The 288,358-nt window shown below is 39.5% G+C and overlaps 7 protein-coding genes and 1 pseudogene across 14 annotated transcripts in view; 7 read left to right on the top strand and 1 right to left on the bottom strand.

Annotated features, from left to right (window-relative positions):
• The first annotated feature begins 28,628 nt into the window (after positions 1 to 28,628).
• On the top strand, positions 28,629 to 44,805 carry SERPINB2 (serpin family B member 2). 2 transcript variants are annotated; one of them, XM_025365350.1, is made up of 8 exons: positions 28,629 to 28,695; positions 32,315 to 32,491; positions 36,163 to 36,282; positions 37,976 to 38,104; positions 38,612 to 38,729; positions 42,684 to 42,826; positions 43,332 to 43,496; positions 43,815 to 44,805. In XM_025365350.1, exons 2-8 carry the CDS (start codon positions 32,324 to 32,326, stop codon positions 44,217 to 44,219), a joined length of 1,248 nt encoding a protein of 415 aa, XP_025221135.1. In that variant the 5' UTR covers positions 28,629 to 28,695; positions 32,315 to 32,323; the 3' UTR covers positions 44,220 to 44,805. The 2 variants fall into 2 exon arrangements, with proteins under 2 accessions (XP_025221135.1, XP_025221136.1); XM_025365351.1 differs by lacking the exon at positions 28,629 to 28,695 and adding an exon at positions 30,712 to 30,969 and having other exon boundaries at positions 43,815 to 44,707.
• A 4,405-nt stretch (positions 44,806 to 49,210) lies between these two features.
• SERPINB10 (serpin family B member 10) lies at positions 49,211 to 73,918 on the top strand. Its single transcript, XM_025365352.1, has 8 exons — positions 49,211 to 49,255; positions 56,920 to 57,096; positions 58,879 to 58,944; positions 59,390 to 59,527; positions 61,522 to 61,639; positions 67,319 to 67,461; positions 70,897 to 71,052; positions 72,634 to 73,918. Exons 2-8 carry the CDS (start codon positions 56,929 to 56,931, stop codon positions 73,036 to 73,038), a joined length of 1,194 nt encoding a protein of 397 aa, XP_025221137.1. The 5' UTR covers positions 49,211 to 49,255; positions 56,920 to 56,928; the 3' UTR covers positions 73,039 to 73,918.
• A 14,921-nt stretch (positions 73,919 to 88,839) lies between these two features.
• On the top strand, positions 88,840 to 102,124 carry LOC112611560 (serpin B6-like). Its single transcript, XM_025365500.1, is given in 6 exon segments — positions 88,840 to 89,004; positions 89,895 to 90,044; positions 93,992 to 94,109; positions 94,815 to 94,957; positions 99,910 to 100,065; positions 101,720 to 102,124. Coding segments are annotated over 6 exon segments (1,137 nt in total).
• A 5,562-nt stretch (positions 102,125 to 107,686) lies between these two features.
• On the top strand, positions 107,687 to 115,282 carry LOC112611334 (serpin B6-like). The gene is made up of 4 exons (XM_025365033.1): positions 107,687 to 107,821; positions 107,907 to 108,278; positions 113,099 to 113,245; positions 114,896 to 115,282. The coding sequence occupies exons 1-4, from the start codon at positions 107,687 to 107,689 to the stop codon at positions 115,280 to 115,282; spliced, it is 1,041 nt and encodes a 346-aa protein (XP_025220818.1).
• Positions 107,930 to 151,333, top strand: LOC112611525 (serpin-like protein HMSD). 2 transcript variants are annotated; one of them, XM_025365446.1, is made up of 6 exons: positions 131,239 to 131,406; positions 132,515 to 132,664; positions 143,158 to 143,275; positions 144,420 to 144,562; positions 149,322 to 149,477; positions 150,845 to 151,333. In XM_025365446.1, exons 1-6 carry the CDS (start codon positions 131,242 to 131,244, stop codon positions 151,247 to 151,249), a joined length of 1,137 nt encoding a protein of 378 aa, XP_025221231.1. In that variant the 5' UTR covers positions 131,239 to 131,241; the 3' UTR covers positions 151,250 to 151,333. The 2 variants fall into 2 exon arrangements, with proteins under 2 accessions (XP_025221232.1, XP_025221231.1); XM_025365447.1 differs by lacking the exons at positions 144,420 to 144,562; positions 149,322 to 149,477; positions 150,845 to 151,333 and adding an exon at positions 107,930 to 107,969 and having other exon boundaries at positions 131,232 to 131,406; positions 143,158 to 143,408.
• Positions 151,334 to 164,076: 12,743 nt separating this feature from the next.
• Positions 164,077 to 215,944, top strand: LOC112611428 (serpin B8). 5 transcript variants are annotated; one of them, XM_025365205.1, is made up of 8 exons: positions 164,078 to 164,213; positions 172,417 to 172,594; positions 173,936 to 174,073; positions 175,833 to 175,950; positions 177,666 to 177,808; positions 179,185 to 179,337; positions 200,968 to 201,029; positions 215,076 to 215,944. In XM_025365205.1, exons 2-7 carry the CDS (start codon positions 172,427 to 172,429, stop codon positions 201,025 to 201,027), a joined length of 780 nt encoding a protein of 259 aa, XP_025220990.1. In that variant the 5' UTR covers positions 164,078 to 164,213; positions 172,417 to 172,426; the 3' UTR covers positions 201,028 to 201,029; positions 215,076 to 215,944. The 5 variants fall into 5 exon arrangements, with proteins under 5 accessions (XP_025220988.1, XP_025220990.1, XP_025220991.1 ...); XM_025365203.1 differs by lacking the exons at positions 200,968 to 201,029; positions 215,076 to 215,944 and adding an exon at positions 183,644 to 184,164 and having other exon boundaries at positions 164,077 to 164,213; XM_025365206.1 differs by lacking the exons at positions 200,968 to 201,029; positions 215,076 to 215,944 and adding an exon at positions 183,025 to 183,425.
• Positions 215,945 to 255,629: 39,685 nt separating this feature from the next.
• On the top strand, positions 255,630 to 257,417 carry LOC112611561 (annotated as a pseudogene). Its single transcript, XR_003116685.1, has one exon. The product of XR_003116685.1 is annotated as an aspartate aminotransferase, mitochondrial-like (transcript).
• A 15,178-nt stretch (positions 257,418 to 272,595) lies between these two features.
• Positions 272,596 to 288,358, bottom strand: part of LOC112611659 (putative uncharacterized protein encoded by LINC00305) — a 72,231-nt gene continuing 56,468 nt past the window's right edge. Inside the window, exon 4 of the mRNA XM_025365649.1 lies at positions 272,596 to 272,989. Within this exon, the coding sequence (XP_025221434.1) occupies positions 272,889 to 272,989 (101 nt within the window). The 3' untranslated portion in view covers positions 272,596 to 272,888. The remainder of the gene's footprint in view (positions 272,990 to 288,358) is intronic.

The raw sequence follows: 288,358 nt of genomic DNA on the forward strand, positions 1-288,358 counted from the left end.
TTCCTCTTAGGTTATTTTCATTTACAAATTCAAATAACTTGCCCTCACTGTCTCCAATGAAGTCATTAAATAACATAGCCAGTGACTGTTTGACCCCGAGTGTGATATGAGTAGCCTTCAAAAACCCTGTGCAAAGATGATATTTTATGAACTGTTTCTATCTCTTAATGACGCATCCTAAATATTTTTGTAAGTAAAACGTGTTGGAAATAATTGTGTCAAGAAGTGTAAAGGGGCTTAAAATGTTCTTTCTTATCACGTCTGAATTTACAACTGAAAACAGCTTTACACGAAATATTCATGCCATTTTATGTTTTTGTTTTATTTATTTATTTTTACTAGCAAAGACCAAGAAAACAAGTGAATTATCCAAAACACAAAGAGGAATATGGGTTAGTGAATTTTGATGAATTGACAAGATGGAATATTATCATTCCACTGAAACAATTTTAGAAGAATTTATGTCAATATGGGTAAATGCTTCTTTTCTAAAGTTTAGTATAAAATTCAGGTTAAGATGTATCAGTAGTGCTGTCATGAGGGTTAGAAGTAAAAGAGATAACATTCTGAAGAGTGACAAAATGTAAATTAGTATGACATTTGGTCTCTTGGATTTAAGTACAGCATATAAGAACAATGATAAAATATTATCTCTTCAGTTCCATTGAAAGAAGGTCTTTGGCCAAAATCTTCAGCCATGGCTGAAAATTGCTTATATTAATGAACTATACATTTCAATTAGGGCTTAATCATGTTAAAATAAAAATGTAGCATCTCACAGTGGTGAATTAGGTTTTGGAGGCAGCAAGGCTCCACCGACTGGGAACATGAATACGTTATTTGCCTCTCTGACCACTGCTTCCTCCCCAGTGAAAGTAGTAAGGCTAGCATTAGCCTCAGAGGGTTGTTGTAAGGATTAGTATGCTGACACGTATAAGGCACCTACTACAAGCCCAGGCATTTAATAGACCCTTAATAAGTTATTGCTCTTTATTAAATTGTTCCAAGATTCCATTCTGGAAGAAAATAACCTGTATAGCTCAGGGTACCTGTTTTTTGCTACAGTGCTTCTGGCTTAAAATCTGCATAGAACCCAGGGTTTCCTAATTTAAGGTCTTTTTCAGACTCCTTGAACAGGTTATCTTTCCATAAAATGTTAACTCTCATCATTGTTACTCTAGCGAAATGTGGATTTTTTTGTGGGGGGAAAGGGTCTCATACTAAACCACACAATTTTTGATGCAAATTACACACACACACACACACACACAAAGTATTTCCTCCAACATAGTGTAAGGCTACTTTGAAGTGAGCAAATGCCAGTTTCTGCAATTATTTTTCTGGACAAGCCTGACCTCTAGAGGACAGGAGTTGCATGTTACCCACTAAGAGCCAATATGAGATACTCAGTTGTGGAGCATTAAGGTGCTATGGAGTCAGACAAGTGCTGGGGTTGGCATGATGTGAATGTAGGATCTGAATTCTGCAGCAACCAGCTTGAGCAAAATTCTTTATCTCCTTGATCTTAAATGGGTTTTAAAAACTTTATTGAGGTATAAGTTATATAAAATAAACTGCACATATTTATAGCAAGCCATTTTATTAGTTTGACGGTTGTAAACATAGCAAATACAATCAAGATGCCAAACTTCCATCACCTCCTAAAGTTTCCTCATCCTCTTTTGAAGTCCACCCTGCCTCCATCCCCATCCACAGACAACCAACAATCAGCTTTCTGTCACTATGCATGAGTCTGTAGTTTCTAAAAGTTTTTATGAATGGAATCACAGCATCTACTCTGTTGTGTCTGGTTTCTTTTACTCAGACTAATAATTTTGAAATTAAGTTGTGTGTATCAGTAATTTGCTCCTTTTTATTGCTGAGTAGTATTCCACTGTCTGGATATGCCACATTTTGTTGAACTTGAAAGGGATCATAGTCCTAAATGTAAAAAGTCAGAACTGCTAGCAGAAAATATGGGAGAAAATCTTTGTGAGATCTGGCTGGGCAAGGATTCCTTAAAATACGAATTGCACAGATAATAAATGAAAAAAAGGATAATTGGAGTTTATCAAAAGTAAAAACATTTGCTCTTCCAAGTAAACAGAAAGACAAATCAGAAATTGGGAGAAAATATTTGTACACATATAGCAGATTTTAGACAAAATAATATATTCAATATATTTAGACAAAACACTATATTCAAAATAATAAACAAACTCAAAGACAAATATTCAGTTAAAATATATGCAAAATGTTCTAGCAGGCACTTTACATAAGAAAATACACAGATGGCCAATAAGCACATGAAAAGATGGACAACAACATGAGTTATCAGATAAATGCTTAATATATGTTTAGTGTCTCTGAAATCGGGTTATGTCTTACTATTTAGGTGCTTGCAATTGGTGTGCTCCTTTTGATGTAAAGTTAATTTGGTTTTTAGAAGCAATATTTATTGGGTACTAAGGTTTGGGCAATGTTTTAAACACTTTGTATGCATTATGTCACTTAATTCTCACAAAACCTGTGAAGGGAGTACTATAATTAAATCCGTCTTCATGGGTGAAGAAATTGAAGCTCACAGAGTGCTTATAACTTGCCCTAGTCCCACAGTGAACAGATGGCAACCCCAGGCCTGGAACCCTCTAGCTACCATTCTAGCCCATGGGCTTAACTATTATGCTATTTTAAAAATTATTACATTGGTGGTGAATAGTCAGTGGAGAATGCGTGAGAAAACAGGCCCTTCTCTGGAGTCCTGATGTTAAGTTATTTCATTACATTTTGTGGATCATTAAACAAATCACTGTAAGGTAAGTTCCTAGTGCCTAGTGGGTATAATCTATTAATGCTACTTCCCTTTCTTCCATCTATTTTGAGGCTTTTGGAAATTGCCAAAATAAATGTTTGAAAATTACATGATTCAACCAATTGAAGCCAGATTTTTATTTATCACTACTGTTATTCAACTTTAAACAATCATCTTTTTTGTGAAAGAAGTTTGAATGGTGCAGTATTCTTTATTTTTTAACCTGAAAGCATTTTGAATGCTGCAATCTTCTTGATCATAGTTCTCAACTAAGGGTGATTTTGCCCCTGGGTGACATTTGGCTACGTCTGCAGACATCTTTGACGGTCAGAATTGTGGGGAAGGGCTGCTACTGCCATCCAGTGGTTAGAAGTCAGAGATGTTGCTGAACATGCTACAGTGTAAAGGACAGCCGCACGACAAATAATTACCCAGCCCAAAATGTCAACAGTGCTGATGTTGAGAAATCCTGCTTTATACAATATGCGGGACTTCATTATTTACTGACATCAGTTGAGAATACCGAGGTGCTGCAGGAAATGAAAGAAGAAGACTTGGTCTCTGATAGCATATAGTTCCCAAGCCAATGAGGGAAATAAAGAAAATAACACCATGAACTCTGCCACTATTATTATAACAAATATTAGAATAGAAAATCATAGAGTATTTTAAGGTTTCAAACAAGGGGACTATAATCGGATAACACAATGAAAAAAATCAGAAAATGCTCTTTGAGAATCAGGTATGAAGTACTGTATTTCCTTAATAAAAATAAAATTTGGCTTCTTTAGGGTTGATAATAGAAAATAATTCTTGTTTGCCAAATTTCATTTTCCTTTTAATTCTCTGAGGTATGATGAGACAAAATAGAAATTGTTTAAGGAGACTTAACTAAGGGATGTGGAGTCAACCAAACAGAACAATGTAAAACTGGATGATGTCTTACAAAATATGCTTGCACTCTGGAGCTTGAACACATCCCATCCTGATCTCGGGCCCTCCTCCACAGTCAGGGTGTCTTTTAATACCTACTACACACAATCACAAATCCAGGCATTTAAGTGTCTTCAACGCTGGGCCTAGAGAGAAATACAGTTCCCTCCCCTCTCACTCATAGTTACCTCTGAACTGTATTTTCTGTTTTAGCACCTCCTTCATCTTCCAGTGATTGGCATGTTCATTGAAATTGCTTCCCCTCTTACAGTGGTATGGCCTTAATCTGTGGGCTGAACAGGATGACTCTCTTAGATTGTAATACTGAGGCCCGCACAGTCACATCATAGATTCAGACATGGATTAGCAGAGGCAGTGGACTGTGGCCTCATTGATGGTAAGATTTCAGACATCATCTAGTCTATACAGGAGATTGACAGTATATTTAGGTGGAATCCATTTCTAATGCTGTCTTTCAAGAATAATGCAAGGTGTGCACTCATCATGTATAGATTGTCAGAAACTATTGTATCTAATGGAGAGAAGCCACTGTTAGCACCGGGGAAGCACCAATAGCAGACAAGGTCATAGGGTGAGCTAGGAATCCAAAGATAGGGAAGAATTGGGCAAACGGTTGCTGTATGTTGATTGTGAGTGATAAAACAGGGCTTGCGTTGGGAGTCGTGAGATATTTGATAACACGTTTCTTCTTTTTATACAAATAATAGGTCTTGCCCGGGCGTGGTGGCTCAGGTCTATAGTCTCAGCACTTTGGGAGGCTGAGGCGGGCAGATCACCTGAGGTCAGGAATTTGAGACCAGCCTCACCAAATGGTGAAATCCCATCTCTACTAAAAACAAAACAAAACAAAACAAAAACACAAAAATTAGCCAGATATGGTGGCTGGTGTCTGTAATCCCAGCTACTCGGGAGGCTGAGGCAGGGAAGGGAGAATCCTTTGAACCGAGAGGCAGATAATGCAGTGAGTTGAGATCGCACCACTGCACTCCAGCCTGGGAGACAGAGTGAGACTCCGTCTCAAAAATTAATAAATAATAAAAATAATATATATAATATATATATTATATATATATCTTCATTGTATAAAACTTGCAAAATGTAAAACTTTATAAAGAAAAAATAATAATTAAGTATAATTCCTTAATGCTAACGGTTTAGTATGTTTCATTCCAGACTCTGTGTGTGTGTGTGTGTGTGTGTGTGTGTGTGTGTGTATCTACTTCCCTTAAGCGTTCATATTTATCAGGTGCAGTAGAAGATGGTCAGTTTGAAGGTGAAGAAAAAGGCTAGATCAAGTAGAGCAGCATTTTTGAATATCTAAATACCTCCTACAGTAAAGGAGAGCTCATTACTTGACCAGGCAGAACATTCTAATATTAGAAAGTTCTTCTTCATATTTATCCAAAATCTGCCTTCTGTAACTTCTACTCATTTGCCTTTATTGCTCTCTACTTTCTTCTTGGTGTTAAATATTTCACGTATTTAATGACAGCTATTCCTACCTCTCTGAGTCTTCTCGTCTCCAGACTAAATACAATATTACATGATGCGGGTTGCTTCCCTCGTGGTTCTGTCTAATTTCACCTTTATTCCTAGCTGAGATGCCCCTTTTCTTGTGCCAGCTAGAACTGAAGGTCACATCCAGATGTGGTCTGGCATCCCCCCTTGTCTGTCCATGGGGCCACCCAGGGATGGTGGACACCATCATCTTTGAACTTCTGGGTTTCCCCTGTTCACCACAATTCCTCAAAAATTGTTCAAAACCACTCCAAACACCAAGATAGTTGTCAGTCATTCATTTAATAAAAAGTAAATTTAAAAAAAATTGGTGACTAAGTATTTGACATTTGGAAGGGAGAGAAGTTTCTATGACTGGAGGAAATCTCAAAAGGAAGAAAATCCATACCTAAAAATAAGGGGAAAACTTGAAAATGTTTTTAATTTTTAATTTTTCATGGGTATGTACTAGGTATATGTATTTATAGGGTACATGAGATATTTTGATACAGGTATACCATGCATAATAATCACATCAACATAAATGGGCATCCATCTTTGTGTTACAAACAATCCAAATATACTCTTTTAGTTATTTTGTAATGTACAATAAATTATTATTGAATATCGTCACCCTGTTGTACTATCAAATACTAAATCTTATTTATTCTTCCTAACTATATTTTTGTACTGATTAACCATCTTTACTCCTCCAACCTCACTAACCTTCCCAGCCTCTGGTAACCATCTCTTTCTCTCTCTCTCTCTCTCTCTCTCTCTCTCTCTCTCTCTCTCTCATTCAATTGTTTTCATTGTTAGCTCCCACAAATAAAAGAGAACATGTAAAGTTTGTCTTTCTGTGCCTGGTTTATTTCACTTAACACGATGATCTCCAGTTCCACCCATGTTGTTGCAAATGACAGGCTCTCATTATTTCTTATGACTGTATAGTACTCCATTGTATGTATGTATCACATTTTCTTTGTCTTTTCTTTTGTTTTTTTGTTTTTGTTTTTGTTTTTTGAGACAGAGTCTCGCTCTGATCTTGGCCCGGGAGTCCCCAGCCTGATCTCGGCTCACTGCAACTTCCACCTCCTGGGCTTAAGTGATCCTCCCACCTCAACCTCCCTGGTTGCTAAGATTGCAGGTGCACGCCACCATGCCTAGCTAATTTTTGTATTTTCTTTTGTAGTGACAGAGTTATGTCATGTCGCCCAGGCTGGTCTCAAACACCTGGTTTCAAGTGATCCACCCACCTCAGCCTCCCAAAGTGCTGCAATTATAGGCATGAGTCAATGTGCCTGGCCACATTTTCTTTATTCATTCATCTGTTGATGGACTCTTAGGTTGTTTCCAAATCTTGGCTATTGTGAATAGTGCTACAATAAACATGGCAGTGCAGATATCTCTTTGATATACTGATTTATTCTCTTTTGGTATATACCCAGCAGTGGGATTTCTGGATCATAGGGTAGCTCTATTTTTAATTTTTAAAGGAACCTCCACACTATTCTCCATAGTGGTTGTACTATTTTACACTCCCACCAATAGTATATAAAGGCTCCCTTTTGTCCACATCCTCACCAGCATTTGTTGTTCCCTGTCTTTTGGATGAAAGTCATTTTAACTGAGGTGAGATGGATATCTTATTTTACTTTTGATTTGCATTTCTATGATGATCATTAATGTTGAGTACCTTTTCACATACCTATTTGCCATTTGTATATCTTCTTTTCAGAAATGTCTATTCAGATCTTTTGCCCATTTGTTCACTGGATTATTATATATTTTTTCATATAGAGTTGTTTGAGTTCCGCATAGATTCTGGTTATTAATCCTTTGTCAGATGGATCACTTGCAAATATTCTCTCCCATTCTGTGGATTGTCTCTTGACTTTGTTGATTGTTCCTTTTGCTGTGTAGAAGCTTTGAAATTTGATGTCATCTTGTTTGTCAATTTTTTGCTTTGGTTGCCAGTGCTATGGGGTTATTACTTAAGAAATCTTTGCCCAGTCCAGGGTCCTAGAGAATTTCCCCAAAGTTTTCTTTCAGTAGTTCCACAGTTTGAAGTCTTAGATTTCAATGTTTAATTCACTTTGAACTAATTTTTGTATATGGCAAGAGACAGGGGCCTAGTTTCTTTCTTCCACATATGGATATCGAGGTTTTCCAGCACCATTTACTGAGGAGACTCTTTTCCCCAGTGTATATTCTTGGCACCTTTGTCAAGAATGAGTTCGCTGTGTGTGGATTTGCTATACACTTTCAATGGATATATAATCCTACCACTTGTGAACTGAAAACTTTACTAGTTCTGACTGTTGCAACTTAGTCAATTGTTGAATCAGGAATCCATTTTTGGGGTACCTACAATGTTTCAAGTGCACTAAAAATACAGAGATAAATACAAAATTAACAATCTTTTCAGGAGATTAAGATAAGCAGGGAGAGGGTCACTTAAAAGTTTAATTAATGTCATAAATTATGATTATGATGGGGGAAATAGGGATAGACTGCATGTATGGAGCCACTTCCATGGGTCCAATACTAAATATGAATAAATGATTTGTGTATTATTGCATTTAATTTTCACACAAAAACTAAATGATAGATCATATTAAAGCCCATTTTACATATAAAGATATGAGAGAGCTTAATAAATTGGTCCAAAGTTACCCAGGTAAGTTGGAGCAGACATTTAAACTTGACTGGGATTTTGTTAAGATACGGTTGATAAGAATGGGGCCTTGACAGCCGGACTTACTAGCTGTGCAACCTTGAGCAAGTGCTCTAATATCTCTAGGCTCTGTTTTTCTCCTCTATAAAATGGGGTAATCATAGTACTAATATATATGGTTATTGTACAAATTAAATTAGATAATATAGCTAAATTGCTTACTACCATGAATGCATATGGTAATGTGTCATTTCAGAATTGTCATTATGCACGTAGAATGTTATTCATCATTATGTTTTTATGAATTGACTCAAAGCTTGTGTTCTTTTCACTATTAAACACACCGCCTATATATAAGTAAAAAAGTAAGAGCGTGCAAAGGAGGTGGTTACCTCAGCCCAGCATTGATAGAAGAGGGCTGTGGAGGAGAGGGAGGAGGAAGAGCTGGAGTGGATCCTGCAGAGTTCACAGCGATGGTGCAGAGAACGATGAGGATGGCATTGAGTAGGTGGGGAGGTCAGTTTCATACTGTGAAAGATAATTCCATTACATTTAATTCAGCCAACATCTGCAGAATACTTACATTGCTCAAAGAAGAGATAAATATGATTTAACTTCGACTGTAGAATTATAGTATAGTGAACAAATCAGACAGGTGTACCACTATCTGTTTGAATTTGGGGTGAGGGAACCAAGTGTATGTGGTGAGGGGTTTTGTGAAGTTCTTATCCCAGGAAATGGTAATATCAAAACAAAGAAGCAAGACAAACTAAAAGCTAGATGGAAAAGTCTATCAAAAAGAAAGAAAAAAAGAAACAGAAAGAGAAATTTTAGAATTGTCAAAGCCATAGGATCTCGAAAGTAATCATTCAACCTGGGACATGAAACCAGAAACTGGGAGTCAGAAAGCTAGAAATGTGTTGAAACAAGTTGAGAGTAACTGGGTGGGGTAGGGAATTGGGAGAGGCAAATATTTTGCATAGCTGTTTGTGCTCATGTATGAGTTTTATGAAAATAACATAACACTTGTTAATATAATATAAATCTTTGTTTTAAATTGAACTAAAAATTATGAATGGCTTTTCATTAAGTTAAATGAATACATTAAATTAAGTTAATGAATGAGTGTTCACAACCTCCGCCACAGGTCTGCCTCTCTCTATTCCCTTTGCTTCTATTATGTGGGGAGGTTTCTTGCTTCATGGATTAGTTTCCAGGTGGGAGAAACTGAGTAATGTGTATAACCCAGAGGGCAAGTTAACAGATCTAATTAAGAGCTAATAAAAAGGAGGGAAAGGAAGAGGCCTGAGCAATTTTTGTAGAGCAAGGGGTTTAGGTGTCTGAGAGGGTGTGTGGGAGTAGGGAGCAGAGAGAGACATTGAGGAGCAAAGACAAGAGGGAGAGGCAAAGGTCCTGGCACAGGACGGGTGTTGATAGAATTGGAAAAGAGTTGCAAAGGGATTTTTGACGTGGTGTTATGGAGGTCTCAACTGGAAACCCTCTTTCTTCCAAGAGATGGAAGCAAAGATTGGAATTGCTTTTCGATTATTTCTGTTTGCTAGACTATCCAGACAAGGTCCATTGTAACCTGCATGTTTCCAATGGGGTTAGCAGTAGAACTTAGATGGCTTCATCTCTTGGGGAATAGATATCAAAGAAAGATCCAGAGACAGAAACCTTTAGAAAAGGAAAGAATACATAACCTCAGAAGAAAACTATGTGCAAAATTACCAAGATTTCCAAACTTACTTTAATCCATCGATAGTGGAAAAAACAATGACTTTCATGTACTTGTGTTGTATTCATAAGGGTCATGCCATAGCTTCGGATGTGACTAATTAGGGAGACCAGGTTTATTGAAGGTTTTCATTATTTGAGAGTGAAACTATAGCCAGATGTAATGACCATGTTATTTATGATCTCAAGATGTACTTTTTTTCCCATACTCAAAGTGCTTTGCTATATTGGAAGAAAGGAAGAGTGTCAGTTTTCACTTCTATACTAACAAGATTTCATAATCTATTATAAAAGCCTGAAGCAGGCTGGGTGTGGTGGGTCACGCCTGTAATCCCAGCCCTTTAGGACCCCCAGGCGGGGGCATCGCTTGTGGTCAGGAGTTTGAAACCAGCCTAGCCAGCATGGTGAAACCTCGTCTCTACTAAAAAATATACAAAAATTAGCCAGGCTGTAGTGGGTTATAGTGGGCTGTAGTGAACCTGTAGTCTCAGCTGCTCAGGAGTCTGAGGCAGGAGAATTGCTTGAACCTGGGAGGCGGAGGTTGCAGTAAGCCGAGATCGCACCATTTCACTCCAGCCAGGTGCCAGCAATAAATAAATAAATAAATAAAGTCTGAAACAATAAGCAGAAATGAACTAGAATGGACCAATGCTACAGAAAACTAGGAAACAAAAGGAAACTGCAGAATCAGCAGAGGCAGACAGCATTGCAAGGTGTAAAATAGAAACTCCCTTGCCACCCAAGTGGATAGAAACAGTTTTAGACAAACATCCTTTGTCATCAATTTAACTCCTTTGAAAGCCAAAATAAGATGCCTCAGACCTCTCCTTGGGATTGGAAATTGCAAAACTTGAGCAAAACTTTTGTTTTCCCTTTTTATAGCTTGTATTTGTGTGTGTTCAATATCAACTGCATCTATAATTCCGTTATTTTGTATTGTCTGTATGCACCATAATGCACGTTCACTTTCTCTTCCATTCCTTCTTGTCCTTTGCAATCATTTGGAGGAAACCATAAAAAATAAGATTTCGTAAATGTTTTTTTCAAAATGCCCCGTGTAAACACATTGTTCTTAGAATGATGAAGCTTCCTACCACATGTGCATGTGTACTTGCTGGGCCTGCATTCCAAAAATGTTGCAAGAATGCGTGCACTGCTGTTTTGACATGACACAGCAGCTGCGTGATGTGCTGCCATGACAAATAGGCAGGAAATGCGGTTTGCGTGTGGAATGAGCATCCGGTCTTTTCCCAAGGTTGGAAGGATATAGTATTAAAGAGGAGTCCTGGGTCAGCAGCTCTGTTTTGATGTAGCAATTACTGATGCTCTGCTGCCCTTCCCCAAGCCAAAGGGAAGGAGCTGGGGGGCCAGCAGCTGATGCCTTGTGCACAGATCCTATGGTTAAAGGAGGAGGAGTGGGGACATTTGTTACTGAACCTTCTATTCCACCTAGAGATCCGAAAATAGTATTTGGGTGGTTCTGAGGTAAGGGAGCAAAGGAGCCAGCCCTGTCCAGCCTGGTATTTGAGTATGATGAGGGCTCAGGTATTGCTCTAGCCCCATAATCAGAAAGTCAGGTAAGGTTTTAAGTCAATTCTATCAAGAAATTTGATTCAATCATGCAATCAATGGTTCAGCCTAAGTTGATGAATCACTTACTGTGTGTCAGGTACTCACTGGGTGCTGGGAAACATCAGTCTGCAGTCTCTTAATTTAGAATTTTTCTGCGAGAGTTACTCTCTTATTAGGTTCCTTTAGATTCAAGAACAACTAAGGAGGAGGCTGTCTGTTTTAGGTTGAGTTCTCCTGAAAGTCAACTTAAGCCCAGGATTCATGTAGAAGTTCTTTATGAAGGAAGTGCCCCCAGGAGAAACCAGAAAGGGTGTAAAGGAGGCACACAGGGAAGGAAAAGAAACAAAATGAGGGTGATTTTGGGTGAAGTCTCAGACTTGGACTGATTCCTCTGAGAGCTCTAGGGGGTAACATCTTTGAGAGTTTGTATCATACCAGAGTAAAAGTTGGGGTTTTGAATTCCCACACCAGTCAACTATTGGCTATGGGCTTACCATGGGAGATGTAATACACCCGGCACTTCCAATTCACATGCCGGAGACATGGCTCTAGCAACCAGTGGAAACACTTTGAATGTTGCAGGTGCAAGACAGCAACAAAGCAGACAGAAGCACGTGGACAAGGCACCAAGTGTCCACTATACCCTGACAGTGTGGGAAGTTGTAGATAGGATGAAGAGAAAGAATACACACACACACACACACACACACACACAAACACAAAAAGTAGAGACTTGCTACTCAAAGTGTGATCCTCAGACCAGCAGCATCTGGCCGAATGGTGATCTATCACCTTCCAGAAACTTGTTAGAAATGCAGAATCTGGCTGGGTGCAGTAGCTCATGCTTGTAATCCCAGCACTTTGGGAAGCCAAGTAGGGCAGATCACTTGAAGTCAGGAATTCAAGATCAGCCTGGCCAACATGGTGAAACCCTGTCTTCACTAAAAATGCAAAAATTAGCTGGTCGTGGGGGTGCACACCTGTAGTCCCAGCTACCCAGGAAGCTGAGGAAGGAGAATCGTTTGAACCTGGAAGGGCGGAGGTTGCTGGGAGCCGAGATCATGCCACTGCACTCCAGTCTGGGCGACAAGAGCGAGACTGTTTCCAAACAACAACAACAAAATGCAGAATCTGAGGTCTTATGAAGACCTGGTTCATCAGAATCTCATATTAATAAGATCTCCCCAACATTTGTGTGCACATTAATTTTTAAGAAGCTCAGTCCCAGAGTATCAGAAAACATAATTTGCTGGCTTTTTGCACTGCAGGAAGAATAAGCTTCCAAACCAGAGTTGCAATGTGGTGGCCTGAGAAAGTTCTCAGTCCAAAGATTCCTTGGCCTAGCAGATGAAACCAGGAGGAAGAGAAAGCATTCCCAACTGAAAGCAGGGTGGTGCCCCCTTTCCTACTCAGTGCAATTGTTCCAGCTTTGCAGATCCCACGTTCCAAGACTTTGTGGTCTCCTTTAGTTCACTTGGAACTGATATCTTTTGGAGGTGGTGAGGGTTGGGGGGCTTTGTGGAGAGAGGCTGAGGAGTAGGGGTTTGGGTGTGGGTGCAGGAAAGAGCAAATATAAAGTAAGGCCAGAATTAGAGCTGACCCTACAATTTAAGCTTGAAAAGCATTTTGGAAAGTCACAAGTAAATCATTTAGATATGCATCATTAAGGAGTCATGACACAACTCATACAAGAAGGGACTGTGGTAAAATATGGTAGCCACCAAAAGGCCCCCCAAATAGTAAAATGTCTCTTCCACAATGTTGGAAATTCCTATTAGTCACAATGGGGGTCAGTCAACTGGGATAGCATTGTCATGGGAGGGCCACCACAAGGAAATTTGGGAAACATCTGGCTAAAGATGGCAAATTAAAGACACTCATTTAACTTCAGGTCCCTTCTAAAATGAGAAAATAATTAGCAAAGTTTTCTTATTGTTGCTACCGTTGTTTTAGAGCATTAACCTAGGAAGATAAAGGGAATTGAAGAGTATACCACAGCCATCCCTTTTTGAATGCTGAAAAGCAGATTGGTTATTATGAATGGAAGAACCAGAAAAGTTTGATGCTGCAAAGGAAGCTATTTGGAAAGTAGAAAATAAATTCAATTTACCCGTGGAATATTTTTAAAACTGCAGAATTAGTATCAAGTACCTCAGGAATGAAGGGTTGAAAACAAGCTAAAAACAAAAGGATTGGCATTCTGTTCGAGAAGCAGTTGGACTGTCAGGTCCCCTCGCACACTCCACACAGTCAGCTTAGTGACCTTCCCCTGCAGGAAAGCAGGTGATGGAGCTTGATTCTCCAGGGAGAGTAAAATAGAGGGTGACACTCCAGATTGCAGTGCAACAGACAGAGATGGGATCAGGGTTGCCATACTGAAAAAGCAGGAGTAAGTAAAAGTTTAAATTCTGAATTCTTATATAGGCCTTGCTGGGCTGCAGAAATCTGGCAGCCATCATTCTCCAGGGATAAGATTGGAACAACCTTCTCAGGGATCCAGAAATAAGAACAGTGGGAATATCCCAAAGAAACAGCCCAGTGAGATCATCCTACATTCAACACTTTTCTCCCTTCTTCCTAGGTTCCTTTCCAAGCAGAACTTCCAATTTGCCATTTTGGTGTCCCATTTTAAAATGAGTAGACTGCGGAAGCATTTAAGGAGCACATATAAAATGGAAGTATGATATCAAAGTATTTTTTTAGTTTGAAGATGCTTCTCCCAGAAGCTGCCAGAGGGGCTAGGAAACACAGCCCAGAAGGGTAGAAGAGTTAGTGTTCCACACAACAAATGTGGACCCGTGAGGGGCAGGACACTAGAATAAACCTGGAGATAAAGTCTTCTTTTTATTGTAAAGGACTCTTCCAGGGTTCTCTATTCCCATGCTGCTTCTCTAAGATGTTCTGTGTGTGTGAACATTTGGCTGGTTTTTCAAGCTGTAGCCACCTAGGTAAGAACCACTTGATATCAGTTTTCCTTCTTTTGCATCACTTCTGTTCTTTCACTCTTGACGCCATGGAATTGTACTCTAAAATAACCATTAGAATGACAGCTTTGCCTTGAACTCTTTTGTTGGGTAACACAAAATAATATACTTGGGGACCTGAATGAGCGCATGGAGCAGACGTCTCATCCGCTGCCTACTGACTCCCATTAGACCATGGAGTAATTAAAAATGACATTTTATTCTATTAAAGGATAGGTAGTTTTTACTTTTTATTATGGAAACTTCCAAATGCAGACAAAGGAAAAGATAATAGTTTAATTAACCTCAAGGTACTTCGTAACTAACTTCAGTAACTATTACCCCATAACCTCTCTTATTTTATCTATACGACCATTTTCTTTCTCCCTCAACTTTGATTATTATGAATCAAAGCCTAGGAATCACTTCATTTTATGCACAAATATTTCAATACACTCACTAAAGGTAAGGACTCTTTAAAATTATTACAAAAATTCTTTATTGTAACTAAAAAAAAATCTATAGCATCAAAAAATTATTCAAATTTGTCCACTTGATTTATAATTATGTCTTTTTGTAGTTGGTTTATTCAAATCAGAATCCAAATAAGTTCCACAAACTGCATTTTTATATAGGTTTTATTTCTGTTTATCTAGATCTTCCCCCTTTCTTTTTGTCCTTTCAATGTAATTTTTTGAAGAAAATGAATAGTTTGTTCTAAATATTTTCCCACAAATTTCCATTGTTTGTTGATTCCATCTTCGTGGTGTAATTTAACATATTCCTCTCTTCCCTTGCATTTCCTATAAACTAGCAGTGAGGAAAAGACTTAATTAGATTCAGATCTCCTTCCTCCCTCCCTCTCTTTTTCCCTCCCTCCTTTCCTCCTTCCCTCCTTTCTTCCTTTCTTTCTTCCTTAAATTTCTTTCTTTCTTTCTCTCTCTCTTTCTTTCTCTCTCTCTTTCTTTCTCTCTCTCTTTCTTTCTTTTTCTTTCTTTCTTTCTTTCTTTCTTTCTTTCTTTCTTTCTTTCTTTCTTTCTTTCTTTCTTTCTTTCTTTCTTTCTTTCTTTTCTTTCATCAAAAATACTTCATGGGGGAGAGGGATTATACATGTCCATCAAGAGACATTAATATCTGGTTGACTTTCCTTTTGTGATATTAAGATTCAACATTGAAATCATGTGTGGTCAACCTGACATTATGAAATTTCTTTTTAGCCTTTTAACCTAATGGACTTAGCAGAAATTGAAGATATGATGTAGACCCTTTATTACAGATTGCAAAATGGTGATGGTTTAATTTTGTCAATTCTTCTTCATTTACTAGTTATATTTCTAGGAGGAAAAACTCTTCCTCCTCAAGGAAAAGTATGATGAATATTTTAATAATTTATGTCATTTACCAGTTTTCAGAATAATAATCTGGTCTATAGTATCATCTGAATTTGACTAATGGAGTTCTATATTTTTTCCCCTGTAAGTGTCATTTTTAAGTCATGGACTTTAATATATTTAAAAATTTAAAATTCACTACAGTTATTATTATCTTTCATGCTCAAAGTTCCTCAACTTTGGCCACTGGGAACTTTTTCAATTGGCTCCTACGTCCTTTTGACAAGATTTTAGTTGCCTTCCATGGCCTCTTTGCTTTCTGGTATGACAGAATGATCCCAACTTATCTTCTATATTGCCTATCCCAAACCTAGAATTTATAATTTTTTCAAGTATCCCTCATCCTCTATTTTAAACTTAATTTTTTTATTGTTTTAACTTTTAAGTTCAAGGGTACAAGTACAGGTTTGTTACATAGGTAAACTAGTGTCATGGGGGTTTGCTGTACAGATTATTTCATCACCCAGTATTAAGCCTAGTACCCATTAGCTGTTTTTCCTGATCCTCTTCCTCCTCCCACCTTCCATCCTCTGAGAAGTTCCAGCGTGTGTTGTTCCCTTCTATGTGTCCATGTGATCTTATCGTTTAACTCCCACTTACAAGTGAGAATATGAAGTATTTGGTTTTCTGTTCCTGTGTTAGTTTGCTAAGGATAGTGGCCTCCAGCTCCATCCATGTCCCTGCAAAAGACATGATCTCATTCTTTTTTTATGGCTGCATTGTATACCATGGTGTATTACATACCACATTTTCTTTACCCAGTGTATCATTTAAGCATCCCTAGTCCTCTTTAGAGGCAACCTTTTTGTAACTTAATACAGAATATTTTTCTGAGTTTGTGATAGAAAATATATATATATTTTTAAGACGGAGTCTCTATCTGTTGCCCAGGCTGAGTCCAGTGGCCTGATGTCAGCTCACTGCAACCTCTGCCTCCTGGGTTCAAGTGATTCTTCCACCTCAGCCTCCCAAGTAGCTTGGATTACAGGTGCCTGCCACCATGCTCTAACTTTCGTATTTTTAGTAGAGACATGGTTTCACCATGTTGGCCAGGCTCGTCTCAAATCCTGACCTCAAGTGATCCACCAGCCTTGATCTCCCAAATTGCTAGGATTATAGGCATGAGCCATCACACCTGGCCAAAAAGATTTTTTTTAAGACATAAAATGCTAAGCAAGATTAATGTGACAGCATCAAAAGTCATCTTAAATGAAAATTAAAAATGGCAAATTAGAATATTTTTGCAACCTATATAGCTAGCAAAGGTTAAATATCCAGTACATATAAAGAAGTCCCATACGTCAACAAAAAGACAAATAACAACAAAAAAAAGCCTCTCAAATCTCCCCCAAAAACTTTTAAGCAAAATTTTCACAGAAGAGGAAATACACATCATCATAATATTATGAAATAGTAAGAGCTGTTCAGTCTCTTCAGCAGTATGAAAATTGCAAATCAGGACATGCCACCTTATACATACTATAATAGCTTGTCAAAAATTAAGACATTTGACAAAATTAAGTGCTGGAGAGGTGTGTATGAGAGATGTCTTTGTATATTGTTGATGGGAATATATATTTTAAAAAGCATATCAGGAAACAATAACTAGAAACAGCCTAAATATGTATTGACAGGAAAAAATGAATGAATAAATTATGATACTTTAATTATTTCAATGGAGTAGCGATGAAAAACATAAAATATACCTACAAGAAACAACTGGCTGAATTTTGAAAATATAATGTAGAATGCTCTAGAGGACTTGTAACATTTTAGTAAACAATATGGCATTGTTTTCTATATATGCTGGAGAAACTCTTGCATTCCCTGTGCACATGTTCAGAGTTTCTCTACAGGAGTCCATATCCTGTAGCATATGGCCCACCACATGTTTTTCGTACGTGAAATTGTGTTGGAACACAGTCATATCCACTTGTTTGTGTCTGCTTGCCTATCACAGGGCAGAGATGAGCGGTGGCAACAAAGACTAAGATATTTACTATCTGACCCTTTTACCAAACAAGTTGGCTGGCACCCTTTCTAGAACATTTATAAGGTAGTGCCAATTTTTATAAAGTTCACACACAAGCAATACTAAACAATATACTATCTGGGCAGACTTTCATGGATAAAGATATAAAAATAAAACTAGAGAATAATGAATATAAATTCAGAAAAGTGTTTACTGCAGGTAAGGATGGAAAGGCTGATTTCTTTCTTTGGGAGAAATCCATAGTAAATGGAAGTTAATAGAAATATTCCCTTCTATGCATTAAATAGTATATTAGAAACACAGACAAATTAAAAAGACAAAAGGAAATAATTCGAGAAATTCCCTGAGACTAAATGACACGAGCTTCCAGGCTAAAAGCGCTTACTAAGTGCGAGTAGAGTGGATAAAGGTAAGTCTATCCCAAGGCACATCACTGTGAAATTTCAGGACGTTGGACGCAGAGGGTCCGTAAGCTTCCAGAGACTAAAATTAAGTCACAGATCAAAGATCAGAAATTAGAATGACGTTGGACTTCTAACAGCAAGACTAGAGGCTACAGTATGATGGTAAAGGTCTTCAAATTTGGAGCAATAATATTTTTAAATTTAGAATTCTATGCATCACCAAATTACCAATTTGGTAAAAGAAGGAGATGAAGCATTTTCAGGCATTTATGATCTCAGAAAGCTTTCTCCCCATGCCTTTTTTTTTTTTTTTCCCAAGTAGCTCCTAGAGCATGTGCTGCTTAAAAATGTGTCAGGGAACCATGAAGAGGATGATAAAAGATGTAGGAAAAAGAGAAGCCAATCCAAGAGAGAAGTAAAGGGATCCACCTCGGGATTCTGCATTTTCTTTAGCCGTCAGAACTTCAGGGGCCTAAAGAGCAACACCGTTCAGTCTGGAGCCGGTCAGAGGCTCAGAGTGTGATTATTTTAAGAAAATGAAATTGATTAGATATTTCAAGTGTCTGAAAGCATTAAAATAAGACTTGTCCAGCTAGGAGAGGCTTTGTGGTCAAGTTGGTGATAAGTATATATAACACTAAGCAAATTTTTAAAAAATCTGAGATAATGCTATGAAAACAAAACGTGCAGAAAGTAAAATTATATAATATGGCCCAGCAGTGAATTCCATGCACATAATCATGATAATGTAAACCAAAAATATTGACTGAAGTTTAGTATTACTACAGGCATATTTGAAATATGGCAGGATGGGAAATGTTCACATGTGTACGAGGAATAGCTGATGCCTAGAGCTCTTTAAGAAGTAGCAATATAATCATGTTCTTTAGAGATATAGAGTTAAACATCAAACAAACAAACAAACAAAAAAATTAGCTGAAGTAGTTTTAAAAATTGTCTTTTTAAAGGAGTGAGAAATGAGAAGAAAAATAACATGCATGTCTGGTTTTAATTAAAATTTAAAAACAAATTGCAACAATAACAGAGTAGAACAAAGTTCGTGTGTTAAATATGATCGTCTTCCTCCAGTCCAACCAACCAACCAACCAACCAACCAAATATAGTAATACCTGGAGTTGACCCTTTCCTTAATAAAAATTAATTAAACAAGTCTGCTTGAACCCACGAAGATGAGATACCATCTTTTGTAATCTCTTCAACACATTATGCAATCTTTGAATTCTGGTGAAGTTCGTTGCTCCAGAAAAAAAAAAAAATGCTATTTGTCAGTTGAGAGAGAAAAAAAGAGAGCAGCATCTGCTGATATTTGTAAGCTGAACTGACACAGGTAGACCATGGTACTTTCCTAGAAGACATAAACCACATAAACAGAATACCAGCCTCAGACAAATTGCAAACCTCAGACAAGGTTACTCTGGGACCATGATAAAATGAGATCATTTCATAATTTTGTCTATGTGCAAAACATCACTGCACCACCCATGAAATACCAAATATCCACTGTCTCACCCAAAATGATTGACGACTACTACTTCTTTAACATTTATAATCTTATCCTCTTTCTAGTTTCTCCTTCCTGTATATGAGATTTACTGAGATACCAGTCAAAGACTTAACTCCACTTTCTGGCAGCACCCAATTTCGGGCAAAACCCAGGCACAAGTAGGGGTGGGATGTCAGACAATGCCTGATGAGAGGCAACGTGACTAAGAGAAGATTCAGTTTAGCAAATTTCTTGAGGACTTACCATTTGCTAATGACAACGCTAGGCCTTGGGGAAATCAGGATCAAAATCAAAATCAGGAAGAGCGATTATCTCTGTCTTTGAGATTCTAACAGCTCCTTAAGCAATCACAGAAATGGAATCACATATAGTAAAGTTGGAATGAGCAAGCAAGGTATTGTCAGTGGAAAGAGCATTGGCCTAAAACATCTGGGTCGAATATACTCTGTCACAATTCCTTAATAATGAGGCAACTCCCTTGACCACTCTACATCTACATGTCTTCTTGCTCAGCTGTACAACATTTATCTTATTCAAACAATTGTTGAAATGATTAAATAAGATAATGTACATTGAAGGACATTATAATGGGACCATTACAATGTAAAGAAGGGGAAGCCCGAAGAAGTTAAGTGACCCACCTAAGATTACACGGGTATTATCAGATTTCAGTTTAACACTCATGTGGAGGTTAGTATCAACAGTACCTCTATAATAATAATAATATCAAGTGCTTATTGTGATTACACATTCTGCCCAACACTTCACCTACACTATTTCATTTATAACAACAATGCTTTAGTTTTATATACATAGTGTATGACTTTTTTCAAATATCTCCTACTTCATTATTTTAATAAGAGGTACAGGAACTCATAAGCATGGTTATATTTTAGGTAACAATATAAGAAATTTTGCACATGCAGGATTTGTGCTTATCTTTCCATATTAAGAAGAAGAAACAGGATCTTACTTCAAGATTATGATGCCATACCAAAAATCACACAATGTGATTTTAGTATGAGTCAGAGATAAGGGCCAAGGGGTCATGACTCTTCATTAGGAAAAGTGACGACCAAAGGTTCTTTATGGATGCTGAAGTCTTCCAAAAAAATGTTTCAAATGGGCTTTACGTGCTCAAGTCCAGCAAAACAGGAATTTGTCATAGAGTTAAGAGTACTCACACATTTGTAACTCTAGGAGATGATCACAAAGATATGCATACCTGAGTGCTGGGGAAAAGTCTATCACCTTTTTTGAGTAAATGGTATGCATTTATTACCTATCTCTCCGTGTGTTTGGGTTTCTTAGCAGAGCTTGATGAGGCATGAGACTAGTATAATATGTAGTCAGTTCTGAGTCAAAGAGGCATTGGACACTAAGAAGACAGTGCTATAGAAACGTTAAATGATCATATTCTTTTGAGCTTTGCCCATAGAATAGTGAGCAATGCTTTCATACTAAAGAAACAAGCATACGGGTGTGAATATTGAAATTATTAAGAAATGTGATTGATATAGTGTTGGAAGGGCAATAAAACATCACTGAGAAATCATATGCTTTGAGAGGTACTAATTCCTTTGACTCAGGCTTCGTCTAAGCAAAAGCTTTGAAGGGATACATTCAGTATCTAGAAGCAAATGTCAGGAAAAAAGAAAATAGTCCATCACAAGTCCTGACCTGAAGGAAATCCAGTATATTCTTGATCTTTGTTTGATTTCATTAGCCTAGTTACTTACATGTCAAATAAATCATTTAAATTATCTGTTACTCTGAAGCCAATGTTCTTGCAGATCATATGCAATCTATGAGCTAGAGCACAGTGTTTAGCAGCACCTTCCAAAATTGGGATTTTTTTTGTCATTAAAAGTTTTGTTTACTTCTGTTTATAACCAAGTATCCAATATAAAATTTAGAACATTAGGATAAGTGGAGTAGCCTTCCTTCCTTGTGACTTCTCCTTTTGTTGCTTTTAGCCCTTACCATCTTCGCTTTTCTCTTTGTCTTCTTCCTTACTACTTAATATGTACTCACAGCTTAGAACTTTTGGAGTCCTATCTCTGGTGAGGCCTTACCCTAATCCAGGAGTAGGGACAGAGCTCTCTTGCTGCTGGCCTGATGCACTCTGTGCCTATTGCAATTAGTCAAGTTCAAGGTTTCTGTTTCGCTGTCTATGGATCCACCCCAGCACCTGCCGCTAAAGTCCCCTAAGTTCCTAGTCCCAGGATCCCAACATTCACCTAAAATCCAGTTCATGAGACTCAGCATTAACTGCTCCCTGTCCTGGAAGACAGTTTTCTATCCTCATAGCAAAGCAGGGAAAGCAGGAAGGCCATACTTTGAGGGTGTCTCAGTAGTGCTGGGGAGGATCAAAATTGAAGTACAAAAGTTTGTTTTCAGTTGAGTTCAAAAAATATTAAGTGGGGCATCCCCAAGTGAGCACATAATCTACTAAGTGCTGTGTATATAAAAAACAAAATGTACATTTTCTGCTCTCAATGAGGAAACAAATAGTAAAAGCATGAATTGCACACAATTTCCTAAGTATATTAATAAAGGTAAAGAAATAGTATTCACTGATGCTAGCAATTTTTGTGTACCTGTGTGCCAGATATTATGATAAAAACTTTATCTAGAGTGGTTATTGTGATTAGAGGGGCACCAGATCACTGATGGTCTTGGACACATATGAACCTAGCTAATCTATATCCTGTATTTAATGGAGACTCATTGAAAGATTTTTAAGAAGAGTTATTGCTGGATCAGATTAAATTTATGGATTAAGGGACAAGACACTAGAAACACAGAACCCAAGGCTAAGATGATGAAGACCAGAGCCAGGGCAATAATTTTAGAGAAAAAAGAGGAGCATACTGACTCAAGAAATATTTTGAAGCTAAAATTATTGTTAAATGGTAGATGTGGAAAGGGATAAGAAGAAAAGATTCAAGGATGTTTCTTCGATATTAGCTTGAATAAATAACAGGCAAATGGGAAGTAAATGAGGACAAACAGGTCTGGGAAAATGATGGAAGCATGATGTGTCCAGCTTTGGACCATGGACATGGGTGCAGCCATGATGAGGGGAGGGGTCATGGCTGGAGATAGAGTTGCAGGAATCTTTGTTGTCTCTTTCTTTTTTCCCCCACCCACCACTCACATCCGATTCACATTCTCATCTTCCTGCCCATACACTCAGTGTACTATGACTAATCAACAGGGGAAGAACTGAGCAATAATTTTTTCTGCCTCCTCCTCATTTTTCTACAAGTCTAAATAAGGCAGTCATGATTAGAAAGCAATGCAAATTCTATGGTCCAACCCTAAGATAAAATGCATGACTACCACAAAGTTCCCTTAGTTTCTCCTTGCCAATTCCTTCCTAGAAATCAAGGGATTCCCCACATTATTTTATATAGGATCAAATTGAATCTGTCTGCAGGGCATGCATATATGTATTTTAGTAGCAAGTGTCAATCTGTTTCTGCTCTTTTATCCACCCTTAATAAAAAAAAGATACAAAAAAGCAAAAAGTCATAAGAAGATAAAACAAAAATAATTGTCATCGGAATTTAGAATGTACTTTTTTCTTTTCTTTTTTGTTTTTTTGTTTTTTTTTTTGAGATGAGGTCTCGCTCTGTCTCCCAGGCTGGCGTGCAGTGGCACAATCTCGGCTCACTGAAAGCTCCGACTCCTGGGTTCACACCATTCTCCTGCCTCAGCCTCCCGAGTAGCTGGGACTACAGACGCCCGCCACCACGCCCGGCTAGTTTTTTGTATTTTTAGTAGAGACAAGGTTTCACTGTGTTAGCCAGGATGGTCTCGGTCTCCTGACCTCGTGATCCGCCCGCCTCGGCCTCCCAAAGTGCTGGGATTACAGGCATGAGCCACCGCGCCCAGCCTAGAATGTATCTTAGAGTTATTTAGTTATGTGTTTATCATCTGAGTACACATGTGCTATGGCAATTAACACTGAAATAGGCTACTTCCCCTAGGCCTAGAACATTGGCTGAGATCCACTAGGAACATGCTAGATAAGAGAGAGATTAAATTAAGACTTGGTAAGTAATATGAATAATTCATTTAACCATATTTAATCCACAAGGATAATGGAGAGGTGAGTGATGCATGGAATCAAGGTGATATGAGTCTAATATTGTATCATTAGCTCCTCCAAGGAAGCACACCATTGTAAGCACGGAGTTTCACTGGTGTGTACAAGGAGTGAATTCATGACTCACAGTGTTCTGAGGCTGCTCTGGACATACAATCTTGCATGCTTTTGTCATGACAGGTCTTAAGAAGTTTATCGGCTTTCTCAAATAGCTGAATGACAGAACACTGGATTTTTGTTCAGATAGCCTATCAACCTGGCATCTGTGTTGAGGTTGTCACTTGGTAACAAGATAAATACTCCGACAGACGTGTTACACTCCCTAACAAAGCTCACTTCATGTGCAGACTTTCTCACACTCATAGCTGGACCAGGGCCACATCTTAAAATAGGTGAGGTTTGCTTTCTTTGCCCTGGATCTCGGGACCTTGCCTCTCTGTGGCCTAGGCCTACCCTTATTCAAAGCCTTCTCATTCTCCTATCCTCTTCACACACCCCGAAACTCCCTCCTGGACCACCCCTTTCTCTGTAAAACCCGCTTCACAGGAATTTAGATACATGTAATATTTCTCCCAAAGCCGTTAACACACAAAGTGTTGTTGCTAATTTATTATCTGATAAAGAGATTTCAAAAAGTGTATATTGGAGAATATTCTAGCCAAGATGCCCCAAATTCACACCATGGAGGTGACTGCCTTCACCTCCAGTTGGTTCTGCTCACAGCAACAACTACTTAAATTTCTGGAATAAACCATGCTATCTAACTACTAAGGCTAATTAATACTAATGATCTTTGTTATAAATTAATGTTGTTTCAATATGTCTAAATGGAAGTAGTTAAAAATAAGGTTATTATATAGAATTTTATATCATAATAGGACTTCCTTTTTGACCTGCATTCATGTCGTGTTTGAGATAATTTCAGTGGTGATATTTTTTTGCTGATACAGAAATGATGCATTTTCCTAATTTGTACATTCCCCATATATCCATGAATCATGTAAAATAGTTAATTACGGAAGTATCACTGATTGCTCTTCAAAGTGGAAAGGATAGAAATGCATTACAATGTGCCAAACATGAGTAAGTCATTCAGCAAACACTAAGTGAACACCTAATATGAGCCAAATGCCTGTCCTAGCCATTGGGGAAGACCATTATTGTCTTGGAATTCATGGTTGTTACCATCTGACAGGGAAGATAGGCACTGAAGTGTAAACTACACAGGTTATGCAATCACAGTTGTTTAGGTGTTTCAAAGAAAAAGCACAGTGTATGCAAGTCTCAAATCAGATATTAGAACTTTATTACTTATAAAGTTATGGTCTTCTTTTGGATATTATTTCTCCTTTAAACATGATTCATTGTAGTGAGAGTGGGCAGATAAAAAACACCTCAATATAGAAACTTCGGTAAATTGTTTCTGATTTTAAAAGTAATGCTGCCTATTATGGAAAATGTGGGATATTTTTCAAGGTACAAAGAAAGACAATGATAAATCTATAAAGTTACCACTTAGACATAAACCCTGTTTATGTTTTGAAGAACTGTTATGTTAAGTAATATTTCTTCTGCATGTATTTTATTTGTATAATGAATATCATACAGCCCATATAATTTTATTTCCTTCCATTTCCCACTTATGATTATCTCATACACATTTTCCTAGAAAATAAGACACTTTCTGTTTCAGTAATCTCATGCTCCATAGGAGTGACCTGCTCTGCAATTTTTGCATGTACTATTTCAGGTTATTTGAGAAAACTTAATCTTATGTATTTTCTAAAGGTAAGGAGTACTCTTTAGTGACTGTGCTTTTTTTCTACTTGACCTGCTGACTGGGTTCTGCTATAGTCTCCTAATACATTTCCCACCCTTTAGGTTCTTTCTGTTCTGAATTTTCAGATTTTTCTTCTTAAAACACCACTTTTTACAAGTCACTTCCCTTCTTGAGAGTTTACAGTAGACTGCCTTTAGCTTAGATCCCAACTCAGCCTGGTATCAAAGGCTGCTCCATTAGATCTGTTCCTTTTCTCCTTTCCTCCTCTGTAACACCAGCTCGGATCTAGACAGACCTCAGAAAGCTATTCAATGATCTTTGCTTCCCACTTCTGTAATATTAGTGCCTTCCTCTCTCTATTGTCAATTTTTTCATGTATCTCAACTCTTTGCTCAAGGCTCTAACACACATTATCGATCCTTTTCCTTCTTTCTATGATACTAATAGCACCACTCAATTTGGCTTTAAGTTACATATTATCTTTTACAAGTCTCTCTAGTTGTTTGAGGTGTGAAAATCTAGTCTTCTTATACTGAACTCATAAACTGCTCTAATCTAGGCAGAAAGGCAGCTTCCAAACCTGACACCAACAGTCACCCTGTTATATATCAGCTAACGTTATGCAGCACTCACTACCAAGAAGAATCTGCTAAGGACTTGGCAGGCATTATCTCATTGATTATTCACAGCAACCTGTATTATTTAGAATGCTTTTGGCTGCAAATGACAGAGAACCCATAGTGTTGAAGGATGCTGAAACAATACAGACTTATTTATTATAACATCTCGGATAACAACAGCAAGAGCAAAAACTAGAAGTAGGTGATTTGTGGCATTGGCAGATGTCAGGGCTCTTGTTTGGGATCACTGCAAATTTCTCAGTCTTCCTACATGGTTGAAATATGACTGTGGCATCTTCTGGCATCACATCCTCGCACAACCGTGCTCAAAGTTGGGTAGGAAGATATGGGGGTTCTTTCTTCATGCTTCCTTCTATCAAGGAAAGAAAACCTTTTCCCAAACATTCCCCAGTGGATTTCTCCCAAAACTCATTGTCCAGAATTGGGTTTCTATGTCCACCTATCCCCCCGCACATCCCCCCACAAGACTGGCAGCTAGGCTTTCCTTTCCTGAGATCAAGGGCTCTCTGGATAATACCTGATGAAAATCAGGAACAAGAGTAGCAGAAAGGCATTGGTTGGGGTAGGCAATCAACAGTACCAGCTGTATAGAATTATTAGGAGATTAAAAGTTAGAGTAGTTGATTATACAACTAGTAAGATTATACAACTAGTAAGTGGCAAAAAGAAGATTCTGAGTCTGAGACTTCTCGGAGTCTCTCAGAATTCATATCCTTGTTCACCACAGTATAGGGCCTCTCTAGAGAGTTTTAGTGTATTACCCTATCCATTAAAAATATTTGGTAAGAATTTGCTTGATGCTCACCACTGTTCTTGCTGCTCAAGGGAAACCAAGTGTATATTTATGGATAGATCCTAACTGAGATGATATTGTCAGAATATACACGGTTATTATACTACATCCTCAACTCTGATAGTTGCACTTCTACGTAGAAGTTCACTGAGGGTTGTAGGAGTCAGAATGGACTACATGGAAGTTATAGGGTGTGAATCAAACCTCATAGGTGAGTCAGTGGGGAGAAAGAAGCATGACGTTCCTCTTGAGAATAACTGGAATGAAAATAATATGGTGAGAAAGAGTAGCACCTGAAAAGTGAGTGAAGGAAAGGGTGGCGGAAGTTCTAGGTACGTTGATATCTGTCCCAACTTGTTGAGCTGTCAATGTGTGGTTAAAAAACAGTTAAACAGGCCTGGCACGGTGGCTCACGCCTATAATCCCAGCACTTTGGGAGGCCGAGGTGGGTGGATTGCCTGAGGTCAGGAATTTAAGACCAGCCTGGCCAACATGGTGAAACCCCATCTCTACTAAAAATTAACTAGGTGCAGTGGCGGGCACCTGTAATCCCAGCTATTCAGGAGGCTGAGACAGGAGGATCACTTGAACCCAGGAGGCGGGAGTTGCAGTGAGCAGAGATCGCGCCATTGCGCTCCAGCCTGGGCAACAAGAGTGAAACTCGGTCTCAAAAAAATAAAAACAAAAAACAGTTAAACAGATTATTGGTCACATAGACATTTCCAGAGGGGTCTTCTTGGACTGAGGCTGAAAAGAAAGAAGGGACTTAGCTCACCACCAGACTCCTGAGCACTGACGGGAGAAGAGCATTGAGGACCAAGGGGCATTAACACATGTAAAAGGGTCAATGGCTCCTAATAAAAGATAAGACCTGTTTTGTTTTTATTTTATTTTATTTTACTGTTTTTGAGATGGAGTCTTACTCTGTCACCCAGGCTGGAGTGCAGTGGCACAATCTGAGCTCACTGCAACCTCTGCCTCCCAGGTTCAAGTGATTCTTCTGCCTCAGCCTCCCAAGTAGCTGGAACTGGAGACGTGTGCCACCACACGCAGCTAATTTTTGTATTCTTAGTAGACAGGGTTTCACTGTGCTGGCCAGGCTGGTCTCAAACTCCCGACCTCAAGTGATCCTCCTGCCTCGGCCTCCCAAAGTGCTGGGATTACAGGCATAAGCCACCGCACCCGGCCATAAGATCTATTTTATAATCAAGAGAACATGAAAAATTATTCTTGTGTCAGGATATTAGGGTAGAAACAGAGTTATTTAGAAAATTACAGCTTGAGACAATGTAAGACAACTTAAAATAGAGAATTTCTAAGAAAGACAATGGTGGATTTTTTCTTCCCTCCCATGCCCTAAGCATTGCTTGGGTCTCCCTAGGCTCAAAAGAGAGAGTAAATCTCATGATATGTATATATTGGAAGAAGCCCACAGGCCATGGCTGTCCAAAGCTAAAAGGAATATTGTAGAATTTGATACTATCCTTGAGCACAAGTATAGTGGGGGAAATCTTGAAACGGGGCCTGACAGATTTTAGCTAATTTTGACAGGCATGTGTAGATATTGACAAATTCTTAGGTTTCAGAGTGACCTCATCCTCCCCCAAAATTTCTTAAACTATGCCTTTACAAACAAGTATTTCTATTCTAATGATGTCTTCCTGAGTAAAATGTTGAATCACTCAAAGGACACAGATCAAAAGAGAGAGAGAGGAAAAAAAATGCCATGTGGGAGGGGCAGAGCTGTATAAAACCAGTCATTACCATGTCTGAACTGTAACAACTCTCAGAGGAGCATTGCCCGTCAGACAGCAACTCAGCGAATAACCAGAGAACAACCAGGTATTTCAATGATTTCCATGCCATCTCTATGGGAAAAAGGATTTCATGTTTTCTCTTCCCTCATGCTGGTATTAATAGATTGAAAATTTGGATGTGGGGTGTTTGTAGAGGGGGAGTAAAATTTAAGTAGTGTTTTCTTGTTTAGTTGTTTAATTGAAAATAGTTTATTTCAAGATTTAAATTAAATTTATAAGGTTTAATTTTGAATCTCAGAAGCCAACAAATACCTATGTAGCATTAACCAAAACAAAATGTACATTCAGATTGTGATGTCAATTTTATTGAACAGGTTAGAATATATATGTTCTCTACCAGCTACTGTTTTGACACTAAATTTGATGGAAACAGCTAGATACATTAAAATATTTTCATTTAAGCAATTGAATGTAATCTCTACATTGTATATAAACAATAGGAAAAGAAGACTTCATTTGCATCTTAAGTGAAAAAGCAGGAACTGCAAAAATTAAGCAGCAATAATATGTTTATTGAGTTTAGTTCAATCATGGGTCAATTTAGTGAAAGAGAATAATCAACCAAACTAGTTGCAGGGTTGACTGAAGTATGGTTCAGTAAATAACTTAATACCCCATAAAAAGATACTTATTCATTACGAAAGCCATCTTAATTCTATTGGGGGAAATGTAGCAGTATTTGATGAGATGTTCCCTTGAAACTGTTGTTTTCTGTCAGTTCTCATTAATTTTTGTGGTCAATTTCAAAATATTTCCACTGTCCAATTGTAAACAAAATTTATTTTAAATGCTACAGCAAACTCCAATCTAACGTCCAGGGCCAATCGGGTGAGAGACAATGTCCATGTGCCTGGTGACTCCTCCCAAATTCTTCCTTCCCTGTGCCAAGTTTCAGTGGTGCATTTGTCAACTTGTGTTGCAGGAACCAACACAAGCACCGCCAGGAAGCCCAGCCCTGCATATTATTCCCATTAATTCATCCCAGTAATACTATTAAACCTTAATTAAGAGAATAATATTTGGAAGTTAATGAGATCATATAAATTATTATAAGGTCAAAAAGTTCACAACAGATATACCTGTTCCAGGAGGCTGTGGTATTTCACAATACTCCATTACTTCAATTTTGCATTATTTGGAAAGATTTTCATTCAAACATAAAGTATGGCCTTATCTGAGAGTCAGGAAACACTGCATCTGAGTGCCTTCATAGATTTCTAAAATTATGAAACTCTCAGACCTTCCTTGAAAAGTTTGTAGGAAAGCATTAGACTTGGAATCAGAAGTCTGTGATCCAGTCTAGGCTTCTGAAATGGACCAGCTGTGCAATCTCTATTTTCATTCATATTACAGAAATTGCTAAGCCTTACTGGACAGGTAATTATGCAAATTGAAGAGGGAGCTGAAGGAATTTGGTAACTGCCATATAGACATCAAATATTATTTTTACATTAAATGTAATTAATTACATCTTATTTTAAAATGTAATTGAAACTATTTTTTTGGAAGAAGTAAATGCATCCAGGACAATTTGATTCTGTTCTTATTAACTTTTTTTCTTTATCAGGTTACCTTAAATTCTAACTTAGTATTAACAGAACTTTCTGATAGTTTGTCTTTAGAGTTAAATATTTTTACTATCAAAATTACTATGTGGATTGTTACAAAGAATCCAGTATGAATTGTTACTAAGAATCATGTATTTAGGTATGGGAGAAGTCTAAATTTACTTTTCTGGCTCTGATCTCTTATTTACATTTTTCACATGGTGATCGAGAAATATTTTATTCATGTTATTAATACTCTGTTTGTTTCCAAAAGATATTGAGATAATTAATTTTAGAAATCTATACAATAAATCTATTTAATTATTTAGACAATTTTAAATTTAAGAGGAAGAGGAACAAATTTTTGAGCTATCCAATGTAATCTAGTATCTATGATGAAGCAAGAGAAAAAAAAAGTGAATTTTTTTTTCGTAATAAGCCTTCTAGTAGAATTACAGGTTTACTACTTTTTTCTTTTGACTTCCTCTTTCTAACATTTCTTGCACTACAACTTGCTTAAGCTCTTACACTTCATAGTGAAGCTATGCATCACCAAACGAAGCAATGTGGAACACTGGAAAGGGTGGGCTTCCTTAGGCAGACCTGGGCTTGAATCCCTGCTCCACTACCTACCAGCTGTGTGACATTATACAAGTTACTTAATGTCTCTGGGCATCAGGATATAATCTATAAGATAGGGAGAATCACCTCTACCTCATACAGATTCTGTAAAGATTAAATGAGGAGGGGAGGTGAGAGAGTTTTAGGGATACATTTTATTTAATTTACTATTTTTGTCTTGATAAAGTAGTCTGGTTGTATTCCAAATGAGACGTTTTAATACAAACAAATTCCAAACACTTTCTTAAAAAAAAGAAAAAAGCGTTCATGAACCAAGGGTTCACACAAGAAAGAAGTGATCACTGGTCCTTGTTGGAGAGCCCTGCCGTGGGAGACCACAGGTGTAGACAACCAAGACCAGAGCCAGAGGACATGCTTCCTCCTGGGTACTTGTACCAACCCCTCCCCAGTTCTGGGAAGGCACTGTCATAAGAAGGTTTCCTGAGGGATGATGAATATCAGCATTGTTTGGTATATTGATATATTTTGATAATTACAGGCTAAGTTTCAAGCTATGATGAAAGCAAAACATACAGCTGGAAAGACGATTATTGGTCAGGACCAAAAAACACACACACCTTGGGTGTGGGCATGCATTCAGTTGCCTGCAAAGCCTGAGGTCACGGAAGGTCTCAGATGGTTCATACCTTGGTGTATATGAGTTTCATAGGCCTGGAATTAAGGATTATCCCTGCAATCTTGCCTGGCATTGACTTTCTACCTGGTGGGGTGGCAGAAGAAGGGGGTCTTCTAGTCCTCCCAGTAATGAACTCCCCAGTACAGGAAGTCTTTTTTAGTAAGGCTGTGGTATGTGTGGTGCATATAGGGAAGGGGTGTTGGAATAGGGGCTGGGTGAAAGTCCAAACCTTCAAACAATGAGTCAAAGCCACTTTAGAAGCAGGAAAGTAGAAAGAAGATTGACCATCTTACCCGATGCAACAAGGTATGTATGCAGGTGACATGCATTTCAATATGTGTGTATCTTCCTGTGTGGCAGTGTGTGTGGTGTGGATGTGTGCAGTGTGCTTGTTGGGGCAGCACAGAAGTTGAGAGCATGACCCTAGGGTCTGCCAACCTGGCTTCAATTCCTACTCCTGTTCCTATTTATTGTCATTGTTATTCTATGGAATGTCACCAAGTGTCACTGCTCATCATACAAAACACTTCATGTATCTCAGGAATGGCTATGTAATTTACAGGGTCTGGTGCACAGTGAAAATGTGGGCCTTTTGTTTAAAATTATCAAGAATTTCAAGATGGCGATAGGAGGACATTTGGCCAAACGAGGGGCTTTTTACAGCTGCACAGGTGGCATGTCCATGAAGCTGTCCCCGCCCTGCCTCATGTTGTTCCAGAGGAAGAACAGAGAGGGAATCTGTCCCTGCACAGAGTGCAGCCTGTCCTACTGTGCTGACCTCACCCAAAATGTTACCTCGAGTTTCAGAGCTGTTTTTTTCTTCCTCTCTTTGCTTCTAGATTGAAACAATGGAGGACCTTTGTGTAGCAAACACACTCTTTGCCCTCAATTTATTCAAGCATCTGGCAAACGCAAGCCCGACCCAGAACCTCTTCTTCTCCCCATGGAGCATCTCGTCCACCATGGCCATGGTCTACATGGGCTCCAGGGGCAGCACCCAAGACCAGATGGCCAAGGTGAGTCTGAGCTGAAGCTCCACATTTGGGACGAGTGGTTCCTGAATGGAATTGGAGAACTGCTCTTGTTTTATGCTAAAGACATGTGACTCGGGAGGTCAGCAATCACCACAGGTAATGCAGGACTGATCTTTACAACACGAATTCCTTAGATTCAAATCTATAAGACAGCCAAACCCCAAAATCCCTTAGTTGTAGCTGTTGAAGGCATATCGGAGTTGAATAGCCTGCAAGGCTGGAAACAGTTATGAGTGGCCGCATCTTATATTTTAATAACATAATACTCTTGTTTTTCAAAGTGAGTGTGTCGTACCCATTATCTCATTCAGTTTTAAGACAGATATCATTTTACAGATGAGAGCTCTGGTGGTGTCAATGAAGCCCCACTGTCTCCTAACTCCTAGCTTGGGCTCCTTCCCATTGCTCTGCCACTGTGGTGTTTGTTCCATGTTCCTATGAAGAATTCCTCCCAATAATGTTAAGAGGGTATCACAAAGGGAAGAAAAACATACCACGGTGGTGCTCACTATACCCACAGAGATGCATGGATAGTGTTGTAGCTGCAGAAGATCATGCCTGTGAGGTCATGGTAGCAGAATGAGACCTGGCATTATGCATGGCCAGCCCTGAAAACGAAGGTGGATGGGATGCACAACATCATCATGAGGGATTTCTGCAAGGCCACTGCCTGCCTTCCTTGGTGAATGGACATGGACTCAGTCAGGAAACTCTTTCCACTGAGTCTGGGCCGTTGAAATTATGCTGGACTACTTCTATTATACACGGCAATCATCATGCAGTAGTCAGTCACTCAGCACATATAAAATTCTTGCGATCGTGTTATTTCCCAGGTTAGTGACCTCGATGTGGCCATCACATCATTAAAATTCCCTTGCATTCACAAACACAAACATTAACATTAAATGCTTTAAGGACAAGCATGCATTGTGCATGCAGTCACACCAAGATGCTGCTGGCTGGTTTCTAGTTTCCCACAAGAACGTACCTGAGTGTAAACACATTCTTTCCATGCACATGGTGACCCGTGTAAGGTGGGCCTCATTTGATGTTTGAAGTTTCACAGAGAGAGCATTGGCCAATCTTGCTGCAGGAAGACAAGGGATGGGTGAATCACTCTCTGTGTTTGTGACAGTTTAAACATTGAGACTTACAACAAAACTCAATTGCTCAACACCCTGACACAAGTAGTCTTTTGCAATATTCTTTCCCCAGTATGTTTGCTTTTTTGCCTTGAAAGAATAAAGATAGTAAATTGGCACAAAAACTTTAGAAACACCAGGTCTTAGGTTTTTTCCTTTTTTCCTTTTTTTTTTTTTTTGAGACGGAATCTCGCTCTGTCACCCAGGTTGGAGTGCAGTGGCGTGATCTTGGCTCACTGCAACCTCCACCTCCCAGGTTCAAGCCATTCTCCTGCCTCAGCCTCCCAACGTAGCTGGGATTACAGGTGCCTGCCATGATGCCCGGCTAGTTTTTGTATTAGTAGAGACGGGGTTTCACCATCTTAGTCACGCTGGTCTCAAACTCCTGACCTTATGATCCACCTGCCTCGGCTTCCCAAAGTGCTGAGATTACAGGCGTGAGCCACCGCACCTGGCCTAGGTTTTTTTGTTTGTTTGTTTTGTTTTGTTTTTAAAGGTAAAGGAATCAGTAGCAATATATTTTGGGAGCAAATGCCAAACGAAGTGCTCTGGGTTGTTAAAGTAAAAATCTTGATTTTGGTACTAGAGGAAAATAAACCGATCACTCTGGACACATGATAGCTTTTCTCTATATAAGAAGTGCTTTAAGCCTTTGGGACTATGCAAGGATTCTACATAGTTTGTTTGTTTTTTTTTGTTTTTTTTTTTTTTTTTTGAGACTCTATATAGTCTTTTTACAACTCTGTTGCATGTGTAGATTTTGAAACTCAAATGTTAATATGATTGCTTCCCAAATAAAAAGAAAAAGACATTGATTGGCTTGGAGAAAGAAACAGACTGTGGGGACAGACGTATCTGTGTTTGAGTCATGGCTTTGTTCCTTACTACGTGTGTGTGAGGACATTGAAACCATTTGCATCTCAGTTTTCTCATCTATAGAATGGGAATAAAAATGTGTAGCATGCAAGACCGTTGTGAAGCTTAGAGATACTATGTAAGACACTTAGTAGCCATCATTGTAATAACAACTAATACTTATTAGTGCCTTAGCCAGGCATCTTTCTAAGAACTTCTCATAAATTTACTCACATAAGACAAAATACTATGAGGTAGGTATGATGATTACCATACTTATTTTACAGATGAGGGAAGCGGGGCAAGAAGAGGCCACACATTTGAGAATTGCTGTAGCTGTTAGAAGTGGTATATTTGTAGTGAAAGAAAAGAATAAATAAAAGGCATAAGCTCCTGGACACGTAGGTCTGTGGGAATTAGGGTACAAGCTCTTTTCCTTAGAGGGAGGAAACAGACCCATCCAGGCCAAACTGCCTCACTATTTTCTCCGTGGCCTTGGCATGGACTAGGGGCAGCTCACAGTCCCACTTTTGCAGGGACATCTCCCTGAGTGACTTTAACGCTGATTCAGGAAGGCTTTAGTGCTAGCCCAGAGAACCCTGATTCAAGGGTCAATTTCCTTGGAAGGGAGGAAAACCAGCCAAGCTGTCGCAGGAAATATTCTTCTTTTATGTGAGGGCGGAGTTGCACCACTTCTTTTCAGAGAATACTAGGCAGGAGTTATGATGTATGACTCAAAGAGCAGAGAAAGACCTCACAAACTCTAACACCTCTCCCTCTAGCCCAGAAATTCACCAACCTGCTGGACAAGGCTGCCTTAATTAACTTTATTAGCAGAACCCCAACCATCAAGCCACTTACCAGATCGACTTCTCCTCAGGGACCCCATAGGGAGGTGCTGCAGGACCATGGGTTCCCAAGAAGGTTGGATGGGGTGGGTGGCTGGAAGGCAGGGCCAGCCTGCAGGTATTAAGACTGGCAGACCAAGGCGGGCAGGCAGCAGTGTTGTGGGAAGGGGATCTGAGGCAGCTTCAGGACTGTCAGCTTCCCTGTGTCAGCCGAAACTGCTTACTTACCATACAAAGAGATTCACGTGTCACCAGATCAACTTGTCCCTCACATGGACATTAATTTCTCTGTGTATGAATGTGGTACGTGTAAATATTTTAGGTGAATCCTGTTACTATTACGTGACCTGTTTTTATGCTTTAGCTGACTCTGGCTTGTAGTTTTTGACAGATTGAAAGGATTCTGTGTATAAGGCCACTGAAAAGAGAGAGACACACAAGGTTCTGAGTTAACCTTGTGACTTTCTTCAAAATACTGGCATTTTTTCAAGGCCATTTATTGGTTGGATATAATTTAGATAATTTGGGGAAGAGGTTTTAAATCATCTCATAATAACAATTTGTTTTCCAAAATGGCCAGGATATAAATTAATCTAAAACACCTCATGCTGTTTTCTATAAAGGAAATTTAGGTTAGCTGATACTTTTATATTACACAGAAAGAGTATTGAGTATCTATGCTTGTTCCCCACATATAAGGGCAGGGAAGAGATCTAGGACCATTTTACAGCCACCTGATAGCCATCCGTTTTAAAAGTTCAGTAAATCCGTGGGCAAGTGTAACCATTTTCTCTAATCCTGGTTGTAGGTGCTTCAGTTTAATGAAGTGGGAGCCAATGCAGTTACCCCTTTGATTCCAGAGAACTCGACGAGCTGTGGGTTCATGCAGCAGATCCAGAAGGGTACTTATCCTGACGCGATTTTGCAGGTATCTGACTTATTGGTCCATATTTCTTTTGTGGTTTATTTTTGCAATCTTCTTCTCTTAAATTCACAGTGTTAGACTGGGAAGGAAGCGAATATACCCTCCCCCATTCACAGAAAGAAAACTAAGACTCAGAGTCATTAAGAAAAACATATCCTAAGGTGATACGCCTAACGAGAGCCAGGAAAGAATCCAGACTTCATGAGTTTTAGGTCAAGCCTATTTATTTCTAAATTCTCTCACGCCCCTTTGTCATTGGTGAGGTGTGTGTTATTTATTATAAATCCACAGCAGAGACTCCTAGAATACATGTGTATGGATGAGGATTTCCAGAGGAGAGAGGGTAGGGACTGACAATTAATTGAGAGATGGCGAAGGTCAGGCCCAATGATTGCATGAGAAATCACTGACCTTCAGATATCTTTCCTTCTATACATCTAACCTATCATCTGTCATTGATCTCTCTCATCTATCTTATCTATCATACATCTATGAATCCTATCTATCTGTGTTATCTATCATCTATGATCTGTCTTCTCTGTCATCTAATCTATTAATCAATCAGCTATCTCTGGGAGTAATACATTTCCTCAATACTCCATTTCCTTAAATGTCAGCTATCCAGTTAAGTTATAGAACCTGAGTATAGACTGCTCCTGTTGGTAACCAACTTCCACAGTCATGCTTATAAGGTAGATTATGAAGAGGTATCTCCCACAGCTCTCTTCCTGGGCACTCTGACACTCCTTCTACCCATTGCCCAGGGAATTATGGGCTAGAGGAGGTGGACAGGACCCTGATCATGTGGAGATTCCACCAGGTGTCCTGCAATACCTGGCAGTCCATCGGGAGGGCTCTGTCCCCTGCCCTAGGACAGGCTGCTACTGTGACCAACCCCTGTGTCTGACATGGTGCTTACAAACTTCAGGTTGAGGACTGAAATTACCATTCACTTTTGTGGTTTACTAAAATCCGTATTTTCCACTGCATAGATTGCCCCATAAAATAGGTGACTAGAGAAGCTATATGAACTTTGTAAGATCATTACTAAGGCAACATTTCCTTCCTGCCAGCTTTATTGAGGTATAATGGACAAATAAAAATTGTACGTGTTCAAGATGTACAGTGTGATGACTTGCTGTACCTATACATTGTGAAATTATTACAGTCAAATTAATGAACACATCCATCACTACATTTAACTACCATTTGTATGTATGCATGTATGTATAGTGAGGAGGACACTTAAAAACATATTCTTCACAAGTTTCAAGTAAACAGTTTAATTAACTGTAACTATTAATGAACACAGTCTTCTTAACTATAGCCATTATACTGTACATTAGATCCCCAGAACTTATCCATCTTATAAATATAACAAAAATTCCCTAGAGACCTTGACGTTTAGGAAACTAAAAAGGGGCCTGTCTTTCTTCTAGGCTGTTGGTCACCTCCTGGTTAAATCCAATCCATAGACACAGCAAAATGTGAAAGAAATTAAAATTCACCTTATTAGTTTTAATGCACCACATCTTTATCGAAATAATTTTCTCAAAGATTCCTCTAAAGTACCAAAATAAAGTATGTATTAATATAGCATTTCAGGATTGTGTTCAAAAACTATTATCATGGCTTAAGAACGGTCTTGTTTAGTAGTCCTGTGTTATATATAGAGAATCCCTTCTTTCTGTTCAAGGCACAAGCTGCAGATAAAATCCATTCATCCTTCCGCTCTCTCAGCTCTGCAATCAATGCATCCACAGGGGATTATTTACTGGAAAGTGTCAATAAACTGTTTGGTGAGAAGTCTGCAAGCTTCAGGGAAGTAAGTGAAACCTGTAATTGAAATGGCTGGACCCCAAACAAGTAATGAAGTCACTTTCAAAGCAGTTCTCTACAATTCTACAGTTCGTAAAAGCAGAGTTGGAATTCCACGCCAGCTCCCTAGGGCTGGCCTCACATAACAGCTGCCCCTCCTGTACCCTCTGGGGCTTCCTCCTCTCCCTGTTGCAAATGTCCCAATTGCAGAGTCATAAATCAGGAAAACAAATACAACTGTTTTCCAGAGACACTATCCCCCAAGCCAAACCTCTTTCCTTTTTTTCTGTCTCTATAACGCAAAGAGTGCAAGAAGGTGGATAGAGTTGGGGTGGGAGTGTGGACAAGGGGATCTGCACTCTTTCCCCCTTCAGCACCTGCCTTCCATAGCCAACCTCCACTCCCACCCTACCCCAGGTCTCCTAATCTCAATAGGAAGACCGTAATTCACAATTACGCCATGGCTTGTTTGGTATGCATTTTATGTAACCTTCGTCATTTTCTTGCTTTAAAGGAATATATTCGACTCTGTCAGAAATATTACTCCTCAGAACCCCAGGCAGTAGACTTCCTAGAATATGCAGAAGAAGCCAGAAAAAAGATTAATTCCTGGGTCAAGACTCAAACCCAAGGTAAAACCAAGAAATATTTTCTTTTCTTCTTTCCAGTTAGAAAACTCTGATCTATCTTTTCCCATCCATGAACTTAGCCCTCACCCCTTTACAATTTGTCCAGCTTTAGTTACTTTGGTGGATGCAACTTTATTCCTGATTAGCTCAGTCGTGTTTTAACTGAGAGGAAATAATTGAGACCTACTAATAGAAGACATATATTTAGTACTTAAATATTTGATTTTGGATATTGCTTGAGGATAGAATATGAAAGGAAGCAGAAGCTTTCAAAATAGGAAATATGAGCATTGAAATAATTGTGAGTCTACGCCCACTGTGGACAAAAAGAAAACAAGGCTTGACCCTGAGCTTAGTAAATGGTGTGAGCTGTAAAGAATACAGGCAGTGGAGGAGGGAAGAATCATAAAATTATTTTCACTGTTTCTTCTCTTTCACCATTCAAAGCCAATCCACCAGCAAGTTTTTTTGGTCTCTGCTTCATCCCTCCTTGATTATCTAAGTCGAGTCTACCATTTTAACTCATGCTCTTAATTCTTTCACAGGCTCCTACCTCCCTTTGTATATTTTACAATGAATAAATGATTTAATTGAATCATTTATTCATTGTAATTTAGTTCATTGCATCATTTATTCATTAAATTCATTCATTCATTAAGTTCAATTAATGTTCATTCACTTAGTCAACAAATATTTATCCACCACACACCATGTGCCAGAAACTATATGTGGAGATAAATATAAAAATGGTAAATCCTGCCACCATAGAGTTTACAGAGGAGGCGTTCAATCATGTTGGCAATTGCTATACAGTAGTAGTCAGTGCTTTTATTGAGAAGTAGAGGTGCTATGTGGGAGTACACAGGAAAGGCATCTGACTCGATTTAAAAATGTTTAAACTGTAATTGGGAAGACGGACTGGAGCTGGCCAGGTGGAGGGCACGTGCCTCGGGGGAGATTTCCAGACCGAGTGCACAGAATATGCAAAGGTCCAGAGGTAACCCTAAGGAGAAGAATAGAGTCTGGTCTCACTGGAATGCAGAGGGCCAAGGGAAGGAGGTGAAATTAAAGAGGTGATGCAACACACTTATTATGCTATTCCCACACTAGAAACTGTCAGTGACCTTCTACTGTCCTCAGGAGAAGGTCTCGTTCTTTACCTTGACTTTCAAGTTCTCAGTAATCCAGTTAACTGCGCTTGGCTACCACTGGCTCCTGGAGCTCCCATAAACACTCATTGCTGCCTCTAGACTTTGCTTCTGTGGATGCCTCAACTACAGGATTAAACTTGCAGTTTAAGTTGCAGCCAAAGTCTTACTCTTTCCTGGAAGTGTCTCCTAATCACTTCCTGATCTTTTCTTCTTCTCGTCTCCTCATCTGCTTTTTCAGCTTTACAAGTCATGTTAATGTTAGCCATATATGACCTTAAGCAATTATGGAACTGATTTTTGTTAGTTTGCTTTGCTTTTCCTCTCAGGCTCTAATTATTTTTGGGTAGGACCAGTGTGTCACGCTTGTCTTGTGTCCCCACAAAAATTTGCACAATTTTTTGCTGACAGTGAAAATCCTTCATTCTTCTGAATTTCCAGGTAGAGTTGTAGGCCTTCAGTAAACAATCATTGAATACTAACATATAAATGTATTTCTAAGAAATAGAGATGATTATGAATTCAGAATTGTGTAAGTATTTCATTCATTTATGATCTGTTAGGATTGGAAACGTCCTAAGAGAGCTCCTATCCTTCTTATCAATTTGTGTTTGGAGCACCATGTTTCCAAGAGGTTAACTAGCTCCCCTAAGATGCCACTGGCAGTGGTAAAGCTAGGGTTGCTTCTTCTGATCTTTAGTCTAACTCCAGAATTCCTCAATTGGATGTTTAAAGATTTTAATAACTTATTTTTTTAAGGATTTTCATTTAACTTTTATGTTTAAGACATTGTCTCAAGAAATAGTTCGGTGTCTTGGTTTATTACTTACCACAATGGAAAATGCACATAAACTAAGTTCTATGGGATTTAAAAAATATATATATATTTTGTTTATCTGAAAATAATTGATTTCCTTTTAGTTCTTCATTTTCACTGTGGATTTTGAAATACTGTTCTAAAATATCGACAGACCATTGACATAAAGGAAGCAGAGAAAGATGATTTAAATCAACAAAAGTTCAGTCAAAATGGAGAACAAAATTAAAGAGACAAATGGAAGTTTTGCTTTCTTTAAAGAACGGCATGAGTTGTTTTTTTCTTTAGACATTGTGCTAAATGGCTGTAAGTCAATCAGTTATTTTGCCAAGATGCCAAGCAGCTATTTTGGCAGATTGTTTTACCAGCTTTTGTAAGAATTGGAGAGAATTGTCTGTTTCATCATGTTATGATTGAATACTAGTTTTATCATACACATCACACATTACTATACCCCAATACTAACCAAAAATTTTAATAGCTTGGGAAATATATTGAATGTGTCTATTAAATGAATACATTGAAGGTGAAACTGATGCAAGTCAGGCAAGCTCCAAAGTGGGGCTTAGCCTTCAAGGGTTCTTGGCTTCACCCAGGAAAGTATTCAAGGGTGAGCTGGAGGTAGGATAGAAGAAAACAGCTTTAGTGAAGTGGCAATGTTAGAGCTCCATGATTGCTCCTGCAGAGCAGGGCTACCCCAGGCACTGTGCTGAGAGGCACAGCTCAGGGCAGTTTTGCAGTCATATTTGTACCTACTTTTAATTACATGTAGATTAAGGGGCAGTTTATGTAGAAATTTCTAGGGAAGGGAGAGTAACTTTTGGGTCGTCAGGTCATTGCCACGGACACGGAAAGAGGTGGTAACTCCAAGGTGTTGCCATCACAATGGTAAATTGACATGGCACACTGCTTCCACCCTGGTCCCTGGTCCCTGTTTTAGCTAGCCCTTAGTTTGGTCTGGTGTCTAAACCATGCCTCCAGAGTCAGGTCCCACCTCCTACTTCAAAACCACATTGAGCTATTAATTTGTTAAGAGTCTTGTATTTGTCAGTAGTTTTGACTGTCGAGGCAGAATTTTTACAAGCTTACCAGCATCATAACCTTGGGAATACTGCTAACCTAGTGGTGTCCTTTGGAATAAAATGACACTAATAAAACCCACCTAATAGAATATCACAATAATATATTTTGATGCTTGGAATACTGCAGAGCAAGTACTAACTATAAGCAGACTGCTTCTTAAGCCAATTTCATTTTTTTAAATGATCACACTCAGTTGTCCCTGTTTCTATCAATCTTCTCGGACTCACTCCTTCACTCCCTTCTCTGTATGGTCATAGTACTTATATTATTTAGCTCACTCACTCCTTCACTCCCTTCTCTGTATGGTCATAGTACTTATATTATTTAGCTCAATTACAGAAGTTATCACACAGGGTTCCACAACTGATTTTGAATGTCTCTCCCAGTCTTCTAGGCTCATCCAGGATAATTATTCCTTTCTCATCTCTTTTATCTGCACTATTCTTAATTTAGGTGCAGCATATTTTTTTAAAAATGTTTTTGAATAAACGAGTGAGTCAGATCCTCAGACTGTCTAGACCAGATCTTGCAGTACATGATATATTTTGGAAAGGCACTATAATATTCCTTAAGAGCCTCTCTTTCACTTCCTTCTTACTTGAGTAACTTTCAACTGCAAAGATTTGAGTAAGCATTATAAAAGGAAGTGAAAATCTCCTTTCCAAATTTGATAGGAGGTCTAACTTTTAAATACGTTATTTCTTCATTTTTTCTTGGATTTTGCAAGCCTTTTGAGAAATTTGTTTCAATTTTAATTTTGCTTTAAATAAATCTAAAGAAAAACTTGAGCTTGAAGATCAACATCTCTGCAATTTGATGAATTTAGTTTGATGGCTACTCGGAAGATTCAGTAAGTAAATTTCACAGTTCTTGATTATGAAACCTAAATATATGTTATGTTTTCTGTAGGCAAAATCCTAAACTTGTTACCTGAAGGTTCTGTAGATGGGGATACCAGGATGGTCCTGGTGAATGCTGTCTACTTCAAAGGAAAGTGGAAAACTCCATTTGAGAAGAAACTAAATGGGCTTTATCCTTTCCGTGTGAACTCGGTATGAGACAACAAAATATATCTTCCTAGTATATTTTAGGGCCTTTGACAAGATACAGACAGAAAAATTAGAGACCACTCATTCATTTTCCTACATGACTTGCTAGTTAAAAGTATTGGACTCTTTCAAGAAACAGTAGAGGTAGAGGGGAAGACCATGGCTTTTTAGTTATACATGCCCAGACTCAAACGTTGACTCTACCACTTAGTTCAGAGGGCTGTAAATATTGAGACATGAGTTCCTGGCCCATAGTAACAACTAAACAAGTGTTTTATAATTATGGTTGTCATTACCATTGTTGTCCATCTTACTAAATAAAGGGTATAAAGTTGAACGAGCTAATAATATCAGAGTACCCACTAAGGATGTACAAATAGTTTATTTTGTTGATTAAAAAACCACATTTATCCAACACTAAAGTAGAACCCATCCTCCTTTATGTCTAATTTTAAATCTCTTGATATCTTATAACCAACTTCCATATTTTACTTTTTAATAATATTAGGCTCAGCACACACCTGTACAGATGATGTACTTGCGTGAAAAGCTAAACATTGGATACATAGAAGACCTGAAGGCTCAGATTCTAGAACTCCCATATGCTGGAGATGTTAGCATGTTCCTGTTGCTTCCAGATGAAATTGCCGATGTGTCCACTGGCTTGGAACTGGTAAGACATTGAGATATTCAAGTTTCTGGGGCTAAACCTACCTTTCGTGAGATGAATATATACTCCTTACAAATGGTGTGGTAATTTCTCACGGAAATATATGAAACAGTTGATAGTAAATGTGGCATACCTCTACATTTCACTCAAAGCCTTAACTATGTCATACATATTACCTTCTTGTAAAAACCTGACCAATCTGTTAACTTTTTATATCACCCACAATAAAGTCACTGATTTTTAATATTAGACTTAAAGTTGTTTTCCTTCTGTTCTAATACTTGCTGTATTTTCTTTGCTTTGTTTTGTTTTGCTTTGCAGCTGGAAAGTGAAATAACCTATGACAAACTCAACAAGTGGACCAGCAAAGACACAATGGCTGAAGATGATGTTGAGGTATATATACCCCAGTTCAAATTAGAAGAGCATTATGAACTCAAATCCATTCTGAGAAGCATGGGCATGGAGGACGCCTTCGACAAGGGACAGGCCAATTTCTCAGGGATGTCGGAGCGGAATGACTTGTTTCTTTCTGAAGTGTTCCACCAAGCCATGGTGGACGTGAATGAGGAGGGCACTGAAGCAGCCGCTGGCACAGGAGGCGTTATGTCAGGGAGAACCGGTCATGGAGGCCCACAGTTTGTGGCAGATCATCCTTTCCTTTTCCTTATTATGCATAAAATAACCAAGTGCATTTTATTTTTTGGCAAATTTTCCTCACCCTAAAACCAAAACGTGCTATTTCTGCAAAAGATTTTTGTATATGAGCTGTGTGCCTCAGAATTGCTATTTCAAATTGCCAAAAATTTAGAGATGTTTTCTACGTATTTTTGTTCTTCTGAACAACTTCTGCTACACACTAAATAAAAACATGGAAATAATTAGACAATTGTCTATTATAACATGACAACCCCATTAATCATTTGGTCTTCTAAAATGGGATGAAGCCCTTTTAGATTTTCCTTACTCTCAGTTTATTTTTATAACATTAACTTTTACTTTGTTATTTATTATTTTATATAATGGTGAGTTTTTAAATTATTGCTCACTGTCTATTGAATGTAGCTAATAAAGTTATAGAAGCAGATGATCAGTTAATTTCCTATCTAAAAAATGCCTTTACTTGTTCTTATAATGAAGAATAAGTAGGTATCCCTCCATGTCCTTCTATAGAATAAATATCTAGAAAAAACATTAAACAATAGGCAAATATATGTTATATGCATTTCTAGCAATACATACCACATACATATGTCTGTATCTTATATTCAATTGCAAGTATATAATAAATAAACCTGCTTCCAAACAACAATACATTTGTTGTCATTTCATTAGGTCTGCAGATCATAGACCTATTATACCTTGATACCTAGGAGTTGAGCACCATGACTCACTTGTGAGAACTCAGAAAAAATAGACAGGATGAAGGATCCAAGGCATAACCACCTTCATTCAAAAAGACCCAGTGTTGAGGGTGAGTGGGATGGGGTTATATGAAAAATGGATTAGAGCTGCTTTCTCACAGCAGCAAAGACATAGCAATTCAGAATAGTCTAAGTTAGAGTCTTTTGGGGAAACCAGTGTCTAAACATTAAGGACACCAGGATTAATGACCAAGTCCAGTGGTCCAGACACAGAAGAAGGCCTCAGTCATTGAGCTGAGAGTTGCAAGCAGTGAAGATGGGAGATGGACTGGGTGCAAGAGCAGGAGGGGAAACAAAAGATGGCTCCTTCTATGGGTGTTTGCTTCTAATAGCAGTGAATGCTTTTGAGTGAGTCGGAGGCAGAGAAGGACATAATTGAAGACCTGAGAAATAAGGCAAGTTATAGGCTGGGGGTCTGAACAACAGAGTCTGGCTGCAGGAGTGTGGCTGGATCCTGGAAATGTACCACAGTCCCTTCGATGGCAGGCAGGGATGCTTGACCCACTAGAACATGGTAGCTAAAGAAGTGGCCTCAAGACTTAGACTCTCTGCCTCCAAATCCCAGTTGTAACACAGGCCAACCATGGTGCTTCTTTTTGCTCTAGTTTTCTCTCAGTGAAAATTAAAGAAAAAACTGCTTTTGTCATATTGCTATAATGACTAAATGAGTTCTTATGTATCAGGCAATTAAAAGAATACTTGGCATATATAATATTTAATAAATACTAGTGATTATGATCTTTCTTATCTTTGTCAGCAATAAAACTGTCTCACTGTAAGCTGGTCAAACATGAATCCCAGAAAATTACTCAGTTAACTTTTTAAGCCTTGCATAATGGTGTATATTTCTTCTAATCAGACATTCCCGAAAATTAAGAGTTGCTGTTTCTTGCATTCTTCTACTTACTTTTAATTTCATTTTTCTATGTGCTTTCATAATTCTGCAAGGTGGTAGGTGGTAACTGTGAATTATCATGAGTCTTAAAATATTCATATCCATATTTAACTCTCAGTATTGAGTTAGAGTTGGGATATACAATTCTGGGTTCAAAGTGCTTTTCAGCACTTTGAGGGTATGACATTATTGTCTTTTTGGTACCCAAAATTGTTGATAGGAAAGTTGATGTTAAGATAATTCTTGCTCCTTATAATTTTAATATTTTTGTTTTTTTTTTTTGATACTTCATTACATTAAGGATATTTTAAAAATTATATTTTAAAAAGTTTATCTTGTTCATCAGCAGATTTTTCTATCTGGAAACTTATATCTTGTTTCAGTTCTGGGAAACCTCAGCCATCACAATGGGCTCAGTGTGTCTTCCCAAAATTCATATGTTGAAACTTTAATCCCAAATGTGATGGTACTTGGAGGTGGTTCCTTTGGAAGAAAATTAGGGTTAGATGAGGTCATGAGGGCAGAATCCATGACGGAATTACTGCCCTTATAAGGAGCTCTAGGAACCAGATCTTTTTCTGTCTATCATGTGAGGATACAACAAGAAGGCAGTCATCTGTGAATCAGGAAGAGGCCCTCACTAGAACCTGATCACGCGGGAATGCCCTTCTCAGACTACCAGTCTCCAGAACTACGAAAAATAAATGTTTGTTTAAGCTACACAATCTACGGTACTCTGTCATAGCAACCTGAACTGACTAAGACAGCCATTATCTACTCAATTGCTTGGCGCCATTTGATCTACTTTCTTCTTCTGGATTCCTACTAAGATAATATTGATGCATCTGATGCTCCTCTCTGTTTCCAAATTTTTTGAATACCTAATAAATTCACATGACCCAAACATCAAATATCACAAAAAAGACTAGAGTGAAAAGTCTTCCTTCCACTCTTGTTTCCTATTCATTTAGTTCCTATTACTCTGTCTTTACTAGTAATATATGTGCATGTTGCAATATACACACAGGGTCATAAATAAAAACAACAAACAAACAAAATTGTTCTAATAATACCGTATTATTAACTGAGTATATGATTACCCCTTTCTCTTTCCTAGTCCCCCAACAAGCAACAAAATAATGTACAACTATGATTTTACTGTTGTAGGCAGTATACCTATACGTAGGGTGATATAGTTTGGATATTTGTCCCTGGCCAAATCTCATGTTGAATTGTAATCCCCAATACTGGAAGCAGGGCTTGGTGGGAGGTGTTTGGGTCCTAGGGGCTGATCCCTTACGGCTTGGTGCTGTCTTCATGATAGTGAGTTCTCATGAGATCTGGTCACTTAAAGGTGTGTGATAACTCCCCCAACTCTCTCTCTCTCTTGCTCCTGCTTCTGTCATATGATGTGCCTGCCCCCCACCTTTGCCTTTTGCTATGATTGTAAGCTTCCTGAGGCCTCCCCAGAAGCTGAGTAGATGCCATCACTGTGTTTCCTGTACAGCCTGCAGAACTGTGAGCCAGCTAAACCTCTTTGCTTTATAAATTAGTCAGTCTCGGGCATTTCCTTACAGCAATGCAAGAATGGCCTAATACATAGGGGGTTTAATCAAGAAGTGAGGAAGAAATCTGGAAAAGGTTTTGAGGGAATAAATGAATAAAACTTAATCTTTGACTTTTTGTTTTGTTTTGTTTTTGTTTTTGTTTTTGTTTTGAGACGGAGTCTCGCTCTGTCGCCCAGGCTGGAGTGCAGTGGCGCGATCTCTGCTCACTGCAAGCTCCGCCTCCCAGGTTCACGCCATTCTCCTGCCTCAGCCTCCTGAGTAGCTGGGACTACAGGCGCCCGCCACCGCGCCCGGCTAATTTTTTGTATTTTTAGTAGAGACAGGGTTTCACCGTGGTCTCGATCTCCTGACCTTGTGATCCGCCCGCCTCGGCCTCCCAAAGTGCTGGGATTACAGGCGTGAGCCACCGCGCCCGGCTCAATCTTTGACTTTAAGGAAGATGAAACCATTTGTTGCACAAATCCGCAAAATCTTCATTGATGCCTTTACTATAACACAAGCAACACAAGGAAGTCTTCATGCTGTGCGGTATTGCGCCCAAGTCACTGTGGTGGACTGCTGTCAGTTAAGGTGAGCAGTCCTTCTTTCTGGAGGCTCTATATGAGGCTTTTGTCTAACAGTAGTCCTGGAGGCATCCTTGGATAATCATATCTGCTCAGTGCAAAGTTGGGCAGGCATCATGGAACTTTCCAGCACACGTCTCATTCCCTAGTGAAATCCAGAGTAACATTCTGCCCTGGGTTCCACATCAACATTCAAATATTAAACTCTGAGCCATCTTGCCAGAAAATAAGTGTGCCTCTGTGAAGAGAAAAACAGGAACTACGTGAAGAAAAATATACCAAATACTTTATAAATAGAGAGGCTCCTTCTTTCTCTTAATCCCTCCTGGAGATGTCCTCCTGTTCCAATCTCTCTCCCCATGACCTCCCTACCCCTTCCTCCATACACATGCAAATGAAACAAATGGCCTGTTATTTTTCTTTTGTAATAAATAAGGAGTGAAAAAGCATTCCTAGGGAAAACTAAAAGAGAACCAGAAAATGATGAACTAACATCCGACCCAATAATGGTATCTAAAATTTTGATCCAAAACCCTTGCCCCTGCTAGTGGGGAGAGCAGACAACCCACTCATTCGAGTTATGCTCTGGGTTCTACACCAATGCTACAAACGAGAACAGAAAATCTTCCGGGGTGCCTTTCACATAATAACTGAGAGAATAAAGGCCAGGCATGATGGGTCATGCCTGAAATCCCAGCACTTTGAGAGGCCAGAGGTGGGAGGATCAGTTGATCCCAGGAGTTAGAAGCTGCTGTGAAATATGATTGCACCACTGCACTTCAGCCTGGGTGACAGAGTGAGACCCTATTTCTAGAAAAAACAAAACACACACAACAAAAAGAAATAAATAATTCAGTAATATTTTCAATTTCATTGATCATTATTATTCCACTAATTTGAAGCTTTCTATTTTTGTTTTATAAAAAAAAAAAACTACTACCAGGGAAAACCATGCCAAATATTCTCTGTTGGCAGACTAGAGAAAGGATTAAGCCAAGAAAGGATGAGTTATAATTTGTCAGAATCCAGGTCTCTACATATGTACAGAGATGGAAAGTGTGAGTAATTAAATAATTCAGGCAAATCCTTAACTGTCTCTTTTTATTGAAACTTCTGGCTAAAATAAGCCTGAAAGAAAGAGTATACATGCTTGTGAAACTGAATCAAAGGGTGGAGCTAAGAACAGGGAGGTGCTAACTTTTTTTTTTTTTTTTTTTTTTAATTTCTTCAGTTAAAAGTTTCCCAACTCTTCAGCCACAATCTCTTACTACAGGAGCAAATTGCCAATTCTGCTCCAGTGGAAGAAAACCAGGTATTGTAAATATTTCTTTGGGTGATGATTTTATTTATGTTTTTCTTCTTGGTTGAAGTGCTTAGCTAAGTAACAAATAATGAAGACCCCTTCTCCCAAAAAAAGTCCAGAAATAATAGATAAGGCCCAATCCCTTAAGAATTTTTCTGTATAAGTCATAGAGTAACCTAAGCTGGTTTGAAGTTTGTACTAGAAAGAGGGATACGGGAGAAAGAACATTCATTCCCCAAAAAAGTTAGAGAAATTGTTTTTCTAGGAATCGTGGAGTGGAATTTGCTCCTTGTTTTACCTGGCATTGTGAAATGAGGAGTGGAGTTTCCTCCAGTCACTTTTCTGTATCTGTCAACATAGGCAGAGAGAAATAGGATATTCTCTCAGGACAGTTGAGCCAAAACCCTTCAACCTTTTAGCAAATGTGAGCTTGGCACCCTGAATTTGGATCCTAGTCATTAATATATGGAACTCATGGTTTGACTCTTTAACTGTTCCCCCTCAAACCCAAAACCCCACTGTCCTCTCCTGGCCACCATTTCATGGGCCATTAGCTTTCTTCTCTTCTGTGGAATAACCAATGTTCCGAATCCCCCACATTACACTAGGCGCTCTTCATAAACCACCCCAAACTATTACTTATCTCTAAAAAAGGCCTTAGGTGAATAGAGAGGTGCTGGGGATTGAGGGAAGCTGTCATTCTCTGATACGCACAACTCCATGAGGAGGTAATATTATCATTGTCATCAGAAAGGCAAGAGGCCTTAGGGAGTGTCTCCTGGAAAACGGGACAAGAATCCTTCTCCCCACTCTCCAGATCTTCTTTCTCCTCCTGATGGTTCTCCATCACATAATCTCTCTCTTTAGCCACTAAAATCTTAAACACAATGAGATACAATAGCAAAAGCAACTGTGTATTCAGAGTCAAGAGAACGAAGTTGCAGTTTTGACTCTGCTGTGCGTCCTTTGCTCAATCAGCCTCTCTCAGCTTCAGTTTCTTAGCAGACAAAACGGGGGAACTGGGTTAGGGAGATTCCAAGGGTCTTTCCAACTCTGATATGCTAGGGGCATGTGATGATGAAATGTCTATGATGAGACATTTTGATGAATGACACTATCTTTTTCTTGCTTTTTTCATTCTCTTTGGCTTCTCCTCCGAGCCTGTCTACAGGTTAAGCTCATAGATGATCAGTTTACAGATCTTGAAAACTGCAAAAGAGCAATTAATTTTGAAAATGACATGGTAGACTTCTGACCTACACATTTGCAGTCTTCTCTGAAAATATAATTGTCCAACATTTGTATGGAATAATTATTTCCTGTAAAATTTCATCTCACAATTCTACACCCTTCAGAAAGTATTTTTCATTGTTGGGTTAAATATCACTAATGGATGGCTTAGTACTTCATTAGATTTCTTTAAAAAAAGAAAACAAAGAATTGTTTCTCTTGTATGTTCTGGGTAACATCTGATATATAAATAATGATATTAATAAGGGAATTAATGAAGACGAATACAACTAAATATTAAGTTTACATGAGAAATTAGCTTTTATAATAGAGAATTATTGTTTTCAGGAACACATTACAAGTAAATAAACACTAGGATAACCATAAACTGAGGTAGAAAAACCCCAGCCTCTAAAATGGTACTTTCTCCCCACTTCATGAAGAGTGTGGTTTGGCCAAGAACCAAACGCTTTCCATGTGAATTTAATTCATGAGTTTTAAAAATACAAAGCTTGATATATACTGTATGCAGGTAACAAAATGTTAGTTGAATGAATAAGAGCCTTAAAGGAAGTATAGAGTTATTTTGAAGATGACATTTGATCTGTTGAGGAAGAAATAGTCACAGGCAAATATTCAATATTTTATGCGGGTGTAGAATTACTACAGAACTACAGTCTTTTTTGTTTACTGTTTAATCAAATCATGTCAGCCTGGGATTATCATAAGCTTTTGGAGTAGGCAGGAGCCACACCTAGGGCATGATTTAGAGGCAGGGAAGCTGTTTGGGTAAGTGTAAGTTTATGGCTAGGAGGGATTCCCACAGTATCACTATTAACTCCGAGTTATGATGAAATCAAAACTTTGTCTATACATGTCTCTCTCATGATTAAGTTATTTGAGTATAGAGAATTCCTAATGTCTTCCAAAGCTCTCATTCTAGGTTTCTCAGAAGGCCAGGTGACGTGCATGCAAGGCCTAACTCTACACAACCTTGGCATTAATGAGATTTCCTAGGCCTAATAATTGGAATTATTTTATTTTTTAAATAATTTCAGTTTTTATTTTTGACTCAGAGGGTACATATGCAGGTTTGTTAGAAGGGTATAAAGTGTGATGTTGAGGTTGAGGTTTGATTGATTCCATCACCTAGGTAGTGAGCATAGTACCCAAGAGTTAGTTTTTCAATCTTTTCTCCTTCCTCTGCCTCCCCACTCTAGTAGTCCCCAGTGTCTATTTTTGCCATCTTTATGTCTATGAGTACCCAATGTTTATCTCCCACTTATAAGTGAGAACATGTGGTATTTTGTTCCTGTCGTAATTTGCTTAGGATAACAGCCTCTAGGGCATCCAAGTTGCAGAAAGGTACATGATTCAATTCCTTCTTTTGGTTGCACAGTATTCCATGGTGTGTAGGTACCATCTATTCGTTATCCAATCCAACACTAATGGGCACCTAGGTTGATTTCATGTCTTTGCAATTGCGAATAGTGCTGTGATGAACACATATGTGTGTGTCTCTTTGGTAGAATGATTTATTTTCTTTTTAATGTATACCCAGTGATGGAATTGCTGATTTGAAGAGTAGTTCTAAGTTCCTTGGGAAATCTCCAAACTCCTTTCCATAGTGGCTGATCTAATTTACATTTCCATCAACAGTGTACCCTTTTCTCCACAGCCTCACCAGCGTCCCTTGTTTTTTGACTTCTTCATAATAGCCATTCTGACATATATGAGGTAGTATTCATTATGGTTTTGACTTGCACTTCTCTAATGATTAACGATGTTGAGCATTTTTTCATGTTTGTTGCCCACTTGTATGTCTTCTTTTGAGAAGTATCTGTTCATGTCCTTTGGCATTTTTTAATGGGGTGTTTTTTGCTTGTTGAATTAAGTTTCTTATAAATAATGGATATTACACTTTTTTCAGTGGAATAGTTTGCAAATATTTTCTTCCATTCTGTAGTTGTCTGTTTACTCTATTGATAGTTTATTTTACTGTGCAGAAGCTCTTCAGTTTAATTAGGTCCCACTCTGTTTTTTGTTGTAATTGCTTTTGAAGACTTAGTCATGAATACTTCCCCCAACACTGATATTCAAAATGGTGTTTCCTAGATTTTTTTTCTAGGGTTCTGATAGTCTGAGATCTGACATTCAAGTCTTTAGTCCATCTTTAGTTCATTTTTGTACATGTTGAAAAGTGGGGTCTACTTTCATTTTTCTGGATATGGTTAACCAACTATCCCAGCACCATTTATTGAATAGAGAGTCCTTTCCCAATTGCTTGTTTTTGTTTACTTTGTTAAAGATAAGATGTCTGTAGGTGTGCAGCTTTATTTCTGGGTTCTCTATTCTGTTCCATTGGCCTATGTGTCTGTTTTTGTGCCAGCATCAGGTTGTTTTGGTTACTGTAGGCTTACAGTATAGTTTGAAGTTGGGTAATGTGATGCTTCCAGCTTTGTTCTTTTTTTCTTAGGGCTGCTTTGGATATTGGGGCTCTTTTCTGGGTCCATATGAAATTTAGAATAGTTTTTTCCAATTCTGCGGAAAAAATGATGTTGGTAGTTTGACAGAAATAGCATTTAATCTGAGGTTTGCCTTGGGCAGTATGGTCATTTTAACAATATTGATTTTTCCCATCCACGAGTGTGGAATGTTTTTCCATTTGTTTGTATTATTTATGATTTTTTTAGCAGTGTTTTTTTGGGCTCACTTTGTAGAGATCTTTCCATTTCTTCATCAGGTGTATTCCTGGGTATTTTATTTATTTATTTATTTATTTTTGACTATCGTAAATGGAATTGTAGTCTTGAGTTGGCTCCCTGTTTGAATGTTACTGGTGTATAGAAATGCTACTGATTTTTGTGCATTGGTTTTGTGTTCTGAAACTTTACTGAAGCCATTTTTTGGTTCCAGGAGGCTGTTGGTGGAGTCTTTAGGGTTTTGTAAGTATAGAATTACATTGTCAATGAAGAGAGATAGTTTGACTTCCTCTTTTCCTATTCGGGTGCCTTTTATGTCTGTCTTTGTCTCATTGCTCTGGCCAGGACTTCTAGTACTATGTTGAATAGGAGTGGTAAGAGTAGACATCCTTGTCTTGTTCCAGTTCTCAAGGGGAATGCTTCCAGCTTTTGCCTGCTCAGACAGATAGCTCTTATTATTTTGAGGTATATTCCTTCAACACCTAGTTTGTTGAGGGTTTTTATCATGAATGGATATTGGATTTTATGGAAAGCTTTCTCCACCTCTATTGAGATGATCGGATGTTTTTTGTTTTTAATTGTGTGGTGAATCACATTTATTGACTTGTGTATGTTGAACCAATATAGTACTCCAGGAACAAAGCCTACTTGATGGTGGTAAATTAACTTTTTAATATACAACTGGATTCAGTTTGCTAGGATTTTGTTGAGCATTTTGGCATCTACATTCATCACAGATATTTGCCTATAGGTTTCTTCTGTTGTGTCTTTGCCAAGTTTTGGTATCAGGATGATGCTGGCTTTGTAGAATGAGTTAGAGAGGAGTCCCTCCTCTTCAATTTTTTGAAATTATTTCAGCAGGATTGATGTCAGCTTGTCTTTGTACACCCGGTAGAATTCAGCTGTGAATCTACTTGTTCCAGGGCATTTTTTTGTTGGTAGGATTTTATCATTGATTCAACTTTGAAACTTAGTGATCTGTTAGTGATCTGTTCAGGGTCTCAATATTTTCCTAATTCAATTTTGAGAGGTTGTGTGTTTTCAGGAATTTATTCATTTTCTCTAGATTTTCTAGTTTATGTGCATACCAGTAGTCATAGTAGTCTCTGAGGATCATTTGCATTTCTGTGGGATCTGTTGTAATGTCACTTTTGTTATTTCTGATTGTGCTTATTTATATCTCCTCTTTTTTTCTTTGTTAATCTAGCCTGCAGTCTATCAATCATGTTTATACTTTCAACAAACCAACTTTTTGTTTTGTTGATTCTTTGTATGGATTTTTGGGTCTCGATTTCATTCAGTTTTGTTCTGATTTTACTTATGATTTTTTCTTTTGGAAGCTTTAGGGTTAATTTGTTTTTCTTTCTATTCTCTAGTTTGTCTAGGTCTGATGTTTGATAATCAATATGAAATATTTCTAACTTTTTAAGGTAGGCATTTAGTGCTATAAACTTTCCACCTAACACTGCTTTTTGCTGCATCTTAGAGACTTTGGTATGCTATGTCTCTGTGTCTATTTCAAAGATGTTGATTTCTGCCATAATTTCATTGTTTACCAAAAAGTAATTCAGTAGCAAGTTGTTTAATTTCCAAGTAATTCTGTGGTTTTGAGAAATCTTCTTGGCATTGATTTCTATTTTTATTGCACTGTGGTCTGAGAGTATAGTTGGTATATTATTATTTTGAGGTATATTCCTTCAACACCTAGTTTGTTGAGGGTTTTTATCATGAATGGATATTGGATTTTATTGAACGCTTTCTCCACCTCTATTGAGATGATCAGATGTTTTTTGTTTTTAAGTGTGTGGTGAATCACATTTATTGACTTGTGTATGTTGAACCAATATAGTACTCCAGGAACAAAGCCTACTTGATGGTGGTAAATTAACTTTTTGATGTGCTACTGGATTCAGTTTTTAAAAATTTGTTGAGACTTGCTTTATGGCTGAGCATGTGATCAATCCTGTAGTATATCCATATGCAGATGAGAAGAATGTATATTCTGTGGTTGATGGTGGGAGTATTTTGTAGATGTTTATTAATAAGTCCAGTTGCTCAAGTTTTTCTTTGTTAGTTTTCTGACTCAATGATCTGTCTAATGCTGTCAATGGGGTGTTAAAGTCCCCCACTATTATCGTGTGTCTATCTAAGTCTTTTTGTAGGTTGAAGAGTACTTGTCTTATGAATCTGGGAGCTCCAATGTTGGGTGCATATACATTTAGTAAAGTCTTCTTGTTGAATTGAACCCTTTGCCATTATATAATACCCTTCTTTGTCACTTTTTACTTTTGTTGGCTTAAAGCCTGTTGCATCTGATATAAGAATAGCACCCACTGCTCTATTTTGTTTTCAATTTGTGTGATAGCTCTTCCTCCAACCATTTACTTTAAGCCTATAGGTGTTATTACATGTGAGATGGGTCTCTTAAAGACAGCAGATTAATGGGTCTTGTTTTATAACCCAACTTGACACTCTGTGTTTTTTACATAGGGTGTTTAGCCCATTTACATTCAAGGTTAATATTGATACGTGAGGTGTCAATCCTATTATGAAGTTATTAGCTGGTTGCTTTGTGGTTTCTATTGAGTGGTTGCTTTATAAAGTGTGTGCACTACGTACTTAAGTAACAGGTATCATTCTTTTGTTTCTATGTTTAAAACTTCCTTAAGGATTTCTTGTAAGGCTGGTCTAGCAGTAACAGATTCTCTTAGCACTTGGTTAAATCATTTAACCTATTTGAGAAATTATTTTGCCATAAAATCAAAATAGATGGAATTAACTATAGAAACCTAGTTTTAAAAGGCTTTTAAATTAAAATATTGTTGTATCGGTTGGGTATGGTATGTTGGCTTTGGTTTAGGGTGGACTCAGTAGCATAATATCTATGCAGTATCCTCAGTTGTAATCATCATCAAAGATGTCTGCAGTTGCCTCAGTGGTCTAGGCTGTGAGTGTTTGTGATGGAGTGGAGGTGGCGCACATTTGCAGTGGATTGGGGCACCTGTTGTTTTCAGGCCAGGTACATGCAGGTGTGGTAGGCTGGCCAGCTGTTTGGTTGCTTCCATTAGAGATAATATTTAAATGCTGAGTATAATATCAAAAAAGATGAGGAAACCTGAGTACTCTTGTTCCAGAAAACCAGTTTCAGAAGGTCTCAAATGAGTGAGAATAAAGACAAACAGTCTTAACTTCTCAACTTCTCTACAAGCATTTTCCAATTAATTGTGCATGATTCCATGTTTACATAAATTAAAAATGGTAGTTACAGCCCAAACCATGAATATTGTAAATGAGTAATACAAATTTATAAGCACCCATTTTGTGCAAAATCCTTAGCTAGGTGCTGTTAGGTGCATGAAGCAGCGTAAGAAGAATATATTGCTCTCAAGAATCTTATGCTGGAGTTGGAAAAAATAGAGACAAACACATGGAAACCAAACTAGTGGTGTGAAAAATGTCAAAAGAGTCGCAAAAACTATGTTATGGGACTCAGATTTAACTGACCAGAATCCATTTATTCTCTAATGTACATTAACACTAAAATTTGAGACAATTCCCTTAAATTCTCTAAACTTCAGTGTTTTAATATATAAAATACTAGTATCAGACTAGAATTTTGCTAAAGTCTATTCAGCTCTTACGACTACATACATGGATATGTATGCAAATATGAATACATATTTTTTCAAAGGTGGAAAGAAATATTCATAAGCTGTCTAACTTTTGCTTTATTTTTCTTAGGTTTCCTCAATGGACACTCTAGCAACATCAATCAACCAGTTTGCCTTGGAGTTGAGCAAAAAGCTAGCTGAATCTGCTCAGAGTAAAAATATTTTCTTTTCTTCCTGGAGCATCTCAACTTCCTTGGCCATGGTGTATTTGGGCACAAAAGGCACCACTGCAGCCCAAATGGCCCAGGTGAGTGGAAGAGGTCAACCGTCTTCTGCTTCTTGTAAACTAAGTGCTTTCATTGCCTTTTAACTTCAGTTTTCTCTTGACAACTCAATAATTTAAATTTCAAAATAGCATTCTCTAAAACAAGACAGACATTTAAAAATTCTATACCATAAAACAAATCCTGGTAAAGGGAATCAGTTTTCAAACTGTTGCTGGGAAAACCATTTGAGAACCTGTGTCCTTTAGCAAAATAAAACAGAGAAAGGATGAGGTTATCAATTTTTGTTCAACACCAAAACCAATTTTATTTTGATGATATTATTTCAAAAAGTAATCGGTCAAACTTTAAATAATAGAATTATTCAGCATCTTTATAATCACGTAAGGATTTTCTTGGAGACACAAAAAAGACAAATAGAAGAATTCTGTTTCTCACGCTTTGTTTGATTCTCTCTTTGTTTAGTCCCTGGTTATCTGAATGGAGTCCTGGTTATCTGAATGAAGCCCATTAAGATCATTAAAATAACAACATAATACTATTGTACACAGAACTATTTTTGCAATAAGCATCCTCAAAACACTGTGTGTATATAAACATATATATAGCCATAGATAGCAAAATAGCTATATGTGTAAAAATATATATGAATGCATATACATATATGCAACAATATGTATATAAAATGTGTTTTTAAATAAAAATAAAAACAGAAAGAGTAAACTTGGCCCTAAATCTTGCAAAACCAAAAGGCCAAGTGACAGAATTTTCACCCAAGAAGGTGACTTCCTTGCAAAGTATGGATATGAACACAGCTGGTAATTCTGAAAGATGTGGGCAGGACACATGCTCTATTAGTCTGGACTTGGGATATCATCCTTACTCTTGTGGTTCACAAGATATCAGGTAGTTTAAAAAGTACAACAGCAACAACAAAATCCTTGTTCACAACCTGTTAATGATTGGTTCATTAGCTCAAAAGTCTTAATAATTAATGTGATAGACAATCTTAAATGGATTCCAGTGTGAGTCTATTTTATGTAAATATATGGCTGGATGTTGCTTGTCCTTGTTTCAGATGTTAACACTTCCAGTTGCAAATGAGCCTCATGAATTAGCTGTGCACCCCTTTTATGGCAGGTGGCCCTTGTTTTATTACCATAGATCAATGCAACCCTTGATGCAATATACTGTATTTTTTATTGTCAACTGGGTCCAGGGCATGGGAGATAAAAGTATTTCCTTCTGTTCTACTATTGTACAATTCCAAGGAAAGTAGGGTATCTACGTCTTTCCTGTTAACTTTCCAATGAAATGCTGGGGTGAACACAAACATTGTGCCTATATATGTCAAGTGGTAGTAGACATAGGAACTGAGCATTTAACTAGAAAAAAAAAAAACAACTAAAATTCCTTAATTTTCCACATAATTATGGCTTTTACTGAAACTGTCTAAATGATTATCTCAGTTGGACACCTAGCAATCTTCTTAAAACAACCATGAGTAAAAAGGAAATATGGAAAATAAGAGAATTTTATGTCAAGGTTTTCCCAACATCATTCTAGTTATAAAACATAGAAAAATAAAGAGACTAGCAACTTAAATTGGACTTTAGAAAATGTGTTTAAAAGCAGTTCTTGACTTATTTATTAAACACATTTTTTAAGTTAAGTCAGAGCCCCTTTTTAAATTAATTATATGTTCTGCAATTATAGGAATGACTGACTTGTATTTACAGATGATGTGTAATTTATATGATTAATTCTCTGCAGTCTATTCATTTGTCTTTTTATTGAAATTACAGGTGCTTCAATTTAACAGAGACCAGGGAGTCAAATCCAGCCCTGAAAGTGAAAAAAAAAGGAAAATGGTATATCTTATCCTTTAATACACATTTGATAATTAAGGAAAAAGTACTTTTAGCACATGTATTTTAGTGATAATTTAAGCAACTTTTATCAGGTAACTTTTCTTAGAAACATATATTAAAGTTACAGAAACTTTTTTTCGGAATACAAAATGTCTACACTTTTTGAAAGATCTCTTGTCCCCACACCCTTTTAATCTCTTTAAAAATTTCTCTAGTTTCAAATTTTTTCTTGCTTGCTTTTGCAAACTAAATGTGAAGAAAATTATGGCCTCAATAACATTTCATTCTTTTGTACTAACACTAAAGAAAACATTTTTATCCACTTTAGGATCATTTTCAACTTTTGTTTGCGATTTACCAAATAATTGTATTTAGCTTTAGTTTGCTAACATGTACGTAACTCTTGTTCAACATTTTTATTTGACGAATTCCTTCTATTTTAAAGGAATTCAACTTGAGCAACTCGGAAGAAATACACTCTGATTTCCATACGCTTATCTCAGAAATCCTCAAGCCCAACGATGACTACCTACTTAAAACAGCCAATGCGATATATGGTGAGAAAACGTATCCATTTCACAATGTAAGTGCAAATGTCTTATTTTAAGCTAATGGAAAAGAAAGCAATGTGAGACCTATCAGTAAACCTGTATATTTCTTTCTATACAAATAAATGTACAGAGTACATTTCTATTCATGTACATAATTTTTAGATTCACTGCTGAGTAATATGCCGAGTAATAAGTCTTATCTAAAACACATAGGTCAAGCCATCACTTTACCAAATAGATAAGAAAATTGTCATCTCCCACTAATTTCAAAGAAGAGTCCAAGGGTAAAAAGCAGAAAAATGCAAAAAAGAAATTGAAAATATTGCTGCATGCATGGTTCTTAAGGAAAAATATCTACTAATAACAGAAATGTGGCATTAAATGTGCTATAGAATCTTAAATACTTTTGAAAATAAGTTCATGTTCAAGTATCAGGGACAATCTTAATGTGGTCAGTACTTCCCTGTAAACAATCAATTAGACCAACCAACCAGTGTCTAGTGGTAAAGGAAACCAATAACAAGTATCAAACCAGATCTAGCATTCGGATATTTCTGTCTAGAATAAAGAGGTAACCCCTGAGAATGGCCTACAAATACATATGGAGACTTGGCTGGAGACTGTCTACTTGGGAGCAAAACTGATCTTGGGATGAGAGAAGTAAGCAGTTTTCACATCAAGACTTTACAGACTTTGGGAACATGAAACATGAAATAATATCAACTTCTCTTTGCTAATGGTTGAAATCCCACCAATGTAGACCATGATGACTCTGCCCTCAGTTAAGAGGGTCACACGACAACCAAGGTCAATAATTTACTTCTTTGTCCATCATCTCCTTGGGCAGGATGACCCACGTGTCCAGTGGGCAAAGAGTAAGGAAATTAGATAGGGTAGAAGAATAGCAATAAGATAAAATAAAGCTACCTTGTGATTTCAAGCAATGCTATCCTTGTTCAAATCTAGTGAATTCTGGGGAGTTCAGGACTTGAGCTTTGTTACTACTAAAGATATAAAACCAGCCAAATGGAATCTTAAAGACAGTTTCCTTTCTCGTAGGCTCATGGACTCCGGTTTAATTCAGAAGTAGGAGAAATGACTGACTCAGCGGGCACTTGGAAACAAGAGGGACACAGAGATAGAGATAAACATATTTTTATATGTCCACAAGCCCTGAGTTAAGACAGGCAGTGGTCCCTCATAAATATTTAAGTTTTCTTTTTACTAGATTTTAAATTCCACAGAATTTAGACTTCATAATCTTCAAGCCACTTCCTGGCAACAGAATTAACTCACCACTTTTTACTCCCTATAAGCCCTCCATAAAGTAAGCAAATTGAAGGAATACTACATGGTCTTGAAGAATAAATTATGTTCCCAAGGCTGGTGCCCCCATAAGAGCAACCTCAGTCATAGCCTACATGTGATAACTGCCACTGCGTGAACATCAGAGGACCAGGAGGAGTTAGAGGCCTCATTTCTTTTTTTTTTCCTCAGAATGCCTAATATAACATTCGACTCTGCTTACAAATCCATTTTCATGGCAGAATATCATTTTCTTCACGGGCCCTCCACAAGGTTCTTGATGTTTAGAATCCACAGAAGGAAGCTACCAGTATCACAAGCCTCACCTTGGTTGCATCCCTACCATAGAAAGTCAAGTACAATGCTCAATACCTCTTGGCCACTGGGGTCACTCTTTTTATTTGTAGTCCCTTTCCATTCTAGCCTCATTTCAAGGCATGGATAAAAATAGAAAGGAAGAGGATGTGGAAGCCCCCAAAATGTGGGCATCAGTACTTCCTTCCACAGCTGGAGCTTTGCATAGCTAGCCAGTGCCCTGCTAAGTTTGGAGAGGGAGGTATTTAGTTTTTGACCAAAACTGGGAGTCAGGAAAGAGGAAATGGAGTGATGATATGGGAGTGTGCAATTGCCCGCCTACCTAGTTCTTTTGATAATCTAAATAGATTTGATTTCTCAGTTTTGAACAAACTCTACAAAAGAGGATTTTATCTATGTCTTCCAGAAATATTTAGAAGACATGAAAACATATTTTGGTGCAGAGCCTCAGTCTGTTAACTTTGTGGAAGCTTCTGACCAAATCAGAAAGGAGATCAACTCTTGGGTTGAAAGACAGACCGAGGGTAAGCTTTCACCAAGGGGCTTGGCAGCATGCTTTTCCCAAACATCCTTGTATTTATTTTAGTTTGTGTCATGTGTAAGTATGTATATTCCTTAAATAGAAGTGTGGACACATTGTAAATATTCAGAACATTATTTCTATTCATGTACATAATTTTTGGATTCACTGCCTAGTAATAAGTGTTATTTAAAACACATAGGTCAAGTCATCACTTTACCAAATAGACAAGAAAGTTATCATCTCCCACTAATTTCAAAGAAGAGTCCAAGGGTAATAAGCAGAAAAATGCAAAAAGGAAATTGAAAATACTGCTGCATGCATGGTTTTTAAGGAAAAATATCTACAGAAATGTGGCATTAAATGTGCTACAGAATCTTAAATACTTTTCAAAATCAGTTCATGTTCAAGTATCAGTTAGAGTATGGATTAAACTACTCTAAAGAAGAGACCCAAAATATAGTGGCTTAGTAAGACACAAGTTTGTCTTTCTCTCAAATAATAGTTCAAAGGTAGTTAGGCATCCTAGGTTAGAGAGAGCATTCTGTCTCCCAAGGCCATCCAGAGATCCAGGCTGGTGTTCAGTGCTGCCATCCTCAATACATGGCTTCCATCTCCAGGTGCAAGATGGTTCTTACAATAGCCAGTTGTACTAGCAGCAGGAAGTGGGGAAAAGAAATTTCAACAAAAGCTAACTTGTCTTTAAGGGGATGCTCTAGAAGTTTCACACGTCAATTCCACTCATATTCCACTGGCCTAAATGTAGTTCATGGCATACTTTCTGCTAGGGTGACCAACACCTTCTGGTTTGCCTGTGACTTTCCTAGTTTTAGGATCAAAAAGCCCCTAATTCCAGGCAAGAGTGACCAACCACATTCCAGTCACTATACTTGCTGGAAGAAAGACCTGCGAAATGGAGTTTTCAGCTGGGTTGCCACTTGTCACCTAAATTTCAGGGTTTTATTTCTAAAAGGAAATAGTAGACGGATTCTCCCAGGCAATTTAACAGTCTTTTATTATTATCCTTATTTTAGAAATAAGGAAGCTGAGATTTTAGAGAAATTATCTATGATTACACAGTTTAAAGTTTCAGAAATAGGATTTCAAATATGTCAGCTTAGTTCCAAAGTCTGAACTGATTTCTACACATCATGCTGCCTTTTAAATCAACATTTCAACTGATATTCTATTATATCGTAGGAAGAAATACAAAGGCATCATCATTAATGAAGATTCATTCATCATTCATGACTTAATGAAGATTAATTTATCATTTGTCATTAATGAATATTAATGATGGTGCCTTTGCTTTGTGTCTAAGCACATGGAATGTTTTGCAGTCTTCTCCCCTGAACTTCAGGACTCATAACAAATACCTGCTAGACATAATTGTCAAGCGTCCCATGCATTTCAAATTCAACATACCTGAAATCACATTCAAAATGGTTTTCCCAGACCTTGTCTTCCTCATGTATTCTGCATCTTGGTGAATGGGTACACCAACCACACACTTGCCCAGAACAGTAATCTGAGAGATATTCTAAATTCTCCCCTTTCCTTTGCTTCCTCTTAAGTGTTTCTCAGAGTTCTCTCTTCCTTTCAAATCCCTTCCTCCACAGTCTTTCTTTCTTTGCTATCTTGTATCTGCACAGATGCAATAATTTGCCTCTAATCTTGTTCCCTTCAAATCTAACCTCCATTTACCACCCAAATTACCTGCCTAAAATATAAATTAGACCAGATAGGCCATGTCACCCCTCTACTCAAAACTGATTCATGCTGCCCCATGACCTGCGGGATCAGCACAAAGCCCCTAACCAGACACATAAGGCCCAATGTGCCTGTGGAGCCTTGCTTGTCTCTCCACTTCAACTCTTGTCACTCCCTGGATTAAAATTTATATTTCAGGGATTCTATATGTCAGAGTGTCACGAACTCCCTGTGCTACTTAATGGCCCTGTACTCATGCTATTTCTTCTATCTGAAATACCTTTCCCTGCCCTGCCACCCCAACCCCTCCTCTGACCCCGAATAACTTCTCAGGGCTTCATTCAGGCTAAACATCCTCCTCTTTGCTCCCATGACATTTGTGCAAACCTTTACTTTGACACTTACCACACTGTTATCAAAGCTAACTGCTTATACATCTACGTCCTCTGCTAGACTCAAGGACTCCATGTGCGATAACTCTGCCTTCAGCTTTAGTCACACATAACAGGCCTGCTCATAGCAGTTGTTCAGAACATTAACATTTATTGGAATGAATTGATAACATTGGCAGCCCTAAGTGCTCAGTTCCTTTTACATTGAACCCGTGACTCAAAAGCCGTGGTGAAGCAAGAGTGACCATGGTACTCAACTTCCATCCTCATTTGCATTCATCTGAAAATAAGTTTGTTTTGTTTAGAATTATAGATTAGCTAGCATTTACTAAGTACTTGCACTTTTGCAGCTCGTGTGAGACCACAATTTGATTGCATAGGCAAAAGTATGTTGTGACCTGCAACACAAATTCAACATAGCAGGAGTAGGAGTAAGAATAGTGCTGGAGTTGGACAAAATGTTAGGTCTTAGATTCCTAGCCTGGTGACTGTTATGTTGTTTGGAAGTCAGGTGGGGATCCTACAGATAGGAAGGCTGGGGCAACTAATCTGCTAGTTTTGCATCCCAGCAAAGCCTTTTAGAGCCAAGAAGATAGCTGTTGTCTGATGCCACATAAGCACGGCTCTTAGGACTTGGTCCTTGCCTTGCTTCCCCAGCTTAGACTGATGCACTCAAGGTACATGACAAGATCCAGGTGTCTGGATTACACAGCTGTCCAGAAGATCTTCCTATGAAGATGGAAATGTGCCGTAAATCTGCACTGTCCAGTGAAGTAGCTTCTATTCCCATGTGATCATAGGTGATTTGAAATGTGGCTAATGTGACTGAGGAACTGAATTTTCAACTTTATTTCGTTTCAGTTAATTTAAATTTAAGTAGCGACATGCATCTAGTGGCCACCATATTAGGCAGCATAAGTCTAGAAGTTTCGGTTTTGAAGAAGAACTGAGCAAATAATCTTTTACTTTATGGAAGAAAGGGCAGACTGCTGATTATAGTACTATATGGCCACGGTATGGGACATTCACACTTTAAAAAATTCTCTGTTATCATACCACTGGTCAAATGAGAGGCACCAAAAAATAAGCTCATGGTGGACACAGTCCAAATCTTTCACTGAGCCTTGTTTGCCACATCCCATGATTTCATTCCTCCAGCTGACCCTCCTCATTCTACTCTTCAGAAATGGAATTTTCCAGAGAGGGAGAAAGCTGTAATCCTTCTGTGTTTTCTATTTTGGACACAAATATCTGCTATTTGGAAGCATTCAACATCGAATAAAATAAGGAATTAATTAGCTATTCAGGAACTCAGACTTTGTCGAGGCAGAGTTCCATGTGTCCTTAAGGGAAAGTTGCTAGGGTGTTTGGCATGACTAGGTTCTACCTGAATCATCTCAAAGAAACTTCTTTCCTTGAGCTTTCAACAGGTCTTCTCCAAGGTCTTCATTTTTCCTTTAGACAGCAGCATCCAGTATCATTAATAAAAACAACACACCTGCACCCTGAACCTTCCCTAGAAGATTTTAGAATATTTTTCTTTCTTTTTGGTGTTCTGAGGTTTCAACATTATGTTCTAGGCAGGGGTCTTTTTATTTTTGTTTATTTACTTTATAATTTTGCTGGCAATCATTTTAAATCTAAATACAAAGGTCTTCAGGTAAAGGAAATTGTGTATATTATTTATTTCATGATTTTCTTCTTTTCATTCTGTCCCTTCTTGCCTTCAGTACTTCCAATAAACAAATTTGAAATTTCCCAATCTATCCTATCTCTTTTCATTTTCCATTTATATTTACTTTTCATCTCTTTGCCCTTCTGTTATCCTTTTCCAGCTCATTGTTTTTCTCCAGCTGTGTTCATTCAACTGTTCAGTCAATCTATTCAAGAGTTTTATTCCACAGTTATGTATGTTCAGCTTTGACAATTATTTCTTTTCCCTTCGAGACTTATGGTTATTGGTTATTCCTTTTTCATTAGTGAAATCAATCAGCTTTCTCTGCATTTGTAAATTTTGCTTATTTTTAAGTCTTTTTGTTGTATTAATTCTGTTTCCTGTTAGTACGTGTTGATGTTGGTGCTTCTCTCTCATAGGGTGGATTTTCTTAACTGTTTAATACTTTTGGTTTTCTGTGTGTCTTTTTGAGTGAGGATCCCATTTTACCAGTCTTAGTTTATAATACAGATCACAATACCTTGTCTATGGTGACTGTTGGGCTGACATTGATGTGCTGTGTTTATAACTTGCCTTCTGGGCATGGGAAGCTTCCAGTTTTTCTTGGGAGTTCCTAGCACCTTGGGAACACTGTTCTAACTCCCCTGTTTCATTGTTGGGTTAAATATCACTAATGGATGGCTTAGTACTTCATTAGATTTCTTTAAAAAAAGAAAACGTTATATTAAAAAATATAAAAATAAATATAAATATAAAAAATATAAAAGTTATATTAAAAAATATAACTGGATATATTTAACTTTAGAAAAAAAAACCAACTAAAATTCCTTAATTTTCCACATAATTATGGCTTTTACTTAAACTGTCTAAATGATTATCTCAGTTGGACACCTAGCATTCTTCTTAAAACAACCATGAGTAAAAAGGAAATATGGAAAATAAGAGAATTTTATGTCAAGGTTTTCCCAACATCATTCTAGTTATAAAACATAGGAAAATAAAGAGACTAGCAACTTAAATTGGACTTTAGAAAATGTGTTTAAAAGTAGTTCTTGACTTATTTTATTAAACAGGCTACAATGAACCCTGTGTTATTAGATTGGAATTGAAAGTACCAATATGACCCCCTACTCTTCAATATATATGCAGAAAGATAATTCAATAGATAGATGTAAAAATAGATACAGATGTGTGTATAATATGTACATTTTCTAGCCCCATTTGCTGAGAGGATCTGGAAGCAATGACTGTTGCAGAGTGAAACTGGGTTGGCCACGAGGTTCTCAATCCAGTTCTATCTACCTCAGTTATCAAACATGTGCCTCTAGAGCAAACCTATAATACTTGATTTGAGAGATTTATGTTCGACATATTTTTATAAATATTTCAAGATGCTTTAGTAGAGAGTTTGGAGAGAATGTATTCGGGGTTGATAGTCAAATATCAGTTTAAGTTGTAACTACAACAATCTGATCGAAGCAATTGCACACAGCAGTATTTTGGGCAACAGGAAAACATTGGCACAACCTTTCAGATGTTAATCAGAACAGCTTACCGCTTGTAGCTACAAACGGAAGTGAAAAAGAAGGAAGCATTTCAGTCCCCTCAAAATAGGGGTACAAATGAACTCATATTAGAGGGAACTTTTTATAATTAAACTGTGAATTTGTACTTTATGTGGAATAACGCTTACTGACCATTCAGCATATTATTTCTTCAGCGTTTCTCTCTTTATTCACAGCAGCTATTCTGGACAGGAATAGTACTTGTCCATTTCTGGAAAATCAAAAACCAGGACTTTTAAAGGAAACTTGTATAGTTCCAGAAAAAATAGAAGCCTGGTTGTCTTTAGTTAAAATAGACATATTTCTACAAGTCATTTGCAACCTGCCTTTTGTTCTTACAGGTAAAATCCAGAATCTCCTACCTGATGACTCTGTGGATTCCACAACCAGGATGATTCTGGTGAACGCCCTGTACTTTAAAGGAATCTGGGAACATCAATTCTTAGTGCAAAACACCACAGAAAAGCCTTTTAGAATAAATGAGGTAGGAACCTTATAAAGATCAGTTTGGATTTTCACATGGCATTGTAAAAGTGATTCTTTTATAAATTTACTCTTCTTTTAGATTATATGTTCTTGTGAACTATGGCTCTTACTAGGGAAGTGATGGCTGGGCTAAAAGCCTCCAGTTCCATGGGGAATTCAATGAAATTCCCCTGTCCTTGTTCTTCTCTGAATATACTATCACTCAGTCCTTGCTACCCATGTGAGCTGGGTAGGGTAGTTTTCACATTTATTTCCTAGGTGAGAAAAATACAGTGTAGCCAAGTGACTGGAGGCAAGCCTGAGTTAGAAGCAGTCCAGAACAAGAACCTAAGAGTCCTCACTGTAAGTTCTGTACCTGCCTTGCTAAACCAGTACTAACTTCTACCAAATTCTTACCCTTACATAATAAAAGCAATAAAAAGGGAGACTAATGTAAGGTTATAGATCTGACTCTCATGAATGGGCTGGAGTGCGGCTGGGCCTTGGGACCTGATTGGAAACAAGGACTCAAATGTTGTCAGGATTTTTTCCTATATTTTTTCCAACTCTGTTTCTACCATAATTCTTCTCTCAGGTTGAAGTCTAACTTTCTCTGCTTCCCCATTCACAATGACGGAACATAGCTACCCATAGGATCTTCTCCATTCTAGAGACCAGTTGGAAAATCCCATTCCAAATTCCTAGGAAAGGAACTAGTGGACCAAGGTTTGTTACAGTTGTTTAGTCTAGGGATAGGTCACAAACAGTGCTGCTGTGGAACTATGGCTGTAATGAATGTGTGCAATAGGCATTTCTCAATCAGTGGGGTGAGGATGGGGAAGGAACTGAACACATAATCCAATAGGTTAACAAGAAGTGAGCTGGATAGTTACCTGGGTTTGTATATTCACTGGAAATTTTCAGTTGCAAGTGATAGAAAAGTATTCCAGACTAGCTCTGGCAAAATGGGAATTGCATTGGAATTAGCTTAGGTAACAAAAAAACTGGGAAGTCCAGGAGTGAGTGATTGGGGGTATTTAGAGTCTCAACACATAATCCCAGTTCATTCTCATGCTGTCTCTTTCTCTTTTTCTCTCTAGTTGCTACTCTCATTCTCTAATTATGATCAGGGAATATGGTTGCCTCATATTCAGCCTTCAAGCTTCACAACTCTAGTAGACAGAGAAAATGTTTGCCATTAGCTCTAAAACAGTGATCACAAGGAGGGCTCTGGTTGGGGCCATTCATGGGCTCCCTCTGGAAACAACCACAGTATGCTGGAGTACACCCAGTAAACAGCCCTTGTCATATGGCCACCACCTTAGCATATGGTGGGGCTTTGTGATTGACAGTTCCACACATAGAATGGAAAAGTAACATATGTCTACAACATCTAAGTTGCAGGGGTGTTTGTTTTGCTTTTATTTGGCAGTTGGTCTTATTTTTAAATTAGCTTACTTTTTAGATAATTTTTAGGTTTACAGAAAAAAACATGCAGAAAGTACAGGGCTCTCATATGTCCCCCCTTCAACACACACAGTTTCCCTTACTATTAATATCTTGCATCAGTGTGGCATATTTGTTTTAATTAATGATCTAATATTGATACATCATTATTAACTAAAATCTATAGCTTACATATGTGTCCACTCTTGACGTCGTACTGTTCTATGGGTTTTGAAAATGCCCAGTGTCATGTAGCCACCATTACAATAGCATTCTGAATAGTTTCACTGCCCTAAAAGTGCCCTGTGCTTCACCTGTTCATCCATTCCCCCTAAATCCCTGACAACAACTGATCTTTGATTGCACAGTTTTGGTTTTTCTGGAATGTCACATAGTTGGAATCATACAGCACGTAGTGTTTTCAGGATGGCTCCATTCACTATGAATTTAAGGTTCCTCCATGTCTTTCCAGGGCTTTGTAGATCTTTTTGTTTTATTGCTGAATAATATTTCATGGTACAATTGTACCACGGTTTGTCATCCATTCACCTATTGAAGCACATCTTAGTTCCTTCCAATTTTTTGGCAATAATGAACAAATCTGCTATAAACACTACACTGTGGGCAAGTTTTCCTGTGGACACTGTTTTTAACACATTTGAGTAAATACCTAGGAGCACAATTGCTGTATCGTATGATGAGACTAGGTTAACTTAGTAAGAAACTGCCCAACTAACTGTTTTCCAAAGTGACTGTGTCACTGTGCATTCCCACTAGCAGTAAATGACAATTCCTGTTGCTCCATATCTTTATCAGCATTTGGTGTTGTCAGTGTTTCATATTTTAGCCGTTCTAATAGCCTTGTGCAATTTGCAATCTCCTAATGACATATGACTGAGCATTTTTCATGTGTTGTATCTCTTCCTGGTGAGGTGTTTCTTAGATCTTTTGCCCATTTTTAAAAAAACTGACTTGTTTGTTTTATTATTGTTGAGTTTTGTATTATTTGTTGAGTTTTTATTATTGTCTCTTATAAGTAGTTGTTTTGCATATATTTTCTGCTCATCTATTGCTTGTCTTTGCATTCTCTTAGTGAATGTCAGTTTTTATAATACTAAAATACTTCCTCAAATGTTTTCATGTAAAATATACTTTACTCAGTTTCTGAATTATTGGCATTTCCATAATTTACACAAGAGCATATATTGTACCATATGACCCAGCCATCCCATTACTGGGGATATACCCAAAGGATTATAAATTATGCTGCTATAAAGACACATGCACACGTATGTTTATTGCAGCACTATTCACAATAGCAAAGACTTGGAATCAACCCAAATGTCCATCAGTGACAGATTGGATTAAGAAAATGTGGCACATATACACCATGGAATACTATGCAGCCATAAAAAAGGATGAGTTTGCGTCCTTTGTAGGGACATGGATGCAGCTGGAAACCATCATTCTTAGCAAACTATCACAAGAACAGAAAACCAAACACCGCATGTTCTCACTCATAGGTGGGAACTGAACAATGAGATCACTTGGACTCAGGAAGGGGAACATCACACACCGGGGCCTATCATGGGGAGGGGGATGGGGGGAGGGATTGCATTGGGAGTTATACCTGATGTAAATGACGAGTTGATGGGGGCAGTAGACCAACATGGCACAAGTATACATATGTAACAAACCTGCATGTTATGCACATGTACCCTACAACTTAAAGTATAATAATAATAAATAAATTTAAAAAAAAAAGAGTTTGATTTAATACATGTTGCTGTGATTTATAGGGGATACCACAGTCGTGTTAGAAACTCACATATCTGCTATTGGTGATACTTTTCAGTGGGATAGATATTTCCATAAAGGAAGGTCTGGATAACTTTATTCAGCATTTAGCAGAGGATCACCAATTTCACCAACTGGGAGCCAATGATGGTAGAGAATCAAGGAGTTAGTGGAATACTTCTTCAATGACCTTGTTACCTTTTTGTTTTAGACTACAAGCAAACCAGTGCAAATGATGTTTATGAAAAAAAAGCTTCAAATTTTTCACATAGAAAAGCCACAAGCAGTGGGCCTTCAACTCTACTACAAAAGCCGTGACCTCAGCCTGCTTATCCTACTGCCAGAAGATATTAATGGGCTGGTACAGGTAAATAACATCAGTGTGTCCGATGTGAGGGTGTTTCCAGTGTTTACTAAAAGAACTGGTTGGCCAAGGTTTCTCCCAATTGTCCTCAGGAAGAATGGTCTCCCTATTATTTAATTCCTATAGAGAAAAGTCACCAATGTATCTTGAGTCCTAGGCACTTCACTTTCACAATATTATTTAAACTTTACAACACTCTATAAAGTTAATATTACTGTTCCTCAGAAAGGCTAAGCAATGTATAGACAGCTCCAGCCTGGGGTCATCACACACATAGCCGCATGTACAACAGGTACAAATATACCCTGTCAGTCACAGAACTGTGTGGATTGATCATAACCATCTTTCAATCAGTCTAGGTTTTTCTCTGGTAGGACCTATGTAATTTGAGATTAATATTTTAATCATTTGCATTAGTATACACACACATCAAGCTGTCTTCCAAAACTTATTTTTTGAGCATTTTTATCAAGTAAACAACCTTCAGGAGAAAAAGTCTGTATCAATACTGTCTTCAAGAATTATTTAAGCTGTTTACCAGCCAAATTTCTATTAATCTGGACACAACTTTGGTTAGACCATGCTTCTGAGCAATTTGCATGCCTAAACGGAACATGAGTCTCATGCAACAGATGGCTTGTCTTTCTTTGCACCGTGTCTAATTTTTCACATGTGTCAGACTCTTAATACTTGTAAGTTTCCATGATCCTACTAGTATGTAGAAAATATTTCCAAATTATGTCATAACATTTGTGAAACTGGAGAGAATAGTAAAAATAAAACCAGTGTGGACAAATAACCATTAGAGTCAGCTCTTTTAAGATAAAAACCTAGAAGTGCAATTTCCTGAGCTAAAGGTATTGTCATGTTATTAATGTAAATGGTTTACAGGTATGCCATTGACAGCCAAAACTTCAGTTTAGAAAATGCATGTGCATTAAAACAAACATGTCATTTAAAAAAGCAAATATATACATATGTAGTATATACACACATATATTTATTATTTTAAAAATTCAAAATATAAAGAAGAGGGAAAGCATCCTTAAACTCAATATAAAATAATTACTTTTGAGATTTGGGGGATTTTCTTATCTTTTCTTTCTTTTTTGACTTAGTTGATAATTATTAATCTCACATTGTTTTGATTAGAGTATAGACATGTTATTTTATTCCAAATTTTGTTTTCAAAGAGCTGTCTCTCATGTTGACAAACAGGTTTTCTTGTGCCTTGGCTTACAACTTGCACTAGAGTATATGCTTTGTATAGATAACATCTAAATGTATATTTATATTGATGTATTTGAGTGTATAGTTGATGTCTTGTATACTATAGCAGAAGTACTTCCATTTTGAATTAAACTGTAATTCTTCTATATCTGGATAGCAATTAATCTGCAGAACAAAGATTTTGAAGGTCAACATTATATAACCAAAGGATATCCAGATGTGTGTGTGTTGTCACCCTGAGTAATGGGAGTGATCATAATTCATCTATGAAATTCCTAGGGAGCTCTCTCAACTACTGTTTTTCATTCCAGTTTGGAATTACTAATTCTTTCTTTCTTGGTTCCAAATGGGCAGCTGGAAAAGGACATCACCTATGAGAAGCTGAATGAGTGGACCAGTGCAGACATGATGGAGTTGTATGAAGTGCAGCTACACCTTCCCAAGTTCAAGCTGGAAGACAGTTATGATCTCAAGTCAACCCTGAGCAGTATGGGGATGAGTGATGCTTTCAGCCAGAGCAAAGCTGATTTCTCAGGAATGTCTTCAGCGAGAAACCTATTTTTATCCAATGTTTTCCATAAGGCTTTTGTGGAAATAAATGAACAAGGTACTGAAGCCGCAGCTGGCACTGGGAGTGAGATAGAGTCACGAATTAGAGTCCCATCCATCGAATTCAATGCAAATCACCCATTCCTCTTCTTCATCAGGCACAATAAAACCAACAGCATTCTTTTTTATGGAAGATTATGCTCTCCCTAAATCCCGCGTATCTCTCAACAAACAAGGCCATCTTACAGTGTGAAAAATGTACCATGAGATGGAAAAGCACAATTTTCACAAAAATGAGTTTGTAGTCTAAATCTTTTTCATATTTGAATATAAGTAAATAGATCTTGAAATAATGCATTCTAATGATCCTGTCATATCTGTACAGCTGGAGAGAATAACGTGTTTTATTTTTACCATGTTAACATTTTGTCTCATGTGACTTTCATTTACATTTCAGAAGAGCTATGCTATTCAACTGAATGCCTTATAATTCTTGATCACTTGCAATATCCATGATACTTGTTATCATTATATATTTTGTATCCATCATTAAATGAAAAAAATCTTTATAAAGGTGATATGATATTGATAAATAAGAAGTTTCTCAAGAATATCATTTTGATCAAAATTTTAGCCAGGCATGGGGATGCAAACCTATGGTCCCAGCTACTCAGGAGCTGAGGTGGGAGGATTGCTTGAGCCCAGGAGGTTGAGACTGCAGTGAGCCAAGATCACACCACTGCACTCCAACCTGGGCAACACAGCAAGACCCTGTCTCAAAAAGATCATTTTGATGGTTCATAAATTACCATTGTAAAACTAAATCCCCTTTTTCTGCTATTTAAAAAATACTTATTTTTTAACTTTAACATTAACTTAAAAAACTAGTGAAATCCAAATGAAATCTGTAGTTCAGCTAGTAGCAATCTCTCAATGTTGGTGCCCTAGTTTTGACAAATGTACCCTGCTGATGTTAGGATGTTAGCGCTTGGGGAAACTGTACTGGAGTACATGAGAATTCCCTGTATTATCTCTGCACCTCTTCTGTGAATCTAAAATTATTCCAAAATAAAAATTTTATTAAAAATAATCATTGTGGATGGCTGAAATACTTAAAACCAACGTCTCCCAGTAACCTTAGCCCCGGCGAGCACAATGCAGCGCGCGATCCTCGTCCTGGGCGCCCATCCTCGGCTGCTGCTTCTTCCTTTCGGGCCCCTGGGCCTGACCTTCCTTCTGGGTCCGCACAGAAGGCCTGAGCGCGTCGCCTCTAACACTGGTCCAGCGCGGGGAACGCGGTGTGCCTCGGCTGCCATCTCCTGGAGACTAATTCTAGTGGACGTCGAGAGTGAAGCACAGCCTCAACAACATTACAGCTGGTGACCGGTGAGGTGACAGAAATAAACAGGGCGCTGTGCCGGGAACTAACAGATGGTCTCTTTAGGGTGTATGAGGTGTCCCTTGACCCTTCTCTCCCCGAAGTGGACATCAAGGTGACTCCTCCCCCCAGGACCTCCTACCCGTGGCGTCCTGCGACCCCCACCCCCGCTGCCAGCCCAGTCCTCCCGGGAGCCCTCGGGTGGAGCACGGGGTTGGCTGAGCGGATGGGGGAGCCTCTGCGGACACAGTCCAACCCCGCAGGATGCAAGTGGCGCAGAATCCTGGAAAGAGCTTCCGAGTGAAACCCACGCCCGCCAGTGGGGCGGAGCCTCAGCGGGGAAGGGCGGGTTCCCGCAAGACCAGTGCGGAAGGGAAGAACGCGGTGTAGGGAGGCAGGGGCTCAGGAGGGGGCCCGCAGCTGGTGCCCAGAGCCAGGAGGAAGGAACTCCCCCGGGAGTGGAGGGGTGGCCCTCGGGACGCCTCACGGGTCCCATCTCTCAGCCGAGCTCCAGGCAGCCTCGCCCATCGCTCCTGCACCCCACGCGCCCTGGCCCAGAAATGGCGCTGGGCTTGGACGGGGATCACCTCGAGGCTGGGGCTACCCGAATTTTAGGGCCTGGAGACACCTGTTGCTTTCAGGGACTCCAAGCCCTGTATTTCTCCGTCTAACTCAGCTCCTAGTCCGCACGGGAGCCTCTGCTCTTTTCCCGACATCTCCGGATTTCAGCAACCGGCTCAGCTTCCTCCTCATCCGCACCTGCACCATCATCTGTCCACACATATGCAGCTTTCGGTTCCTCCTAGATGCCCGGCTAACCCCCAACCCATAAGATTCTACACCCTCTGGATTCTAGGCACTTTTACTGCCACTTAACTATGGTCACGTACTCCATGACCCCATATGAGCCTTGTCATCTTTCCCAACTGCTCAACTTCCTCAATAGTTGTTTTCAATAACTCTCTTATTTGGTTTTTTCTGTGCCTCTCTTGCCTCTCTAAGTGTCTTTCTCCGGCTCTTTTTTCCCTCTATTGACCGCTTATATTTTGGCGTTCTTAGGGCTCGGGTGCTCTTTACACTGTCTCTGGAAAATCTCTCCATTCCCGTGACTTCAGCTATACCGATTTGCTGAGGACCCCTAAGTTTTTCTTTTTTGTAGAGACGGGGTCTCACTATGTTGCCCAGGCTGGTCTCAAACTCCTGAGCTCAAGTGACCCTTCCACCTTTGCCTCCCAAACTTCTCCTGAACTTTCCATATAACCTTAGCATGTCAAAAATGAAATTCATTTTCTCCTCCAAATTCATTCAGTTTCCTATTTCCCCGATCTTGCTTATTGTCACTGCCATTCACTGGCTTGTCCAAGTCAGTAAGTCTGGAAATCATGCCAGCTTTCTCCTTCCTCACTCTCCCACCCAACAATCCCCAGGTCCTGTCTATCCGTCTTCTTAAACAGCTCTTCCATTCATTTTTTAGTTTTAGGTTTTTCATTAAATGAAAGACATTTCCCTAATTTCCTAGTATTTTACCTGCTGTTTCTGATGGTCACTATTCAGAAGGCAAATGACATGGTAAATGCCATCTGTCCTTACAACACCATTCTTGTTCCAGCTTCCCTCTATCTCTAGACAGCATGCTCTCTCTTGTTTCTCACAGCTAGGTTTCTTGAAAGAGTAGTCGAAGAGGGCTGTCTCCACATTTCCCTTTTATTATCTCAATCCAAATCGATTTGATTTTTATCCCAACCACTCTCACTAAAGTAAGTAATGACTAGAATACTGAGAATTGTCCTCTCTTCAATCTTAACCCTCCTTTTTCTCTAGTATCAGCTGCTGATACTATTCACCTCCTTCCTTTCCTTTGTCCAGCTTTTTGTGTCTCTTCTCCTTTTTCACGTCCTCTTTGCTATGTCCTCTTTCTGAAGCCATATCTTAAATGTTGGCATTGCTGGGCATGGTGGCTCATGTCTGTAATCCCAGCACTTTGGGAGGCAAAGGTGGGAGGGTCACTTGAGCTCAGGAGTTCAAGACCAGCCTGGGCAACATAGTGAGACCCTGTCTCTACAAAAAAAGAAAAAAAAATTAGCTGGGCATGGTGATGCATGTCTGTGGTCCCAGCTACTTGGGAGCCTGAGGGAGGATCAGTTAGGCCTAGGAGTTCAAAGCTGCAGTGAGCCGTGATAGTGCCACTGCACTCCAACCTGGGAGACAGAGTAGAGACCTTGTCTCAAAATAAATAAATAAATACGTAATACATAAATAAATAAATATTGACATCGTCTAGGCTTCTTTCATCAGAGCAATGCCTTCTTGATATGCAAGCTCGCTGGGCCTATTTGTGTCTCCCAAAAGTTCACTTGGCACCTATACAGCATACTTCAGTCTTTACTTCTATCTCCAGACATTTCTACCTGCTACTCCTTCCCCCCATGTTCTCTCTCTCTCTGTTAATAATGTCATCATGTATCTAACTATGTGTGTTAAAAAACTAAGACATATGGTACTCTGCTCTTTTCCTTGCCCTCTCCCCCAAAATCAACTTGGTCATTAGCTCCTATGATTTCTGCCTTCTAATGAGTTCTTGGCATCACCATTGCTATTGTCTGGGCTTAGGCCCAAATTACTTGTGTTCTGGTCTCCCCCTGCATCCTAAGTATTGACATTACAGTAAATCAGACAGACACAGAGAGAGAGAGCGATCAACAAATCATGCTATCATGCCACTTCTCTGGTTTTAATTCTATAATGATATTCCATTGCTCAAAGAATAAGCCCCAAATTTCTTAGAATTGCATGAAGAATCTTTTCCAGTTTAGACTTGACCTACTGATTGGGTTTAACCTCATTCAGTTTCATCATGGGCCACTCCCCAGCATACACCTTCTATTCTACCCACAAAATATACCCATTCTTCACCTGCTACAAACCTTTTCACAATCACGTTTTTAGAAACATGCCATCTCTGTCTAATATATTCTTTCTCCACTTGCCATCTGTAAAATCTCTCATCCTACAAGACTCATCTCAACTGATGCTACTATGGATTCATTCTGAGTCACCGGAGCCACTGTTTCCATCATGCTGTTCTCATCCTGCTGTGTACCTGCTCCATTAGAGATGCTGTCCACTCTGTTGTAAACACAACCTGTCTTTCCCATTCATCTGAGATACAGAGAAAAAGAAGGTACATATTTTACTTAGTTTTGTTTCTCAACTTCCTTATGGCCTGTTACAGTGCTCAGTACACTAAAAGTCTAATAAATGAAGTTATGGGCAAGTAGTAAATGGTTTGTTTTATATCATTTCCCAAATCTGTTATTTAGCGAAGAAGTGATTTCAAGGGATGAACAAATTTTGATGTGGGAAGGGTTTAGAAAATATCTAAGCATCTAAATGTAAAAAACGATCTGTGCTTCAAAAACTACAATCACTTTTTCTCTTTTTAAGAAATAGTACAATAAAAATCTAGAGTGGAGCAGGAGAGCATGGCCTTATTGCATCACTGAGTCCTTTTCCCTCAAAAATGAATTATTTTGATTTTTAACTGTGGGAACAAGAGAGGTAAATTTATACTGAATTTTTCCATGAATCCCAGTAAGGGGGAGAAAAAAGCAATGTTGCATCTATATTGAAGGACTGTGAATTTACTTCAATTCCAGACCTATTATTTCAGTTTAGGGAATGGATGCCACTAGGGATAAGGAATCTTCTTCAGCACTTGGTCATTACCAGTCTGTGAGCAGAGATGCAGTTTGTTGAGTGCCAGAAAAATATGTTCCAGCCTCAGTGCTTGACCCTCCACTAAGATATTTGAAGATATGGCCGGGTGCGGTGGCTCACGCCTGTAATCCTAGCGCTTTGGGAGCCTGAAGCAGGTGGATCATGAGGTCAAGAGACTGAGACTATCCTGGTCAACATGGCGAAACCTGTCTCTACTAAAAATACAAAAATTAGCTGGGCGTGGTGGTGTTCGCCTGTAATCCCAGCTACTTGGGAGGCTGAGGCAGAAGAATTGCTTGAACCCGGGAGGCAGAGGTTGCAGTGAGCCTAGATCGTGCCACTGTATCCCAGTCTGGTGACAGAGTGAGACTATCTCAAAAAAAAAAAAAAAAAATTGAGGATATTAAGCAGGTTCTTTGCCCCAATCCCAGAATACATCCGACATAAGCCAGCCCTTTGCAATAAGTTCAGGATTCCAGTGGAAGAGCCAGCAGGACTGTTCTCACAGGTATAGAATAGCAGCTGGAGTTCAGAGATTAGAGTTTTAGCCATTTAGTCCTTAGAAGGGAAGCCTAGAGAAATCTGAGGTCCACCTTCTAGCTATGCTCACATGCCCAGTGAGAGGCAAAGAACAGCCTATCAGCTACCTTTTAAGTATCTTTTTAGAGGAAGGTTTTCTGGGATAGAAAAATTAATGACCTCAATCTTCTAGATGCTTTTCTTCCAGGAAAGAGGGTTGCCAATTCCCTGAGGAAATGAGTGTTCATCCTTTATTTGCTCACTGCTTGCAATCTCGCCAGATCTCTGCTTCTTATGTCTCCACCACTTTTGACTATCTCATTCTAAATTGTCCTCTTTGACTCAAACAGCTTTCTTAGGTGAGTCACTGGGAGTGTCTGCTATGATTTCTTTGGGGCAAGTGTTAAGACATTAAATGTGAAAATCTAAAAGTATTATAACATTACTGATTGGATATTGGTATATGTCACTGAATCACGTTTCTATTGTTCATTGAAAACGTTGCAATGTTAACTAATCTATCAGGAAAACCAAATATATAGGTGCAGATAGTTACCTGGGAACTTGTTTTATGTTTTCTCTTGGAGGGCAGATATTCCAGCTCCAGATCAATCCCAATGTTTTGCACTGTATGTGTGTGGTAAATATTTGCTTAACTAAGGTAGTTGGGTTAAGCAATTGATCTAACCATGATGATTTAAACCACTAGGGTCAATTTTTTACTCACTTAAGGTTATACTTTACAATTTAGACACTTAGCCTTACTTGGATAATTTGAAATTTGAGTCACTTATGCAGGAAAATTTGTAGCATTGAATGCCTATATTAGAAGAGAAGAATGTTTGGAAGTTCTAAAATGACTCATGATAGCTTCCAACTTAGGATACCAGATAAAAAAGATTAAATTAATCCCAGAGTGAGCAAAACAAAATAAATGATAAAAATCAGGGCATAAATCAATGAAATTAAAAACATGAAGTCAAGAGAGAAAATCAAGAGAGAAACCAAATGCTGGCAGTTTGAAAAGGTCAGTAAAGTTGATAAGACTGTAGCCAGGCTAATAAGAGATTATAGAACTAATAAGAGATTATAGCAAGGTTGCAGGATAGGAGTTAATATATAGAAGTGAATCTGTTCCCTATATACTATCCATGAACAAATGGAATTTCAAATTAAAAACACAATACTCACTACATTACCTATCAAAAACTGAAATACTTAGGTCCAAGTCTAACAAAATATGTATAAGATGTATTTAAGGAAAACTACAAAACTCTGTTGATAGAAATCAAATAACTACATAAATGAACAGATATTCCATATTAATGAGTAGGAAGACTCAATATTGTCAAGATGTCAGTCCTCGCTAACCTGATGTATAGATTCGATGCAATCCCAATCAAAATTCTAGCAAGTTATTTTACAGATATTGACAAACTGGTTCTAAAGTTTATGTGGAAAGACAAAAACCTAAAGTAGTCAACATGACACTGAAGAAGAACAATGTTGGAGAACTGACACTACCCAAATTCAAGGCTTACTTTAAAGCTACGGTTAGCAAGACAGTGTGTTATTGGTGAAAGAATAAACAAATAGATCAACAGAACAGAATAGAGAATCTAAAAAGAGACCTACACAACTACAGTCAACTGATCTTTTATAAGAGGGGCAAAGGAAATGCAATGAAGTAAAGATAGTTTTTTCATCAAATGGCGCTGGAACAACTTGGACACCACATGCAAAAATAAATGAATCTGGACACAGACTTTACACCCTTCACAAAAATTAACTCAAAATATGACACTATAAAATGCCTAGAAGATAATATAGGAAAAATCTAGATAATTCTGAGTTTGGTGATGACTTTTTAGATACAATTCCAAAGGCATGATTTATAAAAGAAAGAATTGATAAGCTGGACTTTATTAAAATTAAAATTTTCTGTTTCATGAAAGACACTATCAAGGGAATACAAGACACACCACAGGCTCAGAGAATATATTTGCAAAAGATACATCTTATGAAGGACTGTTATTCAAAATATACAAAGAGCTCTTAAAAATCAACAGTAAAGAAATAATCAACCCAATGAAAAAAGGGCCAAAACCTTGATAGACACCTCATTAACGAAGATATACAGAAGGCAAATAAGGTTAAGAAAATATTCTCCACATTATATATCATTATTGAATACATATATAATGGCCAAAATCTGGAATACTGACATCACCAAATGTTGGTGAAAATGTGGAGCAACAGTTGTTGGTGGGAATGCAAAATGGTATATCCACTTTGGAAGACAGTTTGGCAGTTTCTTTCAAAGCTAAACATACCCTTACCACACACTCCAGCCATTATCCTCCTTGGTATTTACCCAAAGGACTTGAAAACTTATGTTCACAGAAAAACCTGCACACAGATTTTATAGTAGCTTTATTCATAATTGCCAAAACTTTGAAGCAACCAAGATATCCTTCAGTAGGTGAATGGATAAAGAAACCTTGCTACATCCAGATAATTGAATATTACTCATGCAATAAATAAATGAGCTATCAAGTCACAAAATGGAGGAAATATAAATGCATATTACTAAGTATAAAGAGCTAATACGAAACAATTACATACTGTATGATTCTAATTACATGACATTCTGGAAAAGCTATTCAAGACAATAAAAAGATCACTTAACTATTGTTGTTCAACAGGGAATTGAACAAGAGCAAGGGATAGAAAGTTTATTCAAATAAATTACAATAGAAAACTTTCCAAAACTTGAGAAAGAGATCAACATCCAGATGCAGGAAGGTTAGAGAAAGCCAGTTTCAAGTTAATGAAGACTACCCAAGGCACATAATAAACTCTCAAAAGTGAAAGACAAAGAGAGGATCCCAAAAGCAGCAAGAAAAAAGCAAACAGTATTTATAGGAGCTCTAATTCATCTGGCAACAGACTTTTCAATGGAAAACTAGAGACCAGGAAGGAGTGGGAAGACATTGTTCAAAACCCTGCCATTTAAGAATACTATATCCAGCAATGCTATCATTCAAAAATGAAGGAACGATAAAGTCTTTCCCAGAAAAACAAAAGCTGAGAGAATTCACCACACCACACACACACAAAAAGAAGCTAATGAGAATTCTTCAATCTGAAAAAAAAAAAAAAAACCCACTAACATGCAAAAAGAAAACATTTGAAGATATAAAACCCACTGGTAAAATTAAGTACATGGACAAACTCAGAATACTCTAATACTGTAGTTGTGGTATGTAATTCATTCATAACTCTAGTATGAAGCCCAAAAGGTAAAACTATCAAAAACAACAATAGCTACAGCAACCAGTTAAAAGATAGGCAATATAAAAATATGTAAATTGAGACAACATAAACTAAAAATTGGGGGATAGAATTAAAGTGTATTTTTTTCATTTTCTTTGTATCTATTCTCTCCTTTATAATCTGAGTTGTCACCTCTTTAAAATAATTTGTTATATCTATAAGGTTTTAATATTATAGGCCAATATCACTGATGAACATAGATCAAAATATCCTCAAAAAATTACTAGCAACCTAGACTTAACGACACATTAACAAGATTATTCACCATTATCAAAGGTAATTCATCCCAGGGATGCAAAGATGGTTCAATGTATAATATATAAATCAATAAATGCAATACACCACATTAACAGAACCAAGAACAAAAACCATATGATCATTTCAATAGATGCTGAAAAAGCATATGATAAAATTCAACATTGCTTTGTGATTAAAAAAAATGAATTGGGTATAGAAGGAACATATTTCAAAGTAATAAAGGCCATGTGACAAACAAATAACTAATATTAAACTGAACAGGAAAAATTGAAAGCTTTTCCTACAAGATCTGGAAGAAGACAAATATGTCCAATGTCATCACTTTTATTCAATATAGTACTGGAAGTCCTGGCCAGAGCAATTAGCAATTAGGCAAGAGAAAGAAATAAGGGGCACCCAAATTGGAATGGAAGAAGTGAAATTAGCCTTGTTTGAAGACGACATGGTCTTATATTTAGAAAAACCTAAAGACTCCAGCAAAACAATAGTTAGAACCGATAAATGAATTCGGTAAGGTTGTAAGATATAAAATCAACATACAAAACTCAATAGCATTTCTACACATCAACAATGAACAATCTGAAAAAATCAAGAAAATAATCTCATTTACAATAGCTACAAAGAATATAAAATGACTAGTAATCAATTTAATCAAATAAGTTAAAGATCTCTACAAGAAAAACCACAAAACAGTAATGAAAACATAGACAAGAACACACAAAAACTGGAAAGATATTCATGCTTATGTACTGGAATAACTCATATTGTTAAAACATCCATTCTACTGAAAGCAATTTAAAGATTCGGTGCAATCCCTATCAAAATACCAATGGACTTCTTCACAGAAATAGAAAAAAAAATTCTAAAATTTATATGGAACTACCAAAGAGCCAGAATAGGCAAAGTAATTCTGAGCAAAGAAAACAAAGCTGGGTGCATACTACTACCTGATTTCAAAATTTACTGCAAAGCTATAATAAGCAGATCAGCATAGTTTGGCATAAAGACACACATACTAATGGAACATAACCTAGATATAAATAACCTAGATATAAACCTAGATATGAATCCACACATTTATAGCCCACCCATTTGTGTTTTTTTTTCAAGATGGTGTCTTGTTCTTGCCCAGGCTGGAGTGCAGTGGCACAATCATGCCTCAGTGCAGCCTCGACCTCCCCGGGATTAGGTGATCCTCCCACCTCAGTCTCCTGAGTAGCTGAAACTACAGGTGCACACCACCATGACTGGCTAATTTTTGTATTTTTTGTTGAGATGGGCTTTCACCATGTCTCCCAGGCCAGTCTTGAACTCCTGGCCTCAAGCGATCCACCTGCCTTGGCCTCTCAAAGTGGTGGGATTACAGGTGTGAGCCACAGTGCCCAGCCCAGGCAACTCATTTTTTACAAAGGTGCCAAGAATACACAATGGAGAAAAGAGTGTCTTCAATAAATGGTGCTCGGGAAACTGGATAACCACAGGCAGGACAATGAAACTAGAGCCCTCTCTCTCACTAGACACAAAAATAAAATAAAAATGAATTAAGCTCTTTAATGTAAGACCTGAAACTATGAAACTAATAGAAGAAAACATTGGGGGAAATGCTGGAGTACATTGGTCTGGGCAAAGGTATAAGACCTTGAAAGCACAGGCAACCAAAGCAAACATGGACAAATGGGATTGTATCAAGCTAAAAAGCTTCTGCACAGCAAAAGAAACAATCAATAAAAGGAAGAGACAACCCACAGAATGAAAGTATTTGCAAATTATCCATCTGACAAGGGATTAATAACCAGAATGTATAAGGACCTTAAATGACTTAATAGCAAAAATGATAATCATAATAATAATTTGGTTTAAAAATCGGCAAAAGATCTGAATAGACATTTCTCAAGAGGAGACATACAAACAGCCAATAGCTATATAAAAAAATGCTCAACATCACTAATCAAAGAAATGCAAATCAAAGCCACAATGAGCTATCATCTCCTTCCAGTTAAAATGTCTTTTATCAAAAAGACAGGGAATAGCAGATGCCGCTCAGAATGTGCAGGAGGGAGAACCCTCTTATACTGTTGGTGGGAATGTCAATTAGTACAGTCACTATTGAAAACTGCACTGAGGTTCCTCAAAAATGGAACTATCATTATGACCCAGCAATTCCACTACTTGGTATATATCCAAAAGAAAGGATATCAATATGTTGAAGAGCTAACTGAACTTCCATGTTTATTTCAGCACTACTCACAATATCCAAAATATGGAATAAACCTAAATGCCCATCAGTGGATGAGTGGGTAAAGAACATGTAGTGTATATAGACACAAGGGAATATTATTCAGCCATAAATATTCTAAACATTCTTTTAAAAGAATGAAACGAAATCCTGTCATTTGCCGCAACATGGATGGAACTGGAGGCCATTATGTTAAGCGAAATAAGTTAGGTTCAGAAAGAAAAACATTGTCAGATGTTCTCACTCATATGTGAGAAGTGAAAAAGTGTATCTCATTAAAATAGAGAGTATATTAGTGGTTATCAGAGACTGGGAAGGAAGATTAATGGTAGAAATACACAGTTTGATAGAATAATAAGACCTAGCGTTTGATAGTTCAGTGGGGTGAATATGGTTTACAATAGTCTATTGCATATTTCAAAATAGCTAGAAGGGCCGGGCGCGGTGTCTCAAGCCTGTAATCCCAGCACTTTGGGAGGCCGAGACGGGCGGATCACGAGGTCAGGAGATCGAGACCATGCTGGCTAACACGGTGAAACCCCGTCTCTACTAAAAAATACAAAAAATTAGCCGGGCGAGGTGGCGGGCGCCTGTGGTCCCAGCTACTCGGGAGGCTGAGGCGGGAGAATGGCGTAAACCCAGGAGGCGGAGCTTGCAGTGAGCGGAGATCCGGCCACTGCACTCCAGCCTGGGCGACAGAGCGAGACTCCGTCTCAAAAAAAAAAACAAAAAAAAAACAAAAAACAAAATAGCTAGAAGATAATTATTTGTTTCTAGCCTAAAGAAAAGACAAATATTTAAAGTGGTGGACATCCCAGCATCACTGATTTGATCTTTATAAATTGTATGAATGTATTAAATTATCACATGTACCTGAAAGTATATACAGCTTTTATCTATCAATAAAAAATAAAAATAAAAAGTAAAATCCAACTATTATTCTCCCTACCCCCAGTCATCTGAATCCTTTCTGTTCTCCATGCCTGCTCCAAAAAGGTAAACAGGGTTTTCACAGTCATTTGTATAATTGGTCAATGCCCTGAAATCCAATTCATATCACTAGACGACTGCATAGATTTGTCTATTTTTGATTTTTGTTCTGCAACGTGCAGCTTATTCGTATCACTAGACGGCTGCATAGATTCGTTTATTTTTAATTGTCGTTCTGCAATGTGCTGCTTACTTCGATGTACCAAGAATTGGCACTTTTCTGGTCACTGAAGTAATAATTCACAGTTATTTTCAGGGACACATTAACTCGGGGTGGGAATGGGGCGGGGGGGTAATACTGCTTCCTGATTGAAAACTCCCAGAGAGCAGCGTCTTCGTTTTATTCGCCTGAGCGTCCTCAATGCGCCGCACCGGAAGCCGCTGCTGCCTGCGGGACTCGCACTGCCCTCCTACTTACGCGCCAGCTGGGCTGGGGAGGTGCCTGGCCTGGTGCCGACTCTGCCGGACTCCCTACCCCGCTAGGATCTGACAGCCGCCTCGGCCAGACGTCTTGTCCCCGCCACTCCGACCCGGTCTCTCCTCGCTTCTGGGCAGCGGCGCCTACAACTGGGGTACGTGCCTGGTTTGGGGAGCGGCTTCCACACCCTGGCACCAGGTTATCCGCTATTGCGCCTAAGAAAGGGGTAGGAAGCTGCGAAGGTGAAGCCAGGGATAGAGCCCAGCACGCCTTCCTGGACCTGGGACGTTTTCTTGGGGCTTCCGGACGGCAGGGGCGTAGCTGCGCCTGACTGAGACCCCTGCCGGTCCTGACAACGACGCGGGTGGGGAGGATGGGTGCGGATCTGGGAAGTGCCTGTCTGGGTTCGTCTCGGCTCACCCTGCTGGAGCTGGGAAACAGGTGCAGACATTCAGACCGCCCAGCCCACCCTGCTGAAGTACTCACTAGGGGCGGGAGGAGGCTGTGACTCCTCTAGGTCCTCGGGCCGTGCACCTGGAGGCCCAGGAGGAGGCAAGGCCGCCTGCGGGATGGGGGCGTCGGGGAGCCTCTAGGTCTGTAGCCTGGGGCCACCTGGCCACAGGTGACCCTGCAGAGAGCAGTGCGTTGGAAATTTCTGAGAAGAATGGAGACCCTCAAGAGAGAACTAGGGGCGGGTCCCAAAGGCAGCCTGGACCCTGCGCCTCCCCCAACACCTTTTCCAAGAATGAGCGCATGGGTGTCACAGCCCTCTCTGGCCTCGAGAGTTTGGCCAACACCACAGCACTTTTGAGGTCGTGCAGGCCTGCAAAGATAATCGTGAGGGACATTCCACATCTGTTTTAAATGAACTCATTGCAAGATAAAATATTTCAAAATTCGTTATCCTTAAGCTAAGAGAAGATTGGGTGTGTGTGTTGGGTGGGGGGGTGCATTTTAATCGTATTTAGATTTTGTCGTGTAAGATAAAATTGGCACTGGAATTAGTTTCTTCTCACCTATCCCTTAAAACTCAGTTTTGGAAAACATAAGTTATAGCAAATTAATATTCAGCACTGTAGGGGTCTAATTGTGCCTGGCGACAGAAGTGTGACTGAGAGCTGTACTCTCCCTGTTGTAGTTCATAGGGCTGATGTGTTAAGTCACGCAATGTGCACTGTGATTGATGTGAAACTAAGAGAGGAAGCAAACAGTGGGCAAGAGATTTTCGCAGATTTTTGGAGGAGGAAAGAGGATAGAAGAGTGAGACTGTGCCTTCAGTGCCTTTTGTAGGGTGGGAGTGGGAACTAAGCTGTAAAGAGGTGTGAGGCTTCACATTGGAGGCACTAATTACCTGAAATGACAGGAGGGAAATGCAGGGCTGAGAAATAGGGGCCTTGGTCTAAATCTGTTTACAGAATGGTTTGATCCCCTGATGCCAGTACCCACCTTGGCAACCAACCACCCTCCCTCCCCTAGCCAGCTACCCAATAGCAGACCAGTGTCTCACCCCTACAGGATCTGATGCTCAAACGCAGGGACCCACAGGTTCTGTGAGGGGATGGAGGAAGGCACCAGGCTGGAAACCAGCTAATGGCCAAGTGAACGTCCCCTCAGTCCCCGACCCCACCTGCTTCCATACCACCAGAAGATTAGTGTCTCGAAAAACCCATTGGTCTCAGAAAAAAAGACCTTCATTTCCTGGTTCCTTAACAAAATCGCATTGCGGTGAATCACCTTTCCCTCCCATAGCCTCCACCCTTACAACCAAAATGACCTACCCATGTAAAGAGAATTTCTAATCAGTGTTTTCATTTTAAACATGGACTGGAAAGTTCAGCATTTCTGGAAAAGCCCATGCATGAAGAGAGAGATCTCAATAGTAAGAGCAAACACTAACCACCATGGCAAAGACATCTGAGAAAGTGAGGCAGCCCCAGAGGCAGAAGACAGCACAATAAAACTATAATTGACATTCTCTAGGGAATTAAAACTGAATGCTGTGAAAAAGGAGTAACAGGGCATAAGTAGGATTTTTTGGAAATCAAAATTTTACTAGCTTAAATTTTAAAAATTAATAGAGGCCAGGTGTGGTGGCTCACACTTGTAATTCCAGCACTTTGGGAGGCTGAGGTGGGTGGATCATTTGAGGCCCAGGAGTTCAAGACCAGCATGGGCAACATGGCGAAACGCCGTCTCTGCCAAAAAATGCAAAAATTAGCCAAATATGGTGGTCATGCCTGTGGCCTCAGCTACTCAGAAGGGTGGAGGGACCTGAGACAGGAGGATTGCTTGAGCCTGTGAGGTCAAGGCTGCAGTGAGCCATGATCACAGCACTGCACTCCAGCCTAGGTTAATCCCAGCTATTCAGGAGGCTGAGGCATGAGAATCACTTGAAGCCAGGAGGTGGAGGTTGCAGTGAGCCGAAATCACGCCATTGCACTCCAGCTTGGGTGACAAGAGCAAAACTCTGTCTCAAAATACATAAATAAATAATAAATAAATAAAGCATCTGATTATTAGACTTCATAATTAATGCTTAAACATTAAAAAAATGACTTATTTGTTGTGTAAGCAGTATGCTGTACAGTTTAAGAAAAAAATTAGGTTTATCATATTGGAAAACAATAAGTTGATCAATAACTAAAGTATAATAGTAGGGAAAGTTGTTCTCTGCTTGTGAAAATTCTTTTTTGGTAATGAAAATTTTAGACTTTAAAGAATGCTGCACTCATCAGCAGACTGAAAGACTGAGAGATGAAAAATGGGATTGATAGGTTCTTCATATGTGGTTGAACATATAAAGTAATTACTAAAAATGTTTGACTGATCTGTAGAAAATTTAGGGGGAAATTTGCCAGAGATACATTGAAAACTAAAGAAATGAAGAAAAAGCAATATTAACATAAGGAAAAACAGCTAATGCCCCATTTCTTTGCTTGTAAAATGCAGATATTTACAGCACCTACCTCATCACGTTGTATGGATTAAATGAAATTTTGCAAGAAAAGCCCTAGTGTAGTTTTTGCATGTGTACCTATTTGCTCACTGAACAAAAGTATTAACCATATTTATTAATAAATAAGAGTAAAAGTACAATACATATGTAAGCCCACATTGATGTAATGTTGTTTTAAAATCCATTGTTTCAGGTTCACTGTCATGGACGCCCTATCAGAAGCAACTGGCATCTTTGCCTTAAACCTTTTGAAAAAGCTAGGGGAAAACAACTCAAACAACATATTTTTTTCACCCATGAGCATGTCATCAGCCTTGGCCATGGTTTTCATGGGAGCAAAGGGAAACACTGCAGCCCAGATGTCTCAGGTACCTAGAGCCACTTCAAGACAACAATAAATGCTACTACTCAGTTGAGCTCTTCTTCTACATTTCAAGTCCCAAAGAAATTCCTCTTTTAACAGACAGCTTTGATAGTATCATAGGATGTGGATGGAGAGTTGGCAGGATGGAGCATGTTACCACTGCCTGACCATCCGTGGTGACTTGGGGTCACTCATGTGGGTGCTTCTGCAGGCTACTGGGCTAGAAGGTCCAGGAAGGTCTCACTCACTTGTCTGGGTCTTGGTGCTGCTTGGTGGCTGGGGCCTTAGTTCCCTACAAGCAAGTCTTCCCATTCCTCCAGGTTTTTCTGTGTATCCTTGCTTTAGGACAGCTTGTGCTTCCTTACACCATAGTAGCTGGGTTATGAGAGAGCAAAAATGGAAGCTGCTAGGCTTTTTAAGGACAGTATCATGTCTGCATTCTGTTATTCAGAGCAAGTCACAGGACCAGCCCAGATCCCACAGGAGGGGAGAGAGACTCCATCTTTTGATGTCAGGAGCAGCCTGTGCATGCAGAGCTGGAACATATGGTTGGCAGCTGTGTTTTCAGACAAACTACCACAAATAGTGAGCACAAATAACTAGATACATTTTGTTAGGATTTGCAAAAGGCATTTCCACTCATACTAATACTTAGAAAACTTTGGTTTCCTTTAGGAAGTAATTATAGGCAGGACTGAGAAGAGCTATAGGTAGGGAGACTGGGTGGCTTTCAAGACACTTTTCATCTTTAATTAATCGTCATTTAAGCTACAATAAGGATCTGTAAACCTCTTAGTGCTAAGTTTAGTGTTGTGCCTATTTTTTGAAGTCAAGGAATACTGAAAATGTTATTTTCCCCTGTTTTTTTTTTTTTTTTGTTTTGTTTAATTTCAGGCACTTTCTTTTAGTAAAATTGGAGGTGAAGATGGAGATATTCACGAAAGTTTTCAGTCACTTCTCACTGAAATTAATAGAACTGGCACTCACTACTTGCTTAGAACTGCTAACCAGCTCTTTGGAGAAAAGTCTTATGACTTCCTCTCGGTAAGTCATACTTGTTTTTCATTGGAGAAAATAAAGATAGTAATGGGTGATGGACAGTAGTAGAAAGAATGTGGGCTATGAATTCATACAGGTGGGTCTGAATCCAGGACTCCATTCAGGAACCTCACACACTCCTCTGATTCCATTTTATCATTTATAAAATGAGTCTTAGAGCAAATACTGCCCAGTTTTGTGAAGCTTTAATGAGATAATCTTTATAAAAGAATTTACACACATTTACAATTGGAAAAGAATCAGCCAAAACAAAGAAATGATCAAAATGAGTATTTCTAGTAATTGCTTTGCAGATATTGTTAACGTTTATGTGCATTGTGACACTTTCTTAATGTTTTACACATTTTAATATTTTGCTTTACTTTTTAGACACTGAAAATCTTTTAAAGCTTACTTTTGGCTAATTATACTGGTCGTATTTGCTGACAGTGCTTTTATGACATTTAAATTTAAATTTTATTTTTAAAATGTATTTATTTATTTATTTATTTTTGAGATGGAGTCTCACTCACTCTGTTGCCCAGGCTGGAGTGCAGTGGCACAATCTCGGCTCACTGCAGCCTCCACTTTCCTGGCTCAATGATTCTCCTGCCTCTGATTCTCAAGTGACTGCAATTACAGGTGTGTGCCACCACACCTGGCTAAGTTTTGTATTTTTAGTAGAGATGGCGTTTCACCATGTTGGCAAGGCTGGTCTTCAACTCCTGCCCTCAAGTGATCCACCCGCCTTGGCTTCCTAGAGTGCTGGGATTACAGGTGTGAGCCACTGCGCCTGGCCACGACATTTTTATTTTTAAAAACCAAAACTACTCAAGTAATTTCTTGATATAGGAAAACACATATAATATATATAAACCAAGAGTCGTCATCAACATATGTCCAACCCCATGACTCTCCTTTTCAATGTCAAAGCTTTTATAGATTTGAGGTGTATCCTCCTTCACATCTAGAAATTTTGCTTTGTGAGTTTTTCCCCCATATAATATTATTATACTATACATATTGCTTTATACTTTGTGGTCTTTTACTTAACAATGTGTCTTAAATTCTTTCCACCTCAGTCTGTGTGAATCTGCATCACTCTTTTTAACCATTTTCTGATATTCCTAAGTACGGTCATATCTTGATGTAGGAAACATTTCTTTCCTTGATGAGCATTTCAGCTGTATTTAACCGGGGCCATTACAGACAGTAATATCCTGTACACAGTTTTGTTCGTATGTGCGTAAGTTACTGTCTAAGACAGATTTGCAGAAGGAAGGGAATGAAGCTTTGAAGTTTTAATAAATACTGCCAAGCTGCTCACCACAGTACTGTCGCCATTTTACGATCCCAAAGGCATATTTGTAGAGTGTTCATTTCCACCCACCATCAGCAACACCGCATATTGTTAACTTTTAAAGTTTTTGGTTGTTAGTGGAACTAAACAATTTTTCTTATGTTTATTGAGCATTTCTATCTTTTCTGTGAATTACCTATTTACGTATTATTTTACACATTTCCCCATGGGGATGGATGTCTTTTACTGGTTTATAAGAATCATTTATGTTTAGGATATCACTCTTATGGTTATATGGTTTTATTCATTATTTTTCAAACTTGTTTCAGACTCTAAATTAATTGTTTCAAAACGAATTGGTATAAAGTGAAGGTTGTAAGGCATAAAGTCAAATATTTATAAGATTTGTGTACGGTATTGTGATTTTTACAGCTTATTTTTGTAGTCTTAGCTACTATTAACTTTATTACCAGCTTTTTATTAATTTTCTATATAAAGACAACCAAAATGTTAACAAACAAATATCCATTTTTGGTGACTATTTTAAGAAAATCATTGATATTTTAAATGTTATTTTGATACTGAAATGTAAAATAAAGAGATGAGAATTATTTGTCATCTGTTTCTCATTAATTAATTAATTATTCTTATTTCCAAGAATCTGGCACCAATAGCAATATATAATTAGATGTTATTTTACTTTGACTAGTGATGGCTTGTAAAATAGTAACTTAAAATAGCAAACAATTATTTTAAAACATGTTTAATAGATAAAAAGATCACCTAGGGGTGCAACAAGTCATCAATATGTGAGATTCATCAGTTTACTTTCAGATTATTTTTCATATTGAGAGATGTAAACAATTTCCAAACCACTGAAAAACAAGCAGAGCCAGCAATTTTGGCAAGGCATGAGTTATGGGAGGGTTAAGTGAAATAATGTACATAAATCAGTTACGTAGTGCCTGAAACATACCAAGAATTCAAAAATGCTACATGAAAAGGTGATATTTCATAGGAATTCACAGTTATCTTGTGAGGTGTAGCTATTACTGCTTCCTTGTTCTACAGGAGAGAACACGGAGGCATAAAGAGATTAAGAAAGTGTTTGAAGGTCACACAGCTAGTAAGTTGCAGAAATTGTGTTCCTAACTACTGTCACATTTCCTCTCCAATGCTATGCTGAAATAGAAGTAGAAAATTCTGTAAAAACGAAACAAAACAAACAAACAAAAAAACCCCACAAAATTCTGAAGAGGGGAATTAAATAGTTAGCTGTGAGTAGTTTGAGGGAAAGTTTGGCAAACAATTCTATAGTGCATGATCAATAAATTAGCTATTTCAGTCCATTTAATTTCCACCAAATTTCCTGCTTTTATATGACATAATGTAGGTTTTTGTTAATATTATAATTCTACAGACTATATTAACTAAATATAGTTTGATTATTTATTTATTTATCTATCTATTTATTTATTTATTTTGAGACGGAGTTTCACACTTGTTGCCCAGGCTGGAGTGCAATGGCACGATCTCGGCTCACAGCAACCTCTGCTGCCTGGGGGGGTTCAAGCAATTCTCCTGCCTCAGCCTCCCAAGTAGCTGAGATTACAGACGCCTGCCACCACGTCTGGCTAATTTTTTATGTTTTTAGTAAAGACAGGGTTTCACCATGTTGGCAAGGATGGTCTTGATCTCTTGACCTCGTGATTTGCCCGCCTTGGCCTCCCAAAGTGCTGGGATTACAGGTGTGAGCCACCTCGCCCGGCATAGTATGAACTTTTTTTGCAAAGTTGATTGTAGTCTGAAACACTCACTAGCTATATGTGGTTACTAAAGTTTCCATGAAATTAATTAAAATTAAATAAAATTAAATGTTTAGCTCTTCAGTCCAACTAGCCACATTTCAAGTGCTCAATAGCCGATGTGGCATTACTTGGGACATTGGAGATTTACACCATTCTCATCATCCCAGAAGGTTCAGATGGAGATTGCTGGCCTAGAATTGTATATTTTTCCAATATAATTTATGGAACGGTAGACTCGTATTTATATTCTGTTGTTCTAAAATGAAGAGGCAGCCATAGCACTTGCTGTGTTAATCCTCACTCAACAAATTTAATAGTTTGTAGGAGTGGCACATTTTATAGTCACAGAATCTCAAAGCCTTGAAAAACAAAGTTGAGTTCAACTATGTTCTTACTCATTTTCTGCCTGCAGGATTGGTCTATTTCTCATAAAGGAGTGTTGAAATCTCCAATTATAAAAATGAATTTATTTGTTTCTTCTTTTAGTTCTATCAGTGTTTGTCTGAAGTATTTTGATGTTCAATTATTAGGTGCATACAGGTAAGGATTGCTAGGTCTTCTTGAATAATTCTCTGTGTCTTTAATCATGTCATTGATGCACTGCTACTGTCTTCAAGGATCCAGCAGGTCATGAAAATTATTTGATACGCAGACCACTATATTACTTAGTTTACAAGCTAAGAGTAAATATTGCTGAAAAGAATTTGAACTTTTGGTTAATTCCTTATATTTGTAAATGTATGCTAAATCATAATATTATTGATTTTATGATGTGGCACAATGAAGAAGTAAGCTGTTGGTCTTGTTTCTGTAGCTATAAAATTATGTTGCTTGGTTTATCCTAGTGTTTTACAGATTCTTGCAGCAAATTCTACCAAGCAAAAATAGAAAACCTTGACTTTGTTAAGGATACAGAGACTTGCAGAAGACACATAAATGCCTGGGTTGCTGATAAGACTGAAGGTGAAAACATATTGTTTTTCTATTTCAATAATATTTTAACAGTTTTATAGTTAGTTTCTTTACAAAATTGTCAAATATAAAAGGAGTGATTTTTTCTCTAATTATGCAAATCTTAAAAATTTGCTTCTGAAATATTGCCAATGGATAGAAATTTTCTCTAGCTTTATCCCCACTCTTACCAAGTATCTGATGTTTCTCAATATTCAGTACGTTTCTTCAGAACAATCTACATTTCAATTGACTTCTTTTCCGGTTAGTACTAAGTAGGTTTTATTTTCATTAATAATAATAAAATTTCCTTCTTCTTAATTTAAACTGTTCTTTACACTTGCTACAACTGCTCACTTTTTTGACAATTCTTTGTTTCTTTCTTTATGCCATAGTCACCAATTATTCCTTTCTACCTAATCTATTATCAGTTCATCCTCTGCCTATAAATATCTGCTTGTTTGTTTTATGCACTCTTTTCAAGTTGTGGAATTCTTCTTCCTAGAGCTTATATTCAATTTCAACTGTTTGTTGCAGTGTTGTTACTATGGTTGTTTTAAGGACAAGCATCCCTTTACATGGTTATATTTCATGACACCATGAACTCCTTTCATGCATAGTTGCCTTCTCAAAGAGACCACACAATCTGAATATCCCTCCTGATACAAGCATCAAGGAATACATTTAGGTAAATGGTTCTTTAACTCTTCTATACAGGTAAAATTACAGAGGTGCTGCCTCGAGGTTCAGTTGATTCTTCGACTAAGCTGATTCTCGTGAATGCCATCTACTTCAAAGGAAACTGGGATCATTCATTTGAGAAATACAAAACTAGGGAAATGCCTTTTAAAATCAGCAAGGTGAGTATTTTGCACTATCAAAGGTGATTTTAGAAACTGTCCTATTGGCTTTAACACCTGCAAGAAGCTTAACTTCAATAACTTTGACTGGACATGACCCTTCGGTAGTTCAGCAGCTGGACTCCCCTCCAAACCTTGAGACTTTTCTCCTTCCCTTTATCGCTGTTTGGTGTCTCAACCAACGTGGTTACATACTCCCAGGCCTCTGGTCCAGCACCCTATCTCATCTCATCTATACTGGGTACTATCTATACCACAAATCTGAGTGTACAGAGTGTATAGCCACTGGCTTCCCAAAGCTTGTGAGATAAAGTTCAAACTCCATGGTATGATGTGATCCTTCATGATCCGGATCCTGCCTGTTTCTCTATCTTCATTTCCCTTTGTACCTTCATGCTCCTTTCTTTCTGCCAGCGTTCCCTCCGAGATGCCTTTCTTGACAGTGCACCTCCCCAAGCTGTCTCCTCCTCTAAGCTGTCACAGTGACCCCTGCCTGTCTCCCTGGTGGCATTGGAGTGGTTGAATCAGGTGTCTTCTTTTCCTGCTCTGCTTGTTGCTGTTTGAGTGTAGAGAATGCTACAAGTGCCTGACACACCCATGTACTCAGTAAGTACTGAACCAATGAATTATGTTCAGTCTTTTTTTTTAATAATAAAGATATTAAACAAGCACAAATTTTTGCTTAAAACCAAGTGAGCAAAAACACATACACAGGACAGACAGAGTTTAGCTACCTCCAATTTTGAATATATTATTTGCAGAAGGCTCTTTATCTTTCTCTAAATCGTGTTTATTCTTTCTTGTTTAACTCTAGAAATGTTTGGACATACACAAAAGTAGACAGAATATGTTAATTAAGGTAATTACTGATCATTGACCATTAGTTAAATCTTTCAGGCCAATGTAAGCCAAAGTCTTCAGTTTCTCAATAAATGAATTTTTTTTCTAGCTTTATTTTGAAATGAACTGTCATATTTTCTCCTGGCAAAATATTTCTCTCCTTGAAATTTATTTTAATAAGATGTATGTTAGGATGTCATTGAAAACCCTGCTCATAGTGTTTACACTCCTGAAGTTCATCTCCCTTAACAGGAAGTCTGGAGGTGGTCAGAGGCCAGGGCTGATGTGGGATATTGGTGAAACTTCCAGGGACCAAACCTCTCTATTTCCGCTATGTCATTTTTAGAACATTACCTATTTCCTCATGGTCTCATGATAGATCAGGCATTAAGCCCATAACGCAGGCAAGAAGTTAGAAGAACATATACCCAGTAATGGGATGGCTGGGTCAAATGGTATTTCTAGTTCTGGATCCTTGAGGAATCGCCACGCTGTCTTCCACGATGGTTGAACTAGTTTACAGTTCCACCAACATTGTAAAAGTGTTCCTATTTCTCCACATCCTCTCCAGCACCTGTTGTTTCCTGACTTTTTAATTATTGCCATTCTAACTGGTGTGAGATGGTATCTCATTGTGGTTTTGATTTGCATTTCTCTGATGGCTAGTGATGATAAGCATTTTCTCATGTGTCTGTTGGCTGCATAAATGTCTTCTTTTGAGACGTGTCTATTTGTATTCTTTGCCCACTTTTTGATGGGGTTGTTTGTTTTATTTCTTGTAAATTTGATTGAGTTCTTTGTAGGTTCTGGATTTTAGCCCTTTGTCAGATGACAAGATAGAAAAAATTTTCTCCCATTTTGTGGGTTGCCTGTTCACTCTGATGGTAGTTTCTTTTGCTGTGCAGAAGCTCTTTAGTTTAATTAGATCCCATTTGTCAATTTTGGCTTTTGTTGTCATTGCTTTTGGTGTTTTAGACATGAAGTCCTTGCCCATGCCTATGTCCTGAATGGTATTGCCTAGGTTTCTTCTAGGGTTTTTATAGTTTTAGGTCTAACATTTAAGTCTCTAATCCATCTTGAATTAATTTTTATATAAGGTGCAAGGAAGGGATCCAGTTTCAACTTTCTGCTTATGGCTAGCCAGTTTTCCCAGCACCATTTATTAAATAGGGAATCCTTTCCCCATTTCTTGTTTTTGTCAGAGATCAGATGGTTGTAGATGTGTGGTATTATTTCTGAGGCTCTGTTCTGTTCCATTGGTCTATATCTCTGTTTTGGTACCAGTACCATGCTGTTTTGATTACTGTAGCTTTGTAGTATAGTTTGAAGTCAGATAGAGTGATGCCTTCAGTTTTGTTCTTTTGGCTTAGGATTGTCTTGGCAATGTGAACTCTTTTTTGGTTCCACATGAACTTTAAAGTAGTTTTTTCCAATTCTGTGAAGAAAGTCATTGGTAGCTTAATGGGGATGGCATTGAATCTATAAATTACCTTAGGCAGTATGGCCATTTTCATGATATTGATTCTTCCTATCCATGATCATGGAATGTTCTTCCATTTGTTTGTGTCCTCTTTTATTTAATTGAGCAGTGGTTTGTAGTTCTCCTTGAAGAGGTCCTTCACATCCCTTGTAAGCTGAATTCCTAGGTATTTTATTCTATTTGAAGCAATTGTGAATGGGAGTTCACTCATGATTTGGCTCTCCGTTTGTCTATTTGCTATAAAGACACATGGACACGTATGTTTATTGTGGCACTGTTTGCAATAGCAAAGACTTGGAACCAACCCAAATGTCCATCAATGACAGACTGGATTAAGAAAATGTGGCACATATACACCATGGAATACTATGCAGTCATAAAAAAGGATGCATTCATGTCCTTTGCAGGGACATGGATGCAGGTGGAAACCATCATTCTCAGCAAACTATTGCAAGAACAGAAAACCAAACACTGCATGTTCTCACTCATAGGTGGGAATTGAACAATGAGAACACTTGGACACAGGAAGTGGAACATCACACACCGGGGCCTGTTGTGGGGTGGGGGGAGGTGGGAGGGATAGCATTAGGAGATATACCTAATGTAAATGACAAGTTAATGGGTGCAGCACACCAACATGGCACATGTATACATATGTAACAAACCTGCACGTTGTGCACATATACCCTAGAACATAAAGTATGATAATAATAAAGAAGTTAGAAGAACAAAAGGGGTGGTGCAAAAGTCTTCTCCTCCTGAGGCTCTACCATTTTACTCATAAAAGGAAACTTTTTCTATATTTCACTGGCCAGAATTGTTTTACGCTTTAAGGAGGTGAATAATTATATCTTCCATTCTAGCCTCTATACTAGAGAAAGGCAATATAAAGTAGTTGCAATGGGTGGTAAGAACACCAACCTATTTGGTTCCTCAAAGAGCACAGATTTTGATTTGATATTACTTCTTTCATTTTAATTCTAGTTAGTACTTCTCTTCCTAAATAAAACAAAACATCTACACAAATGCATATTTACTAAATAATTCAGTTAATATAGAAGACCAAGAATGGATCCTTTTCTAATGCAAGGCTAGAGGTTTGGAGGTGAGGAGAGGAATTCTCTAGGCCAGGAGTTGGCAAACTATGGACCACAGTCAAATCTAGCCCACCACCTATTTTTATGCATATAATTTTATTCAAACAACCATGTTCCTATGTTTACATATTGTCTCTGGTTGTTTTAATCCCACAACAGCAGAGTTAAGCATAGATTAGGGGTCCTGAATCTGAAAATCTGAAATCTGAAATGCTCCAAAATCTGAAACTCTTTGAATACCATCATGATGCACAATTTACCAGGATTTTGGCTTTTGCTCTGAGTTTTTTCCAACTGAAAAACTCAGACAGGTTTTCAGTTGAGGAGTGATGTGACTTAAGTTTTAAGAGTCCCTCAGACTACTGTACTGAGCATAACCACAAGGAGGATAAGAGCAGAAACAGGGCACCCAGGGCTAGGATGATAGCAGTGAAGGCAGCACAGGTTAGATTTTGGTTACATTTTACAAACGGGGTGATATAATTTGCTAATGGGTCAGATCTGTAGTGTGAGAGAAAGATAGGAGTCAAGGTTAACTCCAGGGCTTTTGAAAACTGGAAGGATGGCGTCCCTGTGAACTGAGATGGGGAAGAAAATAGATGGTGCAGACCTGGAAGGGAATGGGGGAACCCAGAGTTACATGTTAGACTGGAGGTTTCTTTTATATGTTCAGATGCAGATGTTGAGTAGGCAGCAAAATGGAATGTCTGAACTACTGGGGTGAGCTCCAGGCCAGAGGTGCAAATTTGGGTTTCCTATTTAGATTCATGACACTCAATGAAATTATAGGGGAGAAAAGAAATCTTTTTCTTTGATCTTCCCAGGTTCTCTGGCTGGGGCCCTAATAAATTAGAATAACATAAGACAATTAACAAGAGAAAAACAAACAGAAACTTATTAACATGTGCATCCCGCATACCCATGGGAGAACTCAGTGATGAGTAACTCAAGTGGGTGGTTAGAATTGGTGGTATATTTACCTAACTCACTAGGGAAAAGGGAGGGGAAGGAACGGCACTTAGGGAAAAAGACATGACTTTGGGGAAAGAGAAATGGATCCTTCAGAGTAGAATAGATGGCAGATATAATAGTCAAGTGACAATGCCTGGCTGGGTGTGTGCAGAGTTCTCATCTTTAAGAAAATTAAGGTTGTTCCCAAGGAATTAACCTATGACAGCTGAGTTCTTTTGAGGCCTTTTGGGAGGCTCTGCTTTTAAGTAGTTAAGATATTTCAGGAACTCAAGTGCCTTCAGCTCAAAATAATTCTTAAGCCAAAGTGGTGTATTTTGGGGTGGCATATCCTGATTCCCTTCAAGATCACCAAGAGAAAGTAAGGTAAGGATTGAGCCATGTGAACCCCAGCGGTTGGAGATCGAGGTAATGAACATGACCCAGTAAAGGCAGGGGCTAATACAAGGTTCTAGAGACCAAGGGAAGAAAGCATTACTGCAGACAGACACTTGCCAACTCTGTTGATTATGTCCAATATTCAACTCTTGTGCTTCAACTTAAATGGTTAACTGTTTTCATTATAGAACAAAGGAAAACCTGTGCAAATGATGTCTCAAAAATCTACTTTTTAAATTACCTATGCAAAAGAAATATTCACCGAAATTCTGGTGCTTCCCTATGTTGGAAAGGAGCTGCATATGATCATCATGCTTCCAGATGAAAACACTGATTTGGAAACGGTAATGAGTGTTCAAAGTATGCATTGTATCATAGTAAAGGCTTTCAGATGATGCCTTTTAGGGAAAAACTTTGAAAATGTGCTTTGATCAGTGTTTCCTTGACATATTTGGCCACATGCCCTTTTCTGTTTTTATGGTTACATTCAGTGGGATGGTTTCTAAGTGTTGAACACCTTTTAGAAAATAGTCTTATTCCAGAAAGGACTCAGACTGGGGACAAACCAGGTCAGAGTTCAAGGTCCTGCTTTACAATTTAGAAATGTGTGCTTTCTTAGCTTTTCCTTTCCATGAAAATTGATGTCAGTACTTCTCTGTGAGGGTTATTGTAGGATAAAGGGGATTGCCTATACAAGGCATTTGTTTCAATGCACAGAATATGACATTGACTAATATTAGTAGTCTTCTTTCCAGCCTTGCCCAATAGTTGTGAGTTTTCCCCTCAGAAAGCAGTCATTGGGGAAGAGCTGCTGTGACTCTACGCATCACCAAAGGATCTTGTTAAAATGTAGATTTGGGTTTAGTAGGACTGGGGTGGAGCCTGAGATAGGGCATTTCCACCAAGCTTCCAGGTGATGCGGAAGCCGCTGGCCCATGGAGCACACTGAGTGCCAAGTTTGTAGAGAGTCAGTGAAGACTTTTAGCAGGGCAGTAATTGGCTTTTTAAAGAAAGCTAATCCTTACGGCTACAACGGACAAATTGGAAGGAGCGAGAATGGAGGAGACATATCAGAAAGCAGGCGCTGTGGCATTTCAAACAAGACATGACAAGGGCCTGAATGAAGGCAGCAGCAACAAAGGTGGAGGAAAGGCCGAAAGGCCTAGAGGTTTTGGAAGTTAAATGAACAGAAAATGGTGATGGATTCATTAAAAGGGAGTTTGGGTGAAAGCGGAGACAAGTCTGAGATGCCCTACATCAACATGCTTTTGTTAAGATACAACAACCAACTTTATTTATTTATTTTTTTGAGACAGAGTCTCGTTCTGTCGCCCAGACTGGAGTGCAGTGGCGCGATCTCCGCTCACTGCAACCTCCGCCTCCCGGGTTCACGCCATTCTCCTGCCTCAGCCTCCCGAGTACCTGGGACTACGGGAGCCGCCACCACGCCCGGCTAATTTTTTGTATTTTTAGTAGAGATGGGGTTTCACTGTGTTAGCCAGGATGGTCTCGATCTCCTGACCTCGTGATCCGCCTGCCTCGGCCTCCCAAAGTGCCGGGATTACAGGCGTGAACCACCGCACCTGGCCAACAACCAACTTTAAAGAGGACAGTCATTCTCTTACAAATGTACTCCAGGTTGTAAGTGTCTGCCTCAGGGAAAAGGTTTGGCAGTTTCTGGAATTTAGGAATCAAAGCATTGAAATATAAAGTCATCTCCTACCTGAATGGCTCAGCATTCACGTGCTGTCTTCCATATGTGTGCTGTCCAATATAGTAGCCACTAGCCACTTGGGATGATGTACACTTATATTAACGAAAATTAAATTTACAAAACAGGCCTTTCTTGCCCTATCCACATTTCAAGTGCTCAGTGGCCATATTAGGCTCATGGCTAGCACATTAGGCAGCTCAACTGGAGAGTGTTAACATCATAGAAAACAGTCCCATTGGACAACACTGATCTAGATGTTTAAATCTCCAACTCTCTTGTTTTAGGTGGAGAAAGAACTTTCTTATGAGAGATTCATAGAATGGACAAAGCCAGACAAGATGCATGAACGAGAGATGGAAGTTTTCCTTCCTAGATTTAAACTAGAGGAAACTTACAACATGGAGGATGTCCTTCGCAGTATGGGCATGGTCGATGCCTTTGAACAGGACAGGGCAGACTTCACAGGAATGTCATCTAAGAAGGATCTGTACTTGTCCAAGGTCACGCACAAGTCCTTTGTGGAGGTTAATGAGGAAGGTACAGAAGCAGCAGCTGCTACTGCTTGCAGGATAGTTCGCCAGGGCTTACGAATCATCCCCACATTCCGTGCAGACCATCCCTTCCTTTTCTTTATCCAGCACAGCAAAACCAATGGTATTCTCTTCTGTGGCCGGTTTTCCTCTCCATAAGGAAATAGTAGTCATTGGATATAGTCCTTCTCTTTTCTCTAACTGATCTACTTTTCCTGTATGCTTTACAGTATGCCTGCAACTCAAAGTGATATTATTATTATTGTGGTGAAAAATGAGGTATTGGGAACCTGATTTTGAAATTCCTTGTTCAGAATGCTTGTGTGTGTTTGCATATTACATTTTTTCTAGGCCCTGAGCCTGACATCCCCCAAGGATATTGTGGTGACTTTGGCAGTGGTATTCCTAAACATTTACCCAAATGACTCCCCTTAAAATAAAGTGTCTCCCCGTCCTCACTATTCTCCCACATTCCAACTGTCAGAGCTAAGTCCTGTGTCTTTACTTTGTGCAAGGTGTCACCCACATGTTCAGCTGTGCTGTTCTTACAAGCACAAGATAGATGTAAATGTTACTTCTTCTCTGCTCAATAGTATTGATATAGGAACCCATTTTTAAAGGGAGAATAGAGAGTGAAATGGAGATGAGGGAGGAGATGTGGTGAGCAGGCCTCAGATTCTCAGAAGTGTCCTCTATTCCAGAAGGTTACCAGCTCTTCAGAAGTCATTACAGAGGGTGAGAGAGCAGTTAACTCAGACCGTCAGAATTCAGTCCAATTTCCCGGGTATTTTTGTTTTAATCATAGTTTGCATTCATAGCAATTGGTGGGTTACAACCTTTTCAAATGTGGAAGTATCCCATTTCCCTGAAAATTTAAAACTGCTACAAGGAGGAAGAGGTGATTGTATATGTTCTATTACAGTAATGTAGTTTGAGACAGCTTCATGGGTATACATTGCATGTCTTTCTATTTTATTTCAAATATTTACTGAAAAGGCAGGTAAGCTGTCTGTAGCCATTTGTGTTACAGGCTTGAAATGCAACTGCTGTTGACAAAATTCAACAGCCCTTCATGCTAAAAACTCTCAATAAATTCGGTATTGATGGAACGTATCTCAAAATCATAAGAGCTATTTATGACAAACCCACTGCCAATATCATACTGAATGGGCAAAAACTGGAAGCATTCCCTTTGAAAACTAGCACAAGACAGGGATGCCCTCTCTCATCACTCCTATTCAACATATTATTGGAAGTTCTGGCCAGGACAATCAGGCAAGAGAAAGAAATAAAGCTTATTCAAATAGGAAAAGAGGAAGTCAAATTGTCTCTGTTTGCAGATGACATGATTGTATATTTAGAAAACTCCATTGTCTCAGCCCCAAATCTCCTTGAGCTGATAAGCAACTTCAACAAAATCTCAGGATACAAAGTCAATGTGCAGAAATCACAAGCATTCGTATCACCAATAATAGACAAACAGGGAGCCAAATCATGAGTGAACTCCCATTCGCAATTGCTACAAAGAGAATAAAATATCTAGGAATACAACTTACAAGTAATGTGAAGGACCTCTTCAAGGAGAACTACAAACCACTGCTGAAGGAAATAAGAGAGAACACAAACAAATGGAAAAACATTCCATGCTTATGGAAAGGAAGAATCAATATTGTGAAAGTGGCTATACTGCCCAGAGTAATTTATAGATTCAATGCTATCCCCATCAAGCTGCCAGCAACTTTCTTCACAGAATTAGAAAAAAACTACTTTAATGTTCATATGGAACCAAAAAAGAGCCCACACTGTCAAACAATCCTAAGCAAAAAGAACAAAGCTGGAGGCATCATGTTACCTGACTTCAAACTATACTACAAGGCTACAGTAAACAAAACAGCATGGTACTGGTACCAAAACAGCGATATAGACCAATGGAACAGAATAGAGGCCTCAGAAATAACACTACACATCTACATCCATCGGATCTTTGACAAACCTGACAAAAACAAGCACTGGGGAAAGGATTCCCTATTTAATAAATGATGTTGGGAAAACTGGCTAGCCATATGCAGAAAACTGAAACTGGGCCCCTTCCTTACACTTTATACAAAAATTAACTCAAGATATATTAAAGTATTAAACGTAAGACCTAAAACCATAAAAATCCCAAAAGAAAACCTAGGCATTACCATTCAGGACATAGGCATGGGCAAAGACTTCATGAATAAAACACCAAAAGCAATGGCAACAAAAGCCAAAATTGGCAAATGGGATCCAGCTTCAGCAAGCAAAAGAAACTATTATCAGAGTGAACAGGCAACCTACAGAATGGGAGAAAAATTTAGGCAATCTATCCATCTGACAAAGGGCTAATATCCAGACTCTACAAAGAACTTAAACAAATTTACAAGAAAAAAAAAAACCCATAAAAAAGTGGGTGAAAGATATGAACAAACATTTCTCAAAAGAAGATATTTATGTGGCCAACAAACATATGAAAAAAAGTTCATCATCACTGGTCATTAGAGAAATGCAAATCGAAACCACAATGAGATACCATCTCATGCCAGTTGGAATGGCGATCATTAAATCAGGAAACAACAGGTGCTAGAGAGGATGTGGAGAAATAGGAATGCTTTTACACTGTTGGTAGGAGTGTAAATTAGTTCAACCATTGTGGAAGACAGTGTGGCGATTCCTCAAGGATCTATTACCAGAAATAGCATATGAGCCAACAATCCCATTACTGGGTATATACCCAAAGGATTAAAAATCATTCTACTATCAAAACACATGCATATGTATGATTATTGTGGCACTGTTCACAATGGCAAAGACTTGGAACCAACCCAAATGTCCATCAATGATAGACTGGATAAAGAAAATGTGGCACATATACACCATGGAATACTATGCAGTTCATGTCCTTTGCAGGGACATGGATGAAACTGGAAGCCATCATCCTCAGCAAACTGACACAAGAACAGAAAACCAAACGCCGCATATTCTCACTCATAAGTGGGAGTTGAACAATGAGAACACATGGACACAGGGAGGGGAACATCACACACCTGGGCCTGTCGCGGAGGTGGGGGCCTAGCGGAGGGTAGCATTAGGATAAATACCTAATGTAGATGACGGATTGATGGGTGCAGCAAACCACCATGGCACATGTATACCTATGTAACAAACCTGCACGTTCTGCACATGTACCCCAGAACTTAAAGTATAATAATTAACATTAATTTAAAAATAATCAATGAATTAAAAAATAAAATATACAATCTGATACATTTGGATCTATGTGTATATATATATACATCTGTAAAAGCAATCTAGATAATGAACATATCCATCACTCCAAAGTATCCCCTTCTCCTTTATACTGCCTCTCACCCACCTCTCTCTGCCCTGTCCTCAGTTCCATGTTCCATGCAACTACTGATCTACCTTATATCACTATAGATCAGTTTGCATGTTCTTGAAATTTATGTAAATAAAATCATATGATATATAAAAGTAAAGAAAGTGTGTTTTAAAAAAATATTTGAGATATTGAGCATAACTATGGGATAAGACTTCAAAAAAGTGAAGGGGTTAAAGATGAAGGAGTGAAGGTAAATATTTGCTTAACTAATTTTGTTTAGTGAGTTAAACAATAGATTCAATCACAGATTATTTAGTTTCCATATTTTACTCACCTAAGGTTAGAGTTTACTATTTAGACACTTAACATTTCTTGGCTTACTGGACAATGTGAGTCACCTCTCCAGAAAAATTCATGGCATTGAATGGATAAACTTAAAAAGTAGAAACTTTGTTTTAAAAACTCTAAAATCAGTCAGCACAGCTTCTACTTTAGAACATCAGAAAAAGAAGAGTAAATTAAACCCAACTAAGCAGAACAAAATAAATAATAAAAATGGGGGCAGAAATGAATGAAATCCAGAGAGAAAAATCAATGAAAACAAATGCTAATTATTTTAAAAGATCAATGAATTGATGTGACAGTAGCCAGGTTAAACAAAAAGAAAAGCCTAAATTACTAATATCAGAAATGAATGAAATCCAGAGAGAAAAATCAATGAAAACAAATGCTAATTATTTTAAAAGATCAATGAATTGATGTGACAGTAACCAGGTTAAACAAAAAGAAAAGCCTAAATTACTAATATCAGAAATGAAAGTGGTGACATGCTAAAAATCCCATGTACAATAAAAAAATCATAAAAGAATACTCGGGACAGCTCTGTGCCCACAAATTTGATAAACTACCTGACATGGATCAATTTCTTGAAAGACACAATCCGCCAAAAGTCACACAACAGGAAATAGAACATTTGAATAGGCCTATATCTACTAAAAAATTTAATCAATAATTAATAGCCCTCTAAAACAATCACCAGACCTAGATGGACTCACTAGTGAATTCTAAAAAAATAAAAATAAATAAGAAAACATTTACACCAATTCTCTAAGTCTCTTTCAGAAGATAGAAGCAGAAGAACTACTTTCTAATTCATTCTATATGGCTGGAATTACTCTGAAAACAAAACCAAAGACATGAGAAGAAAAGAAACTTAATGACCAGTATCTTTCATTAGTATAGGTGTAAAATCCTGAGTAACATATTCACAAACGATATCCAACTATGTGTAAAATAGTTGGATTACACATTGTGACTAAGTAAGATTGATTGCAGGTGTACAAGGCTACTTCAACATTTGAAAATCAAATAAAGGAATCCATCACATCAACAGGTAAAAACAGAAAAAAATCTTCAAAAAATTACTAGCAATTCCAATTCAACAACACATTAAAAATATCACTCACCACAATCAAGTGAGATTCACCAGGGTGTGCAAGTATGTTTCAATATACACAAATCAATAAATGCGATACATTACATTAACAGAACCAACAACAAAAACTACACGATCATTTCAATAAATGCCGAGAAAGTATTCAGTAAAATTCCACATCGCTTTATGATAAAAATCCTTAACACATTGGGTATACAAGGAATATACCTCAAAATAATAAAAACCAAAATGAAAAACCCACTGCTAATATATTGAACGGGGAAAAGTTGAAAACCTTTCCTATAAGATCTGCAACAAGACAAGGATGCCCAGTTTCGCCCCCTTTATTCAGTATCTGACTGGAAGTCCTGGCCGGGGCAATTAGGCAAGAAAAAGAAACAAAGGACACCCAGACTGCAAAGGAAGAAATAAAATTAGCTTTGCTCACCAATGGCATAATCTTATAATCGGGAAAACCAAGAGACTCCCCTCAAAAACTGCTAGAACTAATAAATGAATCAGTAAAGTTGCAGAATCCAAAATGGATATAAGATATCCGTAAGATTTCTATACATGAACAGTGAACAATCTGAAAAAGAAATCAAGAAAGAAATCCCACTTACAATACCTATAAGAAATATAATGTATAAAATACCTAGTATCAATTTAATCAAAGAAGTGAAAGACTTCTACAAGGACAACTATAAAACACTGACGAGAAAAACATGAAGAGGTCACACAGAAAATGGACACATATTCATGCTCACGGGTTGGAATAATTAATGTTAAAATTACAACGCCACCCAAACAATTTAGAGTCAGTGCAATCCCTATCAAAATACCATTGTCATTCTTCACAGAAACAGAAAAAAAAAAAAAAAAAAAATTCCTACAATCTGTATGGAACCACGAAAAGCCCCAAATGGCCAAAACGCATTATCGCTTCTTGACTGAAAACTCCCAGGCAGTTGCGGTTTTTACCCGCACAGAGATTGGCCGCTTCGCGCACATCAGGAAATCCCGCGGCCTGCGGGACCCGCCCCGCCCTCCTGCCCAGGCGCCCACTGGGTGGTTCCTGGCTGGGCCCGACTCCGCCCGCCTCCCCACTCCCTAGAAGCTGATACCCCGCGCCGCTCCGACAGCTCTATTCCCGCCTCTTCGACCAGGTCTCACCTCGCTCCTGGGCAGCTGCACGGAGAACTGGGGTAGGTGTCTGGCTTTCGGAGCAGTTCCCACACGCGGGATTCCCATTATCTGCTGAGCCCAGGAATAGGGCTGGAACCCGCGACAGGGAAGCCAGTGAAGTGCTCAGGGCGCCTGTTGTCCAGACCTTTCCCTGGGGCTGTCCTTCTTCACTTGGTCTCTGGCGGGGCCTCCCTAAGGGCAGGGACTTGGCTGCACCTGGCTGTGTGCACTGTGGGTCCAGGCACGCGGAGGAGACGCCAGGGCGAATGGGCGAGGAGCTGGGGGGTGAAAGTCCTGCCTGGGCTCCACGCCTCCTGTCGGAGCTGGAAGTAGGTGCAGACAATGAGGCCTCCCACCCTGGTGAAGTTTCCGCTGGGCGCTGGAGGGGGCTGTGAGGCCTGGGACCTCCAGGAATAACAAGAGCAACAGTATTTATTTGTCGGTGCCGAAACTCTTATGCTCTCAGTGTTCAGAATTTGTACTTGGCCTTCCTCCTCCTTTAAAAGAAACCAGGAGAGGCATTGATGGTTTGTTTTTGGACTCGAAAAAAATCAAAATGAGGAAGATACTGTTGCCAGAAAGCAAGAATGTTGGGATAGTGTAAAAAGAAAGTAACCAATTTAAAGAGATTCCCAGTAGGTAAGTAGAGAGGATTTGCTCAAGAACGAAAACCAGCATGTGTTAATTGAAATACATGTTACTACAAAGCCAAGAAGGAGTCCTTGAGTAAATTCAGATAAAGCAAGTAAGATGGGTCGTTCGCGGTAGCTCACGCCTGTAACCCCAGCACTTTGAGAGGCTGGGGTGGGGGGGTGGGGGGGGGGGTGGATCAAGAGTTCAGGAGTTCGAGACCAGCCTGGCCAATATGGTGAAACCTAGTCTCTACTGAAAATACAAAAATTAGCCGGGCGTGATGACATGGGCCTGTAATCCCAGCTACTTAGGAGGCTGAGGCAGAAGAATCGCTTGAACCTGGGAGGCAGAGGTTGCAGTGAGCCAAGATTGCATCACTGCACTCCAGCCTGGGGAACAAAGCGAGACTCCGTGTCAAAAGAAAAAAAAAAAAAAAAGAGCAAGATGAGTTTAAAGGAAGCAAGACATAATTTCAATAATGTTTACAAGAAATGCTGTGTGATGCGTGTGATGATTCATATACAATTGCTGTGTAGGAATTGTGACTATAGGCATGTAGGTTGACAGGCACAGTGGTTATAAACCAACCTGAAGGCCTAAGTATTAAACCAGGAGACCTTGAAAGCCAACTTGTGTGATAGAACTCTGTGTTACGCAAACCAGATGCATGAAAACCTCAAATAGTATTTCATTTCAAGAACCTCAAATAGTATTTCATTTCAAGGAAAGGCATTTGGCCAAAAAAAAAAAAGGAAATTTAATGGTTGTCTTTGCGAAATCCCAATGTAGGACCAAACCACAAAACAGTCCTTACATTTATTTGGCTTTAAAAATATTGTTTGGCTATAAAAGTAAATAGCAGTATGACCTGAAAAGTAGCAGTGTCAGGTCAGTCAGACCCCATGTCCTAATCATCAATCTGGCAGCCCCATCCTATCGTTTTTGTGAATAGGAGATGGTCTGTTATTAATGTAACCCCAGAAAAGTTATTAAAGTAATCATTACCATCACCCTAGGAAATATAAAAAGATAGAGCGAAGATAAAGTGAATAAAACCCACAGTATTACTAGTGGTGTGCTAGAAATAAGTTTTATAATCACTGTTGTACAGTTGTGTGTATTTTAAAACGTTTGAAAGTCTTAGGAGAATCTAGTTTACCAGATTTATAAGTGTTGATTTATTCAGTTTATTATTGTACAAATGCTTTTATTAATGATATTGTTGTTAACTTTGTAAGTTTGTTCTTCAAAGTGATTACAACTTTAAAACATCTGATACATTAAGCTTTATCATCAATGCTTAAATGTTTAAAATAACCTATTTGCTGTATTAGCAGTGTGCTTTAAAGTTTAAGGAAAACAATTTGTTTACCAAATTAACAAGAAATTAATTGATCATTGACTAAATAAGGTATAATAGTAGAAAAAGTTGTTCTCGGTTTATGAAAATTCTGCTTTGGGAATGAAAATCTTAACAGATTAAATAAACCTGCACTCACCAGCAGGGGGGAAACTGGGAGATGAGAAATGGGACTGGTAGATTATACATATGTGGTCGAGCATATGAAGAAGTTACTGAAAGGGCTTGAGTGATCTGTAGAATATTTGGTGGGAGGGGAATTTGCCATAGATTTTTAAAAAATGAAAACAAAAAAGGGGGGGAAAGCAATAGTAACATAAGGAAAAACAGACACGTAAAAAAAGAAATGCATCCATTATTCATTCATTGGATTAGCAGTGAATACTATATAGTCACAATAAAGCAAACACTTGGAGAGAGGAAGTGTGGTAAGTGATAAAAGAAAATTAATTATCAGCCCTAAATTAGGAAGGCAATTTATAATGTCAAAAATTGTGGGGTTAAAAATAGTTGTATACACAATTATTTCTAAATATGAAAGCAAATACCAAGAGAAAGGTTGCCCTGAAGTTTGATTGTTTCTAGGGAGTTGGAAGTAGTGGGAAGATACTGATTGATTTGTGTAAGATCTTGCCTAGTGTTATCTCACTTTTCAACTAAGTGCAAGTCCATTAATTTCATAAAAGCAAAATTACCAAATGACACTACAACAAATATAGGCACATTGTAGGGAAAGTAGCAAAGGATATAAATAAAATTAGAATTACCCATTATCCAGAAATATGTGATGTTCAGTGTTCCCCTGTAGTCTTTTTATCGATGAATTATACTTATGTGTAACTTTATTCTTAATTTATACTTAATATTATACTTAATATTTTCTCATGGCATTACTGTGATTTTTAATATCTCCATTTATATTCAATCATGGATGTGACAGAATCTAACTGGTTCTCTGTTGCTGGGTATTTAAATATTTTCTCTGTAGTATATAGAGTGCTTCAGTAGTCATCTTTCGGCATACTGTTTTTATCAGTACTTGTGAGCTTTATCTTTAGTGAAATTCTTTAAAATGGGATTTTTTATCCTGAAAGTATAAATATTTTCATGGCAGTTTCTTTTTCCCACCCTTCTACCTTCCCTGTGTTCCTTCCTTTGTTTATAAAAACATAGTTCTAAGTTACATTCTGAAAATATTGGTGTCCTAATTTACTTGATCACATATGGAATATAGGAAGGAATACCTATTTTACCAGTATTGGAAATCAATAGTTTTTCTACTTACAAATTTCATGTTTTAAGCAAGTATCTTTTTTGCTTTCTGCTGCTTCTTTTGTTGGAAGTCCTTATACTGTGGTGATTAAGAGGAGCCCTAGAACCACAAAGACCTGGTTTCTAATGCCTGCTCTTCTGTTTGTAGTTGAGTGATCTCAGGGGAAACAGACTTAAAAAGTGAAAGCTCAGTTTCTTTGCTTGTAAAGTGCAGACATTCACTCACAGCACCTACCTCATCAGCTTGTATGGATTAAATGACATCTTGTAAGAAAAGCGCTCGTATAGTTTTTGTGTGTGTACCTATTTGTTCAATGAAAACAAGTATCCATTTAACCGGTAATAGATAGAGTGAGAAGTAAATACACATGTAAACCTATATTAATGTAATATTGTTTAAAAATCCATTGTTTCAGGCTCACTGTCATGGATGCTCTATCGGAAGGAAATGGCACATTTGCATTAAACCTTTTGAAAAAGCTAGGGGAAAACAACTCCCCTAATCTGAAAATTTGTCCCTAATCTGAACAAGTCCCTAATCTGAAAACTTGAAATCTAAAATGCTCTACAATCTGAAACTTTTTGAGTACCATCTTGATGTACTATTTGCAAGTCATTTCAAAGAGTTTTGCTTTCACTCTGAGTCAGAGGGGTTTTCAGTGGACGAATGATGTGACTTGTGTTTTAACAGTAGCCCTCGGGCTCCTGGGCTGAGAATAATCATGGAGAGGATAAGGAAAGAAACAGGGCAATCTCTTGGGAGTTTACTGCACCATCCAGGACTAGGATGATAGCAGTGGAGGAAGGAAGCATGGGTTAGATTTTGGTTACATTTTAAAGATGGGGCTGATATAATTATAATGGGTGAGATATGTGTTGTGAGAGAAAGACGGGAGTCAAGGTTACCTACAGGATGGCATCCACATCAACTGAGACAGGGAAGATGAGAGATGGAGCAGATTTGGAATGGATTGTGAGGGACCCAGTGTTACATGTTAAATTGGAGGTTTCTTTTATACGTTGTATGTTCAGGTGCAGATGTCGCGTAGGCAGCAAAATTGATGAGTCTAGACTATAGGGGTGAGTTCCAGGGCAGAGGTGCAAATTTGGCTTCATATTTCAATTCAAGAGACTAAATGAAATTATAGGGGAGAAAAAAGCCTTTTTCCTCTATCTTCCTGGGATCACTGGCTAGGATCTTATAGTGTAACAAAAGAGAATTTACAAGAGAAAAGCGAACAGAAATTGATCAACCTGTGTGTCACCCATACACATGGGAGACCTCAGTTATGCGTAACTCAAATGGGTGGTTAGAATTGGTAGTGTATTTATCTAATTTAGGATGGGAAAGGGGGGGGAAAAGGGAACTTAGCGAACAGAAATGACATTTTTAAGAGATAAATGGATCCTTTAGGGTAGAATGGATAGCTGATATAATAGTCGAGTCGTAATGTCTGGCTGAGTGTATACAGAGTTCTCAGCTTTGAGAAAATTAAAGTTGTACCCAAAAAGCAAATTTATGACAAGTGAGGGCTTCTGAGTCCTTTTGGGAGGCTCTGCTTTTAGGCAGATAACATATTTCAGGAACTCAAATGCCTTCACCTCAAAATAATTCTTAAACGAAAGTAGCATATTTTGGAGTGATATATTCTGATTCTTTTGAAGTCCACCAAGAAAAGTAAACTAAGGATTGAACCGTGGACACCCCAGTGTTTGGAAACTGAGGCAACAATCAAGGGCTGCTAAAGGCAGAGGCCAATGTGGAAATCTAGAGACCGAGGGAAGAAAGTGTTTCCAAGGGCAGAGAGTGGCCAGCTCTGTTGATGTATGTACAGTGTATTAACGGTTGTGTTCCAAGTTAATTTTTACCTGTTTCTTTTATAGACCAAAGAAAATCCTGTGCAAATGATGTTTAAGAAATCAACTTTTCAAATGACCTATGCAAAAGAAATATTAAACAAAATTCTGCTGCTTTCTTATGTTGGAAAGGAGCTGAATATGCTTCCAGATGAAAACACTGATTTGAAAATGGTAATGAGTGTCCAAAGTATGCATTTTCTCATGGTGAATGCTCTCACAAGCTTTTAGGGAAAGAGAAACTTTGAAAATTCGGTTTTACCAATGTTTTCTTGACATATTTGGTCACATCCCTTTTTCTCTTTTTATGGTTATATCCAGCAGGATGTTGTTCTAAGTGCTGAACACAATCTAGAAAATTCTTGACCGGGCACGGTGGCTCACGCCTATAATCCCAGGGCTTTGGGAGGCCAAGGCAGGTGGATCATGAGGTCAAGAGATCGAGACAATCCTGGCCAACATGGTGAAACCCTGTCTCTACTAAAAATACAAAAAGTATCTGGGCGTCGTGACATGCACCTGTAGTCTCAACTACTAGGGAGACTGAGGCAGGGGAATCACTTGAACGCAGGAAGTGGATGTTGCAGTGAGCCGAGATCGTGCCACTGCACTCCAGCCTGGCAACAGGGCAAGACTCCATCAAATTAAAAAAAAAAAAAAGACAGAAAGAAGAAAAGAAGAAAAGAAAATACTCTTATTTCAGAAAAGACTCAGGTTGGGGCCAAATCAGGTCAGCCCTCAAAATCTTGCTTTACAATTTTGACTTTTTTTCTCTTAGCCTTTTCCTTCCTGTGGAAAATGATATCCGTACATCTCTATGAAGGTTATTCCAGGATAAAGGAGATTGCCTATGTAAGGCATTTGTTTCAATGCGCAGAGTATGACATTGACTAATATTAGTAGTCTTCACTCCAGCCTTGCCCACTAGGTGTGAGTTTTCCCTTCAGAAAGCAGTCATATGTGGAAGAGCTGTTCTGAGTCTATACATCAGCCAAGGATCTTGTTAAAGTATAGATTCTGGTTTAGTAGGACTGGGATGGAGCCTGAGATGCTGCATTTCCACCAAGCTTCCAGGTGATGTTGAGGCGGCTGGCCCATGGAGCACACTGAGTAGCAAGGTGTTAGAGAGTCAGTGAAGACTTTTAGCAGGGTAGCATTTTGCTTCTCTTGAAAGCTAATCCTTACGTCTGCAACGGACAAATTGAAAGAAGTAAGAATGGAGAGAGATAAGAAAGGAAGCTGCTATGACATTTTAAACAAGACACAATTAGGGCCTGAATGAAGGCAGCAGCAACAGAGGCAGAGGAAGGGCCGAAAGATGTTGGCAGTTAAAAGAACAGAAAACGGTGATGGATTCATTGGAAGGAAATTTGGGTAAAAGAGAAGATAGGTCTGAGATACCAGCATGCTTTTATTAAGATAGAACACCACACTTTAAGAGGACAGTCATTCTCCTACAAATATACTCTAAGTTGTAAGTTTCCACATGAAGGAAAAGGTTTGACTAAGTGTCTTGAATCCAGGAATCAAGGCATTGAAATGTAAAGTCATCTCGAATGGTTTCGCATTAAGGTGCTTTCTTCCATATGTGTGCTGTCCAATATAGTAGCCACTAGCCATTTGGGATGATGTACACTTACATTAAAAAATTAAATTTACAAAACAGGTCTTTATTGCACTATCCACATTTCAAGTGCTCGGTAACCATATATGGCTCATGGCTACCACATTAGGCAACTCAGCCGGAGCACGTTAATATCGTAGAAAACAGTCCCATTGGACAACACTGATTAGATTTTCAAATCTCCCACTCTCTTATTTTAGGTGGAAAAAGAACTTTCTTATGAGAGATTGATAGAATGGACAAAGCCAGACAACATGCATGAACGAGAGATGGAAGTTTTCCTTCCTAGATTTAAACTAGAGGAAACTTACAACATGGAGGATGTCCTTCGCAGTATGGACATGGTCGATGCCTTAGAACAGGACAGGGCAGACTTGAAGGATCTGTACTTGTCCAAGGTCATGCACAAGTCCTTTGTGGAGGTCAATGAGGAAGGTACAGAAGCAGCAGCAGCTACCACACCAAAAAGGGTTTTATGTTGTGCCAGTTACTCCCTCAGGTTCTGTGCAGACCATCCCTTCCTTTTCTTCATCCAGCACAGCAAAACCAATGGTATTCTCTTCTGTCGCCGGTTTTCTTCTCCATAAGGAAATAGTAGTCATTGAATGTAGTCCTCTTTTCTCTAACTGACTTACTTTTTCTCTACACTTCATAGTGTGCCTGCAAACCCAAAATGACTTTATTATTGCAGTGGTCAAAAATGAGATATTAGGAGCCTAATTTGAAATTCCTTGTTCAGAACCCTTCTGTGTATTTTTGTAGGTTAAATGTTTTCTAAAGTTGGAAGTTGACATTCTCCAAGGATCCTGTGGTCACTTCGGCAGTGATACCTCTAACCATTCAGCCAAACCACTCTGCTTGGAACGAGCTGTCTCCCTCTCCTTTGTTGCTGCTTTTCTTTCTTCTCTGCTGAATAGTATTGACATGTAGACCCATTTTTAATGAGACAATAGAGAGTGAAATGGAGAATGGGTAGAAGATGTGGGCAGGAGGTCTCAGAAATCCATACAAGCAACCTCTAGTCTAGAACTTTACCAGCAATTCCAAGGCCAGCACAGAGGATGAGAGAGCAGTTAACTCAGACCAGTGAGAAATCAGTCCAACTTCTTGTATGTTTCTGCCTTACTTGTAGTTTGCATTCATAGGGATCAGTAGGTCACAAACCTGTTCAAACATGTAACTATTCACTTTCTCTGAAAATTTACAATTGTTATCAGGAGGCAGAGATGAGTAGATAATGTTCCATTCACAGTTTGAGACAGCTTCATGGGTATACAGAACATGTCTTTCTATTTTATTTCAAGTATTTTTGGAAAGGCACCTCAGGTTTCTGTAGCCATTTGTATTACAGGCTTGAAATGAAATTGCAGTGTTCAGTGTGAAGAGAACACACTGATTAGTTAGATTGAAGAGGGAGATTGGTACTCTTTTCTAGGGGACAGCAAAAAGGACTTATTCCATCAACACCCTTGCAGTCAGAACCCTGGGCAGCCCCTTATTTCACTGACACCACTTATATTTGCATTCCACAGCTAGTTCACTTTTCCCTTTTGACCCAAGTTGGCGAATTAGCTGCAGGGAGGGAATAGGACTGAGGAGTACAAGGAAACATCCACGTTGTGTGCGGGCTGAGAGAGGAAAGAGGGAGTATCAGAGGTTGCCAGGTTTATCATTCTCATTCTGCTGCCTCCTCTGCCCAACACTTGCACTTGGAAAGAATAATCCTAGGTGGGGAATAATCAGTTAATGTGATTCTTTCACTGCGGAGAGAGCTTCTGAGTGTTACAGCCAGGAGCAATAGGCTGGCGCCCCGTTCGTTATGCAAAGGCATGCCTTCTTGCACAGCCTTGCAAGAAGTCCAGTTAAGTGGGTTAGTAGTTGGGAGCTGGAAGTGTAAATAGAGTAGCTGCCTACCATCCATGTGGGAATGTGGTTTTTTTTTTTTGGTTTTTTTTTTGTTTTTTTTTTGACGGAGTCTCACTCTGTCACCAGGCTGGAGTACAGTGGGACAATATCGGCTGACTGCAACCTCTGGTTCCCGGGTTCAAGCAATTCTCCTGCTTTAGCCTCCTGAGTAGCTGGAAATACAGGTGCGTGCCACCACACCCAGCTGATTTTTATATTTTTAGTAGAGAAGGGTTTTTACCATGTTGGCCAGGTTGGTCTCGATCTCCTGACCTTGTGATCTGCCTGCCTCAGCCTGCCAGAGTGCTGGGATTACAGGCGTGAGCCACTGCACTTGGCCGGGAATACGTTTTTTAAATCGTTCCTGGGATGAGTATATTCAGATCATATCAATAGTGAATTACAAAAGTTAATGATATTGGTTTGATCTGTTACAGACCTATAATACAATCAGACTTTAGCCATGTAAATCACAATACATAAAAGGTAACAATAAGCATATTGGCCAAGAGGGTCTTGTAAAATTATATGTTTATCAAATTCTCTTTGAAGAGTTATCACTCAATATTTTATTTCTGTCTTGTAAGACCTGAAATCTATGTGCTGCCTTGACATCTACGGACTTAGGGCCTCAGAGGCCTGGCCATGCAGTCCCCTGCTCTTGTCAGATATGTGCGCCCTGTTCACCCACTGAGCAGGAAGCCTCCTTGCCCTTCTAAGTTCCCCTATCGGCCAGTCAGCTGTACCCCACCTGGGTCTCAACCTGGCTCACTTTCCTGCCAGCCTGGAAACTTATTCAAATAAGCCTGTCACATCCGGAGGAACCAGGAATTGCCTCTTCCTCTTGTTACTATAGAGCCTGCCTTCCACAGCCCCTGCTGGTTCACTCTTTTCCCAAATGCAACTCTCCTGTGACCCTGCATGGCATGCGGTGACCTCCCTCCTTGGGCTGTGAGCAGATGTGACTAATAAACTGCTGCCAGTTTCATCTGTCCAGTGTCTCATGTTATGTGCCTGGTTGTCTCCTACTATTTAGTGGGGGAGATCCCTCCTTCACCAACAAGGTGAATATGAGATAATCAAAACAACTACACTTCAGCGAAAGGTCCAGCCTCCCAAATAATAACTCCATGTCTATTATGAAATCGCACCAAAAGACATTTCTATTATGCTGAGCAGTGTTTCTTGTAAGTGTCCACAGAATGAATTCCATTTAGAATTTAATTCTAGGAAACAGTAGATCTCACCTCTCCATAGGCCTATTCACAGATGTTTACTGGATAGCTGCTTTGCATTTGGGTATTTTAAATAGATTACTTTATTCAATCCACGGGAATAATAAACCCATGAGTAATCTAGAATTAGAAGTCAAGTAGTTTGAGCAAGTTCTTGTAGCTAGCAAGGGGATAGAACCCGGATCCAATATCTGATCATACCAAAGACTGGGTTCTGTATAAGAGGCCAAGCTGCTACTTCAGTCCTACCAGAGGGCAACTGTCAGCACAGTGCAGGAGGAGCAGGGACCAGAAACCTGTCTCCCTTTGACATGAAGTCTCGTTTCTCTAGGTCTGTAACACTCTTATCTAAAAAGTGGGGCTTGGAAACCTAGCACCAAAAACACATCATCCTGGACCTGGGGATGAGGTTCCTGGAACAGAGAGCTAAGGTCAAGTTCATCTAGGCTATACGAACTCTGCAAGGGTTACTGCCCCCTCCAGGAGTCATAGATGGAAGTCCTGAGAGCCCTCCTTCTTCCTACGCGTGAATAAGTGGGAACCCTGAGGCTTTCTCATCACTATTCTCTAAGAAAAGGCTGTAGGACCACAGTTGCAAAGGAGGGTTCCAAAGCCAGGGATGCTTTGAGGACTGAGAGCATAGAGGCTCTGCCTGCAGGAAATACCCCTAAAGGAGCTGATGCCCTTCTGCATGCGGCAGGTGACCTTTCCTTTCCTGACCTGCAGCTTCTGCAATGAAGGTGATGGAGGGGGCAGAGGACTAGAGGGAGGCTTCCAGTCCAGTGGGTTTGCTGCACAAGCTGACCCTGATCTGACATTCACAGGTCAGGGCATGGACCATCCACACCTGTTTGGCACATCTAGTGGCTATTGGTGAAAGAAGCATCAGATTCCTTTCCCACCCTTGCTAGCGTTGCCTCCAAAAGGAGTTCACTGTCCCTAGTTGTTTCTGACAAAGGATATAATGCTTTCTTAGTTTCTTACATATTGTCCTTGAAATGGAGGGTTCTGCAAAGGGTTAGGAAAAGAGAGACAGATTCAGTAGTTGCCTTTCAGATTTAATGACAAGTTCAACTGGGAACTCTATTCATTACTGTGCCAGGTATCAATTTATTGTCTGTCAGCTCTCAACCTACCTTTGTGGACTTACTTTGTGATAATGAACCTAGATCTTATAGCAAAAACTGAACTGGTTAGCCCAGTGTTAGGCTTTGCCAATAGAGGGAGCTGGAGGGACACTCTAAGGAGATAGCAGTAGAAATGCTCTTTCTGGATTCTGGTCCTCCTAGAATTTCATATTCAGTGTAAGTGGCCAGCAGCCCACTTGGTCATCTGTAGCCACATTCTCAGGCCATGCTTTCTCCACACAATGGCTATTTCCGCATTTGGTCAAGACCCAACTTCTAGCAAGTGTATCCCTACTAGGCATTTACTTCTACAGACCAGCCCCTGCCTGCCCACACCCTCCAGCAAGGGCAGATGGCTTCTGTGAACAGCTTTGGCCCTCTGGCAAGTTTCATTGCCACTGCAGACTGCATGTTTTTGTGGCAGCCACAGCTCCAAAGAGCTCCGAATCTCAGCCCTGGGGCATTCAGTCATTTTAGTTTGTTCAGGTTGGTATAATAGAATATCACAAACTGAGTAGTTTAAACAACAGATATTTATCAGAGTTTTGGAGGCTGGGAAGTCCAAGGTCAGGGTGCCAGCAGATTTGGTTTCTGGTGAGGGCTGTCTTCCTGGCTTGTAGAAGGCTGCCTTCTAGCTGTGTCCTCATATGGCAGAGAGAGCAATCTCTCTCTTCCTCTTCTTATAAAACCACTAATCCCATTCTGAGGGCCCCGCCCACTTGACTTTATTTTACCCTAATTATCTCCCAAAGGCCCGTTCTCCAAATACCATCATATTGGGGTTTAGGACTTTCACATAATAACGTTGTGGGGACACAAATCAGTCCGTAGCCTATGTCCCCTCTAAACCCTTAGTTCTTTCATTTCTACTCACCCCACCCATTAGGTAGCAATTTCTCTTTAATATCTTCTATTTCTGCTCCCATTAGAGTCTTTAAAAATAAAAAAGCTCCTATTGCTAGTTAATAATTCTTTATATAAACTCTCCCCTGTTCAAATACTGATGTTTGTTTTGTTTGCAGCTTTGTTTGCACTTTACTGTTAGTTTCTGTTTGCAGTGTGAACCCTGGCTGGAGTAACAGAATGTGCTTCTCACACACTATCAGGAAAGACTGTGACAGATGCTTGAAGTGTAAAGTGCTGGTCTACCAATCCCATCCTGGCTTGAGTTAATACAGATATTAGAAAAATTACTCCATTAAAAACTGAAAATTCTGAGGTTAATGCTGCACAAGAAAGGACACTAGGACAACTGGTATGAACTAGCACAGTTTCAGGCAAATCACCCATGGCCACTCTACTGATATGCCATATTCTTTTTTTTTTTTTTTTTTTTTTTTTTTTTTGAGACGGAGTCTCGCTGTCGCCCAGGCTGGAGTGCACTGGCGCGATCTCGGCTCACTGCAAGCTCTGCCTCCCGGGTTCATGCCATTCTCCTGCCTCAGCCTCCCGAGTAGCTGGGACTACAGGCGCCTGCCACCACACCCAGCTAATATTTTGTATTTTTAGTAGAGACGGGATTTCACTGTGTTAGCCAGGATGGTCTCTATCTCCTGACCTCGTGATCCGCCTGCCTCGGCCTCCCAAAATGCTGGGATTTATCAGAGATTCTATTCCCCATTCAATTTTCCTATCTGCAGTATAACCAATCAAGAATCCCTGAAAGGAAAAGACACATTCAAATGCCAAAGAATTCTTCGTCATTGACATTCAATTCCTTATCCTTTAATACTTCCTGATAACAGCCTTGAAATTAATGGAGAGAATGACGATGCACTGATGAGGCACTAATGGCAGTTACCAGGCAATGTCATATCAGGAGATGTTTTTTCTTTCATAACTTCATTACAATACAAAACCAGGCATACTGCTAATGTAATGGTTTTCAAATTTAATTCTATTGGGTTCTCCATATCCTTGGTCAGCAGATGCTCTAATGGCACTAATGGGAGTTGCCAGGCAATGCCATATCAGGAGATATTTTTCTCTCTCATAAGTTCATTAAAATACAAAACCAGGCATACTGATTAATGTAATGCTTTTCAAATTTAATTCTGCTGGGTCCTGTATATCCTTGGTTAGCAGATGCTCTGCAATACTTATGTTTCGTTGCTTGCCTTTGTTTTGGTAATATTCTAGATATTTTAATAGAAACATTGTCTTAATATGTGTGTATGTTGCTATAAAGGAATATCTGAGGGTGGGTGCTTTATAAAGAAAAGATGCTTCTTTGGCCTAGCTAGGCTTCTTGAATAGCCTTCTCTAGGCTATTCAAGAAGTGTGATGCCAGCATGTGCCTGGTGGGGGCTTCTGTGCTATGTCTTAACATGGTGAAGAAGGTCAAAAGGGATGTGGATCTGTGCAAAGAGAAACCAAACAGGAGGACGAACCTCATTTTATAACAACCCATTCTCAGGGGAACTAATCCATTCTGAGAGAACTAATTCTGCCTCACCAGAATGAGAACTCACTCACTACCAGGAGAAGCACATCAAGCCTTCTTCGAGATACCCATTCCCTTAAGGCAAAAACATCTCACTGGGTCCGACACCAATACACCAGGGATTAAAGTTCAACATGAGTTTTGTTGGGGACAAACAAACTGTGTCTAAACCACAGCCAGAGTATTCTGAATGACTTAGACATCCACTTGTCTCAGTACTCTAATCAAATTTAGGATTGTGTTGGTACTAAGCAGTAGTAATTTGGCTGGAGAATATTAATGAAAAGGGACAGAAGAAGAACCTATATAGTGATTCATTATCTCAAAGGACTGGCCAAATAATATTCAAGAAGTTTTGTAATTGTTTGAATAGAGAGAAGTGATGGGAGTACTGGAAAGAGAATGTATCTGAGTAAACAGAATGTACCCAACTGGATAGGCACACTGAGCTCAAAAGAATTGGCGTTAATGCAGTCAGAATAAATTTCAAGTTAATAATAGGAATTTACCTTCAGCAAAATAGCATCGCAGATCACACACAAGGAGACTGCATTTAGTCTTTTAGCCCAGCTTCTCCTAGAGAGTTAAAACTCCATTCCTTAAGTGTTATCAACAATCAGATGAACTTTGTTGACATTTGTTCATTATCATTAAAATTCTCTTATATCACTGAATATGTGGAACATTCTTCAGTTGTGTTATCACAATATTATAATATTACTGCAGAGTATGGCAGAAAAAGCAGTGCTCTGGGAATGTGGCCATACAGACTCTGGTCTCACTTCTTCCATGAATTCCTCATGGGACTCTTGGCAAATCACACAAACTACCTCTATTTCACCATCCTTCTCTGTAAACGTAGTAGCCACAATATGAGTCTTTCTAATGCTTACATTTTTCTCTGTGTCTCTGGACTTGATTATCAGAAGCAAGTGGGGTTTTTTGTTTTTTGTTTTTACCTCCCACTTCCTCAAAACCGTGAAGACTTGCTGGAAATCTCATGAGGAAACTGAAAGGTGCAGCAGGGTGTGTAAGGAGTGGCTGTTGCTGGTGAATATGGTCAGTCACTGAGTGGAAACATTTTTAAGACCAAGAAGCCTCTTTAAGATGGAGCATTTGTTCATTTAACAATAAGAAGCACAGAGATCTCAAACCATGCCAGGAAGTTCCAACTACATTTGGACTCTAGTTTCCTCTTGACAAGTGGAAGTATAATTTGTAGACGCTGGTAGCTCAACGTGAGACTAACCTAGGAGTGTGCCCTTCCTGAGGTCCACAAAGTCCGGAGCCAAGGGAGTCAGACAAAACTAGGTTAAGGTTGAGTCGGGAGTTGAGAACCAGCAGATACTCCCCAGTACTAACTGAAGAGATGAAAATTAGGTATGAGGCTAGAAGACAGAAGATGAAGCTGAGCACAATTTCTGAGACACTGAATGATATAGTCCAGAACCTTCTTAACAGGTACCTGTCACCTCCCTAGTGGGGCAGGCAGAAGGGTTTGTGAGTGGAGATCCTGTTCAGGTTGTCTGAAATTAGGCTCTAGTTACCTAGAGGGATGGGTTTCCCTTTAGGGCCCAGCATTTAAATTGTCCATACTCAGAAAATAAATACAATTAATCCTCACAAATATAGATTTGCAGACAGATTTCTCCCTTAGGAAGACTGACCATTTTCACATTTCATTGCACTATTACAAAAATTAGTTTCATTCTTTCTTGGATTCATCTTTGATACTTCCCACCCCCTCCTCCTTTCATGGCCCAAGAAGTGATACCTAATCTATGTCCTAGAAATCCCTCCTCTCCATTTCCCTTGACTCTGCCTCATTTCAGCTTTCCTCATCTCTCACCCATGCTGTGTCCCCCTAACACCTCACTACATGCGATGGCAGCCTCCTACAATATCTTCCATGATGCAGTCAAAGGAATCTTTGTAAAATACAAATAGGACTATGTTTCTCCTCAGCTTAAAGTATTTTAGTGATTTCCCATTGTCCACAGGGAATAAAGAAACTCCCCCTAGAGTTGACATGGCCCTTCATGATCTGCTCCTGTGGACACAACAGAGGCTTTTCTGTGGTACCTCATTCCAATTGTCTGTGCCACTGAAGGCCTGAAATGGTCACAGTTATTCAACATCATGGTGCCATCTCAGCCCTCTCTGCACTTGCATGCACTATCTTTCCAACCTGGGACACTTGTGTTTATAATGAAACTCTCAATTACCAAATTATGTCCTTAATAAATAACTTTGAAACAACTAGGCAGTGGGAATAAGGTAAAAGTATTTATCATATTTTAACTTGTTGAGCTGGTCAAGGAGAAAAAGGAGTGGATGAATGAAGTTGGGCCCAAAGTCTGGAGCTAGATCTGAACAACAAGGAGTAATTGGTACACAACTGGGAAGTGATATTGGCATTTTCCAATTGTAAGAGCAGGAAAGTTTGGGCACAGTTCAAATGTGAGTCTTTAGCTACTACAGAGAGGGCTTTTCAGAATCATGGAGAAAAGATGTGGGTGAATCCTGCATCAAGACTACTGAGGAGATGTTCTTGGGAACAGTTACTTTTAGGATTCCACACTGAAATCACCTGGAGAGCTTTATAAATTATTGCTGCCCAATTCCATTTCCTAAGATTTAATTGGGGATTTTTTTGAAGTAGAATTACCAAACTGGAAAGTTCTGGGAAAGCTTTCTTCAGTGAGATTCATCCCGGGTATGCAAAGGTGGTTGAATGTGCATGAATCAATACATGCAATACAGCTCATTAACAGAGCCAAAAACAAAAACTATATGATTATTTCAATAGATGCTAAAAACGTACTTCATATAATTCTACATCCCTTTATGATAGAAGCCCTCAACAAACTGGGTATAAAACAAATATACCTCAAAATAATAAAGGCTATAGATGACAAATCCACAATTAATATCATACTGAATGGGGAAAAATTGAAAACATTTCAATAAGATCTGCAACAAGACAAGGATGCCTAATTTCACCCACTTTATTTAATACCTTACTGGAAGTCCTGGCCAGAGCAATTAGGCAAGAGAAAGAAGTATGAAGCCAGCCAAACTGAAAAGGAAAAACTCAAATTAGCTTTGTTTGCACATGACATAATCTTAGAAAAACCTAAAGACTCCGCCAAATATCTGTTAAAACTGATCAATGAAGCAGTGAAGCTGGAGGATACAAAATTGGCTTACAAAAATCAGTAAGATTTTTATACAACAACAGTGAAAAATCAGAAAAAGAAACCAAGAATGAAATACCACTTACAATAGCTACAAAAAATATAAAATATGAAACACCTGATAATCAATTTAACCAAAGATGTAAAAGATTTCTACAAGATAAACTATAAAACATTCATGAAAAAAATTGAAGAGGACTCAGAAAAACTAGAAAGATATTCATACTCTTCAACATCATGGATTGGAAGAATTAATGTTGTTAAAATTACCACCCAAAAGCAATTTACTGATTCAGTGCAATCCCTATCAAAATACCAATGTTATTCTTCATAGAAATAGAAAAAACAATCCCACAATTTGTGGGGAACCACAGAAGACCCCAAATAGCCAAAGCAATCCTGAGCAAAGAAAACAAAGCTGGAGGCATCCAACTACCTGATTTCAAAATATACTACAAAGCTATACTAAGCAAATCAGTATAGTCCAGCATAAAAACACATAGACCAATTGAGCACAGTAGAGAACCCAGATATAAATACACACATTTGCAGCAAACTCATTTTTGACAAAGATGCCAGGAACATAAAATGGGGAAAATACAGTCTTCAATGAATGGTGCTCTGAAAACTGGGTAACCATTGTCAGAAGAATGAAACTAGACTCCTATCTCTCAATATATACAACAAACAAATCAAAATGAATGAAAGACTTTAATCTGTGACCTGACACTATGAAACTACTAGAAGAAAACACTGAGGAAATGCTCCAGGACATTGGTCTAGGCAAAGTATTTTTTTTTTTTTTTTATGTGCAAGGGCTCAAAAGCACAGAAAACCAAAACAAAAATAGACATTGGGGATTACAACAAGCTAAAAAGCTTCTGCATAGCAAAATAAACAATCAACAAAAGGAAGAGATAACGCACAGAGTGGGAGAACATTTTTCCAAACTATCCATCTGACAAGGGATTAATAAGCAGAATATATAAGGATCTCAAACAATTTAACAGCCAAAAAAAAAAATTGATTTAAAAAATGGGCAAAAGATCTGAACAGATTTCTCAAAAGAAGACATACAAATAGCCAATGGGTATATGAAAAAGTGTTCAACATCACTAATCATCAGAGAAATGCAGATTAAAACCACAATGAGCTATCATCTCATTCCAGTTAAAATGACTTGTATGAAAATGACCAGGGGCAGGCATGGTGGCCCACACCTGTAATCCAGCACTTTAGGAGGCCGAGGTGGGTGGATCACCTGAGGTCAGGAGTTAAATACCAGCCTGACCAACATGGTGAAACCCTGTCTCTAACAGACATACAAAATTAGCCAGGCGTGGTGGCACGTGCCTGTAATCCCAGCTACTTGGGAGGCTGAGGCAGGAGAATCACTTGAACCTGGGAGGTGGAGGTTGCAGTGAGCTGAGATCACGCCACTGCACTCCAACCCGAGCAACAAGAGCAAAACTGTAAAAAAAAAAAAAAGAAAGAAAGAAAAAAGAAGAAGAAGAAGAAGAAAGAAAACAAACAAAAAGGAATAATAAAATAATGAAATGCTGGGGAGTGAGAATGTAGAGAAATGGAAACCCTCTTAGTGGGAATGTCTATTAGTACAGCCGCTATAGAAAACTCTATGGAGGTTTTGCAAAATCCTAAAAATAGAGTTGTCATATTACCATCAATTCCACTGCTGGGTATAGATCTAAAAGAAAGGATATCACTGTATTGAGGGATATCTGCACTCCCACGCTTCCATGTTTATTGCAGCACTATTCACAATAGAGAAAATATGGAACCAACCTAAGCGCCCATCAATGGATGAATGGATAAAGAAAATGTGATATATATACGCAATGGAATATTATTCAGCATAGAAAAGAATGAAATGAAATTCTATCATTTGTAACAACATAGATGGAACTAGAGGTCATAAGGTTAAGTGTTAATAACCCAAGTACGGAAAGACAAATACTGCATGTTCTCGCTTATAGGTGGGAGCTGAAAAAGTGGATCTCATCTTCAAGATAGGAAGTAGACTGAAGCTTTCCAGAGGTGAGGAAGGGTAGAGGGAACGGAGTGTTGAAGAGAGATTGATTAATGGGTACAAATATACAATTTCATAGAAGCTAAGACCTAGTGTCTAACAGATCAGTAGAGTGAAAATAGTTTACAATTTCAAAATATTGTATTTTGTATATTTATTGTATATTACATATATGTATTTATAATATATCTATTTTACATTTCAAAATAACTAGAAGAGAGTAATTTGAATGTTTCTGCATAAAGACTAATATTTAAGATGTTGGAAGCCCCAATAACACTGATTTCATATTTACAAATTATATGAATGTATTAAATTATGCACCCTAAAACGATGTCAGCTATTATCTATTAATAAAAATAAATAATAAATAAATAATAAAAATCTGGCTAGCCCTCTCCCCACCCCCAGTCACCTGAAACCTTTCTGTTCCCCATGACTGCTCCAAAATGGGAAATAAGGTTTCACAGTAATTTCTATAATTTGTCAAATCCCCAAAGTCTAATTCTTATCTAATGCCCCAAAGTCAATGCCCCAAAGTCTAATTCTTATCTAATTCTTATCACAAGACCCCTACATAGATGGTTCATTTTAAATTTCTGTAAGGCAGTGTGCACCTTACATCTATGTACCAGGAATGTGCATTCTTCTGGTCCCTGAAGTTATGATTCACAGTTCACTACAAAGACACCTTAACTCGGGGTGGGGTGCGGGGTGGATTATCACTTCTTGATTGAAAGCTCCCGGAGAGTAGGGGCTTTTTTCTGCACAGCGAGCTGCCGCTTCCTGCACACCAGGAAATCCCCTCCGCCTGCGGGACCCGCCCCGCCCTCCTGCCCACGCGCCTGCTGGGTGGTGCCTGCTCGGGTCCCGACTGCGCCCGCCTCCCCACTCACTAGGATCTGATACTCCGCGCCGCCCAGACGCCTCTATTCCCGTCACTACCACCGGCCTCCCCTCGCTCCTGGGCAACGGTGCCCACAACGGCGGTACGTGTCTAGCTTTGGGAGCGGCTCCCACAAGCAGGCATCGGGTTATCCGCTCCCGCGCCCAGGAAACGGTAGGAGCCCGGGAAAGCTGAACCAGGCAAAGTTCCCTGAGCTCCGTCCCGGGGCTCCCGTCTTTCACTTGGTCTCGGGCCGGGGCCTCCCCGAGGGCAGGGGCGTGGCTGCGCCTGGCTGCGACCCCTGTGGATCCTGGTGTGGTCAGGGCGGGTGTTGGGGGAGATCGCGTGGAGCTGGGGGATGAGCCTCCAGGCTCAGCTCAGCTCAGCACGCAGGAGCTGGGAAGCGGGGGTGCGGAGAATGACGCCCCGCGATCCTCTCTGGTGAAGTACTCTTTGGGGTGGGAGGGGGCTGTGATGCCTCAGAACACTAGGACCCTAGGACCGCGGGACCCTGGGAGCGCGCACCTCCAGGGTCCAGGAGATGGGCCACCTGTGGGATGGGGGCGTCGCAGAATGTTGGTGCCATAGCTCAGGGCCCCTTGGCCATAGGTGATGCCGCAGAGAGCAGTGCGTTGGGAATTTCTGAGGATACCGAAGACCCTCGAGAGAGAACTAGGGGTGGGTCCCAACGGCAGCCTGGACCCTGAGCCTACCCCAGCGCCTTTTCCATGAATGAGCGCACGGGTTTCACAGCCCTCTGGCTCCCAGAGTTTGGCCAACACCACAGCACTTTTGAGAGTGTGCAGGCCTGCAAAGATCATCGTGAGGGACATTCCAGATCTTGTTTTTATTACATTCACTGACGGGATAAAATATTTCAAAATTCAGTGTCCTTAAGGTAAGATGGTGGGGGCCTTTTAATCATATTTTAATTTTGTTGTATCAGATCATATTGCCACTTAAGTTACTTCCTTTTCTCCTCCCACTACCCTTTAAAACCAAGTTTGGTGAGAATCAAGGACAAAAAACCAAATACCACATGTTCTCACTCATAGGTGGGAATTGAACAATGAGAACACTTGGACACAAGAAGGGGAACATCACACACCAGGGCCTGTTGTGGGGTGGGGGAGGGGGGAGGGGGAAGGGACAGCATTAGGAGATATACCTAATGTAAATGATGAGTTAATGGGTGCAGCACACCAACATGGCATATGTATACATAGGTAACAAACCTGCACTTTGTGCACATGTACCCTAGAACTTAAAGTATAATAATAAAAAAAAACCTAAGCTTGGAAAACAGAACTTACAGAAAATTAATATTCAGATGCTGTCAGGCATACTTAGATGCTAGGGGGAAACTGGGTCAGGTGAGGGTCCTCTTGCTTCTGGGGTCTAATTGCGTCTGATGACAGGAATGTGACCCAGAGCTGTCTCCTCCCTGTTGTGATTTATAAGACTGATGTGAAAAGTAACATTCGTATTTGGTCCCAGCCGAACAATCAATAGTATCTAATAGTAGAATAAAAATATTTTCAGATATGCAATAAATCAAAATTTATGTATTCTGTCTTAGAAAACTATTGTTCTAGCCAAACAAAGGAATAAACAATAAAGCAGAAAAGGCATTGGGGTTCAAAACAAAGGACATTGGCAAAAGGCTGTCTTACATGAGACAGAGATGCTGCACACTAAAGAGAAGTGAGTTTGGAAAGGAATAGTCAGCAATGTGAGTGATTAATAGCAATGGATGCAACACATTGGAATTATGAAAGAGAAGGGTAGTACAATTACAGCCCAGCAGACAGCCTCTGAATGCAAGAATGTTTAGAAAAGAAAGGTATGTAACGTATTTAAATACTAATGTAATTTACATCATAATATATTTAGAAACCAAAATGGAATATCTATCTCAGTTTTGTCACTGGTATGGCCCTAGAAAAGCTTTTATTTTATTTTTAAACTTTTAAGCTTAAGTTTAAAAGTTTAAAAATATTTTATTTGCTGTGTTAGTAGTGTGCTTTAAAGTTTAAAGTAAAAGTTGATGTTTACCAAATTGACAAACAATAAGTTGGCCACTAACTAAAGTATAATAGTAGGGAAAGTTATTCTCTGCTTATGAAAATTCTGCTTTGGGAATGAAAATCCTACAGATTAAAGAAACCTGCACACCAGCAGGATGAGAGACTGTGGGAGACGAGCAGTGGGACTGAGATTATTCATATGTGGTTGAGCATATGAAGAAATTACTGAAAAGGTTTGACTGATTGGTGGAACACTTGGGGGCAAATTTGCTATATATAAAAGAAAGCCGAAGAAGGTGAGGTGGAAGAAATATTAACATAAGGAAAAACAGAGTTATGTCAGAAGAGGAATGGATTAATTGTTCACTACTTGGCTTAGCTATGAATACTATTTGATTGCACTAAAGCAAACACTTGGATAGAGGAGGTGAAATGCAGTGACTGAAGTAAGGGATGTAATTCCATAAATTAGGAAGCAATAGATGACGTCTAAAATTGTTAGGTCAAAAACAGTAGTATACACCTATTATAGCTAAACATGGAGGTAAATGCCAGGAGAAAGAGCAAGCTGACTTGTGATTGATTGCTTCTAGGAAGTTGGGAGGAATGGGAAGGTGCCTGTTGATTTGTATAATGTCTCTCCTAGAATTATTTACTAAGTGCCAGTTCATTAATTTCATAAAGAGCAAATCTGACTAAATCACACTAAAAAGAATATACACACATTGCAGAAAATGCAAAAATACAGGAGAATATAACTAACATCAATATTACCCATTGCCCAGAAGTATTCGATATTCAGTATTTCTTTCCAGTCTATTTGTGAATTATACTTATATGTAACTTTATTTCTAATTTACACTTAACATTAATCTTCATTTACATTCAATCACAGATATGACAGAATCTAACTGGTTCTCTATTGTTGGCCATTTAAAGATTATCTCTGTAGCATATGAAGTGCTTCACTAGTCATCTTTCTGCAAAACGTTTCTTATCAGTACATGTGAGTTTTACTTTCAGTGAAATTCTTTGAAATGAATTTTTTTATTCTGAATGTATAAATATTTTCTTGGCATTTTCTTTTTTCTATCCTTCCTCCTTCCCTCTCTTCCTTCCTTCCTTTTTAAAATGTAATTCTAAATTACACTCTGAAAATATTTACATAATCAGTTGTAGAGTACAGGAAGGAATACCTATTTTACCAGTGCTGGAAATTAATAGTTTCTGTACTTATGAATTTCATGTTTTAAAAAGAGAGCTTTAACTTGCTTTCTGCTTTCTAAAAAAAAACAAAAACAAAAACAAAAAACCTTGTACCATGGTGATTAAGAGATTAAGAGGAACCCTAGATCTACAGCGTTCTTCAGCAACCACAGACCTGGTTGCTAATCCTTGCGTTGCTGTTTGTAGCTGGGTATCCTCAGAGGCAAGATACCGACACAGCGAAGACTCCATTTATTTGCTTGTAAAATGCAAATATTCGCTGCACTGACCCCATCCGGTTGTACAGATTAAATGAAATTATGCATCAAAAGCCCCAGTTTAGTTTTTGTATGTGTACCTATTTGTTCACTGAGGAAAAGTATCCACTCTCTTAATAAAGTGAAAATGCAATACATAGTAAGCCCATATTGATGTAAAATTGTTTTTAAATCCATTGTTTCAGGCTCACTGTCATGGACGCTCTATCAGAAGCAAATGGCACCTTTGCATTAAACCTTTTGAAAAAGCTAGGGGAAAACAACTCAAACAACATATTTTTTTCACCCATGAGCATGTCGTCAGCCTTGGCCATGGTCTTCATGGGAGCGAAGGGAAACACTGCAGCCCAGATGTCTCAGGTACCTAGAGCCACTTCAAGACAAAAATAAATGCTACTAATTTATCAGTAATGCTGGTCTAGAAGGTCCAAGAAGGTCTCACATATCTGGGCCTTGGTGCTACTTGGTGGCTGGGGTCGGGAGTACCCTACAAGCAAGTCTTTTCATTCCTCCAGAGCCCTTCCACATGGCCTTTCCTTAGGGAAGCTTGTGCATCCTTACATCATGGTAGCTGCGTTATAAGAGAGCCAAAGTGGAAGCTGCCAGGCTTTTTAAGGTCTAGGCTTAGAACAGAGCTACATCTGCATTCTCTTGTTAAAAGTAAGTCTTGGGGCCATCCCAGATCCTAACAAAGGGGAGGGAGACTCCATCTTTTGGTGTCAGGAGCACCATGTGTATGCAGAGACAGAACACATGTTTGGCAGCTGTGTTTTTAGACAAAGTACCACAAACAGTGAGCGTTTAAGTAACCTGAATCATTTTGTTAGGGTTTGCAAAAGGCATATCTAGTCATACCAATATTTAGATAATATTGATTTTACATAGGAAGTGATTGTAGGGAAGCTTAAGAAGAGCTATAGGTAGGGAGAATGGGTGGATGTCAACCCACTTTCTATCTTTAATTAGTGTAATAGTGCATTCTCATACTGCTATAAAGCAATACCTGAGATTGGGTAATTTATAAAGGAAAGAGTTTTAATTAACTCACAGTTCCACATTGCTGGTTGGAGGCCTCAGGAAACCTACAATCATGGCAGAAGGCAAAGGAGAAGGAGGCACCTTCTTCACAGGGTAGCAGGATGGAGTGAGTGCAAGCTGGGGAAATGCCCGACACTTATAAAACCATCAGCTCTTGAGTGACTCACTCACTATCATGAGAACAGCATGGAGGAAACTGCCCCCATGACCAATTACCTCCACCTGGTCTCACCCTTAACATGTGAGGATTATGGGGATTATAATTCAAGATGAGATTTTGGGGGGAGACATAGCCAAATCATATAAATTAGATTAATCATCTTTTATGCTCTAGTAAGGATCTATAAATCTCTTAATGTTGAATATAGCATTGTGCCTATTTTTGAAGTCAGGGAATACTGAAAATTTTATTTGTTTTTAAAAATTTCAGGCACTCTCTTTTAGTAAAATTGGAGGTGAAGATGGAGATATTCACCAAGGTTTTCAGTCACTTCTTGCTGAAATTAACAGAGCTGGTACTCAGTACTTGCTTAAAACTGCTAACAGGCTCTTCGGAGAAAAGTCTTATGACTTCCACACAGTAAGTTGTACTTTATGTTTTATCAAGAAAATAAAGATAGCAATGTGATGGACACTAGTAGAAAGAATGTGGGCTCTGAATTCCTACAGGTGGGCCTGAATTCACAACTTCATTCCTTAACTTCACACGGCTCCTCTGATTGTTTTATTGTCTATAAAATAAGTCTTATAGCAAATACTGACAAGACATTAATGAAGCTTAAATGACTTAATCTTTATAAAAGAACTGACACAGAGCATAGCACAATTGGAGATGAATCAGCCGAAACAAAGAAATGATCAAAATGAGTATTTCTAGTAATTGCTTTGCAGATGATGTTAATTTTTTGTGCATCATGACACTTTCCTAGCTTTTTATGTATTTAAATATTTTGATTGGATTTTTAGACACCGCAAATCTTTTAAAACATATTTTAGCTAACTACCTTGGCTCTATTTGTTGACAAGCCTTTAATGACTTTTTTATCTTTTAAAAACAAAGGTACTCGGCTGGGCGCGGTGGCTCACGCCTGTAATCCCAGCACTTTGGGAGGCCAAGGCGGGTGGATCATGAAGTCAGGAGTTCAAGATCAGCCTGGCCAAGATGGTGAAACCCCATCTCTACTAAAAATACAAAAATTAACCAAGCGTGGTGGCGGGCATCTGTAATCCCAGCTATTTGGGAGGCTGAGGCAAAAGAATCCCTTGAACCCTGGGGGTGGAGGTTGCAGTGAGCTGAGATGGTGCCACTGCACTCCAGCCTGGGTGACAGAGCAAGACTCCATTTCAAACAAACAAACAAACAAACAAAAACAAAGGTACTCAAGTAATTTCTTACACAAAACTGCAAGTAACACATATAAATCAAGAACCCTCATTAACCTCTAACTCCAATACTCCTCTTCTCAATGTCTGAGCTTTTATAAAGTTGAAGTCTATCCTGCTTCACATACAGAAATTTTGCTTTGTGAGGTTCCTCCCTACATTGTTATTATACTATACATATTGTTTTATACTTTGTTTCTTTTTACTTAACAATACGTCTTAAATTCTTTCCATCTCAGCATATGTGTATCTATGTCACTCTTTTTACCCATTTTCTAGTATTCCTAAGTAGGACTGTACTGTGATGGAGTAAACCTTTCCCTTATTGCTGAGCATTTAGGTTGTATTTAATCTGGACCATTACAGACTCTAATATCCCTGTACAAGATTTTGTGCTCATGTGCATTCGTTACTGTCTAAAATGGATGTGCAGAAGGGAGAAAGGGAATGAAACTTTGAAGCTTTAATAAATATTGCCAAATTGCTGTTACTGGTATTATAGCCACTTACATTCCCCAAAGCATATGTGTAAAGTGCTCATTTCCACCTACTATCAACAGCACTGCATATTATAACCCTATAAACCTTTGGAAGGGTGGGGCCAACCAAGAAACTGGACTAGAAGCAGCTCCTGTGTACCGCTGTACACATGAGAAGAAGTAGAAGGGGTAATGGACACTGACACTGCACACCGATCAACCATCTGAGAAATTACACTGGGTTCCATCAAGGCGGGAGGGGAGCACAGAGATCAGAGAGGAAGGAATCCAGGAACCAGCCTGTCTGAGCTCAGCGTGGAGCCAGGAGATTCTGTTCAACACAGGAAAGGGTGAATGAGTGAGAGCTCCCAGGGGAATTCACGATGTCCACCAGGACCTGTGCATGATTGAGAACAGGAGGATCCCCCTGACCCCTAACACCCCACCACTGCACTTCTAGACTGAGGCAGAGAGCCACCTGGACGTATTGTGGGGGCAACTCTCGAATCCAAGAAGGCCGCTACAAGCCTTGGGCCCCGAAGCAGACCATCGCCGGTGTCACATCCCCATTAGAAGCCACAGTTGCAGTGCCTGGGAGCAGTAAGTTTGCTCCGCCCCTTCTTACCAGACAGGGCTTGGTGCCAGCTTCTGCCCAGTGGTCCTGCTTTTGTGTGAACTGACCTGGAGAGTGCAGCCTCACGTTTTCCCAGGAAACACTCAGATGACAGGGTGCATGACCCCACCCACTCCCACCACTCATAGCCAGGAAGGCAATGCTTGGTAGAGCTTCTGGCCCAGCGGTCCCACTTCCGTGTGAACTCAGCTGGAGGGTGCAGTTTTATCTTGTCCCCAGAAACACTTGGATGGCATGCTGTGTGACCCCAACTTCCCCCACCACAAGTAACCAGGTGGACAATGCCTGCTAGAGCTTCTGGCCCAACAGCCAGCCCAACTTCTGTGTGAACTCAGCTATTGGGCACAGGTTCCTAGCATCCCAGGAAACACCCAGATGGCAGAGCATGCAACCCCACCCACCCCTGCCACTGGTAGCCAGGTGGGAAATGCTGGCTGTAGCTTCCAGCCCAGTGGTCACCCTCCAGTGAACTCAGCTGGAGGTCACAGTCTTCTGTTGTTCCAGGAATAACCTGGAGAGCAGGGCATGTGACCTGCCTACCCTGGCCATTGGTAGTCAGACTGGCAACACCTGCTAGAGCTTCTGGCCCAGTGCTGCTGCTTCTGTATCAACTCAGCCAGTGGATGCAGCTTTTCTGTTGCCCCTGGCAGCACATAGTGGGCAGAGTGTGTGACTCCACTCGCCCCTACCACCGGTAGCCAGGCAGGTAATACCTACTAAAGCTTCCAGTCCAGTGGTCTTGCTTCTGTGAGAACTCATCTTGCAGTGGCAGCTTTCTGTTGTCCCAGGAAGCACCCAGAAGGCAGAGCAGTCATTTCCACCCACCTCTGGTTGGTAGCCAGGCAAACCACACTTGCTATAGCTTCCAGCCCAACAGTCCTGCTTCTTCCTAAGTTTTTCGAGAGGCCCAGACCCCTGTCACGCTGGAAACACCTGAATGGCAGGGGGGGCAAGTCCATCCACTCCTGCCTGTCATAGGCAGATGGGCCACACTCACTAGGTCTTCTAGCCCAGTGGTTCCACTTCCACTTGAACCCTGCTGGAAGGTGTAACTCTATGTTTCCCCAGGAAGCACAGGGGCAGCAGATTAGGACTGGCCTGGCAAGGATACAGCTTCTCTGCCAGCTGTGGGCCGTGACTGAAGGAGCCCTATGGACCAGAACACCCAACAAAAGAAACACAGGCATGGAGAAAGTAATCAGAAGGAGCACCCCCAAGACCCAGGAGTAGACTAGAATCAGAGTCCATCAACCAAAATCATCTTGTGCTGTAATCAAACGTCCAAGTTCATCAAAGAAGAAAATAGCAAAATAATCTATCCAAAGCACAGCAACCTCAAGGACCAAAGGAACATGAGCCCACACAAATGAGAAAGACCCAGCAGAAGAACTCTGGTAACTCAAAAAGCGTGTCTTCTTATCTCTAAACGGTCACACTAGTTCCTCAACAATGATTCTTAGCCAAGCCGAAACAGCTGAAACATCAGAAACATAATTCAGAATATGGATAGGAACAAAGATCATCAACATACAGGAGACAGTCAAAACCCAATCCAAGAAACCTAATGATTACGATAAAACAATACAAGAGCTCATAGACAAAGTGGCCATTATAAGAAAGAAACAAATTGAATTGATAGAGCTGAAAAACACTCTACAATAATTTCACAGTGAAATTGCAATATTACCAGCAGAATTGACCACGTGAGAAAACAGTCTCAGAGCTTGAAGACTGGCTTTCCAAAATAACTCATTCATATAAAAATAAAGAAAATAAATAGAGAAGAATCAACAAAACCTTCAAGAAATATAGGATTATGTAAAGAAACCAAATTTATGACTCATTGACGTCTCTGAAAGAGAGAGAGAGAAACCAAGCAACTTGGCAAACATATTTCAGGATATCATTCATGAAAATGTCCCCCAACGCTAGAGAGGACAGCATTCAAATTTAGAAAAATGCAGAGAACCCCTGCGAAATACTACACAGGAACACCATCCTCAAGACGCATAATCATAAGATTCTCCAAAGTCGAAATGAAGAAGAAAAAACAGAAGGGGCAGGTCAACTACAAAGGGAATCTTATCAGGCTAACAGCAAACCTGTTAGCAGAAACATTGCAAGCCAGAAGAGATTGGGGCGGGGGGCAACATTTAGCTTTCTTAAAGAAAATAATTTTGAATAATTTTGAACCAATAATTTCATATCCAGCCAAGCTAAACTTCATAAGCAGAGGGGAAATAAGATCCTTTTCAGACAAGCAAGTGCTAAAGGAATTCATTACCACCAGACCTACCTTGCAAGAGGTCCTGAAGGGAGTACTAAATATAGAAAGGAAAGATCATTACCAGCTACTGCAAAAATACATGTAAATACATAGATCAGTGACACCATAAAGCAGCCACACAACGAAGTCTGCATAATAACTAGCTAACAATATGATGACAGGATCAAATCTACTACTAACCTCAAATGTAGATGGTCTAAGTGCCCCAATTAAAAGGCACAGAGTGGTACATTGAATAAAGATGCCCAGCCCAACCATATGCTATCTTCAAGAGACAAGTCTCATATGCAAAGACACACATAGGCTAAAAGTAAAGGGATAGAGAAAAAAAATATATGAAGCAAATGGAATACATAAAAAGGCAGGGATTTCTGTTCTATTTTCAGACAAAACAATCTTTAAACCAACAAAGATCAAAAAAGGCAAAGAAGTGTATTGCACATTGGTAAAAGACTCAATTCAATAAGAGGACCTAGGAAGAGGTCATACAATAATAATGGGATAAAATAACACCTCACTGACAGTATTAGACAGATAATCATGGAAGAAAACTGACAAAGATATTCAGGACCTGAACTCAATAGTTGATCAATGGACCTAACAGATATCTATAGACCTCTCCACCCCAAAACAATAGAATATACATTTTCTCATCTGTACATGGCACATACTATAAAATTGACCACACAGTTAGGCATAAAACAATATCCAGCAAATTCTTAAAAATGAAATCATACCAACCACATTCTTGGATCACAGTACAATAAAAATAGAAATTGATGTGATGAAAATTGCCCAAAACCACACAATTACATATAAATTAAACAACCTGCTCCTGAATGATTCCTGGGTAAATAATGAAATTAAGACAGAAATCCACAAACTCATTAAAGCTAATGTGAACAAACATACACCATAACAGAATATCTGGGACACAGCCAAAACAGTATTAAGAGGGAAGTTTATAGCTCTAAACACCCACATCAAAAAGTTAGAAAGATTTGAAATTAACAACATAACATTACAATTAGAGGAACTAGAGAAACAAGAGCAAACCAGCCCCAAAGCTAGCAGAAGACAAAAAAACCAAAACCAGGGCCTAACTAAAGACAATTGAGACATGCAAAATGATACAAAAGATCAGTGAGCTATCTATATGATTGTATGTATTATATTATATTAACAGATTCAATGCTATTTATATAAAACTATTTATATAAAACTACAATGACATTCTTCACAGAATTAGAATAAAACTATTTTAAAACTTACATGAAACCAAAAAAACAGCCCACATAGTGAAGGCAGTCCTGAGCAAAAAGAACAAAGCTGAAGGCATCACATACCTGCCTTCAAATTATACTCCAAGGTTACAGTAACCAGAACAGCATGGTACTGGTAAAAGAACTGACACAATGACCAATGGAACAGGATTCAGAGCCCAGAAATAATGCTACGCACCCACAACCATCTGATATGTGACAAAAACAAACCATGGAGAAAGGACTCTTATTCGACAAATGTGTGTGGGATAACTGGCTAGCCATATGCAGAATATTGAAACTGGACTTCTTCCTTACACCATATACAAAAATCAACTCAAAATGGGTTAAAGACTTAAATGTAAAACCTAAAACTATAAAATCTCTGAAGATAATCTAGGAAATACCATCCTGGACATAGGAACTAGCAAATATTTCCCAATGACAACACCAAAAGCAACTGCAACAAAAACAAAAATCGACAAATGGGACCCATTTAAACTTAAGATCTTCTGCACAGCAAGAAAACTGCCAAGACAATAAGCAGACTACCTACAGAATGGGAGAAAATATTTGCAAAATATACATTCAATAAAAGTCTAATATCCAGAATCTAAAGAATTTTGTTTTACATGCAAAAAACAAATAACTCCATTAAAAAGTAGGCAAAGGATATGAACACTTTTCAAAAGAAGACATATATGTTGCCAACAAACATATGAAAAAATGCTTAACATCACTAATCATTAGATAAATGCCAATCAAAACCATAATAAGATACCATCACACAGCAGTCAGAATGGCCACTGTTAAAAAGTCAAAAAATAACAGATGCTGGCAAGGCTACAGAGGAAAGTAAATAGTTGGTGGGGATGTCAATTAGTTCAGCCATTGTGGAAAGCAATTTGAAGCTTTCTCAAAGAACTTGAAACAGAATTTCCATTTGACCCAGCAATCCTATTATTGGGTATGTACCCAAAGGAATATAAATTCTTCTACCATAAAGACACATGCACACATATGGTCATTGCAGCACTACTCACAATAGCAAAGACATAACATCGACCTAAATGTCCATCAGTGGTAGACTGGATTTTTAAAAATGCACTACATATATACAATGAAATACAATGAAGCCATAAAAATGAATGAGATCATATCCTTTGCAGAAACATTGATGGAGCTGGACATCCATTATCCTAAGCAAACTAACACTGCAACAAAAAACGAAATACTGCATTTTCTCACTTTTAAGTGGGAGCTAAACTTTGAGTACACATGGACACAAATAAAAAAAACAACAGATACTGGGGCCAACTTGTGGGTGGAGGGTGGAGGAGGATGAGGATCCAAAAATTACTTAACAGGTACTATGCTTATTAGTGATGGGTGACAAAGTAATCTCTACGCCAACCCCCACAACATGCAATTTACCTATATAACAAACCTGCACCTGTATTCCTGAACCAAAAATAAAAGTTAAAAAAAGGATAGCCTGAGATAAAATGATTACAACATATATGATACACAAGGGCTAATATCCATAAAGCAAGAAAAGCACCAAAAACACCATTTTGATTATTAATGGAATTGAACAGCTTTTGTTTTTTTTCTAATCAAACTGTTTAATCAGCTGTTTATATTACAGAGCAGAATGTGAAATTTAAGTGCATTTTTAAAAAGTTTTACTTTACGTTCCCAGGATACAAGAGCAGAACGTGTAGGTTTGTTACATAAGTATACTTGTGCCATGGTGGTTTGCTGCACCCATCAACCCGTCATCTAGGTTTTAAGCCCCACATGCATTAGCTATTTGTCCTAATGCTCTCCCTCCCCTCACCCCGCAAGCCCCTCCTGGTGCTAGTGTGTGTTGTTCCCCGTCCTGTGTCCATGTGTTCCCATTGTTGAACAGCTATTCTATGTGAACTGAACATTTCTAACTTTTCTGTGAATCACCTATTTATATTTCCTTTGCACATTTTCCGTGGGGCTGGATGTTTTTCTTATTGATTTACAAGAATTCTTTATGTTTGGGATATCACTCTTACTGTGTTATATGATTTTTTCATTATTTTTTAAACTTGTTTCAAAATCTAAATTAATTGTTTCAAAACCAGCTGGTATACAAGAAAGGCTGTGAAGCATAAAGTTGAATATTTATGAGAGTTGTACATTATAGTGTGATTTTATGATGCATTTCACTTATTTTTATAGTCTTAGCTACTGTTTAGGTTATTACCACCTTTTATTAGCCTTCTGTATAAAGAAAAACAAAACTCCAACATATAAATATATACTTTTGGTGGATATTTTAAAAAACTGGTGTTAACATGTTGTTTTGATATTGTAATACAAAATAAAGAAATGAGAAATACTTGTCAACTATTTATCATCAATTTCTTATTTATTTATTTATTCTTATTTCCAAAATCCAAGACCAACAGCAGTAGATAATTAGATGTTCTTTTAGTTTTATTCTTCATGGCTTCTAAAATAGTAAGTTAATTTAGCTGACAATTATTTTAAAATGTTTAAAAGTTGAAAACATCACCTAGGGCCGCAACAAGTCATCAATATGTGATTCACCAGTTTTCTTTCAGGTTGTTTTCTTAGATTGAGAAATTTAACCAATTTCCAAACCATTGAGAAACAAGCAGAGCCAGCAAAATTGGCAAAGCCTGAATTATGGGAGGATTAAATAAAATGATGTATACAGATCAGTTATGCAATGCATGAAGCATACTGAAAATTCAAAAATGTTACATGATAAAGTGAAAATAATTCGTCAGTTATTCACAGTTATCTTGTGAGGTGAAGCTATTCCTGCTTCCCTGTTCTACAGGAGAGAACATGGAGGCATAAAAAGACTAAGCAATTTTTTGAATATCCCACAGCTAATAAGTTGCAGAACCTGTGTTCATAACTACCGTCATATTTCCTCTCCAATGCTGCACTGAAATGGAAGTATAAAATTTTGAAATAAAAACCAAAACCTGAAAAGGGGGATTAAATATTTACCAGTGAGCAGTAGGTGAGAAAGATTAGGAAATAATTTCATAGTGCGTGAACAACAAACTAATTATTTCAATCCATTTAATTTCCTCCACAGATTCTACTTTTATATGGCATAATGTAGGTTTCATGAATATCCTATAATTCCACCCAATAAATTAACAGATTATAGTTTGGACTTTTTTTTTTTTTGAGCCTGGGCTCTTGTTGCCCAAGCTGGAGTGTAATGGTGTGATCTCGGCTCACCGCGACCTCCGTCTCCCGGGTTCAAGAAGTTCTCCTGCCTCAACATCCCCAGTAGCTGGGATTACAGGCATGCACCACCATGCCCAGCTAATTTTGTATTTTTAGTAGAGATGGAGTTTCTCTATGCTGGTTAGGCTGGTCTTGAACTCCTGACCTCAGGTGATACACCCACCTCGGCCTCCCAAAGGGCTGGGCTTTTTTTGTAAAGTTGATCATACTCTAAAACAGCCAGAATCACAGCCACTGTCCACATGTGGTTATGAACGTTTCAAAGCAATTAATTAAAGTAAATGTTTACCTCCTCAGTCCCACTAGCCATATTTTTAGCATTCAATAGCTCTGTGTGGCACCACTCTGGACACTGGAGTTTACAACTTTCCTAGCATTGCAGCAAGGTCTGATAGAAATTGCTAGTGTAGGAGTATATATTTTATTCATCTAATTTATGAAACAACAGACCCAGTTTCATATTCCGTTGTTCTAAAACGTAGATGCAGACATAGCACTTGCTGTGTTAAATCCTTAGTCAGCGAGTGTAATGGTTTATAGAAGTGACAGATTCTATAGTCACAGTGTCTTGAAGCCTTTTTTTTAATAATAAAAAAAAAGACTTTATTTTTTAAAGCAGTTTTAGGTTCACAGAAAAATTGAGCAGAAGGTACATGCATAGCCTCTCCCATTATTAACATGCCCACCAGAGTGGTGGGCGACAGCTTAGTTGTTTCCAACTTGGGCAATTATGAATAAAGCTGCTATGAATATTTGCATGCAGGTTTTTTCCACACCTTTGGGTAAATGCCAAGGGTCATGATTGCTGAATCATACTTTTAGTTTTATAAGAAACTGCCAGACTGTCTTCCAAAGTTACTGTGCAATATTGCATTCCCAGCAGCAATGAATGAGAGTTCCTGTTGCTCCACATTTTTGCCAGCATTTAGTGTTGTCAGTGTTTTCACTTTCACCTAGCTCAAAATGTTTTTAGTGTCTTTTGAGATTTCTGTTTTGATGCATGTGTTATTTAAAAGTGTACTGTTTAATCTCCAAGTACCTTTGAATTGTTCAGCCATCTTTCTCTTATTGATTTCTAGATTAATTCAATTGCACTCTGAAAGCAGACATCAAAATGATGTTTATTATTTTAAATATGCTAAGATGTGTTTTATGGCCCAGAATATGGTCTATTTTGGTGAATGTTGCATGTAAGCTTGGGAAGAATGTGTAATCTGCTCTTGTTGGATAAAGTAGTCAATGCCAATTATATCCATCTCTTTGTTGACTGTTGTTGAGTTCAACTATGTTTTTACACATTTTCTGCTTTCTGGATCTATCCACTACCGATAGAGGGATGTTGAAGTCTCCAATTATAATAGTGGATTTATCTATTTCTCCTTTCAGTTCTATTTGTTTTTGCCTTATGTATCTTGATGCTCCTCTATTTGGTGCTTACATATAAGGATTGTTATGTCGTCTTGGAGATTTCTCAGTGCCTTTTATTATCTCATTGATGCACTGCCACTCTCTTGAAAGATCCAGCAGTTGTGTTGATGAAAATTATTTGATACACAGATCACTGTATTACTTAGTTTATAAGCTAAGATTAGGAATAGCTGAAAAGAATTTGGACTTTAGGTGAATTTCTCACACTTGTTTGGAATTTATATATGATAAATAATAAAATTATTGATTTTCTGAGGTGTCACAATGAAGAAGTAAGTTGTTGGTGTTAATTATCTCATTAGCTGTGATATTATGTTGCTCAGTTTTTCCTAGTGTTTTACAGATTCCTGTGGCAAATTCTACCAAGCAAAGCTAAAGCAGCTTGATTTCCTGAATGATTCAGAGAAGTCCAGAACACACATAAATAACTGGATTGCTGAAAAAACTGAAGGTGAAAACATATTGGTATTTTATTTCAATAATATTTCAAACAGTCTTACAGTCAGTTTCTTCATAAAACTGTCACATATGACAAGGAGTGCTTTTTTTCTCTAAATAACTATGCAAACTTTAAAAACTTGCTTCTGAAATATTGCCAGAGTGTAGACCTTTTCTCTAGCTTTATCCCTGCTCTTATCATCTATCTGTGATATCTCTCAATATGCAGTACATCTCTTCCAGAAGAACCTACACATTTTTGTTGTTAATATTAGATAGGGTTCTATTCACACATAGAATTAACATTTGAATTTAAAGGCCTCCCTCTCTGGTATTGCCTATGCGCTATGGTTTATCTATGTAATATGGCAGGATGCTTGGCCATGTCTTTTCTTTTCTTTTCTTTTTTCTTTTCTCTTCTTTTCTTTTCTTTTTCTTTTCTTTCTTTTTTCTTTCTTTCTTTCTTTTTTTTTTTTCTTTGAGACAGAGTCTTGCTCTGTTGCCCAGGCTAGAGTAAAGTGGCACGATCTCAGCTCACTGCAACCTCCACCTCTTGAGTTCAAGCAGTTCTCCTAGACAGGAGATACAGGCACCTGCCAGCATGCCCAGCTAATTTTTGTATTTTTAGTAGAGGCAGGGTTTCACCATGTTGGCCAGGCTGGTCTTGAACTCCTGACCTCAAACGATCCATCCATCTCGGCCTCCCAAAGTGCTGGGATTGCAGGCGTGAGCCACAGCATCCAGCCAGCCATGCCCTTTTTAGGCTTTAGTTCTTAAACTGTTCTTACGCTTGCTACAACTGCTCACGTTTTTGCCAGTCTTTTATGTTTATTTCTTTAAACCACAGGCACCAATCATTCCTTGCTATATATTATCAGGTCATCCTCTCCCATTAATATCTACCTGTTTATTTTATGCTTTCTATTCAAATAGTGATGTTTTTATTACAAGAGCTCTATTTCGAGTTTTTGTTGCAGTGTTGTTACTATGGTCATTGTGAGGATAAGCATCCCTTTACATGGTTATATTTTAGGACACCATGAACTACCTTCATGCATACTTGCTTTCTCAAACAGATGACATAATCTGAATATCCCTCCTGATGAAATCATCAGGGAATACTTTTAGCTAAATGGTTCTTTAATTCTTCTTAACAGGTAAAATTACAGAGATGCTCTCTCCAGATTCAGTTGATTCATTGACTAAGCTGATTCTCGTGAATGCCATCTACTTCAAAGGAAACTGGGAAAGTCAGTTTGTGAAAAAGATGACCAGGGAAATGCCTTTTAAAATTAGCAAGGTGAATATTTTTCAATTTCAATGGTGATTCTTGGGAACAGTCTCCGTCTTCACGTTGGCTTTAAAACTTGACTCTTGGTAGCTTTGACATGACCCTTTGGTAGTCCAGCAGCAGGACTCCCCTCCAAACCTAGGGGCCTTTCTCTTACCCTTCATCTCCTTTTTGTGTCTCATCAACAGTGGCTACATACTCCCAGCCTTCTGGTCCAGCTCCCTATCTCATCTGTATTCACATCTATACCACAAATCTGAGTCTATAGCCCTTGGCTTCCCAAAACTTGTGAGATAAAGCTCAAAGAGTGGTATGATGTGTGAGGCTCTTGGATCTCGCATATTTCTCTATCTTCATTTCTCAACAGTACCTACATGTGCCTTCCTTTCTTTTATTGTTCCTTCTGGAAAGCCTCTCTGACAGTGCACCTCCCTAAGCTGTCTCTTCCTCCAAGCCGTCACAGCGATCCCTCCCGCTCCATGGTGGCACTCCAGTGGTTGAATCCGGTGTCCCTTTTCCCACTTTGTTTGTTGCCATTTGAGTGCAGAGACTGCTACCTTACCAGTACCTTGTGCTCAACAAGTACTGAACCAATGAATTATGTTCAGTCTTCTGTTGATAATAAAGACGAATAAGCACAAATTTTAACCTAAAAACTAGGTGAGCAAAAACACTTACACAGGACAGACATAGAGTGTAGCTACCTCCAACTTGGAATACATTATTTGCAAAAGGCCCTTTATCTTTCTCTAAATCTGGTTTATTCTTTCTTTTGTTTAACTCTAGAGATTTCAGGATATATTCAAAAGTAGACAGAATAGATTAAGTTAATTATTAATCACTAGGTAAATCTTCTGTGCCCACCTGAGCCTGATTGAGTCTTTGGTTTCTCAAGGAATGTATGTTCTTTCTGGCTTTGTTTTAAAATGAACTGTTCCATTTTCCCCTGGAAAACTATTTCTGTCCTTAAATTTTTTTTTGTTTTTGTTTGTTTGTTTGTTTGTTTGTTTGTTTGTTTGTTTGTTTTTTGTGAGACGGAGTCTCGCTCTGTCGCCCAGGCTGGAGTACAGTGGCGTGAACTCAGCTCACTGCAAGCTCTGCCTCCCGGGTTCATGCCATTCTCCTGCCTCAGCCTCCCAAGTAGCTAGGACTACAGGCGCCTGCCACCACCCCCAGCTAATTTTGTTTTTGTATTTTTTAGTAGAGACGGGGTTTCACCATGTTAGCCAGGATGGTCTCGATCTCTTGACCTTGAGATCCACCGGCCTCGGCCTCCCAAAGTGCTGGGATTACAGGCGTGAGCCACCGCACCTGGCCTCTGTCCTTAAATTTTTTAAAACAAAATTTGTTTTGTTTTAAAATTTGTGTTAGGATTTCGTTAAACTGCAATTGACAGAAAACTCAACATGCAAGGTTTAAACTCTTGATATTCTTCCTCCACAATAGGAATTCTGGAGGTGGGCAGAGGCCAAGGCTGATGTGGGATGTAAGTGAAAGTTTCAGGGAATCACTCTCTCTTCTGCTCTGCCTTCATTACTTCCATGACTTACTTCCTCATGGTCACAAGCTGGTTCAGACATTAGATACACGATCCAGGCAAGAGAAAGCAGCAAGGACAGAGGAAGAAGAGTAAATCTTGTCTTTCTAAGGTTCTGCCATTTTTCTCATGAAGGAAAACTTTTTTTCTTTATCTCACAGGCCAGAATTATTTTATGCTATAAGGAGATGAAGAATTCTGTTTTACTTTCTAGTCTTTACACACACACACACACACACACACACACACGCAAAAAAAAAAAAAAAAAAAAAAACAAGTTGCAATGAATGTTAAGTGTACCAACCTATGTACTTTCTCAAAGGGTGAAGATTTTGAGATGATACACATTTTTATTTTAATTCTTTAATTACAAAATAAAATAAAACTTACCTATACAATTGCAAATTTAGTGAATCACTGAGTTACCACAAATGACCAAGATTGGATCCTTTCATATCACAAGACTAGAGGTATTGGGATCTGAAAGTGGGGAGAGGAATTTTCCTAGACCAGTGGTTGGCAAACTATGCCCAATGGCCAGGCCTAGTCCATCACTTATTTTTATAAATAAAGTTTTATTGAAATACAGCTTTGTTCATATGCTAAAATACTGTCTATAGGTGCTTTCATTTTACAACAGCAGAGTTGAGTATCATTGAGTGTCCCTAACTTGAAAATCCAAAATCTGAAGTGCTCCAAACATCTGAAACTTTTTGACCACCAACATGATGCTCAAAGAAAATGGCCACTGAAGCATTGTGGATTATAGATTTTTTTTTTTGTACTTTAAGTTCTAGGGTACATGTGCACAATGTGCAGATTTGTTACATATGTATACATGTGTCATGTTGGTGTGCTGCACCCTTTAACTCATCATTTACATTAGGTATATCTCCTAATGCTATCCCTCCTAATGCTGTCCCTCCCCCCTGATTTTAAGATTAAAGATGCTCGGGACAGGCTCGGTGGTTCACACCTGTAATTCCAGCACTTTGGGAGGCAGAGGCAGGTGGATCACGACGTCAGGAGATCAAGACCATCCTGGCTAACATGGTGAAACCCCATCTCTACTAAAATACAAATATTAGCTGGGCATGGTGGGGCACACCTGTAGTCCCAGCTACTTGGGAGGCTGAGACAGGGGAATCGCTTGAACCTGGGAGGTGGAGGTTGCAGTGAGCCGAGATCGCACCACTGCACTCCAGAGAGAGACTCTGTCACACACACACAAGAAAGATTAAGGATGCCCAACCAGTAGGTATAATACAAATATTTCAAAATCTGAAAAAAATCCAAAATCTGAAATGCTTCTGGCCCCATACATTTCAGATAAGGTATACTCACTCAGCAATTGAGCAGAATTATTGTGTAGAATATAATCATGGTCCTCGAATCATTCTTACTGTTTGAGGATGCATTAGCAACAGATGTGGTGTTCTTCTAGTAAGTTGTGTTAATTTTCCTTTTTTTTTCAGTATTTTTGTTGTTAAGTTTGTTTCTTCATTTATTTAATGAACAGTGATTGAGCGCTCACTATATGTCATGTATTGTGCTAGGTACTATTCCAGCCATGTTCAAAATCTGCAAAGTGTCCCTCTCCTCATGGAGCTTACATGTTCCTCGGGGAGAAAGACAGTAAACATATATTAAAAAGCAGTGCTATGGAGACAGGTACAAAGAAAAGGTGATAGAAAGTTGAGGTGGGGCAACACAACTTCCGGTAGGGGTCTCAAGGAGTCCCTCACTGAAGGAGGTGGTATTTGAGACAAGGACAGAAGGAGGTGAGGCCATATGTGTTACAGGTTCTGGGGGAATGAGTTCAGTGGGCAGAGTTGAGATAGTTTGTCCATGGATCCGTGAAGCAACCACTCTGAGTGTAGCAGACAAGCAAAGGGAGTGCAATAAGAGGTGAGATCAGAGAGGCAGTGGAGGACAAGCTGCTGACATGATTTGCCAGTTTTTTCAAAGACTTCAGCTTTCACTCTGAGTCAGGAGGGTTTTCAGTTGAGGAGTGATGTGACTTATGTCTTAACAGGGTCTCTCAGGCTCCTGTGTTGAGAATAATCACAGGGAGGATAAGGGCAGAAATAAGGCAATCACTTACGAGTTTATTGCACCGTCCAGGACTAGGAAGATAGCAGCGGAGGCAGGATGCACAGGTTAGATTTTGGTTACGTTGTAAAAATGATATAATTTGCCAAGGGTCAGATATGTGTTGTGAGAGAAAGATGGGAGTCAACATTCATTCCAGGGTATCCGACAACTGGAAAGATGGTGTCCTCCTCAACTGAGATGGGACAGAAAACAGATGGAGCAGATTGGGAAGGGGTTGTGAGGAGCCCAGTGTTACAAGTTAGACTGAAGGTTGGTTTTATATTTTCAGATGCTGATGTTGAGTAGGGCAGTGAAATTTATGAATTTGGACTACTGAGGTGAGCTCCAGGCCAGAGGTGCAGATTTGGGTTTTATATTTAAATTCATAAAACTAAATGAAATGATAGGGGTGAAAAGAAATCGTTTTCCTCTATATTCGCAAGTTCTTTGACTGGGACCTTGTAGAGTGACAAAAGAGAATTAACAAGAGAAAAACGAACAGAAATTTATTAACTTGTGCATCACACACGTACATGGGAAAACTCAGTGATAAGTAATTTGAAGAAGTCATTAGAATTTGTGGTGTTTTTACCCAACTTCGTAGGAGAAAGGGAGGGGAACAAAGGGCACTTGGGAAAAACAAATGCCTTTTGTGGAAAGATAAATGGATCCTTTTGGAGCAGAATCGATGGCAGAGGTAATAGGCTTGTGACAATGTCTGGCTGGGTGTGTGCAGACTTTTCATCTCTAAGAAAATTAGAATTGTTACCAAGGAAGAGAATAATGAAAATTGAGTTTTTTTGGGGAGATTCTGCTTTTAGGCAGATAGGCTATTTCAGGAACTCTAATGCCTTCAGTTCAAAATATTCTTAAACCAAAGTGGTATATTTCAGAGTGGCATATCGTGATCTCCTTCAAGATCACCAACAGAAAGCAAGGTAAGGATTGAGCCCTGGGTAGCCCAATGTTTGGAGACTGAGGTAATGACCATGAACCAGTAAAGGAAGGGTCTAATACGGGGTTCTAGAGACCAAAGAAAGAAAGCATTTGTAGGGGCAGAAAGCGACCAACTCTGTTGATTATGCTCAATATTCAACTCTTGTGCTTCAACTTAATGTGTATCTGTTTCCTTTCTAGAACAAAGAAAAACCTGTGCAAATGATGTTTAAGGAATCCATCTTTAAAATGACCTATGTAAGGAAAATATCCAGCCAAATTCTAGTGCTTCCCTATGTTGGAAAGGAACTGAATATGATCATTTTGCTTCCCAATGAAGACACTGATTTGAAAATGGTAATGAGTGTTCAAAGTATGCATTTTATCATAGTAAAGGCTCTCACAAGACTTTTAGGAAAAAAACTTTGAAAATTTGCTTTTACCAGTGTTTCCCTGACATATTTGGCCACATGCTCTTTTCTCTTTTCATGATTACATCCAGTGGGGTGGTGTTCTAAGTGTTGAACACAATTCAGAAAATACTCTTATCCTAGAATGGGCTCAGGTTGAGGGTCAACTCTGAACTCTGAACCAGGTCAGAGTTCAATGTCCTGCTTTACAATTTAGAAATCTGTACTCTTTCAGGCTGTTTATTCCTATGGAAAATGGTGGCAGTACCTCCCTATGAGGGATGTCATAGGATGGAAGGCATAGTATATATAATGCATTTGTTTCGATGCACAGAGTATGCCGTTGACTAATATTAGTAGTCTTCTCCACAACCTTGCCCCATAGTTGTAAGTTTGCTCTTTCGAAAGCAGTCATGTGGGGGAACAGCTGCTGTGACTCCGTGTATCATTTGAGGATCTTGTTAGAAAGAAGATTCTGATTTAGTAAGACTGGAATGGAGGAGCCTGAGAATCTGCATTTCCACCAAGCTCCTCGGCGATGCTGAGGCTGCTAACCCATGGACCACACTGAATAGCAAGGTTGTAGAGAGTCAATGAAAAATTTAGCTGGAGAGTAATTTGAGTTTCTAGAAAACTAATCCTTTTGCCTGCAATAGATGAGTTGGAAGTATCGATAATAGAGATAGGTCAGAAGGGATGTTGCTATGCCTTTCAAGCAAGACATGACAAGGGCCTGAATGAAGGCAGTGGCAGCAGAGATGAAGTAAGGGCCAGATGAGAGAGAGATTTGGAAATTTAAATTAACAGAAAATGATGATGGATTCATTGGAAGAAAGTTTGGATGGAAGAAAAGGCAAGTCTGAGATATCCTACCTCAACATGCTGCTGTTAAGCTACAACACCAAACTTTGTAAGAACAGCTCTTCTTATACAAATGCAGCCAAACTATAAGATTCTGCCTCAGGGAAATGGTTTGACTAAGTTTCTGGAAATGAAGAGTCAAAGCACAGAAATATAAAATCAATTCATATTTGAATGGTTTAGCATTACTGTGCTGTCATCCAGATGTGTGCAGTCCAATATGGTAGCCACTAGCCACCTATAACTATTTACATTTACATTAGTTAAAATTAAATAACATTTTAAAAAATCAAGGCTTCCTTTATACTACACACACTTCTAGTGCTCCATAGCCATATTTGGCTCATAGCTATCACATTTGGCAGCATGGCCATACATCGTTAACATCATAGCAGAAAACTGTATTGGGTAACACTGATCTAGACCCTAAAACATCCAACACTCTTCTTCTAGGTGGAGAGAAAACTTTCTTATGAGAGATTCATAGAATGGACAAACCCAGACAAGATGCATGAACGAGAGATGGAAGTTTTCCTTCCTAGATTTAAACTAGAGGAAACTTACAACATGGAGGATGTCCTTCGCAGTATGGGCATGGTCGATGCCTTTGAACAGGACAGGGCAGACTTCTCAGGAATGTCATCTAAGAAGGATCTGTACTTGTCCAAGGTCACGCACAAGTCCTTTGTGGAGGTCAATGAGGAAGGTACAGAAGCAGCAGCAGCTACCACCGAAGAAATAGTTTTATGTTGTGCCAGTTACTCCCTCAGGTTCTGTGCAGACCATCCCTTCCTTTTCTTCATCCAGCACAGCAAAACCAATGGTATTCTCTTCTGTGGCCGGTTTTCGTCTCCATAAGGACATAGGTAGTCATTGGATATAGTCCTTCTCTTTTGTCTTAGTGACCTACATTTCCTCCACTCTTTATAGTGTGCCTGTGACCCAAAGTGACTTTATTATTGCAGCAGTCAAACATGAGATGTTAGGAATCTAATTTTGAAATTCCTTGTTGAGAACCCTTGTGTGTGTGTTTGCATGTTAAATGTTTTCTAGAGTCTGAACTTGTCTCCAAGGATTTTGTGGTCACTTTGCAGGTGGTATCAATGACCACTTAGTCAAACCCCTCTGCTTGAAATGAGGTGTTACCCTCTCCCCACTGCCCACACCAATATATTCCAACTGTTAGAGCCATCTGCTGTCTCTTCACTTTGTATATGGTGCCACCCTCACAGAATGCTATCCTTCTGTTTTCCCAAACACAAGAAGATACATATTATTTTCTGTCTTCTCTGTTCAATAGTATTGACAAATGGGCCCATTTTTAATGGAACAATAGAAAGTGAATGGAGACTGGGGAGGAAGTATGGTGAGCAAGACTCAGCAGTTCTCAGAAGTGGCCCAGCACGGTGGCTCACACCTGTAACCAGCACTTTGGGAGGCCAAGATGGGCAGATGATCTGTGGCCAGGAGTTTGAGACCAGCCCGGCCAACATGGTGAAACCCTGTGTCTACTAAAAATACAAAAATTAGCTGGGCATGGTGGTGCACGCCTATAGTCCCAGCTACTTGGGAGGCTAAGGCAGGAGAATCACTTGAACCTGGCTGGTGGAGGTTGCAGTGAGCTGAGATCGTGCCACTGCGCTCTAGCCTGGGCGAGAGAGCGAGACTCTGTCAAAAGAAAGAAAGAAAGAGAGAAAGAAAGAAAAAAGAAAGAAAGAGAAGGAAGGAAGGAAAGAAAGAGAAAGAAAAAGAAAAGAAAGAAAAAGAAAGAAAGAGAAAGAAAGAGAAAGAAAGAAAGGAAAGAAAGAAAGAAAGAAAGAAAGAAAGAAAGAAAGAAAGAAAGAAAGAAAGAGAAAAAAGAAAGAAAGAGAAAAATTAATTTTCAGAAGCAACCTCTATTCCAGCTGTTCAGAAGCTGGCACAGAGGGTGAGAGAGCAGTTAACCGAGACCAGTGAGAATTCAGTCCAATTTCCCGGGTGTTTCTGTTTTAATCATAGTTTGCCTTCACAGGGATCAGTGGGTCACAAGCCTATTCAAATGTACAACTATCCACTTTCTCTGAAAATTTACACTTGCTATCAGGAGGCAGAGATGATTATATATGTTCTGTTCACAGTAATGTAGTCTGAGACAGCTTCACGGGTAAACATCACATGTCGTTCTATATTTGAAATATTTTTTGAAAAGGACGTTAAGCTTTCTGTGGCCATTTGTGTTACAGGCTTGAAATGCAACTGCTGTGATCAGTGATAAGGGAACACACTGATGATTTAGATTGAATAGGGAGGGTTATATTGTTTTCTAGGGCACAGCTAAAAAGACTTATTCCGTCAACCCCCTTGCAGCCAGAAAGACCCTGAGCCCTCAGAACTTCACTGACACAACCCATATTTTCTTTCCATAACTGGCCCACTTTTCCCTTTGCACCAAAGCCAGCTAGCTAGCTTCAGGGAGAGAATTGGACTGAGGATTATAAGGAAACATCCACGTTGTATGTGGGCTGAGAGAGGAAAGCGGGAGTATCGGAGGTTGCCGGGTTTGCTACTCTCATTCCTCTTCCTCCTCTGCCCAACACTTGGACTTGGAAAGAGCTCTGAAACGTGGGGAATAATCAGCTCATGTGATTCTCCCACTGCAGAGAGACTCTGAGTGTTACAGCCAAGGGCCACAGGGTGGCGCCCTGTTCCTCAGGGAAGCACATGCCTCTTTGCACTGCCTTGCGGATAGTCCAGTCAAGTGCAGTAAGAGGTGGGAGTGGGGAGTGTAAATAGAGTAGTCTCTAACTATCCAAATAGGAAGGTGTTTTTTTTTTTTTTTTCTCTTTCCTGGCATGAAGATAATCAAATCATTTCAATAGTGAATTATGAAAATGAATGATAATGGTTTTATCTGTTATAGAAATATAACATAATCAGACTTTAGCCATGTAAATCATAAAACATAGAGATAACAATATGCACATTGTTCCTAGAGCATTTTGTAAAATTATGTTTGTCATATTCTCTTTGAAGAGTTATCACTCAATATTTTATTTCTGTCTTGTAAGACCTGAAATCCTATGTGCTGCCTTGACATCTATGGGCTTCTCAGGGCCTCAGAGGCCTGGCCACGCAGTCCCCTGCTTTTGTCAGATATGTGCACCCTGTTCACCCACTGAGCAGGAAGCCTCCTTCCCCTCTGAGTTCCCCTATCGGCCAGTCAGTGCTACCCCACCTGGGTCTCAACCTGGCTCACTGCCCTCCAGCCTGGAAAATTATTCAAACAAGCCTGTCACATCTGGAGGAACCAGGAATCGCCTCTTCCTCTTGTTAGTGCAAAGCCTGCCTTCCACAGCCCCTGCTGGTTCACTCTTTTCCCAAATGCAACTCTCCTGTGACCCTGCATGGCATGCGGTGACCTCCCTCCTTGGGCTCTTAGCAGATGTGACTAATAAACTGCTGCCAGTTTCATCTGTCCAGTGTCTCATGCTATGTGTCTGGTTGTCTCCTACTATTTAGCGGGGGAGATCCCTCCTTCACCAACAAGGTGAATATGAGATGATCAAAACAACTATAGCAAAAGGTCCAGCCTCCCAAATAATAACTCCATGTCTTTTGTGAAATTGCACTAAGACATTTCCTTTACACTATGTAGTGTTTCTTGTAAGGATCCACAAAGTGAGTTCCATTTAGAATTGAATTCTAGGGAAAAAAGTTTATCTCACCTCTTCAGAGATGTTTACTGAATACCTTCTTTGCATTGGACATTTTACATAGATTATTTAATCCTCAGGGATAATAAACCCATGAGGAATCTGAGACTCAGAAGTAACTCGAACAAGTTCTTGTAGCTAGCAATGAAGTAGAATGTGGATCCAATGTCTGGTAATGCCAAAAACCGGAAAATTACTCAAACAAGCCTGGTACCTCCAGAAGAGCCATGGGTAATCTCTTCCTCTTGTTATCATGAAACGTGCCTATATCAGCTCCTACCAGAAGGGCAGCTGTCAGCATAGTGCAGGAAGAGTAGGGAACAGAAACCTGTCTCCCTTTAACATGAAGTCTGATTTCTTTGGCTGTGTTATCCCATCTGAAAAGTGGGACTCGGAAACTTCTGGCACCAAAAGCACATCATCCTGGACCCAGGGATGAGCATCCTGGGATAACAGACCTAAGGTCAGGTGCATCTGGGTGCTATGAACTCTGGAAGCATTGCTGCCCCCTCCAGGAGTCCTGAATGGAGGTCCTGAGAGCCTTCACTCCTCCTATGCATCAATAAATGGGAACTCTAAGGCTCTTGCATCCGTCTTCTCAAAGAGGGCTGCAGGGCCACAACTGCAAAGGAGAGGTCCACAGTAGGGGATGGTTTAGAGACTGAGAAGATGCAGGCTGTACCCGCATGAGGCACCCCTCAAGAAGCTGATGCTCTTCGGCATGTGAAAGATGGCCTTTCCTTTCCTGACCTGAAGCTTCTGTGTTGAAGGAGATGGAGGGGGCAGAGGACTGGAGGGAGGTTTCCAGTCCTGTGGGCTTGCTGCACAAGCTGACGTTAATCTGATACTCACAGGTCATAGCATGGACCATGCACACCTGATTGGCATATCTAGTGGCTGTTGGGGAGTGCAGCATAAAATTCTTCTCCCACCTATAATAGTCTTGAACTCCTGTCCTCGTGATCCACCCGCCTTAGCCTCCCAAAGTGCTGGGATTACAGACGTGAGCCACCGTGCTAGGTCGGAAGTAGTTTGCTTTCTCTAGCTACTTGTGACCAAGCATACAATGTTTTATCAGTGAATTCCTTACATATTTTCCTTGAAGGATTCTGGAGAGGATCCGGAACAGAGACAAATTCACTAGTTATCATCCCAAATCTAATGACAGGTTTGCCTGATAACTCCATTGCTGTGCCAGGTATCAATTTATTGTTTATCAGCTCTAAATCTACCTTTGCGGACTTTATGGTAGTAAACCTGGATCCTACAACATGAACTTGACTGACTGGCCCAGTGTTCGGCTTTGCCAGTAGAGGGAGCTGAAGAGACACTGTAAGAAGATAGCAGTAGAAACGCACTTCTGGATTCTGATCTTAGGATTATTCAGTGTAGGCACCCAGCAGCCCACTTGGTCATCTGTAGCCACATTCTCAGGGCATGCTTTCTCCACACAGTGGTCATTTCTGCCTTTGGTCAAGATGCAGCTTCTGGTAACTATATTTCCTACCAGGCATTTGCTTCTACGGACCAGCCACAGCCTGCCCACACCCTCCAGCAAGGGCATATAGCTTCTTGTAAGCCAGCTTTGGCCATCTGGCAAGTTGCATAGTCACTGCAGACTGCATGTTCCTGTGGCAGCCACACCTTCAAGGAACTCTGAATATCAGCCCTGGGACATTCAGTCACGTTAGTCATGGGTATAATAAAATACCATAGTCTGGGTGTGGTGGCTCATGCCTGTAATCCCAGCACTTTGGGAGGCCAAGGTGGGCAGATCACCTGAGGTCAGGAGTTAAGAGACCATCTGGCCAACATGGTGAAACCCCGTCTCTACTAAAAATACAAAAATGAAAACAAAAACAAAAAAATTAACTGGGCATGGTGGCACCTGCCTATAGTCCCAGCTACTCAGGAGGCTGAGCCAGGAGAATCGCGTGAACCGAGGAGACAGAGGTTGCAGTGAACCAAGATCATGCCACTGCACTCCAGCTTGGGCAACAGAGTGAGACACTGTCTCAGAAAATAAAAATAAAAATAAAATACCATAGACTGGGCAGTTTAAGCAACTGGCATTTCTCAGAGTTTTGGAGGCTGGGAAGTCCAAGATCAGATGCTAGGAGATTTGGTTTCTGATGAGGGTTCTATTCCTGGCTTGCAGAAGGCCACCTTCTAACTATGTTCACATGACAGGGACAGCAATTTCTCTCTTCTTCTTCTTTTAATGCCACCAATTCCTTCAAGACGGCCCAACCCTCCTGACTTTATTTTACCCCAACCAACTCCCAAAGGCCCTATCTCCAGATACTATCATCTTAGGGGTTAGGGCTTTTACATAAAAATTTTGTGAGGACATAATACAGTCCATAACATATGTCTTTTCCTAAGTCTCTAGCTCTTTTTTTTTCCACTTACCCCAAGACATGAAATGACCATTCCTCTTTTGTACCTTCTATATCTGCTCCCATTACAGTGTTTTTTAAAAAATCTATTACTTACTAATTCTTTATATTAATTCTCTTCTCTTCAAATCTCTGATGTAGTTTCTGTTTGCAGAGTGAACACTGCCTAATATAACTGAATAAACATCTTTCATACTATTATGAAAGAGTGTGGCAGAAGCTTGAAGTCCACAGTGCGGGTCTACCAAACACATTCTGGCTTGAGGGAATGCAGATATTAGAAAAACTACTCCACTAAAAACTGAAAATTCTGAGATTAATCCTGAACCAGACAGGACACTAGAACAAGTGGCATGAACTCACACTGTTTCAACAATCAATAGTAACTATTGATAAGCTAAAATCTGAGAGGATATCAAGATATCTCCCATTCAACTTTCCTATCTGCAACACATTCAATCAAAGCACAAAAAGATACATTTAGAAACCAAAGAGACCTTTCTAATTGCCTCCAAACTCTGTTACTTAATACTTCCCCTTAACCTCCTTCAAATTAACGGAGAGACTGACAATTCACTAATGAGGGACTAATGGCAGTTTCCAGGCAATGCCACATCAGAAGACTTTTTTCTTTTATAAGTTCCTTGAAATACAATACCAGGCATATTAATGTAATGCTTTTCACATTAAGGTCCACTGCGTTCTCCATACCCTTGGTCAGCAGATGCTCTACAACATGTATGTTTCATTGCTTACATTTGTCTTGGTAACAATCTAGACATTTTAATATAAGCATTGTGTTAGTCTGTTTTGCGTTGCTATACAGGAATACCTGAGGCTGGGTAGTTTATACAGAAAGGAGGCTTGTTTGGCTCATGTTCTGCAGACTATACAAGAGGTATGGCGCTGGCATCCCCAGGCTTCTGGAGAGGGCTTTTGTGCTGTGTTAAAAGACATTGAACCTTGGGAGGCGGAGGTTGCAGTGAACCTGCAGGTTCAACGAGGAAGACGTCAAAGGGGATGCAGGTACATGCGAAGAGGGACCAAACACGGGGAGAAAGCTTACTTTATAACAACCCACTCTTGGAGGAACTAATCCATTCCATGAGAGCTAATTCTACCTCACTGACTACCAGGAGAACAGGACCAAGGCTTTCACAAGGAATCCACCTATATGACGCAGACACCTCTCCCTAAGTAGAACACTGGCACACCAGGAACTAAATCGCAGTGTGGGTTTTGGTGGGGACAAAAATCCATACCCAAACCACAGCCAGTATATTTTGGATGATCCAGACATCCACTTGATAACTCAGTAGTCTTTTGAATTTAGGATTGTGCTGTTAGTAAGCAGTACTAATTTGTCTGAAGCAGATCCTGTAAAATGATTCATTAACTCAAAGGACTAACCAAATAATATTCAAGAAGGTTTTAGTTGTTTGAATAGAGAGAAGTGGTGGGAGAACTGAAAAGAGAATGTACTTGTGTCAATTGAATGTACCCAATAGGGTAGGTACACCGGTCTCAAAAAAATTGGCACTAATGCAGTCAGAGCACATTTGAAGTTAAAAATAAGAATTTACCTACAGCAAAATAGCACCACAGATCACATACAGGGACACTCCACTTCATCATTTAGTCCAACTTTTCCTAGAGAGTGAACACTCCATTCCTTAAGTGTTATCACAATTGAATTAATTTTTCCTGACATTTATTCATTTCAATTAAACTCTTCTTCCATCACTGAATATGTGAAACACCGTCCAATTGTCTTGTGACAATATTATTACTGCAGGGTGTGGCGGAAAAAGCAGTTCTCTGGGAATGTGGTCATACCAACTGTAGTCTCAGTTCTTCCATGAATTCTTCATGGGACTCTGGGCAAATCACACAAACTACCTCTGTTTCACATCCTCCCCTGCAAAATATAAGGAACAGCGTCAACAATATGGTTCCTTCAAATGCTTACATTTTATGATGCTATCTTTGTTCCTTTAGCATTAATTAGCTGAAGCAAGTGTGCTTTGTTTTTGTTGCTGTTTTTTTTTACACTTTCTCAAAACCAGGGACGCTTGCTGGGAATCTCATGGAAGATTGAGAGGTGTGGCCGGCATATATGAAGTAACTAACTGTTGCTGGAGTATATGGTCAGTCACTGAAGGATATATTGGAATTCCGGTGAGACTTTTTTTTTTTTTTTTTTGAGACAGAGTCTCGTTCTGTTTCTCAGGCTGGAGTGAAGTGGCGCGATCTCAGCTTACTGCAACCTCCTGAGGTTCAAGCAGTTCTCCTTCTTCAGAGCCTCCTAGTAGCTGGGATCACAGACACCTGTCACCACACCTGGCTAGTTTTTGTATTTTTAGTAGAAATGGGGTTTCACCATGTTGGCCAGGCTGGTCTGGAACTCCTGACCTCAGGTGATCCGCCCACTTCAGCCTCCCAAAGTGCTGGGATTGCAGGCATGAGCCACTGTGCCCCACCCCGTGAGACTCTTCAAGGTGGAGTATTTGTTCATTTTATAACAAGGAGTACAGAGCTCTCAAACCACCCTAGGAAGCTCCAGTTATGCCTGGACTCTACTTTCCTCCTGACAAGTGGAAGTCTAATTTGGAGGCGCTGGTAGCTCAACCTGAGACTAGCCTAGGACTGTGCCCTTCCTGGGGTCCACAAAATCAGGAGCCAAGGGAGTCAGACAAAACTAGGTCAAGGTTGAGTCAGGAGTTGAGAACCAGCAGATACTCCCCAGTACCAACTGAAGAGATGTGAAGTTAGGTATGAGGCAAGAAGACAGAAGATGAGGCTGAGGACAGTTTCTGAGGCACTGAATTATATACTCTGGAACATTATCAGTTACCTGTCGCCTCCCCAGTGGGCCAGGGGAAAGCTTCATGAGTGGGGAGCCTGTTCAGGCTCACTCTGAAATTGGGCTTCAGGTACTGTGAGAGAGAGGTTTCCCTTTAGGGACCAGCATTTAAATTGTCCATACTCAGAAAATAAATACAATTAATCTTCATGAATATAGACTTGCAGACAAATTCCTTAACTAGGAGAACAGACCAGTTCCACATTTCATTGCGTTATTCCAAAAATTAGGTTTGTTCATTCTTAGATTCATCTTTGATTCTTCCTGCTCCCTCTTCCTTTCATGGTCCAAGAAATGATGCCAAATTTATGTCCTGGAAATTCCTCAAGGCCATGTCCTCCTGTCCATTTCTCCTGCCTCCGCTTCATTTCAGCTTTCCTCAACTCTCACCCATGCTCTGTCCCTAACACATGGTTAGGGACACACTGCAGGCAATGGTACCCTTCTACAATATACTCCATGATGCAGCCCAAGGGACCTTCGTAAATACAAATATGACCATGTTTCTCCCCAGCCTAAAATCCTTTTGTGTTTTCCCATAGTCCACAAGGGAACAAAGAAACCCCACCAACAGAGTCCACATGGCCCTGTGGACACATCAGACGCTCTCTTGCAGTGCCTCATCCACACTATCTGAACCACTGCAGGCCTGGATACGTCATGGTTTTCATGGTGCTATCTTGTGCCTCTTTGCACCTGCATGCACTGTATTTCCTACATGGGATATATCTGTGTTTACAACCAAACTCCCAGGGGCCAAATTATATCCTTTGTAAAGGACTTCAAACCACCAGATATTTGCTGGAAGTTTCACGGAGGAGACAAGCATTTTTCATCATTTAATTTGTTTTGCTGGTCAAAGAGGAAAAGGAGTGGATGGACCAAGTGGGGTCCAAAGTCTGGATCTAGTTCTGACCAGCAAGGAGAAATTGATGCACAACGGGGAAGTGACCTTGGCATTTTCAACTCGCCGAGCAAGTAAGTTTGGGCACAGTTCAAATGTGAGTCTGTAGCCACTAGAGAGAGGGGTTTCAAAGTCATGGAGAAAAGATGGGGGCGAATCCTGCACCAAGACTTACTGAGGAGAGTTCTTGGGAACAGTTACTTTTAGGATTCCACAGGGAAATCACTGAGCGAGTTTTACAAAATACTGTGGCCTGGTTCCCTCCCCCAGGAGATCTTGACTTAATTGGTTTGGGGTGCAGAGTAGGAATGTGGATCTTTTTTTTTTTTTTTTTGAGACAGAGTCTAGCTCTGCCGCCCAGGCTGGAGTGCAGTGGCCAGATCTCAGCTCACTGCAAGCTCCGCCTCCCGGGTTCACGCCATTCTCCTGCCTCAGCCTCCCGAGTAGCTGGGACTACAGGCGCCCGCCACCTCGCCCGGCTAGTTTTTTGTATTTTTTAGTAGAGACGGGGTTTCACCGGGTTAGCCAGGATGGTCTCGATCTCCTGACCTTGTGATCCGCCTGTCTCGGCCTCCCAAAGTGCTGGGATTACAGGCTTGAGCCACCGCGCCCGGCCGGAATGTGGATCTTTAAAAGCAGAATTCCCAAACTGAAGAGCTCTGCAAAAGCTTCCTGCAGGAGACATTATTTGAACTGAATTTTGAAAGACAAGCTTGCATGCCAGGAACCCCATGTATATGAATAGAGGATATGAAGGAATGTAAATCATTTGCTATGGCTCTAAAGAAAAGAAGGGAGAAATCAAGACGTTAAGAGGCTTACACTCCTTGCTCAATAGTTTGTAATGTATCTTTTTGGATAAGAGGATGTTATAAAGGATTTTAAACTGAGGTATAAAATAATTAGAATTGGAATGTTTACCTGAACTTCAGCATAGGCAGTGGGTTGGCATGGATCAGAACTGTAGGTAGGAAAATTAATTGTTTAGGAGAGACATGAGAGATGATGGAGGTAAGAGAGAGAGTATGGATGGGAGGAACACAAAAGTGATAGAAATAACAGGACTTTTGATCATTTAGTTAAAAGAAGTGGGGAGGGAAACAGGTTTTGGAGAGATATCCAGTAGTATACAGGTAACATCTACGGCTCAAGACAGGTTAGAGATTTTGAATAAGTTGAAAGTTGAAACATGAACCTATGGATATAGTGGAGGTCATACAAGATCATATTATAGTGAAAAGAAGAGGGCTTAGAATGGCAGGAAAGGAATCAGGATACCAGGCAAAAGAGTCAGGAATGAAAGGAAGGGTGCGCTGGACATCCTGGGAAGGTCAAAGAGGAAAGGACTAAATGTCGCCAACAAACAAAATCAAATAAGACCTGGGATGTATCTTTTGGCCAAGGCAATTAGAAGATGATTAGTATCCCTTTCAGGAGCAATTTCAGAGAATGTTTGGGTGGATGTCTAACTGCAGTGGAGTCAAAAGTCAATTAACGGTGAAAAAAGGACAACAGCCTATAGGTACACTTTTTATAAAGAAATTGTGAATGGAAAAATGAAAAAGCTGGGTGGTAGCTACAAGGTATAAAAGGTAAAGAAAGCACGTTTGTTTTTAGTATGTGAGATACTGAGCATATTTACGTGCTAAGACTTTGCAAAATAGTAAAGAGATGAAGGATGTAGGAACGAAAGTTACTCATGCACTTATGTCCTGGGAAGGAGGAAGGAAGAGGTCTACTTCCTTCCTTAAAACAGAGGGTTAGGATAAGCTAAATCTAGTCAAGGGGACAGTTGGCTACTCCTCCATGGTGGGAGTAGAGTGGAAACCCTGGTAGTATTGATGTTTCAGATTAAGACTTTCCCTTCACCACCATTTGCCTGAGACCCTGGGAAATAGTCCCTAGCTACTTTTTATCCCAATCATGTTCAGTCCAAGATGGGTTAGGGCTGAGATTTTTGAAAGATTTTACAGAGTAAGAACCCTCTGGAAAGTAGGGGTCTAATAGAAACCTGAAGTGGCAAAGATTACTTTTCAACATTGTTCTGTAAGGCTCTCAACTTGAGTGTCCATGTCTATCTCTGATTCCTGTTTAGCCTGCCCGGTTCCTCTCTGGAAGCAGAACAGCACAGACTTTGGGATCTGGGATAACTGGGTTTGAACCAAAACTTGGCTCTTTGAACCTCTACATAGACACTGAGGAGCACTGTTTCATCCAAAATAGGGTTGAGAGTAACATTCTTGTGCGTTCACTTTCAGCGAGATATTGTGAGGAATGCTTGCCACCAGATGGTATCACTGCAGTTTTAAAAAACAAAAACCTAGGATGTTAAATAGCAGAACTTTTATAATACTTTGTAGTAAGCAGGAAAGCAGCCATCAGTCTTTTGAAAAATGCTGACTTTGTTATCTCATACAAGTGTACGTATATATATATACACTTTAAGTTCTAGGGTACATGTGTACAGCGTGCAGGTTTGTTACATAGGTATACATGTGCCATGTTGGTTTGCTGCACCCGTCAACTCATCATTTACAACAACTGTACTTAAAAAAAAGAATTAATTACACATTTGCATTTTTTTTTCTTTTGTGAAAGGCTACTGTTTCCTCCTATGCTGACCTTTTCTGTGATGAGGCTGTCAGTAGTGGAATACCTAGTAAACGTTTTTGAAAAAAGATACAGTTGAATGCCTTTCAGGTAAATATGCATCTTTTCCATGAATGAGAAATAAACTGCTTTTTGAAAGAGTCTGGGGTCATCATTTTGAGAACCCTCCTGGGATATTTTTCCATAATTGTATGATTTTGTTGTTTAAAAATGTTAAAATTCTCATAGAAGAAAACTTTAAAAACTTGGAAATGTAGGTTTCTAACCTTCATAAAAATCTTCCAAAAAGAATAGTTTCGGTGGGCTTCAAACTGTTGACATATAACAATTAAATTATTATTTTTTTGAGACGGACTCTTGCTCTGTCACCCAGGCTGGAGTGCAGTGGCGCGATCTCAGCTCACTGCAAGCTCCGCCTCCCGGGTTCACAGCATTCTCCTGCCTCAGCCTCCCCAGTAGCTGGGACTACAGGCGCCCGCCACCACGCCTGGCTAATTTTTTTGTATTTTTAGTAGAGACAGGGTTTCACCGTGTTAGCCAGGATGGTCTCGATCTCCTGACCTTGTGATCCGCCCGTCTCGGCCTCCCAAAGTGCTGGGATTACAGGCGTGAGCCACCGCGCCCGGCCAAAAATTAAATTATTTTTAAAAACTGGTTTCAAGAGGATAGATTTTTACTCATTAGATTCCAATCAAATATCTTTGAGTGATTAGTATATGTACTGAAAATCAAATGTCAAGGTTTAGTAAGTACAACCAATGCTCTTTATTCCATTTAAATCAGTCCATTTCCTGAGACCTTTACCCCCATGATTGCTGTCAATCCAAATTTAAATTTGTTTATATGTTTTATAGCATTTAGAATACATTAGTATTGAGCACATTATTACGTATAAATTCATAGCGATCCATTGGGGATGCGTGTGGAAACTTGTGTTGATGAGTGTCACGCCAAAACAGCTTGGAAACTGCTGACTTTAGCAACTTTAACTTCTGATTTTGCCTTTAGTTAATTTTCAAAGTCAAGTCCTCACTTTGAGAGTGCTCTTGCACGCACACACCCGACACACGGGTACTGAACATACTAATCCAGAAAAACAAACCAATTTCCTGTTGAGCAAAGCCTTCCACAACCACCCTCCAAGGACCAGTCACCGGCCCTCTCTCCGGTGCCCGCAGACATCCACACAGGCCCAAAGAATCAGGGATTGCACAGGCCAGCGCAATCGAACGGTTCTGAGTCATCTGCCGGAAGCCTTGCCCTCAATCAAGGCGGACGTGAAGCATCTACAAAGGAGGAATAGTCGAAGCAGCAGCAGCGGCGGCAGCGGCGGCAGCAGCAGCAGGAGGTGGGGGCCTCTCCCAGGTACCAGGCGGGGCAGGCACGCAGGTGCCCAGGTTCCCGCGGCGGCCACCTCTTCCCTGGAGCGCGGGAGAGAGCGGGGAGGGAGGAAGGCCAAAGCAGGACTCAGAGCGAGGCAAAGGCGGGCAGGAAGTAGGGGAATGACGGTGGGAGGTGGCCGGGAAAGAGTCGCGGGGCTGTGGGGGTCGCCCTGGCACCAGCCGGGGTCCCGAGCCCCACCAAGAGACCCGGCCCAGGCCGAGGGCCGGGCTCAGAGAGCAGGAGCGCGCAGACCCTCCCTGACTCGGAAGCTGCCCCTAGAGAGGAAGCGTCTGTTTCTCCGCCTGCGATTTGCTGCCTGGTGGGAGCGGCGGGTGACGCGAGCAGTGGGTTTGGAAGCGCCGGAAGCTCGGGCGCGAGCCCGGGTAGGGCGACTGGGAGGAGCCGCGGCTGCGGAGGAGGCTCGGGGAGTGCAGACGCCCGGGCCTGGAATTTCCGGGGCGCCTGGGGTAGATCGAGGAGGCGCCGAGTCCCTGCTCCCCTGGCACCCACGCCTGCTCCTGTGCTTACAGCCTATTGGTTGCACCTTCTCCTCCCCTCCCTGTCCCCTCCCTCCGTTCTTTCCATCCCTGCCTTCATTTTTCTGTATCTCTCACATTCCCTTCTTCATTGGCTTCCTGTCAAACGGGATTTGGGGGGTGGGTGCTTCTTCACCTACGCCCCTCTCTGTCGCAGCCACCCACCGGCGTTACTTTAACCAATTCCTCACTTTCCAGACACTCTCAGTCCTCTGGCTGCTGCTCCACTCCTGAGACCTCCGCATTCTAAACGGCCTCACCCAGGGCTGCTCTCCGGGCCCCTCCGGCTTCCCTGCCTCGGGCTCTGTGTAGACCGCGCCCCCTTCCCTGGGTCCCCTCGGAGGGGCAGACTCGTCTCCCCAGTTCTGCCAGCACGTCCTGATGGCTGGGTCGAAGTCTCCCTTTCGCACGCGGGCTCTCTCTCTCCGTCGCCCTCCTGTGTCTCTTCCTTTTACTACCTCCATATATTTGAAATGCCCCAAAAATAGGTGGATTTCTTCTCTTGTGCCTCCAGTAGATATTCTGCGTAGTTTCATCCATTTTCATGGTACCTCTCGGAATCGGGATGCTGGTGGCCCCAGGTCTCTGGCTCTAGATCGTCTACTCATCCCCAGTCCCTAACTGTGTTTACAAACATCCTTGGCTGTCTTTGTGACAGGTTTACCTGGTATGGTGTGTTCCACACATCTCAAATGGAACAAGTCATATTCCCCATTCCAGCCTGACTCCTCATATAAAATTCCAATGGTTGATGACCCACCCTAAGTATGAATTTATAACAGCTAGGCACCTCGGGACTTCACCCTCCTGCGCTGTATCCCTGTGTGAGCTGTCACTCTGCCTGGCAATTCCAGCCCCCACTTCTCTATTACAGACAATCCCCAGCATTCCCCGGCCCATGGTGGTGGCCTACCTGCCAGCTCCCCAGCCTCTTTTCAGACTGAATGCTGAGCCGGATCGTCTTTCTAAAGCCCCAGTGCACTCATATGAGACGTTTGTTTAAAAACCATGCATGGCTTTCCAGACCATAATCTCAAGTTCAAACTCCTAAATGTGGCATAAGGGTCCATCCTGTCTCACTACCAAGTGGCTCACAGGAAACCATGGAAACCCACCCCAGGGACACAGCACAAACCATGCCCTTTGTCTTCCTGCCACATTCTTGGCACCTGCTAATTCCTCAGCCTATTATTTGCATCCCCCATTTCACCACCCATGGAATGCCTGCCCAGCTTTTATTATTTATTTATTTTTTATTTTTTTGATATGTGGTTTTAATAAGTTTTATTACCTATGGAATAAATACAAAAGAACATTTAAAATGTGTATTAAATTATAAAGAACAGCAGTACAACCCATCACCCAGTTTAATAACTGGAATATTGTCATCGATGGAGGCCCTGCCTGTTTCCCTACAGGTGATGACACCCTCCTCCCTCATCGCATCCGCTTCCCTCCCCTCTGTATCCCCACCTTCCTGAGTTTCATGGTAATAACGACATTGCTTTTCTTGACAGTTTCACTACGTACACATGCATCAAGAATGATTTAGTTTAGCCTGGTTTTGAACTTTATGTGTATGGAATAATACTGCATTACTCTGTGACTTGCTCCTTTAATACATTATTTGTGGGAATTGTCCACGTCAAAAACTAGAAGAACTTATAGCTGTGGTTCTTTTAGTTTTTATTGGTCTGTATTCCATTATACTAATATACCACAATCCATTTATCCATTCTGTTTTTGATGGACATTTGGGTTATTTCTTTTTTATTATTATTGTACTTTAAGTTCTAGGGTACGAGCGCACAATGTGCGGGTTTGATACATAGGTATACATGAGCCATGTTGGTTTGCTGCACCCACCAACTCGTCATTTACATTAGGTATTTCTCCTAATGCCATTCTTCCCCCCCCAGCCCCCCCACAGGCACTGGTGTGTGATGTCCCTGCCCTGTGTCCAAGTGTTCTCATTGTTCATTTCCCACCTATGAGTGCTGTTTGCTTTTCTGTCTTTGTGATAATTTGCTGAGAATGATGGTTTCCAGCTTCATCCATGTCCCTGCAAAGGACACGAACTCATTGTTTTTTTATGGCTGCATACTTTTCCATGGTGTATATGTGCCACATTTTCTTAATCCAGTCTATCATTGATGGACATTTGGGTTGGTTCCAAGTCTTTGCTATTGTGAATAGTGCCACAATAAATATACATGTGCATGTGTCTTTATAGCAGCATGATTTATAATCCTTTGGGTATATACCCAGTAATGGGATGGCTGGATCAAATGGTATTTCTAGTTCTAGATCCTTGAGGAATCGCCACACTGTCTTCCACAATGGTTGAACTAATTTACATTCCCACCAACAGTGTAAAAGCATTCCTATTTCTCCACATCTTCAGCATCTGTTGTTTCCTGACTTTTTTATGATCGCCATTCTAATTGGCATGAGATGGTATCTCATTGTGGTTTTGATTTGCATTTCTCTGATGACCAGTGATGATGAGCATTTTTTTTTTTTTCATGTGTCTGTTAGCTGCATAAATGTCTTCTTTTGAGAAGTGTCTGTTCTTATCCTTTGCCCACTTTTTGATGGGGTTGTTTTTTTCTTGTAAATTTGTTTGAGTTCTTTGTAGATTCTGGATATTAGCCCTTTGTCAGATGGGTAGATTGCAAAAATTTTCTCCCATTCTGTAGGTTGCCTGTTCACTCTGATGGTAGTTTCTTTTGCTTTGCAGGAGCTGTTTAGTTTAATTAGATCCCATTTGTCTATTTTGGCTTTTTATTTTTTTGCCATTGCTTTTGGTGTTTTAGTCATGAAGTCCTTGCCCATGCCTATGTCCTGAATGGTATTGCCTAGGTTTTCTTCTAGGGTTTTTATGGTTTTAGGTCTAACATTTAAATCTTCAATCCATCTTGAATTAATTTTTCTATAAGATGTAAGGAAGAGATCCAGTTTCAGCTTTCTACATATGCCAATTTTCCCAGCACCATTTATTAAATAGGGAATCTTTTCCCCATTTCTTGTTTTTGTCAGGTTTGCCAAAGATCCGATGGTTGTAGATGTGTGGTGTTATTTCTGAGGCCTCTGTTCTGTTCCGTTGGTCTATATCTCTGTTTTGGTACCAGTACCATGCTGTTTTGGTTACCGTAGCCTTGTAGTATAGTTTGAGGTCAGGTACTTGTGATGCCTCCAAATTTGTTCTTTTAGCTTAGGATTGTCTTGGCAATGTGAGCTCTTTTTTGGTTCCATATGAACTTTAAAGTAGTTTTTTCCAATTCTGTGAAGAAAGTCATTGGTAGCTTGATGAGGATGGCATTGAATCTATAAATTAGCTTGGCCTGCCCAGCTTTTAAAGCCAGCTTCAGCCAGCTTCTCTGGAAGGTCTTTCCAGGATTCTATAGAGGTGGTTTTCTTTTTCTTTTTTTTCTTTTCTGAGGACTTCCTTAGCACTTTGAAAATTATCCTGTTATAGAGCATCTGACTGGTTTGAAACTACGCATTTCTATATGTGTGTCTTCTTTAGGGTGTAAGCTTCTGGTAAGGGATTATGGCATTTATTTTTCATTGTCTCCTCCCAAAACAGGTAATGAACATTCTACATAAATGCTCTTTGAGTAAACTCACTTTTGGATGTTGTATGGGGAGGGGGAGTGGAGGAGGAAGTTCATAGGTATTTGGGGCTCCCAGGAGAACAATATCATGTACTTGGAAACGTAAGGCTTGCTTTTGAGGCTGACTCTCACTTTTTCTGTGAGTCCTGCAGACGGCATTTAATTGCCTCTGTCCTTGTTTGTTCGCCTGTAAAGGAAAAACTAGTTTAATGCCAATTTACTTGGTTGGCTGGAAATAAAAACTTCTGATTCCTGTTTTTTTAATATCATAATCTAATTGTGGCATTGACATCTAAAGTATTATTTTGTATTAAAATTAATTGCTTTTTAGATATATTGGGTAAAATCCATTTTGTTTAAACTTCCAATCCTTCTAAAAGCCATAATGTCCAAATGAGATTTGAGAGGAAGACGGGGGGAAGAGTCATTCTGTTACCTGGTTTTCTCCCCTGCCTGACTTCTGACCTGAGCAGAGGCCAAGGGGGTACACTTGTATGTGAGTGTGTGCATGTGTATTGTGGCTGAAGGGTAGCTATTGATGGGAAATACCACATACTGATTAGCACCTGAGTGTTGAAAAGGAATGGAAGTGGGGACATGAGATGAAGGAAGAGGAAAGACGGAAGAAATCAGAAGTAGCAGTTTGCAACTAAGAGCAGTTAAAATGTAAAGATGAGATTGATGCAATAGTTCAGTTCATTCAGAACTATTGAAACTATTGATTCAGTAGTTCAGACAGGATGATGAAACACACCTACACACACACACCCCAACCTAAGTTCATGCTTGCTTCACCCTGAGTCCAAAGCTCTTATGCTAAGGTTGGATCAAATCCAAATTTATTTGTGTCTCTGTATTACCCAGTTTACCTAATTCTCTCCATCTTTAAGTTTCTTTGGTGCCACCTTCTGGTGGGCCCAGTTCTATGAAGTTTGACTATTCCTTCCTGCCTCCCAGTCTCTGAAATGTCCTCAAGTGAAAGATGAGGTCATGAGGGACCCCGGGACTTGCCTGCACAGACTCCTCTGGCTTCCAACATCTGCAGGCCCTAGTATAAGCTCCGGAGAGGCCTTATGATGTGAGGATAGTGAGGAACCAGACCATTTTGTTCCATAAGAAACAACCTATTAAGTATAGAGTACTGTGGTGCAAATTATGCCATGATTGTGTTTTCTTGGTTCACATTTATTTTACTTAGTTTTTTGAACCCTAACCATAACCCTAACCCCACTTGTTTTTTTCTGAACTGCACTAACATTTATTTTAAACTTTAAAGAATTTGCACTGCTTTAGACTGTTGTTCTATATTTAGAGTGTTGCCTTTACACTTGTAAAAAAATATAAGCTCACTTTTGTGTTGAAGTAAGAGACACCCTTCTGTTTAAAAATATCTTAGGAGTAAGCAAAATATCTTAGGAGGAAGCAAAACATCCAACAGTGAAGATACTTTGGTTAATACAGTTGTTCCCCACTTCCCTGTCTCAGCCACTCAATTCCCCTTTCCTCTTGTGCCCTAAGAGACCCAGAAGACCCGTCCAAGACCCCTAATAAGGGGATACAGTTTCCAAGCTGCTGCACCAGGCACTTTGTAGGCCACTGGGAAACTGGATGAGGCTCCATCTGTTTACAGAAATGAACACATGCATGATGATTTATATCTCTAGATAGAGTTTCCAGGACTTTTTGTTTTGCTCATTTGCTAATTTTCAAAACTGGAGCATATTTTTCTTGTTTGACTTTACATTTTTTCAGTTAAACATTATACATGTTTATGAAAAAAAGGATAATATAATAGAAAAAAATATCTTGTAGGATCATGAGACTATAGATAATGATTTGTCCTTTTATTTTCCCAAATGTTCTCAATTGTAAGAGCAAAAAGGCTCAGGAAAATTGAGATGAGTTGGTGAACTGTAATATTTTGTGAAATAATAGCCCAAGTTTTTATAAGGTTTGATAGAAATGAACAATAACGTAGGACTTGTAATAATGTGCGACAGAGTAAGACTCCGTCTCAAAAAAAATGTACTAAAATTATAATAATTAATAGTAAGCTGTAATAGCTTTTTAGCACTTTAAGCAAGGTGCCCCCCTCCGTTAGGCTTCTACCTTCCACAGAACTGGTTGATAGGGATGATATCTTTCTTGATAATTACATTTCAAAGGGATGGCCTCCAGATCTTTGAGAAAGACTGTCCTGGGATGTAAACAAAGACCTGTCCTGGGATGTAAAACTAGCAAGAAGCGTTTAAAAAAGATTTACATCTCAAAGGGGCTGATAAAGAATTTACAACGACAAGTTCTCTAAATAAAATGCTTTAAGAAAAAGGAAGAAAGGGCCTAGAGGCAGGAGGAAGCCTGTTTAGTTTGTTTATTTAGTCAAGTTTGGGTTGTCTAAAGTTTATTAAAGCTGAGGGGAATGTTAAGACTCTCTTAGCCAGGAGGAATCAAAAATCAATGCACCTAATTAAAAGTGCTCACCCGATGACCAGATTGGGGCTTCATATTTTATATCCACATCTATGGGCTTTCTTTGCCACTCCATAACCCAGTTTCAGCAGCTCTTGGGGAAAATGGGACATCTTTTTGGAGTCACCTTGAAAAGTAATGTATTTTTGTCTTTCCGGTAGCCCCATATTTTACGTCAGCCTATTTCAAACAAACTCTCCACATTTGGTGAAATGAATCTAGCTATTTTCACAGGACGTGATGACAGAAATAGTTTTTATTGATAAAGAACTACATTTATAGGTTTAAAACATTCTTTGTAGATTATGTTGTAGACATTAAACTGAAAGATAATGAGCAGCAATGGGGGGATTTTGTGTGATGATTAAGAATTCAGGCTCTGGAATCAAACTGTGGGTTCCAGGTGTTTATGACTACTTGAGGGTTCTGGAATGAGTTACTAAACCTCACTCAGTCTTCTCATCTCTAAAGTGGGGCAATAATTGTACTGACCTCATGTGTTGTTGGGTGATAATGGAAAATGCTGAAAACAGTACCTGGCACCAAGATTTTTGTTGTTGTTGTTTGTTTTGTTTTTGTTTTGTTTTGTTTTGTTTTCTGAGATGGGGTCTCACTCTGTTGCCCAGGCTGGAGTGCAGTGGCACGATCTTGGCTCTCTGCAGCCTCCACCTCCTGGGGCTCAAGCGATTCTCTGGCATCAGCCTTCCAAGTAGCTGGGATTACAGTTGCCCACCACCGTGCCTGGATAATTTTTGAATTTTCAATGGAGATGTGGTTTCACCTTGTTGGCCAGGCTGGTCTCAAACTGCTGACCTCAAGTGATCTGCCCGCCTCAGGCTTACAAAGTGCCGGGATTACAGGTGTGAACCACCACACCCATCCGCACCAAGACCTTTTGGCTGCTGCTACACCAAGGGAGCAAGTAAGCAGGTCTTGGAGAGTGTCTGTGCCCCTGTTGCTAAGAGGGGTACCAGTCATGGGCTCTGAGATTGGCTATTTTATGAATAAACCAGTGTTTTTGTTTCCTATTGGTGTGGTAACCCTTTACCACACATTTAGTGGCTGAAAACAACACGCATTTATTATCTTACAGGTCTGGAAGTCCTAAGTCCAAAATGGTACAGCAGAGCAATGTTATTTTCGGGAATCTCTAGGAGAAAATCTGTTTCCTTGCTTTTTCTGGCTTCTCAAGGAGGTCACATTCCTTCATCAGTGGCCCCTACCCCTCTGACCTCTGCTTCCGTCCTCATGTCTCCATCTCCGACTCTGACCCTCCTGCGTCTCTCTTATAAGGACCCTCATGATTCCATTGAGTCCACTGGGATAACTCAGGATAATCTCACATCTCAAAATACTTAATTGAGTACCGTTTGCAAAGTCCTTATTGCCAGGGAAGATCATGTTGTCACGTTTTGGGAATTAGGAGTGGAAGTCTTTTGGGGGGTGGTTATTCCACCTACCACCTCAGTGTCTACTGACTCGGGGACGAATGACTGTGTGGCCACAGGAGGGCTTGGCTGATGTGCTTTTCTGTGCTGTGCCTTTGATGCAGACCTTCCCTGATGGATGACCTCTGTGAAGCAAATGGCACTTTTGCCATCAGCTTATTTAAAATATTAGGGGAAGAGGACAACTCAAGAAACGTATTCTTCTCTCCCATGAGCATCTCCTCTGCCCTGGCCATGGTCTTCATGGGGGCAAAGGGAAGCACCGCAGCCCAGATGTCCCAGGTATGTGTGCTTGTCGCAAAGGAAGGAGAACGGCATGTTTCCCTGTGCTTCCATCGAATTGTCTTTCTGTACTTTTGCTACAGCTGATGAAAGCCTGTGGAGCTGGAGATGGAAAGGGGAGCGGCACGGCAGTGGAGAAGAGCAGAAAGGGGTAGAAAGGTGAAATATGTTAGACAGATCACCTCCTCCGATATTTTTGAGAGAAATCAAGGCATAGAGTTATTTTCTCTAGATCAGACCATCAGTACAGTCTGGCAAATTCACACCTTTGATAAGTAAGATAAACTATCATTCTGTCCCTCAAGAAGGTAAAATATTCCAACCTTGTTACATTTTAAACTTTTGCTAGCATTATATTTTAAATAGACATGCAGCTGCCTAGATTAACTTTTTGTTAAGTGGGTTATTTTTAGTGCACGATTATGCATCCTGGGAAAGGAATGTAATACAAGCATAGACTTATATCTTCTGGAGTGATTTAGAGGAATATATAATCTGTTTGATTCAAACTGGTGATGTATATATAACCTTATCTACAAACGAGGTGGGAGATAATACTTTAGGAATAGTTCTCTGACTATTGGTGAAAATGTCCGAGATAATTGCCAAATGGATGTCACTTTACCACCAATATCAGGGGTGTATAGACAATCTCCTAAAATGCACCTAGGGACCCCAGTTGACATCCTTCTGTGGTTGTTTCTTTCAACTGATTGGAGGAGTGAGGCTTCGGACTGCAGGTGATTGAGAGATATAGGAACAACCTTAATTCTCACTCTGACTTGACATTTAATTTATAATATGGTCTGGAGAACTTCTGTAAAATTGCAGATGAAACATTTTTAGTTTTATTGCTGCTTTTGTTTGTATTACCTGAGTCGTAATTCATCCCAGTTACTTTTTTCTGCTCTGCCTTCCCCCTGAATTATTGCACAGTGCCTTGCTGGGATGAATAAATTTGCTAGACTAGTGGTTGGGGGTGGGAGGTAGGGGTCGGTGATGGGAGGTAGGGGTCGGTGGGTGAATTTTTCCTTCCTGGGGACCCTTGCCAAGACCTGGAGTTTTAGATCCCATAACTGAGAGGTGCTACTGACATCTAGTGGATAGAAGCCAGAAGTGCTGCAAAAATCCTACAACGCTTACGTGAGACCAGGAAGTGTCCTGGCCCCAAGTGTCAGTGCTACGTTGCCCACGTTGAGAAACCCTGTGCTAGAGAATTAGGCCAAACCTTTTTAAAGTAGGATCCTGTGTGATTTTTTTAGTACAGAGGTTTGTTCGGAGGAAGCTCTTTGGGAGAGCATAATGGCAGTGTTAAAAGTCAGTGTTGGTTTCTGTTCCCAGGCACTTTGTTTGTACAAGGACGGAGATATTCACCAAGGTTTCCAGTCACTTCTCAGTGAAGTTAACAGAACTGGCACTCAGTACTTGCTTAGAACTGCCAACAGGCTCTTTGGAGAAAAGACGTGTGATTTCCTTCCAGTAAGTAGTATTCATATATTGATGAAAAAGAAATGGAAAATAAGTTAGACTACAGAAGAGTAGAGAATCAAGTATAACTGTACTGACTTAAAATGTGCTTGGAATTATACTTCTGAAATTACAATTTTAGATTTTATGATGGCTTCTGAATTATGTCCTTTGTAAATTGTTTCTGATACACCCATCCCTGTTATCAATCCCAATATGTCAGTTCTGCACGCAGCCCTGCTTCTCCCCCTTAATTCCCTATGCCTGAGTGACTACATCATTTGATGTGCTGTACAGAGCTCCTCCCTAGTCCCATGTGTGGTTATTGGGCTGCCTCCTGCTGAGATAGCCTCTCAAATTCTCTTAAATTTGCCCCCCTCTTCTGAATTACATCTATAACTGACACAATTGTCTTTCTAAAATGAAAATCTGTTCATAAAACTAAGGTTTTAAATTTAAGTAGTTCCTATTTACTTAGGCATATAATTCCAAGGTTCCCGAGTCCAGCCTGGCATAATACAATCAGTGAGGTTCAAAAATTATGCCACATAATATGCAGGGTGATGTTGTCTGGAAATTAGTGAACCGATCACAGCAAACTGGGCCATCCTATTGGCTGAGGTTCTGAGAGGGCTCCTCTAAGGTTCAAATACATCCCTGTCCTGGTAGCTGCTGGGTGCTGTTCCCGGAATGTGCCTGCTCTGGGTTTAGCTACCTCAGAAAGTGACTCTGGATCCAGGAATTTCCTGGTGAATCCATTTCATTTTTGAACTTTAGCCTGATCTTCTACTGTTATAATAATGGGGACACAGGGAACCAACCTTTACTTTTCTTGGTGGCTTGTCTCTTCCTTCCCTCTATATCCTCTTTATTTGGCCGAAATTAAAGTATTTGAGAACATGGAATGGACAGAGGCTGGGAGCCAGTTTCCAGGCCTGTTATATCTGAAGCCAGGTTTTTGTCAGGTGAGTTATCTGGGTTTTAATGTATTGGGTACAGGCCTTTTCTGATTGGACCCCAACTTACATTTCAAGGCTCTTTCCCTGCCACTGTTTCCCTTAATCCCCTTCCTGATACACACAAACACACATACATGTGTACACACACACACACACAAATGTGCATGCAATCCACACACATGCAGGTGCACAAGCACACACATATGCAGCCATGCATACAGATGTTCACATGCACGCACATGTATGGACCCAGTTGCACAGACACCCTATGATCCAGGTCTATCACCCTCCATTCCCATGGGGTCTTCCTTGCTCTATATTCTTCCAACCAACCGTATGACCCAGATCTAAAATGCTATTTCCTTCTTTGCAGTTCAACACGATTTCTTAACAGTCTAGTTCCCTTATAAAGCCTCTCATTTACCCAAAACCACAATACTGTAGTCTGTGCTGGTGATGCAAAATGAGTAACAGTGTGTTAGACTGCCTAGTGAGGGAAGCAATATTAAAGTCAGTGCAGTGTTTGACAGGGATGCTTCTGGGCTGTTATGTGGATAGTGGCAGTTCATGATGTCCTGTAAGTGTCTGGGTGTCTCAGCTGCCTCTTCTCAGGCTGTGGACCTCCTCAAACCAAGCACTTTGCCCAGTACCAGGGAAGAATAGGTTTTCGTTCATTGCACGCATGCACCATGAAGTGCAGTGTGTCCTGTCCAAGCACTTACGGTAGAAACGCAGTAAGAGAAAACAAAATGCTTTTGCATTTGTGGGAGCCTTTACCCAATGAGACCAAACTCAGTGTTTTGTGTTTGCAGGACTTTAAAGAATCCTGTCAGAAGTTCTATCAGGCAGAGCTGGAGGAGCTGTCCTTTGCTGGAGACACGGAAGAGTGCAGGAAACATATAAATCACTGGGTGGCAGAAAAGACTGAAGGTGAGACAGTTTCATTTCTGTGGATTTGGAATTGCTACGCAGCGAGGCTGAGATTGGGTGGGATGGGACCTCCATGGTGTTGCCACTGTGACCTGCTTACCATAGGCCTGTTTGTGTGTATTACTGAGTCTGCAGGCCAACAATGCAATTCTGTTGTTTCTTATCAGATCTTGAAGTACTAATTTCTAAAACTAATGTTGAATCTCAGACCTCCTCCCCTGTGGACCATGCTGGAAAATCCCTGGAAAATAGTTCCTCCTTGGAATCCTGTTAATCTACTCTCTGAGAGGCCCTTCCATGCTCGGAGATGGAATGGCGTTCAATTAAGTTGCAGCTTAAAGAGGGCTCTCATGTTATCTCCTCCCTGTGGTTGTGGGGACAACTTAGTAGTTTGATCTGCAGCCTTCTCCTTCCTTTTTAACTTGGCCATGGCTACATTTGCTCTCTGAGTGCGGCCTTTTCTGAATTTGCTCCCTATTCTGGACGTGCAGCAACATGGAGCCTGCAGTGTTCCCTGCCCAGACCACACTCCATCCCACCAGAAATATTTCTGCCAGTTCTTTACTTCAGTAGGAAAAAAGGGGAGGCATCCTTGAAAGCATCCTAAATACCTAACAAGTAATTTAGGTACTTGTTAAGAGTGGAGGAATTAAGTCACGTGTTTCAGGGGCCAACCTAGCCCTCATTATTGCATGCGTTCCATCTCTATGTCACAACCACTGTGTGTCTAACAGAAGTAATGCCCGTGGTTCTACTGAAAGCCAATAAAATAATTACCATGGGAAGGGAAGAGCCTTTCGTGTTTTCATATGTCATCTGCCCAGTGGTCTCTCCAGTTGTTCCAGCAGTACCGTCACCTGAGGAATCTAGAAGCTTCTCCACACCTTCCCCGCACTGCTCTATATCTGTCACTTCTCTTCCAGGGCTGCTTATACCCTTCCTTCCCTTAGGCTGACCCCCAGAATATTAGAGCTGGAGGGGACCTTGGAGATGACCTTGTTATCTTCTCATTGGACAGCTCAACTTGGGCCCCTCTATTCCATCCCCCTAATTCTTTTGCCCCATTCACCCCTTTCAGAGACGCTGCCTTCTCCCATTGACAGGTCTGTGTTCTCTCATCCTTTGGAAGCCTTTCCTTGTCTGATGAGGTTAGAATATATGTATAGAGCAATGATCCTCAACTAGGGGTGGCTTTGCCCTCCAGGTGCCATTGGATAATGGCTGAAGACAGTCTTGGTTGTCAAAATTGGAAGAAATGCTGCTGGCTAAACGTCCTACAATGCCCAAGATAGCCCCCATAACAAAGAATTATTTGGCTTAAGATGACAATAGTGGTGAGGCTTGGATATGATAGTGCCAAGGTTGACTACCCCATAGTCAGAATCAAGACTCTGAGGTGATGTTCTCAACTCAGCCACTTGTCACCTGTGTGCACTCGGCAAAAAAGTCTGGCAAATGCTCTGATCCTGAATTTCTACATCCACAAAACGAGGGCAAAATGATAGTTGCCCTTCCTACTTCAAGGCTTTTTTCTTAAGCACGAACGATACACTGTGTATGCCACACTGCTAAACACCATCGCCCAATTCATCGGGTGGCCAGAAAGACAGAACCCCAGGCTCTCTCTCAAGCCCCTGCCTTAGGCGTCAAAGGGATTTTTGTAAAATAATGCTTGTTTCCCCACAAATTGCAATAAACTCTCATATTCTTTATAGGTAAGATTTCAGAGGTACTGGATGCTGGGACAGTCGGTCCCCTGACAAAGCTGGTCCTTGTGAATGCCGTCTATTTCAAGGGAAAGTGGAATGAGCAATTTGACAGAAAGTACACAAGGGGGATGCTCTTTAAAACCAACGAGGTAGGGAAAGAGTTTTCAGATATACTGCTACTTTCTTAAAGTGATATTACAGGAAATATTCTTTTAGAAAAATGAATAATTTATTTGACATGATCTTGATTTTAATCTATTTCTGAATTATATTATTTTATTTTCTTTGAGACAGGGTCTCTTTCTGTTACCCAGGCTGGAGTGCAGTGGTGCAATCTCAGCTCACTGCAGCCTCGACCTCCCAGGCGCAAATGATCACCCAACCTTAGCTTCCCAAGTAGCTGGGACTACAGGTGCACACCACCAGGCCTGGCTAATTTTTGTGTATTTTGTAGAGACAAGGTTTTGTCATATTGCCCAGATTGGTCTCGAACTCCTGGCCTCAAGTGATACACCCGCCTTATCCTCCCAAAGTTCTGAGATTACAGGCATAAGCCACTGTGCCTGACTTTTTTTCTGAATGAATTGAATGCCTCCTGTATGTCTTTAATGGCGGAAGGAGGAGAGAAACAAAACTAATTTTGGTATTGATGGTTTTGTTTTTCCATCTTTGATCAGATCTACCTTCCATCTCTGGTCATATGATTTGGATTGGAGAAGGATTTCTTCTAAGCCTTGGACTTATGTTTACATGATGCTATTACTGTCTATAGCTACTTAGATACCTTTTTGCAATATCAGTGGCAACTATGCCTGTTTATTGCCGTAAAAATCAAAGTGATACAATCCTGAACACAAGAAAAAGATGTTAGCAGATGTAAAGCCCTAACTTTACATTCCCTTTTGAATATGAAAATGACTGGTATCAATAGTTGTTAGCTTGGGATTTGACATCCATCAACCTGATAATTTCATATTGCACAAAGATATGAAAGTTAAAAATATATTTGATGCAGGCTTTAAAAACAGCAGACCTTACACATCTCTTCAAGGTCCCCTTCCCAAGAAAACCAAGGCCATAAAACCAGTTCTACACGTGGGCAACTTTTCAGAGTTTGTACTGTACCTCTTTTCTAACCAGATCCTTCAGCCCAAGAGCCTGAATATTTACCTTAATTTCAATAAATAATTTTTAGTTGGAGGCTTCCATGAGAAAGCTTCTCTATGAATGTTCTCAAAAAAGCAAACACAACTTCTTCCAAGAATAATGTAGATTTTTATGCCCTTCTCCATTTACCAAACTGTTTTTTTTTTTTTTTCCTCACCTGGTAATAGTTGATTTGCTGGAACAATAGTTTGTTCTCTTCATACTAAGATGTACTAATGAAGATTTTATATCCATCAGCATAAACTTGCAGAAACAGAAGTTAAACACACCTAGAGTTTCTGTGAGTTAGATGTATACAATTTTTAGTAAATTATGCCCATTTTTCAGTGATCTAATTTTAATTTCATGTTTCTATTAGGAAAAAAAGACAGTGCAGATGATGTTTAAGGAAGCTAAATTTAAAATGGGGTATGTGGACGAGGTGCACACCCAGGTCCTGGAGCTGCCATATGTGGAAGAGGAGCTGAGCATGGTCATTCTGCTTCCCGATGATGACACGGACCTCGCCGTGGTAAGCTCCAGGCAATGAGTCTTTGAGTGTCTGTGGAGTCCAGCTGAGCTCATTTCTTTATGTCCGTCTACCAGTTGGCATTTGAGGAGTTTCCAGCTGGGGTTATTACGTGTAGTGCTGGGTGAACATCATTGCGTGTCTTTTGGTGAATATGTTCATGCTTTTCTGTTGAGTGTATACATACATGAGTGGACACGTTTTGATGAACCTAAGAAGAGAGAGTTCTAAATATATTGTTAATTGGAATATTCTTTTTTTATTCTTATTATACTTTAAGTTCTAGGGTACATGTGTACAACATGCAGGTTTGTTACATATGTATACATGTGCCATGGTGGTGTGCTGCACCCATCAACTCGTCAGCACCCATCAACTTGTCATTTACATCAGTTATAACTCCCAGTGCCATCCCTCCCCCCTCCCCCCTCCCCCCTCCCCATAATAGGCCCCGGTGTGTGATGTTCCCCTTCCCATGTCCAAGTGATCTCACTGTTCAATTCCCACCTATGAGTGAGAACATGCGGTGTTTGGTTTTCTGTTCTTGCGAAAGTTTGCTGAGAGTGACGGTTTCCAGCTGCACCCATGTCCCTGCAAAGGATACGAACTCATCCTTTTTTATGGCTGCATAGTATTCCACGGTGTATATGTGCCACATTTTCTTAATCCAGTCTGTCACTGATGGACATTTGGGTTGATTCCAAGTCTTTGCTATTGTGAATACTGCTGCAATAAACATACGTGTACATGTGTCTTTATAGCAGCGTGATTTATAATCCTTTGGGTATATACCCAGTAATGCGATGGCTGGGTCATATGGTACTTCTATTTCTAGATCCTTGAAGAATCACCATACTGTTTTCCACAATGGTTGAACTAGTTTACAATCCCACCAACAGTGTAAAAGTGTTCCTATTTCTCCACATCCTCTCCAGCACCTGTTGTTTCCTGACTTTTTAATGATTGCCATTCTAACTGGTGTGAGATGGTATCTCATTGTGGTTTTGATTTGCATTTCTCTGATGACCAGTGATGACGAGCATTTTTTCATGTGTCTGTTGGCTGTATGCATGTCTTCTTTTGAGAAATGTCTGTTCATATCCTTTGCCCACTTTCTGATGGGGTTGTTTGTTTGTTTTTTCTTGTAAATTTGTTTGAGTTCTTTGTAGGTTCTGGATATTAGCCCATTGTCAGATGAGTAGGTTGCAAAATTTTTCTCCCATTCTGTAGGTTGCCTGTTCACTCTGATGGTAGTTTCTTTTGCTGTGCAGAAGCTGTTTAGTTTAATTAGATCCCATTTGTCAATTTTGGCTTTTGTTGCCGTTGCTTTTGGTGTTTTAGACATGAAGTCCTTACCCATGCCTATGTCCTGAATGGTATTACCTAGGTTTTCTTCTAGGGTTTTTATGGTATTAGGTCTAACATTTAAGTCTCTAATCCATCTTGAATTAATTTTCGTATAAGGAGTAAGGAAAGGATCCAGTTTCAGCTTTCTGCTTATGGCTAGCCAGTTTTCGCAGCACCATGTATTAAATAGGGAATCCTTTCCCCATTTCTTGTTTTTCTCAGCTTTGTCAAAGATCAGATGGCTGTAGATGTGTGGTATTATTTCTGAGGGCTCTGTTCTGTTCCATTGGTCTATATCTCTGTTTTGGTACCAGTACCATGCTGTTTTGGTTACTATAGCCTTTTAGTATAGTTTGAAGTCAGGTAGTGTGATGACTCCAGCTTTGTTCTTTTGACTTAGGATTGTCTTGGCAATGCAGGCTCTTTTTTGGCTCCATATGAATTTTAAAGCAGTTTTTTTCCAATTCTGTGAAGAAAGTCATTGGTAGCTTGATGGGGATGGCATTGAATGTATAAATTACCTTGGGCAGTATGGCCATTTTCACGATATTGATTCTTCCTATCCATGAGCATGGTATGTTCTTCCATTTGTTTGTGTCCTCTTTTATTTCACTGAGCAGTGGTTTGTAGTTCTCCTTGAAGAGGTTCTTTACATCCCTTGTAAGTTGGATTCCTAGGTATTTTATTCTCTTTGAAGCAATTGTGAATGGAAGTTCATTCATGATTTGGCTCTCTGTCTATCTGTTACTGGTGTATAAGAATGCTTGTGATTTTTGCACATTGATTTTGTCTCCTGATACTTTGCTGAAATTGCTTATTAGTTTAAGGAGATTTTGGGCTGAGATGATGGGGTTTTCTAAATATACAATCATGTCATCTGCAAGCAGGGACAATTTGACTTCTTCTTTCCCTAACTGAATACCCTTGATTTCTTTCTCTTGCCTGATTGCCCTAGCCAGAACTTCCAACACTATGTTGAATAGGAGTGCTGAGAGAGGGCATCCCTGTCTTGTGCCAGTTTTCAAAGGGAATGCTTCCAGTTTTTGCCCATTCAGTATGATATTGGCTGTGGGTTTGTTATAAATAGCTCTTATTATTTTGAGATACATTCCATCAATACCGAATTTATTGAGAGTTTTTAGCATGAAGGGCTGTTGAATTTTGTCAAAGGCCTTTTCTGCATCTATTGAGATAATCATGTGGTTTTTGTCTTTGGTTCTGTTTATATGCTGGATTACGTTTATTGATTTGTGTATGTTGAACCTGCCTTGCATCCCAGGGATGAACCCCACTTGATCATGGTGGATAAGCTTTTTGATGTGCTGCTGGATTCGGTTTGCCAGTATTTTATTGAGGATTTTTGCATCAATGTTCATCAGGGATATTGGTCTAAAATTCTCTTTTTTTTGTTGTGTCTCTGCCAGGTTTTGGTATCAGGATGATGTTGGCCTCATAAAATGAGTTAGGGAGGATTCCCTCTTTTTCTATTGATTGGAATAGTTTCAGAAGGAATGGTACCAGCTCCTCCTTGTACCTCTGGTAGAATTCAGCTGTGAATCCGTGTGGTCATTTGGAATATTATTCTTTATTCTGCATGGAAGATCTAATTGAAAGCCCAATGATTATTGCACAAAAGTCCTGGAAGAGGGTAGAGATCAATCTGGGCAGTGATTCTCAAACCTTAATGCACATATATGATGCTAGTGATCTTGTTAAAGTGCAGATTTTGGTTCAATGGAGTGTGGCCTGAGGTCTTGCATTTGGAACAAGATTCCAAGTGATACAGATGCTTGGGATCACACTATGAATAGCAAAAGTCTAAAGTACAAGTGGGAAATTTACCTTATACAAGAGGAGAGAAAAGTCTTACTGTGACAGAAAAGGAGCAGAGTCCAGGAAGGGAAAAGGAAAACTTGCAAGGTAGGAGGTGCAAGACTAATAGTGCACTGGTAAACCAGCTCTGGGAGGTGGGAGTAGCCTTCATTTATAAAGTTTGCTGATTCTCATGACATGGTAAATACTCCCACCATGGCTGACTTTAGGCTATGAAGGGTTTAACGATCGATAGGAGCCAGCTCTGGCACACAAGTGCTCAGGATGTCGAGGGTGGGCTGCTTGATTTCCCTGGCTTCCCTTTGGAATCAGAAAGTTATTGCCCTAAGTCAGGGATGACATCTGTTGTGGCCACTTATGAAAAAATTAGGAGACTCTCGAAATAGAGTCAAAATCAAAACAATGCTCATTGGAGAAGAGCACCCACCTGGGCTCCAGTTGGTAAAGGGAAGGGGAGATGCGAGTGGAAGGCCCTTCTTCCTTTTTTCTTTCTACCTTACTGATAAATAGAAAGAGTGATGGATCTTGAAGAATTTGAAGCTAACTCCAGGACAGGCAGAGGACAAACAAGGATACCAGGTGAAGTCTTGTTGAATTCCGCATTTCTTGTCTTGTGCTCCCTTCTCATGCCTCCCTTCATCTTCAGATGAAACCCAATTCCCTCTCCTTTGCTCTGTAAGAGTTGCCCTCTGATTTAACCCTGAATAGTCACCTGATTAGACTCAGAAGCAGAGTTCTGAGCCATGCTGTTTATCTTTTGTCAAACAATCTCTCCCACTCACAGTAATATGTACTGCGTGAAGATTAATGTAATGAATTGGTTAGAGTTTTCTAAACTGCTAAAAAATGTTTTTAACATTTGAAAGGAGTTAGGTACAAATTGTTTTTATTAAAAATTTCTGCCTGTCTCAGGTATTTACTAGCTCTTTTACACTTGTCTCCATAAAACTTGGAAAAGATGAAGATTTGGGAGAAAATCTTGGTGTTTATAAAAGAAAATATCTGCAGATTTTCTTGGACCAGAACTTACCATCTAGTTGCATGTCATTAGTGGAGGGCTAACAAATGGGTGTGCGGGTATCAGGCTATTGTCATCTAAATATTAAGGTTTGGCTCTTTCTTATCCTAGGTGGAAAAAGCACTTACATATGAGAAATTCAAAGCCTGGACAAATTCAGAAAAGTTGACAAAAAGTAAGGTTCAAGTTTTCCTTCCCAGATTAAAGCTGGAGGAGAGTTATGACTTGGAGCCTTTCCTTCGAAGGTTAGGAATGATCGATGCTTTTGATGAAGCCAAGGCAGACTTTTCTGGAATGTCAACTAAGAAGAATGTGCCTGTGTCCAAGGTTGCCCACAAGTGCTTTGTGGAGGTCAATGAGGAAGGCACAGAGGCTGCTGCAGCCACTGCTGTGGTCAGGAATTCCCGGTGTAGCAGAATGGAGCCAAGATTCTGTGCAGACCACCCTTTCCTTTTCTTCATCAGGCACCACAAAACCAACTGCATCTTTTTCTGCGGCAGGTTCTCTTCTCCGTAAAGAGGAGCAATTGCTGTACATGCCCTCCTTTCCTTCTGCCTACCTTGCCTTCATTAACATTCCGTGTGACCCAGTTGGTGCAGTGGCTTGAATGCCAAAATAAAGCGTGTGCACTGAATAGTGTGTGAATGTCTTTGCTGAAGGTTCCGGAGCCACTGAGAATAACTGAGGCCACGGATGCCTGAAATTTGGGCCTGGGAAGGCTATGCTGGTTTTGGAGTGTTTGGGGTGCCTCCCATTGCCTCTGCCTTCACTTAAGTCTGTGCCCATTGTTTCAGGGGATCTTACGGAGCATCTCAGGGCTTCAGGAGCCAGCCCTCTATGTGCTCTTCTATCTGCCCAGCTCTGCCCACCACCACTGCCATGCGGAACAGGGACCAGTGCCCAGGCAACACTGCACACAAAGCCAAGGGCAAACCCTACAGAGTAAAGCTGCAGCCACCCTGTGTCTGACATGCAGCTGAAATAGTGGTCTGCTTCTGCCACTGTCGCATAGACAGCTCTGCATGCCCCCGTCTCACACAGTCTGTAATGAAAACAGCTCCTTCTTTTCTTTCCATAAACCTCAGATACAAGTTCAGGGACTCAGCAATACACTTCAGGACTGAGGTAGGAGGCAAATATCTGAAACTTGCTATGCCGTCCTTTCTATTCCTTTTCCCTCTGAAATACACAAAATACCAAAGGAACTTACACAGCACACCACTGAGTCCTCTAACTCATCATATATGCTCAAACATGGCTCAAGCACACCCCTTAAGAAAGAACCTCCATACATTACTTTTTTTCTGACTAAAAATAAAATTGTATTGTGGCAGCAATTTGGAAACTACAGCAAAGTCTCCAAAAAAATTTAAGTCCCCCACAATTCCAACACACAGCAATCACTGCTGTTAATAGTGATATACATCCTTCCTATTATATGTATGCAAATAGAAACTTATAAGCATTTTATTACAAGTTAATCATATCCTTCAGTAGCTTATTTCTTCCGTTACTTATGAAAAACCTCCCTTAAGATCTTTCCAGGTCATCAGTTTCATGTGCATAGTATTCCACTGTGTGGCTGGATTTCTATAATTGAATCTAATTTTAGACAGCTTGAGTAATTAAAATTTTTTCTATTAATAAATAATAGATTATTAATAAATATATATACTTATATATAATATGATATATATATATAAGTATATAAATATTTAGTATATCCAAAACAAGTATCATATATAATGATACTTGTTTATCATTATATATGATACTTGTTTTGGATATACTAAATATTTGCTCACATCCTTAATATATTTTTAAAAATTCCTAAGAATAGTATGATCAAGATAAAAGTTGAGCACGTTTTGAGACTTCTTCCAAATTGGTCCCTAGAAAGTTCCACTGGTTTATACACTCACTTATGTCACCGTTTATACTACCACTAACTGCCGCCTGCTTTATTATTTCTTTAATGAGTTGGACTAAACGGTGGTTACTCCTGACTCTGTTTTTGACTCACGGTTAACAGTTACATGAACTATTCATATTACAGCTCTTACTTAAATTTGATATATTCTGTGAGGCCACATTCATTTCAGGGATAATGTTTTCCAAAGCAGGTTTGGCCAAAAATTAATCCACAGGACTGAAAGGTATACATCTGTGAGTTTTGTTCTCACTTCCACCTCTAATTTGAAGAAAACTTTATACTTTTATTGCAGTACAATCGACACAGAATACATTTCACATATTTAACCTATACAATAAGTTCTGACACATTTTCCATGAAACAAACCATCACTATATTCAAGATAATGAACCTATCTATCATACTCCCAAATTCCTTCTTGCATCTTTGTAATTTCTCACTCTTCCTTCTCCCTCTCCCCGTCCCATCCCAACCACTGATCTGCTCGGACAACTACTGGTCTTCTTTCTGTCACTATAGAATAATTTGCATATTCAAAGAAATTTACATGCATGGAACCATGCATCATCTATGCTTTGTAGTATGACTCCTATCAGTACAATTATTTTGAGATTCATTTATGTTACTGTATATATCAATAGTTTGTTCCTTTTATTGGTAAGTAACATTTCTTTGTATAGATATACCATGATTTGTTGATTAACAAATTTACCTGTTGATGAACATTTAGGTTGTTACCGAGATTTTCACTATTGAAAATATAGTTTTTATGAACATTTATGTATATACATCTTTGTGTGGATGTATGTCTTCATTTCTTTTGTATATAGATACATAGAAGTAGAATGGCTGGGTCATATGGAAGGTATAAGTTTAACTTTTTAAGGATCTGCCAAATTGCCTTCCAAAGTGGTTGTATCATTTAACATTCCCAGTAGAGCCTAGCAGAGTTCTGGTTGTTCTGCCTCCTCACCAACACTTGGTACTACCAGTGTTGTTACTTTCAGTGTGTACCGGTTTTAGGTTGCATTTCCCTAATGCCTGATTATGTTCAGCATTTTAAAAAACGTGCTTATATGCCATCCATTTATGTTATTTGATGAAATGTCTTTTTAAGTGTCTCATCAATATTTTATTGCTTCCTGCTTTATTTTTTATTCATTTATTTTTTGAGACAGAGTCTCTCTCCGTTGCCTCAGCCCCCCGAGTAGCTGTGACTACAGGCGTGTGCTACCACACCCAGCTAATTTTTGTATTTTTAGTAAAGACAGGGGTTCCCCATGTTGGCCAGGCTGGTTTTGAACTTCAGACTTCAGGTGATCTGCCCACCTTGGCCTTCCAAAGTGCTGGGATTACAGGCATGAGCCACCGCACCCAGCCTTTTGTTTTCTTATTGTATTTTGAGAAATCTCATGATTTGACTACCAAATCTTTTATCATATATGGGATTTGCAAACATTTTTCTCCCAGCTCATGGCTTCAATTTTCATTTTTATAACAGTGCCTTTAAAAAGCAGAAGTTTTTGGTTTTGATGAAGTCCATTTGATCATTTTGTTTCTTTGTTTATGCTTAATGCTTTTGTTGTCATATTGAAGGAATGCTTTGCCTAACCCAAGGTCACAAGGATCTCTTGTTTCTTCTAGAAGTGTTACAGGATTTGATTTTCCTTTTTGGCCTATGATCAATTTTGAGTTCATGTTTTGCATATGATGAAAAAGCTATCCATTTTCCACTGAACTGCCTTTGCATCTTTGTCAAAAATCAGCTGATCATGGATGTGTGGTTCTATTTCTGGATTCTATTGGATTCTATTGATCTGCTTGTCTATCTTGATGTCAATTCCACATTGTCTGAATTACTGTAGCTTAATAATAAGTTTGGAAAACACTTAAGTGACATGTTTTCCAACTTTATTTTTCAACGTTGTCTTATCTGCTTTCAGTCCTCGATCTTTCCCTGTGAATTTTATAATTTGCTTGTTGACTTGTACAAAGCCTGCTGCAATTTTGATTAGGATTGTGTGAATTCTAAACATCAGTTTGGAGAGAATAGACATGTTAGCAATATTGAGTCTTCCAACCCATGAGCAAGGTAAGTTTCTCATTTCTTTTAGGTTTTTATTAATTAGTCTCAGCATAGTTTTGTAGTTTTCGGTATACACGTCTGGCACACATTTTGTCAGATTTATCCTTAAGTATATCCTATTTTGTGCTATTATAAGTGGTGTTGCTTTTTAATTTCAATTTCTGATTAATTATTGTTAGTATATGGAAATATAATACAGGTTTTGTTGTTGTTGTTGTTGTTGTTTTGTATCTCAGCCTTGTATCTTGCAAACTTGCTAAAATCACTTAGTTCTAGTAGCTTCGTTTCTAGTTCCATGTCTGCTCATAAAGACAGATTTTCTTTCTTTCCCATTTAGATAGCTTTTTTTTCCTTGCCTTATTGCACTGACTTGATTAGAAGTAGTGAAAACAGACATCCTTGTCTGGTTCCTGATCTTAGGGGAAAGCACGAAGGCTCCCGTCATTAAATGTGATATTAGCTGTAGGCTTTTCATAGGTGTCCTTTAACAGGTGAAGAAGGTTTCTTTTATTCCTAGTTTGTTGTGTTTATAGCAGGAATAGATGTTGGATTCTGTCAAATGCTTTTTTGTATCTTTTAGATGATCATATGGTTTCGTTAATATTGGGATTAATTTTTGAATGTTGAAACAATCTTGTGTTACTGGGATAAACTCCACTTGGTCATGATGTATTTCCTATTTTGTCTAGTATTGGATGCAATTTGTTAAAATAGTTTTAGAACGGCTCATCTCCATTCATGAGAGACATTGGTCTGTATTCTTCCTATTTTGTAATATCTTTGTCTCATTTTGGTTTTAGATAATTCTGGTCTCAAAGAATGAGTTGAGAAACATACCTACCTTTGCAATTTTCTGGAACAGATGTTGTACAATTGGTATTATTTCTTCCTTTAATGTTTGGTGAAGCCATCCGAGACTGGAGTGACTTTATACTACAACTGTAATTTCATTAATAGGTAGTGAACAATTCAAATTACATATTTCTTTTTGAGTTAGCTTTGGTAGCTTGTGTTTTTCAAGGAATTTGTTCATTTCCTAGTCATCAAATTTAGTGATGTAAAGTTGTTTATAACAGTCTCTTATTTTTCTTTTAATAACTATAAAATCTGTAGTGATACCATCGCTCTCATTTCTGAGATTAGTAGCTTGTGCCTTTTTTTTCTTTTCTGATCAGTATGACTAGATGTTGATAAATTTTATTGCTCTTTCTCAGAACCAGCTTATGGTTTCATTGATTTTCACTATTGTTTTTCTGTCCACAACATTGATTTCTGCTTTGATCTTTATTATTTCTTTTTTCTCATTACTTTACATTTAATTTTTTCAGTTTTTGGTGTAACCAGCCATGATCCCTGGTGTACTGAACAAAAGAGGATGGGAATAAAAGACAAAGACAAAAGAGTATATTTGCAAGAAGGAGTCAGGGGGCACCTTGCCTCTAGTGGGTAAGGGCCGTGAGCTTTTGCAGTCCTCCATATTTATTAGGTAAAAGAGATAGCGAGAAAAGGCGGGGTGATTGTTGGGTAATTGTTGGTCTGCCTGTTTGGTTCACAGCAGGCTTGCAAGACTGCATCCTTTGAACAATAGGTGCTAGATTTCCCAGTAGATAACTTCAAGGAGCCTGGTGCCAGGGAGTGATGGCCCTCAGCAAATCTTTTGGTGGCACGTGCAGTGTGAGTTTAAGCAAATCTTTTGGTGGCACGTGCAGTGTGAGTTTGCCCACATCCTGCATTCATGATAAACAGTTTGCTGTTTGATCATATAGCCTCCAGTGGAATGCTGAGTTGGTCATGATCCCTTTGCCGGCTCTCTACATTTTGGGTATTTTTGTAGTTTTTTTTTAAGGTGAAACTGAAGTAATTGACTTGAAGCTTTTCTTGGTTTTTAATATAGGTGTTTACCACCATAAAAATTTCTCTAAGTATTGATTTAGTGGCATCAATAAATTTTGATATCCTTTGCATTTTTATTGAGTTCAAAATACGTTCTAATTTTCCTTTTGATTTCTTTTTTGACTCATGAATTATTTGAAAGTGTGTAATTTTTAGTTTCCAGTTTTGATGATTTCCAAAGATCTTTATGTTATTGACTTCTCATTGAATCTCACCATAGTCAGATAACATATTTTCAATGACTTGCATTCTTTTAAAATATTGAGATTTATTTTATGCTCCTAAATATGGGCTATCTCAGGAAATGTTCCATGATCACTTGAAAAGAATGTATATTCTGCTGTTTTGGGGTGTAATGTTCTGTAAATATGAATTCCGTGAAGTCGGTTGCTAGTGTTGTTCAGGTCTTCTACATAATTACTGATGTTGTGTCTACCTGTTCTAGCAATTGTTGAGAGATGAGTGTTGACATGTCCAACTATAATTGTTGAGAGGTCCAGTTCTAGGTCAAAATTCCAAGTGTGATCCTATAGGCCTGACCATACGCAACTACCAGGCAGCCTGCACAGGGGAGATGGGGGAAAGCTGCCCTTCCCACAGATTTGGTGCACAGCCAGGGCATTGCAGTGTCTGGTGGGAGCTGCAGTCAAGGACTCAGGCCCCGGAGCCAGGCCATACTTTTATGCATCTCTACATTCCGAGCTCAGACAGCTCCACTCAGAGCTCTCCTTATAAGGGGAGCAGAGGCCTTCTGTTCAGAAGCCTCTGAAGAGATTTTCTTACCAGGATCCTTGAAGACACTTTCTTGCACTCAAGCTCAGCACTCAGTACTTTCCCACTTCTAGTCCTTCCCTCCCGGTCCCGTCCCTCCTGTCCCTCCCCTCTCTCTTTCTCTCTCTCTCTCAATTTGACAGAGGAGCCCCGTGGTCCGTTAAGCACAATGCCTTTTTGGGAAAACAAAAAGCCTGAAAGTCCTTCAGGGCATTCCTAGAGGTGCTGGTGGTTCATTTGCAAGAGTCTGAGGGTACCAAAGGGCACTTGCCAACCATGCCACCGGGTCTCTGGGAGGTGCCAGTGGACCCCACAGGGCACCCTTAGAGTGTGCTAATGCATTGTTTACAGAAGCTTTTCATTTCCAAGGGGGATCATTGGTCCTCAGCCAGGTACTGCTTGTGGTCCAACAGATCTGGCAGGTTTGGTACACTGTGACAAGACCCATGCCACTGAAAAACACGTCTGGACGCCCCTCGCAGAGGCTATAGCAGCCCCGCAAGTCACCCTGCTAGCCCTCTGGGTCTACAATGAAGGGTTGGGGGAGGCAGAGGATGAGACTGTTCACCGGACTCAGATTTCAGGGATTTTTATGCCACCACTGTTAGTTATCAAGCCCAAGAAACCTCATCAGGCCAGCTCAGTCACTCCCAGATATAGTCCAGCGATTTTAACAAATCCCTAAGGCATGGAAAAAGTGGCTGCTTCTGAGAAAACAATGATTGCAGAAGCAGTGAGGCAAAGATGACTATCAGGCGCCCTCTCCTGGACTATCTAGGCAATGGCATTTCCAAAGAGCTCTCTGAGCCTGATTATTCAATAAACGGGCTCTTAGAGGAGGAGATTGAAGCGTTCCCCACCAAGATACCAGACCATGGGGGGCCCAGCAGGCAGCTCACAAGGGTTTGCATGGTGATAGCCCCTATGACTGATTCAAGCGTTATGCTTGTTGTCGTCCCTCCCAGTGACTCTGGAGATGAGCTGAAGAGCCTCACCATCCTCTCCCCAGATGGCTAGGCTTTTACAGATTATCCAGACTAGAGGTTAGGCCGAGGTCACTCTGTCCCCAAGGATGACTGGAAGCCCTAGCCAATGTCAGAGTTCAGTGAAAAGGTGGGGGAAAATGTCCTTCTTGGCCATTTTGAACATCTGTGCACTGGTGCCTCTGATCCCCACAATCCCTGGCACCAGGATGAGGGGAAAACAGATAATGTTCTCTGGCTTAGGGTCTGAGACCACCACCACCTGCTCTGGCTCTGGGAAGGGACCTTTGGGCTCCTAGAAGCCTTTATGTTATGGCTCCCACGACTGCATGTGTTCTTGGTATAGATGTGTTGTCTATATGTGCCCCCACTGGCCTTCACTCTCAATCCTTGATGGAAATTGCTGCACTTAGGGTCATCTTAGTGGGACATGGGAAAGGTTGTGAATGTACCCAACTACTGTCACCCAGGACATTGTATCCCCACTTGCTTTAGGGAGGAAAAAAACCTGCTGTCATTATGTCACCAAAACATCAGTAATTCCATCTAGTTCCTTCTGTTCACTGCACAGAAAGCCAATCAGTGAGACAATGAGTATTGCAAAGATGAATGAAGGCTTTAATTGGGTGCTGCAGCTGAGGAGATGGGAGATCAGTCTCAAATCCATCTCCCTGACCAACTAAAATTAGGGGTTTATATAGCAGGGAAGAAATGTAACCATGTGTGGGGAAACAGGAATTAGGGAGAGGTGAGGAAGAGGAATTGGTCAACAGGAAGCAGGTGGTTGCTTAGGCCATCATGATGGGTGACAGGTCAGGTTTCTCATTGTCCAGATGTGTAGACTTGGTGGGTTTCAACTGCCTGATACTATCTGGGAGGACTGATGGTTGGCTTCCTGAGAAAGGAACTCAGATAACTGTAATTTTCTTGAGTTTTAAGACTGTGAGGGTTAATTTATACACTTTTTCAAAAGAAACCAAAAATATTAGTTCTATGGGACAATTGGGCTGGTTTCAATTGCTAAGCTTGAAGCAAAGTTCCTGAGAAACTGTTCCTCCATACAGTGGCTCTGTCTGACCTGTGCACATGGCCTCAGGTACCTTGTGACCCTCTGTCTATTATAGGTGGCTCAAGGCTGTGGTGCCGTTCTTTGCATTGGCAGTACCTGACATTTTGATTCTTACAGAGGCTACTGGAGGGAACTTGGTATGAGACAGTTGATATCATCAATGCCTTTTTCAGCATCCTCCCACATGGAGAAGTCCAGGATCAACTTGCCTTTATGTGGAATGGGTTGCAATGCACCTTTAATGTCCTTCCACAAAGCGACCTAAATTCCCCATGTAGCTGCCATCAATGAATAGGTTATGCTCTGGGGAGAGTTGCATGCCTAGAGGAAGTACTAGCCTTGCACTCTATTGATGACATCCTCCTGGTGAACCCAAACAAAGACATTACCAAATAAGGACTGGGTGCTTGAGGACAGATGACTCTCAAGCAGCAACTCGACTGCACCATTAAGACACAGGGACCCCAAGTGAAGTTCCTGGTTGTAATCTGGGCAAGTGGCACCACATCTCATTTAGAGGGGATGACTGCCAAGCTTCTGACTGTCTCTGCCCCAGCCAGTAAAAAGGATGCCCAGTGATTTGTGGGCTTATTCACTTACTATTACTGTCACATTCCCCTTGTGGGGATTTTGATGGGACCCAGCTAAGAGGTTACTAGAAAAGGCTGCTATGTTTGAATGGTACCCATTCAACAGGCTACCACAGCCATCCAAGCACCCTTCCCCTGGACCCCATGGGTCCACATTTGCCATTCGACTTACAGGTCTCAACAACATTTCAGTTCCTTTACTGTTGCTCATAGTAGAAAAATACTTCAGACACTCGTTGGGGTTTTCAACTTACAAGATCCTGGAGTCAGCTGAAAGGCACATACACTTTGAGAAACAATTATTGTCCTGTTATTGGGCCTATGTAGATATGCATGAATACATGAGCCATGGCTGTGATATAGTTTTATGATCCCAAATTCCAATCATGTTATGAGTGAGCGGAGGCCTCAAATCTCCAGGTGGGGGTGGCTCAGGAGTATTCTCTAGTGAATGAAAATGTTCTGTACAGAAGCAGGTAAAACCCAGCCCAGCTGGGGCCTTCAACTCCATGGCAAGGACTCAGGAGTGTCACCCCCCTCCCAGGCATATCATCCAATGAACCACTGCCTTTACTTGCGCAGTGGGAGCTCAGATACAAGGACCTTCTGGGCCACACATAAGCCTGGTTCGTTGATGGTGTCTCTTGATTAACATTTACTAAGCTAGGATAAGGTGCAGCTGTCATCCAGCCTGAGATGCATCTATCCCTTGGCAAGCTCAGCATAAGTGTGAAAAGCTTTATAAAGTATGGTTGGCTACCCAGGCTCCCTCAACAAAGGAGCCCTGCCATATTTTCACTGACTCATGGGCTGTAGTTAATGGTCTGAACATTTGATTGGGCTACTGGCAAAACTTGTACTGACATGTGAAACACATCCCTCTCTTGGGATGAGACATTTGGATAAAATTCAATTCTACTCCTAATAAGCTCTTTGTTATCCTTGTGGGTGCTCACCAGAGAGCTGTCTATGCTGACAAAGGCAATGAGCCAACCAAGGCAATGAGCAGACCATGCATGTCAGCTAAACAGGGAGAATGATCTGTCATCTGCCCCAGAGATAACAGATATTCAACTCATTGACTCCTGCATGCATGAGAGGAAGGGCCCTGGGAATCAAGATGCCATCCTTGCCTGGATCTGTATGCATGAACTATTATCTTCAAAAGATGCCAACACAGCATGAAAGAGATAATCCACCTGCCAGACCCTGACCAAGGCTAAACATTCTGCTCAGGGACAGATCCTTCAGGTAAAAAATGCCAGGATATTCTTTGCAGGTTGATCACACTAGTCCCCTCATCCCATCCAGAGCGTTCAGGTGGATCCTAAATGTAGTTGATGAGTTCTCCGTATTTGGACTAGTCATCCGCATGTGTTTTACTGACTCAGGCAACACTCTTTATTCCCTCCAAAACCATATTTGTTTCTTTCTCTGGCTTCCTGAATACATTGTATCTAATAATGGCCCAAATGATACATTTGCAGCCCAAACTATACATGGGTCAAATCATGCCGCATGATGGATTCTCCACCCTCTTTAACATCTACAAGCCACAGCAGTGATTGCATATTTTAACAGGAAAAGATCAGGTTGAAGTGGCTAATGGAAATGGACAATATAATCCCAGCCTGGCTACATGTCTCAGGTGAGCAATTTGGGGTCTCACTGTGGCAGTTCTCTAAGTGTACTTCTCATTTGTGCTGTGTGATTGATTGGGCTGTCTGTCTCTTTCCTTCAGTTTCCCCCTCTTTTAAAATTATTGACAAATCAGTTTCCATGGTGGATCATGCAAGTTCCCTCCATCCTTTTTGAGCCCTTCCTGAAGACCCAAATCAGTGGGAGATCAGGAAGGCTACTAAACAGCACAGATTTGGAGGCATGAACTTGCTTCTCCATTTACTCCCCGGGTGCAGTGCCTGAATTTTTGCCTACAAGGGCTTCAAAGATAATAACCATCAATTCAATGTCTCAATATTTTCCCTAAGGTGGCCCTGCTGCTTTGCTCTGTGTAGCCCCATTGGATACATGCCGAATAGCAAGTAGAAACTTTTATGGAACCACAGGAGAAACCAAGCCAGAATGTTTAGGTTCATCATTCTAGGGAGTGAATTAAGGGCACTATTCTTGCTCATGGCATGGGACAGACTGCCCATGTCACAGTCAATGAGGAGTCTCCCCAACTGATAAGACATGAGCACCTTTGGTCCTGTGAACTCAGGTATGGGGCAAGAAGTGGGTGGGGATCTAACCTCTCTCCTCTCTCTTATGGGTAGTCTGTGTGACTCTGGCCTTACCAAATTCATTGGTAGGCCTGACTCTGGCAGCTGCCATCATGCTGAACTTGACTAGTAGTTGGATATGCCACTCACTGCTTGACCCCATAGGTAAACCTTTGGCTGCCACGCCACTGAATAGCATGAGTGGACATTTCTCCAACTATGGAGCTTTCTGGCATCTCAGGTGCCCTAACACACCTGGACCCGATGTGTTACCTGATATGCAGACCCTGGTACTGTAGGAATGAAATGACATCCTAGTTGTCAACTCAATGCTGTTCCACATGGGAGCAACTGAGAAGGGGAGCCTGGGTCTGTTACCAGGCTATTTTAGCCTTGATGATGGTGGCTCTCTCCCCTCCCCTCCCTTTCCCTCCCCCCTCCCCTCCCCTCCCCTTCCCTCCCACCTCCCCTCCCCTCCCCTCCCCTCTCCTCCTCTCCTCTCCTCTCGTCTCTTCTCCTCTCCTCTCCTTGTCCAGACTCTTCAGTTCCACTCAGGGACTCTGCCCACTACCTACCAAGAAGGACTTCTAGGGGGTTGAACCTCATGGTAGTCAATGACTCTTACACTCCCAAGCTAGTGTATACCCTTTTAGAGTATTGTTTCTTTTCTAAACACCAGGCCTTTACCTTCCTTTTTGATCACATTGTAATCTGCACAAATGGGGCATTAATAAGAAATTTTCAAATATTCCAAACAACCCCTCCCAAGGAGCATGTTGCACCAGGCTGAATAAGGCATGAGCTCCAGAACCAAGCTCACCCTGGTTACTTGGAGGGTTTGCTGGGTGAGGGGCATTGCTGACCCTCTTTGCTCATGTGTATGCTCTGGGTGGTTTTTCCCACTGCTGGGGTCCCTCAATGAGAAAAGGTTGTGCACCTGTCTCTTACCATCACTAAAGTCATTAACAACACTACCTTAGTTCTGGAGACACAACAGATCAGCCTTAGCTCTTTGGTTTGAGTATTTGAGCAGCTGCATAGCCCTGGACTCCCTGCTGGCCAGCCAACGAGAGTCCGTGCCACTGTCAACACCTCGTGGTGCACCTGGATCAATGAACCTGACAAAGGAGAAGAGTCCAGCTCTCTAAAGCAGACTCTGGTGACCTTTGAAACATCTTGTCCTGGATTGGCAATGTTGGGGACTCATGGCTATGTTTAATCTTCCAAGAAGTCCTCATCATCCTATTTGAAAAAATTTCAATTATGAACCTGGTCCATTGCTGGCGCAGACTAATTACTGGGTTATTGTCATAATCCCACAAAATCCATTTATTTAGGACTATGATAGGGTCGGCTTTGTTTCTTTCAAGCATCCTGAAAAATTAAGAGGTGAAGTTGAGCAGTACAACTTCAGGACAAAATCCTAAATGTGATCATTCAGGCCCAACGGTATGCAATTCTAGAGATTCTACTCTTGGGGGAAATCTGCCCTTCTCCCACCAGACTTCATAGCTAGTGCTTTGTGATCTCGGGAGTGAGGCACCGTCAAAGGCTGAGGACCCTCTGGGCCGCCATGCCCTGTGCCTACCTGTATTTCTAGCTCTGGCCCCTCCATTCAGAGGCTTCCTTATGGGGCAGCGGCTCAGCTGGGACGTTGCCAAGACCTCCTTATTAGGGGGCCTGGAGATACTTTTCTCCACTCTGTCTCAGTACTCAGTACTTTTCCATTATTAGCTCTTTCCCGTCCCCCAGACTCTAGCTCCAATCTCCCTCTCTCCCCTGCCACCACAAATGAATAAAAGCCTGACTGTTACTCTCCTATTTGGCTCACTGTCTTAGTGGACCACCTCAACACCTGGCAACTCTCTCTAACAATTGTGGACTTTTTATCTTCACAGTTACATTTGGTTTTACTTCATGTATTTTGAATCTCTCTTACTAGGAGAGGAATAAAAATGTAGGATTGCTATGTACTCTTGATGATTTGACCCCCTTTATCATGATGAAATAACCTTCTTCATCTCCAGTAATATTCTTCACTCTGAGATGTACTTTGTTAGATATTATTATAGTCAGCCCAGCTTTCTTTTGATCAGAATTGTATGTTGCGTATTTTACCTTCATTTACTTTTAACCTATTTTTGTAAATGCAAAGTGAATTTCTTGTAGACAGTATATATTTGGATCTTACTTTTAACCAGTCTGACAACCTCTGTTTTTTAATGGAATCAAGAATGAGTATAAGGAAGTGAATTTTTTCATAATGTCCTAGAATTTGTGGTGATAGCATCACGACTCTGAATATACTAAAAATCACTGCATTGCACATATTAAAAGGGTACTTTTTAGTATGTGAATTATATCTCAATAAAACTATCATTTAAAAAAATGAGACTGGGGACCTAAGGCACTACTGTAAGGAGGCATTCGATTTAAGGATTCTGCTCCCTTCCCCTTCCTCTCCCCTCCCTTTCCCCTCCTCTCCCCTTCCCTTTCCCCTCCTCTCCCCTTCCCTTTCCCCTTCCCATTTCCCTTTCCCCTTCCCATTTTCCTTTCCCTTCCCTTTTTTCTTTTCCTTTCTATTTATTTATTTTTTTGAGACGCAGTTCTGCTCTTGTTTCCCAGGCTGGAGTGCAATGGAGTGATCTCTGCTCACTGCAAATTCTGCCTCCTAGGTTCGTTCAAGCAATTCTCATGCCTCAGCCCCCCAAGTAGCTGCGATTACAGGTGCCCACCACCACACTCAGCTAATTTTTGTATTTTTAGTAGAGACAGAGTTTCATCATGTTGGCCACGGTGGTCTCGAACCCCTGACCTCAGGTGATCTCCCTGCCTCAACCTCCGAAAGTGCTGGGGTTACAGGCATGAGCCACCACATCCGACCCCTGCTTTCTCAACTTTTGTACCCTAGGCACCTGCTTGTCTCGCCCTAATCCAGGCTCAAGTGATAATGCACTGATTCTGGCTACTTTGAAGGGCATCTACTGGGGGACAGCTCTGGGAAACGTTTCTACTTCAGAAAGTCATTTGTTCTGTTCTCGTCCTCTGGACATCTTGGCCTGGACGTGAAATGCTTCCAGTTGCCGAGGCCCCTTGTGACCAACCTGAGGATGAAGTTGGGGCAGTGAATGATGGCAGAATGTGAGTCTCTGATAACATCATGGGCTGCTGAGTCAGTCTGAAGCCCGCCTCGCTTCTGAACCCCCCGATAGAGGACGTAGCAATGTCCCCAGCCACCCGTTGTCTGAGTCAGGCAGTCTGCACGTGTTTCTGTCGTGTGCAGCCCAGGGACAGGGACAGAACCGCTCACACCGCAGCCCCGGGGCTCCAGCGCCAGTGGTGGAAAAGAGCTCAGGTGTCAGGAGTAAGGACGCCTGGCTCTGTATATGGGGTCAGGATCGCTACTAATTACTTGTGGCACACATCATTTTCCTTTCAGGTGAGTCCCTGATACATGTAAGAAATAAAGACCCAAGGTTCCTGTCTACTCTGAAATGGGAATCGGTCACCTCCCTTTGCGTGCTTGAAACAGAAAAGCCCAGGGTCCCAACTTCTCTTGCCTCACCTCCAAAATCCCCTCTATCTAACAGCCCAAGGCGTGGATGAGTCCTTTGCACCACCAGCTTCCCCTGGGTTTTGGCCTCCAGTTAATTTCAAGACACTTTCCCTTTCAGAATCTTTTTTTTTGGAGTCCTCCTTGCAAAAGCAGGAGGCGAGCGCGCTCAAGCCAGCCCTGAGTCCCCCGCGGGGCCCTCGCGCGCAGTCACCCGCTCTTCCCGCGGCAGGGTGAGGCCCTGGAGAAGCCGGGGAGGGCGGGGGCTGGGGAAGGGGCGTCAGCCGACCCTGCCCCGGGTCCCCCACGCGGCCCTAGCATCTCCCAGGAGGCAGGGACTCACCCCGACCCCGGGTCCACCCTCGGCACCAACCCGTGCCCCGCCGCCGCCTGAGGTCGCTGCCACCTGCGGTTGTGCCCTTTGAGAAGGAAGGCAGAAGGTCCCCACGCCAGCGGGGGCAGGGATAATGAGATCTGTGGGTGTCTGCAGGACTGAATGGAAGCCTGCGGCACGCTCAGCCCCCAATGCCCTGGAGTCCTGTGTTCTTGTCCGTCTGCCCGCATTTCCACCTCCTCTCCTTGCACTCTCTTCTCAGACACCTGCCTGCTGACACCTGGCATCTCTCTTCTCAGAAAAGGTCCTGCTAAAACCAGCACTCCAAATCCACGTCTAAGTGCAAGCACTTCTTGTCCCTCCTAATTCTTTTATTAAGTTCCACGATGTCGAGCCCCCTTTTCCCCAGCACTGTTCCTGATGCTGAGGTGGGGCCACAGGGACTGACTTCAGAGAGTGTGCCTGGTCAGGTAGCTGCCAATCACAGGAGTAATGACAATGCAGGGATTGATGGGTTAGGCTGAGGAAGTGCAGGTGGGAACGAGTGAAGTGGGGACCCTCTCCAGGGTAGGGACTGGGGAAGCCGCTGAGGCAGAGATGTTGAAGTAAAGGCATAGATTATGTGCAAATTCCGTGCCATTTTATACCAGATACTTGAGCACCGGTGGATACTAGTATCTGTGGGAGGTCCTAGAACCAATCCCCAGTGGATACTGAGGGACAACTGTGTGTGTGTGTGTGTGTGTGTATTATAAGAAATTGGCTCATGCAATTATGGAAACTGGGAAGTGCTAAGATCTGCAGTAAGCAAGCCGGAGATTGAAGAAAGCTGGTGGAGTAGCTCCAGCCTGAATCTGAAGGCCTGAGAACCTGGAGAGCTGGTGGTGTAAGTTCCAGTCAGAGGGCAGGAGGAGACTGATGCTCCAATTCCAGTGTCAGACAGGTGAAATTCCCTCTTAGTCAGACATTTTGTTGTACGGAGGCCTTTGGTTGACTGGAGAGGGGGGCGAACCACATTAAGGAGGGCAGTCAGCTTTATTTGGTGTACCAATTCAAAATGTCAGTCTCACCCAGAAATACCCTCACAGGCATACCTAGCATAATGATGTTCCAAATGTCTGGGCACCCTGTGGCCCAGAAAAGTTGCTACATAAAATTAACCACTGCACATTTTAAAATTATGTTCTATTTTGCCTCTGGAGGAGAGGACACACTCTCTCACTCTGACATGGTATTGCTTTCCTAGTGTGTATTGATTTCTTGTTTACAATAAAATAATCTCTTTTTAAAGGAAAAACGTTATGGAGTATTTGAGAAAACTATTTTACCTATATCTTTTTAGAGACCAGAAGACAATACTGGTAATTTTAAAGTATTTTTTCAAGAGATAAATTTTCTTAAATACAGAGGAAGACATTGACCAGAGTTTCCAGCCACTCATCATTAAATTAAAAAACCTGGCACTCAGTATTTGCTTAGAACGGCTAACAGACTTGTTAAAAAAAAAAAGCCTTACAAATTCCTCTCAGTAAGTTGAATTGATAGAAAATAAAAGCAGTATGGAGAATAGGATAAAAGCCCTAGAGAACTTGAGAAATTTATGGCAATCAAATAATTACAATAACTATATTTTGAATTATTTCCAAATTACTTCTAAAATTCACTTACTAGTCTGTGGTTATTCATGGTTTAGCATATACCTATTTATAAACTGTGTCACTTTAAAAAGATTAAAAGATTATGATAAGATCACTTTTAAGAGAGAGATATATATATTATTTTAAATAAAAATTATATTTTTATATTTCAGAGTATTTGGAAATTTGAAAGCTTGCTAATTTTTATTTATTTTTACTTCACTTATTTATTTATGTTCATTTTATCTGGCCATGGTGCCACATTGAACATTTTTCTCTACAGAAACTTTTAAGGAATGCTTCTGTTGTTTAGTGTCATTATCTCCAAGAATGTAACAAACTCTCATCTTGTGCCTCCTAACAGGATACACTGAGAAGCACTAGCTTCTTCTATGACATTCTTGCCAACATTCTCAGCACCTGAATGTAAGTGCAGAAACATCAGACAGAATTGAATTGAGGGATATTCTACCAAATAATTGACTGAAACTCTGCAAAAGAGGCAATGTCATAAAAGACAAGCACTGCGGAGGTGCCACAGGAGGATGTGTGATAACTAATTGCAACCTGTGAGTTTCTTTGGGTCCCACAAAAGACCTGAATAAATACAAAAGAAGACATTCAAATGTCCAAGAAGGAAATAAAAAAAAAGATTTGATTATGGTAGTTATCAAGACATGCATATGAAATGCACAGTGAAATACCACCACAAGTATACCTAAGTAGGTAACATTAAAACTACTGACAACATCAAGAGTGGGCAATGATGTAGAACAACTGGAATTCTCTTACATTTTTGTTGGGAATAAATTAGTAAAGACACTTGGAAATTGGCAATATCTACAAAAGCCTAATAGTGTTGAAGCAAACATTGCACTAAACGAAGTTAAGCATATCCTGTAGTCTGAATGCTGTGTTCCACCAAAATTTATATGTTGAAACCCAAAGTCCAATGTGTCAGTATTAAGAGGTGGAACTTTCGGGAGGTGATTAGGTCCTGAGGAAAAAGCCCCCATAAATGGGATTGATGTCCTCATAAAAGAGGCCCCAGAGAACTACCTTGCCCCTCTGCCATGTGAGTATGCAGTGAGAAGGTGCCATCTATGAAGCAGAGAACAAGCCCTCACCAGACATCAAATTTAATGGCACTTTGATCTTGGACTTCCCAGCCTCTAAAACTGTAAGAAAAAAATTTACGTTGTTTATAAGCTACCAAATTTATGATCTTTTGTTTAGCAGCCTGAACAGACTAAGACAGCCTATAAGGAAGTGTTTATTCAATGCTATTACTGTAGGGGAGAGAGACTAGAACATAGTCTGTGCTCAACTTCACTAAAACAAAGGACTGGAGAGTTTTTGAGAAGTGGGGTGGATATTAGGACATGTGGGTTTGCTATTTGGCCTTACCTAAAGGAAAAGTAAGTTTTCTCACATCTTCCTGGCAGAAGGTAGTTTTACAACTCCAAGCAAGGTGCCCACTGACATTAGTCTCCCACCCTCCCACAGAAACAGGGAAATAAGACGCTATCTTCCTTGTGATTTTTGAAACAGGTCCCAGGTCCTTAGGAAACAGTCCTGCATTGAAAAATTGTCAGGAGGCTTTTAAAAAGATTTACATGTCCAAGGAACAGAGAAATCATTCACAATGACAAGTTTTCTAAAGTCAGTGCTCTGATAAAATGGCCATGTGGTTAGGTCATCTGGATTCCATAAGGACTGGGGTGAGAGGGAGATCAGGTGCCTAGAGGCAAGAAGAGACCTATTTAAAGTATAGTCAAACTGAGGGAAAGTTAAGGCTGCCTTAGTACATAGGTATATTCTGTGGCCGAGTGTTATGGCTTGAATTTTTTTGTTTCAAATTCATTTGTTGAAACTCTAAACCCCAATTTGATGTTATTCAGAGATGGGGCCCTTGGGAGGTAATTTGAATTATATGAGGTCTTGAGAATAGGACCCACCGTGATGAGATTAATGCCCTTAAAAGAAGAGAGACTAACACACCGAGGAAATGCCATGTGAGGACACAGAGATGGCAGCTGTCCACATCCCAGGGAGAGGGTCCTCTCCAGAACCCAGACATGCTGGACCTCTGATTGCCAACTGCCAACCTCAAAAATGCAAACCAAATTTATCTTATTTAAGCCACTCAGTCTGTGGTATTGTATTATGGCAGTCAGAGACGATGGAAGTAGAGTGGGGTAATTGACTAGGAGTCTGGAAATACTCTATATCTTGATTTGGTGGTAGTTACATGGATTAAAATTATTAGCTATTATTTTGAAAGTCACTAGGTGTATACTTAGGACTAGCGTACTTTGTGTAAGTTCTAATTCAATGAAAAAATAAAGTAAAATAAAAACGTTTGGGGTACAGCTAAAATGGAACTTCATGGGAAATTTGTAGATTTTGATACCCATGTTAGAAAAAACAAGGCTAAAAGAACCTATGCATCCAACTTAATTAGAAATGTGTAAGTAGAATAAACCCAAATGACTCAGAGGAAAGAAAATACAAAAAATAAAAGAAGATACTTATGAAACAGCAGATAAATGATATAATAGAGAGGATCTACAAAATGAAAATCTGATTCTTTGAAAAAGTAAAATAACCTCCAGAAAGATTAACTGCAATGAAAAAAATACAAGATTGTACAGATAAAAAAGAGTAAAAATGAAAACGGAGACATAATTATAGATGCAGCTGAGATTACAATATAATAATACTATAAACAACTTTATGTCAATATATTTGAAAACCTAAGAGAAACAGAAAAGTCTTCAAGATATATAATTTACAAAACTAAACTTGTAAGGAAAAAAACAACCTGAATGAGCCTATAAACATTTAAGAAATTAAATCAAAAATTTAATGTTCTCCCATAAAGAAAACACCAGTTTCGGACGATTTTACAAGTAAATTTCAGCAAACGAAAAGAAAGAGATGATCTACATTTACAAAAAGAATATCTTGCCATTATTTTTAAAATAAAAGCATACTCTTCAACTGATTTTATAAAGCTAATATAACTTTGATACCTGTATTAGTCCATTCTCTCACTGCTGCTAGAAATACCTGACACTGGTAATTTATAAAGAAAAGAGGCTTAATTGACTCATGGTTCTACAGATTGTACAGGGGAGGCTTCCAGAAACTTAAAATCATGGTGAAAGGTGAAGAGGAAGCAGGCACGTCTTACACGGTTGGAGCAGCAGGAAGAAAGGGAGGAGGTGCTATACTCTTTTATACAATCAGATCTCGTGGTAGGTTACTCACTCTCATGAGAACAGCACCAAGAGGGAAATGGGCCCCCGTGATCCAGTCACCTCCCACACGGCCCTACCTCCAACACTGGGGATTGCAAGTTGACATGAGATTTCGGCGGGAACACAGACCCTATCCGTATCAATACCAAAACCAGAGATAAACTGTACAAGAACACAACATCAAAAGCCAATCTAAACTGATGGATAATAGACATGTTCTTAATTAATATTTTATTACTTAATTTTTAATTATTGTGACAAATCAAACTGAACATTATTATAAGAATATTATATGAAAAGTATTTTGTATCATGAAATGTAAGGTTGGTGCAACATTTAAAAATAAATTTTTATGTTTAACCAAGTTGGCAGGTTAAATAAAATGAAGGAATTGCTCAATCACTTCAAAAGGTGTAGAACAAAACATTCATTAAGCTTTAACACGTATTCAGGAGAAAAATTCTTAATAAACAAAATAGAGAGGGGATTTCCAGTACTTTTTTTTTTTGAACACAGAGTCTCACTCTGTCACCCAGGCTGGAGTGCAGTGGTGCGATCTTGGCTCACTGCAACTTCCACCTCCCAGGTTCAAGCGATTCTCCTGCCTCAACCTCTTGAGTAGCTGGGATAACAGGCCCCTGTCACCATGTCAGCTAAGTTTTTAAAAAATTTTTACTAGAGATAGGGTTTTACCATGTTGGCCAGGCTGGTCTCGAACTCCTGAGCTCAGGTGATCTGCCCGCCTTGGCCTCCCAAAGTGCTAGGATTACAGGCGTGAGCCACCATGCCTGGCCCAGTACTCTTATTAAGTAGTGAACTCTAGGTTTTGGCCAGAACAGTATACAAAAGCATAATAATTTGAGTAAGAAAACAAAACCATATTCCTAGCTTATATGATTATATGACTGCATCACAAATAACAGAGAATTATTAAATTCTCTATTATTCAAATATATTCAAATTATTCAAATATTATTTAAATTATAAATTATTCAAATATAATTCAAAAACAATTTTAGCATAGCAGATGAAAATCACTATAGGTTATACACTAGAGCCTAAACACTAGTCAGATGCTGGGGTTCAAGCTCCAGTCTTGTACTTGCTAGAGATTGTAGAGGGGTGAATTAATGAACCCTCTCAGTGCTTCAGTCTCCTAATCTGAGAAGTGGTTATGATAACAGGACCTAGCTCATAGAGTTGTCGAGAGGATTTAATCAGTATATAAAGAGATTAGCTCAGGACCTGGTACGGTAGAACACAGCATACTATTAGTAACTATCATTATTTTACAAGAGCAAGTTGCATTTTTATGCATCTAAATAGCAATAGTTAGAGAATGTCATTAAATCTGCACTAACCCCAAACCATAAGATTCTTAGGAATAATAATTAACAAAAAATAAGCAAGATTGTTATGTTGAAAGTTGTCAAATGCTATAGAATATCATTAAAGATGACCAAAATAAATGGAGCTATTTCATGTCATTCATAGAAAGGCCTTGAGTTGAAAAGTTGTCAGTTCTCCCCCACTTGTCTTATTGATGCAATGCAATTCCAGTCCAAATCCTAGCAATGTTTTCTGTGGAATTTGAAACATGTATTTAAAATTTTATATAAATAAGCAAAGGGCCAAAATAACCAAGACACTTCTAAAGAAAAAGATCAAGTTGAGAAGATTCGCTTTAGCAGACATTAAAACTTATTATAAAACTCTAGTGATGTAGCATGGTGTGTACACAGGGATAGACAAACAGATCAATGGCACAGAATAGAGAGCTGAGCTCAGAAGTGTAATTCTCTTCATATGGGGAAATGCGAGATGATAAAGAACTGGCATTAGAGATCCGCAGGGAAATGACAGTGTGCTAGGAAAACTGATTTTCCTTATGTAAAATATGAAAACAAAAGAATTGCTGACAATTAACCCATTTATGCCGGAAGCTGCAAATTTTTTTTTGTGAAAAATTAGACCTTGATGATGACCTTGAGCAGCTGGATATCAATAATGCCCACAAGCTTAGCATTCCAATAATGGGACACTAGGCATAAATGGGCTAATAACTTAAATGTTAAAAAAATTACAGTTCTACCAGAAAATATGGCAAAATATTTTATAACCTTAGTGAAGGATTTTTGTCATATGTTTGAAAAAATCAACATTAAAATACATGTATTTAAATTACTTTAAAAATATATCATAAAAATTATAAAAATACAAACACAAACTAAGAGATGAGAGTTTAACACATTTAACCATAAAAAGATAATTATCTTAAATATAAAGTATTTCCATGAAAGAATCTGTAAGAAAAAGGCAAACAACCACATTGAAAAATAGACAAAGATCTGAACAGCTACTTCACAAGAGAAAATAATAAAAGGCCAATGATCAATATCACTAATAAGAAAAACTAAAATAGAAATTAGAGAATAGACTCACGTTTAAAAAGTCTGTTGATATCAAATCTTGGCAAAGATCAATAACAGTCCTTGCACATGGCTGGTGGGAACAGGCATTGGTCAAACCACTTAGGAAGATGATCTCGCATAACTTAGTAAAGCTAAGATTTTCTACTCCCAGTTAGAAACCCTAAAGAAGCTCTTGCATATATGTTCAGAATACATGCAAAATCATGTTCATAGCAAGAAAAATAAATATAAACAATAAACAATGAATCATTCAAAGGAACAAATGATATTGCACCATACAGTAGAATCAGAGTCATCATCTTGCTCAGTTCTGGTGCTCTGTTCCCATAGTCAGCACTATTCATATAGAACACAATGTTACTAATACTGTTGGGAGGTTGTACAGCTTTGGATGGAATACCACACATTATGGAAAATTAATTAATGACAGCTACCAACATAAAACATCATGCAGAGCAAAAATAGCAGGTGTCAATTCCTTTTGTATAAAATCCAGGAATAGGTAAACTGATCATTATGTTTTTTAAGGTGCATATATATGGCAAAGGCATAATAAAGTAATTATTAACACAAAATACACGATAGTATTAAATCTGGGGGAAGAAAAGAATGTGATCCATCAGATCAATAGGAACTCCAAAGTCATTTATGATCTTCTGTTTATTAAACTGGGTAGTGGATATTAGATGTTTATTCAACTTACTATATATATAATATATATATACACACACACATTGTTTTATGAGTATGATGTATTTCACAATAAAAATAAATTTAACAAAAGAATGAACAAATCGTGGTATAAGATGATGTGACAAGAACTAAAATCAGCTAAGGGAGATGAATCTAAGTTAGGTAAATTTTATAATCAAACTAAGTGTAATTTCCCTATTAAAAGACAAAAATCTTTTAGATTGGCAATAAACGACTTTCAGTTAGCATATCTCAAATAAAGTGACAAGAAATATAAATGTGAAATGATAGGCAAAGATGTATCAGGCAAATTTAAACAAAAGGACATCAGGTATCAGGCTATTAATATAAAAATATAGACTTTAATGAAATAAACAAAAAAGCAGAAATTCTGTCATGTAGTATAGAAAAGGATATGATTCATAGTGAAAATAAAATTCAAACTTTAATGTGCCTCTTTCAATGTTGGACAGATGAGCATAAAAAGTAGAAAATTAATAAAAAGCTGAATATTCCACTGTGCTTAAGACCCACATTAAGACCTATTTTTGTATATCTTCACGCTTCTGCAATTAAGATCTTGATGTAATTATCAGTGTCCATACAAGTGTGTATTTCATCATTGGTGCCTATATTGTTGTCACTGCAAGTTATTTTTGGTGCTGTATTTTTTGAGAGAGCTGCCATTAAGTTTGAAACAATGTATTGTTATTTGAAGTTGAACATTTATTGTGAATGCTGAAAATTATTGAAATGGAATGGTGATGCAATAGTTGATATTAGGGAAGCAAATACATTTGGATGAGTGAGTGAAATTTCCTATTTTCCTGCAAAGCAATGGCCATGTTTTATAGGGCGTAAGAAAGGCAGACACCCTCCTTACAAGTGGAAGCTGGGCTATTGTATAAACTATCACATACCACAGGAAATAATGCAAACGCCAAAACTTACAGAAATGGTTTCAGCAGCTGGGAAGAGAATCTGAGTTAATAGTATTATGTTTGGTGACATTTAAAAGTGTTTCATAATGCCCATGTCCTAAAGTTCCTGATGGTACAATAAGCAATATTGGGATGAAAAATGAGCATTTATGACTTTAACACCCGTAACTATTTAAAAGTGTCAGACGGAATATGTTTTGAAATTATCTTACAAATATTTAATTTTACATATGATCAAGACTAATATATAATAAATACATCTAAACATATCTAAAATAACTCTTTACATATTTTAAAATAACCATTCAAGTGGAAGAAAATGTGGATCATAAGTCAATTGTCAGAGCTTTTATTTCCTTAGTGATATGTGAAATAATAACACATTTTAGAGCTGAGGTCATATTAGCATTTATGAAACAAGGTACTATTTATTTATTTATTTATTTATTTCCTTCCCATCTTACTGTCTAGAAGGTATACACATCACATGCTGGGCCCTCTGAATTGATCTTTTACAGCTCAACTTGTCTGTTTTCCATTCTTAAATCCTGAGAGATTTTCTGAACTTTTTCTCTTAGCTCTTCTGGTTTCTTTTTTCAACAATGTTCTAAACTTCACAAACTGACTATCTTGCCTTTTGGTTATTCCTTTTTAATATCTGTGTATGTATGCGTGTGTGTGTGTGTGCATGTGTGTGTGTGTAATGACTTCTTGAGTTAGCTAAAAATGCTAATCAAAATGTTTAATATTCCTGTCTGAAATGTTTCTTTCAGAGTCAGCTCTTCTGAGTGTCAATCTTGGTTCTTGCACTGCAAACTAATGATGTTCTCCACAGCTCCTTGTAAATGTTGATTGTCCATTCATACCTGGTAATGATAATTTTGATTATTGAGGTAGGTAGCTGATTTACGTAATCTCTACTGCTGAATACATGGGACACATGTCTCACGAAGTGTGACTAATTGGGGGCAGACTGCTTTTTATGGACAAATATGTCGACCTCCATTCTGCGCAGGCTAAGAAGCCCGGTGGGGTGGCCTCCTTCTAGCTACTTCCACTCCCCTTCCTCTGCCTTCACTACTCTGAATTTCAGAATTAGATGAGTTCTACTATTGGGCTCTATCAGCCATGTTAAAATCTCCTTTTCTCTCAGGGCAGATTTTAAGAATTACTTTACAAAAGAAGTCCACAATTTTTTTTCTTTAGAGAGTAATTCTGAGTTGCCAATTACTCTGCCAACAGAAAGATGGGAGCCATGGATCCATTGGGTCCTGCCTCTTTCTTCCCTCCCTCCAGTCAGTGTCCGCTGGCTCATGAACTAGTCTGAGAATTCTGATTCCCCCCAGTGCCTGCCATTCTTCTTTATGTACACTGAGCAAGTTCCTCCACCCTGATTTATCCTTCAATATTCTGCCGTATACATTATTACTTCCAGAAATCAACTCAAACTTTCCAGCTACCATGGAATAACCTCCTATCTCTCCAATTTTCTTTGGTATGTTTCCTTTTCCCATTCTTACAGTCATTACAATAGGATATTTAGAGGTAAAGGAGGCAAGCCTATGTTCTTTATCTATTCTCACATGCCAATAGATTGCTATTTATGGATTGTCTACTTTTGCCATTTCCTATTGTGGTAGTGAAGGTTATAATAATGAGCAAAAGAGATGCAAAACAATATAATTATTAGCTGTCCTAACTAAGTGTTAAGCAAGGAAGTAAAGAATGCCATGAAAAGGTAACCTGGGAGACATATTTAGATTGGCAGTGAGGGAAACCCTCTTTGAGAAAGTACCATTTGAGATCTAAATTTTGAGTAAGGCTATGTTAATGGGGAAAGGTGTTCCGGAAAGAAGGAAGGGCATGTGCAAATTCCTGATGGTGAAAGATGACGCTTATTGAAGGCGAACAGAAACAGTGTCTATGTGGAAGTAGAGTTACGAACCAGAAGGGGAATGGTAGCAAAAGAAACTAACGAGGCCGGTAGATTTGGGACATCAACGTTGTTAAGTTAAGCCAGGAAAAATACTTACATTTAATTATTCATGCTATTGGCACCTTAAAGAGTTTTGAGTTCAGGAGAGAAACACTTAAATTTGCAGTGTCTAAAGGTAATTTGGACTACTACATGGAGAATAAAATAAAAGGAGGCAAAAATAGAAACAAGAAGCCCAGTGAGGATATCATTTTAATAGTTCTTGGCAAGAGATGAGTGTCATTAATTGAAAGTAGTGGAGGAGTGTATGTAGAAAAGGAAATTGTTAGAGACATGTTTCAGGGAGGAATTATACATTCTTATGTGGACAGAATGGACCAGACTAGGTATGGGAATGGTGAGGGCAGATAAATTATACAAGGATTCGGGATAAGCAAAGGACTGAAAGGAGGTGCCTTTCTTGCTGAAGGCTTTGGGTGAGATGGGGACCAAGGGTTCCATTTTGAACCTGTTACAACTGAGGTTCCTGCACTGTATACATTTAAATTTCACAAAGGTAGCCTCGTAGCTGGCTGTGAAACTTGGGAGAGAATTCCAGATGGATGAAAGGGCCCTGGGAATGGCTGGGAATGCTGAAGACCTCAGAAGAGAGAGGGTGGGCTGAGCAGCCTATCAGCAATCCTTCCTCGTGCCAACTCTCTCCGTCTTTTCATGCCAGACTCCTTTCACTGCGGTAATCCTGTTTCATAAATAATATATCTTGTTTTCTGTTGCATATTCCAAACAGTTTCCACACATTATCTCTGGATTCTGCGGGACATCATTTTCAGATTATCTTTTTTCTGAGTATTTTGCATGCTGCTTCTTTTTGTTTGATCGGAGATTGTTTATCTCTTCAGGCTCCATGCTGTTTTGAAAAATTCCTACTTATTCTTGAAAAAATGTGAGACCTGTATATCTGGAAGGCAGACTGAGCTACCTAGATTCAAATCCTTTAGCCAGTTTCTCAAAGGCTAGCGATCTGAATATCTCATCTATTGAGTCATCCTCAGGCCCTCTCCTATTAAGCACATTAAAAATAATAATAATAATAAATCTTACCTTTTGGGCCTTTTTATTTTTTCTCCTATTTATAATGTTGAATTCTGTAGGCTCCAGGTTTTAGGATGCACCATGCCTTCGCCAGCCCTCCATTCTTTTTGCCCATTATTCTTCCAGAACATACCATATTCTAGAAGCATCATGGGCAAAAAGTTTTTGTCCCTGTGGCTGTTGTCATGTATCAGACAGACTTAACTTCAGAGGGCATCGGGCTGCCCAGTTGTGGAGGTGGACAAATACCAGGCTCCAGCATTTGTTGAACTTCAACTTCAGCCCTGACCAGGGCTGTCTCAGTAACCGGGCAAGGGTGCATTTGTAGATCGACTTCAGAAACTGGCTCCACGGAGGCAGGGAAGGCAGTTGCTAACAATTCCAAGTCACTAACTAGTTATATGACCTTGAGCAAGTTACTTAAAGTCCTTTGGGCTCAAATTCTCCTTTGAAACATAAAAGGGTTTGCTTAGATGATCCCTAAGAGACTTCCAGCTTGACGTTCTCTAACAAATCTGCAGCACAAGACTATTTTGGGCCATATGCTTTCCTTTCTGCATTGAGATTTTTCATTACTTTGTAAGCTTTTCTTATTTCAAAGATGACTTTCGCTGTTAAAAATCTAACTTCACTCTAGTGTGCTTGTTATGTCGATACCTTTTTCATTTCAGTTAAGGGCTTTGATGATAGTTTCCAGTGAGAGCATGGCAAAATAAAATCATGTTTTCTGTTCTAACATTTGTTTCATCTTCATCTTTTGTCAGCGGAAATACTGCTATTTGTCATTTCAACATTTTCCAGCGACACCTCTTTCCTCATTTGGAGCCTTTGAAGTTTCTCTCATTAGAATGAAGGCCTTTGCCAACAGTTCTCCAGGGCTGCTGCTTATGTCAGAGAAAGGGGTTTAGGCAAGCCTACTTAAGTGTTAAGCAATGTCTCTAGGCAATCTCCTTCTCCTCCTAATAAAAAGAGTGACATTCAATTAGAGAACCAAGGCTTGGAGGAAATGCCTGCCGCAGGGCTCAGTGGCTCAGGTTGCTTCAGTGCTACTGTATGTTAGAAAGCTTATTTATACCAGACAGACTCTAGACACCTTTGCCCCTGGAAAGAGTCCATGACCTGACAATTCCTTCCCAGAAAGAGGGCTGGGAATCTGGGCCTGAGGGCTGAGGGGAGAGCTGACCTGGTATCCCTTTCTGAGAAGCACACTGGTGACTGAAGTGTGCAGTCAAGTCCTTCATCCAGGAAAGGCTTTGCTTATCCAATCGTTCACAATGGTTTTCAGCAGGTACAGAAAGAAAGCTCTCCAGCTATCTCTACTGAGACCATTTTTTCCCAGATCCCAAATTAGGGCACAACACAAGTATGTTTTGGGAGACAACAGGTTTAAAATTAGGTTGATTCCATAAAACCCAGGACCTACCTATGATATAATTCTTCAATGCAGGGTAGATTGCCATAAGGTTTTTGTTTTGTTTTGTTTGTTTCGTTTAGGTAGAGAGAAAAATCAACATGGGAGGAAGAGATAAACTTTTTTATTCTAAGGGAAGCCAGTGATTAAAAAGCAATTTATGGGAAAGTCACAGAGATTCAATATTTGAATAGGGAGGCAGTTTAGGAATATTCTAAGTGCCTCCCTTATTTTATGGAATCAAAACCCAGAGAGTTCATATGGCTTGCTCAGCACTAAGCACAGATCCTTAAACATGACGACAGTTAATGTTTTCAGATTTCATAAGGAGCATACGTCTTGTTGGTGGAAGTCCTGAATTATGGGTGTGGAAGACAAATGGGGGCCATGAGACCACTGTTGAAGAGCTGCTGAAGTTTCAAATCCCTCATTTCCCATGGAATGTTGTAAACCTTGCTCTAAGTCCTAAGATTTGCATTATTAGAAGTAGTAACAGAGAGCTGTTTTTGCACTTCCTTCTAGATTTGTAGATCTTCATCTGCCAACATATGAAAAGAGAAATCGTGGCATCATCCTTGATTTCCACTTCTCTGGTGCCCCTATAGCCAATAAAAAAACTTGTCTGTTCACAGCTCCACACATATTTTCCCTCTTCCCAATGCCTAATTAGCTCTACTGCTTTAGTCTGAAGACTAGACTGTCCCTTTTAATTGATATTAGGGTCATAATTTTACAAAGTAAATACAGTTATACCACACTCCATTTTTCGGTGAAGTGAGGACACGAGCAGAAGCTTCCTGTTCCCCTGCTCACTCTTCTCTTGACTTGGTTACAAATAGACCTCCAGGAATCCTTCAGCTAGAGTCAGGATTAGGCCAAGGATGATTTCTTTCTACATGAATTCTAGTGTGATTTTAAAAGTGCTTTAAAAATACCCAGGTACTTGGACACAGGAAGGGGAACATCACACACCAGGGCCTATTGTGGGGAGGGGGCAGTGGGGAGGGATAGCATTAGGAGATATACCGAATGTAAATGACGAGTTAATGGGTGCAGCACACCAACATGGCACATGTATACATATGTAACAAACCTGCACGTTGTGCACATGTACCCTAGAACTTAAAATATATATATAAAAAATACTCAGTTACAAAAATACTGATTCTAAAACAAGCTTTTCCTATGAGGGTAGGAATCAGGTATAACTTTTATTGTACCCCATCAAGGAAGAGAGACAAACTATGTGGGTAGAGATCCATAGGTCAATCTGATTGACTTGATGATGATGATGAAGTTAACAAAAACAAGCACAATTTTTCAGTATGTTCTACAATGCTAGGCCCTGTATTAATAGTGCCTGTACATGAACTAGCTGAATCTTCACAAAGCCCCAATGTGTTAAGATCCCCTCCTCCTCATTTTATATATGGGAAAAAAACTTATTATTGAGAGATTTGACATAATGGACCCCAAATCAAACACCTAATAAGAAGCAAAGAAGGATTTGAACTCACTGGATTGAACTTCCCTACGGATACCCTGATCATTAGAGACAGCAGCAGCCTCTGCAGAGTGTGAACCACACTGCACACCACCAGCCTCCTACCTTCTTTCCAAAGAGGATAAGTAAAATGATCATGATTGTCCATATGGAATTTATTTGACTCTTGTTTTGGCTGGAGATAAAAATTTTATTATAGACATACTAGTTATAATAATAATTTTAAAACGTCACCCTATTTAGAGCTACATTACATACCATTCTGGTCACAATCACAATTGTCCCAGGTTTGAATTTCTTTCAGAAGTTCAAAAACAGACTAAAAACATTTCCCATATGATACCACTTGGTGTCGCTATCAGTCTGTATGAATTGAATGAGTGACGCTTTCCTTCTCACATAGTCTAGACAAATGACAACTTTTTTATTTTAAAGAAATACTTTCAGGCTAACCTGGAATGGATCTATCAGAATTCAGCTAACATTCTTAGTTTTTAATTTTATTTTTCCACAATGTAACAGTGATCAACTTTAGGTTTATTTCAGAAGACACATTCCTGAACAAATACGTCTTCGGTAATTAAAAATAAAAAGGCTCAGTTATTGCATGCAAGTCTCTTGGTGCTTTGAATGGAAACAAAAGAACCATAAGGAAACCCTTAAAAGTGTTATCAAGAGCAAATCAATGCAAAGTGAATTGGAATGCTTAGAATTGATTTCTTACAACTAGTAATTTGATTAATATTACTCATGTAGTTTCATTCTGCAGAAGATTTTGTAAACAGGTAGATCTATTAAAGTGGGTAGAAAAAATAGGTATTGAATAATTATGAGCTAAAGACATTGTGTTAAGTGATTTACATGTATAAAGTCTAATCATCATTATGACCATTTTAATTCTTTACCTTTGTTTACTGTTTTGCAGATAACTTTTAATGACTTATGAGACAGAGGGCAAATATTAAAAATACTCAGGGAAACCATTAGAAACAAAGAAAATACAGGGAAAACATCTATGAATTACACTTCCTATTTTTTCTGGTTTTATGAAAGCGTTCCAACGTTTATTAGACACACCTTGATATTGAAGTGCATATTTTCCTGGTTCTTGCTAAGATCATCAGAATACTTCAGGGCTTTAGGAAAAATATTAAAAACAAACAAAGTCAGAGAAAATGAATGTCTCTCATTTTTTTTTAGTTCTAAGGATTCTAACCTCCACTTATGAGCAAACACCAGCTGGGCGAAGATCAAGGGCGGCCCAGATGCATGAGAGCCAACTACATCATGACTGTCACAATCTTTATGCTGGTACAGATTTCATCCTCAGGTCTGGAGCTGTATAGAAAACTGCCTACTGGAAATTGTCTTTTAGATTTCTGCAGGCATTTCACACTTAACATATTTCAAAATAAAGACATTTTCCATCCCTGCATCTGCTGCACCCCATACAGCCTTCATGTGATTTACCCCCTGTTATTCCAGTATCTCTGAACAGCACCATCATCCAGTCAGTTCTCCAAGCCAGAAACCCGGCAGTCATCTTAGAGTTCCCCTTACTCTCACCTCCTGCATCCCGTCACTTCTGTCTTCCTTGCCTGCTTGTCCTGTGTGTACTGCTACATCTCATAATCTGTCTTCATTTCTCTGTACCTAGGGCCAGTGCTCTAGTTCAAGTCTTCATCATTTCTCTCTTGGAAAAAGACTGTTATTTCTTAACTCTTGCTCCCACTTCTCCTCTACTCCATCCTCCAGATTATTGCCAGAACCAATCACAGAAATCTAATTGAACCATACACCTGTTTACAACTTCCCAATAGCTAACCATGAGCTATAGGATAAACCACTCTCTTTCACATTATGTAAGAAAAACCTTTAGTATCTACCCCATGTTTAATACTACACTACGCTGTTAAGATTTATGCCACAGCAACACTGACCTACCCAGTAAATGGTCAATACATTTTGGTTGAATTAATAAAGATAAGTGACAGTGTGATTTGATGGCCCATGAACTCCTATATCAACCTCACCAATTGTCACCTCACCATTAAAACTATCTCCTTCCAGCCCTGAAAGTTTCATTGGGTTCAAAATTGAAAAAAAAGAAAACACGAAAAGCTTTGGGAGTATTCAGCTTTCCTAGTAACTGCGTACAACAGTTAGCCAACTAAGGAGCTTCACTGTGCCGAGATGGATTCTGTGTTTAGAATCTGGGGCGTGGCCAGAGGATGCTGCAGGTACTCTTGACTTGCTTCACAAGGTGGCTTGGGGCCTTTGCTGGGAAGAACTCTGCTTTTGTAATTCTGACAGCTGGATAACCTTGGGTAAGTTACTCTAGTTTCTTCCAAGCAAAGTTAAAATAGCAACATTAACCTACCCCCCACAGGCATGTTAATAAGTACATTCTTCCCCAAAGTGCAATGTACGGATTTTCATTAGTCATAGGGCTACAATAATAGTTAATTGTCCCTAGTTCTCCTTGTTATTTACTGTTCACTCAACCAAAATATGTTACTGAAGGGACTGAGGGGAGAAAGTTGCAAAATATGCTGATGTTCCAAATAAGTTGCCAAGATAATAAAAAACAATGTAATCAGACTGCAAGAAGACCTTCTGATTTCCATCCCCACTAATCATTAGAGATTCTATTGCAAACTAATTTTCTTATCGCTTATCTCTCAGTCAGTTCCTCTGCCAAGGACTTAAGGACTCAAGGACTCAATTTATCATCTCCCTTAACAGGTGCCTTAGCTGCCAGTGTGCCTGGGCCCTGGACCTGCCCAAATGATTTAAAGCAAAATTGATTGTGACTCACAATATTTATGCTTTGGATCTTAAATACAAATGCCTAAATACTGAAGTAATAGACAATGCAACACTGACACTACATACTATATACACAACTTTCATTCTCCTGATTTCTTCTTTTACATGCCGTATAGTGTCCTCATAATCAACCAAATGTGTGATACCACTAAAGATCCTCTCTTTCCCCCTCGTTATACCAGGATTTGAGAATAAAAAGGCAGGACAAAAGGAACTTTCAGAAAGATGTATCTCTAGACACCAAAAATCAAAGCAGCTGACCAAGGCATATATTTTAGTTGACCCATCTCAATCTTTCCAATATACTCATTAGTCAATTGACAGGCCAACCACACTGATTGGCTCTATATATTAAAGAAAGATAAACAAATCTCAATATAGGTGAATCATCATGGCAGCAGAAGTATTAGAAAGTACAGGAAGTTGGCCATTAAGGAGATTTTTACCTTGTTGACCTTTTAAAAGTTATAACTAACTAAACATAGTGTGTATCTAGTCCAGTTCTGGACTTGACGGGATACATGCCTCCCAAGCATCTAGTCTGGAACCTTCCTTTTAAGCCCAGTAATAATTCCCTAACAAGATGGTTCTCTCTCTTGACGTTTTATTACTCAGATTTACAGCCACCTCAACTATATTTTTCCTTTTTCCCTTTGTTGTAAATTAATTGAAAATCATCGTATCTGGATTTATTAATGTTTGAACCTTTAGATATTAGATATAATAAAAGTAGTGATTTTGCCAATAAGAAAGGTGAGACTTGAGTTTGTACAACATGCATAGTTAATGGCACAGAGAAATAAGTATGAAAGTCATTCAGGAAAAAGAAATCAGATTTGAAGGGGAAAGTTTAACTTAACTTGAAGATAATCTTCATTTCAATTTTGATTCCAAATAAAATGTGGCCTATTTCATCTACGTGTTGGACCATATAGACTGACAATTTTATAGGTTTAATATATTGCAGTATGTTGTTACTTGTATTCCACAAAGCTGTGATCACAAATAGCATTATTATTTCATATTAGTTGAGCATTTTTAAAGAAAGCATATCAGATCTAGCTTATTAATTTATCACCTGCTCATTCAATCCATAGTAGACATCTTAGACTTATCTTTCTTCCTACTCCACATTTAACCAGTCACAAATGGTTAATTTTAACTTCTTGATATTTCTGAAATACTTTCGCCTTCTCTGTAATTTTTTTTTTTTTTTTTTTTTTTTTTTTTTTTTTTTTTTAGATCAAGGGGTGGCAATGTTTTTGGTCATTGCCGTATTGTAAATATTTAAGGCTTTGCAGGTCAGTCTCTGTTGTGACTCCTTGGCTCTGTCATTGTCCCACTGAAACAGCCACAGATAATATAGAAATGAATGTGTCTGTGTTATAGTAAAACTTTATGGGCAGTGAAAGTTTGCAGACTCCTTCTCCCTTAGATCATTTTACTAGTATATTTCATCTGGATTGCTGCGGTAGTCAATATTGATTATTATAGCAATCAATAATCCTATTCTAAATCCATAATACAACCCTTAATAATGCTAGTATGATCATAGTATGGTCTGCTTAGAATCCTTAACAGCTGCTGTTGACCATCAGCAAAAGTCCAAATTCTGTTGTAGGTTGTATAAAGCCATTGAAAATGTGGTTTCTATAAAGCCCTCCAGTTTCCTCTGTCTGTATATACAGGATGACATTTTAAAATTTTACCTAAACTGTGCCGAGTTCCAAAAATCTGGTATAAATGTCTCTTCCAGGTGTTGGAACATGTCATTTATTCCGTCTGATTGTCCTCTCCCATCGAAACCTTCTCTTACTTTCCTAAATTTTACATATCCTTTAGTTCTGGTCTTAGATATCACCTTCTCCAGGAAGACTTCTCTGACCCAGGAATGGAATAAATGTATTTCCGATGTACAACCATATTTTTTAAAAATCAGAATCACTGTCACATCGCACTAAAATATCACCTTCTACCCAAGAGTATAATTTCTCAGAGCAGAGAACTGTTTTATTTATCACTGTATTCCTGACTCACTACAGTAGTACACTACTGGGAGGTAAATGTTTCTTAAATGGTCCATGTACATGTTAACACTTTGGTGGAGAGTTGTACAAACATGATCTAATGAGAATGATGGGGATGATAACTGGTGCATATGACTTCAAAATCTGTGAACAACTTTACCATGGGATAGCTCAGGTAATTTAACCTTTACACTCATCTTGATAAGTAGATCATTTAGGAAACCATCTGTATTTTATAACTGAAAAACAGAAAACAGGAACTCAATGAAACTAAAATGTTTGTCTGATATTAGAGGCATCGATACATTTAGATTTTTTTTTTTTGGTAGAGAAATGGTCTTTTTCCTTTAATTGTTTGGAAGTGAGAAGAAAGCTACTCTTAGTCTTGAATCTGACAAAAACCTCACAAGAATGTGACTTACTATTATACAGGGTGGCTCTGTCTTTATTCCTCCATGGCGTCTGTGTCTATTTTATATTTTGCCCAAGAATGTTAACACAGGCTACTGTCTATTTTCAACAATATGAAGGTAGTTATCCCAAATCTGCCACAGTCTGACTCCCCTCAAGGCCTGGCTCAGTGTGCACCAAGACAATTCTGGCATACTCATTGCCTTTGCCGGGAACTGCAGAGTGGGGAGAGGACAGCTCCCAGCAGCCCCTGGGCTCCCTTCTAGTGAATAATTCATTAGGATTGCTCAGGAATATCCTTCTTCCACTGATTACTTGCTTTCATCCACCCATTTATCTTCATTAAAGATTTTGTTTCCTTTCAAATACTTGTTTCCAATTTTCCTATTTAAAGCTGTTTTTCCCTGGCTGTGAGGTTTTAGATACACCCTTTTTGTACTCATACCAATGTTAACCACAAATTCCCGGTGCAATGAAACTTTAAAACCTAAAATTGTTCTCACTATTGAGGTATAACCAAATGTCCCAATGTTCAGTCTTAACATCATTAGTGAAGGGTATAAACTAATGGAAATTAGCCCTCTGGTCAACTATTTAAACTCATCCAACTAAAATCAGGTACTAAACACTTCACTAGAGACATCTTTTACGTGAAGATAATGATTAGTCTTCCCTTGCCGAGGACACATTTCAGTTTACATAGCTGAACTTCTAAACAAATTAAGAGTGATTTGGTAAGTAAATGTTTGAGTGCTTACGTTCTAAAATTATTTAAAAAATACATATTCACTAGCCAGTGTAAACTGTATTTTCCTTCCCTCTGCTTATATCTTAATGATGTTGAGGGAATATTGAATATTGTTTTGTTGTGTGTGCTTTGTTTCATTTTATCTTGCTCATGGTTATTATGGCTCTGGGGCCATAATCTTTTTATCATGTGCTGAGTTTCTAACCTTACAATTTTACTAATGATGACTATGATTAGTGGGAAAATTACCACCTGGCAATATTTGAGTTAATTTCTCCTAACCTTTTTCTGAAGGTGGGTACCATGTTGCCAGTATCCAAACTACCATGAGTTTTGAAAAAATCATTGTAAGTTAATTAAGTTGCTTGACTAATTTCCTTAATAGCCTAGGATATTTGTCATTCAGATCTATTGCTTGATATATGTCCATGTTTCCCAAGCATTTTCTTGCGTATTCTTTCTAAATAGCAATTTTTACAAAGTCTTCATCAGTTCTTAATTGTTTAAATTTATCTTCTTTCATTATACCTGCTAACAACTAATTTTAAAATGAGTTCATTTTTCCTGCTATTTTAGAGTTGTCATTATATCTTATCTCCTTTGTTTATAACAGGAATTAAATTATGCCACTATATTTTGCGTTTGGTTTTAAGAACAGCTAAAAGAGCCTTTGCTTGTGCTTAGTATGATCCATAACTACAATTGGGCATTTCAAGAATACAAGTGTTTTTTTCTTTTTAAAAAGTGTTATGCAGTAACTTTTCATTTACAGCATGTAAATAAAGAATGCTTTAAACAAGTTTGGCTGCTGAAGCTTGTAGCTCACTCAGCTCTCATTCTAAACATATCTTACTACCAGTCAAACCAACATGGTTCACTCTGGTATCCTCACTAGAAATCTCCCTTGCCACTGACCTCCAACCCCCCAAAATCAGGTATTAAGCAATGACATTTTAATTACCTGGAAGTTACTTATATATTACCCAGGCCCTAGGGGCTCAGTACAGATCCGGTTGGTAGAGGTCTCATTGCCCATTGCACCAAAAGCCAATCACGAAGACAGTGAGTATTGCCAGGGAAAAGGGCTTTGATTGGGTGCTGCAACCTAGAAGATGGAAGATCAGCCTTAAATCCATCTACCTGACCAATGAAAATCAGGGTTTTATATAGTAGGGAAGAAATGTAACTATGTGTAGGAAAAGGAATTAGGAAAGGATAAAGAAGAGGAGCCGGTCAACAGGAAACAGGTGGTCTGTTAACACAGTCATGGTGGGTGAAGGGTCTGGCTTCTCATTGGTCACAGATCTGGTGAGTTTCAGCTCCTTGATACTATCTGGGAGGCCTGATGGTTGTTTTCCTGAGAAAGGAACTTAGGTAAGACAGATGGAGATATAGCTTTCTCAAGTTTTAAGAATGGGATGGTTAGTTTTTATGTTTATTAAAAAAAAAACCCATAAACATTAGTTAGGCCCGTTTCACTGAAGCAATGTTTATCTTGATGAAAAGTGTTTATATCTTTGTATTTTAAGCTTTTTTCATGTCACTTTTGTCTCTGTTAATTTTAATGTTTGCATACAAATGAATTTTAATATAAAAAATTTAAAATAAGATATTTTAAATTGTTATATATCTGTAGAAGTATGCGTTTACGTTCTCTTTTAAGTCTGTGCGCTGTAGAAGGCAGGGTCTGATACATGAGTCTGCATTTGATGTTAGCGGAAAAGCAGGGAAGCGATGACACCTGAGTCTAATTTTCACGTCTGAATTAATGTCGCCCTAAGAGCCCAGGTGTACCCAGTAAGGGGCCTCTGAGCAGGGTTGTAACACTGTCATAATCCACGTCAAAAACGACATTACAGACGGCTCACTAGGATATGATCATTAAGCCACGGGGATCCTGACGCCGTGTCCATTTTTAACTCTCATCCCCTGTGAGTAAGGAGTTTGGGCCGCTCTCCCTCCTTCCAGTCTTCCAATTTCAAGCCTAAGCTGACCGCCCTGCATGACTGGACAAAATGTCCTCCCTCTTGGGGTCCCAAATTCACCCCCTTCTAGGCTTTAAGTCAAAGGCAGACCCCCCGGTGCCCGGGCCTGCAGACAGCTGCCCCGGGTCTCCGCCGGCTTTTGCCGTGATTCAGCCCACGCCCGCCTCCGCCCGCGGCGCCCACCCTGGCTTCCCACCGCGCGGTCCCTCAGGCTCTGCTTCCATCTGGAGGAGCAGATTCCGCTTCCCTCGCAGCTCCTCTCATAATTGACAGTTTCATGAAAACCAAACAAAAAACGCCCACAATAAAAACAAAACAAACCAGTTACTATCTCCTTTCAGGGACAGCCCCAGACGTCCCAGCCAGGCCTGGCGCGTCTCCCAGGGGCCAGAGCCTCTCCCGCAGGCAGCACGGGAGGCACTGGCGTGCCCCACCCTAGCCAGGCCTGCCACCCCTCATTTCCTTCTCGTTCTCCCAACACATGCACTCAACAGCTGTCCCAGGCCCAACTTTTTTTTTTTTTTTTTTTTGACAGAGTCACCCAGGCTGGAGTGAAATGGCGCGATCTCAGCTCACTGCAACCTCAGTCTACCGGGTTCAAGCGAGTCTCCTGCCCCACTCAGCCTCCCAAGTAGCTAAGATTACAGGCCTGCACCACCACACCCAGCTATTTTTATTTCTTTTATTTTTTTTATTTTTATTTTTAGTGGAGACAGGGCTCTCAACATGTTGGCCAGACTGGTTTTGAACTCCTGACCTCAAGTGATCCGCCCACCTCCGCCTCCCGAAGTTCTGGGATTACAGGCATGAGCCAGGCGCCCAGCCCCAGGCCCAACTTTTGACGTGACTTAAACATGCCTCCTTCCCTCCCCTTTTTCACGTCACCACAGTCACCCCTCAGTGCCAGCTGCTTGGGGAGGCATCGTCCCGAGGACACTTGTCACTGAGTCACAGAGTCCTGACAGCACGTGGGACCCGAGATCCGTTCATCTAAACCGAAGGTGGCTTTTGCGCCTACCCCTGCATGTCACCCAGGTCACTCTTGCCATTCTGTCACTTCCGTGCAGCAGCTGGAGAAACGGGGTCCAGGGTGCTAGCCAGTTCTCCTCCTAGGTTTCCTTGTGAAACCCATTTTCCTTCCTCACTTTCTTGTGTGTGTGCCCAGCCCTCCCAAGTTTTCATTTTCTTCCTGTTTTCAGTGCCCTGCAGTTCCTCCTGACGGTCCAGGATGTGTGATTGCCTCTGACTGGGGGGTACTGCCGGGCTGTCATGTCCTCCTTTCTCAGTGCGCTCCCAAAATGTGGAACGAGAAGTTCTGCATGATACTTTACAACTGTTTATGTCACAGCAGAGGGATTTGTCTGGGGGCCTAAAATAACCTTGGTATGGAGGAGATGCTTTCCCTGCCCTATTCTAGGGCATGTGGATTTTGCTATTATTCTGATCAAGGTCACCTGTTCCTGGGGCTTGGCGCTTTGGGTCTCACTTCTTCTCATCCAGAATCAGAGCAATTCATGGTGGGGCCAGTCCTTCCCTGACAGTGAGAAATGACTGTGTGGCCTATGAAATTTTGAATACCTATCTGACAATAAATAGCAAGGCTGGAGTGGCATACAGGCAAGCATCTTTGAGTGCTATTAGCGTCTTAGGGTGGTTTCCTAAGATGTATTATTTCCATAGGTACCACCGGGCAGAAAGTGGGTTAGGTACTCTTTTATGCACTGTGCACACACAAAATGTTAATGCTGTTCTAAAACAGGGAAGTGTGATTGGTGACAGAGAACAAAGTAGTACAAGATGCAGAGGTTAATGCTGGTGAGAACCAACGTAGAATGAAATAGAAAGCAATAGAAAGCAAACTGTACACAGAAAATAGATCTGCTCTGGATGTTAGAAGAAAAACTTGAATTAGTCCTAAAACCTATTGCTTTAGAAAAATAAATAAGACTACTATGAGAATGTGTGGTAGTCTATCAGGGACTACTGGGAAGGAGGGTCTTTTGATTGTTCAGCACCTCTGAGCCTTCCCCCACCCACAAACTCACAGCCTCAGGTCGCTGGAAAATCCCAGCTGTGTCTGCCATCAATGATGGTAACTGGAGCCGACCTCTTGAACTTAATAACTCCCCCTCTCTCTCTTGCACTGTGTGATTTTCCATGGTCATATTGAAGGGTTAGCTCTGGACACAATCTGTGGCTCATGGTCAGATTCCCCTTAACGCAGTCACCCTGGCAGCTTGGGCATGCCTCAAGGAATGGCTGTGAAGGACACTGAGCTTCTGGAATGGTTTGGCATTGGAAGCTCTGCCTATTTGGGCATGTAGTGACAATATTTGAGCATCATACTGATGAAGAAAGGCCACTCTTTCTCTCCAGCATCTAGAGAAACCATTTCCAGTCCAGAAATTATAGTGAGTTCTTCAGTCGCTCTAATACCTGAAAAAACTGCTAGCAACATGTGCTTCAATGAGCACAGGATCCCCGGGCACTGAGCACGCTTTTCATTTTCCCTCCTTGGACGGATACCAGCCAAACTGATGCTTTGGATTTGAGGAAATGTAGAGAAGGTCCCCATTTCCTAGTGAAGAAAGGCATTCTCACAAAGAGGGAATTGAGGAAAAATTTAATCTGATTGGTAAAAAAGTTTGACACTTTGTGGTACTGGTGTAAGACAGGTGAGCCCAAAATTGGGGCTTACTCTGGAAGGGTTCTTGACTTCACCCAGGAAAGAATTCAAGGGCCAGCCTAATCTTCTTTTGAATGGTTCAGCTTTTTGCAGGGCAGGGCTAACTCATAGTCAGTGCGCCCAGAGTAGGCAATGTATGGGCTCTTGGCAAATGTGTTTATACTCATTTATACCCTCTTATAATTACATGCAAATTAAGGAATGGGTTAATGCAAATTGAGGGGTGAGTTATATAGAACTTTCTGGAAAAGTGGGCAGTAACTTCTGGGCCATTGCCATGGAAAGGGGTGGTAACTTTTGGGGCATTGTCATGGCATTTGTAAACTCTTATGGTGCCGGTGGGAGTATCTTACAAGCTAATGAGCTGTGAGGGCAGCTAGGGATGGCTTTGTCACCATCTGCTGGTTCCTGCCAGTCTCTTCACATCGTCCTGGGTGGACTAGATCCTGTTTTGGTCAGCAGGGTTATGACCAGAAAACAAGTCCTGCCAGTCTCATACTTTGGTATTACTTCAAGACATATCAACGGCAAAATAACGAAAATAATGTTGCTCCTGACATTTTCTTTCTTGTGTGGTGCTTACCAAAGAAACCAAATTACGTGAAGTAACCCCATGAGGTTTTGTGATGTTTTGTGCTAAAAAATTCATTTATCTTTACACTGAATCTGCTTTGCTAAAAATCTTTATTAATCTAGACTTTACAATGAAATTGGACCAATGAGTTCTCTTTTACTCACTAATAACAGAAAACAGGAACTGGCAAAAAGGAAAATTGATAGTTTCAATCATTGCTGTTGACTTTGTCAGAGTTTGGTGCTTCTCCATTTTTTCGCTCTGCCCTACATTGAGTAGCTTTATTCTCAGATATTATCTGGTGGCCCCTAACAGTTCTGGGCTGATGTGTTTACAGGTTAAAGTCTACAGATTTGAGAACATGCTTCTTGTCCAATAGTCTCAGAAAAAGCCGTATGCGGCCAATTGTTTGTGACTGAATCACACACCAATCCCTAAACCTATCCATATAGACGGGTGAATCCTCTGTCCTAATAGGTGGAACATGGGTCATGTGCCCACCATAACACTGAAAACTGGAAATGGCATAGGTGTAATTTCCAGTGAAAAATTTAGAGTATTGCAGGAGAAAAAAGAGAAATGGATTCTGGGAGCTGCCCACCTCCCCAAGTGAAAATTTGAAAAACCTCATAAACATTCAACACAAAATAATAAAACTCTCCCAAATATAAAGTATAACATGATTTAAGATGATTTTTGCCACCTGTGATTAGGAGGGAAGCCTATTTTATAATGGAACTTGGGAAAGATTTTTATCATCTACCTCCATGTTAATGATGTCACTTAGTAGGCTTTGAAACTTCATGGTCTTTAGCTTATTTCAATTTCAAAGTATTTTAATGAATTACAGTGTAAAACAAAGCATAACCATTAACATATATTCTATCCAACACAACACAAATTTACAAAGCTAACTATGACTGACAGGAACACAGTGTGATGTTTTGGATTTAGTCAGACAGACTGGTTTTAAGGTTCTACTTCACCCATTTACTCACTGAATGACCTTAGGCAGGTGACAGAAACTCTCTGAACTTTAGTATTTTTACGTGTAAAGGAGAGATATCCATACCTTTCTTGGAGGGTGCACTGAAGGCATTACATATGCGGAGAAGCATGGTGCCAATATTGGAATATCCCTTCTCTTCTCTTTTTCCCTGTCATTTATTCATTTTCTTTCCAGTTTCACCATCTTGTTTTTCCTTGATTTCCCAGATCTGCATTGATCTACCTTCCCTGATAAGCAGACCAGCTGACTAGAGGGTGTGTAAATCAGAAAGGTCCATTATTCTGCAAATAATGCATGACTCCTTCCCCAGATCTGCTGCTGATGGTGGAAAGTGACAGTCCCCCTCGTAATACCCATTCCTCCAATCTAAGGCATTTTCTGCTTGGAGTGCAGAAAAGGTTAAAACTGGGATATTAACCCCAGTGCTAGTCAAAAATATGACTAGTGAAAAGCAACATGAACTCCCTTTACGGCTTATGTGTCCATTGAAGTCTCTAAAATAATACACTCTGAGTAGGTTCTGTGATTTGTCCTAGAACCACTTAACATTAGTGTCAAAAAGGATTTGAAAGACAGCGAGGTCTAAGCATCTCTTATTATGGATGAGAAAACTGATTCCTAGAAAGGTTAAGGAGATTTGGCTCACAGGGAGACCTGTTAGGGTTCCTGATGAGATCAGATCTTGATGGCGACATAAGTGTTTATTCCATGATCTTGGGGACATCAACTCTCTGGAATCCCCTGTTCCCCGTTTCTGGTCTCTCCTTGGTCTGAGTGATAATTGCTCTCAGAAGGATCACATTTAGCCATATAGCCTTGTCTGGAGTTGAGTTCATTTTTGTGAGCTGGGGGCCACTAGCAGGTTCTCCTCCCTCCTCTCTTCGCTGCACTCCCCTCCCTCACTCCCACCCCTGGGCTCAGGTATCAGGCAGTTTGACAGAGAATCTAGATGAAAAGAATTATTTGACAATTATTCTGACAATGTCCCAAGGCTTAATGGTGCGATGCAAACTGTTCTCCCTCCTTTTCCCTGAATACTCTGGCTTATCTGTTGTTAACAAGTAACGAATAATTACACCCATCTGATGCTGTCATTGTAAGATTTAAAATGAGATAAACATGGAAGCACATTGAAAGTTATAAAATAATTTGGTAATATCAAATATGTGTTGATGTGTGAACAGAAGGCTGATTCCTTCCAAAATACTTGGGAGAATTCCATTATATGGCAGCAATCTGTAATACTGGCTATGAAGACTTAAAAACCACCCTCTTTTGAATCTAAAATTACATCACCCTCTCCACCTTTATTATTGTCCTCCACTTCTGAGGGAAGAAACAGGGGAGAGTAGAAAAATGATTTGCACCCATCACCCTGCTCTTTAGATTGGATAAATCGGACAGAGGTATCATGAAAAGTAGAAACGCCTAAGAAATAGAATTCAGTGTCCCTAGCCCTCCCCTGACAATTTTAATAATTCCTTCCTCTTTCCTGATTAGATAGGAACCTATCTTTTTGATCCTGTATCACTGCAGCACATGGGTGTCAGAGAGAAGATCCAAGAAAAATAATTTTACAAATATACCACGCTAAAAATAATCACCAAAACTAACTGTAGCAGGGGAGAGTAAGAATGTGAAATTAAAACCCAGTAGCTGGGGTGTCAGCCTGGAGGCCAGCAGCCGGCTTTGATGGTCCCAGCCCTGTTTGCTCTGCCCCGGGCTGGGAGCGAGGAAGGCTTTTGAAAACTTCTTTTCACACTCAGCGCATCTGTCTGCCCGAGGGCCTTGTGTCCTGGGGAGGCAGCCCTGACAGGCCCTTCTTATCCTCCTCGCTAATGGACAGGATGAACTTGCTGCCTCAGGAGCAGCGCTGTTGCAGAGGCTTGTGCCCCCTACGAGGCAGCCTTGATGGGAGCTTTTTTTCTTTTCTTTGACTGTTCATTTGAAATTGAGATGCATTCATGAGCAGGCATCTTTCATGTGCAGGTGAGCGGTAGGAGCAGATGGACCCCACAGAAATAAAGATTTATTTATGTTTTATGTGACTGTCCTTAGCAATTAAATATGAAGGAAAGAAACCCCAGAGAAAGAGCCTGTGCAGAGAATGAGACTGTGCTCTCTCTCTCTCGTACCCCTCACACAAGCTAGAGGAAAGCTGAGCACCAAGGATACCTGGGCTGCTCATTTCTGTTCTATCCTGTCGAGGAAATGCTAGATAGACCTGGAGGGCTTTTTCTGGACTGCAGAGAGGAGAGTAGACCTAGGGAATGGTGGCAGGAAGCTAACTTGCTCTGTGACCTTGAATAAAACCCTGTCTCCCTCTAGATCTGATGTCAGTTTGAGTTTGATTAGGCAATTGCTAAAGGTCCTCCCAGCAATGATATTTTCAATTGAATTGAATCTCAATGTTCTCTTCATCATCATCACCATTGTCATGTGCTGGGCATGGTGCTGCCGCCTTGACATATGTGATCCCATTATAACCTCACTTTGGCCTTGGTCTGTATTACTACTATAATTTCACAAATTAGAACTTTAATCCCAGAGAAGTTACATGACCTGCTTTAGGTTACTTAGCTACGAAGAAGTAACCTAAAGCCAGAAAATAAAGCCATGATCCCTTCAATTCCAAAATCTATGGTACCTACCTAGAGGGAGGTAATTTATCTGCAATTTAAACAAATGTATTTATTTTTTAAATTCATGCATTAATTTATGACAGTCCTTCAGTCGAATCAACATAACATCAAATGCAGGTCATTATATCTTTGAACCAGGAACAGCTGGCTTTTTAAACAATGCCTCTTAGCTTTCCTGTAAAAGGAAAATGATAATATCATGATTTGATTAGAAGAATTAAATTAGATGAAGAAAATAAGTGTGTGGAAAGTAGATAACACACGGCTAGTGTCAACAGCCTATAGTTCTTTTCTTTCTTCTTGATTAAACAAAGGTAAGACCTCAAGAAAGGAGCCATCACTTCGATATTGCTGTGCTGAGCAATTTCAATTGGTTTTTTAATAATCTTTTATTAGGATTTGTGAATGAAAAGACTTAAAAACTCGTAACAAGTTCAGTCTGAAATCAAATATGGCCTAGACAAGGCTCTCAAATCGATAGCAAAGAATCTTCTGAGGGATTGTATTTATTCACTGAAAGCCCTAAGGATGCAGCTAGAACGTGTGGGAGGAAGCCAGAGATGTCAGCTTGTTAAAACAAACAACTTTCTAATTTTAAGCCTTTCAAAGATGAGTAAATGGCCTTAGAAGACAGTGAGTCTATCACCCTAAGTCTTCAGATGACACCGGGAAGAAGAGGGTTGTTTGATGAGTGGGGTTACACCTGGAGGGCTTTAACAACCCTCTCTTGCTAATGCTTCAGAGATTCTATGATTCTGCTAAGATGTAACAGATACCACGAAGGCCCCAAATACTTCAGGATGTGGTTTTTAATTTATTTATTCATTCATTTAGTTTTTGTTGTTGTTGAGTGCTTCTGTACCAGGCCCTGCTCTAAGCACTAGAAATGTAAAATGAGCAAGAAATATTCCTTCCTCTTAATGATCTAATTGTCTAACAAGAAAGAGGCATATGTGAAATAGAAAACACAGTGAAATATGGTTGGTTTTATATCAGAAGACTATATGTGGTATAATGGGATGCACAAAGCAGAGGTCATCAGTGCTCTTCATTTTATATTTAGCAGTTTTTTTGTTATTTTCATCTAATCTCTTAATTTGGAACATTCTGACTCAGCCGCTAACTTTTTTTTCTGAACCAGCTCTGCAAATCTGCTTTGCATATTGCAGTCAAGAAAAGGAGACATCCCTCAACACCACCCAAATGGAAATTGTCCTTCTTGCTCTGGTAGGTCTAGCCTGACTATATGAATTTGAGATTTAGCCATGTAGATAGTGGTTGGAGTAATGAGAGGAGGGTGAGCTTATCCTGGGAGAGGAGGTAGATGAAGAAAAGAAACCAAACAGTAGTAAACTGTAATAGAAGCACTGCTCCATGGATACTCTTGAGTTTCATTCCCATGCATAGCATGAAAGCACGTAGTGGCTGTGAAATGACACAGCTTTGGAGATGCCAACCACAAATGTAATGCATTTTTTGATAAAGATTTAGAATGAGCTACCATCACATAACCTGAGAATATTGTTATGACCTTCTTCCAATATGATCAGAGAGAAGAGCTCTCACGGAAAAGCTCAGTTCTTCTACTTCCTTAATTTTTGGGAAATACTTTCTCCCTTTTTTATATTTTGAAAATATCAAGAGAGGGAAAATCTCATTCTTGTCTGTCTAGCCTCCATTACTCATGGGGTAAAATCAAAGCCAGTCATCACTAGCTTATTGGCCAAGGTTTGGAAAAAAATTCACTTTTTGATCTTTCCTCTTCTAGATACAGTTAGTACTCATTTTATTCTCTGTGTTTTCATGACTCTGTTTATTTCTGTGTTTTGGCTTTTACCATGTTATATTGAAATATATTTTTGCATTGTTTTTGCCTTTCCCATTTGATTATAATCTCCTACAGGGCTATAACGTTAATTTTGAAATCTTTATACTCTATTATAGTGCCCCAAAATAGATGTTCAATAGATATTTAATAAAGAACCAGATAAATTTATTTATTTATTTTAGTGTCTTAAGTATCTTTATTTTATTTTTTTAAGGAAGAAATGTCTAATTATATACATAGAAACCACGTAAAATATCAATTTTTTTTCTGTGAGCCAAATCAAGTTCTCTATTTTATTTTATTTTATTACTTATTTCCATAGGTTTTTGGAGAACAGGTGGTGGTTGGTTACATGAGTAAGTTCTTCAGTGGTAATTTGTGAGATTTTGGTGCAGTCATCACCTGAGCAGAATACATTGTAACCCAATTTGTAGCCTTTTATCCCTTACTCCCATCTCACCCTTTCCCTGGAGTCCCCAAAGTCCATTGTATCATTCTTATGTCTTTGCATCTTTATGAATTAGCACCTGTGTATGAGTGAGAACATACAATGTTTGGGTTTCCATTCCTGAGTTACTTCACTTAGAATGATAGTCTCCAATTCCATCCAGGTTGCTGCAAATGCCATTATCTTGAAGAACAAGATAAATTTGGATATAACTGTGAAGTAGGCAAAATTCTCTCCGTACTTTCAAACTATGTATTTCCTGTCATAGAAAGCACCAAATAATGGACTTGCTATGCTGTTGTGGAAATAAGATCCCTCTAAGAATCAAGATACTTTACCTTGTTGCCATCTCTGTCAGTTACTTGTTGAGAAGCTTTAGAAAGTCCGTTAAGTTGGAAAAAACAGAAACAAAACAAAAGCAAACATACAAAACTTCCCTTGGTTTCCTTATCTGTGAAGTGAGAGTGTGAAAGGAGATAATCTTTGAAGTTTCTACCAACTCAAAAATTCTGTAACTCTTAAAAGTGGCCCATGGCCTCATAATAATGTTGAGTTGGTGCTATTAAATGTTATTCTGGAGTAACAGGTATAATTACAGATACGAAGCCACAGGAACTAGGTTTGTGTTCTAAATCTGCAACCAAATGGTTGTGTGACATTGGATAAATCACTTAATATCTAAGCTTCAGGCTGGGTGCAGTGGCTCATACCTGTAATCCCAGCACTTTGGGAGACTGAGGCAGGTGGATCACCTGAGGTCAGGAGTTCAAGACCAGCCTGGCCAAAATGATGAAACCCCATCTGTAATAAAAATACAAAAATTAGCCGGGTGTGGGGGCTCTCACCTGTAGTCTCAGCTACTTGAGAGGCTGAGGCAGGAGAATCACTTGAACCTGGGAGACAGAGGTTGCAGTGACCCGAGATCATACCACTGCACTCCAGCAGCTTGGGTGACAGAGCGAGACTCCATCTAAAAAAAAAAAATCTAAGCTTCAGTAATCTTAAAAATGAGAATTAAATGATAATTTGTCATAGCATGCAACTTCATTCAAAACACATTTCATTTCAAAACACATTTCAAATTGGTTATGAACTGTGCACCTCATACTTGGTTATTCATCATGCCTCGGCAGCTAAGACCAAGCCACTTTCATGTTCTATCGTGGCAGCCCTACTGCAATATTGTCCTACTGCAATAGCCTCCTGACCAGCTTCCCTGTCTCCAGAGTGAAAAGTTAAAAACTTAAATCACATGATTCTCCTGTTTCCAACCCTCCAATGGCTCCCATTTTAAACTTAGATTCATATTCCAATTCTTTGCATGGTCTATAAGAACTGTGTGGTCTGAGCTGCCTACTTCTTCAATGTCCCGTCTGATCATTTCCATCCCTCTGCTCCAGGGCCCACTGACCTGCTGATCTCCCAAGAAATGAGCTTATTCTGTATTGTTCCTTTCTGTTTGGTTTTTCCCTTAGAACTTCCCAGGGCTGGGCTTTTCATCATTTTTGTCTCTGACCAGATATCAGAGAGATAGTCCCTATCTACACAACACCTCTCTTTACCTCCAAGAACTTTGTATCACTTTATGCTAAGATTTGCAGACATTTAGTGACTTGTCCAAAGTTATTCAAACTTTAGAAATTAGAATCCAGAGGTCCCATGTTTTTTAAAAAAATCACATGCAGACAGATTGCCATTGTATCTTTGTAATATAAGAAGTACCCACTTCTTCTGTGTTTACTGAGGGAAAACTTTCTGTAACTGAGTCTGTGATCATCATTAGATATGGCGGGTGGAACTTCGGACTTCAAACTATTTTTCACATCCTGCAAAGCATGGGGCTATTCTTGAGTTCCAATTGTTACACTTAAGCATAAGAGGAATATGACAATCAGGACTGTGTTTTTTCCAAAAGGCATGCTAAGACAAAAATAAAACATTAATTTATTAGTCCCCAGATTTTTCCAGCAAGCACAATTTTGTGTTAGAATGTTTCAGAGATGAAGGGAAGGGGGAAAAAACTGACAAATGCATTTCACTAGTTGTAATTGATGTGTGCATAGGTAAATGGATATGAATTAACGGCTTTTAAATGGTTATGGCAGATGTTTTAAATGGGCCACACTGGACATACATCAATATCCAATCTTCCAATCTTTTTTGTAGCAGTTTGAGTTAAAAGACGGTAAAAGTACTTGTAAGTTAATGAGTGACTAGCAGGTAAGCAACGAGCAAATTCTAGTGATTTTGATAGGTTATCTGTCTCAATTTCACCTGTGCAGTTGACAGGTCCCACACAGCATTTAAATTGACTTCCAAAATATTTTTTGTGTTTGCTATTATGGAAGTAATTGGTGTAAAATTCCCTTGTTTGACAAAGACAAGTAACCGAAAAAGAGTAAAATAAAAATCTCCACCAGAGGTCAGCAGTGTACATTGAGACCATGAGCAGGACTGGGTATGGCTTGCTAAGGAGCTTACACTTTATTCTCTAAGCAATGAGAAGTTAAAACTGAGTATTGACCGGGTTACATTTGACTTGCCAAATAATCACTTTAGAAGCCGTGCGGAGAATGGGTAAGAACAGGAAGAGCAATTGCAATATTTTAGGCAAGAAATAACAAGGGATTCAACTAAGACAGTCACATGCAGCAGAAATGGGACTGGCTGGAGGGATGCTGGCTAGATTAAATCAAAAGAAACCCATTGAAAGTACGTATATGGACTATGTGTCTCATAATTCTGGCTCAAATGACTCAGCATAGGGTGGTACTACTACGTTTGGGAACACTAAGAATGGAGGCGGTTTTAAGGTGGGTAGGTATGATGAGTTGAGTTTTAAACATGTTGAATGTCAGGGGTTATGTTACGTATAGATTGATAAGTCCAGTAATGATCAGAAATCCATGGATGCCTGCAAAAGAGAAGAAGTTTTGTGGCATAATCAGCAATTTAGTTAGGAAGTCAGTCTGTGGCTTCAGAGCAAGGAAGAGGAGAGGTCATGGGTAGACTCCAGCTTTTAAAAGGAAGGTAAAGGATGGTAAACTAATGGAGTAAAAGAGAAAGCGCCAATATGAAGGGAGATAATCAGTGCAAAAAATCGTTTATTTAGCCATTTTTATGTGTGGTCACTCTGTGGGGAAGTGAGTACACGAAGATGAAGAAGATATGGTTTCTCTCTTAAGGAGCTTATAGTGTAGCAGTGGAGAAGTGATTTCAAAGACTTGGAGATCAACAGCATCTCATACCACAGAAGGGAAACGTAGGAAATGAACTGAAAAGTATGTTTGATTTGGCCATTGTCTTAGTTAGCTCAGAATTCTGTAACAAAATACTACAGACGGGGTGGCTTAGAAATAGACATTTATTTCACACAGTTCTTGAAGCTGGAAGTCTGAGATTAGGATGCCAGCATAGTTGGAATCTGGTGGGAGCTTTCTTCCAAGTTGCAGAATGCTGGCTCCTCCCTGTGTCCTCACACAGTGAAAAGACCACTAGCTAGTCCTCTGGCCTCTTCTTCTTCTTCTTCTTTTTTTTCTTGAGATGGAATCTCACTCTGTTGCCCAGGTTGGAGTGCAGTGATGTCACCTCAGCTCACTGCAATCTCCGCCTCCTGGGTTCAAGTGATTCTCCTTCTTCAGCCTCCTGAATTGCTAGGATTACAGGAGCTCACCACTACACCTAACTAATTTTTGTATTTTTAGTAGAGACAGAGTTTCCCCATGTTGGCCAGGCTGGCCGTGAACTCCTGACCTCAGGTGATCCACCCGCCTCAGCCTCCCAAAGTGCTGGTACTACAGGCGTGAGCTACTGGATCCAGCCGGGCCTCTTCTTATAAGAACACTAATCCCATTGATGAGGGTTCCACTTTCATAAACGAATTACCTCCCAAATGCCCCATGTCCTAAAATCATCACTTAGGATTACGGTTTTAACATATGAAATTGGTGGCGGGACAAAAACATTTTGTCCATTGCAGCCAATAAGTGGTTGGTCATTTCTCTGTAGGAAAGCAGGTTGGTATGGTGTGAAAGCAGCAGGCAGAGAGGTAAGTGTTAGTTTATATTATCTTTACCAAGGAATTTAGCTATGAAAGAAAGACAGATAGTGGGATGATCAATAAAGAGCACAGGAGACATAATTAAGACTGATTATTTTTAAGATAAAAAGAAATTTAGCCAGCTTGAATTTCAGGGAAAATATGAAATAAAGAAGATGAAGAGGCAGGATGGAGAGGAAAATATGACAGAGAAAGTCTTGGAAAGGAATGACATTGTATTAGTCTGTTCTCATGTGCTAGTAAAGACATACCTGAAACTGGGTAATTTATAAAGGAAAGAGGTTTAGTGAATTCATAGTTCCACATGGCTGGGGAGACCTCGCAGTCATGGTGGAAGGTAAAGGAGAAGCAAAGCCACGTCTTACATGACGGCAGGCAAAACAGCGTGTGCAGGGGAGCTGCCCTTCATAAAACCACCAGATCTCTTGGGACTTATTTACTATCATGAGAACAGCATAGGAAAAACCTGCCCCCATGATTCAATTACCTCCCATTGGGTCCCTCCCACGACATGTGGGGATGACGGGAGCTACACTTCAAGATGAGATTTGGGTGGAGACACAGCCATGGGACATAAGAAATTAAAGCATAAACCTAGGGAAAAACAAGAAGCAACTCTGCCTGAGAACATAGGGCTTGAGCATTTATGTTGGGTCTGTGGTGTAGATATTCTGTTTGGTTGGAGGCCGGTTGATTTACAGGGAATTGTGAAGGCCTGTAGGAGATATGAGGGTTTGAAATAGCCAATGTGGGGAGGGGAAAACGACCTGATCAAAGACAAGAAAAGGCTTGTGGAGAAGTTTTGAGGGCCTACCTGAACTTGGAGATAACTACATTGAAATGCCATCAATCTTTGCTATGGGAAGGTTTTTCTCCTAACCTTGCCTAAGTAAATCCATGAGAAAGTGAATAGGAAAACTGCTAGATAATCAGTGTTGGCAAGGTGTGCGTAGCAGGACAGGGTGTAGAGGGAGCTGCAGCTATTGGCAAGAAAAGTGTTGATGTGATAAGCCTGAGATCTGGGCTGGTTGTGGAAGTATGCAGGGAGATCATTTGGCATGGTCTGGCATTTACGGGTATCTTCTGAGCAAAGGATGTTGAGGGCTTTGCTCAAGGTTGTTTGCATATTAGATAACCTTGGGAAGTTGTAGACAATGTTTCCCTCCAGATTGATTCAGATCTTTCTCTTCCTGGAATCATTCCAGAGTAATAATGTCTCCTTTCCATCACTAGAGCATTCTAGATAATAAAGATAACTGTTTCTCCCTGGAGGGGAGAACTAGCAGGTTGGCCAGTGGCCCGTAGATAAGATCCAGGTCTCCTTATTTTGGAGTCCTCAGCTGTGACCCAGATCCATGTGTGTGCAGCGCCGACCTCACCCCTGTGGTACTTGCAAAGCTAGTTAGGGGAACTCATGTGAACAAGAAGCCCAGGCCTTCTGTGCTGTGAGCAGTAAACTGTTGAAATTCATTTGGAATCATTACATCTTTTCTGCTTGAACTTATGAAAGTGTGGGCACCAACCTACCAGCTACAGCAGTTTGTTTCTACTGCTTAAGGACTGCTTGACTGCTTGACACAGTGAAGTCAGATCAGAGGAGGCCAATTATGGAGTGGGTGTGAAATGAAAAGAAAGGAGACTTTGATGGATGTGAAGAGCAATGTGTGAGTGCAAGACAAGATATAATAAGTGCCTACAGCTTACTCCCAACAAAAAGGCAACATGCCATGGGAAGGGTTTGTGAAGGAGGTTCTATTTCAAGCCATTCTTTGATGATTGGAATGATGTGGTGCTCCATGACTAAGAATGATGGGAGTTTCTTCAATGTGGGTGAATAAATAGCAGATGCAGAAGTGGAAAGCTAGAAGGTAAGAGACCAGGCTCAGGGCACATGGAGAGGGCAGAGTTGCCCAGTTTAACGGTATGAGGCCCAGTGAAATGATGCTAGAAATGGCTTCAATGAGGCCCGCATCCAAGTAGCAGACAAGCTTGACAGCAAAGTGCACAGATCAAAGGCTAAAATGATTAAACTTCAGAATATTAATTTTTTTTTTTTTTGACATAGAGTTTCACTCTTGTTTCCCAGGCTGGAGCACAATGGTGCAGTCTCGGCTCATTGCAACCTCCATCTCCTGGGTTCAAGCGATTCTCCTGCCTCAGCTTCCCGAGTAATTGGGATTACAATCATGTGCCACCATGCCAAGGCAATTTTTTGTATTTAGTAGAGACAGGGCTTCACCATGTTGGTCAGGCTGGTCTTGACCTCCTGACCTCAGGTGATCCACTCACCTTGGCCTCCCAAAGTGCTGGGATTATAGGCGTGAGCCATCACGCCCAGCCAGAATATTGTTCAGTTGAACAAAAACTAGGGATCTGTAAAAGGGAAGTAAGAGAATACAGGACTTATTTTTGTGATGTTTCTTGTTGTATTAGAAGTGCTTTTGAGACTCACTGCCTGCCTTCATTTCTGGAGTCCACACACCCAATTTAGAAAGTTGTAAGCATTTATTGTAAAGGCTGATCTTTAAAGCAGAATGCTGCATTTGAATTGTACCCCTCTAAGAAAAATAAACCCTAGGGATAAGTAAGAGCTACTTAGTAGTTGGGATCTTTGCAGTGACAGAGACACAGCCAACGGATACAAGTTTACACAGAAGCCTTGAAGCCAAGGAACTTGGAATGATTTAAAGAATTGCTTTCGTAAGATAAAAAGTTTCCTGTCCCATTTTTTTGCTTTAGTATCTGCTCTGCGTATTTTTTTCTTTTCCTTTACTAATTTATTTATTTAGCAAGAATAATGTCGTTACTTTTACATTTTGGTGTTTTATCTACTTTTCCTAATCAAAAACATCAAGTAGATGGCTTGTGTGATTTTATATTGCTTATATGAATGTCAAGTAAATATACTAGAAATATTTTAATTTTAACTAGGATTCATACTTTCCTGAGAGATGCTTTTAAAAATATTTTTGGGTTTATTATACTTTCTCTCGTATGATTTTTTTTCTTCATTTTCTTCATCCTCTGGAAATGTCATTAGCACAGCAAACTAAAAATGCAAATAAAGATGTCTAGGGAAGCAGACTGCCCTCGCTTTTCCAACTCTGGATAAATTATACAACAAGGTTACTCTCCCAATTAGATAACGTCTTGGGATATAACCAGTCGCTTCTAAATACAACCACATTTGAATTTTAAAATGTTAGTTTTCTAACAGGTAATGCTTTTAGAATTTCTGTCTGGGCTAAGTACAAAGTGCAGCAGGCCAATCTCAGTATAGAAAATGGTATTACATAATTCAGGCCAAGAGGCTTTTGCAATGGTAAGTACAAATTCACCAAACATGCATGCATACATGCACACATATACACAAATCTGTATGACTTGTTTTAAATATTTTTCTTGGACCATTTTATTGTTGAGTCATTGCTTGAATGTTTTTCCTTCGGTGTTCCTCTATTAGTTTCTGACTAGTAGTAACTCTATTATTATTCACATTTTTGAAGGATGAGGGGAATTACAAGGAGACTATTAAGAGTTTGTGTCATTTTTAGGTTGGATGAAGATGTGATAATTCTAGGACAGGAAATCTCTAAATATTTTAACATCTGATTTTTCTTGAAGGATATTCTTTTTCTGGGCATTCAAATAAATAAACAGGAGTTTTTGAAAATTCAACAACTAATATCTAAGTATAATAATAAATATATTTTAGTGTATATATTTAATGTATATTTAACCGAAACACACATTATACACAAGGCCCTTAGCTTTTCCATTCAAAAAGTTTTCTCCAGCTGCTTTTGTAACTCTAATCAAGATACTGAAATACTTTATATACTTTCAAAACTACTTTTATTTTAAAGTCATTTCTGGAACTATTTACATTTTTCAGCAATATAAATCATAGTCTTCATTTAGCCTGACACTGCTGGCTCAGGAATATGGAATACAGTATTAGTTTCTGTAAGACTGAATTGACTTCACTATGAAATCAGGCTTTCTCGGTATCAGTCCTGCAGAAATATATTGGTTACAGCTAAAATGTATGGCTATGCTTACGCTAAAACATACAGACATTATAAAAGTGTATATTGGTTTCGGTAACAATGTATTCTTTCCGATGGATTCATGTGGCTTTCAGCAAGAATGTATTGATTTCATTAAAATGTGCTCCTTGAGATAAACAAAAATTCAGTTAAAATGCATTGGTTTCTGTTAAAGTTCATTGACTGAAGTGAAGAACATTATACTATTATTGGGTAGCCTCAGGGTTTGGTAAGTATTGAATAGAGAAGTATACATAAGTAATAATAAAGGCTGGGGAAAACAAAGATATTATGAACTGTATAAAGATGTAAAAATATTCAACACGCATTATTAGACTAAATTTTCCCAGAGGCACTAAGAGTTGCCTCAGATACTTTTTACAAAGTCACTTCAACCTCAGTGTATTTGAATTCATAGGAAGTCCAAGTACCTTCCTGGACAGCGAAACTCTTCCTCTGTTTAAATTATTCCTCAGGAGGGCATTGGGTTCATGAGGATGCACTTCAGATCACGTGTCTGCAAATTCTACACGAAATATGTGTGCATTAACTCTTTGAAGCACCATACTCTGTGTGTGTGTGCGTGCGTGCGCGCGTGCGCGGGCGCGTGGGTATGTGTGTATATATGCACAGGACTTAAAATATTCACATATAGTAGGCCACACTCTGGGAAAACCCAGTTTATTTTGTTCAACCCACATATGCATTTTTATGCTTGTGGAGAAAAGAAAGACCTAGAGAAGGTAGAGGAAAGATAAGTATGGTTACCCACATTTTCTCACATTTTGATTTCTAAGTAATCAAGATCAGAACTTAAGACTCCTTTGGTAAATTTACATTTAAATACTATTAGTTATAATACCACCTAGCTTTTATTCAAGCAGAAGGTAGATATGTGCATTTTACTTGGGGAAATATTTTTCTCATTATTATTGTTTTATATAATCTAAGCAATCCAAGATCAGAGTAGAAAACATAAAAACATAAGCAAATATAAGATTTATTTTTAATTTCATCAAATCCTATTATTGATACATAATCTCCCTGTTAATATATTTTGGCACCTGTTTTTAATAGACATTTTAATGCTCCATAAATACCATTCTATCTTTATATATTTAGACAATTAGAAATCATACTACATGAACTTTGTTCTAAACTGCCTTTTTAGTGTATACAGGAAACTGTGTAAAATGTAAGGTCACAGCTAAATGCCTTATAAAGCTGACACTCATGTATGTATCATGCAGATTAGAAAGTATGAAGTTGACAGTGTCCAGAAACCCCTGTGCACCCTTTCCAATCCAAATTCCTCCCTTCTCTTCAAAGTTAACCATAATCTTGACTTCCATGCTAATCATTTCCTTGCTTGTCTTCATACTTTTTCTTCCTAACTTTACTACTCAAACATGATTGAAATTTGATTTAGTTTTGAAATGTATTTAAATGGAAACATAAAGCAAATATTATTTTGGACTGTTCTTTTATTCAATATCATGTTCGTGAGATCAATGTACATTGGTGCAAAATAGCTGTACTGTGTTAAGTACGATGAAGCATTCCACTGAATGATATACCAGCGTTTGTTTATCTACACTACTGATGGACATTTGGGCTGCTTTTGCTTTGGGCTCTTCTGAACAAGGATGCTATGACCCCATGTCCCAGGAACATGCGTGCATTCATTTCTTTGTGGTATATCTAGGTGTGGAGTTGAAGGGTCATGAGGTTTATGTATCTTAGTCAATAATGCCAACGAACTTTCTAAAGTGGTGGTACTAATTTACACTCTCAACATCAGTACATCGCTCATCAGTTCTGCTTGCTTACTCTAAATCCTTGGCAACACTTGGTATTTTCATTCTGTCTAATTTTAGTTACTGGGAGGGTATAAAATAATATTTCCTATGATTTTAGTTAACATTTATCTAGTGATTAACACTGTTTAACAGCCTTCCTTCCTTTTTTCTTTTCTTTCTTTATTTTGGGTTGCCAATCTTTTAATTGTTTTTTAAATTGTTTTGTGGAAACCTTTTACATATTCTATACACCAATAACGGGTCAACTCTGGACCATGGACCAAATCTGACCTGCCGTATTTTGGTGAATGCAATGCTATTGAAACTCAGCCACACTTACTTTCACGCTGCTATCATGCTGCAATGACAGAGTTTAGTAGCTGAGACAGAAGCCATACGACTTGCAAAGTCTGAATTATCTACTATCTGGCCCTTTACAGAAAAGGTCTGCTGAGCCCTGGCACCCACTAATCCTTTGCTGGTCATACATTTAGCAAACATCTCTTATCTTTGTATGGCTTGCCTTTTCACTTCCTTGATGCTGTTTATTTGATAAGCGTGATTTCTTAATTTTAATGTGCTCATCATGATTGCTTTATGCATTTCAATTATAAAATAAACTGACCTTATCCTAAATTCATGAGAATATTCTCTGGCATTATTTTCTAAGAAAACATTTTGATTTGCTCTTTACATATATTTCCATAATCTAATTGGAGTTTTTATGAATAGTGTGATATAGGGGTTTAGCTTCATTATTTTTTTCTGATGCATACCAAAATGTCCCACAACTATTAATAAAGACCACTATTATCCCATGCCTGTGCAATGCCACCTATTAAAAAATTAAATGTTTATATATGCATCGTATATTTTTACACTCTATCTTCCTCCACGGGCATATTCTCCATCCTTATGCTAATATTGCAATATTTTAATTACTGTAGTTTTATTATAAGATGTAATAACCTAGATGAAACCTTGACATCTTGTCCTTTTCAAGGGTGTCTTGAATATTCTTGGCCCTTTGAATATTCATATAAATTGTATAATCCACTTGTCAAATTCACTCACTAATTGGGATTGTGGTTAGAATTCCTTGAACTTATAGATCAGTTTGTAGAGAAGTGACATATTACAATTGACATATTACGTATTGAGTTTTTAATGCATGGGCTTGATAAATACCTTTATTCAAACATTCTTTCATTTATCTTAGCAACATTTCATAGGTTCCTACATAAAGGCCTTGCATTTTTTTTAGGCTTATTCCTTGATATTTAGTATTTTTAATACTTTTGAAAGTGGTTCTAAAATTTCATTTTGTTTCTTGCTGGTATATGCAACTGCAATTCATTTCAATGTGTTGATCTTTAATCAAACAACTTTGATGCTTTGATGAAATAATTTGTTGATTCTAATAATTCATCTGTGGATTACCTTGGATTTCTTTTTTTTTTTGAGACAGAGTCTCAGTCTGTCTCCAGGGCTGGAGTGCAGTGGCGCCATCTCGGCTCACTGCAACCTCTGCCTCCCAGGTTCAAGCAATTCTCCTGCCTCAGCCTCCCGAGTAGGTGGGATTACAGGTGCCTGCCACTATACCCAGCTAATTTTTTGTATTTTTAGTAGAGACGGGGTTTGGGGAAACCCAAGCCTTTTGGCCAGGCTGGTCTTGAACCCGTGACCTCGTGATTTGCGCACCTCGGCCTCCTAAAGTGCTGGGATTACAGGCATGAGCCACTGTGCCTGGTCTACCTTGGATTTCTTATGCAATAGTTATATTTTCCATAAATAACTGAAGTGTTATCAGTTTCTTTGAAAATCTTTAAACTTTTGTTTTATATTCAGCTATTGATGCAGTTTTATTTTGCCCTACTGGGTTACTGATTAGGTTGTTGCAAAAGTAATTGTGATTTTTTTTGGGGGAAAAAAAGGCAAAAGCTGCAATTAGTTTTGTACCAACCTAACAGAATCTCCAGTACTTATTGAACCTGAGTGATGTATGTAGGCAAACTTTTTGTTTTCTTGCACCCAGTAACAGAGAAAAAGTTTTCAATATTTTTTAAGGATACTTTTGGTTAGGTTTGGGTACTTCCTTTCTGTTGTTAGTAGAGATCATTTTTTTAAAACCATCAATAATATTGGATTTTATTATTTTTCCAAGACTGTATAGCTTTATAGTATGTAGGGTGTTTATGGTCTGTGCACACACCCATAAAGGCTTTCAATGAAAAATTTCATTTCTTTATTAATGACAGGATTATTCATATTCACAATTTTGTGTGTTTTGATTTTTTTTTGGAGGAATTTGTCAATTTTATCTAACTGAACTTATTAGCATAGAATTCTTAAAATCATTGAATGTTTTTATCTCTTTATTATAGTGATGAAAAATTTATCAAAATAATGAAAAATTTATTTATTGAGAGCAGCTTTGTCTCAGTCTACATTCTGAAACAGAATCTCCAAGACAGTCTGGTAGTATGTTGTGTCAATGGGTTTTCATCTTAGCTGCACACTGGAAATTGCCAATTCTAAGGCCCCATCCAAGACGGGTGTACTTAGAATGCTATAGGTAAGTCTCAGGTGTAGATATGTTTTAAAGGCTCTTCAGGTGATTCTGATATCCAATCAAGGTTGAGAAGTATTTCACTGGTACTTCTGGAATACTGAATTCAGTTTCTACTTATCAGGACTGGGAGCAAAATTATTTTACTTCCGTGAGCATGTAACTTCATTTAAAAAGTGAAATGAGGGTTCAAGCATAACAACCCCAAAGGCTTTCATGGATAAGGAAAGATGGTAAATATGTTCTGGGGAGCAGCCAAGTATAAGATAATAGACAGGATATTTTCTGGGATAAACTGGAGGACTTGTCCCACCAGAAGCATTTCAATTCTCCTCTTCTTTCATCCTCTAACACTGTAATGAGCAAACAAAACATCTCTGAGATGACTTTGGCTCTTCAGTTCTGGAGTAAATGAACATCTAAGTCCCTTCTAGCTTCTATACACTCCATAAAATTATGCCCATTACTCTAGGGTACTAGTGTGTGATTATGGGATGACATTTAATTCTTTCTTATGTACTTATAGAAGTGGTCAGAGTTTGCAAGACAAGCAGAATCTAGATAAAGTACCTAATAGATTTGCAAAGAACTTTAATTGTTTCCACATTTTTTTTCATTTAATTTGGTGATTTCTACGAAACAGGATGGAAATTATAGACTGTCAGGTACTTGGGTTCGCATTATCTTTTTACTAGAAAATACAAGTATGGGCTTTGTCAAAGAGAAATTGCACCGGATACTTGTGAAAAATGGCAAGGAAGACTTATTCAGGACTACTGCAATAAAGAAGAGAGATGGAGCTCAACTGCACTGAAACAAAAGGCAGGAGAGTTTGTAATCCCTGAGGAGAGCTAGTGAAAAAGTACTGCAGGATAGTAAGGCAGAGGCTGGTCAGTGTGATTAGGCCATCTGTGTTTGCTGATTGTCACTGATTGAAGTTAGGTTCTGACCTTTCCACAGAGACTGGGAGATAGGGGCACTATCTTTATGATCACATTTCAAAGGGATGGCTCCCACATCAGAGTTATTTCTCAAAGGGCCAGAGAAAGGACTTACAATGCATGTTTTCTAAAGCAAATGTTCTATGAAAAAAAAGAGGTCAGGGACCTGTAGTCAGGAACAAACCTGTCTAAAGTTTAGCCAAGCTGAGGGGAATGTTAAGGCCATGTAGGTCAGCTTTTTAAAAGTAAGAAATAAAGAAGATAGAAATTGATTTTTCTCCTCCGGGGATCTGTAAGCAAACCTCTATTAACATTATTCTGCCTGTGTGTGTTGTGTGTGTGTGTGTGGGTGTGTGTGTGTGTGCGCACACACATATGTACATGTGCATGTGAGTGTGTTTAAGAAAACTGAAAGCTCAGTCCTGCAGGTTCATTGGGAAGGTGACATGAGGCCGAGTTGATTTCTGTGGATTTGGGGTCATCGTATTACAAGCCTGTTTCAGGTAAATACATCAGTTTTTTCCTGTTTCATACGTAGAGTTCTTTGAAAGGTTGTCTCCTTTTGCTTATACATTCTTTTACCCCAGAAAACTACTTCAGATATGGAGCCTTTTTTGGTGTTATTAATGCAGTATATGGGTCAAAAGCAGACTTGTTTTATGTTAGCTCGATGGAGACCTAAAAATGGATTTTTATGAAAATTGTCACAAAGGTCATGCCATTTACTTTCTCCCAAAATGGCTTTCCTTAGATATGAAGGTTCTAAATGAAAGGGTTTGGTCTTGGAAACATTGCAAATTAGATTTGCCTACATTAAATTCTAATATTTTCTGCTCAGTGTTGTTGGTCTGTTATTTCCATATCGTGTTTAAGGTTTTTCGGACATACAAAAACTGAAAATAGTTATCACCAGCTGACCTACAGTACAAGAAATGTGAATGGAAGGCCTCTAAGCAGGAGAAAAGCAACACTAAGTGGAATCTGGACTTACATGAAGACACGGGAAGGTAACCACATAGGTAATTATATAGGACATTTTTCTTTTTCTTTCTTTTTTTTTTTGAGATAGAGTCTCACTCCTTCATCCAGGCTGGAGTGCGGTGGTGCAATCTTGGCTCAATGCAACCTCCACCCCTCTGGTTCAAGCAATTCTTGTGCCTCAGCCTCTCACGTAGCTGGGATTGCAGGCACATGCCACCATACCTGCCTAATATTTTGTACTTTTAGTAGAGATGGGTTTCATCATGTTGGCCAGGCTGGTCTCGAACTCCTGTCCTCAAGTGATGTGCCCTCCTAGGCCTCCCAAAGTGCTGGGATTACAGGTGTCAGCCACCACATTCGGCTAAGGACATTTTTCTTATGCCTTTTGCCATTCAATGCGGTCTATGTGTTAGCACAATAGCAATAGGAGTGTTCTAGGTATTCCCCTCAGACTGCCACAGCCTCAAAGGCCTGCTCTCTTTATGCAGACAAGCTCCAGTAGAAGAGTTCATCAGAGGCAAGGTTACCAGAAACCCCGAATTAATGTTTCTAGTAAAGGAGCATCAGTGATAACCAGAAAGGAAGGGCACTGGAAGCCTAATGGGAGTTCAAGCTGTGTTTTTGATAACCACCTACACTTGCTGCTGCTTATACAGTGAACTATTGACTCGGATGAATGTTTCCACGAAAGGCCATTCTTCTTGTAAAATTTCATCAGAATTTAAACTCTTCTGATGCTGACCCACTTGCATTTCTCTGCTTAGTCCCGGACTCTTATTTGACAGTTAATTACAGTAAGCCTGAACTGTTGAACTCCCTCGCAGACCACTTCAAACTTTCCAACAAAATAAATTTAGCTTCAGTTCATCTGAATTAAAAGGTTGAAGCTTTCATCAAGAATCTGGACTCTGCTGCCTGCTTTGGGAAATGAAGCATGCGTTGAGACATTATTTTTCTCTCTCAAATACCCAATTGCTGCAATAGTAAAAAAAAAAAAAAAAAACAGAAAACATTCAAGTGAAAAGAAAATCATGCACTAATTACTGGATGTGCTGTTCTGAAGTTTTAATTTCAAGAAAAATGCACAGCCAGTATTTCTAACGGGAAATGAACCAACTTTGAGACCAGCCAGGTTTTTGCATCTTTAATTTGTACTGGGCGCTTTTGATATTGCAGGCCTAGAGAGATGAAAAAGCAACTGAGACAATAGGCAGGCGCTGCAGTCCTTTTCAGGTGCTAAGCTCTCCCTGGTATCCTAATTACAGACTCTTTACATGAAGAATTCTTTTTGAAGCTTATCATAGTGCTGAAGGTAATGAGAGTGAAGGTATGCAGAGGATGCTAATGAAAAAGTTGAGAAATCTCTTTCGAGGATGTCTTAATTAAGAGGTCTGTCTTTCAAGGGAAAGAGAACAAACATTTATTATTGAGGACCTACTATACACCAGGGTTTGTGCTTAGTGTTTTTCAGTTGAGAACTGTATTCATTCACTCCTGCACTGACTGTGAACATACAAATGAAGTTACCTTGCTATATATGCCTTTTCTATCTCATGTGCCTATGGGGACGCAGGTTCATTTTCAAGGTTTCTTCTATTATCTATGAGAATTCTTAGGCGCTGTTTCCCAGGCTCTCATGATCCTGTTCTCATAGCTGCCCACTCTGGTTCTACTGGTGAGGAAAGCGTTCACCCCTCTGTTGCACACTGTTTCATTTATTGAAAGTGACACTGCAGCGGAACTAATGGATCCCAAAAGTCCTGAGATAACTCTTCTAGTTTACACATTTTTAGCACCCTTTCCCCCAGATTTCTTGTGCCAAATTTCCTTCCCTGTTGTCCTGCAGAAAAACTTCAAATTTGTCTTACGTCTCTGTCTCTTCTCATCCATTACTGTGGAATCTGGGATCTACCATCATGAAACAATTCAAATTTATTTCCCATAGTGTTCTTCAGCTCTTCTCTCTCTGGAGTAAATCCTTGCCTATAATAAATACTTAACTGTACATGCCAGATTTATTCAAATTTCAAGTTTGACCTAGTTAAGAACACTGCTAGAGAAATATCATCTCACAAAATTCTTGCAATAATACTGCAAGGAGGTGACTAGACTTACCTCCTTTGACAGGTGAGGAGCCAATTAAGTGATTTCCCCAAAGTCAACATCTTGTAGCGTTGAGATTTGAACTATAGCATTGATATAGTTTTAACACTGAATGTTTTGGAATAAATATAGGCCTTGAGATAAGAAAATAACATAATGCATATAGCCTCCCTCACTAATAACATAAGCTTTAAGGAAATACTTTGTTATGGAGTGGCCAATGGTCAATGTTTTCAACTCACTAAATGGTTAACCCTCAGCATCCAATTAATTCATTCGACACCTCTCTTTTCTGTGTCATCATTAATGTTTATAAGGTTGAGTATTTACAGTTTATAGAGCACAGTTTTAGTCCTGGTGGGGAAGAACCAAAAATTCATACAAGTGGGAAAAGGGTAAAGAGAAAACACAGGAAACAAAATAATATAGGCTGATATGGTTTGACAGTGTCCCCACCCAGATCTCATCTTGAATTGATAATCCCCACATGCTGAGAGAGGCCCGGTGGGAGGTGATGGAATCATGGGGGCGGTTACCCTCATGTTGTTCTCATAATAGTGAGTTCTCATGAGATCTGACGATTTTATAAGGGGCTTTCCCCACTTTACTCGGCACTTCTCCTTCCTGCCGTCATGTGAGATAGGATGTGTTTGCTTCCCCTTCCACCATGATTGTAAATTTCCTGAGACCTCTCCATCCCTGTGGAACTGTGAGTCAATTAAACCTCTTTCCTTTATAAATTACACAGTCTCAGGCAGTTCTTTATAGCAGCGTGAGAATGGACTAATCCGTAAGCCCATGATCAAATGTTGAAGCTCGGTGTAATAAAAGAGCTAGCTTTAACCAAATGCAGAGTAGGGCATCCTTCCTCTCCTCTCTGCAATGGGAGTTCTAAACATTTAAAATTTCCCCACCATGTATATAAAGCATTAAAGTGCCATAGTACTGAGTGGCGAGTTTGGAAGACTCTTTGGGATCAAAAAACTTTGTTTGGCATTTAATTGTTGGAGTAGGGTGGGACCAGATGAGCAAGTATATGGGGTTGTTGGGAGAGAAGGTGCTACTTAAAGCCACTCTCTGAAAGTCCTTTGCTTTGATGTCACCCTTTTAAATACATTATCCATTTTCAAAGAATTCATGCCATGGGTAATGCCTACGAACTGGAATGTATATGGTCTAGTTTTCAAGCTATAATGTTGAGAGAGGCATTATTGAAACCAAAATTAAGACTTTTACTCACAACATGTAAGAGACTTCAATTGCTTTGCTCACTGCCAATTGTACTAAACAGGCTGGATCCTTCTTATTCTCTGATACCTTCAAACCTCCAGGGGCCTTTTATTCATCTGCCTTATACACAATGTCTCTCATCTACAGCCTTCACCATCCTGGTTCCTTGAGCCCTCTTCTATATCCCACATATCAACAAAGCCCATTTCCCCTTGACACAATGTCTTTGATTGCTTTTCCTTTAAAAATCTTTGCATGTAACTTTCATATATTTTTTCGTAAAGGGAAGATGATATAAATGTATGGAAGATGTCGAACACCAACCATTGCTTGTTCAATCATAGGTGGCTATAGGGAGAGGCCTGTGAACCCTCATACACTTACAATATTCAGCCCCCACACAGGTCAAGCAGCTCTTTTCCAACAAGAGCACTCTTTTTTTTTTTTTTTGAGACGGAGTCTCTCTCTGTCACCAGGCTAGAGTGCAGTGGGGCAATCTCAGCTCACCACAAGCTCCACCTGCCAGGTTCACACTATTCTTCTGCCTCAGCCTCCCGAGTAGCTGGGACTACAGGCTCCCGCCACTATGCCCGGCTAATTTTTTTTTTTTTTGTATTTTTAGTAGAGACGGGGTTTCACCATAGCCAGGATGGTCTCGATCTCCTGACCTCGTGATCCAGCCACCTTAGCCTCCCAAAGTGCTGGAATTACAGGCGTGAGCCACCGCACCCGGCTCAAGAGCACCCTTGTAGCATGATGCTGTTTTGTCCTCAGAGTCCCAAGTGGCCATACCGCTGTTTATGTATTCCCATTCCAATTTATTTTCCTTAGTGTTGTATGTCTCAGTACACACAAGCATGTGATAGTGTGAGTTGTTAATGAAGTTTTTAATGTCAGGATTCTTCCTGTTATATCTAAGTCGAATAACTTGGACTTTGTTTTCCTTTTGTCCAGTTGACCTCAGTTTCCCTGGTTTTAATTTCTTAGAGTATACAGTATGCAGTAAGTGTTAAAGAGTGCCAGTAAAATCTTCTTGCTGTAAAATTTCACCAATTGGCATCAGCCAAATGACTAGAACTTTATTTTAGAGAGTTATTCTTTTGTTTCAGGAGTGGTGATGGAGAATTTCCCTCTTAACATTCCAATCACACTAAAGATAAGAAACAATCAGGTTTTTTTTGTTTTTTTGTTTTTGTTTTTGTTTTGTTTTTTTGAGATGGAGTCTCGCTCTCTTGCCTGGGATGAAGTACAGTGATGCAATCTCAGCTCACTGCAAACTCCACCTCCCGGGTTCAAGCGATTCTCCTGCCTCAGCCTCCTGAGTAGCTGGAATCACAGGCACGTGCCACCATGCCTGGGTAACTTTTGTATTTTTAGTAGAGACAGCGTTTCCCCATGTTGGCCAGGGTGGTCTTGAATTCTTGACCTTAGGTGATCCACCCACCTTGGCCTCCCAAAGTGCTGGGATCACAGGTGTGAGCTACCATGCCCGACCATAAGCAATTAGTTCTTAAATACAAAAAGTTAATGGAGGAACTAGAAGTGAAAATAATTATTTTTATTTTATTTTATTATTTTAATTTAAATTTTTAAAGATAATTTCAACTTTTATTTTAGATTTTAGGTGTACACGTGCAGTCATTACATGAGTATATTGTGTGATGCTGAGACTTGGAGTACAATTGATTTTATCACCCAGGTACTGAGCATAGTACCCAGTAGATTGTTTTTCAGCCCTCTCTTCCCCATCTAGTAGTTCAGTGTCTAATGCTGCTATCTTTATGTCTATGAGTACCCAATGTTTAGCTCCCACTTATAAGTAAGAACATGTGGTATTTATTTGGTTTTCTGTTCCTCTGTTAATTTGCTTAGGATAATGGCCTCCAGCTGCATCCAAGTGACTGCAAAAGATATGATCTCATTCTTTTTTATGGATGTGTAGTATTCCATGATACATACACACCACATTTTCTTTATCCAATCCACCACTGATGGGCACCTAGGTTGATTCTATGTCTTCGCTATTGTGAATAGTGCTGCAATGAACATACAAGTGCATGTTTGTCTTTATGGCAGAAAATTTATTTTCTTTTAAACATATACCCAGTAATGGGATTTCTGGTTTGAATAATAGTTCTAACTCCTGTGAGAAATCTCTAAACTGCTTTCTACAATGGCTAAACTAATTTACATTCCCATCAATGGTGTATAAGCCTTCCTTTTTCCCTTTTTCTCTGCAGTCTCACCAGCATCTATTGTTTTTTGACTTTTTAATTTATTTACATTCAAGGTTATTATTTATATGTGAGGGCATATTCCTCTCACTTTATTAATTGATTTCTGGTTCTATACTTATTTTTGGTTTCTCTCTTATTGTTTGTCATTGTTGTTTGGGTTTTTTTTTTGTCATGGTAATATTTGTGTTTTATCTCTTCTTTGTGTGTTTGCTCCAGCAGTGGTTTTTATATATATATATATATATATAATATATATATATTTTTAATGATGGTATATATTATTCTTTTGCTTCAAGTCATAGGACTAAAGAGTTTTTGTAGTGCCAATTTAGTGGCAATGAATTCCCTCAACTTGTTTGTTTGGGAAAGACGTCAGTTCTCCTTCATGTGTGAAGAATATGAAGCCAAACTAAATGTTCAGCAATGGATGGATGAAGAAAATGTGGTGTGTATATATATATATACACACACACACATATATACACACACAATGGAATACTATTAGACATAAGAAAAATAAAATCGTGTCATCTGCAGCAACATGGATGGAACTAGAAGTCATTATGTTAAGTATTAAGTTTAAGAAGCCAGGCATAGAAAATGACTCACGTTCTCACTCACATGTGGGAGCTAAAAAAGTTGTAGAGATGTTTCACCTCCTTGGTTAGATGTATTCCTAGGTATTTCTTTTTTTCTTTTTTCTTTTTCTTTTTTTTTTTGAGACGGAGTCTCGCTCTGCCGCCCAGGCTGGAGTGCAGTGGCCGGATCTCAGTTTACTGCAAGCTCCGCCTCCCGGGTTTACGCCATTCTCCTGCCTCAGCCTCCCGAGTAGCTGGGACTACAGGCGCTGCCACCACGCCCGGCTAGTTTTTTGTATTTTTTAGTAGAGACGGGGTTTCACCGTGTTAGCCAGGATGGTCTCGATCTCCTGACCTCCTGATCCGCCCGTCTCGGCCTCCCAAAGTGCTGGGATTACAGGCTTGAGCCACCGCGCCCGGCCGGTATTTCTTTTTTTCTTTTTCTTTTCTTTTTTTTTTTGCAGTTCTTTTAATGGTATTGCATTCTTGATTTTTTTCTCAGCTTGAATGTTATTGGTGTATAGAAATACTACTGATTTTTGTTCATTGATTTTGTATCCTGAAGCTTTACTGAAGTTTAAATCCAGGAGACTTTTGGCAGAGTCTTTGGGGTGTTCTAGGTATAGAATAATATCGTCTTTGAATAGAGATAATTTGGCTTCCTTTTTTTGTTTTGTTTTTTTCTATTTGAATGCCTTTTATTTCCTTCTCTTGCCTGATTGCTTTGGCTAAGTCTTCCTCCTTTTTATTTTGTATTTCAGATTCCAAAGGGTGACAAAAGTACCCATTGCCTATTTAGAAGAAATTTTAGTCCAATTTTGTCATTTCACTATATACCAAAACTGTGTTCTTTAAATCCATGAAGGTTGGTGATTTCCTCACAGTCATACAATATGTTCACATTCATCTAGGGATAACATTTTGGTCTTTCCCTACGATATCATTCTGCAAGTGTTATAAAGAAAAGGAAGAAAGGAAAAGGGGCAGGTAGGGAGAGAAAGAGGGAGGGAAAAGGTCTTATTATATAATCAGGCAATGCATATTTGATTTACCTTTAGAATCTGAATTCTAATATTTTATATATTATTTTATACTTTATGTAGTGACAACTGCTTCATTATCAAACTTGATTAAACAACCTCACTCTGGCCCCTCCCCACAATGGTAGTCAGCATCATGGAAGATAGATCTGAACTGCTTGGAAGAAATAGATATTTCTTTCTTTTTCTTCTCTCTGTGATTATTTTGTTAGAATAATCAGAGTATGTGTGAGAATTTGTCCTTGTCATAGAATCTGTGCTCTTAGACATTTTGTTCCCAGAGGATTCTGTCAAGATATTCATTGAAGAAAGCAGAATTATTGCAGTTTCAAAACTCTTTGACAAATGTTTTTTCCCTATATTCTAATGCCTAAATCTCAGTATTAAAAATAGTCATGTTTAAGGACTGAAGTCATCATCCTTTGTAAAACCATTATCTCCAATTTTAATGAATGTGATTATCTTTGATAAATGTCATTCCATTTCTTTTTGGTGAACCCCTGTGGCTATTCATCTTTCATAAGAATAGCTGAAAATAACTAGAATTTTTAAAACAGCATTAAACATAAATGAAACAGTGAAAAATAAATTCCTGGAAAAAAAATCAGGAAATTGACTTGTTTGAAATCAAATATTTTCAAGAGAAAGATTACCTTTAAATAAAGAAGTGTTCTCAAAGCCAAGAGTTGTGGCTGGTACCTCTAATCTCAGCAATTTGGGAAGCTGAGGTGGGGGTTTGCTTGATGCCAGGAATTTGAGATGAGCCCAGACAACATAGCCAAATCTTGTCTGTACAAATATACATATTCATATATATGTGTGTGTGTATATATATATGTATATATACATGTCAGGTATGGTGGTACACACCTGTAGTCCCAGATATTTAGGAGGCTGAAGTAGGAGGATGGCTTGAGCCCAGGAATTTGAGGCTGCAGTGAGCTATGATTGCATGGCACCATTGCTAGTTCCTTCAAGAAATAAAAAAATCAACCAGAAGGGATCAGTGTCAAATATGGAGAATTTCTTATTTTTTCTTTTATGTACAAATTTGTGTAAGAAGTAAATTTATATAAAATAGAACAAACTGGTCAAAAGTCTGTAAAAATATCTGAGGTCAAGAATAATTTTTGATTTATTCATTTATGGGGAAATTTCTATATTCTCTTGTAGCAATTAATGTCATAGAAAGACAGTATCCACTGAAAATCTAGTTTAGGAATTAAAGTAAGATTAGAAATGAATCTTTAAAAATTGTTTTTGCCTTTGTAGATCACATCAATAGGAATATGAAAACATTATTGACTTTGCTAAAATACAGTCTTATATTTAAGGAGCCATTTAAGAAAAACACAATTCAAAATTATGAATTAGGACTTTAAGCATTGCAAAAATGCTCCCGGCTTATGCTTCACCCATTTTTCAACTTATATGATGTAAATTTTGGAGGAAGAGCTCACATAATTCCTTGCTTGCCATTCAAATTTTCTGTTCCTATTTTCTGTGCTCAAATGCAGAAGATACGTTAATGGAACTTGAATCATCATTCATCCAGTAAAATCCCTGTTCTTCATTCATTCAATCAATACTTTTAATTCATTCCATTTAATCACCAGTACCCATTTTGTATTCTTCCTTCTCAACATAAGCATCTATTCTCATGTCTTTTTCTTTATAAGTGCTTTTGGAATAGGCATATTTTTTTTATGTGTGTACATTTTCAACTTATGTAAATGCTATTAGTTTACATATAAGATAATATGTTTTTAAAAATATTGTTACTTGACATTATGTTTATAAGATTCATCCATGTGACTATATGTACATGTAGTCTGTTGCTTCCTTTTCCTTTTACTCTGTAGTACCATATGAAGGGCATCCATCAACCTTTATCTATCCATTGTCCTTGCAATGAACTTGCCAAACCTCACCTTCAACGCCAGACTTCCCCAAATAATACTGTAATAAATGTTACACTTGTCCTCTTAGAAGTCTGCATGAGAGCCAGGCGTGATGGCTCACGCCTGTAACCCCAGCACTTTAGGAGGCTGAGGCAGGCAGGTCACGAAGTCAGGAGATCAACACCATCCTGGCCAACATGGTGAAACCCCGTCTCTACTAAAATACAAAAAAAATTAGGTGGGCATGTTGGCACCTGCCTGTAATCCCAGCTACTTGGGAGGCTGAGGCAGGAGAATAGCTTGAACCAGGGAGTGGGAGGTTGCAGTGAGCCAAGATCGCGCCACCACACTCCAGCCTGGCAACAGAGTGAGACTCTGTCTCAAAAAAAAAAAAAAAAAGTCTGCATGAGAAATTTATTGGCATATCTAACTAGTAGTGGAACTGCTGAATCACACTGCAGGTGGGATTATACAAAATTTAGTTAAATGTACCAGATGCGCTCCACAGGGGCTGCTGCAGTTTACAATTCCAGGTCTCCACACACCATCAGTTATCCATCTTTCCAATTTTTGTTAATCCAATAGGTGTCAAGTGATGTTGCTTTGCTTTGATTTGCATGTCTCTGATTTCTAGCAAGTTTGAGTGTCTCTTTATGTATTTATGTACAGTTAGTCTTTTGGTGTCCATGGGAGATTGGATCCAGGACCTTCCCCAAATACCAAAATATGCAGATGCTCAAGTCCCTGATATAAAATGGTGTAGTATTTGCATATAACATATGCACATGCTCCCATATGATTTAAATTATCCCTAGATTACATATAATACCTAAGACAATGTAAACTCTATGTAAATATTGATTATACTGTATTTAGGGAATGATGACAAGAAGAAAAGTCTGTGCATGTTTAGTACAGACACAACCATTCATTTTTATATGTGAATATTTTCCATCCTCAGTTGGTTGAATCCACTAATCTAAAACCCACAAACAGGAGCCGGCTCCCTGTGTGTGTGTCCGCTCGCCCTCTGCTGCGTCCTGCGACGGCCCACTGCCCTCCTACCGTCCACCGTGGCTCTGCTGCACTCCGGCCGCGTCCTCTCCGGGATCGTCGCCGCCTTCCACCCGGGCCTCGCCGCCGCGGCCTCTGCCAGAGCCAGCTCATGGTGGACCCATGTGGAATTGGGACCTCCAGATCCCATTCTGGGTGTCACTGAAGCCTTTAAGAGGAACACCAATAGCAAAAAGATGAATCTGGGAGTTGGTGCCTACCGGGATGATAACAGAAAGCCTTAGGTGCTGCCTATCGTCCACAAGGCAGAGGCCCAGATTGCCGCAAAAAATGTGGACAAGGAATACCTGCCCATTGAGGGACTGGCTGAATTTTGCAAGGCATCTGCAAAACTAGCCCTGGGTGAGAAGAGCGAAGTCTTGAAGACTGGCTGGTTTGTCACTGTGCAGACCATTTCCGGAGCTGGAGCCTTAAGGACCGGAGCCAGTTTTCTGCAGAGGTTTTTTAAGTTCAGCCGAGATGTCTTTCGACCCACACCAAGCTGGGAAAACCACACACCCGTCTTCAGGGATGCTGGCACGCAGCTACGAGGTTATCGGTATTGTGACCCCAAGACTTGCGGTTTTGACTTCACAGGCGCTGTGGAGGATATTTCAAAAATACCAGAGCAGATTGTTGTTCTTCTGCATCCCTGCGCCCACAATCCCACGGGAGTGGACCCGCGTCCGGAACGGTGGAAGGAAATAGCAACAGTGGCGAAGAAAAGGAATCAGTTTGCGTTCTTTGACATGGCCTACCAAGGCTTTGCCAGTGGTGACGGTGATAAGGATGCCTGGGCTGTGCGCCACTTCATCGAACAGGGCATTAATGTTTGTCTCTGCCAATCATATGCCAAGAACATGGGCCTATATGGTGAGCGTGTAGGAGCCTTCACTATGGTCTGCAAAGATGCGGATGAAGCCAAAAGGGTAGAGTCACAGTTGAAGATCTTGATCCATACCATGTATTCCAACCCTCCCCTCAATGGGGCCCGGATTGCTGCTGCCATTCTGAATACCCCAGACTTGTGAAAACAATGGTTGCAAGAAGTGAAAGGCATGGCCGACCGCATCATTGGCATGTGGACTCAACTGGTCTCCAACCTCAAGAAGGAGGGTTCCACCCACAACTGGCAACACATCACTGACCAAATTGGCATGTTCTGTTTCACAGAGTTAAAGCCTGAATAGGTGGAGCAACTGACCAAGGAGTTCTCCATCTACATGACCAAGGATGGCCGCATCTCTGTGGCAGGGGTCACCTCCAGCAACGTGGGCTACCTTGCCCATGCCATTCACCAGGTCACCAAGTAATGTCCCTGGTGCAAGGAAACAGAGACAACCTTTCTGTCTTCAGCCTCTGCTATTGAGAGCTTCACACAGACGATGAGAGAAGGTGGATGGTGCTGAGTGGATCATTTCTTTCAACCACAGTGTGTAACACTCAGCATTTGAATATTTCTCAGAAAAGAACATGTAGTGACACAGGGCAGAGGCATCCGTGGCTGGCGTCTGGAACATTAAACCAAACTCTCTCCCCTGTCCTTTTATCTCCAACTTTTTTCAAAGAGTTTACATGTGCAAGAAAGTCATTGCACCAAAAAACCTGTCAATTATACCATTGCAATATTTCAGAAGTTTTAACTGAAGTGTCAGGTTCCTTGTGAGAAATAGCACACGTTAGAGGCTTTGAGAGAAGACCTAGTTCTGTCATGAACAGTCGGCCTTGTGTCTGTCCTCCCATCTTGGAGCAACCTTATCAACAGGCCGCACTGCAGAAATGATGTTTTATGAAAACCAATGAGGCTGCTGCCACTCCAGCAAGGAAAATAATGCAATTTCCTGTCTTATGTAAGAAAAAGAGAGCCTTCTCTTTTTTTTTAAAAAAAGAGAGCCTTGTCATTGCTGTTCTTTCCTTATGTACAAACATTTTTAACTACTGCAGATTTTCATCCCATTCTACTGCTTGACTGACCATCAACTCCATCATATAGAGATTTATTTAAGAATGAAGAACATAATTTTCTGCTGATGCCATACCTTCACCTTTCTCAGCAAAGAATAGTGGACAGTAGGAAACTGTACTTTATCTAGGCATCCTCTTGAATGATTGTGCAAGTTTCTCTGGTTGGGATGTTGTCTCTGCCCAGTTGGACCTCCTCCCTTTGTTGAATGCGCTATACAGTCACTCATCTCACACCGTGAGTCCAGTGGTGCAGGGGGGTACCAGGAAAGAGGATATTCTAGGCTTTGTGTGCTGCTAGCTGGGCTCAGGCTTCACCTACTGGAAAGAACCACCATCTGCTCTAACCATGTAGACTTATTGAGGCCTGGTTTCTCTGTTACAATAAAATTACTGTAGACCCCCCCCAAAAAAAAATGTAAAACAAAACCCACAGATACAGAGAGCTGACCATACTTCCTAAGTTTGGAGTTTCTTATTCAGACCCTTTGCCCATTTTTCTATTGCAGTTACTGTCATTTTCCTATCAATTAACAATGTCTATACATTTATACATGGTATTTTCTGAATATTATTCACTTTTTTGCCAAGACATATAAGAATCTTCTCTCATTTTTTTCGCTATAAGAACCATCCATATTATATGTCTTTGAATAGAAATCTTTAATTTTGATACAACCAAATTTATCATGCATATGCCTTATTATTTTTACTTTTGAAGTTTTACCAAGTCATGCTTTATAAATACGTATATATATGCATATAAATCCTGTATTTCTATTAACTTTAATATAAAGTTTTTTCCTCTCACACATTTAGTTTTTAATCAATTTTTTATATGTGTAATGTAGGGATTCAGTTTTATTTTTTAAAGAAGTTAGTTTTACAAATACATTATTTTTTATTGATCCATAATATTTTACTTATTTATGGAGTAATGTGATATTTTGTTACATGCATAAAATGTGTAATGATCAAGTCAGGGTATTTGGGATATCCATCATCTTGAATACTTATCATTTCTATCACTTGGGAACATTTCAAGTCCTCTCTTGTAGCTACTTTGTTATATGCCGTGTATTATTGTCATTTCTAGTCATTCTAGTTCACTGTCAAACATTAGAAGTTATATCTTCTATCTAACTGTATGTTTGCACTCATTAACCAACCTCTCTTCATCCCCTCTCCCACTCACATACTCTTCCCAACCTCTGGTATCTATCATTCTACTCTCTATCTCCATGACACAACTTTTTTAGCTCCCACATGTGAGTGAGGACATGAGTATTTGTCTTTCTATGCCTAGCTTTCTAAACTTAATACTTAACATAATGACTTCCAGTTCCATCCATGTTACTGCAGATGACATGATTTTATTCTTCTTAAGTCTGAATAGGATTCCATTGTGTATATATATATGTATATATATACACACCACATTTTTCTTCATCCATCCATTGCTGAACATTTAGTTTTGTTTCATACATATGTTATTGTGAATAGTGCTGCAATAAACATTGGAGTACTTGTATCTCTTTGTTATACTGATTCCTTTTCTTTAGGATAAATACCCAGTAGTGAAATGGCTGGATTGTATAGTAGTTTTATTTTTAGATTTTTGAGAAGTTCCACACTGTTTTCCATAGTGGCTATACTAATTTACATTTTCACTAACAGTGTATAAGAGTTCTTGATTACTCCAGCAAGTGGCTTATTGATGTTATCTTTTCAAAACACAAACTTTTTTGTTTACTCTTTGTATTATTTTGTCTCTATTTTGTTTAATTCTGTTCTGATCTTTATTTTATTTCTTCTACTAATTTTGGTTTCGGTTCACTCTTGCTTTTCTAGTTTCTTAGGTGCATGGTTAGATTTAAAAAAAATTCTACTTTTTGGATGTAGCTGTTTATTGCTTTAACCTTCCTCTTAGCACTATTTTTGCTGTATCCCATAGGTTTTGGTATGTTGTGTTTTTATTTTGATTTGTTTCAAGAACTTTTTTTTGATTTCCTTCTTAATTTCTTTCTTGAGCAGGTTATTTAATTTTTAAATTTCATCCTTAATTTCTCCCAGGACATGTTATTTAATTTCCATGTATTTGTAAAGTTTCCAAAGTTTCTTTTGTTAGTGACTTCTAGTTTTGTTGATTGTGGTTTGAAAAGATAATTGACATGATTTGTATTTTTAAATATTTGTTGAGACTTATTTTGTGTCCTAACATATGATCTATTCTGGACAATGTTCTGTGTGCCGATGAGAAGAATGTGTATTCTGTAGTAGTTGCACGAAATGTTCTTTAAGTGTCTGTTAGGTCTACTTGGTCTAAGTCTGTTTTATCTGATATAGGTATAGCTACTCCCGCTTACTTTTGGTTTCTGTTTGCATGGAATATTATGTTACATTCCTTTACTTTCAGTCTATATGTGTCTTTACAGGTGAGATAAGATTCTTGTAGGTAGCATATAGTTGGGTCATTTTAAAAATTCATTCAGCCAGGCTCTATCTTTTAAGTGGCAGGCTTAATTTATTTACATTCAAGGTTATTATTGATATGTGAGGGCATATTCCTCTCATTTTATTAACTGATTTCTGGTTCTATACTAATTTTTTGTTTCTTTGTCTCTTATTGTTTGTCGTTGTTGTTTGGTGGTTTTTTTTGTCATGGTAATATTTGTGTTTTATCTCTTCTTTATTTGTGTGTTTGCTCCACCAGTGGTTTATATATATATATTTTAATGATGGTACATATTATTATTTTGCTTCCAGGCATAGGACTAAAGAGTTTTTGCAGTGCCAATTTAGTGGCAATGAATTCCCTCAGCTTGTTTGTTTGGGAAAGACGTCAGTTCTCCTTCATGTATGAAGAATAATGTTGTTGGTATAATATCCTTGGCTAGCAGTTTTTTTCTTTCAGGACTTTAAATGTATTATCACATTCTCTCTGGCCTGTAAGGTTTCTGCTGAGAAATCCACTCTTAGTGTGATGAGAATTCTCTTATAAGTGACTAGACACTTTTCTATTGATGTTTTTAGAATTATTTCTTTGTCTTTGACTTCTGACAATATGACTATAATGTGTTGTGAAGAGTTTTTTAATTGTATCTGCTTGGGGATGTCTGAGCCTCCTATTTGTGGATGTGTAAATCTCTTACTAGACAGAAAGTTTTCATCTGTTATATCTTCAAGTAGGTTTTATAATCAATTAGTTTTTTCTTTACCTTCTGGGATACCCAATATTTGAATATTCAGTCATTTTATGGTGTCCCATCTGTCAGGTAGGCTTTGCTCAATTAAAAAAAAATTCTTTTTTCTTTTTCTTTTTTTTTTTTTTGAGATGGAGTTTTGCTCTTGTTGCCCAGGCTGGAGCGCAGTGGTTCAATCTCAGCTCACTGCAACCTCTGCCTCCCAGGTTCAAGTGATTCTCCTGCCTCAGCCTCCCAAGTAGCTGGGATTAGAGGCATGCTCCACCACACCCAGCTAATTTTGTATTTTTAGTAGAGATAGGGTTTCTCCATGTTGGTCAGGCTGGTCTTGAACTCCTGACCTCAGGTGATCCACCTGCCTTGGCCTCCCAAAGTGTTGAGATTACAAGTGTGAGCCACCATGCCCAGCCTCTTTTTTCTTTATTTTTGTCTAACTGGCTTACAATAAAAGACCTGTCTTCAAGTTCTGAGATTCTTTCTTCTACTTGATCTAGTCTATTGTTGAAGCTTTTGAACATATTTTGTATACATTCAATTAATTCTTGAGTTCCAGAATTTCTGTTTGGTTCTTTTTTATGATATCTATCTCTTTGGTAAATTTCTCATTCATTGTTCTGTTTCTCTGAATTCTTTTTATTGTTTTTCATAATTCTTTCATATCTCACTGAGCTTCTTTAATATTTCAAATTTTTAAAATTCCTTTAATTCCTTTTTTTCTATAATTTCTTAAATTTCATTTTAAAATCAAGATATATTGCTGGAAAATTATTATGTTCCTTTGGAAATATCATATTTCCTTGTTTTTTCATGTTTCCTGTGTCTTTATGTTGATATCTGCACATCTGGTATAACAGTTGCTTCTTCCAACTTTTTGAATTCGCTTTCAAAGGGGGAGGACTTCTTCCTGAAGCTGTATGTATAGTGTTGGTTGTGTAGGGTACTTTGGCTTTGTTTCTCGGTATATGTAATAGAGTAGTTTCTGTATGATTTCTTCGACTATAAATAGCATCAGTGATGTCTGTGATTTCCTTGGTGGTTAGGGTGTGGTTGTTAGTGGATACTGTGGTGAAGTTTTGCTGAGCCCTGAGATGCTACGTGGGCCAGTCTTCAGGCTTCAGTCATGGCAGCAGTGGGCTGAGTATTCCTGTCGTTGGGCTTCAGAGTGGCGTATGCTGGCACTGGTGTTAGTGGGTTCAGGCAGGCCAATTCTTGGGCCTTCATGTAGCTTGCTTGGGTGCTGGAAATGACAATGGTGGACTGGATGAGTGGTTAGGTTCTTGGCCCTTGCGTAGTGTGTATGGTATGGACAATGGTGGTAGCAATAGTTGGCCAACCTTCTGGGACCCAAGTGGTTCATGCTGATGTTGGCAATGGCTGTGGTGGGTGGGGTGGGCGAATCCCCAGGCCTGCATGTGGGTGCCTTCCAGCTGTGTAGGTAGTGGTAGGTTGGTTGGGCCTGACTTCAGATCCCAGTAAAACAGCTCAGGTGCCAATGGTTGTGGACTGAGCTGGGCAATCCCCAGAAACCTGGATGGCATGCTTAGGTACTGGGAGGGCCAGAGCTGGGCTGGGTGGACCTGTTCTCAGGCCTCCTGATGGTTCATGCAGTCGCTGGTTGTGGTAGGCAGGTACAGGGTACAAATATATATATATTTAAAAACTTGTGCTTTTCCGATGATTTGTGGAACACCTTTATCAAATATTATCTACATGTATATGTAAATGAGTATATTTCTGAGCACTCTATTTTATTGGGCTATTTGTTTTTACATACATCTCATACAGTAATTACTATGGCTTTATACTACGTTAATACAGGCAATGAATGACTCCTTCTCTTCACTCTTCTTTTTCAAAGCTGAATTAATTTTTTGTGGCCATTATAGATTTTAGACTAAGATTACAAAATCTTCAAAACATTTCAACTGGAACTTTGATAAAAATCTGTATTAGTGGCCGGGTGCAGTGGCTCGCGCCTGTAATCCCAGCACTTTGGGAGGCCGAGGCAGGTGGATCATGAGGTCAGGAGATCGGGACCATCCTGGTTAACATGGTGAAACCCCATCTCTACTAAAAATACAAAAAATTAGCTGGGTGTGGTGGTGACCACCTGTAATCCCAGCTACTCAGGAGGCTGAGGCAGGAGAATGGTGTGAACCTGGGAGGCGGAGCTTGCAGTGAGCTGAGATCACGCCACTGCACTCCAGCCTGGGTGACAGAGCGAGACTCCGTCTCAAAAAAAAAAAAAAAAAATCTGTGTTAGTTTCCTATTGTTACTACGATAAATTACCACAAACTTAACAGAAATGTATTGTTTTACAGTTCTGTAAGTCAGAAATCCCACATGATCTCACTTGCATAAAAAATAAGTCACCTGCAGGGCTGTGTTCTCTTCTGGAAGATTTAAGGGAGAATCAATTTCCTTGCCTTTTTCAGCTTTTAGAGGGTATCTTAAGCTCATGACCTTCTTGTTCCATCTTAAGAGCCAGTGACATTGTCATATGTCCCTCTGACCACAGCTGGGAAAGGCCCTCTGCTTTTAAATGTCCTCATGATTAAATATACCCACTTGGATACTACAGTATAGTCTCCTTATCTCAACGTTGATCATCTTAATCACATTTGCAGATCTTTTTCTTTTTTTTTTGTCATGGAAGGTGACATATTCACAGGTTGTGGGGATTAGCATGTGAGTATCTTTGGGAATCCATTATTTGGACTATCCCAGAATTGCATCACATTTACAGAAAAACTTAGGGAAAATTTAAGGTGGCGTACTTCTCTTTTTAGAGAGATCAATCACTGTATCCTGTATGAGAGTTTCATACCTTTCCCCACAGTAGTATTGTGCACTCTTGGTTAATTCCCAGATTCTCTATAATTTTTGTTACTAATGTAAATAGTATCTTATTTTTAGTTGCAGTCTCTTATTTTTATTGCTATCGTGTAGAAATACTATTATTCTTGTAATTGATTCAGTATCTAGCAGACTTACTAAAATCTCTTATCAATTCTAATAATTTGTCCATTGAGTCTACTGATTCTCTCACACTTTTCTATTTTCCTCTTTTCTGTAAGCCAGGGGTCAGGCAGCTCTGGCTTTAGTACCAAATCCATCCTGACAACTGTTTGTGTAAATAAAGTTTACATATTGCCTGTAGCTGCGTTTGCATGATGGCAGAGTTTAGTAGTTGTGACAGAGACTGTGAATGGCCCACAAAGTCTAAAATATTTACTATTTTTCCCTTTCCACCAAAGTTTGCCAAGCTCCGCTCTAAGGCTTTTACTCCTCCTTCCCATAGCTTACAGTTGGTATACTTTACGGAGTCTTAAAAAGTAATGCCTAAAATCCATTAATCCTTACAATACTTTCTGAAGTCATACAAGTTTAGTGTGATAAAGTTTAATACATTTCTTTTCAAAATTGCAACTGCCACTATGTTGGGGGCCGCACTGGGGGTGGTGGAGAATGAAAGAACACACACAAAGACAAAGACACACAGAGAACATGGCGGCTGCACTTAGAGTCTCTGCTTTACTTTATTTATACTTTATAAACTTTACGTCAGTAGAAAGAATGTAATGCAAAACAAACTTTCTTTTTTTACATGTAACTTTTTACTTAGTACTTTGTTTTTATATTTTTACTTATTTACTTGTCTTCTTGGCGCCTATGGGAGTTTATTAAAAGTTTAGTTGGAGATACTGTCTTTGAGCCTTATTTATTTTTAGCATACTGTTTTTAAAGGCCTTTACACCACTAGGCTGTAAAATGTAATTTTGAAGAATGAGGCAGGTATTGCAACACTGTGAGACTATGAGTCATTCATTGACAAGATGGGACTGCCAGACTGTGGATACTTAGCTATTGGGAGATCCTACAGTTGAGATCCCATTGAAATGCGAAAACTGATCACTCTAAACTTAAGAGCTTTGCTATGTCATGTAGGACTGCCCTGATTTCTACTTTGGATCAACTAAATTTGTATTGGTAGAGATGCCCTCTCTAGGAAGAATGAGAACAATGCTAAAGCAAGTATTCAGAGCTTGAAGCATACCTTCTGTGCCTCCTCAAGTGGTCTGGAATTGAAGGACACTCTTTCTGCATTGCCAAATGTGGCATACTTAGACATCATAAGTTAATTTTTAATAAACAATTCTGTTCTTGTGTATAAAATGAAAAAACTTAGAAGAAATAATCTATGGGACACGCACTTAGAAAAACTTGTCCAGCTTCCAGTTTTTGGCTTGAAGAAAGCCAAGGTGCAACTTTCTTTATTTGTCCAACATCCAGGTTCATCCCACACCAACATCCTCTATTATTCTGCCTCAGTTCAACCCCAGGAAGATCAGAGTTGTATACCTGAGGTGTACTGGTGGAAAACACATGCCACATCTGCCGAAGTCCTGAAATTGGTCCTCTGGATCTGTCTCCAAAAAAAGTTGGTGATGACATCATCAAAGTAACTGGAGACTGGAAGGGTCTAAAGATTATAGGGAAACTGACCATTCAGAACAGACAGGCCCAGAGGGAACGGGTAACTTCTGCCTCTGCCCTGATTATCAAAGCCCTCAAGGATCTGCCAAGAGACAGAAGAAAGTAGAAAATCACTCAACACTGTGAGAATATCACTTTTGATGAGATTGTCAATATTTCCTGACAGATCACTATGGAGAGTGATAGGGCAGAGAATGCTGTGGAACCAATAAGGAGATCCTGGGGACTGCCCAATCTGTGGTCTGTCAGCTGCAGAGTTGATGCTTCCACCCTCACGATATCACAGATGACATCAATGGTGCTGCAGTGAAATTCCCAGTTAGGTAAGAGTACGAAGAAAAATATTTCAACCACCAAAAGTTTATTCACTTTAGCTTGACATTTAAAGTCCTCTGTGATTTTCCCATATACTAGTCATTCCCAAACATGGCAGAATCACCCATGGTGCTTTAAAACAATTACAGATTCTTTGAGCTCAATTCTGAACCTACTGAATCAAAATCTCTGAAGGTATGATCCTAGAGACTTTACTTTTTAGCAACTTGCTAATACATTCTTATGTATCTAACCCAGCTTACTGTCCGAAATTACCTCTTCAGTCCTGCTGTCTTGCTGTCCGTTATTAGTCCTCACATAACTTTTCAGAAAAATTCATTTGTCCTTTTTCTACCTATCTTTCCTATTAGTTGATTTGTCCTTTTCTTTTTCTTTTTTTTTTCTATCTCCATGCATCCCTTTAAAACTTCCTTGCCCTTTTGACGTTTTTCCTCTCTTTGGAAGAGTAAGAAATTGAGAACAACTGTGAAGCTAGAGGGAACAGTTCCCTTAAGACGAATCTCACTGCTGACACCAAATGGAAGTTTGAAGGGTTTCCCGTAAACACCTCAGGTTTGATAATTTTCTACAAAGACTCATATAACTCACTGACAGCTCCTATACTCGTCGTTAAAGTTTATTACAGCTCAGATACAAATGAACATCAGCCAAGGAAAGAGAGGCATAGGGCAGAGTCCAGGATGGGCTCAATGTAGAGCTCTGGTTGCCCTCTCCCTGTGGCTTCAAGAGTGGCCTTCCCTCCTCCTGGCCACAGTGTGTGATGATATACACAGACAATCACCAACCGTGAAAACTCACCCAAGCCTTTGGTATCCAAAATTTTATTCAGGTCAATAACATACTACCTGTGTGGCTAAACTTCAGTCCCTAGCTTTCCTGGAGTTTGAGCTAATATCTTTAATTATCAGTTTCTTTGGAGGTCAGAACTGATATGACCTTGCTCTAAGTCTTCATCACAAATCACATTCTTGGACTTCCTGAAAGACAAAGCCCCAGAAAATACATTCTCATCAGGCAGGGCACTCGAGGGGCCTGAAGATCACCTCCCAGTAGCCGAGGGCAAAGGCCAGATCTCCTGCTTCTCTTCTTTCAGCCTGTTGTCCCTCTGCCTCATTATTTCTTGATAGAACTTGATTTTGTCAAAATAGGCATGTTTTTAAAGTAATAGTTGGCAGCTGTTAGGAAACAATTGGCAGTGTCTGGCAGGAAGCAAAAGGGTTATGAAAATATACCCCACACCTAGAATGCTTACAGCACGTATGGAATTTAACTTTTACAAAAGTCTTTAAAGGAAGCTATTTTTTTTTATATAGGATAAAAAAGCAAAGCCTCAACCTGATCACAGAGACAGTAAAGGAGACAGAATTTAAATTTGGGTCTTGCTGACTCCAAAGTGAATGCAGTTTTCTCTATACCAGATGTGACTCTGGGTTATTATTGCTTTTCCTCACCATGGGTGAATATTCATTGCAAGGAGCAGCCACTGCTTCTGAGAGTGATGAGAAAGGAAGGGTGTAGGTCAGCCTGAAGGTCAATCCAAGCCCATGGATCAGTATGGGCAGTGCTTGAGCTGGATACGATGAGCTCTATATTCTCTCTGACTCCTAAATCTACTTTAGAGGAAGAATTAAAGAACCAGTGGAGGCCGGGTGTGGTGGTTCATGCCTGTAATCCCAGCACTTTGGGAGGCCAAGGTGGGCAGATTGCCTGAGCTCAGGAGTTCAAAACCAGCCTGGGAAACATGGCAAAACCCCTTCTCTACTAAAAATACAAAAAATTAGGTGGTTGTAGTGGTGGGCACCTGTATTGCCACCTACTTAGGAGGCTGAGGCAGGAGAATCGCTTGAACCTGGGAGGCGGAGGTTGCAGCAAGTGAGATCGTGCCACTGCATTCCAGCTTGGGCAACAAAGGGAGACTCAAAAAAAAAATAAAAAAAAAAAAAAAAAGAACCACTGGAGAAACCCTCTACCTATGACTTTGTGCTCATATTTCAATTATTAAAATTTACTAAATGCCTATATGTTATTTTTATTGCAATGCATTATAAAGTAGCCATGATTATATTTGGTTTTACACATGAACAAACTGAGGCTCAAAGGATTGGAGAGCAGATGAACAGTAGAGCTGAAATCAAAATCAAGGTGAACTTGACTCCCATGCTTGCATCTGTCTGCAATACCACACTGCTTTATCTTATCACCGTACATAGATAATTCATGAAACAGAAGTTATGCATGTCACCTTTCCCGCTTCTTTTGTTATTTATTGGAGGGGCACCAATGCTTTTCCAGTAATGTATGTTCCTGGTATTTTGTAGATAGGAACAAGCTCTGTACTTGTCAAGCTTTCAAAGCAAGTGAGGGCTCTGCCCATTGTGTTTCTGGTTTGACTGTGGCTACCCTTTTCTGTAGAGATAGAGTTGGTTATACATGTGGAGGAAAGAATGAAGGTAAAACATCTATTCTTTATGGCATGATATAATTTTAGATCTTAACTATTTTATTACTTAACCTTCTAATAGAGAAGCACTTCTGCCATTCTTGAGTTTATAATTAAATTTGGAATTTAATGCCTTCTTAGGACATGGCTTCAAATCTAGAGGAAAGTAAGAGGAAAATGTATTCTAAAACTCACAAGAGTTGCACATAAAGCGATCAATCCTACCAAATTTTAGTACTCACAGCCCAGAGAAAAGTCCAATGCATTAATCTGAATGCTGGCTACCTATGAGTCAGTCAACCCATATCAATGTCATCCTATAAATCACCTATTACCCCTACAGGACGTAAAAGCAGCCAAACATTATATTTAGTAGATCCTAGTCTTGTAATTAAAAGACAAAAAGAGAAGCAGGGGACAAGGTGACTAGCTAGAAATATGACTCAGTAGTACATACAATCTCTACTTTAGGAATGTCACACCATGGGTATTTTGGGAGGAAAAAAGTGATTTGAATGACTATAAGGTCCCCAACATTGGATGAAGTCATATTTATTTTAAGAAACAAGCATAAAATCAATGGTGTAGTATATTTTGCCAGAAAACAAAATTTAAAGGGAAGCTCCTTAAAGCTGCTAAAAAGGAATTTTCTGAAAGAATATATTTTCACTTGTGTTAATTTCAAAATAATATAACTCAAGTAATTTAATTGATCTTGACATTTTACTGATTGACACTTTATTGAGACGAACATTTTGATTTTTTGGGAGAGCCATTGATGGGTATCAGAGCATTATTTTACAGGTGTCTCAAATTTTTTACATAACAAGTTAATGTTTTATATTCAATTTTATATTGAAACCGCCATTGCAAAATTGTAACTGAGACATTGAAAGAGATCTGACCTAACCAACTTCATCTTGCTTCTAACCTCCAAATTGTCCTGTTCATTCCTGGATGTAGGCTGAACTATCTTTGGGAGGAACTTAGTTTATAGTTTATAAAAACAGAAACGATAACAGGCCTTTCCCAAAACAAACCTCCTCCTTGCCTGGGAACTAGACTGCTTTTGTAGGACTAATAAATTAGCCACAAGATTAGAAATTATGGCTTAGGAGTCATGCAGCTGGAGGCTACAAGATTCTGACGCTCCCTAAACCGCTCCTAAGATCAATGCTTGAGATATTTTGGAGACACTGCCGTTGATGGATCAGCTGGCACCACCCAGATCATAAACTGGCTCATCTGATCTTGTGGCGCCCACCCAAGAACTGACTCAGCACAAGAGGACAGCTTCAGTTCTCTACGGTTTCACCTCTGACCCAACCAACCAGCACTCTCGACTCACTGGCTTTCCCTCACCCACCAAATTATCCTTAAATCCTCTGATGCCCAAATGCTTGGGGAGACTGATTTGAGTAATAATAAAACTTCAGTCTCCCACACAGCTAGCTCTGCATGAATTACACTTTCTCTATTGCAATTCCCCTGTCTTGATAAATCAGCTGTGTCTAGGTAGTGGTCAGGGTGAACCCATTGGGCAGTTACAGTAATATGTGATTTCAATTAATATAGTTCATATTATACTGTATCATATTGTGATACAAATATATTGCTTTACTTTGTTAATTTTTAATTAAAGTCATTTAAAATACTTTGCATAGTGAAAATGTGTAATAAATGTTGATAAATCTCATATTAGTAATATCTTCATAACAAATGTCACATTTGGAAACTACATGTGAGGAAATGATAGTTTAGATTTAGATTGAACCTTGTAGGGAAATTCGTGTGCTTCAATGGAAAACTAAGTGCTTTGAGCACACCCTTCTGGGTTATCTGATTCTGATTCTATGGGGACTCTTGGCATTGCCTTTGATCCATTTACAACTGTGTAAGTTGTAGATAACTGATAGCAAGATGCAATAATTTTTTTCTATAGACATGCAAAATAATTCTGTTTGGTGGTTCAATTGACTTCCCTCCCTCCAGCGAAAAAAACCCAGATTTCTCTCTATTTGTAAATGCATTTCAACTTTCCTTTACTACACATAACCTTCTGCTCCTTTAACTTATTTTTAAAACTGATTGTAACAGCTTACTGTTTTCCACATTAATAATGAGTTTAAAACAATCTTTAACACGTATTCATTTTATATCTATATGAGACTCATGATTTTACCTGATTTTTGAAAATTATCCTTTAATAAATGACACTTAAATGTCATCCTTTTAAGAAACCAGAGTGGTATTTTTCTGTAGTTGTTACATATTGAATCATATTAATTGTTGCTTTTATTTTCTTATCTTCTGATATGGCTGCTGTTTCATCTGTCATAGTTTTAATTAAATATTGACAGGTGTGTGTTTTGTTTTCCCACCCTCATTGTAAGCTCTTTGATGGTTAATGCTTCCCTGTATTCCTTGCTGTGCCTAACATAGCATGTTACACATAGTATGTGATCAGCTTGATGATAACTACAAGTTGGATAAAATACAAATACTGGATTTCCTATTTCATCTAGTCTCTGTACCTTTTCTGTGGTCTTTTGCAAGTGTTACAAGACTAGTGGCTTCATATTGGAGATTGTGAACATCCTAAGAGTCCTATACTTCAAGTATGAAAAGGGCAATTGGGTATTTCCCAATGACTTCTTAATTTTACTTTTTACTATTTTTATGTTATTTTTATATGACAATAGTAGTGTGTGAAAAAATAAATGTAGCCTACATTTTAAACAGATTTCAGTCTTTGCAGATGTTTGCTTTATGGTTATAAATTACTTGGAAGAGTTTCAGCTCTAGAGTTTCTTTCACCCAAGGCCTGAGTGTCTGGCAAACTTTATCCCAAGGATGTATGTGGAGAAGGAGAGCTCTCTCTTAACACATGAACCAATGATATATACTTTCTAGAAATGTAAGTGGATTGGTAGTTTGTATGTTTTTAGCCCTTGATTGATTACTTTAACATACATTTTCATATTTGATTTTCACAAAAATCTTATAAAAGACATATCTGCTATTTCTCCATTTTACAGCTGAGTAAACTAAGGTTTTGTCAAGTTAAGTGACTAGAGCTTTGAACCCAGGACTTCTCCCATACTAACTCATTCTCATTTCATTAAAGTAAGTTATTCTCTACATCTTCAGAAGGTCTTATCCTCAAAGTATCACCTCATGGTATAGCCTTTCTAGTATGCTCTGTGTCTATCTGTACCATTTTCTAAATTTTACCCAGAGTGTTTCCTAGAAAATTATAAGGATACAAATAAAATTGTTAGATCACAAATACATATATCTTTTTTCACATAAATGAAGGCCTAAATAAAATTTGATATTGAATTTCTCTTCATCTGTTTTTCTCTGAATCGGAAACTTAACTTCATGGCAATTTCATTGAGCAACTCCAATCAGATTACTTGCTTTCCAAGCCCTGTCCTGATTACTGTTAGTACAGTGATAGGGAATCCTGGATCTTCCAAAAAAAGTAGGAGATCAAAGGTTAGTCTTGAATAGTTATTCTCAAATTTTGTTGCACATTAGAATCCAGACCTTTAGGATCTGAGCCTCCACATATATTTTGGGGGATGCTGATCTAAGGTATTTAATTTAGGAAAGATCTAAGGGCCTGAGAACCAGAGTCCACCAGAGCAAGAGAACTGTAAGAGTTTGTTGGATGAGGTCACAGTTTTCCTAGAAAGCACTCATCTGATGTTTTAAAATACTATTTATTTTAGAGCAGTTTTAGATTCATAGCAAAATTAAGAGGAAGGTACAGCTCATCTCATTTTAATGTGCTCGAATCTGTCCCCCTGTCTCTTCTGAGGTGACTAGAGCAGACCAGACATAAAGGTAATCCCAGACCGTTCTCCCTAGCTCCCTAGAAACTTATGTTCTTGAATGGATCTGCAGAGACTTACTTATGAATCATTGGTACAACACAGTGTTCACAGACCCTGCGAATTAACTACTGAAGGGACCTATAAGATGTTTTTTGCCAAAATGCTGATGAAACTGACCCAATTGTCCCACAGAACTGATGTTTATGGGTTTTTTTGAATAAACATAGAAATTGACCTTCCTAGTCATGAAACTTAAGAAAGTGACATTTCTCTCTTACCTGAGTTCGTTTCTTAGGAAACCAACCCTCAGGCCTCCTAGATAGTATCAAGGAGCTAAAACTCACGAGATCACTGAGATCACCGCATCTAGACAATGGGATGCCAGATCCCTCACCCATCATGGTGGCCTAACTGACCACCTGTGTCTTGTTGACCAACTCCTCTTGCTTATCCTTCCCCGATTCCTATTTTCTCAGATATAGTCACATTTCTTCTCTACTACATAATCCCCAGATTTTAGTCCATCAGGGAGGTGGATTTGAGACTAATCTCTCATCAACTAGGCTGCAGCACCTGATTAAAGCCTTCTTACCTGTCAATACTTGTGTCTCAGTGATTGGCTTTTTGTGTGGTGAGTAGCAGACCTAGTCAGAAACTCTGGCATTTCGGAGACACTAATTATGAAAATAAATTATGATTTAGAAGAACAAGAAAGTTAAACAAATGTTTAATAGGAGAATACTAAAACTGCAATATTCTATTGAGAGATATCAAAGAAGACAAATAAATGGAGAGTGAACTCTACTTCAGAAAGAAAAGATGAAAAATTTTAAAAGTGTTTTGCCACTTCCCTGCATGACACCTTTCAATGGATTATGCTCACATTCAAAAAGAAATTCCAAAGTCCCTGCCATTTATCCAAAGATGCTTCACAGTATGACCTCTGATCTCTCCTTAACTTGTCATCTTCTCTGTTTTCAAAGAAACAGAGAACGTCATCCAGCTTAGTGTTCTCCTTTCCTCTTCTCTTTGACAACCATGTGGCTTTCTTCCTTGCTTCCTTCAGGTCTCTGGTTGTAACCTTTTGAAAGTTTTTTCCTGCATGCTGTACAAACAAAAGGAATCCACATTATTGCAGTAGAGAAAGAGTTTAATCGACAGGAGGCTGGCCATGCCGTGTGGGAGACAGAGTTATCACTCAAATCAATCTCCCCCAGGATTCAGAGACTGGAGTTTTTTGAGGATAATTTGACTGGTGGCGAAACTGCCTTTGCAAAATTATGAGTGAGACAGTGGAAGAGATCTAACTTAACTGACTTCATCTTGCGTCTAACCTCCAACCTGTCTTTGTTCATTCCCGCGCATAGGCTGAACTCACTTTGGGAGCAACTTAGTTTATACTTTAAACAAAGATGGTAACAGCCTTTTCCCAAAGCAGACCTTCTTCTTGCCTGAGGACTAGACCAACATTAGTCACAGGATTAGAAATTATGGTTTAGGAGTCATGCAGCTGGAGGCTACAAGATTCTGACCCTCCATAAACTGCTCCTAAGATTAGTGCTTGAGATATTTTGCATACCCTGCCCTTGATGGATCATCTGGCATCACCCAGATCGATAGACTGACTCATCTTGTGGCCCCCACCCAAGAACTGACTCAGCACAAGCGACAGCTTCAATTTCCTATGGTTCCATCTCTGACCCAACCAGCCAACAGTCTCAACTCACTGGTCTTCCTTCACCCACCAAATTATCCTTAAAAACTCTGATGCCTGAATGCTCAGGGAGACTGATTTGAGTAATAATAAAACTCCCGTCTCCCACACAGCTGGCTCTGTGTGAATTACTCTTTCTCTATTGCAATTCCCCTGTCTCGATGAGTTGGCTCTGTCTAGGCAGCAGGCAAGGTGAACCCCTTGGGTGGTTACAGTAAGGGGCCATGGGGTGGGGAGAATTGATTGGTTGAGTTGGAGATTAAATCATAGGGAGCTGAAGCAGTCTTTTTGCACTGAGTCAGTTCTTAGATGAGGGTCACATGACCAGATGAGCCATTTTATTGAACTGTGTGGCACCAGTTGATCCATCTAGTGCAGGGTCTGGAAAATATCTCCAGCGTCCCTCTTAGGTTTTATGGTAGTGATGTTATCCTGAGGAGCAACTGGAAGGTTTAGAACCTTGTGGCCTCTAGCTGCATGACTAGCCATAATTTCTAATCTTGTGACTACATTGTGACTACAAACGCAGTGTGGTCCCCAGGCAAGAAGAGAGTTTATTTCAGGAAAAGGCTGTTATCTTTCTTTCAAAGCTAAACTATAAACTAACTTCCTCCCAAAGTCCTATGCCCTGGAATGAACAAGGACAGCTTGGAGGTGAGAAGCAAGATGGAGTTGGTTAGGTCAGATCATTTTCACTGTCATAATTTTCTGTTATAATTTTTGCAAAGACAGTTTCATGATTCGGTATTGATATAAGAAGCCTTTCCAATAATCTTATATACAATATTACCCCATCACTCTTTGGCTCCTTTCTTTGCTTTACCTTGAGAGCTCTTATCATCTAGGACTCTCCACACCCTGACTTTGTGTTGTTTATCTGTTTGCTGACTTTGAAGTAAATTAAAATATTTCACCCCAAAATTTATTTCTTTGACATACTTTGAAATGGCTGCTGCTTGGCCAGCAAACAGAAGTGGCCTTGCAAAGCTATTTTTTGTGGGGAAAATTTGCACCTGTAGAGAATCTTCATTTATATAGCCAACCTCCCCACCCCCCCTTGCCCCAGGTAGGTTTCTTACCTTTCAAGATCCAGGAGGGATTGAGAGTCTGACATCTTTGTGAGTCTGAGATCTTCAACAGTCTGAAAAGAAACATTTACCATCTATTCTCTCTCAGGGAGGCTTCATCTACATAGCAAGGCTCCCCTTGCCAGCCAAGCTTCTTTTTTTCTCCCTGTCTTGCCACTAAACCTGATTTACCAACATAACTTGCTTTTGGCCATGTTCTGAGTCTGCATTCTTTACTGTGGCCTCAGGATGGTATATAACCTATCATATCTTATTTTTGGGTTGCATCTTCATCCTGAAGGCTCCTGTGTATACATGGTAAGTAAGTTTGTATGTCTTTTATCCTATGAACCAATCTGCCCCATGCCAGTGATTTTTCAGCAAACGTTTAGGGAGCCCATGGCTATGGCTCCCCCATGGTTTTGACTCTTTTATGCAGATGTTCCATAGGGAAGACTTTTTTTTCCCACTACTCTAGCAGTTAGTCTGGTTCATAGCAGGAACTTGATACATATCTGCGAAACCAATTAATAATGAATGATCATTAACCCACACTACAAATTCAATGAGACCTCAAGCAAAACCCAAGAGATTTTTTAAAAACTTGATCAAATGATTCAAAATTCATACATACCTAAATTTAGAATATGTGTACTTTTAAAAACAAATTCTACTTGCAGGCAGTGATTCTAAAAATAACTGAATAAATGTTCAGGTATCTATAAAAGGATAATTATCATAGAATTACTCATAAAGCAGAAACTAGAAAATAATTTTAAGTACATTAATTGGAGCTAGGTTTATAATTTATGGTGTATTAAATTAAAAGATAATCTCTGATATAAACAATACAGTGATAAGTGAAAGATGTTATCAAACAATATGTAGTACAAACTTATTTAAAAGATATAATTGTATATTTACACATGTGCAAAACATGTCTGTTAGACTATATATGAAGATATTAACAATATTTTTTATTGGTAAATCTAGAATGACCTTCACTTATTTTAAATCTCTTTCTTTTCTGTCATAACCATGAATTATTAATAAAAGGAAAAGAAAACTATTTTTATTTTTTAAAAACAAAAAACAGTATCTAGTCCAAGTTTTTCATTGGACGGATAAAATAAATTGGTCTCAAGATACAAATTATCTGTGTGTGTCTGTGTGTTTAAGTATTGAAAATAGGGATAAACACATTTATCCAATATAATCCATCTGGAAAAGAAGAGCAGGCTTGGTTTTAGTGAAAAGTTGTGAGTTGTTTTATTTTTTTCCTGAACCAAATAGCTGTTTTTTATGAACTTCAAGCTTAGCTGTCATATTGCCTTTTGGCAAGACACTTGATTTGAAGGTAGATGTACTCTGCAAATAGAGTATATCTATCACAGACTACTAATGTAGCAAAATGAAATCACACAAGTAATCTCTTTAGATAGATTCCAGTGAATCTTCTTGCTCATTTCAATCCAAATCAAATCTATATTAAAATATTAATGCAAGGATTAAACTATGTAAGTACCAGGTCAGACTGGAGGAAGATTAAAGGGAATACAAGAATCAATCCTCAGGCATCAAGTTGTAGCTTCAGGATATGAGCTCATAAGATATAGTTATTTGCATAAACCAAAGTCACAAAGGAAAAAAATGTTCTCAAAAGATACCAACATTAGTAATTCCCTGGGTTTATTTGCCGCACATAAAATGACTATTTATTGTGAAACTCAAATGGCTTTTGTTTAGCATACTTGTTTGATTTCATTTCTTGATTATTTTGGGTATTCATATAAATATTGGATTAAAAGAATTTGAGTAGTTAAGTACTTAGGAAGTTCAATTTTGAAAAGCCCAAACTGTGAAAATATTATGTGAGATGATGTGAACAATTTAAAAAAACATCTGGGGCGACAGCTAGTCCATATAACGCCCTTGTACACAGTGGAGAAAGCTGCATCCTCCGGGTGGACACGACCACATGGTTTGGCAAGCCTCTTCTCTGGGCAAGCTGGGGAAAAAACCCCAAAAACAAACAAATAAAAAAACAGCATGGCTATGATGAAGGTGGAGGGAAAAGTGGCCTTTTAATCTTGGTCCTGAGGTTTTAAGAGGAATATGTCTGTGAGTGGTGAAACTGCCTTTGCAAAAATTAAAACGGTGAGAAAATTATCACCGTGAAAGAGATCTGACCTAATTGACTCCATCTTGCTTCTCACCTCCAAGCTGCCTTTGTTCCTTCCTGAGACTAGGCCAAACTAACTTTGGGAGAAATTTAGTTTATACTTTAACTTTGAAACAAGTGTGATGAAAGTGCTTTCCTAAACTAAAATCCCTTTTTGCCTGGGGACCAGATTGCCTTTGTAAGACTAACAAATTGGCCACGAGATTAGAAATTATGCTTTAGGAGTCATAGAGCCAAAGGTCACAAGATTCCTAACTTCTCCAATTGCTCCTAGGGATAACATCACTGTTGTAAATTGGTGCTCGAGACATTTTTTTCAGACATTGCCATTCTGATGCACCAGATGGCACCACCTAGACTGGTAATCTGGCTAAATCAGGAACAGAAGACAACAGAACAGGGATAGAAGACAACAGAAAGAACCCACCAACAGCCCCAAAGATTTCATCCATGGCCCAACCAATCAACACTCCCCACTCCTGCCAAATGATCCTTAAAAAACCTCAGTCTCCACATTTTCTGGGAGACTGATTTGAGTAACAAAACCCCAGATTCTCATTTAGCTGGCTCTGTGTGAAATGCACTCTTTCTCTGTGGCAGTTCCCCTGTCTAGATAAATAGGCTCTATCTGGGCAGTGGGCAAGGAGAATCCTTTGGGCAGCTACAGTGGCAGAGACAGAAATGGATTGCACAAAGTTTAACCAGGAATTCACATAACTGGCCTGTTGACAGTGTGAATTCTATATCTATCCTCAACCTATCCCCCTTTCCAGTCTTGTTCCCTCTTTCTCCCCCACACTGACTATATTATCTTGTTTCTCTAATGATCTGTTTTGTTTTGTTAGTTTCTCAACACAGTTTTAGAGCTTTCTGTTCTCTTTCTAAATGCTGATTATTATATACTTATTTTCTGTTTCCATTTCAGTTAACTTCATCTGTTCATTCTTTAGGCTTCTTGCTTCTCTTTTCTTTCATTTTAATCTTTCTTCTTTTAAAATTCTTGTTTCTAAAATATTTGAAAAAAATTCCACATAAAACATTTAGAACTTTCCAAGTCATGCTTGATTTGATGGTTAAAGTTTAACTTTTTAATATTATTGGGTTTTTAAATTGTGTTAAAAATTTTACTCCATTAAATTTTCCCTTACCTTGTCCTTAAACTTATCTTTAGTCTCTTTAGCCATTCACCTTCCCTTTATCATCCTACTTTAATTTTCTTTTTTACATTTTTTACTCCCCTCCCCTTTAATAAATATTTTTAAAGTGACCTTTAGAATGTTTAGCCAAAGAAGTGGTGAAAATGCACACATTCCTCACCCCAGACAGGGGCTACGGAGGAGCTCTCCCACCACTGTCTTTGCAGCTTCCGCTTGCTTTCCCCTAATGGATTTCCTGGTCCACTTAAGGCTGGCTCTTCAGAAACCTCACGGTGATACCCCATTGTTCCCGCTGGCTATAATTCTATTAGTGTGCCTGACACTTCTGATTTCCGGCAATAGTGTTTCTTCCCAAGTTCTCATACCGTCTGGTCTTTACCTAGGCAATATGCATTTAAAATCTATAGTCTTCAATACACTGTACGTGCTATTAACTTTGAGACAAACAGCCAAGAGAAAAAGTACATGACAGCACTAACAGTCACGCCAGGAACTTTACGCACTAGCCCTGTCTGGCAAGTCTTGCCCTTGGTAAAGAACCAAGTGGTGTTGACCCGCACATGGGAACTCAGAGAAAAGGAGCATGGGCCCCTTTTAATGCCCTTATGTCCAAGTTGCTGTCACTTCTCTTCTCGTGGAGCATAAGCGGATCCTAATTTTTAGCATCTGTTAGAGCTCTTCCTAAATTCCTCGTTCTCATTATAATGCTCAAAGGGAATCTATTTAGAGCAGCTTTTTTAAAGTGACAATTATAAACCTGCTTGATGGTAACCTTGATTTGTTACGATTTGTATTTAGCAATTTGAATCTGACTCGAATGTCATTACCTAAGAAGAAAAGCCCATTTTCTTAGACACGCACTTTGTTCCCCAGCGAAAGCTCCTGTCGGGAGGATCCCCATGCTGGGCTTCTCTTTTCGCTAAAGAAATGGGAGTCTGGGGTGGCCCGAGTCCCTGAAGCGCCATGGTTTGCATGCAGGCTGTTAGTGGAAGCACCCACAAAAAACACACTCTTCTCATCCAGATGTCTTGCGTTCTCACACCTTGAAGCTAGTTCCCTTTTCTCTTAATCTGCCTGGCAGTGTCTCATATGCAGTGATCCAAGAAAGGCAATTTCTACATTGAAATAGCTGAGTGAATTTTCCTGTCTCTTTTCTCATGTATGTGGCATATAGTATCAACTCAGTTTTAAGCTTCCTGAGAACAGGGGTGATGTTTTTTATCCTTTCTATCCCCATAAGACTCCACTTCATTAAGCTGTATGCAGTGAGTACATAAAATGTAGGCATCAAAACTGGGTGATGAAATAGTTTGTATGACAAACCCCCATGATACAAGTTTACCTAGGTAACAAACCTGAACTTGAAATAAAAGTTAAAAAAATTAAAAAACAATGTTGCTGACCTCTTTTTTTAGCCTTCATACTTTTGGATATTTTAATCCATGTTATAAAAGTCAGTGAATAGCATCATTTGAATATCTTTCATGGTTTATCAATAAATTTTTGCTCTGCAATAACCACAAAATGTCAGTGGCAAACAACAGTAAACATGCATTTCTCATGCTTCTGCAGGGTTCGTCCATCCAAACTGGGCTTGCCTGGAGGGCTCTGCTCATTTTGGCTGTGCTCACTTAGGCAGCTGAGGCTTAGATGGTCTAGGCTAAATTTGGCTGATGAAACTCAGCCACATATATCTTTCACCTGATAGGAGCCAGTCTTCTCATGATGCTTGTAGATGTGCAAGAGAATAATAACCAAGCACAACTCTTCAAGGCTTCATCTCTTCTAGCATCAGGTCCATCAAAGCAGGTATGTGGCTGAGCAGTTGTTTGGAAAAAAGTATGAGAACAGGGAGGTGTGAAGAATCAGTGCCAAATGATGTCATCAACCACATATAGTGTGGAATATTAGTGACTAGTGCTCTATGAAAAAATTGTGGATGTGCATTCAAGGAGAGTTGACTCTGGTCACATAATGCCTTCTTCTTTTTTTTTTTTTTTGAGACAGAGTCTCCCTCTGTCACCCAGGCTGGAGTGCAGTGGTGTGATCTCGACTCACTGCAAACTCTGCCTCCAGGGTTCACACCATTCTCCTGCCTCAGCCTCCCGAGTAGCTGGGACTACAGATGCCTGCCACCACACCCGGCTAATTTTTTGTATTTTTAGTAGAGATGGAGTTTCACCATGTTAGCCAGGATGGTCTTGATCTCATGATCCGCCTGCCTGCCTCGGCCTCCCAAAGTGCTGGGATTACAGGCGTGAGCCACCATGCCTGGCCAATGCCTTCTAATATTGTGCCCACTGATAACAAGTTCAATTACTCTCGGTTAGACTTACTCCTTAAGCTTCCCCAATCAAGAAGGCCCCTTTCATTACATTAGTTATTCATTAAGGCAAACACATATAGATTGCCTTTCCTATTCCTATTCTCATGTACCTGCTTGAATCCTACTCTTTCTTCTCCATTCTTTAAGGCATATATCAAGGCCTGTTTTCCATAGGAAGTCTGCATTTGAGCTTCATGATAAAATGTTTCTACGGATTTGTTAATGTCCCACTTCCCTTTGGAGCTCCAGCATACTATTTACTTATAAACTGTATGTTGTGTTACTCTAATCTCTATGTATATGTCTTTTTTTTTTTTTTTGAGACAGAGTCTTTCTCTGTTACCCAGGCTGGAGTGCAGTGGCATGATCTTGGCTCACTGCAAACTCTGCCTCCCAGGTTAAAGAGATTCTCCTGCCTCAGCCTCCCAAGTAGCTGGGACTACAGGTGCACCACCATGCCCAGCTAATTTTTGTATTTTTAGTAGAGACCGAGTTTCGCTATGTTGGCCAGGCTGGTCTCAAACTCCTGACCTCAAGTGATCCACCCACCTCAGCCTCCCAAAGTGCTTGGATTACAGGCGTGAGCCACCGCACCTGGCTGTATGAGTCATTTTTATCTGCCCAGGCAGCATGCAGTCTCATAAAAGAAGACATGGGGACAACTCTAGCTTTAAAGAGTGGAAGTTTGACTTTTTGTGCAGACTCCGCCATTAGCTAATGAGGAAGCTGTTTTAATCTATAAATGGGAATTGCCTTTATTTCTTTTTTTTTTAGATGGAGTTTTGCTCTTATTGCCCAGGCTAGAGTGCAGTGGCACAATCTCAGCTCATTGCAACCTCTGCCTTATGGTTTAAAGCGATTCTCCTGCCTCAGCCTCCCAAGTCACTGGGATTACAGGCACCTGCCACCAAACCCAGCTAATTTTGTTGTATTTTTAGTAGAGACGGGGTTTCACTATGTTGGTCAGGCAAGTCTCGAACTGCTGACCTCGTGATCCACCCGCCTTGGCCACCCAAAGTGCTGGGATTACAGGCGTGAGCCAACGCACCCGGTCGGGAATCGCCTCTCTTAAACTGAGGCGGTTAAGAAGGCCCTCCACTGTGTGTCTTACGTTTCTTTGCAGTTGTCCATAGTATTTCATTTAACATACTGTTACACACAGAGTATGTTCTTAATATATGCATTTTGTGGATTGGTAAAATGTGGAATGAGATTTATAAACTCGAATCCTATACTGCGTGCAAAGTTAGGATTGAATTAAGAGCAGTGAAGAAAGTTTCTCTGTGGGGAAGACTGAGCTGGCCCAAAAATGTTCTAGTTAGTTCAGTGGTATTTTTATCACTAATAATCACTTAAAGTCATAATAAATTTAGTCGTTCCTCTCATAGGCTTCATTGTAATCCATTATGCTTTCAAGTGCATAAAGATGCTGTTATATTTTTACCAATAGATTTATGTTAAGTTGGTTAAAAAAATGGATATTCTAGATCAAAATATATGTCATATCAAAACCTGACCACAGTGGGAAAATTGTTTTCTACACAGGAAAAACAATATGGATAATAGATAATGTGGATAGGATCACTGTCATATTTTCCAAAGATTGAAAAAACAAATAGAGAATTTCTTGATAGTTGTAGCTTTGGAAATTTCTAAGGTTGCTTGAAAGGGTAACAATAGCTGCTCATTTGACCTCTGATTCACTAAAGCTACCCTTCAGGATTGGGAATGTTTACCCTCTGTTGTCTGTCCTCTATTGAGACTGTGCATCTTTCTTTCAGCTGTGCACTTTAGCAAGCTAAATATTATCACTGCATGTCAAAGAAGATTGGTGGGGCTTGTTTCACGATGGAAGAGTCTCATTCCAAACGATTCTTGCTTGGATTTTCCCCTTGCTCTGTTAGCAGACTGCACACCATTTTTGATTGTTTAGGCCCCTATGATGTGTGCAGCAAACGAGAGGTGACTTCTTATCTATAAGCAGAAGCTGCCTGATAAACAGCAGGGATGAATAATTTATAAGGTAGCAGTATGGAAAGTGGCATTTCACACTTCTTTCCATGTAAAATGTCACATGAATTCCAAACAGGCTAAACAGTTTAGTAGGAAAGAGAAACCTCATATTGCTAGCAAGAAAAGGGAAAGAGAGGGTCTATAATGTGGCAATTATGATATTACTCAAAAAGAATTCTGATCCAAATATTGTTCTCCATTGATTAAATGTGAAAGCAAATTACAGTTTCTCAAATCGATATTAGGAAATAATTATTATACACATGGAAATAGCATCTGTAAGGCAAATAGGCTTGGGTTTTATTCTACTCAATTTCAGTCAACTTACAGTAAATGAATCCTGAAAAACTGTATTTTTCATTTTCTAATCATGCAGTTAGCCCTCCATTCAAAGAGAGCTAAAAAATGGGGTTTGATAGATTATTATGCATCATATTGCATAGTTAACATTAGTCTACTTAATCAGAAAATCCAATCAAATTGGTTCTCTGAATTCTAATCATCATGCCATTAGCAGCTCTTTATTACTAAAGATGGTTAGTAAAATTAAACTGAAACCATAGAAGATCAAACTCAAAAGTAAGTTGCATTTTTATTCCATTTAATAATTAATATTTAGCAAGTTGATATTTTGGAAAGCTAAAAATTTAGAGTTACCTTATTGAATTCTTGACGTTGTTACTTAATCTTGCTTATAGTGATATAACATTTTTGAAATATATTTTGAAAACATAGGTTCATCAAAGAAACCTATTAAATACCTTTATATATGAAATATTATAGGGAACATTCTAGGGTATAGAAAAATATAGTACTGCTTTTGTCTTTAAGGCTCCATTTCTTGATCTGGGTGGAGGGAGGTCACTGATGAATACATAACAGAATTAGAGATAAGGAAATGAGTTACTGTCTGGTGCTAACCATTACTCAATAGAAATTCAGAGAGAAGCAAGATCAGGCAGCTCTGGAGCAGTCATGAATGACTTCCTAAATAACCAGAAATTTGTGATTTTTCTCAACTCTTTCTTTTCCCTCTCCAGTTGACCAATAATTCCAGATGACCTTACTGGCCAAATAATTCTTCTGCTTCCATCTCCTTATTTCTTCTCCCACCATCCTGAAATATGGAAGTACAGTTCTAAAGAGTGGCCCTGAAACTGATCAGAAATTCTTCATGCACCTCAGTGCTCTTGCTTGGGCAATCTTCCTAAATATTTCCCATGTGTACAAAGAGTACCTCCCAGTCTAGCTCTTTAGTTCAATGCACAAAATCCTTCTTGAAGGGTGCCTGCCTTATCCACCTTCACAGAGTCAGTAAGTGGTAGAGCCAGGACTCATGTCCATGTGGTGTGCTTTCAGAGCAGATGTGTTTGTCCAAAATACCATATTGTAATCATACATGGATTTGTCTGCCTCCCATGAGACTGTAAGTTCCTTGAGGACAACCGGACTATGTCTTCTTCGTTTTGGTATCTTCAGTGTCATGCCCTCCTAAGATACTCAAAAACTACGTGTTACATAATTTTTGGAAAACTTGCATTTTGAAGATTGCAGTGGTGGAGGACCTCATCACGAGAACAAAGCCTGTGCCAGGTATAATGAGAGGTGATATTTAATAGGGAGGATTAGCTGCAGAAGTCTTGAAAAAGTTAAACAGATTAAAAAAAAGGGACAGGAAGGTGACCAAAAGTCAACATCAACAGAAAACAGGACCAACCTTAGGGCTGGGGCACAAGGGGAATATGGAGTTACCAGAGCCAAGGAGACAGAGCTACCTGTGGTGAGCTATGATCACAGAAGGATAGACTGTCAGGAAGAAGTAGGAGACATGAAGATACAGGTAATTCCAGAGATAGAGACTGATATGGTTTGGTTCTGTGTCCTTACTCAAATCTCATCTTGAATTGTAATCCGAATTGCAATCCCCAGATGCAGAGAGAGGGACCTGGTGGGAGGTGATTGGATCATGGGGACGGTTTTCCCCATGCTGTTCTCATGATAGTGGGTAAGTCTCATTAGATCCAATGGTTTTACAAAGGGCAGTTTCCCATGCTCACTCCTCTCTGTTTGCCACCACCTTGTGAAGCAGGTGCTTGCTTCTACTTTGCCTTCTGCCATGATCATAAGTTTCCTGAGGCCTCCCCAACCATGCTAAACTGTGAGTCAATTAAGCCTCTTTCCTTTATAAACTATCCAGTGTCAGGTAGTATGTAGCAGTGTGAAAACGGACTAATACAGAGACAGCACAAACACACATGATGGCTTTTTTTCCCTCCACTGCTCTGTAGGCTCTCTGTTGGCTAAACCCAAGGGAAAGCAACTTGTCAAAGTAGCCTGAGAAATGTCATTTACAGAAGTAAGGAGTAGGGGAAAGGCAGGAAATGAATTATCCTGGATTGTGCCTGTGTTAGTCCATTTTCAGACTGCTGATAAAGACATACCCAGGACTGTGTGATTTACAAAAGAAAGACAGGTTTAGTGTACTTACAGTTCCACATGGCTAGAGAGGCCACACAATTACAGTGGAAGGCAAGGAGGAGCAAGTCACGACTTATATGGATGGCAGCAAGGAAAAAGAGAGAGCTTGTGCAGGGAAACTTCACCTTATAAAACCATCAGATGTCATGAGACTTATTCACTATCACGAGAACAGCATGGGAAAGACCTGCCCTCATGATTCAATTATCTCCCACTAGGTCCCTCTTACAACCCGTGGTAATTCAAGATGAGATTTGGGTGGGGACACAGCCAAACCATATCAGTGCCTGTTTCCAGACAGGCACACAGTAGGCAGAGGGGAAAATACTTAAGGGGCAAATAGTGGGCTCAAAGACATGGATGGAAACGTGCATTTGGGAGAATAGAGGCATATGTTTCAATAGGCAGGAAGAGGCCAATTTTGAAGCTATCATTAAACTTAGGTGGAAAAGTTTATAGGCAATATCACTAAGTGTTTGGAAGCAGAAAGCATTAAGTGAGCTTTTTAGTAGAATATGAAAAAATCATAGATACAATAGATACTAGAGGCAAATTACAATAGTTGCCAAGCACAGAATACAATTCTAAGAATCAAATAATAGAAAGTTGTGATATCATCTCTCACAACCTCATTCTTCTAAAGAGGCATTTTCTGTACTTACTTGATAATAAAATTCTCCTGGTGCTCCTGTTAAGCATACAGACACACACCTACAATATCGGTTCTCCAGAAAAGAGTTTCTGTAATCTGTGCTACTATCAATAGTGCTAATGGTGATTTTTATGATCAGGCAAATTGAGGAAATGTTACCCGAAAGGGTTATGTGAGAAAAATACCTGCTTTTTTCAATTGATCAATATGTGCCACTAGCGATCACTTGCAGGACTTGGTGCAGAATGAAAATGTGGGGCCCCTTGCTCAAGTATTCAGAAAATTATGTGATAATGGTACTGAAATATGAAGCTTCTTCCTTTCCTCTGCAGTCTCTCTTTATGTGTCATGGTATTTTTTATTTGCTTTTTGATGTTATAAGTAAAAAAATAAAAATGTAAATTATCTGCCTGAATTGTATCATTCATCTTTATGTTGTATGATGCCAGTTTTAAATGCAAATATTAGAGCATTTAACTTGTATGTGGAATCACTGACACGACACCATTTATGTTTCGTAGCTTACACAGGTGTATGTATTTCTTTCTTACCAGACCAGTGGAAATGCTGCACAAAACTAACTCAACTATCTTTAATTCACATCTTGATTAGCATTTACCAACACTTTCTGCCATTGACTTACTTATGAATAAGGCAGGACTGACAAGAAAAGGAGGTATGTGCTGCCCTGTCTTTCCCTTTTCTACTACGTGGTCATTGTCAACTAAGTGGGTGACTAATACAGGGAAATAAATGAGTGACAAATAACATGATAGTGTTCCCTGGTTTTTCATGTTTCTTGGAACATCATTGCCTGTTTCTGAATTGAAAGCAAGTTCTGGTTCAAATAGAAGGTGCGACCTCTCTGGGCTGTCTGTCCCGTGCTTACTGATAGACATAATATATGCTTTCCTTTTCTTTCCTTTGGGTCTCTTTAAACTCCCAAACACTGTGTGTTCACCTGAGTTCTGTGCTCATGGAGCATTGCCCACACAGTGTGCACATGGGGCAGCAAGGGTCTCTCTCGGCCCACATGGATGCTCCACTGTTTCGTTGGACTTTGTGTGCAAAACACAAGTTCAAAGATAATCGTTACTAAAAATTTCAGGAGGAGTACAGTAGAACTTCAGATCAAGTGTGGGCCCTTCTGTGCGATGGCACAGGTCCCATGTCCATAAAGCTATCCCTGTGCCAGGGACTTATTATTATCCTCATTTTGCAAATCAGGAAACTGAGGTTTACAGAAGTCAAGTAATGTTCAAGGCTACTCAGCTGGAAAGTGACAGACCTGGGGTTCAAATCAGACCATTGGTCTGCAAAGCTCATGTGCTAACATAAAATCTGCTTCATTTCACCACACTCGACCCCAGTGTTGCTATATTTAGATATATCTGAAGGCAGATGATATAGTTGTGGGAAGTTTGGTTCAATGATTAGTCACTCCATAATCAATACGTGATTAATTTCCAAGTCCTGTTAAGGATGTAAACACACACCTACATAGTTTTCCAGAGAAAAAGCTTGTATAATCTGTGCTATATTGAAAGGGCTTTTAAAATTATTTAAGTAGAGACTCTCTGCCCTGATAGTGGTATTTATTTAACTTGATCTCTTATTTCCACACAAAACCACTCCTATGCATTGGGTGCACTGAGGTATAGGAATAAAAATGGATTCGTTCATAAGGCACAATTTCTGCCCTTAGGAAACTTGAATATGTTTGAAAAACCAACATTTCCCTTAGGATAATTTCACCCATGTCACCTCCTTTGGCTTTTCTCACAAGTTTTGTTTCTCCTCATTTCTCTTTGGTGCTTACTGGGTGCCTTTTCTAGTTTCACGTTCTTTTCAACAGCAACTGCGTGGCTGCTTTCATGAGTTTGTCTCCTGCATATCGTTATGGTTTGTAAAACATTTGCTGACTAGGCCAGGCAGGCATGGCGGCTCGTGCCTGTAATCCCAGCACTTTGGGAGGCTGAGGTGGGCGGATCATGAGGTCAGAAGATCGAGACCATCCTGGCCAACATGGTAAAACCCCTACTCTACTAAAAATACAAAAAATTAGCTGGGCGTGGTGGCGGGTGCCTGTAGTCCCAGCTACTCAGGAGGGTGACGCAGGAGAATCACTTGAACCCAGGAGGTGGAGGTTGCAGTGAGCTGAGATAGCACTATTGCACTTTAGTCTGAGTGACAGGGCGAGACTCTATCTCAAACAAACGAACAAATAAACAAACAAACAAACAACATTTGCTGACTAATCTGATTCTTCAAATTAAGGATGATGGGATGTTTTCCTTTCCCCTGGTCTTTGACCCCTCCAACAGAGGTGAGGCGTGAATGATACTGGGGTGGATCTTCACCAAGGAATGTTCTCCTCTCAAGTGAACTCTCTGAGGCTTGCGTGCAGTGATTATGCCGAGAGCAAGACTTGTTCTGCCTATTGAAAGAGGGAAAGTCATTTAAAATATTTAAGAAATGAGAAGCTGCTCAGAATACATTTCATTAAGGATGTACTTGGGCTGATTTTGAGTTGGCTGTGGGGAAGCAGTAAACAGTCACAGCTCTTAACCACTCCTTCTGAACAAAATCTTCTTTAGGACAGAGAACATGTCTCAAAGCACATTTAGTGTATTATCACACATCCAGTAAGCAATTCAATATAATGTTTTAAATGGCCGTGGAGGACAGCCTGAGGCACCAATGCTTTTGGAAAATACATTTTGCATATCTACTGAATGGCATCATAGTGAGTCTATAAAAATATTAGCCTTAAAGGAATCATTCCACCCATACTTTGCTATTAGTAAGTATGTCTGAATCCACTCCAGCGAAGAGGACTTTAAAAAAAATGTGTAAGTGTCTAGAGATAATCAAGCAGGCTACTT

Source organism: Theropithecus gelada, chromosome 18, assembly GCF_003255815.1.
Source record: "Theropithecus gelada isolate Dixy chromosome 18, Tgel_1.0, whole genome shotgun sequence".
NCBI classification, from domain to species: Eukaryota; Metazoa; Chordata; class Mammalia; order Primates; family Cercopithecidae; genus Theropithecus; species Theropithecus gelada.

Excerpts from the sequence above, each read along its gene's own strand:
- SERPINB2 (XM_025365350.1), top strand. The coding sequence starts at position 32,324 with ATGGAGGACCTTTGTGTAGCAAACACACTCTTTGCCCTCAATTTATTC. Across the intron at positions 32,492-36,162 it reads CCCAAGACCAGATGGCCAAG|GTGCTTCAGTTTAATGAAGT; the intron begins GTGAGTCTGAGC and ends TCCTGGTTGTAG. Across the intron at positions 38,105-38,611 it reads AGTCTGCAAGCTTCAGGGAA|GAATATATTCGACTCTGTCA; the intron begins GTAAGTGAAACC and ends CTTGCTTTAAAG.
- SERPINB10 (XM_025365352.1), top strand. The coding sequence starts at position 56,929 with ATGGACACTCTAGCAACATCAATCAACCAGTTTGCCTTGGAGTTGAGC. Across the intron at positions 59,528-61,521 it reads AAACGTATCCATTTCACAAT|AAATATTTAGAAGACATGAA; the intron begins GTAAGTGCAAAT and ends TATGTCTTCCAG. Across the intron at positions 61,640-67,318 it reads GGTTGAAAGACAGACCGAGG|GTAAAATCCAGAATCTCCTA; the intron begins GTAAGCTTTCAC and ends TTGTTCTTACAG.
- LOC112611334 (XM_025365033.1), top strand. The coding sequence starts at position 107,687 with ATGGCCAAAACGCATTATCGCTTCTTGACTGAAAACTCCCAGGCAGTT. Across the intron at positions 108,279-113,098 it reads GCCTCCTGTCGGAGCTGGAA|ACCAAAGAAAATCCTGTGCA; the intron begins GTAGGTGCAGAC and ends TTTCTTTTATAG. Across the intron at positions 113,246-114,895 it reads AAAACACTGATTTGAAAATG|GTGGAAAAAGAACTTTCTTA; the intron begins GTAATGAGTGTC and ends CTCTTATTTTAG.
- LOC112611525 (XM_025365446.1), top strand. The coding sequence starts at position 131,242 with ATGGACGCTCTATCAGAAGCAAATGGCACCTTTGCATTAAACCTTTTG. Across the intron at positions 131,407-132,514 it reads CTGCAGCCCAGATGTCTCAG|GCACTCTCTTTTAGTAAAAT; the intron begins GTACCTAGAGCC and ends TAAAAATTTCAG. Across the intron at positions 149,478-150,844 it reads AAGACACTGATTTGAAAATG|GTGGAGAGAAAACTTTCTTA; the intron begins GTAATGAGTGTT and ends CTCTTCTTCTAG.
- LOC112611428 (XM_025365203.1), top strand. The coding sequence starts at position 172,427 with ATGGATGACCTCTGTGAAGCAAATGGCACTTTTGCCATCAGCTTATTT. Across the intron at positions 177,809-179,184 it reads TGCTCTTTAAAACCAACGAG|GAAAAAAAGACAGTGCAGAT; the intron begins GTAGGGAAAGAG and ends TGTTTCTATTAG. Across the intron at positions 179,338-183,643 it reads ATGACACGGACCTCGCCGTG|GTGGAAAAAGCACTTACATA; the intron begins GTAAGCTCCAGG and ends TTCTTATCCTAG.